This window comes from Desmodus rotundus, chromosome 4, assembly GCF_022682495.2.
Source record: "Desmodus rotundus isolate HL8 chromosome 4, HLdesRot8A.1, whole genome shotgun sequence".
Lineage (NCBI taxonomy): Eukaryota > Metazoa > Chordata > Mammalia > Chiroptera > Phyllostomidae > Desmodus > Desmodus rotundus.
In genome coordinates this window covers 14,397,701-14,648,994 of record NC_071390.1, presented here as the reverse complement: position 1 = coordinate 14,648,994, position 251,294 = coordinate 14,397,701, and the positions used below count along the sequence as shown (strand labels likewise).

At 41.5% G+C, this 251,294-nt stretch overlaps 4 protein-coding genes and 3 long non-coding RNA genes across 26 annotated transcripts; 4 read left to right on the top strand and 3 right to left on the bottom strand.

Moving 5' to 3' along the window:
* The first annotated feature begins 29,814 nt into the window (after positions 1-29,814).
* PDCD4 (programmed cell death 4) lies at positions 29,815-60,265 on the top strand. Of its 2 annotated transcripts, XM_053922145.1 has the most exons (13): positions 29,815-29,970; positions 31,915-32,098; positions 33,757-33,863; positions 40,498-40,800; positions 42,544-42,638; positions 46,207-46,320; positions 48,718-48,939; positions 50,746-50,843; positions 51,747-51,861; positions 55,638-55,745; positions 55,998-56,108; positions 56,926-57,065; positions 59,520-60,265. In XM_053922145.1, the coding sequence occupies exons 3-13, from the start codon at positions 33,821-33,823 to the stop codon at positions 59,578-59,580; spliced, it is 1,410 nt and encodes a 469-aa protein (XP_053778120.1). In that variant the 5' UTR covers positions 29,815-29,970; positions 31,915-32,098; positions 33,757-33,820; the 3' UTR covers positions 59,581-60,265. The 2 variants fall into 2 exon arrangements, with proteins under 2 accessions (XP_053778120.1, XP_053778121.1); XM_053922146.1 differs by lacking the exon at positions 31,915-32,098 and having other exon boundaries at positions 29,823-29,970.
* BBIP1 (BBSome interacting protein 1) lies at positions 60,245-71,523 on the bottom strand. 5 transcript variants are annotated; one of them, XM_024555634.4, is made up of 4 exons: positions 71,321-71,510; positions 70,297-70,359; positions 61,250-61,321; positions 60,245-60,537 (listed from the first exon to the last, which is right to left on the bottom strand). In XM_024555634.4, exons 3-4 carry the CDS (start codon positions 61,293-61,295, stop codon positions 60,380-60,382), a joined length of 204 nt encoding a protein of 67 aa, XP_024411402.1. In that variant the 5' UTR covers positions 61,296-61,321; positions 70,297-70,359; positions 71,321-71,510; the 3' UTR covers positions 60,245-60,379. The 5 variants fall into 5 exon arrangements, with proteins under 5 accessions (XP_024411402.1, XP_024411400.1, XP_024411401.1 ...); XM_024555632.4 differs by having other exon boundaries at positions 70,297-70,400; positions 71,321-71,504; XM_024555633.4 differs by lacking the exon at positions 71,321-71,510 and adding an exon at positions 71,026-71,166 and having other exon boundaries at positions 70,297-70,400.
* On the top strand, positions 71,040-143,518 carry SHOC2 (SHOC2 leucine rich repeat scaffold protein). Of its 5 annotated transcripts, none has more exons than XM_053922144.2 (10): positions 71,852-71,916; positions 74,613-74,689; positions 90,658-91,598; positions 111,170-111,307; positions 126,731-126,861; positions 130,972-131,160; positions 134,972-135,094; positions 139,066-139,203; positions 139,546-139,663; positions 141,458-143,518. In XM_053922144.2, exons 3-10 carry the CDS (start codon positions 90,896-90,898, stop codon positions 141,664-141,666), a joined length of 1,749 nt encoding a protein of 582 aa, XP_053778119.1. In that variant the 5' UTR covers positions 71,852-71,916; positions 74,613-74,689; positions 90,658-90,895; the 3' UTR covers positions 141,667-143,518. The 5 variants fall into 5 exon arrangements, with proteins under 5 accessions (XP_024411397.1, XP_053778118.1, XP_053778119.1 ...); XM_024555628.4 differs by lacking the exon at positions 71,852-71,916 and adding an exon at positions 72,062-72,467; XM_045191380.3 differs by lacking the exon at positions 71,852-71,916 and adding an exon at positions 73,478-73,497.
* Positions 143,519-144,537: 1,019 nt separating this feature from the next.
* LOC123479242 (uncharacterized) lies at positions 144,538-161,322 on the bottom strand. Its single transcript, XR_006654794.3, has 3 exons — positions 161,151-161,322; positions 148,937-149,026; positions 144,538-146,797 (listed from the first exon to the last, which is right to left on the bottom strand). It is a non-coding gene; the product is annotated as an uncharacterized lncRNA (long non-coding RNA).
* Positions 161,323-161,679: 357 nt separating this feature from the next.
* Positions 161,680-214,347, top strand: ADRA2A (adrenoceptor alpha 2A). 11 transcript variants are annotated; one of them, XR_011651096.1, is made up of 6 exons: positions 162,147-162,207; positions 171,559-171,693; positions 201,892-201,962; positions 205,176-205,298; positions 211,809-211,940; positions 213,917-214,347. XR_011651096.1 is itself a non-coding variant. In XM_045191381.3 (2 exons), the coding sequence occupies exon 2, from the start codon at positions 162,634-162,636 to the stop codon at positions 164,029-164,031; it is 1,398 nt and encodes a 465-aa protein (XP_045047316.2). In that variant the 5' UTR covers positions 161,680-162,207; positions 162,403-162,633; the 3' UTR covers positions 164,032-165,428. The 11 variants fall into 11 exon arrangements, 1 of the variants encoding a protein (XP_045047316.2); XR_008426598.1 differs by having other exon boundaries at positions 212,566-214,347; XR_011651095.1 differs by having other exon boundaries at positions 211,809-212,702.
* Positions 214,348-214,483: 136 nt separating this feature from the next.
* Positions 214,484-224,121, top strand: LOC128780727 (uncharacterized). The gene is made up of 3 exons (XR_008426738.2): positions 214,484-217,520; positions 217,624-217,713; positions 222,861-224,121. It is a non-coding gene; the product is annotated as an uncharacterized lncRNA (long non-coding RNA).
* A 4,479-nt stretch (positions 224,122-228,600) lies between these two features.
* On the bottom strand, positions 228,601-234,543 carry LOC128780728 (uncharacterized). Its single transcript, XR_008426739.1, has 3 exons — positions 234,457-234,543; positions 233,885-233,965; positions 228,601-228,924 (listed from the first exon to the last, which is right to left on the bottom strand). It is a non-coding gene; the product is annotated as an uncharacterized lncRNA (long non-coding RNA).
* Positions 234,544-251,294: the final 16,751 nt, after the last annotated feature.

The window sequence follows — 251,294 nt, the reverse complement described above, 5'->3', positions numbered from 1 at the left end:
AGAAGCACCTGGGGAGCTTGTTAGAAAGCGAATCCCGGATCCCTCGGTGGAGTTTCTGTCCTAGTAGGTCATGAGGAAGGCATTTACATTTTAGCAAGCTTCGTGGTAATTCAGTGCAGGTGGCGTCTGCTGCTCACACTTTGCAAAACACTGGCCTAGACTGGGGACTTCCCTGGCAGCTCCTAGAATAGAAGGGTGATATTTATTTTACTGGAGGAAGGGCAGGCGGGTTGTGAATGAGACCATTCAAGGTAGGAGAAGCTCCAGCATGAAAAAGGCTTACAGATGGAGACAGAGGGGAGGAGACCCGTCTGGCAGAGGGAGCTGGTGGGAGCTGGTGGTGGTTGGGGTTGGTCATCGGACTGGGTTTGGGGCACGTGTCAGAATTTTTTTAGTTGGCTTCATACTCACTGTGTTTGGACAATGGTCAGTTTTCTAAGGGCCTCTATCCTTGTTGATGGCTGAAAGCATTGTTTATTAAGAAGACTTCGTGAGACCTGCTGATCGCCCTGCCCTCAAGGGTGGAGAGCTGAGCTGCAGTCAGCAGGCTTTCTGGGGACACTGGAGTCACAGGATCAGGGGTACACCCCAGGGCCATGTCACCACCAGCAAGGCACCCTGGAATTCACACACTTTCTCTCCGGCCCTCCACGCACCAGCACTAATACCAATGTCAGCCCTGAGGATTATTGAGCTTGTCTACACTCAGTGTGTACTCTGTAGCGACATTGTCTCTTGGCCTCTGCACAACTCTGAGAGACAACATATTGTTATTCTCTCATTTCATAGATGGGGAAAATGAGGGTCAGAGACCCGAAGTGGCTTGCCCAGGGCCAGTAAGCAGCTGAGTAAGAATTCAAACCCAGGCTTTTGTGACTGAAACTATGCTTTTTAACCACTCTTCCCCACTGCCCGTTTCAGGGGTGCGGTCTTGTTTCTGCCTCTCCCTAAAGCCTCCAGACCCTGGGTCCTCCAGGAGCAGCAGGCTCGTGAGATTGGAGAGCCGAATGTAGCTATCCTCAGGTGCTTACAATTGACATTGATTGTTAAACTCCTGAAATGGATCTCCTCAACCCCTCCCCTCCTTAGAAAGTAGCTAAAGAAGGCCCCCCACCCACCACACTGCCAGGAAAACAGGCAGGAAGGCCTAAGCGCTTTCTTTCTTCTCATTGAGCAGAGTTTGCCAGGGGAGCTGCATCTGGGAGGTAAGAGAGGGCGGAGGACCTGGCGGAGGGGGCTTCAGAGAAGGAAGGAAAGAACCCTGGCTTGATCAAAAGGGGACTTCCCATGGAACCAGAGTGCTGGCCAGACTTTGCACTTTAACCCCTCCTTTTTGAGCAAAATTACATTGTTTATTTACCTGCCACCTCTTTCCAATAAGGAGTTGAGATGATGTACAACATCAGCCATGTGTGACCAGATTAAGCCATGAGAAAAATTCTAAGTGAGGACTGAGGAGAGTTTAAGGGCGGCAAGTGTGTGAGCCGCAGGGTTGGTGGAGTAATGATAAATATGCGTGAGACGTGACTGGGAGCCTCCTGGAAGCCAAAGGAAAAAGAGGAAGTATGCTCCATTACTTGTTAGAAGAGCAAAAGCACTCCCGTTTATCTGGGGAAATTTTTCTACTCAGCTCTGTATTCCAGAAGACTTCTGTGGTCTGGGCAGAGGCACTGAGAGGCTCGGAGAACATCCTCAGGTAACTGGCAGACCCACGCTGGAGAAGAGCACATCGGTGGCCCCTATGGAGGAGACACTAGGAGGCTTCCTGGTCTGTGTGAAGTGGTTCCTGATGTCAGAGTGACACCGCCCCGGTGTCCAGTGGCCTGACCTTCACTCATGCCTGCCCAGCCCACCTGAGCCAGTGTGCTGGCTTGAGTTTGTGGGTTGGTTTGTTTGTTTTCCTCAATCTGTTTTCAAATTTCTCCTGTTACTTGGCTGAGCTTCCGGGGGCCATGTCCGTAATAGACAAGGCCATTGTCATCACTGTCATCTGACTTCCCAGCACACCCACGGCAGCAGAGTGCTCTGGGTGGGTCCTCTATCCATCCGGCTCTGCGGAAAAACCTCACAGGCATTTACCCTTTGGGGCTCCCCCATGAGCCGACTGCATAGGGAGGAACCCAGCCTGACTGGAAAGCTCTTGACTCCTTCAGGACAAGCCTGGGAACTACCTCAAACCGGTCTGATAAGGACCGGCCCCGGGAGGAGGGATGCAGGGGGTACCACCTGCCCATTTGCCCATGAGATCTCTCACCCTCACTGTCTGCAAGGGCAGAAGGGAGAGAACTTTCTGGTTCAGAGTCAGGTCCCTGTGCTGAAAACCGGGACCCGTAAGTCTGTGTCAAATCCACAATGACCTCACTCAGGCTTGGGCAAGTGTCTGCCTCCCTCCGCCTCAGTCTTCCCACTGCACATGGGATGTGTGCCTTGTGCTCTCCTGAGCCTGGAGCAACAGCAGACGGCAGCAGGCACTTGCTATCAGTCACAAAGGGGTGGTGGTCACTTCTATCCCTGTGCTTTTCACAGCTCCAGCGCTACATGCCACAGGCCTGCTGGGGACATCCCGTTACCACCCTCCCACCCCCCACCAGCACAGTCTACCATCTGCAGAGGACAAGTCCCACTCAGAAGCAAAGGTGTGTCCGCAGGGCAGGCTTACTCAGGTGCCATCCTGGTCTCTGGTCCGGCTCCTCGTACACCTTAGCTTGGCATCATCCAAGCCTACTTAATGCCTGCCTCATCCTCACCCACCTTCTCACCCCCACAGCCTCCTTCCGTGGCTTGGCCGTGCTCAGTGCTTCATGGGGCCCTAACAGGCTCCTCGGTTTTACACATGGTCTTCCCCCTGCCTAAGTTCCCTTCCCCTTTCTCTCTATTTGGAAACTATGACTTTCTTTCAAATTCTAGGTAAGTGCTCCCTTCTTTATGAAGTTTTCCTTGACCCTCTTTGACCTCCCTCAGCTATTGCTGTCCCAGCACTGTGTGCCAGGCACAGTCCTGCACACCGCCCCCCAACCCAGGCCTGTCTTTCATAGATGTTATGAAAGGTTGCCTTGTGACGTGTTGTAGGTTTGTCTCTGCATTAGGCACCGAGTCTGCTGCCCCTATGCCCTCCATAGAACAGGTATCAATGGCTGTTAGTCGAAATCCTAAACAGCTTCTCTGACCATCCCTGGGACTGTAAAGCGACAGAGGCCTGAGCCCCAGGTCTCTGCCCAGCCACCAGCTGGCCGGAGGGGCAGGGTGTGTCCTTAGAGCAGTGCCAGGGAACACCTGCTCTCCACCCTCCACCCCCCACCCCCCACTCTTGACCCTGTTTATCCTCCCCTGGGTTCCCACCCACCCAGGATTGGGAGGTGGCTCTGATAGCTAGTGATATAAGCCCTGCTTTGTGGTGTCCAAAGCTCAGCCTTTTTTTTTTTTTTTTTTAAATCCTCACCTGAGGACATTTTTTCAGTGCATTTAGAGAAACATGTGAGAAAGAAGCTTCAATTGGTTGTCTTCCCATACGCACTGGAATAGGGGCTCAAACCCATAACCTAGGTCTGTGCCCTGACTGAGAATCAAACCCATAACCCTTCAGCTATGGGACCACACTCCAACCAACTGAGCCCCAGAATCAGGGCAAAGTTTGGCCTTTTAACAAACTCAGATTCTTCTATAGCCACAGAACTGGGCTTCCTATGCCAACCTCATCTCTCTGTGTCCCCAGGGGCACCCCCTCTCCAAACCTATCTGGCCTCACCCTGCATCCGCACCTAGCTAGGCCTACCCTGTTCTCAGGGACCTTTCCAGGCGGAGCTGGGAACAAAGGACTGTTTATGACAGTTGTGTAAACACTAGGTGGATGGCCTCTGTTCACCTTGGAAACCACTCCTGCCGGATGCCCACACCTACTCAATGCCTCCCAAAGCCCCAGGGGCTGCAGGGAAGCTTCCTTCTCTCCTAGTGTCTAGAAAGTACTGGGGGCTTGGGCCAGTAAGCAGAGATGTCACAGCCCTAGAAGAGAGAGCGCTTGGCCTAGGTTGATTAAGCTGGCCCTCCAGAAGATTAATAATTAACCTGACTGTTCCCAGCCATGCATATACCCTGCAGCCCAGAGAGCAGTTCTTCATGGGCCCGATGCACAAAGCCCCTGAGGAAATAGCTTCCAATAAATTCAATAAAGTAAAACATATCAATAAAAAGAGTCTCGGGGCTCCTCCTTTCCACCTACACAAGGTCCTTCAAGTCTACCTCCCAAATAAAACCTTCCTGACTTTTCCCACAGGCTCTGAGCAGGCTTGGTCAATTTCTAGGGTGCAGCCAGCCTTGGGGGCTCTGCCCTGTGATGGGATTTGCAGATCAGATTGAGATTTGGCTCCACCTGCGTTGACACTAATTTTCTCAACTCCACGGTGAGTTCCTTCTGAGCACAGCCTCCCCACTTTGTTATTTATACTTTGTTATTTATGCAGAGCAGTGGTCACAGTTGATGGTTTTAAAACCTGAGCCTTCCCAGGATGCCCCAACACAGGTTGCACCTCAGTTTTGCCCCTGGCTGCCGCATAGTGCACCCCCCTCCTGTGATCTGCCTGTTCTCTTGCTACCGGCCCAAGAATTATTCCTGTAGGATTATTCACAGCCTCTTTCCCTGTCCCCCTCCTTGTTAAATAAAATCCTACCTGCCAAGCCTTGGCCCCTCCCTCTCTTTGTTTTTGGGTAAAACAGGTCAACCTGCAGGGACAGGAAAGAACCAGAGGAATGGGCTGGGGCGATGGTCCTTTGAAGATGGCTGAGATTGACTCCCAGAGAAATGAGGGAGTGAGGGAAAAGGAGCAGATGGGAGAGGAAGAAACAGAGGCAGTCTCTCTGGGGAAGGTGTCAGGGAGGTTTTGCTGTGTTTTGGTGGAGAGTAGAGAGTTCCAGAGGGGGAGAGAGGTTCTGGGCAGCTATAGGGTACTAGAGGGTTGGAAACCTGGAGAAATGGAAGCAGCCGTGTAAGGTTACATTGTTATGGATTACAGATTTGATTTCAGTGCTTTTTGAGAGACCCAAATAATATTTTCACCTAATCTATGACAGCATTGACTGTAAGTTTCATCTTTAATTTTTTTTTTTTTACAAGTAGGAAAGAAAAAGCACTGCCAATTAAATGCTGACACAGTGTATTCTTATCAAACCCTTTGTTAGACGCAGCCTGACTCAGGAGCTGCAGTCAGGTCCTCTCCAAATGTCTTCATACATTTTTTTCACTTAAATGACTGTCTGAAAGGTGGATGGACAGATAGGCACGCACACACACACACACACACCCCCCAATCTGGACATCTGGGTGGCCAAATGACCCGATTTCAGTCCTCCTGTGCGTGGGTGGGTTTCTAAGGGCCTCGGTGCCCGAGTGTACCAACTGCTCCGATTATCCCAGGATGCGGCAAGTATAGCTGGGGGCCTCACACACAAAGAATGTGTCTGTGCCTGCTGACGGGGGGCAAGGGAGCTTTTGCAGCTGTTTTAAGAAAGAAACTTGGAAGTAATTGAGAGCATGGGGACACAGAAGAAAGGAGGGTTCATGGCAGAGCCCCCAAAGACGACCGTCATTTATGGGACATAACAAAGGAATCTAAGAAAAGCAGCCAGAGAGGGAGGAGGAAACCTGAGAGACATCGAGGGGACCAAGAAAGAGTATTTCAAGGGGGAAGAGTTGGTCACCGGAGTTGTCATCCTGATAGATTTTATTAGTGATATGTTATACAGGCTCAGTAATTCTGAGGATAAACAAAAAGAGGGTGCAGAATGTTAAACAGTAAATATGAAAAAGTCTAGGCAGGTAGACTAGCATCTGAGGGAGAGTCATTTTGAAGCTGCAGTGCCTATGGGACATAATTTCCATTGACTTATAGGTAGTCTAGACAGTCACTCTCCAGCCCCAGCTTCTAACATCTAAATCCCCTCTGCCCGGGCCCACCCCTCACCCCAGAGGCCCACTGGGTTCCAGTTCCTAAGTTAAGTCTGACCAAGAGAGGAAGCACATACACAGTCACAGCCCCGCAACCGTTGAAGAGAGCCATGGAATGAAACCCTTGCCCTAGGAAACACACATTTTGACTAAACCTGGCACCTGGTTGCCTGGCCCTGCCTGCTGGGCTGAATTTAGATGCTGCCAACCTGGCTGCAGGGCCTGGTGCCCTCAGGGGCCGGGCTCCTGCCTGGGAACTTTCTCCTTGGCTTTGGCCCACTTTCCTGCCTGATGCTGGCCTTGGTCTCCCTGCAGGAAAGGCCTGGCCCTGTGGCCCAGCCGTTAGTGCCAACTTCCCTTACTCTACTGAATGGCACAATGGATTGTTTTGGCCTGTGTGTTGTCCCTTTCCTCATCTTCCTGTAAAAGGACTGCCCCTTACAGGAGCCCATTTTCTGTGACTTGGACGGACTGATCTGTCCCATCCTTTTCAGGGAGGTGCTCACATGATCCATCATCTGCTTCATAGTGATTGATTCAGAGAGAGGAATATGACCCACATAGGACCATCAAAATCTTCCCCTTGACTTTTGACAGAACCATCCAAAAAACAAACAACCTCCCTCCGCAAAAAACCCCACACTTTAATTCTGGGGTTGCTAGCTGTAAGTCAGTGTTTTTCCAAGTGTGGTCTGCAGATCCCTGGGGGTCCCCGAGAACTTTGCAGAGGGGATCGTGAGGTCAAGACTACTTTTATACCAATTCTGAGATTTCATGTGCCTTTGTCACTGTGTTGACCTTTGTACTGATAGCAGTGGTGGGTAAAATACTGGCACCTTGGCGTGTAAAATACTGGCACCTTGGCGTGAATCAAGGCAGCGACACCAAATTAAACTTGTCGTCCTTGAATTCTTCACTGCCACACGTTCAACGGGGGAAAAAAAACTAATTTCACTTCAGAAATCTCATCGTGAAGCACCAGAAGTTATTACTGAACCTCAACCTTTACAATACAAAGTACACATCTTTATAATGTCGTGATGTGATGAAATTAAAGTACCCAGAAAGCATGTGGCGGCGTGAGGATGCGCTCCTCAGACCTCCTGCTGGGGGAGCCGCTGCTGGCTTCTGGACCCGACACCACATTTGTGCCAAGGCCATGGGTCCTGGTCTGCTCCCGGACAGTGACTGAGCACAGTGGGTGCACTGGTACAGTGTCATTTTGGGGAGACAGGGGACTCCTATGCCGGGTGACTTGGGCCTGAGAACTCCTCATTGGCCTGGCTGAAGCTTTACTGAACTATACTGTAATCCTAGACTTTTCCTACCTGATTTCTTTCCTTTCCCCTCCCTCCTGCAGTTAGGCCAGCATCGTGGTCTAAAGAATCCCCTTACCTTCCCTGCCTCCCATCCCTTTGTCCTTCTCAGGTGTTTTCCCCACCATTCACATCTCATCTCGTCTCAGTATCTGTTTCTGGGAGGTTCTATATGTAATTCTGCAGCACAAAACATCACAATTGTCTCAAGAAAAACACTCACGTGATTGTTGGAGCCATGAGCTAAGCTGACCACTTTTTTTCATGGACTATCATTTTGGCTGAAAAGAATGACTGACTAGCAAACTGTGATTATTCTGACTTGGTGTCTGGCATACTTCTCCTCAAAAACGAATGAAGTGAGCTTGCCATTTTAAGGAAATCAAACGACAATTTTGTTTTCAATGATAAAATTTGAGCTTTGAAGCAAAAATCAAAATTGTGAAATCTTGTATTCTCTACCATGAGCTTAACAGCCTCCCAATGCTTACAGGTTTTTCTGATGAGGTTGGTGATGATACTAAAGAATGTGATTTTGGGATATTGTGTAATGAAATGCATCAGTGTAGAAAATGAACCAACATTTTTCAAATGACTAATCCATGCTGTTTTAAAATCATGCATGGGTAAAACATCTGTCCCAAGTGCTGGACAGATCAATGAATTTTACTGTAACGGAGTATGGAAATGTCATTGGTGTGGTTTCAGATTCCACATTGAAACTACCCTTTAAGAAAGTACCATTTTTGAATTTTGGTGTAGTATCAAAAAAGCATAACCACAATTATCTGGAAAAGTTATTAAAATATTTCTCCCTTTTCTACTACATATCTTTGTGAGGCCAGCATATTGCAACAAATTGAATTCGAAAGTAGATATGCAAATCCAGCTATCCTCTTTTAAGTCTAAGATTAAAGAGGTTGCAAAAATGTAACAACAGTGACACTCGTCTTAGTAAATACATTTTTTTGGAAAAGATCATTTTCTCATAGAAATATTTATGTTAACATGTAATAAGTTAGTTATTGTTATTTTAAGGGAATTATGGGTTTTTTTTAGCTTCTCGGTTTTATTTTCTACTACAGTTAAATATTGATAGCTGTAATGCACATAAACAAAAGTGCTTTGAGGCCCTCAATTGTTTGTAAGAGCTGCTGGAGAGCTGCTGTTCACCAGGGTAGGCAGCCAGCTGCTCTTTTGTCATTGTGTTGCAAGAGCTCTGAAAAGGAAGCCAAGCAGAACTGAAAACTAGAGAGTCAGAGTTCAGATATATACAAATATTAGGAACAAATTCCTAAGTGAGCATGCAGGCAACCCTGAAAAAGACTTTCCAGCTACTTTTTCTGTTTGTTTGTTCGTTTCTGCCGCATGGAGTTGGGTTATCACTTGCATCCAAGGATACTGACCAATAGCCTCATCTACCTGATGGGCTGGCCCAGGCTCTCTGCCCGTGGCTCATGCGTAGACTGAACACCCTCTGGACATTGTACTGTTGGTTGATTTTAATTGATAAATGTTGAATTTTTGTAGACATGTACATATGTCTATAAAATGTGACATGTCAACTAGTTAGTCACCTATAATTCAACTCATCTTGTGTGTATATATTTTATTTCAATGTGGGGTTATCATAATGTAAATGAGGACCTCTAAACCCTGGGGATTCTTAAGACACCCCCCAACTTATCCTCTTGATTCATTACCATTGACTTTATCATGGGCCTGTATAACATATCAACTGTAACAGGAGCCCCCAACCCCATTTACCCTGCCACTGTGCACCATCCCAATACAAACTTTAATATGCATATGATTCACCTAGGGATCCTTTAAAATGCAGCAAGTCTGGGGTAATACCCGAAATTGTTCATTTTTTAACAAGTTCCCCAGATGCTGCCTTTACTTCTGGTCCATGGATAGCATCGGGAGCAATGAAGCAGTAAGCCTGTATTATTCTCAGGTTTGACATTTCCAGTTTGTACTCTTCCTTAGGAGTCCCAAAAGTCCAGAACATGTAATGAATTGTGATTCTATTCATCCATGAACTTTTAATGGGGCAATGGTACAAGCCACTTAGCCAGTGACAACCTGGTTGCCAGCCTACCATCCCCCATTTTAAAAATCAGAGTAATGGATGCACTTAATATAAGAAGTCAAATAGTGCTAAAAGATTTATAATAAAAATAGCAGTTCCCCGTGCTCCCCTGCTTACCCTTCCCCCCACAACCTCCAACCAACCACTCCCCACTGTTTCAGCTTTCCTTCTGATATCTGCCTCCGTATTTTGAAATAGTGTGCACACGGTGCATTCATTCTTGGTGAATCCACTTTAGACACTATCCACCGACTTCCTGGAATGATAGATGAGTCTTAGCTTGCTTATACGAGACCTTCCCAAGCACCCTTCCTCTCGTTCTAAATCCATACTCGTGTTTTTGTGATTATAGCTTAAAAGATCTAAACCACTTATGAGAAAAGTAGCAAACTCTGATTCCATTGCCTTTTTATACTTTTTTGTAGTTAATAATTACCTTTTTGTTGCTATTATAAGTTCCCTTTGACCCCATAGATAGGTCTTCCCAGTTCTGTAAATAGATTTTTCCACGGAGTCAGATACATCTCATGGGTTTTTGTTTGTTTGTTTTTGTTTTTGCTTGGAGCTGCCCTCCGGGCTCTTTCCCCACTTCAGCCACTTCATCCGGTTTCAGTTGGAATCAGTTGCCCTGTGGACGCACTGCACAGCTGTTGTCCTCAGCCTGTCACTACCATCGTCCCAGGTGCCCTTTGAGTCCCTCCTGTGTTGCATCTCCTATTTCCTGGAGCCTGTATCTTTCTCTTTGTCCATTTACTTTTGTTTTCAATAGAGCATACATTCAAATAACTCCTGACTAACATGGGAGGTGATATTTTGGGGGCTTTGCAACTCTTGAAACAGCTTTATTCTACTTTCAGAATTGATCAGGAATCTGGCCAGGCAGAGATTTCTGGGTTGAAAATCATTTTCATTCGGAACATGGAAAGCATTGCTGCATTGTCTTCTAGTTTCGAGTGTTGCTTTTGAGAACCCCCATGCCACTCTTATAATGGCTCCTTTGTTTGTGATCTGACTGTTTCCCGCCTCTGGGATCTTTTAGGGTCTTGTTTATATCCTAAGACTTTTATACATCACTGTACTGTACTTGGGAGTGTGTGTGATAATTAAACTCCTTCTGCTGGTTTCTTTGTGCCTGGAGATTCACCTAAATGTTGTGCTTTGCCCTCCTGGCTACCTTCCTTAAGCTCCTTCTGCAGCTAGGTCAGTCTTCCTAGCCACTGAGTGCTGTCTCTGGCCTGTCCTATGAGAAGGAGGCAAGTGGCAGGTTGATGATGGCCATGGACCCTGTGCAGCCCATGCTTTGCCCTGTAGTTACAGAGGTTGGGTCCATCAGCCATAATACTCCAGGGCACTAGGATATTACAGTCTTTGTGAGTCTCACTAAAGCAGTGCCCAACCTTCATAGCTGTACCCAGTGGTCCTAAGAGCTGTGCTTCCCAAACTATGTTCCATGTGCCCCTTGTACCATGGGATTCAATGCCTCAAAGATGCCAATAAACTTGGGAAGGCTGCATTCTATAGAGCCCTCCCTTGGAGATTCTCAGTGGAATAGGCATACTAAAGGTTCTGAGGTCTTACAATAAAGCAACCTGATTAACATGACTTAATACACTCTTTTCCCCAACTATTTTACCATGTAATCATTTTAATTCAAGGAATGCTTAGTAATATACCATGAAATACTGGACGTTAGCAAATGCCATTAAACAGTACCATAAACTCCATGAGAGCAGAAACCGTGTCAGCCTTGTTTTGTTCAGTAAGCCTAGGGCCTAATACAGTGCCCGACACATAATAGTTCCTTGAAAATTATTTGTTGGATAAACGAATGAGTCAGTGAATGACTGATGCTTTTGCAAGTCCCTGATGTCCTTAACACTTTCTATATTTGCAAAAAGTGAGGATCTTTTAGTGCATTACTTATGTTGTTTTGCCAGCATTGAATTCTGTATTATGATGTGTTGTCTCTTCCAAACGATATGTTTTTGAAGATGCAACGAGATTTCAGGCTTTTACATTTGTTCCTTTGTGCACAGGGCCAGGCGAGCACAACTGTTTCCCATTAACCTAGCAGCTCTGAGGCCCCCCTTCCCACTGTGGTTTGGGCTGAAGAAGAAGCACAAGCAAGCCCTTCCCAGCGGTTTTTGCATGGTTGGCAAAGAGCTAACGCCAGCCTTGGAAAAGGAAGGGCGTACAGCCGCTCTGACTCCACTCTGTGATTCTGGGCCGGTTGGGTAATAACGATGCTCCCGGACCTCCTTCTTGGGAAGTTGCCAGGCTCAACCTACGCGTCCTTTTCTGAGATGAAAAGGGCACTGAGAAAGGGAGTGAAAGTGTCTTGGAAACCCCGAGGTTTAGAAAGTGGGGGATCTGGAGGGCCGTGGTAGGAGAGCAAATGTGAGTATCTTGCTCTGTGTTCTCTGCAAGTGCAGGAGTGATCAATTACAGCCTGAAGCCAAAGCCAGCCCCCTGCTTATTTTTATACTGCCTGTGGAAAAAAACATTAAAAGAATAACAGTTTATGATATGTGAGAGTTATATGAAATTCAACTTTCATTTTCAAAGATGGAATACATAAAATCTCATTACAGATCCACATCAACAGATGATCACTTGCAAAGATTTTTTTGATAGAGGGCACTAACACTGAACCTCATTAAGTAAAACGTCGTTCCTCAGAAAAGAATTTTATTCTTCTAATTAGGAGAACCGTATTAATTTTTTAAAAACTGTACTCTATTATAATTATATTTTGAATTTCATTAATAATAATTCATAGGTATTGCTTTATCTTTTGCTTTTTAAGCACCTGTGTAATAATAGCCTCTATTTTGCCTCTCGCCTGTAAAGCCTAACCTATTTACAGAAAAAGTTTGCAGACCCCTGCTCAAGTGGATTATCTGCTGTGTTGGAATGCCTGAAGCTGTCATATGTGGCAGGGAAGAAGGAACGTTTAAGTACATTCAGCCAGTATTCATTCAGTCGACAGGTTTGAGTGGGAGCCTCCTAGGTACTAGGTTCTGAGTGTATAATTGGTGGACAAATCTGCCATGGTCGCTGCCCACAGGGAGTTCACAATCTGGAGTCAGGCCATTGGAAATTCACCAGCCTCTGTGAGCATGTCAACAGGATGATGAGTCAAAGTGATACCTAACAACCGGAATTTGAAAAGTGTCAGCTTCTCAGTGGGTCACCTTGGCCAGGGCACAGCTGTCCAGAGCGCTCTGAGAAGTTCCGGGAGGGTGTGTAAGGAAAGCAAGATCAGGTGAGCACCATGAGACCAGCAGGGGAGAAGCCAAGTGCAGGAAAGTCAACCAAGATAGGGCTGCTCTGTATATTGGTTCAGGCAAAAGGCCAGAGAGCTGGCCAAAAGCAGCACCTGGAGATGAAAAACAAGGAGGTGAGCAAGGCTGCCTGTGCTAAGAGCCTTTGACGTTCTCTGCAGGGACACAGGGACCATCCTCTGGGGAGTCTGAGCAGTTCATAGGCTCTCAAATTTCTCCTTTCTTATGGCTGCAGCCTCCAGGGGAGTTCACAAGGGGAAACTGAAGTGTTCCAGGCAGCTGAAGCCATGACCTTTGGCCCCAGGCAGCATCAGTTGACTGCCTGGTCCACCCTCTAGGTTCAGCTTGGCAGGTAACGGAACCTGTTCTTGTAAACTCTTCTAAAGAGAAAGGCATCCCAAAGAGGCCATCTAGGTGCCTCAGTGACCAACCCCTGAACCTCCTATGGCTTTCTGAGGCTCCAAGGAACTGGGGCAAAGGTCAGAAACAGAGCACCTTCCCAAGATATCCTTGAAGCTCACCTTTTGCCCCATGCTGCCAGAAACCACCCAAGAAATGGCTCCAAGGCTAGTCATAGACTTAATTCTATTTGCTTGATAAGAGAAGGTAGAATCCTGTGAGCTATTCTCGTTAACGCCGACACCTGGGAGTAGACTGGCAGCATGGAAAGAGCACGGGCCTTCAGGCCATCTGAGCCCCCTGGAGTCCTGGTGCTGCCAGTCAGTAGCATCTCCGTCATTTGACCTTGGCAAGTGACAACTCTATGTATGCAGAGAAGATAATAATTGCACCTGTTTAAAAGATATGTAAAAAGAAAAGTCCTCTTCTTTGACCAACCGAATCGTCTTCCCTATGCACACATTATTAATGCTTTTGTTCAGATACTTTCACACTTTTCCCTAGGTTTATACTGACACAGATAGCTCTATATGTACACAAATGCACATTTTTACAACCAAATTTTATTGTGTATATTGGTCTACCACTTGATTTATTTCTATTCAGCAACCGATCACATACAGTGTTTCAAGCCCACGCAGGTAAAATACTACTCTGTTTGACCAGCTGCATGTATTCCCCGATACGGGTACGAGGTAACTACTGCAACCTCCGGACGGATATTTAGCTTAGTGCAAATGTTTTCTGTTACGAACCTTGCTGCCATGGACATGCCTGTTTATAAATCTGTGTTATTATTTCTGTAGGAGAAAATGCTGAGAGTGGAGTCATTGGATAAAAAGTACACACATTCAAAGTACACGCATTAGATTCTGCCACGTCACCCTCCTCCCAAAGTGGCGCTAGTTAACGCTTGCACTCACAGGGCAGGAGAGCACTCACCTCTACATCCTTGTAAGCACTGGCGTTCACTAATTTTTAAGTTTTTGCTTTTCCCTGACAACAGGGAAGTTGAACATCTTTTTATATTTATTGGCCCATCTGCCTTTCTTGCATGAATTCTTTGTTTATATTCCTTGCCTATTTTTCTGCTTGGCAGTTTGAGCCGTTCTTGTTTGCAGGCTTTTTTTTTTTTTTTTTTTGTACATTAAGCCTGGACATCTGTTGGCAGAAAGAAAGGACACTGTGTTTTGAAGCACCTTGGGCTGGGGGAAGGGCGTTGGGGCCAGAGGTCTGTGGTTGATGTTAGGATATTAATCCTCTGCCCGCAAATGTTTTACCCAAGCCTATTTGTTTTTAAACTTTATGCTGTCTTTTATCATTTAAGAATTTTAAATGTTTCCATATTCAAATATGTTATTTTTGCTTTCTGGCTTCCGGATCTCTCCTGTCTTGCTTAAGAAATCGCTCTCATCCTGATGTTACATAATTAGCCTCCCCTGTTTTCTTATACTTCTGTGGCTTCATTTATTTACACTCGTATCTTTAGTATCTCAAGAATTTGTACTTGGAGTAGATGAGGAATTTATGTTCTCGGAATGGATGATGTGTTTCGGAGGTTTTCTTCTCTCATCACTCTGAATGTACTAAGGGACCTGTAAGTTTCTGAGTGAAAAAGGCCAGTGTGAAGTGTGGTCCTATCAATGTCCTTATTTATATGAATAATGGTACAAGCTGTTAACACTGGTTATTAATATACATGTTAATATTGGTTATTCCTGTGTAATGGAATTACAAATGTTTTTAATTTCTCTCTCCTCATCAGTATTTTCTTGTTTTTCTGCATAAATGAGTATATTTTGTGCACTGGAATGTATTTAAAAATAACAGTATTGGCAATAGTGCTATTTACCTAATACTTCATGCGTGACCTAGGCCCTCTCCTTGAAAAGCAAGTAGTCTGTAAGCTTCTTGAAAGCAGCCCCATGCTTCTAGGGGGCCCCTCCCTCCCATGTACCTAGCACAGGGCCTGACCAGCAGCAGAAGTGTGTGGTTCGACTGGTCAAATTTCTCTACAAGCCCACAGAGTTCAAGTAGACATAAAGACTACAGCTCCACTCATTGAAAAAGACATTTCTTCTGGTCAGAGATTATATTTGCTGGCTCCCCTTCTCCCCACTGCTACAGTGGGCATGCCACACTGTTGGGGAATGGTAACAATGTCAACACGACTAAAGGCAAAACAAATTTATGTCCCAGCCAACCTATCTACACCCATATCTGTTGGGATAATTCTAAACAGTCAACCTTCAAAAATAATTTGAGACCAAAGGGATTACCCCTCGCTATCCCAATGGTTAATTTGGATAGTATCTTATACCTTTTTAGTAGCTTCTGCATTCCTATTATTTGATTAGAGACTTAGGCCAGGGCCAAACACTAATTCGCAGAGAACAGGTATGACTGTGCCCACTGAGCACTTGGGGACTATATGAGTCTTTTTTGATATCTGTATATTCAGGATATTGGAGACTTCCCCCTTTAAGCACCCAGGCTTTATTTACTTGAAACATTTGGAAGGCAATTTTTCTAAAGTAATATTCTGTAAAGCTCTGCCTCACTAAACAGTAGATATGGAGTGCAGTCATTGAAATTTCCCTGGAAAGTCCTTGTATCACTTATCACACTAGACTGCTAGGCAAGATGGCCATTGGAGCTATTGACATATGTAAGCATATTTGCCCTAGTACCAAATGGCTTGTGTTGCTTTTAAACATCTTGTTTCTACCCTAATTTCTCTCTCTCTCTCTCTTATCCTTGCCTGAGGACATTTTTTTTTTTTTTCATTTTTAGAGAGGGAGAAAGGGAAAGAGAGAAACATCGATGCCAAAGAAAAGAATCAACCTGTTGCCTCCCCTATGTGCCTGGAGTGAGGATTATACACACCCACACCTGGATGAAGGACAGAACCTGCAGCCCAGGCATGTGCCCTGATCAGGAATTGAACCCTCAATTTTTCGGTTATGGGAAAACGTTTCAATCGACTGCGCCATACCAGCCAGGGCTTGCTTTCTCTTTTCTTGCTCTCTTGGTTGCCTTTTATGTGTCTGTCAGTCAACAGTATGCCTATCTCTAGCAGCCCAACTCCCTGCTAATCAATTGTTTGTCATCTGTGGTAGGCCAGGAAGCCAGAAAACCAAGCACACTCTCATTATATGTAAACTAAGAAAGCACGGGTTCCAAGAGAAGATCTAAGGCAGGGATGTCACACTCATATTCACCGGGGGCCACATCAGCCTCACAGTTGCCTTCAAAAGGGCTGAATGTAATTTCAACTCCTTAACAGTTAAGGAGTAGTTACATTTATACAGTCCTACAATTATTTTGGCCCTTCGAAGGCAACTGCAAGGCTGATGTGGCCCCCCAGTGAAAATGAGTTTGACATCCCTGCTCTAAGGGGCTTTTCTCTGAGTAAACAATGGGATAGCCTGACAGGTGAAGTAATTTCTTTTAATTCTTCAGAAGTCTTTGGGGATTCTCTCTGTATTTTCACGCCGATGGAAAATGTTAGTCCCACTTTACAGGTAGGAAACGGATGCCCGTGAGACAAGGCGACTTGGTCACATGGTCGCTGAGTGGCAGGACAGGCACTAAAGCCTAGGTGCCTTCCTCAGCTGCAGGGCCCTGTCAGCTGTGGCCCCATACTTGCTTTCTTTGATGAACCAAGTGGCAGAAGCTTGGCTGGGGCAGAACACACCAGTGCCTCTTCGGTGTTTCTCACCAGAAGAGTGGGCCAGCTGCAGAGCCTTGCCTCCCTGGGAGGTTTACTCAAACCCACAAGCTACCTGCACCTCTTCTGCTGCGGAAGCAGGCCTCTTCGTCATTAGAAATTAGAGGGCATGGGAAACAGCTGTGTTTACTTTCAGAGGCTCGTTTATCGCTGCTGGGTCCTGGAGGGGATTGTTCAAGCTTATCCTCCCTAGATAGCGATGTGCTGAGGGCTGCACAGTTCTGACCCAGATTGAAATCAGCTGCAAAATACGTAGTCCTGAGCAAGCGTGCATGAGGGTGCATACACACTCTCTTCTCAGGCAGCCTAAGCCAACTACAACTTACTGACATCCTTTCTGCAACAGGCCGACTCCTTCCCAGAAGGCTGTGAGTTTAGCCAAGGCAAGCTGGCAGGTCAACAAAGGTTCCCAGGCACTCTGTTGAGCCAGGACCATTTCCCTGAGCTGGATACCTGCCTCTTGCCCCATATGCCTCATTCTCATGTCTTTCATGCAGGGAGATGGCTGGGCAAGGGCATATAGGAGAGAGATGGTGAGCGTCGGGCTAGGTACACTCGGGACCAGGAGCAAAGGACAGCTTTGGACCACTGCACATTTTATGCAAACCCTGAACCATTTTATTTAGGGAACAAAGCCCTTGTAAAAATGGTGGAACTTCAGTTTTTCCCTTTTAGAAATTCCAGTCTGGTTGCTCCAGGTGGTAAAGGACTGACCAAAGGTTCCAGGCCCCATGGCTCTGATCTGGCCACTGCCCTTTCAGAAGCGTTTGATGGCTTTCAACAATCTGGCTCCATAAAGTCCAGACTATCATTCAAGACCCTTTATAGACTGGTCGCAGCTTTACCTCCCTCCCATCCCAGAGTCACCCTCTATCTTCTGTCAACATTCATAGTGTTTTTCTCTAACCCTTCTAGTACACTTATCACTTTTCATTGCCTACTCTACTTATTTTTATGGGTCTTATCATCCCTACCCGTCTAGTCTATGAGCTCCTTCAAGGCAGGGCCTATGCTTATCTTTGTACTCTGAGTCCTTAAAATGGTACAGACTGTTCTGGGGTACTCAATAACATTTGTCTCATTAAACCAGAAACAGGGCTGAGTTCGCCTTGACAGAGACAACAAGACGTCCAATTCTCCATTGTCTATAGCAGGAAGGACCCTTTCACTCCCGCCTGCGGAGAGAGCATTTGAGATAGAATCCTCAAAGTCATATTCTGTTGTATAGGAGCCCCCAGCCTCAGCTCCTGAAAATCCAGCTATCCTGCTGGTTTCCCAGAAATGGGCTCTGGCTGAGGCCAGGGAGGGTTTAGGTACTGAGGCAGGCGGTACCTGGCTCCAGTCCCATCTGAGCTCTGTGGCTGGAGAAGCTGTTGATCAACTCTGCCTGTCCCAGGCCTGGCAGCCCAGCTACCCCAGCTGGGTCTTTTCACAGAAGACCTGTTAGGCAGCCACTAGAACATCACACAGAGCCTTTGTCCAGAGGGCTTGGTGTTTTCTAGTGAGAAGTTTGCATTGGTCATGCAGGCGGGGGTACAGGAAGTAGAATTCTTCAGCCTCCTGCCTACAGGGCATGGCTCCAAGAGGGCAAAGCCTGCAGTTCCCAAGAGGGAAGAGGGCAGAGGGGAGGAGAGGGAGCTTGGACCAAGGGGAATCCAAGTAAAAACTTAGGACAGAAACGGCATGGGTGGTATTCAGGACAGTGGATTAGGAACTCCCCAAGAGCTTGAATCAGATTTTGTGTTGCTAGGCTGCAGTAGGCAGTGGAAGCAGCTAGGCTGATGGGTCACTTGGGCTCACACCCCTCCCCTCACTGCTTGTGAGGCCTCAGGTGATTTTTTGATCTTTGTGAGCCTTAGTTTCCTCATCCGTTGTGACGGGGTACTAAGTGAGACTATCTTGCTGGGCGTGGTGAGGATCAGACACCCTGGAGTGTGCCGGGCACACGATAGTCACCCAATGATTGGTGGTCTTTATGAATGTGTGTAAACCTGCCCTCAGTCCCCAGATTTATAAATGAAAGGACAGAGCTTCAGAGAACACCAGGTAACAGTGTCAAATGACTGTTGATTGAGAAAAGGAAAGGAAATCTTTGTGAATAGACCCACATTTAGAGTAAACAGTTGGGGGAAGACAATCTGCTTCCACTTAGGGAGCAGCCAATGGAAGGACTGTGAAATTTAGAGCTGTAGATTCATAAGTGCTTTAAATATAGCATGCATGTGTGTGTGATATGTGTGTGGTATGTGTATGTGGTATGTGATGTATATGTGTGTCTGGTGCTGATGTGTGTGGTGTGTGTGTACAGTATGTGCATATTGTATGTGGTGTGATTTCAGTGATATTTCACCTTACAGCTTGAGAGCTTGTCTTTCACCTTCAACATTGCTGCTAAAAAACGAAATGCAACTGAGTAAATTTGAAAATCCAATTGGTTTTATTAGGCAATTCATCACAGGGCAGCATCCCTTTTAGCAGCTAGAAGGGCTGCTCTGAGGGGCTGTATGAAATGGAAGGTGTTTATAGAAAGAAGGGTGGGAGGAAGGAGCTAGGAACAGAAAAAGAAAGGGTTATTTTTAGATTAAGATGTGTTCTTTTGGGGGGAAGGGTGAGGCAAGGGGTTTTATCATACAGATTGCCTCTTCTTTTTATGGGGGCGATTGAGAGGTTCCTGACCAGAAAATTCCAGACTGATTGATTAAGATTATAGTTCTAGGAAAGGTTAAAGTAACAGGTTAGGTATTAAATGTAGGGTCTATAGTTCTCTCTTTAACAGTGCTGAATAAAGAAGGGAGGAAAGAAACATTTATTATGTAGATGATTGAGTAGGTTTTTTTGTTGTTGTTTAAACCTCCCAAAGGCTCCCAAACAAAGGGAAAAAAAGGGCTCAGAGAGGTCTCTTATCTAAGCTCAATCATCTGGTTAATTTCAGAGGCCAAAACCAGACCCCCTCTGCCTGACAAAAGTAGGTATTGTTGACTTGACTCCTGAAAGAAGAAACCCCCACATGCAAATAGTCAGGGTTCTGTTCTGCATTCTGATAATCAGGCAGCTTTTTGTGGTGTGTCACCCAAATACCTGTGCTCTGTTCTGGCCCCAAGACCTGCAACTTCCTGTGCAGCACCTTACCACTCTGGTTTTATTTTTGTCAGCTCTTCCTCTGAACCCCCAGACGGGCAGGCTCAGTGAGAACACAAACAGCTCACGGGCTTTTGGGTCTGGTCCCTGAGGCAGAAATATCAATCCTGCCTCAGCGTATGGGGCCAGAGTGTTCCTCAGACAGCTGGAATGTTATTCTGCACGTTCTGCCTGGGATCTGGCTTGGCTGGGATCCCTGGAGAGCTCCAGCTTCCTGCCATTCCTATGAATCGCCACAGTCCCCCTTCTTGGCATGTTCTCTGCAAAGCCAGGCTTCAACCACAAGCACTGAAGCCCAATTGTTGCCGTTTATTCTCTGAGCAACTCTGCAGACCCAGTGAATGACAGGCAGGCAACTGCTGGGCTAAACCAGGAAGTGAAATCCCCCTGACGCTCCAGACAAACTCCTGTACAGAGAATCAAAATTCTATTTGATTCCTTTATTCTTTCCCCAAACGTTACTGACAAGTACTTACTGTGCCTGGTGCAGGGATTGGATATTTATTTATTTATTTATTTGCCTTTCAGGAACCTACAGGCCAGTGGGGAGCCAAGATGAAAACAAAGAGCTGAGCCTGGAAGACCCACATGAGACTAGACAGGCATATTGTACTCCCGGATCACGAAAAACTTCTCGTGGAGAAGGAGAGTGTTGTTTTATCTAAATCTGAAGGGCCGTAGAATTCCATAACGAAAAAGAACATCAATAGCAACCAAGGTATTTTTTAATTAATTAGGTACTTATAATATGTCAGGCATCCTGCTGAGTGCTGTACAAACATTGTTTGTGAACAACAGCCCTGGTGCAATAGGCGCTGCACTGACCCAGGTGATGTTACAGGTGAGGAGACTGAGGGTCAGAGAAGACGCAGGAAACTCGCTCAAAACTAGGAAACAGAAGAGCCAGTATTCAAACCCAGTTTTGGTGATTCTAGAACCCAGGCTGTTATACTTTTTAGTAAAGTTCCAACATTACAGTAATATAAACAGGTATGTGCTGAGAAGTCTGCCTCGCTCCTGGTCCCTGTATACCTCATGTCCTCACTGCCCTTTAACAGTTACATCAGTTTCTTGTATATCCTTTCAGTGTTTCCTTGTGCAAATATAAACAAGTCTGAACAAATATTCTTATAGCTCCCTATTGCTTATAACATAAGAATAAATGGCACATAATAACCCTGATTTGTACTTAGTATAGTCTTGGAGAACCTTCCACTGTGTACCTACACAGGGATCGCCCCTGTTCTTTTATACAGCTGTGTCGTTCTCCATTTGTTGATCCCAGCCTTTTGACCACAGGCCGTTGGCCCTACCTGGGGAAATATGCTTTACTGAACTGTTTAAATTTCACAGGCAAAGGAGTGATAGGATAGGTTTATTTTTTATTTTTTATTTATTGATTTTAGAGAGAGAGGGATGGAGAAAGAGAGATCTGTTGTTCTACTTATTTATGCATTCATTGCTTGACTTTTATATGTGCCGTGACCAGGGATTGAACTCACAACCTTGGTGTATCCCCCAGGGGTGTCCAACCTGTGGCCTGCAGGCTGCATGTGGCTCACGATGGCTATGAATGTGGCCCAACACAAAATTGTAAATTTAGTTAAAATATTATGAGATTTTTTGTGATTACATGTTGCAATGTATTTAATGTATGGCCCAAGACAACTCTTCTTTTTCCAGTGTGGCCCAGAGATGCCAAAAGGTTGAACACCCCTGGATTGGGACAAGGCTCTAACCAATTGAGCTACCCAGCTGGGGAGGGATAGATTTGTTTTTGAAAGATTTCTTATGTGACATAAGAAGCTGCACTCAGCACAGCCTGCCTGGACATGTGGCCCCACCTGGATGTAAGGACAAAAAAGTGGTGGCTGGGGAAACCCTTCCATGGAACAAGTTCCAACATATCTCTGGCCTTGTTGCCTACAGCTCCAGGCTCCTGCATTTTATGACATCTTCCCTATGTTATGCCTGCAAAATTTTTATAGAGCTTCCTGTGCCTCAGATGCAGAAAGTGAATGTAATCTTCAGGCATCACCTTGTGCTACTTCCCGACTGATTGTGCAAGAGTTAAGAGCGTTATGGGTGGTACTTAAAGTGTTCCCAGGCCTCTAGAACACTCTGGGAAAGCTTGTTGTCAGGGCTGTTACTGACTCAAACACCTTTGAAAGTAAGCTAGAGTCAGTACTCTTTTTCTCTGACGTAGGGGATTCTCCCAGAGGATAATAATGCCTGTGGGAATAACTTTGGTCCTTAAAAGAAAAAGGCATTTGTTCTTAAGATCATGTGATTATGCTTGGCAAAAACTTGCTGGCTTCAGAGAGGTTGTATAGTTTCCAAAAAAACAGCCCCATCAAACTGGTGTGTGGTCCCCAGTCAGCTGCCTCTGTGTTGACTAAGGTCTACAGCTTTGGGACGACCACATGCACTCATCACAGTAAGTAAAGCCACCCCAACCTGGCAGTGTCGGTTCCATGCTGTTCTAGTACCTCGACATTTACCTTGTCCTTCCAAAGGCTTCTTAAGAGACGGCTGCTTATTAAGGGTAGCAGCTACCATACTATCTCCTGGATGAAAATATGCACAATCACTGGAAATGGCTGAAAGCAGAGTCTTAGGACATTACCCAAACCAGAGATCATGTTGGCTGGCTCACAGCCCCAGAAAGAATCGGGGAGACCTTTTAAGTTCTACACCTTCAGAGCAGTCAAATGGCCAAAGGTCACACATCCAGTCAGTAGCAGAGCTAGGACTGGAATCCGAGCCTCCAGTCTTCTAGCCCAGGTCCTGTTCTACCACACCAGCGCTTCCCAGTGTGTATTCCCCTTGATGTTAATGTCGTGATCAAGCCAATTCAGCAAATACTGACTTAAAGAAAATTAAACGGGTTTCCTATGATAGGGTTTCTCAGATACTTTCAAACACCATTGCTTATTGTAATTCTATAAAAGGGAAGATGATATTTTCTCCAACTGCTTCATCCTAGAACCCTGTTGTGGTGGAATATGTGTTGTACACAGTAAGTCCTCACTTAACGTTGTCAATAAGTTCTGTGACTTTAAGCCGAATGATGTTTAATAAAACCAATTTTGCCATAGGCTAATTGATATAAACAAGAGTTATTTTCCTATAGCATATTCCTGGTCACAAAAACCTCAAAATTCAAAATAGACCCCAAATACTTCTAACATTAAATATGAAAATAAATATGAACTGTACAAATGTAAGATTAATAGAAACAAGTAAGAAAATTCTTCTGCTACCTCCTATTCCAGTTAAGGGTTGCCTGGGGGCTGGAGGCTGTCCTGGCATCTCTGGGGGTAAGGTGGGGACCAACCATGGACAGAATGCTTTTACATTGCAGGGCACACTCACACAACCCACACTCACTCACACTGGGACAATCTGGACACACCAGTTCAACTCACGTGCACATCTTTGGGACATGGGGGGAGACTGAAGCCCCCAGAGAAAACCCACTTAGACATGGGCAGAATGTGCCAGCTCCATACAAATAGAGGCCCTGGCCAGGAATTGACTTTTGTTTTCTAATTAGAGTTATAACAAAAGGACATTGAACAAAATGATGTTATTCAAGGACCTGCTGCTTATTGCCAAACACCATATGCAATGTTCTTCTCTTAAATAAGTTCAAGAATTTTTAAAGATAAATTCGTGTTTGATGGAGCTCTGACCTTTGTTTGGGAAACACTGGGATGTTCAGCTTATATGTCTGGCCCATGAAGGACGACGTAATGGAAGGTAGCTGCCACACCTAACTGGAATGGCTATTGTGATGTCTTAGGATGGCATCCCATTTCTTTCTGGGATCACTGCTGTCTTTAAAATCAATTTTGTTTCCCTGCTGTGATTACTTTGAAGGCACTTTGATTCCGTACCTGGTTGGACAGACACAGGAAAGTCTGGTGGCATTTAAAGATGATGCTGTATTCCAGAAGTTCTTGATCTGTTTGGAGATGTGACTCTCTTGGGTGTCTTATGAAAAAAAAGTTATAGATCCTTGTGCCAGAAAATGCATATTCATAATGAAATTTGCACAAATTTTTAGGATGTTCTTATACCCTCTGAAGCTCACCAATAAATCGCTGACCTAGATTCACTGCCCTGAAAGACGACTTTGTAAAAACAAACACACACATGCACTCGCACATATGCAGCACAAGAAATGGTGGTAAGACTTAAATTGCCCCCTCAGGAGTTATTTTCTTCTTTCTTTTGAATTCTTGGTTCTTGGAGGGTGCCTTGTTGCCTGCTAGTTCCTGTTTCGATACTGGTTTTGTCAATGTGTTGAAGGGCTGCCAATCATGTTGCTTTAGATGCAGAATTTGGGGATTTCCTGGGGTTGCTTTAAAACGTCAGTCCTTGTATTTGTTTGTTTGTTTGTTTTTTTCAGGAAGTTTTCCTCTTTGGAAAGAGAGAAAGAGAGAGGAAGAAAGGAAGAAAGGAAAAAAGGAAGAAAAAGAAAGAAAGAAAGAGAGAGAAAGAAAGAAAGAAAAAGAAAGAAAAGAAGGAGAGGAAGAGAGAGAGGGAGCGAAGAAGGAAGGGATGGAGGTGGGGAGAGGGAGAAATGTGGCCGAAGGAGATGTGTTCAGAGAACCATACGGAAAAAGGAAGGCAGCTATATGTAGCGAGAAGAGGTACTACGGCTGTCTGTAATGTGGCAGGAGCCTGACTTCTTCCCCTCTCCGGGCCTTAGTTTTTCATCTGTATTCTGAGCAAGTTGGCCTCATGAGGCCTTTCCCAGGATCTTCTCCTGTCTCTGAACTTCCATGGAACTAGCTTCATTTTTATTATAGACATTCAATAATAAAAAACAGTATCTTTCTTGGCTTGCCCCTGTTCTCTTATTTTCCACTATTTATTTCTTTTTGCCCCACATAAATAAAGGCTTGACTAGTTCCCTTCATTAACTTCCTTTTCTTCCCTCTGCCCAGCTTTGACTTCTTGAACTTGCCCTCCCCCATTCCCAGCCTTCCTTCCCCGTTTGTGTTTCTCTGTAGATCAGGCTCTCAATCACAACCCGTGATACTTCATTCTTTTTATTTTCCAGCATGAAGGGTCTCTCATTTCCACACCAGGCTTCTCAGGCTCTACTACCTCATTTGGGAGGCAAGCAGAAATTACATCTCAGACGGGAGGAGGGCATAACGGCAGCTTATGTTCGTACAGGGCTCACTGAAGAAAAGAGGTTCAGTTCTGAGTAGTGTGATGCCCAGCTGAGGGATCCAGTGTTCCAGAAGAATGCAAATAAACCCTCCAGAGATACAATTGGAGGAGTGCTTCTCCACCCTGGCTCAACACAATTACATAGACGCAGGGTGTGACAATTTTAGTCACACTGGAAAGCATCGGAGCAATGGCAAAATTTGGAGCAGCTGGAGTTTTCATAGGCTTAAAATTTAGGCCAGGTGCATGAGATGTGTCAAAATTTCTGGCTTTGTGGGAAAAGATGATCTGCTGGAGCTCCCCATCCTTAACTGAGCTTGTTTCTAAATCCTCAGGTTGCAGGAGTGTTTTGGTAGGGGAAAAACAGAAAGACATGCACCAAGAAAACCTTTCAAAACTGGAATTGGGGAAGTAAAACCTTATTAGACTTTCTTGGTACATACTATTTTAAAACATTGCATCTTCTTTTTTGTGCTATGTTTCACATTACTCTAAGCTCTTTACTCTAGAAAAGAGATTCTTGAAAATCACCCATCAACAGCTTCTAAACATCATGCAAAGCCTCTCCACCCACCACTCCCCCTCCTTCCTCACATCCAGGACCTTAAAATGGACTGGACTCATCTGATAGCCCAGGCTCAGGAAACCAGCAATGGGCTCAGGTACATCACTTTTTTTTAAAAAATCAAAAAGACACAAGGTTGAGTGGCAGAAAGAATCCAGTCCAGGCCTGGATGTCAGGAGATCTGGACTTCCCCTGTCAACATGTTCCCTAGCCTGTGCAGTGCTGGGACACTGAGACCTCATTTGCATTCTGCTTCTGCTTACTGACTAGCTGTGTGGCTTTGGGCAATTCACTTAACTTCTCTGGGTCTCTGTTTCCCCATGTGTAAAATGAAGGATTTGGACTAGGGATCCCCACATTTTCTTTTAGCATAAAAGGCCCACAATTATCAATGACCTGCTCAAGCCTCATTTTCCTCATCTTTTAAGCAGAGTGATAGCTGCTTCTCTACTTCACAGGGAAGAGGTGAAAGTGCTCAGAAAGCCTTAAAACAAAACACGAATGTCAGCCACCATCATCAGTATTAGAATTCTTTATGCAGCTCTTTCTTTGGAGCATGTTTCCTGACTTCTACCATTTGTAAGAGCAATTCAGTGCCTGACAGCAAACCCTCCTGAAATTCAGTCCTTGGTTTGATGAAATAGGTAGGATGGCAGCTCAGGTAGATGAAATTGCTGCAAATGAGAGCAGCATCTGAAAGTTCTTCGGCAGGAAGTGGGTTGAGGCCCCCCTCAGTCTCCAGAGATGGCCTGTTCTTGACCTTTTTCAAGGGGTATGAACAGTGCTTCCTATGGAACTTATGTTCTTATATATGGCTTTGCCTAAAGAATTGAAAATTCCTTGGAGAGTTCCAAGGACATTAATAGTAAACTGAGGTGCTTATCTTTTGCCTTGCACCTGTGCATTTCCAAGTAATTTACCCACATTAACTCATTAGCATTCCCAACCCTACACCAGCCTTTATTCTTGCCGTTTGGCATGAAGGGAGGTGATGTTATCTGAGCTTTGCATTCAGAGGAAGCACCTGGGTTGAGAGTGACAGTCCCTCTGTCCTCACCTGGTGGAATTTTTCCTTTCCACTAGTGACAAACCTGTTTATCTCTTGTCCTCCACTACAAGGACTCCAGTGGTGCTCAGTGCCTTTCTCAGCATCACTGGGTGTCAGAACACAATTGGCTGTTTAAGGACTTCCTGCGGGGGCCAACTCCGCTTAATCCTGCCCTGACCAGTGTGGCTCAGTTGGTTGGGCATCACCCCAAAAAGCGAACTGTCCCCAGTTAGATTCCAGGTTAGGGCACCTGCCTGGCCTGCACGTTCATCCCCAGTTGGGACATGTATGAGAGGCAACCGATTGGTGTTTGTCTCTCACAGTAATGTTTCTCTCCCTCTCTTTTTTCTCTCCCTTACCCTCTCTCTAAAAGTAAATAAAATCTTTAAAAAAATCCCTTAATTTTGAGGGGTTCAGGGGAGACATGTACGTCCATCTGAACACATAGTACAGAGTTTCCATTGCCACGTCTGAACAGCTGTCTCATCCTGGACAACACGGCAGTCCTTCCTCTCCTAAAGTGGAATTGGTCATTCTCAAGGGAAATGAAAATTGTAATTCCATCATCTTGGATAGAATGAGTTAAAGGGACGGGCTCTCTCCTTTTCTCTCATCTGACAGCTAAATTTCCTAAGTCCCTAGGCACTGGGCTTTAGGAAACAGAAAGTTTGTAGTAAGCAATTATAAAGAGAAATGAAAATGTACACTGAGGCCCCGAAGCCTGGGCAGCTCTACACTTCAGATGTTACCTACCTACAAGTAGAATATAGTGCCTTTGCCAAGAATACAGCTGGATCAACTCCATCTTTTCCCAGGTCAGGCACACCATAAGTATTTGTGGATTGATTTGGTGGGCAAACATTCTTTGCACTTGGATACTTTTCCATTTTCCATCTTATTCTTTTTATTTGTTAATCTTTTTGAATGCTTAGCAAAGATGCAGGTAGCCAGTGTGGCCAGTGGTTACTACAGCTGGAAGGATGTTGGTCATAGCGGCTGTCATCTGTATGTCCCAAACTGGTTTCTAAGTACACCAATTCTGAGTATCTTGGGCGGGGGGAAAGGTTCTGTGTTTAAATAAGTTGGGGGAATGTTATTTAGCTTTCTATTCTGGTCCCCCAAGATTCTCAAGGTACATTAGCTTATTAAATAGACTGAGAAGAGTTTGGGGGAAAATAAACAGTTTTAACCTTGTTAAAACAACTTCTTTCCAAGTCAGTTTGGTTAGGGAACAGTCCCTATCCCGTGTTTTTTTGCGATACCTGTTAAAGTTCCACAAATTCATGGTCTTTGGGAAATACCCAGGAATCTACTAATTGAACCTACTTTCAAAATTTTACTGGTGAAAACCCAGAGGTCTGAGAGGAACTGAATTTCTTACAGGTGGTTAGTAGGGGAGCTAGGACTAGAACCCCATTTCCTGAATGCCTGGCTCAGGTACTGATGTTCTGGGCTGGCAATAAGTAGCTAGTGAAGCTTTTTATTTTTGTTTGTTTGTTTTGTGCATGTAGGGGAATAATAGCAGTAGACATGATTCCCAGGCAGGGTGACTGGACAGAAGGGGTAAATCAGGGAAGGGGCTCACCTAGTGAGGGAGGAAGCACTTAGGTTTTGGACACACTGACCTATCAATCAGAAAATCCTGCAAGAGCTGATGCCCCTGTCCTCTCCTGAGACCACAGAGACAGCAGAAGGTCTGGGCATTACCTCAGGGGTTAGGGAACGAGAAAGAATAAGACTAGTCAAAGAGAATGGTAGCCACGAGGAAAAGACACAAAGAAAAGCCACAGGAGGTGGAAGTTTCTTTCTTTTTTTCATTGAACTTACTGGGATGACATTGGTTAATATAATTATATAGGTTGCAGTGCACATTTCTATAATAATCATCTACATATTGTATTGCACGTTCGCCATCCAAAGTCAAGTCTCTTTCCATCACCATTTAATCCCCCTCCCCTTTCCCTCTTGGAACCATCATACTCTTGTCTGTGTTTGGGTGTTTTTTAAAAAAATTTCTTCACCTTTTTCATGAAGGCCCCCACCCACTCTCCCTTTGACATCTGTCAGTTTTCTGTGCGCATGAATCTGTTTTTATTTTGTTTGTTTATATTGTGCATGAGATTCCACATATAAGCGCAATCATATGTATTTGTCTTTTTCTGACTGGCTCATTTCACTTCGCATAATGCTCTCCAGGTCCATCTATACTGTTGCAAAGGGCAAGGTTTCCTCCTTTTTTTTTTTTTTTTTTACCATCAAGCAGTACATTGAGTAAACGTACCACAGCTTTTTATTCACTCATCTACTGATGGGCACTTGCGCAGTTTCCAAATCTTGGCTATTGTAAATAATGCTGCAGTGAAGATAGGGTGCATATATTCTTTCAAATTAGTGTTTTGGGTTTCTTCTGATATATTCCCAGAAGTAGAATCACAGGATCATAAACACCATGGAGTTTCCTCAAAAAATTAAAAAAAAAAAAGAACGAAAGAAGAGGTGTTAGTTTCAATAAAGAAATTATAGGCCGAGTTGAGAAACTCGGCCTTGGAATCCGGAGTGTGTGAGTTTGAACCCCAGCAAAGGGACTTCAAAAAGTTTTTGAGTCAGTTTCCACATCTGTGAAATGGGAGTGATTTCCATCTCAAAGGTTAGGAGCATTCACTAAAATAAAGTCCTTACCCTGGGGTTAGCACACCATACCAGTCAAGGTATGAGCAGGGACCAGAGAAAGAAGAAAATGGAAAGATTAAGCAGATTCCCATGAGGGGTGGGTCCTGAAGTGGGGGCAGGAACCCTCAGGAAGTCCTGAAACCTTTGCTTTAGCCGAATTTGCCTACTGCCTTGTGAGGGAAATGGGTCAGCTGCTCAAGACAGCCCACAGCCTAGCTCCCGCTCCAAAGCACTACCCTCTCACCCGCGCTTCCATTTCCCCAGCCTCCCAACCTCCCCCCTGCAGCTGCCCACCCCACTCCCACCCCAGCAAGTTCTGGGAGCCAGACGCGCATGCGCCTTCTTGGGCCCTTGCCCAGCTTTCCACGTTTCACTTCCCTCCCTTTTCCTCCGCAGCTCCAGCACCGCCGCTCCGATTGGCCAGCCGACCTCCTCGCCTTGCCCAATAAACGCCGGCCTCTCGCCCCCGTGTTACTGGGTAGAACAAAACAAAAACAGCGAGAGGGGCCTGAGACGCTGCGAGGCAGCGGCGGAGGCTGAGGAGCAGGGTCGGGTCAGCGGACCAGGGACCTGGGCGAGCTGCGGCGGAGGCTCCGGGGGGTCAGTACCGGCGCGGCTCGCGCGGACTGCGCCCTCTCCCCCGGCCCCGGTCTCTTCGGATGCAGACGCACGTTGGGAGGGGGAGGGGGCGTGGAGGGTGCGGGCCCGTGTGGTCAGGTCCGGGTCGGCTGGGCTGGAGCCCGGCCGCATCCTCCGAGCCCGGATGGCCCCGCTGTGCCCTCCCCAGCGCCCTGGGCTGCGGGGAGTCGGCCCCAAGTTTCCTCCTCCTAGGCCCGGGCCGGGAGCGCGGCGGCGCGGGCCCGCCCCCTCCCGGACCCCCTCCGGACCCCCTCCCGGACCCACTCCCGGACCCCCGGCCCGCTGAGCCGGGCGCGCGCGGCGCTCCCCGGAGAGGGGCTCCCCCCGGCCCCGCGACGCCGAGGCTGCTTTTTTATTTGGGGAGTGGGCGTTGGGAGGCGCGCGTCTGGCCTGACTGGTGTCCTGAGGCCGACTTGCCCCTCCCGGTCTCCCCTAGGGGCTGCTGAGCGTCGCCCCGGGCCAGTGGCCCGGCCCAGCCGCAGCCCACGCGGGGCCGGTGGGCCTGGTGGTCGCCGCGGGCCGGTCCCGCGCCCGCTGCAGAAGGGGCAGCGCGCTCGCCGGCGGCGCGGGCAGGCGGACACGTGCCCGCCGCCGGGGCCTCGCGCGAACGCCGCGTCGCCCCTCGTAAGGCCTCGGGGTCGTTTTTTGTTTTCGGTTTAAATGAAATCTCCCAGAGAAAACAAAGGCAGGAAGGCAGCCCCTTTTTGTGAAAAGCACGCTGTGTTGTCTTCGTCAGATTGGTGCTGCCGCGAACACGAGAGGGCTGTGTGTTACGTGTGTGCGTGTTTTTGCAAGAGCTTCGAAAACGGTTTGCTGAAGTCCGTGTCGCCCGTCTCCCCGCGTCCTGGTGGGAACTCCTATGTAGCCAGGAGCAGCGTGCTATCTACAGACGATTAAAACAATTAAAATTGCAGCTTCCTGTGGATGAAACGGTCACCGCCTGTTTTTATTTATGTTTTTACTGTTGAGTTTTAGGATTTTGGCATCTTGCTAACGGGGCTTTTTAGGAAACCACCATATATACTTTCAAAAAAAAAAAAAAAAAGGAACCAGTGCTGATGTGTTGTAAATTTGTTTATTGGTGTTTATGCCTGTAACCTTCCTTCATTATACGTTATTAAATTTCCTAACATCTCAGCAGGCCTCTTTGAATTATGTTCTGATCGGTTTTGCTGTTGTAGTGATAAAAATGGTGGCTAGGAGTGCAAAAATAAATGACACTTTGATATTTTTTGTGGTGCTCACTTTTGCATCATTGTGGTTAAATTCTTGAACCACAAAAAGTGTCAGAGTGGAATATCAGGTATATTTCAGGAAACTTTTGGAGGGAATTGGGTGGGAGACAGTCTCTTTCAGGGAATGTCTTGGCAGTTGAAGACTTCGAGTATTTCTGTGAAACACGTTGGAAAACTGAAAACAATGATTAATTTAAGCATTAATTTTAACACATGTATAGTCTTTTTTTCTTATTGAAACTTAATTTTGTAGTTTTGGTATGAAGAACGGGAGTTTAAATTTTTTTGCTTTACATTTCCTTAAGTTTGGGGCAAAGATCTCAAGGGTTGTTAAGTGAGCTAGGAGAAAAGCCACTGCTTTGAAGAGAGTAAAAACAGGGAACATATCTTTATCTTTCTCCAAATGTCTGTGTTGCTATCGAGCGTGACTTAGTTCTTGATTGCATTATCATTGCCTGAAGACAGGGCTTTTTTTTTTTTTATGATTACTTAATAAAAACAAACTTGGTAAATATAGATGATAGTCATTACCTGATAATTTTCTTTGCCCAACTGAATGTCTTCTTTATAATAGTTTAAAATAAATATTTTTGTTTGGAGAGCAGTACTTAAGAATTTGTTGTAATATTAGGAGTCTATATTTTAATAAGCGTTTCTCTTTTAACCCTAGAAAAGAATATTCCTGTGATATACTAAAATTTGGTATTGTGCAAACAGTGCTGAATTTAGAACGTTTAGGTTCTAACCTTGGTTCTTCCACTGAGCATCCTTCCCCGTGGACAGATCACCTGCCTTCTCAGAATCTGTCTAGTTGTGTGCAAAGTGAAGTACCTGCCTCAAGATTGTTCTGAGAGGTACATGAAATAATGCCTGTAAAATTATTTTTGAATAAACATCAGTTACAATCAGTTCATTTCCTTTATTAGCTAAGTTCTGCACAAAGCATTTTCTCATGAAAAAGACTTTAATGTAACTATAATCTAAAAAACTCACATCATATGACATTTTCACTTCATTGTAACATATACTGTATATACAGAAATGAAATAGGTAATGGCATTTTCAGCCTTGAAGGGCACTAAATGTTTAGATTTGCAAACCGTTTTTATTCACATATTTATATGTATCTCTTCAAACATTTTAAGGTAATTTTTTTCTAAATCTAGAGTTTATGGGAATTATGGTATTAAAAGATATTTATATAAAATCACATGTATTTTATTCTGAATAGAATTGGAGTGATACCACTATTTTGTTAATTTTTGAAGCAACATGATTGCATCTTAGTAGGCCTAAGGATTATGTCATAGTAAGAATTTATGACTTTAACAAAAGGTATGTGTTTATTTTTGCTTTACAAAATAATACCCTTTTCTGGAGAACAGGGTTATAAGCTTATAAGATGTTTGAATAGTGTATATTTAGGAATTTAAAAGTCAGTTTCACCTTTGAGTTCCAGTAGGCATCATACATCAATTATTTTAAAATAACGTATACTTTTGATTTTGTTATATGAGGAAAATACACTTTTCTGTATAGTTTGTCATTTTCATTAATCTGTATATTTTACATTTTAAAGGAAGAGCATACCGCTAGTGAAATTGTTGTAAATGACTGCAAGGACTTAGATGTAACTTGTAATACCTAAGTACTGTAAGCCACTGAAAAATATTTCCAGATAAATTTTGAAATCTCATTCCGTAATACGTTCTGGCAATAGTTCTCATGAAAATACGTTTTGATAGTCTATCAAATAACAATAAATTTATATCACTAAGGTAATTGTCTAAATAAACAAGGTAACTGATTTCATCAAAATCTTCCAGCATTAGTAATTTTTAAGCCATTTTGAAATTGAGGTCTAAAATACTGAGATGCTAATGTCATTGTACTTACTCCCTTTTAAAATAGGTAAGATTAAAAACCTTTTAAGATTATAAAAATAATATTCTTGTTATAGAAAACAAGTTAAATATTTTTCCCAAACTCAAAGTCATATAACAGTAAATATAGATACTTAAGAAATGCAATGATAGATATGTCTGCCTTCAGATATGCTATAGACTGAAAAATAATAGTCACGTGATTTTCTTCATTAACCAAAATTATTTGTGTTTTGTAGTACTCATAACTTATTGGTAGCAAACTATCCAATATTTACTTATATTAGGTTAATTATGAGTCCTGTTATTCTTAAAAACATTGGAAGTGTGTACGTACTCCTTTGACTTGAAATAAATATGTATAACAATATTTTTTAATTCTAAGTTAAAGGTGTAATGTGGCACATTGAGAAATATGGGATTATTTTTTTTCTTCACATACATAAACTTATTAAGAAGATTAAAACCAAATATTATTTTGGGTAAGCTATCTTTGAAAGTGAAGTGAACTGTTTTTTTTTTTTTTTTAATGGAATTAGGTGGTAAATTTTTTCCCCAGTGTTAAGTAAATTGAATTTACCTTAATTATATCATTTGGAAGATATTAAAACTTTTTTTTCTTTTTAAAGAAATAGATCCCAAAGAAAGACTCCCATTTGGTAATTTAATCAGTGCAAGTGAAATTAAGGAATAATGGATGTAGAGAATGAGCAGATACTGAATGTAAACTCTGCAGGTAAGTAATATTTTGAACCTTGATTGTATTATGAACAAGTTTCAGGCCATATCAAACTTTATGAAAACATGATACTAAAACTGTCTTTACTGTGGTCTGGCTGGTGCAGCTCAGTAGGTTGAGCACCAGCCTGTGAACTGAAAGATCACTGGTTCAATTCCCAGTCAGGGCACATGCCTGGATTGTGGGCCAGGTCCCCGGGTGGGGGAGTTAAGCAACTGATCGATGTTTCTCTCCCTCTCTTTTCTTTCCCTTTGCCTCTCTCTAAAAATAAATAAATAAAATTTAAAAAAACCTCTTTATAAACAATCTTATTCATGCTACAAGAAAATAGTCATTATTTTTAAAACCAAGTTTGTGATTAATTCATTACATGTCCTTAATTTTCTGCCTATCCTATGTCCATACATTATATACTATATGTAATAAACTATTGTGCAAAATGGAGAAGAATAGTGAATTTGCTCATTAATATTTTCATATGAGCTAGGTAGTGATTCCTGTAACAAACTATTATTGGTATCTTCAATATCTTTTTAATAATTTATATTTTATAAATATTTGTGGGTATTTTCTCTTATTTCTTACTGTGCTTTAATAGCATATTATTATGAAGATGATTTTTTGAAATAGGTACCCAAATGCAGAGTAACTTTAGACTATTTAAAATGTATTTCTAGTCTTCAGAATAATCATTTTAGAGAGTTAAATAGGATTTTGAAATACTTCGAATAGTGAGAACTTTTCATATTGATGTATTTTAGATAATTGCTTGCTTATAACTTTATTAATAATTGAAAAGATCATTTTTATAACTTAAATATATTTATATTTCACTTTTTAATAGTACATCTTCATTTTTTCCAAAAGACTAATTCACCGTTTGTCTATGTTATATAACCTTCTTTGAACAGACACTTTGAAGTTAAAACTTGTTTGCCATCTTGTATTTATAAATCTGATTTCAAGTGTGCTAAAAAATTATAGTTGAAAAATTGTTACAAGAATTAATGTTTATTTTGGTGCTGCTATATACAATAGCTATATGAGTACTATACTTATTTTTTAAGGTTATTAATGGGTATCATGTATCTCCTTCATTGAGGTAGGGATGGTAGTAATACAACTTAAGAATGTATTTCACATATAGGTAATTGCTTCTTTAAAAAGTTTATACATATTTAAAATGTATTGAGCTAACACTGGTTAATATCATATAATTTTCAGGTATATAAGACTATAGTTCTATATCTGTATATTGTATACTCTTCACCTAAAATCTAATTTCCTTCTGTTTATATATTTGACTCCCTTCACCCACTCCATCTTCCTGCAACCACTTTCCCCTCTGGTAGCCACCTTTCTGTTGTCTGTATCTATGAATTTTTTTGTTTGTGTTGTTTGTTACTTGTTTTATATTCCACATATGAACGAAATCATACAATTTTTTTCTTTTTCTATCTGACTTACTTCATTTAGCATGATACTGTCAAGATCCATTCATGCTGTCATAAATGGCAATGTTTCATTTGTTATGGCTGAGTGGTATTCCATTGTGTATGCACACGCGTGCACACACACACACCTACTCACCCACCTGGTAATTGCTTCTTTTCTGAAGTGCCTAGTATGATAGCCACTCGCAGTTGTGAGTACCAGAAACACAGGTTGATTCTTGTATTATTTTTAATTATTTATTTGTATTATAACTGTAAACCTACTTTTGCCCACCCCTGTATTTGAAAAGATGATTAAAATAGTGGAAATATGTTTAACTGAATACTTTAGTACTTTAAGGGACAGTTTAAAGCATTTAATATACTTCTAAGTCTTTTATCTTCTGGATAAGTTGGATGGTTTACCTTAATTGTAGAATAATGAAAAGCTGTATGTTACATGTAGATATTTTATGTTTTCTATAACCACTCCATTTAATTTGTCTGAGCTCTGGTCCTTCTCCTTCTTCTTAATCTTTGTCTTTTCCTCCTTTACATTCCCTGCTTTCGTTCATCCTGTCTCTTTAGCTGTTACCACTCTGCAGTACTCTAGCTTTGTATTTCTATAATTATAATCATCAGAGATTCACATGTGGGTTTGAATCCTGACCACAATTCATTTTAGGTATGTAACTTTTCTACGAAACATCTTCCTACTATAAAATGATGATAAACATCTTCATTATAGAGCTTTGTGCGGATTATAGAACCATGTATGTAAAGTGCCTAGGGGGGAACCTGGTATCTAGTTAAGGTAACAATTGTGATGGTAATGACAAAAGATACAGTAGTACTCCTGTGATAGTTTAGTTATTATGATATTGCAAACCCACCCTCCTAACTCTGGCTTTCTTTCCTAGTCTAAAATCTTTAAGATATCATTTTATTTTTCTTGACTCTATTTTGTTGAAAATCTCTTTAACTTTTTGTTGAAAGTGTCACTTTCTTATTTACCCCAAAGTTACTACCGTTTTGACTGACTTATGGCAGTATTTTCTTAGCTGGTCTCAGACTTTATACTTCTACTTTTTTCTAATATGTTCTGTACTCTTTTCATATATGAATCCTCCCATTAGGTCAGTAGGTCAGTAATGCTCACATATTGGTATATCATATTCCCCTGCTTTGGTACCAAATCTGAATTCTGACCATTTGAATGTGGAGTGGTCAGCAGTTATTCTGATGTTGTAAGCAGGGGCGAGATCATAAAGGACCTTAAATTACAAGGTAATGCGTTTATACTTTATTTTGACCCAGTGGGAATACGTTCAAATGGTTTTCAGTGGGAACATGTTTTAGAAAATCAGTCTCCATGCAGTTTGGAGAATGGTTTGAGGACCAAAAGAATGAAGAGTGCTTATGAAACTAATGAAATAATTTGCCTCTACTTAATATTCTTAATGTTTTTTGATTACCATGAGGTTTGTTCCTAAATTTTTTATGTTTTGTCAAGAATTATAAAGATTTTGCCCTGACCGGTGTGCCTCAGTTGGTTGGGCATTGTCCTGCAAAGTGAAAGGTCACTAACTGGACACATGCCTAGATCAGGGCACATGCCTTTGTTGTGGGTTCAGTTCCTGGTAGGGGTATATGTAGTTGCTTTGGTGAGGCAACCAATTGATGTTTCTCTCTCACATCAGTGTTTCTCTCCCTCTCCTTCTCCTTCCCTTCCCATCTCTCTCTCTTTAAAAAAATAATAACATTTATTTATTAACATTTAACAAACATTTTAACACATTTATGCTTTTTAAAGGCTGACTTAAAAAAAATTAGTTTCAGGAAAACTTCCAGCCAAGAGGGAGGCATAGGCAACTTTGCTTCCTCACACGAGGAAGGACAACAAAAGGAGGACAACAAATTTAAAAACAAAAACAACCAGAACTACCAGAAAATTGAACTGTATAAAAGTCTGACAACCAAGGAATTAAAGAAGAAACGTTCATCCAGACTGGTAGGAGGGGTGGAGATGGGCAGCCAGGGTGGAGGGGACTCGAGGCAATGTGATGGACTAGGTGGGCAAGGTGGCAGCTGGCAGACTGGCAGTCCCACATTCACGTGCAGATAAGCTGAGAGGAACACCTGGGGAGCAAGACAGACTGCACAGCCCATGGTTCCAGCATGGGGAAACTAAAGCCTCGAAGCCTCTGGCTGTAAAAACCTGTGGTGTTGCAATGGTGGGGGAAACTCCCAGTATCACAGGAGAGTCTGTTGGAGGGACCCACGGGGTTCTAGAAAGTACACAAACTGACCCACCTGGGAATCGGCACCAGAAGGGTCCAATTTGCTTGTGGGTAATGGAGAAAGTGACTGAAAGTAGGGTGAGAGAGGAGCAAGCAGCATTGTTCCCTCTCTGACCTCTCCCCCACATATAGCACTAGAACACAGCAAAGTGGGTTGCCCTGCCCTGGTGAAATACCTAAGGCTCTGTCCCTTAAAACATAACAGGTGCGCCAAGACAAAGAAATATGGCCCAAATGAAAGAACAGATCTAACTCCAGAAAAAGAGCTAAGCAACGAGGAGATAGCCAAGCTATCAGATGTGGAGTTCAAAACACTGGTAATCAGGATGTTCGTAGAAATGATTGAGTACAGATGCAAAATAGAGGAAAAACTGAATGAAGGTTATACAAAATGAAATAAATATATACAGGGAACCAACAGTGAAAGGAAGGAAACTGGGACAAATCAACGATTTAGAACGGAAGGAAGAAAACATTCAACTGAAACAGAAAGAAGAAAATGAAAAAAAAATGAGTGGCTTAGGAACCTCCAGGACAACTTTAAACGTTCCATATCTGAATCATAGGGGTACCAGAAGGAGAAGAGGAAGAGCAACAAATTGAAAACTTATTTGAACGAATAAGGAAGGAGAACTTCCCTAATGTGATGAAGGAAATGGACTTCTAGGAAGTCCAGGAAGCCCAGAGAGTCCCAAAGAAGTTGGACCCAAGGAGGAACACACCAAAGGCACATCATAATTAAATTACCCAAGATTAAAGATAAGGAGATAATCTTAAAAGCAGCAGGAGAAAAGGAAAGAGTTATCTCCAAAGGAGTTCCCATAAGTCTGTCAGCTGATTTCTCAAAAGAAACCTTACAGGCCAGAAGGGGCTGGAAAGAAGTATTCCAAGTCATGAAAGGCAAGGACCCACATCCAAAATTACTGCATCCAGCAAAGTTTTCATTTAGAATGGAAGGGCAGATAAAGTGCTTCCCAGAAAAGGTCAAGATAAAGAAAGGAGTTCATCATCACCAAGCCCTTATTATATGAAATGTTAAAGGGACTTACCTGAGAAAAAGAAGATGATCAAAACTGAACAGTAAAATAATAGTTACAACTACTAACAACTGAACCTAAAAACAAACTAAGCAAACAACTAGAACAGGAACGGAACCACAGAAATGGAGATCACGTGGAGGGTTAGTGGGGAGGGGGAGTAGGGAAAATGGGGGAAAAGGTACAGGGAATAAGAAGCATAATTGGTAGGTTCAAAATAGACAGGGGGAGGTTAAGAATAGCGTAAGAAATGGAGAAGTCAAAAAACTTACGTGTACAACCCATGGACATGAACTGAGGAGGGAGGAATGCTGGAGGGAGGCCGGTACAGGGCAAAAGGGGAAAGGGGAAAAAAGAAAAAGGGACAACCGTAGTAGCATAGTCAAATGTACTTAGAAAATTAGTTTCAACATATTAAAACATGTTAAAGCCCAGATACATAGACTTGACACATCCTGATTACATTTAGGAATATTTAATACCATCTGAGGAATTAAATTCTGGCTTGAGTTAGCCTAAATGAAAAAAAACTCAGGCCCAGGGGTAACTCATTTATTAGTAGCTTTCTGACTTACTGTGGTACAGAGTTTTTCAGAGCAAAGCTGAGTATTTTTGTCATTTGATCTGCACAGACAGTTGATTTTGGTGGTATTAGGAATACTCTGCTAGGTACTGAGGATAAAAAGTACAGGTTGTCTTTTGGGAGTTATTATTTTGAAAAGCAGGACTGCGATAAAAAAGGAATACAGATTTTGGTGATGAGGTTAATGAGCAGTATATGAGCATTAGTTTTATTGTGGATAGAATTTTTAGGAAAGTTTCCCTGGACCTATATCCTTGAGGATTTTGGTAAATAAAAGAGCAGTGAGGATGACATTTTAAACAGGTGACTGGGAACTCAAATATGTTGCTGTCTGTCAGGGGATAATGTACAAATCTTATATAGGCTGGGAGATTTTCAGAGGATGTTTAAATTTGGAGAGAGAGGACTTTGAGATGATGGCTTTTAGAGCAAGCTTATTTTTAAAAGCAATGAACAGCTCAGTTAAATATTCATGTGATCACTTATTTGCCAGATTATTAGTATTTTCTAAGTATCGGTAATTAATCATGAGATGTTTGTCAAGTTATTTAAATATGTTCAGCCTTATTTTCTTTATCTATATAAAACATGTAATAAGTTTTCACACTGTGGGTAAATGAAAAAGTGCCAACACAGTACCTGATAAATAATATTAGGCATTCTGTACATATTAGTTTATTTCTCTTTTCTCAAGATTCCTAGTCTTATATCTCCAATTGCTTAGCTCTCTTAGCTCATAAAGTCTAAAGGTTTTATATTTGGTGTTAATGTTAAGATAGATTGTATAATTTAAATACATGAGATAACATGCTTTTAGTAAACTTTGTTCATTAAAATTCAGCCCTGGCTGATGTGGCTCTGTGGATTGATTGAGTGCCAGCCTGCAAACCGAAAAATTGACAGTTCAATACCCACTCAGGGCATATGCCTGGGTTACATTCCAGATCCCCAGTTGGGGGCAAAACTGATCGATGTCTCCCTTGCACATTGATGTTTCTTTCCCTCTCTTCCTTCCTCCCTCTCTCTAAAAATAAATAAATAAAATCTTAAAAAAATTTAATGCCTTAGTTTACTTTCCACGATAATGTGAAAAGTAATCTTATTTAGTTGTCATTTATTATACTGAACCATATTAAATTGCCAATATGTGACCATTGCTGACATACAAAAATGGTAATTTCATGTGATTCAACCAAATATAACTTATGACTTATTGGTATGACAGTAGATTGTTAAAATACTCAGAATTTTCTTTCTTTCTTCATTTTTCTCTTTAAGATCCTGATAACTTAAGTGACTCTCTCTTTTCTGGTGATGAAGAAAATGCTGGGACTGAGGATATAAAGAATGAGATAAATGGAAATTGGATTTCAGCATCCTCCATTCATGAAGCTAGAATTAATGCTAAGGCAAAAAGGCGACTACGGAAGAACTCATCCCGGGACTCTGGCAGAGGTGATTCAGTCAGTGACAATGGAAGTGAAGCCATTAGAAGTGGAGTAACTGTACCAACTAGTCCAAAGGGAAGATTGCTAGATAGGCGATCCCGATCTGGGAAAGGACGGGGACTACCCAAGAAAGGTTGGTATATACCACATCCGAAGATACGAATGGAAAAAAATATTGTCTGATTCTTGTACACCAGTTGCCTTGTTCTACAAATAAGAGAAATTTAACCAATGATAATGTAAGATTTTTGTGGTTTCTATATATTTTTTACATAGTACTAAACTGAGAATCATCCATTTTTTAAGTTGAGCCTTTTTTTCTTGTTTCAGTAGATTTAGTGTTGTTGAGCAGAACTTAATTATTTCCAGCAAAATACAGTCATACCTCAGTATTCGTCAACTTCAGAACTCATCAAACCCTGTACTTGTCACATTTTGATGAGAAAAAAATGTTTCAGCACTCAGTGCTTGCTCGCCACTTGGTGCCCCCCTCTTTCTTGATGAAACAGGTCCATGTGTCAGTCTTATGGAAGCTTGCAAACAGTTCAGTACTCATGGGTTTCAGCACTTAGCATGATTTCTGGAACAAATTAATTAGGAGTACCGAGGTGCCACTGTACACACCAGCGTTTTTGACAGTTATGAATTGTGCATGTACTCTCTAACTTTGCTTGAAAGAAATAGGGTCAGGAATTCATCATACCTATTATCTAGTGAATCAGTTTATGTTCATTGTGAAGAATGCACGACGTATAAATTTGGTAATACTTTGCTCAGAATTTTAATGATTTCATAGATTTGCTTCTGAGTTTTCTATAGCTCTGTTTATCCTGGGTACTGGAGTGCAACTGTGTGTTTCACTGCTTTGTCTCCAGTGCTTGGAGTAGAGACTCGTAATGTAGGTAGTTAAATATTTGTTGAATGAGGGGTCTGTCAGCTTTTGTCTGTGGTAGGATTTTGATACAATATGATGATTTCACAAGCTTGTGAATGGGGGGGGCTTCAATTTATAGCCTAGGATTCCTGCAGAATTTTTTTGTCATGTGTCCAAAATTGTTAGTCTTATTGAATGGCTCTACAGCCATTGGGTCACAGTGGAACCTAGTTCTCAGATTCTGTTTTGCTCTGGCAATAAGGATTATACTCTGGATATAAAATAAAAACCTCCCCAAAATATTTGTGATACTGTAAACTTCTTTAAAAATAACTTAATATTTTGAGACTTATGAAAACATTAAGTTTATGTAGAAAAGCAACTTTGAAAGTTGCATTTGTTAAACTTCTGGTCAGCTTGTATATAGAAGTAGAAATGGTCAGTGCTATTAATGCTTCAGTAGCAATTGTAATATTTTTAACATTACTAATTACAAAGTATAGCTTAAAATAATCTAAAGAGTATTTGACTTGAAAATATTTCACGGTGGTCATTCTGCTTCTTTGTTAAATAATTTCTACTGAGTTTTCTATGCCACATTTTACTGCCCCAACAAATTTTTGGTTTGGTTTCAGGAAATGGCAAATAAAATTTAGAGCTTAACTGGAATATCACCTTTTTGAGGTCTCCATTATAGTTATTTTTCTGATCTTTGTTTTATTTTTGCTTTTATTTAAAGAAGCTGCCTTTTTAGTTTTAACTTTATAAGCTATTTCAACTTGATGTTTTGAAGTAGGTTGTAAAATATCTCTAATCATTACTGAAAAGGCAGTGATCTGAATAAAAAAGGTTTAAAACGTAACTCTCAACTGGAAAAAAAAGTTAAAATACAGTGTTTTAGCTGTTATTTTAATGAACATCTGAACAACTAGAATTATTCAAATTTTCATTAAAATTTATGAACTATGAACTTTATCTCTTTCTCAATTCAAAACTTTTCAGGTGGTGCAGGAGGAAAAGGTGTTTGGGGCACACCTGGGCAGGTATATGATGTGGAGGAGGTGGATGTGAAAGATCCTAACTATGACGACGACCAGGTATCAGTGTTTTTGCTTTTTCAATATACATTTAAATACTTAGAAACTCTTTTGGTCTCATGTTCGTAGTTTATTCATGACATTTGTCCAGTCATATGCTCCATATTTATAATTGATAATTGTCACATCATATATGTAATTATATAAACTAACGTGTGATGTGTGTATATGACTTAGGACTATATATGTATATATACACACACATTGGTATATTCATGTAAGACATACACAGTTCCTTCATAATTTTGGTTATTTTTGGATTAGGAAAACAAGATAACTGATAGTAATGTTACAAAATTTTCACTTGATTTCTAAAGTGAGTCAAAAGTAGATCTTTTATTTTTTTAAATATTTTATTGATTATGCTATTACAGTTGTCCCATTTTCCCCTCTACCCTGCACACCCCCTCCCACCCACATTCCCCCCCTTTAGTTCATGTCCATGGGTCATACATATAATTTCTTTGGCTTCCACATTTCCTGTACTATTCTTAACCTCCCCCTGTCTATTTTCTACCTACCATTTATGCTACTTTTTCTCTGTACCTTCCCCCCTCTTTCCCCCTCCCACTCCCCTGTTGATAACCCTCCATGTGATCTCTACTTTTGTGGTTCTGTTCCTGTTCTAGTTGTTTGCTTAGTTTGCTTTTGTTTTTATTTTAGGTGTGGGTGTTAATAACTGTGAGTTTGCTGTCAGTTGTACTGTTCATATTTTTTATCATCTTTTTCTTAGATAGATCCCTTTAACATTTCATATAATAAGGGCTTGGTGATGATGAACTCCTTTAATTTGACCTTATCTGAGAAGCACTTTATCTGCCTTTCCATTCTAAATGAAAACTTTGCTGGATAGAGTAATCTTGGATGTAGGTCCTTGCCTTTCACGACTTGGAATACTTCTTTCCAGCCCCTTCTTGCCTGTAAGGTCTCTTTTGAGAAATCAGCTGACAGACTTATGGGAACTCCTTTGTAGGTAACTGTCTTCTTTTCTCTTGCTTCTTCCAAGATTCTCTCCTTATTTTTAATCCTGGGTAATGTAATTATGATGTGCCTTGGTGTGTTCCTCCTTGGGCCCAACTTCTTTGGGACTCTCTGAGCTTCCTGGACTTACTGGAAGTCTGTTTCCTTCACCATATTGGGGAATTTCTTCCTTATTTGTTCAAAGAAGTTTTCAATTTGTTGCTCTTCCTCTTCTCCTTCTGGTACCCCTATGATTTGGATGTTGGAACGTTTAAAGATGTCCCAGAGGTTCCTAAGCCTCTCCTCATTTTTTTGAATTCTTATTTCTTCATTCTTTTCTGGTTGCATGTTTCTTCCTTCCTTCTGGTCTACTCTGTTGATTTGAGTCCCAGTTTCCTTCTCATAACTCTTGGTTCCCTGTACATTTTTCTTTACTTCACTTAGCATAACCTTCATTTTTTCATCTAATTTGCAACCAAATTCAACCAATTTTGTGAGCATCCCGATTACCAGTGTTTTGAACTGTGCATCTGATATGTTGGCTATCTCTTGGTCGCTTACTTGTCTTTTTTCTGGAGCTTTGATCTGTTCGTTGGGCCATTATTTTCGTCTCGGAGCGCCTGTTATGTTGTAAGGGGCGGAGCCTTAGGTGTTCACCAGTGGGGGCCAACCCACGTCACTGCGTTGTGATGCTGTATGTGGGGAAGGGGTCCGAGAGGGAACAATGGCACTTGCTTTGCTCTCTGCCAGATTTCAGTCACTTCCCCCGCTACCCACAAGCAAAGTGGGCCGTTTTGGTGCTGATTCCCGAGTGGGTGGGCTTGTATATGTTCTAGGCCCCTGTGGGTCTCTCCAATGACCTCTCCTGTGAGGCTGGGAGTTTCTCCTGCTGCCGCCTCAACCCCCACAGGTGTTTTCAATCAGTGGTTTGAGACTTTTTTCCCCGCGCTGGAACCCTGGGTTGCGAGGTCTGTCTTGCTCCCTAGTTGTTCCTCCCAGTTTATCCGCATGTGAATGTGGGACCGCCTGCTCCATCAGCTGCCACCTCGCTGGGTCTGCCAGCTGCTGCCTTGCCTGCCTCGCCCCACAATCCGCCGCCTTACTGGGTCCTCCAACCACCACCTTGCTGAGAGTCCTCTCTGCCTGGCTGCCCATCTTAGCCTCACCTACTGGTCTGGATGAATGTTTCTTCTTTGACTTCTTGGCTGTTAGACTTCCATACAGTTCGATTTTCTGTCAGTTCTGGTTGTGTTTTGTTTTGAAATTGTTGTCCTCCTTTTGGTTGTATGAGGCAGCGCAGTGTGTCTACCTGTGCGTCCATCTTGGCCAGAAATCCCCAAAAGTAGATCTTGACAAATTCACTTAGGATTATCAAGTTGAGTATTTTTCAGTAAATTCTTTTGAGTTAATGTAATTCTATAGTAATGAGAATTGAGACTATTCTTTTCAGTATCATAAAAATTTATAGATATTAAGCTTTTAAATATTGCTGTTTATCATGGTAAATTTGGTAATTTTGAAATGTGGATCTTTTTCTAGGGATAGTGCTGAGAATATATTTTTAATACATTTTTAATAGATTTTTCTAATGACTTTACATATCTTTATCTTTCTACTGGAAAATTTTTTTACTTATACAATAGTAGAACAGTATAATAAACCTGCTTGTACTCATCTTCCAGCTTTTACCAACTTTAATAATTAATAATTCATGGCCAAGCTTTTCTATCCTGTACTTCCATTTATTCTTCCTGTTGTGCCTGTTCCTCCTCCTCACCCCCCACTCCTCACAGCTCTGGGGAAGGTACTGTGTGTATGAGATAAGATGTGGTGATTAAAGTTTTAGACAGGAAATTGTCGGTGTATATATGTTAGGTTGTTTTTATTGTGTATTGTTTATGTACTTACCTGTTTTAAGTAATAGTTGGATAAGGAAATATTTCTAAGACAACATGAAAAAATATATTTTCAAACCAGTAGGATTCAAATACTATAGAAAGTTTGCTAAATGTTTTAGCTTTAATATATAATCTTTCAAGTTTATATTGTTAGATGGAAGCCAAGCCACAAGTTGCATATAAATATTTCAGGGATTTTTGCATAGGAGAAGGGGGGTACTTTTTGAAATTTCAGTTTAATAGTGCTTTTTCTTAGAGAATTTTTTTTTTGTCAACTACAACATAGATTTTTGTTAAAGGGACTTTTATTGTAATACTAATCATGAAGGCTTTGGTTTCTGCTTCATTTTTTTTTAAAGTGAAGTTTTAATGAAAATACTAGATGTCGTAAGAAACCATCTTGAAGCTTTTTGGTAACAAAAGGATTGGTTTTGTGGGAGATACAGAATTAACAGAAGATAGGGAGTGTTGGAAGTAAGTCATATTTGCTGTGGTTATGGTTCTAATTGTATATTGGTTTATTATGTTTAGATTTCATAAAAAGAACTGTGACAGATTCTATTTTTATATGTGGTCAAAGTGTGTAGGATGTCTCCTCTCCCAGAATTGGGATTACTAACAAGTTGGAATATAAAATTATAAAACCATTTCAGTTTATCTGAATATTTTGCCTATTAATTTATAACTCTTTCTCCCCCTTTCCTTCCCAGGAGAACTGTGTTTATGAAACTGTAGTTTTGCCTTTGGATGAAGCAGCATTTGAGAAGACTTTAACACCAATCATACAGGAATATTTTGAGCATGGAGATACTAATGAAGTTGCAGTAGGTTTAAAGTTGTAATTATAATTTATTTCATATAGGAGAGAAAACACTATTAAAAGCAAAACATCATATCTAGAATGATCTTGGATCACTGAATAAGTTTAAGAATTTTCTTTTTTGCCATGGTAGGGTAGCTCAGATAGAGCATTGCCCCTGTATGCAAAGGTTGTGGGTTCGATCTCTGCTTAGGGTACATATATACAAAAAGCAACCAGTGGCCCTTACTAGTGTAGCTCAGTGGGTTGGTGTTGTCTTGCAAACTGAAAGGTCACTGGTTCGATTTCCAGTCAGGGTAACAGTCAGGGCATATGCCTGGGTTGTGGGCCAGGTCCCTGGATGGGGGCACATGATGTTTCTCTCACATATTGATGTTTTTATCCCTCTCTTTCTCCTTCCCTCCCCCCCCTAAAAATAAGTAAATAAAATCTTTGAAAAAAGAAGCAACCAATGAACACATAAATAAGTGGAACAACAAATTGGTATTTCTCTCTCTTCTCTCTCACCTGCCCCTTCCACACACACTCTAAAATCAAGTTAAAAAAAAGATTTTTCTTTTTACAAATGAATTTCTAACCAAGAAATGGAGTAAAATGTCATGAATTTAGGTGATTTTCTACTTACTTGGGATCTGATGAGGGCTATGTGCCATTTCCTTCCCTGAAAAATAACACAATATTTTTGTAATTTTGATAATTGATAGTTTATGCTATCAATTATATTACAATATAATTTTAATGATTGCAAGGCATTTATGGATCTGTTGACATCTCTTCAGGGATCTCAGTTAAAAATACCTGACTTAAAAGTTCCATTTTCTTGACATTCACTTCAGTGCTTAGGATTTGGATAAAAATTATCATTGTACTCTAAAAAAAAGAGTACACAGATAAAGATTTGAAAAAGAATGTATACAGAAACCAAGAGAACAAATGTGATAATTGGTTATGGGAACATTTATTGTGTTATGAATTTATCATAAACTAAATCTAAAAGACTGAAATAAAATTACTGGTCTAGTAATTAGGATTGCTGACTTAAAGTTATAAAATTGCAACTCTTAAAAGACTTAGATTCTTTTCATTCAGATTGGGCGTTCTTGGTTCGTTTGATACCATGAAATTTGTTACCTTCGGATTTGTAGGGTTTGAATATGAAACAAATATTTGTTTAGTGCATTCCATGTGGAGAAATGTATAATAGGTGGTTCCTGCCCTTTTGAAGCTCAGTGAAGTGAGGGAAATGATATATGAACATTAAAATATAATGTGAAACATTCTATTGTATAAGAAAACTAAGTCCTGTGAAGGCAGGGACGGTTGAAAACTTCCTATCTACCTTGCATGGGGTGAATAGTATGCCATGTTTTAATTAACTGAGTACTACTATGAGCAGAGTGTTAGGGAATCATAAAATGGAGAGTAATAGAAGAGATGATTCGGAGCTATCTAAGGATGGTTAGGAGTTTGCCAGGGTAAGATAGTTGGAGAGGGTTTTTTAGGAAGAAGGAGTATTGTGTTCAAAGGCAATGATTTAGCTGTTCAAGCACAGCCCAGAAAGATGAAATGGAGTTGGAATTTCTGAGACAATTAACAAGGATACCAGTTAGGTGCTTGTGAAAATAGTACTGGCACCCTGTTAGCAGTATACCATGATTTAAATATTCCGAGAAAACTTTAAGTAAAAAGGAAGGCACTCTATGTAACTGAGTTAGAATTTAGCCTCTAGGTCAAAATGACTATGTTCCACTTCCAACTTGGTCACTGAAGCTGTATGCTCTTGGCAAATAATTTTTCTGTGCTTTGTGTATGAGTATGGTGATAATACCTCCCCTCAAAGGGTTGTTTGAGTATAAAATAAGATAATATAAAAAATGGGGCTGTTATAATGCCTGATACATTATAAGTAGTCAGTGAGTATTAGCTGTAGGAAATTTTAACTTTATTCCACCATTTAAAACAATAATCCCATTTACATGCACTGGCTTAAGATCTCGTTTTAAACTTTACATGACAATAAGTTTTTGTCCGAGAAGAAAGCTTTGAAGAAAAGTAGAGTATAAACAGTTTACAATGTAAAATGAACTTCTCCATAAAGGCTTATAAAGTAATGTTTTTAGAAATAATAGATTATAAGAGAAGATTAGTTAACTCCTAACACCGAACAGTAATATTATATGGTTTAATAAACTATTTTAGGTGTATAATTCACATTCTTAAGTTCAGTGATATTCAGAGAGCTAAAGGTTGACAAAGTGGGTTAATATGTAATTTATATAGAGAGTAAGATAGTTATCCTATCCCTCAAAATATGACTTCTTTTCTGGTTATTTACAGATGGGGAGAGGTAAGGATATATAAAATCTTGATTTTCCAAAAATAAAATACTTTTTTTGAATAGGAACTACTAAGAGATTTAAATCTTGGTGAAATGAAAAGTGGAGTACCAGTGTTGGCAGTATCCTTGGCATTGGAGGGAAAGGCTAGTCATAGAGAAATGACATCCAAGCTTCTTTCTGACCTTTGTGGAACAGTAATGAGCACAAATGATGTAGAAAAATCATTTGATAAACTGTTGAAAGATCTACCTGAATTAGCATTGGATACTCCTAGAGCACCACAGGTATGTGTGATTTTCCTTGTTCATTCTTTCCCCCACTACACTTGCAATTATAGAAATAATACATGCTCCTAGAAACTTTTAGTAGATGAAAGAGGAAAATATGACACGTTTCCAACCACACAAAAATGGCCTTTTAATATTTTAGTGTATTTTCCCTGAGCTGGTTTTTCCCCCAGAGTTTTCATCATACTATAATTTTATATCCTACTTTCCTCCTGATGCTCTATGTAGTTATTAGGTCATACTTTTTTTTGCTGCCTGTAAATTCTCTATTATATGTAGTTAAACGGTTTTATGATCTGGGATTTTAAAAAATGTAGATTGTTATTATTGAGGATTGAATTTTCTTAACTAATGTTTATTATAAGTAATCATAAGTAAGACTTCCCTTTTGTAGCATTGTGGGGAAATAGAAAATTCATGGTTTATGCTTCTGTTTAGGTTTCTGTTCTCAAAGGTTTATACTTTTATCTTTTATTAGACTTAATATAAGCTGACATTATAATAAGACTTTCTGGTTTGAAATTAAAAATGTGTGAAATTGTTGCTGTTTACTTGACAAAGTCTTAAATCAAGGTAGGAGCACTTTACTTAAACATTAATTGAGGAAAAAAAGTACAGGTAGGTTAATTCCTAAATGCTGTTTCTATTATATTTTCCTATGACAGACAGTAGTCAGTGTAAGTTACTGAGCTGTGATTCAAACATGGACTTCTTTTTTATACCAATACCCATTCTTAAAAGAATGATTATATAAGTTCATATTCATTATAGAATTTTTGAAAAATAAAGAAAAACTGAAACCAGGGATGTCCAACCTTTTGGCATCTCTGCACCACACTGGAAGAAGAATTGTCTTGGGGGGCCATACATTAAATACATTGTGACACGTAATCACAAAAAAGTCTCAAAATGTTTAAGTAAAACATTTTGTGTTGGGCCACATTCACAGGCATCCTGGGGTGCATGCGGCCTGTGGTCCCCAGTTTGGACACCCCTGAAACGAAGAAGGCCAGCAAAAATAATTGCTGTTTACATTTTGGTGTTAAATCTTCCATTCTACTTTATGTGGGTATAAATGTATGGTTTTTATATAGCCTTATATTTTTTATTTTAATGAAAATTGGAATTGTACTGAATCTGCTGTTTGTAAACTTGATTTTCCTTACACCATAAAATGTAAATTATTTTCCTGTGGCCAAATAATGTACCATCTTTATATATATATATACATATTATATATATATATATATATATATATATATATATATATATATAATATATATGTAGCATTTAACCACACCTTTATTGTTGGATGCTAAAGTTTCCAGTTTTTATAAGAAATAATGCTATGAATATACTTCCAGATAAATGTTTCTATACAACTTTTCACCATAAGGTAAATTCCTTTAATCGAACATTTTTCTTTTTTGTTTTTTTTTTTTGAGAAAACCTAGTCCTATTTATTTTTTCCAGAAGAGAGGTTTCTCTTGACTTTAAGTCATGGACTTTGCAGTAAATATTTTTGATCACATACTGTTTTAGACATTGTGCAAGGTTTTGGGGATTCGGTAGTGAACAAAACAGATGTGGGACCACCCCCCATTGCTCTTAACTTGAAGGTTAAGATGTGGGAGTGTGTGTCAAGCATAATCAGTAGGTGCTGGGTAAATGTGTTCTGAATATTCCAATCTGTTTTAGGTATTGACTGGTTGAACTCAACCAGTCGTCATCATCATGCATTTAGAAATTGTATCCTGTAAAGGTTTATTCTAGATTTGTTAATATAGCTCTTTTTTATTATAGTTGGTGGGCCAGTTTATTGCTAGAGCTGTTGGAGATGGAATTTTATGTAACACCTATATTGATAGTTACAAAGGAACTGTAGATTGTGTACAGGCTAGGTAAGTAAATTAATTTTCTTAGAATTTCAAAAGGGGAAAATTTTACAGGATTCTATTGAAATGATATATGAATTAATCAGACTTGTCATTGTTTGTATTCTCCACTGTTAAAATCGAGAAATTGTTGGCCTGATAAAATTGAAAGAGAACAAACAGTACTATAATGCAGAATGGATTTTAGCTAAATCATTAGCTATCATCATGTCAAGCCATTCATCTCTGGGCCTCAGTTTCCTTATTTATAAAATTAAAGGATTGGACTTAGAGTGTTCAGAGTGTTCTTTAATGTTCTCTCAGGTTTTAACTTTCTGTAATTTAATACTCTAATAAAATGGACAGTATTAACAACAAAGCCCCATTTCAATTTTATTTTATATTTACCCGCTATAGAAATCTTAAGAAATAATGTTTTTCACACTTGCTCTTTGATATATAATTAATTATAACCTAAATGGTGATATATGGGAGTTACGCTATATGATTTTTAAGAACTATCTGGAAACTTAGATTTGGTCTTAGCCATGTCTTAGGTTTTTTTAGGTGTAGATGTTAATTTTCTAGTATCGCTTTAGGTCATAGTGGAATGGTCACTGGTGGGAAGGCATGGATGGATCTAAGTAAAAGTTTTATGTGAAATGTTCCTTTTCAGTGTAGATCACTTATTTTGTAATGACATTATATTTCTGTTGATTAAGAAATGGGAATAGTAGAGTATGAGAATATTAACATGAGAAACAACTTTTAATTTTGTTTCCAACTTTTTATTTTGAAAAATAATTTTTTAAAAGACTTTTGAATTTTATGGGTTTATTTTTTCAACTTTATCCATGATTTGGTCAACCTGAAACATGCCCAAATGTAAAAATTAAATTAAATAATATTTTATTTGTTTATTTTTTGTAGAGCTGCTCTGAACAAGGCTACTGTGCTCCTGAGTATGACTAAAGGTGGAAAGCGCAAAGATAGTGTGTGGGGCTCTGGAGGTGGGCAGAAGTCTGTTAATCACCTTGTTAAAGAGGTAGCTATTGGTTATTATGTTTAACTTAATTTGTATGTATTCCTCTAGAGAAATAAACTATCCCCTCTAGCTGGTATTTTTGTGGACAAAAATTAAGTCATTTCTTACAGCTTGCAAATGGAAAATTGGATAATCTTTATATATTAGCTTTCATACCCTTTTGCTGTAAATTCTATGATAATTATATAATTGTTATTAAATTTATATGGCTTCCCTGACTTGAAAATGAGACTGCATTAAAAGGGATTTTATGATTAAGAAAGCTATGTATAAACCTCAAAAGAATGCAATGAAGTCTTTTTCTTATATTGGTATTTAAATTTTTTCAAATATTCTTGAAATAAGACTTTTTATTTTGTAGTTACCCGGTATTATCCATTTTTATGTGAGCAGTTTGAAACTGGATAGTCTCAGATGATAAATTATGAACACTAGGGTAGGTCAGAGTGGTAGATTTTTGTAAGAAGGTTCACTACCTTTATGCATGCTTTGAAAGAAAAAGTAATTAATTTATTACCTTAAAATGCCAGGCTTGTTCTCTGGATTATTTTTTCCTGGCAGTAAAATGATGTTCTGTGTCAAGAAATCAAAAAGAAAATTTCAAGAACCAGAAATAAAATTTAATCTTATTTGCAGATTTTTTAAGAAAAGTAGAAGATTTTTAGGTCATGTGCTTCTGGTTTTAGAGAGTAATCTTTACATGTGGCTATAGTTTTGATACTTAATAAATTTCTTAGTGATATGCATATCTTATTTGTGTGTTAAGGAACTTAAAATCTAGTTAAGAGCATTGACCATTTTTGCTTTCATGTGTATTAAGGTAGATGAGTTGGTGTTTGTAATATCATGACTGTAATAACTTTTTTTATTAAAAATTCATTAGAAGAATTGTACAAAAATAATCAAGATACCAGGGCAGTTGGGCAAGAAATTGAAATAAAAGACACCTAGGTTATAAAAGAAGTAAAATTACCTCTAGTCCCAGCTGACATGGTCTATATAAGGAAAACCAAAAGAATCCATGTACACATAAAAAAAACAACAAATCAAAAAGCCAGACTATTAACTAATAAACAAATTTGACAAAGTAGCAGGATATAAGATCAATAATACAAAGTCCAATTTGACTTCTGCATACTAACAATAAATGATCTGAAATGAAATTAAGAAAACAATTATATTTACAATAGCATAAAAAAGATGAAAATAGGAATGAACTTATCAAAAGAAGTGCAAGTCTTAATACGCTGACACTGCAAAAACATTGTTAAAAGAAATTAAAGAAGACCTAAAAAAAAAAGAAAGGTATCCCATGTTTATGGATTAGAAGACTTAAGATGGTAATACAGGTGGTCCCCAATTTTAGATGGTTTGACTTAATGATTTTTTTACTTTATGATGGTGTGAAAGCTATATACATTAGTAGAAGCTGTATTTTGAATTTTGATCTTTTCCTGGGCTAGCACTATATGCAGTATGATACTTTCTTGTGATGCTGGGCAGCAGGAGCAAGATGATTTTGCCTAAGTGTAGGTGAATGTAAGTTGTTCTGAGCACATTTAAGGTATGCTAGGTATAGTTAAATGCATTTTTGACTTAATGATATTTTCAGTTTATGAGGAGTTTATTGGAACATAACCCCACCATAAATCAAGAAATATCTGTACTCCCCAAAATCAGTATTTTGAGAAACTCCCAGACTATTTTATGGCGTGAATTATCTTGACAAAAAATGATCACGATAAAAATTGAAATAAAACTACCTAGTATTTCAGCTTGACATTATTTGGATATTCATTTACTTTTACATGGAAGGATGAGTTGGACAAAGAGGACTGTTAGAAATGTATATATGTATTCATAATTTGTCATTCTCAAAAGTATATGGAACCTGATGGAAAACTTTTATTTTAATCCTCACCTGAGGATACGTTTATTAATTTGAGAGAGAGAGACAGAGACAGAAACATCAATGTGAGAGAGAAACATCGGTTGGTTGGTTGCCTCCTGCACGTGCACTGGCTGGGGATCAAGCCTGCAACCCAAGTGTGTGCCCTGACTGGGGAATCAAACCTGCAGCCTTCTTTTGGTGCATGAGATGATGCTCCAACCAACTTAGCCACCTGGCTAGGACCAATATTTAAATACTTTTTAACTAACAAAGTTTAAAAACTAAGTAATAAAATTTAAATAATAAGTGTATTATAGAGAGAAAATGTTATTGAAATGACATGCTTTAAATATTACTTTTCTAAAGCATAATAGGAATTATCAGGCTGTATTCTGTTAATCAAATTTTATTTTACTTCTTATGAAATACATTGTAGAAGTGTGAAATATGAAGTAGAAAATATATGAGATTATTTTGTTCAGTTAGCCAGCAATGAACATCAGCTACATGCAAAGGTATTTTAATAGGACATGTGTCAGGGAGAACATTCCTAGTTGACATTCTCATGCTGAAAAACTTTTCCCTCTTTGGGTCTATAGATGTTTTTGTATAGATTTGAATAGTCAAGACTTGCCTATTTAGCTATATATGAGGTCTGTCCAGAGGTATCCAGCCATGTACTATGAAAAATAGAGACATTATTGAAGAAGACATTATTACAAGAAACATTATACCTAGGACAGTGGTGCCTCAGTTGTCTTCAAAGTAGGCACCTTGGGGCCTTACACAGTTCTCCCAGTCACCATTAGATGCTCCGTTGTATTTCCCTGAATCTCATTGACTGTCTGAAATCTCTTCCCTTTCAAAGGTGATTTTAGTTTTGGGGAAAGGCAGAAGTCACAGGGTGCCAAATCTGGGCTGTTAGGGGAGCTGAGTCACCTGGGTGATTTGATGTTTTACCAAAAAGCTTTGCAGGAGACCTGATGCAGGAGCGGGTGCATTGTTGTAATGAAGCTGCTGACCACCACTTGTCCATAGCTGTGGCCTTCTAAATCATGTGAATAGTTTCTGTGGAAGAATATTCAAGCTTAACGCAAAATCTGACGCAGATTCGTTGGCTCTTCTCGCTTATTTTGAATGTGATGGCCACTCAATACACATTCTCAGTCAATAACGTCTATTGCTCCCACTGACTAGTACAGTGAAGTTGTCGTTGTTCATGCATGTGCATTCCAGTCCACTCTCCTTGGCTGCCAGGTTACATTAATGTTGTGTGAACTGTGCTTGTTATGTTAACTAACAATGGCTAGACTTTTTCTGGATAGACCTTGTATAACTGGAAGCTGAATTACTGATGAACATTTTAGATAATGGGTTTCAAATCCTTAGTTGTAGAGAAAAGTGTATGGAAGTCTTTATCCTGTTTAGTAAAGCCCTGACACCTCATTTTTTAGCTTCCAGTGCAATTTAAAGTCATCTTGATGGAAGTGAGAGTTGGTGTCACTTTGAAAGTTCATTGAGACTTTCAGTTAGTGCCCTCTAGTGGTATTTAAAATCCCTTGTTTTACAGGGAGCATTGAAGAATTACGGTTTCAACTTTAGGCCATGCACATCTGAAGTCTACTCAAAAATCTCAGTGACTATTAAGACACACTGAAACACTTCATTTTCTTCATAATTATGAACCATTTAAAAATTGGGGACTTAATAAAGTATGAAAAAATTTTGTTATAGAGTCATGTCAAGTTTATATGTTATTGAGAGCTGTTTGTAACCTATTTCATCATGTATTATACTGAGATGAGGGTAAGTAAATTCTTTAGGCAAAGCACAGTTTTTAAAAAAATTATAAATTCTAAAACATCTCAATTTTTCAATTTAATAGATTGATATGCTGCTGAAAGAGTATTTACTCTCTGGAGATATATCTGAAGCTGAACATTGCCTTAAGGAACTGGAAGTACCTCATTTTCACCATGAGCTTGTATATGAAGTAAGATTACTTTGACATTCCAAAGAGAATAATTGTGGTCCTTTACACATTACAGTGACTTAATACTTCTTTAATAGCATTCGTCTTTTTTCTTCTTAAAAATTAACATTAATGGAGAAAGTTATTTTTTAATTTTTATGATTATAGTTATGTATTAGAGAAAAAGGATCTGATGCATTTTAGGAACAGTTTCTTATGTGAATTAATGACCAAAAATACATTCATTCATTCATTCATTCATTCAATTTTTAGGCCATTGTAATGGTTTTGGAGTCAACTGGAGAAAGTACATTTAAGATGATTTTGGATTTATTAAAATCCCTTTGGAAATCTTCTACCATTACTGTAGACCAAATGAAAAGAGTAAGTGTAACATTATTTTGAACAATTTTAAGGCTTAGACCTTAAATATACAATGATTGAATAAAGATTGTGAATTGCTAATGAAGTTTTTCTTTAGATCAGCTTAGTAGTATTATGTCTATAGTTTTTGTTTTTTTTAATGGCAATGTTTATGTTTGAATCTCTTACAGTCATTTCTTGGAGAGTATTGGTTTTTTTAATCTGTATTTTATTTTATTTTATATCTTATTTTACTTTTTATTTTTTTTAATGTTAACCTATATTTTAAAAAATGTGATCGTGTTCTTCCTCAAGTGTTCTATTTCTAAGATATGGTAATTTGTATCTAGAGAGAAACATGAACATTTAACAAACTACTTTTAAAGTACGTAATTTATTCCTATTTAGAATTGTATGCATTGCTATTAAAATGTTGGTCAGGTTCTTTTTATTTTTTAAAAGTGTAGTAAATGTACAGGGGTGGGCAAAAGTATTGACTTGCTATTTTGAGTATGTGAAAGTTTATTGTACTACTTGTTAATTATTTATTTGTATTACAACTGTAAACCTACTTTTGCTCTCCTCTGTATATAGAGAAGGTAGCTGGGGAAGAAATTTGTCCGGTATCTGATGTCTGCCTGAAGATCTGTTGAGAGAACAGTTTTAAGTAAAACTCTATTAAAAAATGTTCCTATTATCTGTACTTTCCAAGGTTTAGATCTGACTTCAGTCTGTAAGAACACTTAGCCTTAAATATAGCTTGATGACAGTGATGAGTTATATGACATTATGTATTTTATATAGGCTAATAATTCTATATACAATTTCATTGTTTTAGGGTTATGAGAGAATTTATAATGAAATTCCGGACATTAATCTGGATGTCCCATATTCATACTCTGTGCTTGAGCGATTTGTAGAAGAATGTTTTCAGGCTGGAATAATTTCCAAACAACTCAGAGATCTTTGTCCTTCAAGGTATTTTATTACTTTCTCAACCTAAAATACCAGCTGAGGTGCTTGGGAAGGCTAAGCTAATTTCCTATCATTCCAGTTCTGTCAAAAAAATAATATTGTCTTTCCTGGAGCCACTCGAGTGAAAATCATCTATTTTATGTTTATGGAGAAACAAGGGCGAAGTTTATTTTGCCCCCTTGTGAATCCAAATAGAAATACCTCATAAAGCCACTGGAAGGAAACCAATTTTGTGGAGCAGTTCTGTGTACCAGGCTCTTTTCTGAGTAGTTTAAATATTATTTCTGTGTAGATACTATCATCAATAACATGAGAAAATTGAGGCTTAGGAAGTTGTAATGTACTTTTTCTAAGGTTACACATGGTAGAGGCCAAGGATGAATCCAGACTTTTCTGGCTTCAAAGATCTAGATCATTCCTGCACTCTTATGTTGCTTCCTTTTGTTCATAGAATGGAGAATTGGGGCTAATTGGATCTTAACTCACTAGAAAGTGTATATGAGATTCTTTGGAGGTAACATATTGGGTTGGCCAAAAAGTCTGTGTGATTTTTTTCCATAAAATAAAGACACATTTTTCATTTTCACCAGTAACATTATTGATTTGGATATTTTGAGTATGTTGGCTGTCTCCTGCATGGAATAACATTGTTTGTTCTCAATTAATATCTCGGTTCGACATTACCAGCTTCAACTGGTCTTCCTGACAGTGGAGTGAAGCATAGTCCAGCAAGAATCTCCAGCACGAAACTTTGCAAACCACTTTTGACACATTTGATCATTGACAGCACCTTCTCCATACACTGCACAAATCTTTTTTTGTATTTCAGTTGTGTTTTTACCTTGCTTGAAATAATAAAGTATAATATGCTGAAAATGTTGGTATTTTCTTCCATCTTCAGTATTAAAATGGCTACACAAAAATTCACAAATTTTTATAAATTGCTTTTTTTTTAAATGTACACTGATATGACAACTGTCACAATACAGTCTAACGAAATTGTTTTGAATGATGTTAAAGACAACTAAGCACTACTAGTGCCATGTTGTGAAAGAAACTAAACAAACTTTGGTCAACCCAATATTTGTGCTACTAGGATCTAACTCTTTAGTAATAGCTAATTTTCTTAATGTCAATCTATTTTTTGTACATTTTAAATTTTTACAATTTTTATCAAAGAATTTCTAAGCTTTGCCTATTTTTATTTGTGTATTGTGAGTGTTAAATGTCAGAAAAATATTTCCTGGTGAGTCCTTTGTTCTAGAAAGGAGGAGCCATTAAGAGAGAAGGAAAAGATAACAGTGAAAGATAGTTTATAGCTTTGATAAAAATGTTTGAAAATACAGAACTCTACTTGACGATAGCACCCTTTACGTACTGATGCGCCAAGTGATATACATCAGTAAAACTGTCTACTTAGGCAAGACTTCCTGCTACTTACTGCCTTGTTCCCCAGCTGGTCTCCTAACATTACAGTCTACGCCTTTATGTTCATGAAAATATAGCTGGTTTCCACTTGGTATAAAAAGGGGTCAACACCTTGGCACTGGCTTTTTAAGTCAGCCTCTGTTCAAAGGTCTAACTGGTTATTTCTATTGTGGCTTTACTCTGAAGTATCATTGCAAGAGATACCTAAACTTTTTATGTATCCCATACCATAGAACTTTGAATTTTTAGCGCCTCTTCTTTTGCTTATTTAGGTGTAGCGCACATTTGTGGTCTCAAATTCCTTTGCGTGTTGGTGTAGGGTCAAAGAATAAGGGCTAATTCTGCCCAAGGTCTGTTTTCTACTTACTGCTTTAGGCTGCTGGTCAACTATTTCTCCCAGATTGTTGCTGCTACACATAGCTAGAATATGGTTACAGTACAGAACAAGGCCACTTGAGATTGAGATAAGAACAATCCTGAAATGGGGCATAGACTAGAACTAATTTTATTCTGATTTATTTTTCCATATTCAGGTTATGGCTTTTCTACATCTGAAACATTTAAAAAAAATATTTTTACATGGGTATTTGGATAGGTTCCATAGCTCTAGTTTGCATAATTCCAGATTATATTGTTTCCTATTTGGCTTACTGTTTAGTGTTCAAATAATATTAATAGTAGAAATAAATATTAAATTTCTAAATAGCAAATGTTTGCTCTATTTATAGTTTAACTTTTTTACGTGACTCCCTTTGTTTGAACAGTGAACTTCAATAATTAAGCTTTTATTAAACTAAAAATGCTCAGATTAGCAGTTCATTTGATATGCCCTAGTTATACCCTAGGATATGTATCTATCAGGGCAGGAGTCTTTTTCAAAAGATTTAGAGGCATACTGACTTTTCAAAACAACAATAAAACCTTTCAAAACTTAATGAACAACCAGGAAATACCAAGTTTTACATTGTTTAAATTGACTCTAGTCAAAATTTATATCCATTTTCATGTTTTATGTTTTTTGCATTACAGGGGCAGAAAACGTTTTGTAAGTGAAGGAGATGGAGGTCGTCTTAAACCAGAGAGCTACTGAATATAAGAACTCTTGCAGTCTTAGATGTTATAAAAATATATATATCTGAATTGTAAGAGTTGTTAGCACAGTCTTTTTTTTTTTTTTTTAAGCACTTGGGTACAAGGCATTTCTGAAATTTTATAGACTTAAATTTAAGGGGAATTTTTAAAGGAAGTGTTTTTTTTCTTTCATTCTTTCTAAATTTCTTATTTTCTTTTTTTTTTTTTTTTGATGGTATAAAGGAGGGACAGAAAAGTAACCACTTGTTAAGTGGAATATTCTCATAAGCTACCTTTTTTAAGTGCCATGTTTATGACCTAATCATTCCAAGTTTTGCATTGATGTCAGACTGCTACTCCTTTCTTTCAAGGACAGTGTTTTTGTAGTAAAATCACTGGTTTATACAAAGCTTTATTTAGGGGGTAAAGTTAAGCTGCTAAAACCCCATGTTGGCTGCTGCTGTTGAAATACTGTGCTTTGGGATTTAAAAAAAAAGTTATTTGTCTTAAAGAATTTTAAGAAAATGAGTTAGTCGTGAGACTTATTCATCTTTCCAGGGAACATAATGATTGGTCTTAAAAGACTAGACAGTTAAGTAAATGGTGGCTGGAACATCTTATTTTTCTACAAAACTGGAAAAATGAACCTGGTTTTAGAAGAATGTATGACAAAATAAAACATGTGAAGCAGTGTTGATTCTTTATTGGGAGTACATTTATTTTAGGCTTTAAAAAAAAAACTTCATCTCACACAAATTTTAAATCATACAAGGGGGTGTATTTGAACCTAGTGAGTTTAAACTTTGTTCTTTACAAACTTATTTGCTGCTGTTCTTTTCTGCCATTTCTTGTTGGCGAATCGTTTCCTGTGCTGCTTGTTGCATTTTCTCCAGTTTTTCCAGAGTCAGAGATTTTAAGGGTAAAAGTTTGGGCTTACACAGCACCATTGTGGTTATATCTTCCACAGACAACTGACCTAAATTTAAAAAGAAATAAGAATTAATTTCATTGAGATAACCTAGTTATTTGGTGGTTTGGATTTGCAGGTAGAATGGAGATCTAAAACTTGATCTATTGTTAATGAAAATCTCTTGTTTCTCATAAAATATATTAAAAAAAATTTTAATGCTAGGGAGAGTTCATGAGGAAGACAAGTTTTGAAATTTCTACCTAAGATTCTAAGCTACCACAGGACAAAGAACTTTTTGTCAAATATTTAATTTGAAAAGATTTGGGGAAATGGCATAGTGCTTAAAAAGACTTGAATAGTGCCTAAGAATTACTCAAATTACTAAATGTTTAATGGAAACCTTCAGCATTTCTTACTATTGCCTGATTGAGGTTTCTTTTTTATTCACATTCAGACCTTATTTAATATTATGGTGGATTATTACAGAGTTCTTTTTCATTGGAAATTTAGTATGGTAACCTGTAATCTTTAGTATAACAGGATTTCTAGGTTTAAGAAACAACTCTTTGTCACCTTTTTACTGGGAAAAAAAAAAAGTGATGGATTACTTCTTGGCAACCTACTCCTGAAAGCAGCAGAGTAGAAATGGATAGTAAATGTGGGATACATAACACAGTACTTTCAGATTTTTAGCTTTTGAGCCTACTATGTGCCACTGCCGATTACTTTCTTAGGTCCCCATAATACTCTGTGATCTAAGTACTTGTGATTTAAATACCTTGTTTTGGAAGAACTTCCCGGAACATGGACTTCACTTCTGCCATATCTGAATTGTTGGGTACAGTTTTTCCTTCAATGAGAAATCAATTATTAGTATTATTCAAGAATGGATTCCTAACATCTTACATTGCTTGAGATATTTCCATTGTAATTTAAGAACTAAAATTTCAATTCCCATAAAAAAATGAACTACCTATCCTTGTATATTTTTTCCCTTAATTTCCTGTGGATCTTTTGATTGCAACGAGGTTGAGATAGTTCATACAAGCATCTAGATCTTGTCAACTTTCACTAGTCAGTAGTGGTGTTAATTGGAAGGGTGCATATTCTACATTTTTCCCCCTCCCTGTGAAAAATTTGTAGAGCTTGTGTTTTAGACAAAGGTAATTTATCCAGTAGGTAATAGCTGAGGAAAAATAAGGGCATTTATGTGCAGCTACCTTGATGTACTGGTAGCATCTCCTCTCAGTGCCTAACTGAAACAACATGATTATTTGGGAGGTGGTAGGAGGTAGGGAAAGAATGAGGTAGGAGGTAAATGTTTCCTAACTTTGTCACTTCTCTCAATAGCTAACAGGTGGTTTCTACTGTAACCCTTTTGCTATAATGACAAAAAGTATCCTAAGGATAAATTATTTGGCTGCACAGCTGCAAGTTGTAAGGAAGTAACAAACAGGTGAAATTAGGTCTTGAACAAGTTGAGGTATGCTTTCAATTTTGTTTCCCTCAATGCAAAAATACCATATGCTAAAGTACCCACAAACACCGTTGTTAGGATTATCCCAGCATATATGCCATTTCTGGCTGATGACATTTGTTCCCACTGTTACATCCCAGATTACAGCTCTGCTATATATTCAAGGTGTTCTGGATGTAATTTGTAGCATGATCCCTTTCTAAACAGGTACTTCTCCAGACAGTTCCACCCATTTTATGATATTTCGCCATACTGATGCATCCTTACCATGTGTCTTTCACAACATCACCAGCACAAAAGGTTTATTGTCTGTAAAGTGGTGATGCTGGCCTGGTGCCTGCCTTAACCGCCCACTGCAAATGAGTTGTAATCAAGTGAAGCTGCTTCTGGTCTTAGTTATTCCCACTCCACTACTACGTTCACGCTCCTAGTAAAAGCTTCCTACTCTCCATTCACCAAGCCTCTTCCCCCCTCATTCAAATTCCTATTCTGGAACATCTACGCAGCAACTTTACCCGATGCTGCTCTTTCCAGGAGTGAAGATAGGGAATGGGCTAGGAATAAAGCAACTCATCACTAACTGGAATGTGAGATAATATGCCATATGTATGCAATTTCCTTAGAGTGCACAACTCCTCTTGCCACATTTTTTTCTTCTCGTACTTAGGCCTGCCAGTGGTAGGTACATGGTGATCATTTCCCCCCTTTCCCCCCAGATTATGTTGAAGGCTAATAACATTGCAGATTCCTGATTAGCCTGAATATAACCAAAATAAACAACACGTAACCTCTCCAAGATAACTGCAATGAAAGCATGCATTAGGCCCTTATTTGGACCTAATCTGACAGGACATTCTACTGAAGGGGAGGATATACAATACAGATGATAAATGTGAAGGAAATAAATGTTTTTATGTTACCAGATATTTTTATCACCGAAATGCTAAACTGGTGGGTGACCCAATTCTTAGCTATTTTATAGATTAGCAATGCCTGCCACCCAGAATTCAATCACTATCCTTTGCTTTCTCTAGTCTATACCTTTCACATCCAAAATCTGGCATGAGGAAAACAGTGAAACTTGGTGTACTCTACCAAACTTTACTTCAGTTGCCATTGGTATAGGAATGGGTGTGGGGATTGGTGCCATCACCTGCCTGGGTGGAATGTCTGCTTTACTAAGGTTGGTTCTTGTTCCTAGTCCCCCCTACGCATTGGCAGGAGAGAAACAGGAAGGGAAGGGCTAAAATAAGCATGGTGGTGGCTGGATGGCCACACTGTCAAGGCTACATTGTCTTGTTAATCAGCTGCCCAGGGAGTCAAGAGTAGGAAAGAGCATTTATATCCTTGTCCAGACAGACTGCTAATAGCAAAAGGTGGGTGTTTCGTGTGGTGTAACATGCCATAAGGAACTGTGTGGCTGCTGCTAAGGATACTTCCTTATTGGTAAGGTAAGATGTAATACCAGAGACATATGGGCCAAAGAAGAAATACCAGCTATGGCTGAAATTCATGTTTATCATCCAACTGCCATGTCATTCATTTCAATAAATACGTGTCTACCATGTGCCAGACACTAGTCATTAGTGAACAAAATAGACAAAAACCAAAAACTTTGCCCTTTTGGAGCTTACAGACTAGAGTAAAAGGAGAGAAATAATAGAATGCTAGAAGATAGTATGTGCTATAGGAAATAAAATAGTTTAAGGGGATTTAGGAATGCTGGGAGTCATGGTATTGCAATTTAAATAGGAAGATCACTATGGGCCTCATTAAGGTAAAATTTTCTCATTTGGTGCATATGTTATTTATGTCTCAAAATTGCAAAAAAAGTCAAAAGCCTGTTAGTATTTGCAGTTAGGGAAGGTACAGAGAAATCGGTGCTCTCCACGGTTGGGTGGGTTTGTCTATACAGCTCTTTTAAAGGGATATTTTGTAGTAGCCATTTTGAGTATTTTACCGAAACTAAATATGCACATTTCTTTGACCCAAACATTCTAGTGTTGAGCCCTAAAGAAACAAAGTATGAGTGTATAAAGATACAAGAACAACAATGTTCCATAAAGCACTGCACTGAATAGCAAAATGTTCAGCAATATGTCAAAGGTTAAATTATGGAACAGGCATCCAGCTGATTACTATGCCAGATTTTTAAGTGATACTGCTTGTGGAGAATGTAGTGTCATTTTTTGAAGCTCTTGGTCTGGGTAATTAGAAAACAATTTGCTGCTTCCTTTTCTCCTATGGTTCTTTTAGTTTGTAATCTCTCCTAGAGATAATGGGTTTAGATGGGTAGTGCATTTGAAAGACAAAGTAAGCAAAGCCATTTGAGCTGAATGTCTAAAATTAGAAGAATCTGGAGGGAAACCAAGTGTTTGTCATGAAATATTTTACTAAGCCGTAGGAGTGAGAATTGAAAGACACAAGTCTAGGAAGGATTACTGCTTTAAATCAATCCTACCCATGTTGATAAGTAAATCATACAACTAGCGTAAGTTAAAAATAGGGTGATTTAGTTCGGTAAACTAAATTATGAGTGTGGGAGTAGATAAGAGCAGTGAAGCATGCTTCTGATCCTTGAGAATATATATTGGTCGCTCTCAAATTTTATGCTCTCATAATCCCCTGAAATTTTGAAAAACTAGGTAGAAAAACTATACTCCTTTACATATTTGTAAATTGACACACAAATTTGTTACAAGTTTAAATAGTTGGATATAATTTCCAGCATACTTAAAAATAAGTCAAATCAGTCTTTGAAAAGTATACCCAATATGATCTAAACATCATAGTATGATAGCCATCACCACCTATTAATTTTAAAAGGAATAATTTTTTTAGATATTTTACATTTTCTCCCTAGATCTCTATTTCTAGTCTACTTCATTTTAATGTAATGCATTTTTATGCTTGAGCACATTTTAATGATCCTACCATATTTCTCTGCTACAAAAAATGTAAATGAAAAAATTTTGAATTGAATTACAATTAGTGAAAAATTGGTTTAAAAAATTACACATTAATAAAATTACTGAATATAAAAAATAAAGTTAATGGCCGTGGCTGGGGCGGCTCAGTGGACTAAGTGCTGGCCTGTGGACCAAAACGTCACTGGTTCCATTCCCAGTCAGGGCACATGCCCGGGTTGAGGGCCAGGTCTCTGGTTGGGGGCGTGCGAGAGGCAGCCAACTGATGTTTCTCTTTGACATGGATGTTTCTCTCCCTCTCTCTCTCTTTCCCTTCTCCTTTCTCTGAAAGTAAAATCCTAAAAAAAAAAAAAAAAGTTAATGGCTATGTATCAGTTAAGGATAGATCTTTGGATGGGAACATTGGGCAGTAAAGACTGGAGTAGAAAAATATACTGCTTTTGGTGATGAGAATTATTCTGTCAGTGGAAAGTAAATAGAAGTGGACTTTGGAATCACATGTGCCTATGCAAACAGATTTTTTCTTTCAGCAAATATAGGAAATGTCTATAATGTGCCAGCCACAGCTGAATGAGGGAGATACAGTGGATAAGAACCAGTTCCTCTCCTTGAAGAATTTGGGGGAGGTGAGATAGGGGAGAAACACATGTAAATAAATAGTTACAATGGAATATAACATAGTTTAAGAGAAGCATATCTACTGTGCCCTATGAAACCAAAACCATGAATGACTTGGCTCAGGATAAGTGATAGTGGCTGGTCTCTGAAAATTACTACACATGACGTGGACTAGTCCCAGAAGGATGAATGGGGGGTTACTATGAAGAGAAGTGGTTGTGTAGCAAGGGGAGGGTGTTCTAGACAAAGTGGAAAATAGGTTCAAAGAAAGAAGCATTAAAAAAAAAAAAGCCCAAGGAATGGTGCAACAATTAGAAATATGCAACATTTTAAAAGCATACAAGTTTTGTGTATATATGTATTTTAAGATATGTAAGAATATGATGTGACCAAGATCATGGGTTAAAGGGCTGAACAAAACTATGAGCTTTAGATTGTGCCTTAGTTTCATCTGGGCATCTGGAAAATGTAGGCTTCAGTTATATAGGGGGCAGAGAGAGAAAGGGAACAGATGACTAAAATCCAAATTCGGCTCCTGGTAATTCAAAGCATACTCTGGGTGCCAAAGCCAAGTCTTAGTCTCTAAAAGTGCTCAGGACAGTATATGGATGCTTTAAAAACCTAAGTTGTACTAGTCTCCTTAATCCATTTATAACCTTTGCTAGGTGCCCCAAGGAGCCACTCTGTGGGTCACTGTATCCATAGTTATCCTCCATGTGTTCCTACCACTCCTAATCAGCCGTTAACTCTTCATCATCATTTTTTATACATCCATTCATTTATCTAAAACCAATCAGCTTGTCCTAACTGTACAAACCCCCATTTTAAAGTTTGAATTTAAATGCTCTAGAGTATTCTAGGGTTCCAAGTATTTTAAATAAGCTGTGACAGTAAAATCCAATGTATGATTTAAACCAAATTTGTACTGGAGTTTGTTTCATTTTTTTCTAATCATCACCTTTATACTTTATTTAAATCGGCCTACAGGCTTGTATTTTGGCTCTACTGCTAATTGTGTGATCTTGAATACATTTCTTAACCAATGAAAAGCTTTATTTTCTCACAAAAAACATGTTTGGTATCTGTGCTGGGTTTCAAAGTTCAAGTGAAAAGTAATGTGAAAGTGCTTAGAAATACAGTGTGACACTTATTATCCCAGGTCTGATTTTCCTATCACTACATGAAAGGATTTGTTCTAGATTTCCCATTAAGTACCTTTTAACTCTAAAACTTATTGGAATCCTCATCAACACCACGGTACCTAGAAGACAGCATGAAGGTGTTTTCCTTTTAAAATCTGTTTTACTTAATTTACTCTTCAAGAGCATGTGCTGCCATGTTTAAAAATCAATTTCACATAAAGCCCACATTTCAGCTCCTCTTGACAAATATGACACCACCAGGCCCATATTCCCACACGGCACAGTTTGCTAGGGCTGGGAAGTGATCCCCATTTAGATGAGCACGGGGAGCTCTCCAGTTTCCACGACAGCATGTTGTTTCCCGTTACCTTACCTGCCAGCCACGACAGGCACTTGATTGCAACTTCAGTGAAATGCAGAGCCACTACAACATGTTGTATGCCCAACTATCCTATCTTATAATTAATGGGTATTAAGAAGAAAAAATACAATCTAGGAACCAAAGGAGATACCAGAAGAAATACTGTTTATGTAAAGGAAAAAGACTTTTTCTTGTGTGAATATCTAATAAGTTCCTTTTAAGTAAATTCAATCTTGCCAGTGTATGTCATGTGGATAGAAGGAATGGTGGGAAAAATGGCAAAATTTTAAAAATCTTTTGTCTTATCCAAGATTTGTGGTTAATTACTAGATGAATTTTCAAATGCAGGTTTCTGAGTGTAAACTAACATGAGAAAAAGGTAAAAGAGGGAGCTCAAACAGAAAGTGTTTTTCAGCACAGTGTAGTAATGCTCATTCTCACTCAAGTGGCTACCCACATGCTAGCAGAGTGCCTAATTTGGATTGATAGTGTTCATCCAGAGATGCCAAATACCGTCGTACGTCATGTAGCTGGAAACCATAGTAGATTCTATTGTTTTGCTACTGGGCATCTCCTGGTAGAAAAATGTTGCAACATGCTCTGTTTGACTAATTAATCCAGACTCATGTGAATAAAATGTGTGGTGTCTAGCTTCTGGAATGTGCCAAGGTTGAAGAACAGGAACCATTCTTGGGTGCCCTTGGATGATGGCATTGGTTTTGGTATACTCCAGGAGCAGACACTACTACTCAGCAAGTAGAAAATGACACAACATCCTACTCATGCAAAATGTCTTTTTCTAATAATTTTTGCTATTTTAAAATCCAGTACTAGAAAGAAGGTGGTCCTAAACATGTTAGCTATTAATCTTCTTAAAAAGTACCTGAAGAACTTCTTCACATTCTCAGCATCTGGGATATCTATTTCAACAGTATGCAAGGAAGGGGACTGATCTTCAGATCACCTGCATCAAAATTCTCTGGACAATTATTAAAAAAATACAGATTTTTCTGGAGACTCTCAGAATCAGAACCTCTTATTTAGTTCCCCACATGAAACTTGGAGAACACTAGCTTAATTCATTCTCACTCAATAAATACTTCATCACTACTATGTGCCCAAATTGGACTAAGAAGTTATTAGTAATATCTGCCACACAGTGACTATATACCATGAGCTATACACCTGGTAAAGCACTTTATATGTAGTTGCGTCATTCTGTTCAACAATTTCTAAGGGATTTTATGGCTCCATTTAATAGAGGATAAATAGAATGAGTCAACTGTCCAAAGTCACCAGCTAGTGAATGGCCCTGTTCCTGAGCCCAGGTCTGATTCTGAAATCTGTGGTCTTAATTGCCTTACTTGAATCTGCAGTCAATTTAAATTCATTTCATAGTCTCACATGAGCAAATTTCCTTCCACACAAAAGAAGTGACTGATGGGAGTGCATCACTTACCTTTCAATTTCTGCCCTCCCAGAGCATTTCCTTCTGCTCCCTTAAGTGTATTTTCTTCCTCTCACTTATCTTTCATGATCAAATATAAGTCTAGGGTCTCAATGTAATGCCACTGAGCTTGGCAGTTTTGGAAGTTTTTCTCTTCTGATTATGAAGCAAATTCTGCAAGCACTTTGCTATCCATTGGGCAGAGAATTTTCCTAATGTACTAAGTGTTAAGTACCATCTTGATTTTGCAATTTTTAAATGGCTTTGATGAATGTTACCAAAAAGCTACCACAAGAACACCAGGACCAACTGGGACTAGCAAGAAAATTTCAGGGGGAAAGTAACATTGCCTAAATTGGAATGTGGCCAGGTGGCCAGCAGTTGCCTTGATATTTGCTTTGATAACATCAAGATTCACCTGTATTTGAACTGCAGGGCCCACACATCTTTTCATCAATAGTCCTCTGGGTGCCATGAGTTGAAACTCATGAAACTATGCTGACATCAGTACTTTGCTGCAGATTGCATTGCATTAGCTCTAAGTGTAGGCAAAGTAGCAGCAACCTTTATTAAAGGTAAGCGGTCTATGTTGTCAGTCCAAGGCATTAACACATACTCTATGCAAACAAGATTAAATGCTAAACTCTTTGAAAGATGCCATAGACGATGAGTGTGCTGAGAAATGGAATGGATTCAAATCCATGGGTAGATGTAGCTGCATTTGAGAATGCTTAAAAGTATGACTACTGTGAAGTAATTTAAAAACTGTTACATAGAATCCAATCAAGTCTCTAGACCACCTTCTGATTTATAAGAAATCAGAAAAAAGGAGACAAAGACCCTGGTCTGAACTCTTCAAAATGCCAATGTAATAAGGGAAAACAAAGAATGGGGGAACAACTCTTCTACATTAAGGCTGAAGAGTTACAATATCCAAACACAGTACAGAAACCTTAACTAGATTCTGATTTTTCTTTTTCTTTTTGCCAGGAGGTTGGAGAAGATGTAAAGATATTCTTGGGTCAGATGAGAAAAAATAGACTGGATTTTAAATATTACAGAATTATTAATTTCCTCAGTTGTAATAATAATACCGTGTTTTGCAGGAGAACTACATAGTTCTTAGGAAATACAGATTGGAAGTTTAGGAGTGTCTACTTAACAACAGGTGTCTGCAACCTATTTCCAAATGGTTCAGTGACAATGAAAAAGTGTGTGAGAAGGGATGAAACAAATATGGCAAAATGTTAACAACTGTTGGATCTAGGTGAAGGATATATAAATGTTTATTGTATTCTTTCAACGTTTTAAATGTTTGAATATTTCTTTTAATAAAAAAATTGGGGGAATAGATCATGTTTGAAATCTTCAGAAGGGAAGCCTAAGAAAAGGTTGAATAGTAGAGATGATGCTGAATTTCTAATAAACTGAAGTTCTGTAAAACTTTGCTGGCAGTTTCTTGGGCATCCAGGAGACATCTCAAAATTCAATCTGTCAATACTTACCAAAATACTATGTGCAGGATAAAATAATAGGCGGATGAATCTGATACCACTCTATCCAGACATAACACAATAGTGAAGCTAAGAACATAAGCAGCTGTTATATAAAATAGTCTGTCACATAAGAGATACAAAAAGTGCTAGGTAAGCTCAGAGAAAATTACTTCCTGCTGGGGAGAATAGGGAAACATATCTCCAAGGAAAACCAATACATGGACACAGAATCACAAAAGGCTGGTGGTGCTTCAGTGATTAACCTTGGAAGAAACAAGTAGTTCATTTTGGCTGGAATATGAGGAATAAAGAAGTAGAAATTAAGAAGGTAGGCTTGCTAAGCAAGTTTCAATTTACCTGAAAGTTTTTCCGGTCTTTTTCCTCCGCAGCTTTAGGCAGCTTTAGGCATCCAACCAGGTACTACCAAAATGACAATTTTTGATTCAAGCCTACAGAACGAACTACATGAAATAGTGTGTGACACTCTTGTCTTTACAAGCCATATAAAACTAATTCTGTATTTTTATAGATATTCACAAATACTAAGTTGTTTAATAAACTGTAGACATGCAGGATCAGGACAGAACTGCAGTCAATGCTGACAAACCCTCAAGAGAGAAGGGGAGGGAGAAAATTCAGAATGTGAAGAAGGCGGGGAAGTAAGGCTGAGGTGTTGCTGCAGTGGTGGGGGACCATCTTTTTCCTTCATAGCTGAGAACGGAAAATGATGTTCTCAAGCTCCTTAGTTCTCAGTTCTCCAAAGGTCGGGGATTGAAAGTACTTAATAGGAACTTGCGGGGGCGTGGTCACGAGCTCCCTGTGGGAGTTAGGTTCTCCGCCCGCGGCCAGTGTCGAGGCCCCTCGCGTCCCGGCGGGCTGCAGCAGGGTGTGGGGGACCGGTACAGCGGCCTCGCCCGACAGGGAGCCTCAGGGGGTAGAAAGAGGGCGGGCCGCCGCCTGGCCAGCCCGGAAGAAAAGCTGCTTCCAGCGGAAGCGGCTTTGAGTCCCGCTCGCCTCTTCGACGCTGTCTCCCAGGAACCGTCCGGCCCAGGCCTGCACCACTGGTCGAGGCCGAGGGACACTCACCTCACTTAGCTACTCCAGTTGGAATGGGCACTCCCTGGGGCGCGGGGGGCGCACGCTTTCCCCACCCTTCCGCCATGACCCCATACAGAAGTGCCAAACGCAACTTCCGGGCACAACAGAAATTATTGGAGCCTTAAACTCCTGTCCATCTAGGTAAGTGACCAGACGTCCCAGCAAACTAAGGGTCAGAAAACCTGCACCCTCTTCTCCCCCATCCCAGGCAGGTAATCCGGAATATTAACTTGTCTAACATGGGATGTCTGGTCACCTTTGGATCCATTTCGGGTCTACTTACAGGTAATTCTCTTCCCAGACGGCTCAACTGTTGCCCGGGCAACGGAGGGATTGGGCGAAGGGAAAACTACGTCACAGTGGAGACGGGAGACCAGAAAAAAAAAAAAAAAAAACTCCCGTTGCCATTATCAGTTATGGCCACCTTGGCTTCAGCGGTAACTTCCGATTGAGAGTTGTCACTCTACCCTGCTGGAGGGTTACTCTGTGACCAGGCTAGCCAGCGGCGCCCAGTGGGCGGGAGAGAGGGCGCAGAGGAGCGGAGGAAAGGAAAAGGGCGGGGAGAGGAAAGCTGGAGCCAATCCCTTACTCTCGTCCGCTGGCGCCAGTGCCTCATCCTGATTGGGCAGCGTCTATTTCTCTTGCTCCGCCTTTTTTTCTTCCCCAGCAAGTGATCGGCCAGCGCCGGAGGGGTGGGGCGGCACGGTAGGAGCGAAAGTGAGTGGAGGAGCGGGCGGGGCGGGGCGAGTGGGGGAGGGGCGGGGCGGGGCGAGTGGGGGAGGGGCGGGCGGGGGGCGGCGGTTGGGCAGCGTAGCTTCTAAGGCGGAGGAGGAGGAAGGAGGGCGAGCGAGGAGGATGGCGGAGTCTGGGCTCCTGACGGTAACCCGGGGCTGCTAAGGCGGGAGGGTGTCCGTGGGTCGGTTCTTCCTGCCTTCCTTCCTGCCCGTCGGGCGGTCGGGCTGACTGTCGGCAGGGGGAGGCCCCGAGCGCCCTGACAGGCGCGAGCCGGCGGGGCCGGGGCGAGGCCCCAGGGGCCGGGGCCCTGGGAGGCGCCGCCGCCGCCGCGGCTTTCTTGGGTGCTGTCGCCGGGAGGCCTGGGTCTTTGGAGCCGGCTCTCCGCGCGGGGACCGCATCCTGGCGCCAAGAGCAAGCCGACCGGCTCTGACAGCGACTGGGGCCAGGCCTGCGGTGGCGGCGGGCGGCCGGCGCGAAGGCGAGGGCCGGGGGCGTCTGGCGGACCGTCCTGTTCCGCTCGGCTCCCGGAGCCTCGGGGTCCAGGCTGCTGGGAGACCCGTGGGCGTCCAGGAGGGCGTGTAACTGGTTGGCGGGGTCCCTGGCGCTGCAGTAGTGGTACGGGGTGGGGTCTTTCCTTGTCCCCTCCCTAAAGCCCTCCACACTCTCCTCGTCTCCTCTCCCTTTGGTGAAGAGTGGTGAGTAGGTTTTGGGTGTGTTGCCTGGTGAAGTGTGTTGTAGGTATACACGACTGCCTAGTTGGACATGCCTGATGGCAACCTCTTTCGCGGTAGCCTTTAGGGATAGAGGAAAAGTACTCTACCCCCTGCCCCCCCCCCCTCCAGCTCAACACTGGAGGCTTCAGGACAAAACGATTTTCCCCCAGCCCCCAGTACCCATTGTTTTGTACCATCCTCCTCCCCCGCCCGGTGCCTAGGTAGAAGAATAATGACTCCAAACCATTAATTGCTCCCCCCTCCCCTTCAGCAGCGGATTTGTGTTATTGTGTTAGTGTGGATTTACAAACAGGTGGAATGAATACTGATTCGGGGAGTGGGAAGATGGATTTGTGTATGTGTTTTTAAGCTTACAGCCCTTACAGTTGCTGATTTGATTTTCTCTTCTATCTGTTGCTTTGTATCATAATGGGGGTGATGAAAATAAAAGAGGAAGCAATGTTTTGCAACCTACTCAAAGAAGTGTTTTCTAAGTCTCTGGGGATGCTGAAGCAAAAGTGGGTTGCAGAGGTATTTGCCTCTGTCGTACCTACCAGCAGTCTATAAGCTTACACTTGTACAATTTTGTACATTTCTTAAATGTGAGCAGCTTCTAGTAGCTACTCAGAGGGATTATTGTATCTAAAACTTATTTTTTGTTATGTTTTGCAGAATCCTAGGGTACACTTGTGTAACAAAGTGTTTTGCATCTAAATGTAACATCAACACTGAAAAATTGCCTTGGTTTTACAGACTTAAGTTTATTAGTGTACTAATCTCCAGACTTCACCCTTCTATGCCATAACCCTTATAATTGTTACTTTGTATTTGAAGAGACTTAGCTATTGTGTACAATTTGTAACATTCAATAAGTTTACATTTATGGTTTGAATTTACTGTGTCGAGGTTTTTCCATGTGACAGTGACAAGAATTTTGAGGAATATAAAGTATGTAAATGACCATTCCCGACAAACGGAACGTAGACTTTTATGACAAGCCTTTTAACATAAGGTACACCGTAATGCTTTTATTTAATTATGAGTACACATTTGGAAAATAGACCACAGACAAATAAATACTTTGTTTAAGGTTTGTAACTTTCTAATGGCTTAAATGTAATATAAAGCTAACAGGTAAAACAATAATATTCTTTTTTCCATTGTTAGTGAGAAATAATTGACATACATCACTGCATAGGTTTAAGGCATATAGTATGCTGGTTTGATTTATATATATTGTGAAATGATTGCCACGATAGGTTTAGGTAACATCCATCTTCTCATATAGGTACAATAAAAAGAAATGAAAGAAAAAAAACAAGCAAAATATTTTTTCCTTGTAATGAGAACTCTTCATCACAAGTTAAGAGGGGTTTACCTCTTTATTGTACAGCAGAGTTGGCTGTATTCACCATGGTGTACCTTACATCCCTAGTACTTATTCATTGTACTGGAGGTTTCTACCTTTTGACCGCCTTTCTCCAATTCCCCCTCCCTCTGTCCTCCACTTCTGGTAATCACAAGTCTGATTTTTTTTTTTTTTTAAGGTTTCACAGCTAAGTGAGATCTTACAGTAGTTATCTTTCTCTGTCCAGACTTAATTCACTTAGCATAATGCCTTCAAGGTCAATCCATTTTGTCTCAAGTGGTAGGAATTCCTCATAAACCTATATTCTTGAAATGCAAGCTTTGAGGTATGGACCTCACCTATCTCTAAGGTTGCTGCTTTTTCCCAAGGTGTTTGTTCAGTTTTTGAAGAAACAACTACATTTATGTCAGGTTGGCATTTGTTCTCTGGTGTCATTGTTAATACAGTTTTCAAGTGTTTAAAAATTTCTCTTATTTCTTACAACTTGTTATGGTTTAAGAGTGATATTAAGAACTGCATTAACAGCTTGCAGCTGGGTAATTTCTTTAGTTTGTAAGCTACCATATTCAAAAAGGTTATCGGAGCTGTGTTTTGATAATTGTAACGAGTAAGAGTCTTACAACAGCTTGTGAACTACAGTCAGAAAGTTGAAATATTTCACTTTTCAAAAAAACCTAGCAAAACTAGAAATTCTTTTGTTAGACTTGCTGGAATTATGCTTTTTAAATAGTACTATTTTGTCTATATCTTGGGTCAAGGCTTGTTCCATATTCAAGAGACAGAAAGTGGAATTCTTTGTGGAATACTCCCAAAGATGGTTTCTGAATAGTTGCCGGTAAGTTTTTGCCTTGGCTTACCCTTGTGTATGGTAGGGGAAGGGTGAATAAAATTGGAATTCTTCATTATCCAGGTAGTTAATTGCTGTCATATTTGTTTTGAAGATATGCTGGATTATCAATATCTGTCATGTAATTTAATATTTCTGTAGAACTTATGTTCTTTAAATAATTTAAATAAATTTTAGATTTGTTCTAATAAGAAATTTAAATATAAAAATAATCTGTTGTGTTTTTTACTAAAAAATATACTCTAACCTGTATGTGAAGGGTAAAGATTACATGAAAGAGTATATCTTTAGAATTCAGTTTACTATATCATTCATGTGTCATTCATGTATGAGAAAACATGAAATAGTGCTTATAACATAACAACAATGGAAAAACCAAGACCTCCCCTCCCCCCCCAAAACCCAAAAAGCAGTAAAAAACTACAGACAAACAAGTTGACCCACAAGTCCTTCATTGAGGTCCAAGTTTTATAGCTTGGCCTTGGTGGGGAGTGTTCTTGAACTAGTTTATAAAATATCAATTAGGAGAGGAAATCTAGATATAGAATAAAGACCGACGATTTCTAATAAGACTAGTAGGGAATTGGCAAATATTTTGTTACAGATGAATTAGATAGAAATTGGCTGTAATTTAGCAGTAGAGTGATACATTAAGTATTTTTTTGTGGTACTTGAAAAGTGAGTAGTGCAAATATGAAATTGGTTATTTTTATTATTGTTAGACTTAATGATTTATGCATTATATTATGCATTAGGTATGTTATAATTTAAGGCTAAATCTTTCACATATAGATGCAATTTGTTATTCTGTTATCTGTCTTCTGAATTTTGTTTTGTCTACTTGTGACACTGCATCAAAGTTATGCCCTGTAGATCTTTCTGGAAATGTTTTCTCTGTTAATATAGTGGTTAAATTTTTGTATTTTCCTATCTGTCTGTTTACACTGACTTTTAAAGCCTGAAAAATGAGTAAGTTCCCAGGTGACTTGTGGTGTGCTTGAATTTGATACATTATAAAGTTTTATGTAATATAATTGTTAATCAGTGTAGTTTGAAAAGAACATGCATAAGCCCGAGAAACATTTACATTCTAAAATGTAGTTGCATTATTTTAAAGTAAACTAATGTTTATTATGTCTTTGTTAGATATTTTCCCCTGGTTTGCAACTTTTTCACAAATCAAAGCTCTAACACATGAAACTAATATTCTAATTACAAAGGACTCTTCAGCTTTTGAGATGTTAGTAACATATGTGGTTTTTTGAGAAGACATGAAGTTCCCATTATCAAGATTTAAAAGAACTAATTAGCTTTCACACTATATGTCTCATTGCAACTTTTCTAAAGATCAGCACTGGTTGCAAAAAGTAGTGCATGCTATAAAAGGCAAAGGTTCTTTTCTCAGAAAGAATGAACATATTGCTTGAAGCTAAAACATTACAGGAGACCTTTAAAGGGTATAATTGGTCCCTGTGTGAAATGAACCTGAAGGGTTTTTACGAAGTATTTGGCATGTCTATCTTCTAATGTTTATAGCACTGTGAACACTCAAAATTTAAGAATTTCAGGTGAGTAGTAATTTGGCTTCCATGTATGTCTTAATATTTTAGGTAATACAGTCGGCTTTCATGAAAGTTCATATTTTTAGAGACTTATTTTTTGTGTGCTTAATTTAATTTGGGCCTTGAACTGTAGACCTGCATTAATGTTAGGGAGCTGCTCCAAATTATTACTTAAAACTTAATAAAATTTTTATTTCATTAATAGTTTAATTAAATACAAGGAGAACATATCAGAATGATGTGAAATAATTTGCAGACTTAGAATGTGGATGACAATATGTTTCAAAATTGAAATTAAGTCTTTTTCTCAGCATTTATGCATTTGTGTTGAGTAACATTTATGATTTTTTTTAGAACTCATTGTAGGTTTTTATTATACAAGCATTTACAATTTGCTGTTCTGAGAATTAGAAACAACCACTTTCCAAATTTACTTAGAAATGTCACCTTTCCCAGTAGGTAGGTCAGACTGTATGATCACTAGTTACATCCGGGTAGAAGTCATTTTTATGGTCTTAAATAATTTAGAAATTTTTTGAACTTGTATATTAAGTAATGTTTCATATGGAATGATTTGATACTTTTACAAGGGCACAATGAAGTCTTCTTTACTATCCTAAACTTCATTCCCCTCAAAGTACAATTAGTGCCCCAGTTTCCCATTTTAAAACACTCATACTGCTTTTCTTTTGGTTTTGATACTTTTAGTTATTTTCATTATAGAAATTTGAGAAGTTTCTTTTTAAATTTTTTGCATTTTAGCAATTACCTTATAAATGTTATAATACCTCATGTATTTTAAAGTCATTTATTAGGAAACTAAAACTTTCTGGTATCAACTCCTTGGATAGAACCCAGTGCAGTGTTTACCTGGCTAACCTAATTGTCATTCAACCTTCAATGTTTCCTCCCTGGGGAGGCCTTCTTTGATCTCTAGGTAGATTCTTCTGTTAAGGGTCCCTTAGCACCTGTACTTTCTTTTTTATTCCACTCATCATTTTTGTAATGATGTGTTTAACATCTGTCTTTCTGCTAGACTATAAATTTCATGAACATTGAGTATTTCTCCAGTACCCTAGACCTTGTAGGCTCCTAATGGAAAATTAGTTTAAAATGATAGTCTTGAGCCCCCAAAACAAACACACCACTGAAAAAGACAAGAGATGTCATTGCTCTTAAACACATTTCATGTTCTTAGGACCCCTTTAGGACATAATTCAGGACTTTTTTTACTTTCATAATGTACAATTTTAAAAAGCTTGGTAAACAAATGTAAAAAGGCCCGTGATATTCCTAAAGGCCATAAGAGAGTTGAAAATTAGAAGAAAACCATTAAAAAGCAGATACAAGACTCTAAAAATATATCAGTTTAAGGCAACTTAATGTTTTGATAAACATTTAGAATCTTTTAAGACACCATTTATATGCAGAATAGTGTAGCAGGAATGATGTAAGGTTATGAAGAAGAGATTATTTGCTGTTAGTATACTTTGTTAAAGATGGCACAGGATTATGTGTTGTGATTCTGAAAGGTTTCCATCTAAAATGATATAATTAAAAAATTTTAATGCATTGAACTTTTATTATTGGAAAGATGTGCTCAAATGAGATGAAATATAGTAGACACCATAAGTATTTGAGTAAAATTAAGTAGAAACAAATAATTATCTCAGTACAGAATCAGTGCAGTGTAATATTACAACCTTATAATTTGCAGAAGTAGGTTTTATACCTAATGTGTTCTTTGTTTACTTAGCTGTGAAATATGTAAAATTGAGTAACAACATGTTTTTCTTCATCAGTTTTGAATGAAAACATACATGTTGCAATGATATGACAAAATGACACATTTCTGCAACTTCTGTTCTATTCAAGAGAATAAGCTTAATCTCTTGTCATTTCCTGGTAACCTGGACTGGAAAAATTAGATTGGAGGTCATAATTAGTTTTTTGCTAGAAGTATGTGCAGCCTAACAGATTGGGTGACCTGAAATAGATTATATTCAATTCAGTTTTGTTTTATGTATCTTCTGGGGTAAAATGTTGCTTTAGTTCTGGGTCAGATAAATTTCATTTTATCTTAATATTGTAATCTGTTGCTTTCTGTGACTATGTAAGAATAGAAGAGCTAATTATTTCTTATTTTGTTGCTAAAACAAATATTGGTTTATCTACAATGTGTTAATTACAGTTTTGAACTCATAGAAATAGGATGCTTACATACTAGGCAGTTTAAAATAGTAAGGTTTTATGATTTAATCCTGAAGACGTTTATTTCTGTACTTTGGAAGTAGGGTTTGAAATTCTTAATACTAGAAATATGGCCCAGTTTCAAAACACCCACTGAGCAACTGTGGGAAAGCATGCTATACGGCTTGTAGTGCTGCAGTATTTTTTAATCCCCCTCCCCCGCCCCCACTGTTATATAACACCTTATAGTAGTACACACTGAATGTGAGTATTTGGGGCAAGAACAAAGTTTACTGAAGCCCCAAAATATGTGAGACTGTGTCAGGCTTTGTGTTGGGCTCTAAGGATCTAAAGATGATTAAATGCAATGATGGCCAATGAGGGCCATCAATCAAGGGGTAGTGTTTCAGGTCACAAATAAGGCAGAAAAGCAAGAATAGTTTTGGAGTTTGAGGAAAATGACTTTAGAAATGGAATTACTGTCTTCAATATTAAAAAAATTAAATGCTATTAAAATTTTAAAAATAACTCTGACATAAACATATCCATGATGATTGTGTACATGACTTAAAAATGTCAGTAGAAATAATTTTAAACACCTCCCCCAGAATGTTGTGCAATATTATGCCAGTCTGAGACTGAGCTCCTAAAACTGTTTAGAGACTAATTATAAGAATGAAATTTGCTAGTTTATATACACTGTTCAGAAAAGTATGTTTGTAAAGGCATATGATAAAACATACTTCTGCCATGTTTGTTAAATAAAAAAGGGCCTGATAATCTGCACTAATTGTAATATCTGCAAATGGATATTAGAGTTAAATGTTTCAGTTTAAGAATTTTTATGATGTGAAAAAGGAAGAACTTAATAAATTTGCTTTAAAAGTCAGCTATATAATTCTTGTAGATTTAGCTCTGAGAGTAATGCCTTAATACATGACTAATTATTCACATACAAAAATATAAAAAACTTAGGGCCTTTTCTCAACTGAATCTCAGTTATACCTGACATTTGTGTGTGTGTGTGTGTGTGTGTATGGTTGTCGATATAATAAGGGTCCTGTGGCAAGATCATAAAGATTTTTGTTTTATTAAAGAAAGTTGAAATTAAATTAATATAACTGAAGTTTTGCTATATTTTATTATGCTCAAATTCCCTGAAAATTGATAATCCACAAATGGTAGAATCATGTGCTAAAAATAAAAACTTGTTAATTAACCCATCTCTTTCCTGACTCTACCATTATCCAGTTTTTATATGTAACAATTTGATAATATTTGAGTTGCTTCTAAGAGTAATTAGAATTAAGTATTGCCAAATAATTTTTTTTCTTTCTGACATGGTTTAAGTAATGTATCACTTGCTGCCAGCAAATTACTACATAATTTACATTTTTGTGATGTAATAATTTTTATATATCAGTGCTTTTGTAAACTATGCGGGAATCATAATTTGGGATTATAGTCATAGGATAGATAGTGCATACCAATTGGAAACTGGTTGGGTTTAATATGTTAAATTATAGAAATAATAAAATGTCCTTTTACGTATATTCAAAAATATAAGCAGGGGCTGCCTTTATTTTGAGTAGCTTCTGATGGGAGAAATTCCTTTACTTTAAGTTAAATTGGGCCTGGCTGCTGAATGTATTTCTTTTAATCTTATATGAGAAAGATTTTTTTCTTTGGGATATTTTAAAAATTAATAAAGAGATGTATTTTTAAAATCCCAAATGTATTATGTAAACCTTATTTTACCAACTGTCAGGATAAGTAGACTATGTTGTTTTCATCTAAATAGTTTCAAAGTGTGAAAAAGATTATTTTATAGTAATGGCAACTTTCTAAATACTAATTCTTAAATGTAAAATACCTACCTTGACACCACATAGTCCTCTAATCTTGTTACATATAGTACATTTATTTTTGTTTATGTATTTCTGACAGTTTCTGATAAGTAATTTGTAGTGCAAGTAATGGAAAGGATAAGACCTACCGAAGGAATGTGTAGGTTTATACAAACAAAAATGAAGCAGTTAAATGTAATTAATTTTTAGCTTAAAAGTACTGAAAATCATTTTTTTTTAAGTTGAAAATACTTTATGGAACACTATATAGTCATTTTAGTGTGAATAATCTAAGATAGCAGTTACATTTTATCTTTTTTGCTTTGCACTGATAACTAAGTAACCAACTTACTGATTTATTGCCAATTTGCCCCTGGTACATGAAGAATAAATTATATTTTGGGAATACTTAGGTTGTGCATGACATATTTTGAATTCCTTGGCAAGAAAGGCAGTTTGATCAGTATTCAGAGGTAAATCTTTTTGGGGGGAGTGTTTGTGTGGCATGAGTTTTTCAGATATTGTTTGGTCAAGGATATTTGATGTTTACTATTATATCTTAAGTCATATTGAGACATTTAAATCCCCTCTACCTCCCCTGCCGTTTATTTTGATGCTTTTCTGGAGAATCTTGCAATTTATGTACAAGGTGAATTGAAGTATTGTACAAGAGAGCTGTAATCCCATTTATGGTTTATATTGTGCGTTGGGTAAACAAGTGTTTTCAGTTCTTTGCGCAAAACTTTTGTTTGCCCAAAATCAAAATTATATAAGTCTTATGCTTTCTCATAAGAAGGAACACAGATTTCCTGAAAAACTCTCATGTATTTGCTATTGTATAAAAAATTACTGTGCTTTGTTGTGTATAATGCACACCCATGTTTCTGGCAGAAAAACTTGTATGAAGGCCTGGGGACATAGAAGGACCTGCTGTGGGATTTGAAAGTAGTTCTGTGGCTGGAGCGCCAAATGGGAAATGCCAGAGTTGTGGCAGGAGAAGCAAGCAGGGGCCAGATCTTGAAAGGCTTGGTAATTACTGCTAAGAATTTGGGTTTTATACTGAAAGCTATGTTTGTGGGGGCCACCCACTCTTCCCCCAAGTGTTTCAAATTGGACAGTAACCCGATTAGATGTGAGTATTTGAATGATCACTTTAATTACAGTGTAGTGATTAGGTTAGGAACAGGATTGGGGAGTGGGTGTGGTAGTAAGACCAGTTACAAAGCTATTAGAGGAAATTTGGTGTACCCTGGAGCAGGGTAGTGGCAGTGAGAATGAAGAGAAGTTTGGAGGGTTGGGAGAAAGTTGGGGAGGAGAATGGGTAGGATTTGGTGATTGTTAGGATGTCAGAGTTGAAGAAGAGATAGGAGTCATGATGACTGCAGGATTCCTGACCCTCCCCCCCTTTTTAGTTGACTTCTCCTTAGCTGTTATCTTTTATTTTATTTTTAGAGATGGGGGAAGGGTAGGAGAAAGAGAGGGGAAGAAACAGCAATAGGCTGCCTCTTGCATGCGCCCCCATGGGGACAGAAACCACCCCATGTGCCCTAACCCGGAATTAAACTGGAGGATGCCTAATCAACTGAGCCACACTGGTCAGGGCTCTTTAGCTGTTATTATTTTTTTAGAGAAGCCCTTACTGATTCTTCCAACCTGTACGAGTGGTTTAAGTGCCCTCTCTTGGTGCAGCAGCAGTTCTTACCACACTCTTCTTTGCCTTTTCCACTTGTTTGTAAGCTTACAGGCAAGACCTGTGTTTTATTATTGTACACTAAGTACCTTGAACAGTGCATGATACTTAGTATATATTAAATAAAGTGTTGAATGAAAATACAGTTTTTATACTTACAAAAATTTAAATATTTATAATTGTAGGAAAAAACTGGTTTTCTAAACTGTCAATATCCAAAAACTTGGTTTTTAACTTTAGTGAGTTAGATCACTCCATGCACTTTTGAGTGTCTCTTGTAAAAACAATGTACATTGTAATTCAAATCTGAAGTGCTGGGTATATTTAATTCTTCATTGGCTATCATGGGATCATTTAAATGGGTTTTGATATTATGTTGACCTCTCGTATCATACATTCAGCTTTTATTTATAAATACATTTTTAATTACTTTGATCCTTTCTCAGTTTAAAAGTAAACATAACCAAACCAGTACTTCTAGGATTTTTTCTGTTTCAAAATGAAAATAGCTTTTTTTGTCCTTGTTTATGAAAGGAGGGAATGCTTATTATATACATTTTAAAAATAATACAGAGATAAAAGTGAAAAACATCCTAATACATTGCAGTCATTTGATGTTTTCCTAGACTTTTAATATTTTATATGTATTTATGAATTCCATAATTAAGTTAAAAGAAAAGCCATCAACAGAGGGAATATTTATGACATACATTAATATGCTCATTAATAAATAGAAGGTATTAGTATTTTTCATATGAAGAATACTGATAACTAGTATTTAACCTAATAAATTGGGAGCCTTGTATATTGTATTCTTCACAAAATGAATTATTATATTAAAAGCATTAATAATTTCCACTGTAAAAATAGAATATAATTATGTTTGAAATACATCTTATGCTAAACCTATTTGACCATGGAACTGAATGTTATAGAAATAGATTTTGGGAAGTTCTGAGAATGTATTACTGAACATTTTCAGATTAACATGTTATTAGGTATTCCAAAACATGTGTTTGCATGACAGTTATGATTACCTGTGGCCATGGATAAATGGAATGTAGATAAACTCAGAAGGTAATTTTTTTAAAGATTTTATTATTTTTAGAAGGGAAGGGAGGGAGTAGACAGAAGGGAAGGGAGGGAGAAAGAGAGGCAGAGAGACATCAATGTGTGGTTGCCTCATGTGTGCCCCTCACTGGGGACCTGGCCCGCAACCCATACATGTGCCCCGGCTGGAAATCGAACCAGCGACCCTTTGGGTTGCAGGCTGGCACTGAATCCACTGAGCCACACCAGCCAGGGCTCAGAAAGTAACTTTTGAACACCCAAAATTGGTCTTTGAAACTACTTTCTGTTAAGACTTACAATTGGAGTTTTGGAGTTCCTAGAGAATATGTAGCTCCTAAACTCATTTTTTTTCAGATAAAAAAACTGAGGCTTAAAATGTAGTATTTGCCTAAGGTCTCATTGCAGTTTATCAAGGGATTTGGAACCCAGATTCACAGCTCCAGGTCTTTTGGTCTTTTTCACTCCATTTTTTCAATATACTACTTTTAATCACATTCCTTTTGAGATAGAAATAGCTAGAAGATACCTCCATTTAACATGAGAGTTTAGAGTTAGATTTAAGGTAGGTCAAATTTGATATAGATAAAACACCCCAAGTAAGTGCCTGGACATCCAGTCTCCCCTCACTTATCTGAATTATTCTCTTCTAGACAAGAGAAAAGTAGTTTTAAAAGATGCACGTACTCTTAACAATATTACTACTAAAGAATAATCAGTGATAGTTTTTTTAAGAATCAGTGCATGGACTAAGGATGATCGAGTCAGTTCTTTCCTGAATTGAGCCACATTACATCATCACTTCCATAATAGTCAGTTATAGAAACATTTATGTCTACATTCTACTCTTAATGGAAAAGAGGACCTCAATGACTACAGAGTTAAACTCTGTGGTATTGAATTTAAACTGTCTATAAATTATATTCTTTTTATCATACTTTTCAGAAAGATACCGCTCAGTAAAAATAATTGAACTCAAGGTTATATAAATTACACATTTAGACATATAATAATATAGTACTGGAAGAAATGCCTCTATTAAATGCCAGGATAATCAGTAAACTACTAGTGTGCTCTACAGGATTAGGTCTTAAATGAGGTGGGGAAAACACTTTATAAAGATGGATACTCAGATTCTGTAGAGTATCTTGTTGGCTCTTTTTAGTCAACATTTCCTCAGGCTATAGAAAGCAGTCCTCCCTTTTCAAATCTTGTTCTGTGAACAGTTTTCTTTGGTTCATGAATCTAATCCTGATTATTTACATCTACTGAATATATTCTGAAATAGTATATTGTAGTAGTTAAGACATGGGTTTGGAGTCAGAACTATGTCAGGCTTGTGACTACCAATTGTGGTCTGTGTGATCTTTGTCAAGTCATTTGATTGCTCTTGCACCTCAGTTTATCTTTAAAGATTTTATTTATTTTTAGAGAGAGGGGAAGGGAGGGAGAGAGAGAGGGAAACACCAATGTGTGGTTGCCTCTCTGCCCCCTATTGGGGACCTGGCCCACAACCCAGGCATGTGCCCTGACTGGAAATCCAACCAGCAACCCTTTAGTTTGCAGGCTGGCACTCAGTCCACTGAACCACACAGCCAGGCCAGTTTCATTATCTTTAAATGAGGATTAATCTTCCTCATAATTATTGCAAGGATTTAATGAGATAACAGCTGAAAGCACTTAGCACAGTGCCTGGCATGTAGTAAGTACCCTAAATATTATGTTGTTGTTAGTGGTGCTATTGTCAGATTCACACCATTCTATTGGGCAAATAATTTAACTCATAAGTCTTGGTTAACCCACGTGTTAATGGAAGTAGCACTACTTGTGGTGACTTGTGTACAGGCTTAATTTGGAAAACAAATGTAATCATGTGATAGTAGTTTATAAACTCTCAACCTGAATTGAGGTGACAAGTCTTACACCATCAGGACTAGGCAGGTGAAAGAAAGAGTGGTGGCTTGCCTTTGGAAAGGATTTAGCCGAGGGCTTGACGACACATCTGTCCTTCAGTACTGTCACACCAAGGCACACGCAAACACGTAAGTTCCTTACTGGCTCAGTCAGGCCCAGGATGCGTATCTGTTTCATCAGTGTCCGCCATGCAGTGTTGATAAGATCCAGGGTGGAGCATCTGGGGCAGAGTTCAAACTCTTTCCAGAGAGCGGGGTAAGCACTAAAATAGAGTTTGGGATATTTTCTTTTATTTCTTCAGTGGTCTTACACAGATGTGTAACTCTCACATACATTTATGTTTTTCTTCAAACAAACAGGTAAAAATACCCCAGTTAACCATATTATGGAGAAGCCATATTTTCAGAGAGGCTCCTCTGGATCGTATGCCCACCAGGGGACTATGATGGGCGATTTTTCTGTATCCTCATCAGCACTGTTATTTTTTAAAATTTTTATTAATTCGATAGATATAACATTATTTCTCATTGTATTGTTAAATCAATGTTATTTTAATGACTAGTGAAGGTACCTTTCTAGATCTTTCAAACAGCCAGGGAGGGACCCAGAGTTCATTTGAGCATTTACTTCAAAATGGAAACATAGCTTTCGACTCTGTGATTCAATTTACCAAGCATTGGTTTAGCATACTACCTTACCTTGATTTTTACCCTTAACTATAGCTTAGAAATCACTATTCTAAATTTGATGTTTCTCGGTCCTTTAAGTGTGACTAATCTTTATATGTAAATATCTACATACAATGTATATTTTCATGTTTTACAACTTTATACAAATAGAACCATTCTTTTTAACAAATTTTTTAATGGATTGGGGTGTTACTGATTTATAAAATTATATAGGTTTCAGGTGTACAATTCTAAAATACATCATCTGTATAATGTATTGTGTGTTCATACCAAGTCAAGTCTCCTTCCATCACTATTTATCCCCCTGTACCCTCTACTGCCTCCCCTGACTCCCGTTTCCCTCTGGTAATCACCATACTGTTTGTCTGTGTCTATGAGTTTTTTCCTCTTTATCCCCTCACCTTTTCACCCAGCCCCCAGCCCCTTTCCCCTCTGACAGCTTGTTAGTCTGTTCTCTGTATCTATGAATCTGTTTTTAGTTTGTTCATTAGATTCTACATGTAAGTGAAATCATATGGTACTTTTCTCTCTCTGACTGGCTTTTTTCACTTAGCATAATACTTTCCAGGTCCATCCGAGCTGTCACAAAAAGTAAGATTTCCTTCTTTTTTTATGGCCAAGTAGTACTCCATTGTGTAAATATACCACAGCTTTTTATCCCCTCAGCTACTCATGGGCACTTGGGCTGCTTCCAGATACTGGCTATTATAAATAATGCTGCAGTGAGCATAGAGATGCATATGTTCTTTTGAATCAAGTGTTTCTGGTTTCTTCGAATATAGTCCCAGGAGTGGAATCACTGGGTCATTTTTTTGAGGAAACTACATACTGCTTTCCACAGTGGCTGCACCAGTCTGCATTCTCACAGCAGTGTATGAGGGTTCCCTTTTCTTTGCATGCTCACCAACATTTGCTTGTTGATGTAGTCATTCTGACAGGTGTGAGCTAATATGTCCTTGTGGTTTTAATTTGCATTTTTCTGATGATTAGTTACGTTGAGCATTTTTTTCATATGTCTATTGGCTATCTGTATGTTCTCTTTGGAGAAGTCTATTCAGGTCCTTTACCCGTTTTTTAATTAGATTGTTTGCTTTTTTGGTGTTGAGTTTTATAGGTTCTTTGTAAATTTGGGATATTAACCCCTTATCAGATGTATCATTGGCAAATGTGTTCACCCATAGAACCATTCCTTGTGTATTATTTGCAACTTACATGATTATTTTTGTTGTTGTTCACCATTGTTTCTGAGATTTGTCCAAGTTGCTTCCTGTAGGCTTAGTGATTTTTACCATGGTGTAGAGTGACTTTGCCACAGAGACTCCTTGTGCAAGCTCATAGAAGTTTTCCTACTGTAAATACCTGCAAGTAGAATTGATGGGTCTAATAGGCGGATATGGCATTTTCATATCATCAGGTTTTTGCCAAATTGCTCTCCAAAGTAGTTTTAACAGTTGATAATTTTACCTGTAGAGTGAGTTTTTTTTGGCTCCATATTTTCCAACAATAGTTGGTTTTATCAGACTTTTACTTGCTAACCTGATTGCAGTGATATCGCTAAATGTTTCTCAAATTAGTAGTGATACTGGGTAGTTTTGAAACAATATTGGGTTGGCCAAAATGTTTGTTTGTTTGTTTTCTGTAAGGTGGCTCTAGTAGCACTTAGTTGTCTTTAACTTCTTTCGAAACAACTTTGTTAGATTGTATTGTGACAGCTGTCAGGTCAGCGTGCACTTAAAAAAATCTTATCAAAATTGGTGAATTTTTGTGTAGTCATTTTAATATGGAAAATGGAAGAAAGTATGCAACATTTTTGGCATACATATCATGCTTTATTATTTCAAAACAGGTAAAAATGCAATTGAAACACAAAAAATGATTTGCGGAGTGCATGGAGAAGGTGCTGTGACTGATCAAATGTGTCATAAGTGGTTTGCAAAGTTAAGTGCTGGAGATTTTTTGCTGGACGATGATCCACGGTTGGCTAGGTAGACCAGTTGAAGTTGATAGTGATCAAATTGAGACATTAACTGAGAACAATCAACATTATACCATGTGGGAGATAGCTGACATACGCAAAATATCCAAATCAATAAAGTTACTGGTGAAAGTGAATAACATTTTACAGAAACATCCATACAGACTTTCTGGCCAACCCCATATTTATTGACCATTAAAGTATTTTCTGTGATTAACCTGCCCAGTTTTTAGTGCTGTATTTGTATTACAGATACAAATAATATAAATTCACCATGCTTGTTTGTATTCTTAACTCTTCATGCCATGCCACCTACCCCTTATCTACCCAGCTGTCCATATAGACATCTTCTGTACTTACCCCTTACATTCTAGTATCACACACTCACTGGTCCATTACTACCTGTGGATGTTCTTTTCACTCCATTCAGTTTCTGCTTCTTCGTGCTGAGTCATCCCTCTGCAAGGACAGCCATGGCCACCTCATGTGGCCTCTGAACTTCTTGTGGATTGCCAACATATGTTATGTCCACTTTGTCCTCGATGGGTTCTGATTACCACATTCCTCCCCCCACCCCACCTCATCCACATACACACTGAGCTGCCCCTTTGTGGGATTGTCTTTCTCATCTCACCCAGGCTCTGAAATCCAAGACGGGGGTTAAGTTTTCTGTACTCTACCCTCTTTAGTCTGGGCTCTGACCTTCTGCTATGGGACACTTTGATTTTTCACCTACCATCATTGGGGGGGGTGCCCACCTTGCTCTACAATACTCAATTCCTTTAGTTTTGACTTGACCAGGATGGGGAATGGGTGTGTTTAATTTTCTTGACACTCAAAAATGTTATTACACTTTTACTAAATAAAAATATAGCTCTTACCAGAAAATATTGATTATATATGAAAGACAAGTATATTGCCGTTGTGAAAATTAACAAGAATTTGAGGTGTGTAAAGATTTACCCATGAATTAAAAATAATACTGATAATTAAAACACTGTGTTATAAAGTGGAAGACATTCATGAGAGCTCCTGGGGGTTATATAGCCTAATGAGAGCAATGTAGGAAAGACTTTCCGGAAGAAGTGAGTCCCAGAAGTCTTAAAGATGGGTTCTTCTGGAAAAGTGGTGCCTGGAAAAGGAAGAGGTGCGAGGGATATGTAGGGGAAGGCATACAGGCAGAGGAGCAAACAATAAGAAGAAAGACATGGAGGGAGGAAACAGTACCATATATTCAAGAAACTGAGAATACTGGTGAGGGTAGTATATAAATTGTATGACCAGGGAGACTAGGGAGTAGAGGTGGAGAGGAGGAAGGGATCATCCTCGCAGAGGGAGCAAGCTGAATAGATATGGTAATGCAGGAGCACTTTAAGCTGTCAATAGTATGCAACACTGGAATGGAGAGTGTATTGGTACAAATGGTAAAGCTGGAAAAGATAGATTGGAGCCTGATTATGGAGACACTGTACACATACATGTAAGTATGTGCACTTGTATGTGTTTTTAGTGTGGGAGTGATTTCAAACCAATGCTTTCTCAAAAGTGAGGATTTAATAATATATTATCGATTACTTAGTTGTCATATGTTAGTGTTTTGACTGTCTAAACTGTAACCTTGTATAAGGTAGGAACCAGATCTTCTATATAGAAATTTTTAGCACAATCCTGTGCACTTAGATGAGCAGTTTTCAACTGGTGTGCTGCAAGAATTTTTAAGACATGCAATACCTGATTATTTAGTCAGGTGCACTAACCTCTTTTCCCTTAGATTGTGTTACAGCCAACGATACAATAGCCTTCCAGTCTGAATGAATTAAAATTATACCTTTTTTGGGGGGGGGGTAGATCGGCAATAAATAGCTTTTCTAGTGTGCCACAGAGTTTCATTAATTAGTTTATATGGGCCGTGAGATGAAAAGGGTTGAAAATTGCCGACTTAGACTATCAAGTACTTTTTGTGGTTTGATAAAATTTTATTAACATCTTTTTAACCTCTTAAGCTAATCAGGTAAGATGTTATAGTTGTGTCTTTAAACTTCAAGCCCTAGTACCAAATAAAGATCAATTATAAAATTAATAATAGAGCCACAAAACAAATATATTTTAATTTTGAAATATTCAGGGAGGACTACTTCACAAAGATTTTACTCATCTTTTCAGCCTTAGTGGATCCCTTTTGTCAGTCCTTTACCAGTGAACGTTTCTACCTTTCAGAACGCTTAGGAACCCTAACTTTTTCAGTAGAAGATAGACATCATTGGAGCTTGCTTTTTCTTCAGGTTTCTGAAAGGTGGCCCCCAAATCTACCTGCATCAGAGTCATCTAGAGTGCCTGTTTAATTGCAGATTTTTCATGTCCTTTTTCCTGAACTTTTTCCTCATTTCGTTCTTTTACTAGATTGCTCTCTTCTATATATCATCATGTTTGAAATCCTTCCTGTTACTTAAAGCTATCTGGGCCATCTGGTAATTAGCTGCAGAAAGGGTAGTGTTAGTGTAGTGGTTTGGAACCTGGGCCTTGGATACATACTACCAAGGTTGGAATCTCAGCTCTGTCACTTTTCCAAGATTACAGTGCTAGTTACTTAAAAATATTTCTGTGACTCAGTGTCTTTATGAATAAAGCAGGGATAACAATCTATCTCATAGGGCTGTTAAATGTATTAAATGAATGAATATTTATAAATTTCTTACAATAGTGCTTGTACATAGAAAGCATTCCAACATTAGCTGCTATTGTGACTTCTCCCCCTTTTCAGCTCTTAACAAAGTTTTGTACTATGGTAACTAGTATACTTATCTTACCTCTTCCTGTTCAGGTTGCAAATTCTTTGAGGATAGGACCTAACTTACTAGTTTTTAGAGCTTTTCAAAAGATTTTGCATAAGTGTTTGATAAATATTTACCATATAAGATCATAGGAAAATGGCAAAATTATCAGTAAGATTCTTTTTCAGGGCTCGTTTGCTTAATATAAATTATAATCTAAAGTATTAATACTCTCTGTATTATATTTCAGGAATTCTAATGAATCATTGATTGACCAGCACCATTTTACCAGTCGGAATGAGTTATCAGAAATGGGAATAGATTCAACATGTAACAGATGGCTGTTACTCCATGGTGATTGATTACTTCAAGCCAACACCTTTTTAATTCCATAGAATTTTTGTCTGTTCATCTTTGAATTCTAGTTCCTATTGTTGGCAAATAAAATAAAAAGAGTTCATGTAGTTTTTGCTCAAGCTTGAGTCACCATGAGTAGTAGCTTAGGAAAAGAAAAAGACTCTAAAGAGAAAGATCCCAAAGTACCATCAGCCAAGGAAAGAGAAAAGGAGGCAAAAGCCTCTGGAGGTTTTGGGAAAGAAAGCAAAGAAAAAGAACCTAAGACCAAAGGGAAAGATGCCAAAGATGGAAAGAAAGACTCCAGTGCTGCCCAACCAGGGGTGGCTTTTTCAGTTGACAATACGATCAAACGGCCAAATCCAGCGCCTGGAACTAGGAAAAAATCTAGCAATGCAGAGGTAATTAAAGAGCTCAATAAATGTCGGGAAGAGAACTCGATGCGTTTGGACTTATCCAAGAGGTCTATACACATATTACCATCATCAATCAAAGAGTTGACTCAATTAACAGAACTTTATTTATATAGCAACAAATTGCAGTCCCTCCCAGCAGAAGTGGGCTGCCTAGTAAATCTCATGACACTGGCTCTAAGTGAAAATTCACTTACCAGTTTGCCTGACTCTCTTGATAACTTGAAGAAGCTACGGATGCTTGATTTACGGCATAATAAACTGAGAGAAATTCCTTCAGTGGTGTATAGGCTAGATTCTCTCACCACTCTTTACCTTCGCTTTAACCGTATAACTACTGTGGAAAAGGACATCAAAAACCTGTCAAAACTCAGCATGCTTAGCATTCGAGAGAACAAAATCAAACAACTACCTGCTGAAATTGGTAAGAGGCCTTGGTTTACCATTATTATTTTTAGTATTTGTTATGCTAAATAATTGAGTGCTTTTCCATATCAGAATATATCTGATAATTGCCTAAACCCAGCTGGTTTGCTTTAATTATTCAGTTTTAACCATATTAATAGTATATGGTTTGAGGTTTGAAGTCTTTCATAGACTTAAGAAAATGAGTTATAATATAGATGTAATTTAGCCTTTTTCCCACAAACCTAGTCTGTTTTCATTTTCGTTGAAGAAAAAGTGAGTTTGAAGCAGAAAAAAGATGTTTGCCTAATTAAGTTGTTGCCACCTATTTTTAAGGTATTTACACATGTAATTTTAGTACATCCATTAAGGCTATATTTTCTCATTTTCCGACTTTCCCTTCTTCACCTGAAAACTGTTTAAATTCACAACACTTTTCTACCAAAGTTTCTACAAAAGATTGGCCTAGCAGAGCCTTGTTAAAAAGCAGTGTCGTAGAAAATTGGAGGGTTTTTTTTTTTTTTTTCATTTCAATACTTTTCATTTTCATTAAAAACAATCCAGGAACACAGAAAAGTCAGAAAAGTAGACAAAAAGTCAGGTCTCCTAAATGCAACAATGTTAGCATCTTAGTAGATTTCATTCCAGTTTTTGTATATAAAGCTAAATTGTACTGAAACGAAGGAATGCTTTTAAAATAATGGTAGTAGGAGAAAAATAGGAAATGTATATGTGTAAACAAGTCATTACAAAGAAATTTATTGTCTTGATATTTTTAATTATGGAAAAAATTTAGAAACATTTAGAATATAATAAACCATCGACTTAAGCAATTTTGGGAAATTGATAAAGATATCAGTGGGCCCTTTTTTATAAATTTTTAAAAATTGACATAAAATTGATTTTGCAGCTTTTCAAGGAAACTTTTTTTATGAAAGGCCAGTTTATTCTGAATAAAACTGGTGAATTAAATATTTTGTCGCTTTGAGCATTGGTCTTATAGTAGGTGATAAAGGAAACTTTCTCTTTTTAGGCTCCAATTTGTAGAGAATACGATATTCTGTGGGTATTTAAAAAATTTTACCTAGTTTTGAAAAAGATCCAGTTTAAGTTTTAGGTATGTTTGACTCAGCTTTAAAATCTTAATTTAATTTTGATTTATTTAAATGTACTTGGACAAATCATGATAGATTTTCTCAAGCAGTGCACTGTACTTAAAAAGTATGACTCACTCATGAGATATTAAAATATTTTCAGGAATTTGAATAGAAATGTTCCTTTCCATGTGTTCAGGTAAGGGATGTGGTTGTTGAAAGACTTTTGATTTTATACCAGATTCAGTCAAAATTTGACATGTGTGTGTGGCTCATTGTTGAATAGAATTATAGGCTGTTGAATAAAGAAATGCTGACTTTTTATATAGAAATAAAAAATGTTATTTCCTATCTTTGTTCTTGTTTTGTGTATGTATTATATATTCCATTCTAAAACTTTGGCTTTAACTCATTTGAAGTCTCTTTCTAAGTATTTTTTTCCCATAGTGATGTTATCAAATTACATGGGAATTAAGAATGCACATTTCTTAAGCAAGGAATTATTTCATGGGATTTTAAATTTTCTTCTTTTGTTCTTGAGCATATAGATATTTAAGCATTTTTACTAAAAAGCCAATGTATTTTTTAAATTGACAAATTTTATTTAAATAAATGATTGATATCTGTGGCTGCCTATTTTTGATTTTTATTCCTAAATTTGTTATTTAAAAAAATAACCATAGAATTTGGTTTTTAATGAGCACCGTATCACTATTAGTGACATTATTAAAGTTTATGTTGTAACTTCTGTATTTCTGTAAAACTATTAGCATCATAAATGTTGTTATTATTTTTTTTTAAGAAGGACATCAGGTAGAAAGTAAACTGCTTTTAAGCATAAAACTTACTATTTCATATAAGGAGTTAAGATTTATACTGTTTAACTTAGATGCATGGATTTGGGGCAAACATTGCAAAAGTTTGCATTATCTGTTTCCTTATAGGGTACAAGAAAATAAAGGTTCAGTAAAAATAATTGTAGTAATAATAATAGCTGTTATTTTAGCATGATATGTCATATCCCATACATGGTTCTGTACATGTATACTTTACACATTTTATCTTATAAAATTGTTACAGTAACCCAAAGAAATGGGTACCTCGCATCTCTCCCCCACCCCCTTCGTACTGAAGAAGGAACTGAAAAATGTAGAGAGAGTAGATAATTTACTGAAGATCATGCAGCTGGGAAGTTAGTTGGCAGTAAGAATGCAAACCTAGGTCTCACTGTATTGCCCCAGCTAGTCTAGAAAAGTGGGTCCCACTCCCATAGATTATGATTTAGTGGTCTGGAAGATCCAGGAGATCTGTACTTTAAAGAATAAGCTGAGTTATTCTACGTGTAGCTGCAGTTGCACTAGTTTCTTTTTTTTTTTTTTTTTTTGAGGTTGGGAGGATGGAAGCAGCTTGAGAGATAAATCATACACCATTCAAGTCACAGACTTAAAGTGTACAATCCAATGGATTTTTAGCGTGTTCACAGAGCTGTACGACCATCACAAACAATTTTGGAACATTTTCATCACACCAAAAATCTGTTTTAGTAGTTACCCACTCCTATTTTCTCCCAACCCCCTAGCCCTAGGCAAACACTAATCTACTTTTCGTTTCTATAGATTTTACTGTTCCGGTTGTTTCATACAAATTGAATCATACAAAATATGGTCTTGGTGATTGCCTTCTTTCACTTAGTATAATGTTTTCAAAATTTATCCAGGTTGTAGCATATATCAGTACTTCATTTCCTTTTATTGTTGAATATATTCCATAGCATGAATATACCACATTTTATTTATCCATTCATTGTTTGTGTTGAACATTTGTGTTGTTTCCACTTTCTAGCTATTATGAATAAAATTACTATCAACATTTTTTGAATATTTTTGCACAAGTTTTTCTTTGGGCATTTGTTTTTATTTCTCTTGGGTATGTACCTAGAAGTGGAATTATTGAGTCATATGGTAATTTTATGTTTAACATTTTGAGGAACTGCAAGACTGTTTTCCTAAGTGGCTTCACCATTTTACATTCCCAGCAGCAGTGTATGAAGGCTCCAGTTTTTCTACAACCTCAACATCCTTGTTTTCTGTCTTTTATATGGTAGCCATTCCATGAGTGTAGTTTTGATTGCAGTTCCCTTATGACTATAGACTTGTTTTAAAATCTTGAAAGTGATCCTTTATTGTAAAGGAGAGACAAAGTTGTTTTCTGTGATGCAGATCTTCCTTTACTGCTTTTTAAAGAAAATGCATAAAGTCAGCTCCTTTGAGAATATTTTCAAAATAAGACCCAGACACAAAGATCAAGTAAAACGGAAATTTGACATTTTTTAAAGTGTTACACACCTTTAATATAATTTGCTGAAACCCATAAGAGAATTTAGAATCCGAAATTTATGCAAATTATTATTTCGTTTTATAAGTATGCCACTTTCAGTTACGCCATCCAGTTTGTGTTTGGCAGTATATTTGAGGAATGTGAGAAATAAGAAGTTTTTGAAATGTAGCGACTATTTAGTTTAAATGATATATTTGGAATTTAACCATTACACAAGGTTGTACTGTGCTGCTGCCTTATAGGGAAATTATATTAAAATTAGAACATTTATCTGTTTTAACATTAGTGGCATCTTTATTAATGCCATGTGATTTGATGCCAGTGATAAATTTTCACTTGGGTGAAAATTGGCAGAAAATAAACAGTTGGAAAAATGTACTTTTATAGTATACTGAACAGAGAATACATGTAAGCATATGAAGAGCCAGAGATATATCAGAGTAGCCAATAAAACTCCGCATTTGGTTCATTTATTTTTCTTCTTTTGTATAAGGCATGTAGATAGATGGAAATCTTAATTATTGCTTACTTTTATGGATCAATATTCTGTTCTTCCTTTCCATACCTCCTTTCACCAGTTGTTTCCTTGAAAGAGACTCTTCATATACACCAAGAAAGTCAAGAAACCATGTTTTCAGAGGGAAAACAGTAAATAACCATCCCTTATGCCTCAAATTGTCCTTTGAGTTTCATATTAGAGATATTGTAAATTTCTTCTTCTTTTCTGCCTGGGTGGATTAGATTGAGGGCCATCAGGTACTCAGTTTGAATAATTGATCAATTTAGTTCGGGGAAATTATGGACAAGGAAGTTTTAAAGAATTTCTAGGAAGGAAATGGTTTATCTTTCAGATCAGAAATAAACTTCATCTCTGTCTCTTACTAATATTCCTGCAGTTTATTTTCTTTCATTGAATTGTGACCTATTTCAGGATTTCTTTTTCTTTAAAGCTTTCCCCTAATACATTATTTTTTCTAAGATAGCTAAGTTAGAGGAACTTTTAAAAAAATCTTTTCTGTAGTGTAACAATTTCATGTGAATTTGTCAGAATAACCCTTTTTGCTTAGAATAATCTGGTATGTTAAAAGCATATGCTTTATGAGAACTCATCATTTTTATGTATTTAAAAAAACAGTCCACAGCATTCAGGTACATGAGAAAGTAGAATCAGTACATTTTTTTTACACATTTGGCTCAGTAACATTTGTTGAAATAAAAATCAATTTCCTACTGTACTGCAGTATTATATTTTATAAGTCAAGTTAGATATACAATCAGTACATAATAAATATATAAGTAATATCTATACAAACATACAAAGAACGGAATCAGCAATTTTTTAAAAGTTGAAGGATCTCAGAGATTTTCTAACACCCAATTTTGTAATTTTCTATGAATTACAGTAGAGAATAAATAATAGATTTTCAGTAAATGTGGCTTGAAGTGAATTTAATGAAGCCTAGCACTATTACCCATTTTTCAGTATTAACTCAAATTGTAACCCTAGTCCCTAAAATTTTTGAAATTCTCCCAGAACTTCCAGGGGTGATGCAGTTGCTTTCATGATCCAGGCAACATTATTTTATTGTCTTATTTGAGTATTTTGTACAAGTGTTAATGAGTAACTTAGTTTGGCAAGAAAAATAAATCAGGAAGGGGAATTCAGAGTTAATAACTCCTTTTGACTGGGACTCAGTATGAAACCTTAGAGACCTAGAAATAAACTGTTAATTTTGTTTATTGTTATCAAATTATCAGGTCTTTCATTAAACAACAAAAACTGGAAAAATTATTATTGCTAAAGGAGGAAGGAGGAAAACAGAAAATACCACTTGAGCTATCTGAGAAGGATTCGGTAGGATACCATTGACTTCTGGTTCTGCTGAGGTGTGAGGAAGAGGGCAATCATTGTACTCGAATGACTGCATTCAAACCACTCAAAGGAGTGCAGGCATTGTTGTTCATGTTGCTAAGTTGCAGAAGCAGTTGCTTAGAAGAGCCACTGAAGCCTTATTTGCAGGGAAAGGGAGAATTAAGCCCTATAAGACAAATTTAAATAATGTATAAATTCTGATCTAAGCCGCTAAATCCATTCAAGCTCATATGATAGGTATTTCCAGCCCTTGTTGATTATGTAGTTTTATAAATAAATGTGTTTTAGTAAGACCTGATGTGATTTTTTAGAGAGCTAAACTCAGTATTTGAAAAATATCCTTGTAAGTTCAAGAACAAGAGTTATTTTTAAAATATAAACATCCTTAAAAAGAGTCAAATGATAGTATAGGGAAGGCCACAATTTATGAAACAAACAAACCTAAATTACGTATTACTTAGCAATATTTGAGTGCCTACTAGATACATTTTAATGGGGCCTTTTTATACGTTGCTAGATTTATTAAGATTTTGTGAAGGATTTTTGCATGTATATTCATCATGGTTATTGATCTGTAATTTTCTTTTTGTGTGTGTGGTTTGCTACTAGGGTAATGCTAGCTTCTTATCATAGAATGAGTTGCAAGAGTTCTTTCATGTTCTGGAAGAGTTTGTGTAGAATTATTATTATTCCCAATGTTTAGAAGAATTATCAATTATGTAATCTGGGTCTAGGGTTTCCTTTGTAGGAAGGGTTTTTATTAGTAATTTAATTTAGATAATAAGAGTTATTTTTTGAGTTTTCTGTTCTCAATTGAATTTTGATAGAATCTGTCAAAGATTTATATTTGTTGACTATTTTGGCATAAACTTCAAAATAGTTCTTTATTGTTCTCTTACTGTTTGTAATACATGTACTCATGTCCCTCTTTCATTCTTGATAGTGGTAATTTGAGTTTTCTCTCTGCTTGATCAGCCTTGGCTGCAAGTGTATCTGTTTTGTTGGTCTTTTCAAATAACTGCTTTTGGTGTTTTTTTCTAATTTATCTGTGTTTTTGTTTTGTTTTCTGCTTTTTAAATAATTTGGTCTTTAAGTTTTAATATGTTCTTCTTTGTCTACTTTTTTCAATTATCAGATTGATTTCAAATCTTTCTTCTTTTCATTATACAGTTGATCCTTGAACAAAATAGGTTTGATGAACTGCTTGGGTCCATTTACAGGTGGATTTTTTTCAGTAAATATACAGTAGGCCCTTTGTATTGTGGGTTTTGCATTCAGGGATTCAAGCAACTGCAGATGGAAAGCAGTATTTTCCATCCATCTTTGGGAATCCGTGGATGTGGAGGACCGCCTGTGCGTTGTTGTGTGCCATTTTATATAAGTGACTCGGGCATCCGTCGGGGTACTGGAACCAGTCCCCCATGGATGCCAAGGCATGACTGTAGTTAAGTTTTTGGAAAGTCAAAAGTTCTGCCTGGATTTTTGACTGCATGGGGGTTGTGTCCCTTACCCCCACGTTCAAGGGTTGGTCAATCATTCATATAAGCATTTACAGTTATAAATCTCTGCCCAAGCACTATTTTCACAGCAGTGCACAAATTTTGATATGTTGTATTTTCATTGTTGTTCAGTTGAAAAAATTTTCTAAATACCTCTTGTTACTTCCTCTCTCACCGCGAATTATTTAGAATTGTTCGATTTCCAAGTATTTGAGAGATAGTTTCAGATATTTCTTGTTATCGATTTATAAAATATGGTCTGTCTTGGTAAATGTTCTATTTACAGTTGGAAAAATGTACATTATGCTTTTGGTTTTGGAACAAGGTCAAGTAGGAGGATAATGTTATTCATTTCCTCTATACCCCTATTGATTTCTCTGTCAATTAGTGAGAAATGAGTGTTGAACTATTCCAGTATAATAGTTTGTCTTTCACCTATTGGTGTTATTATTTTTTATTTTGAAACTTTGTTATTAGTTGTGTACATAATTAGAATTTTATTTTCTTTTTGATGAGGCAACATTTTATTATAAAATGTCTGTCTTTACCTCTTAATATTCTTGGGAATATTTTTCTAAATTCTGTTTTATGGCCTGCAACCCAGGCATGTGCCCTGACTAGGAATCAAACTGGTGACCCTTTGGGTTTGAACCAGCAACCCTTTGGTTTGTAGGCTGGCACCCAATCCATTGAGCCACACCAGCCAGAGCTAAACTGTATCTTTTTTAAGGTTTTTATTTTGAACAAATTTTAGGCCTACAGAAATTTGCAAAACTAGTGCAGAGGGTTCCCATATACCCTTTACCCAGTTTCCCCTAATAGTAACATCCTGTGCAATTGTTGTACAGTGATCAAAACCAAGAAATTAACATTGGTACAGTACTATTAACTGAACTACAGATTTTATTCTGATTTCACCAATTTTTCCACTAATGTAATTTTTCTGTTTCAGAATCCCCCATTACACTTAATAGTCACGTGTCCATAGTCTTCTCTAACCTCTGACAGTCGGAAATACTAAATGTCTTTTGTTTTCTTTTATGACATAGGTACTTTTGAAGAGTACTGCTTAGTGATATGTAATATATCACTAATTTTTTTGCTTGTATGGTGTTTTCTCATGACTAGTTTGAGGTTGTAAATTAATATTTTGCTCACTAATTTTAGCATTCATTAGTGGATCTTCCTTTAAACAATTATTACTGTATTTGAATGACCTTTTTATTTCCCTTTTCTTTGCATTTATTAATTGAAATTCTTATATAAGGAAGAGCTGTCCCTTCTCCTCCATTTATTTGTTTATGCAATTACTTCATGACATAATTCTGGACTCATTCTATTCTGTGGGTTACAATTCAATATTATTTTTATCAAATTTTTTTTTTGCTCAAATTGTTCCAGCTTTGGTAATTATGAACTCTTTTACATTGGTTCCTGTGCCTTTTGAAGTCATCATTCTTTCAGTTATCTTTTAAAGAGATTAGAAAGTGTGAAAAAGATTTTTAATATTTACCCATGTGTTTACCACTTCAAGTACTTTTCATTCTTTGTGTAGATCTGAATTTCTGATATTTTCCTTTTGCCCATAAAACTTCCTTTAATATATATTGTAGTACAGGTCTTCTCATAATGAATTCTGTAGGCTTTTGTTTGTCTGAAAGCCTTTATTTTGCTTGGATTTCTGAAAGCTATTTTCCTGGTATTGAATTCCAGTTTGATAGCTTTTCTTTTTAATATTTAAAAGATACATCTCCTATTTTGGTTTGTTTTGGCTTGCCTAGTTTCTGACAAGAATTTTATTGTTATCTTTATTACTGTGTTTGTAAAGTCTTTTTTTCTCTGTATATTCTTAATATTTTTTTCTTTGTGCCTGATGCTTGGTTTCCAGAAGTTTGTTTACAAAGTACCTGTATTTGGTCTTCTTTATGCTTCTTCTGCTTGGAGTTTGTGAGCTTCTTGGCTCTATAGGTTTATGGTTTTCATTACAGGTAGAAAGATTTTGGCCCTGACTGGTGTGGCTCAGTTGATTGGGTGTTATCCAGCAAAATAAAAGGTCTTGGGTTCAATTACTGGTCAGGGCACATGCCTGGGTTGCAGGTTCAGTCCCCGGTTGGGGCGTGCACCTTATCCATGTCTCTCTCCCTTTGTCTCTCCCTCCCTTTACCTCTCTCTAAAAATAAATAAATAAAATTTTTTTTAAAAGGTGAAAAGATTTTGAACTTTATTTCTTGAGATTTTTCCATTTTGGCCCCTTCATTGCTTTTCTGTCCTCTCTCTGGATCTCTACATATATGTATATTGTACGTCATATATTATATTGTCTTTTAGGTCATTAATCTATTTTTTGTTGTGTATTTTAGATTGTTTCTACCGAAAATTTTTTATTGCTACATATCATTTTTCCAGTGTCTAAATCTATTGTTAATCCCATGCAGTGAAATTTTAATTTTAGATAATGTACATTTAACCTGCATATATTGCATTTGGGGGCTTTGGGGTTTTTTTTTTTCTTTCTTGAACATATGGAGCTTTTTCAGTGTCTTCTACTTCCATCATCTCTTTTATTTCTGTATAGCTTATGGAATGATTTTCCTCCTGCCTGTGGGTTATATTTTCCTGTTTCTTTGCATGATTGATAATTTTAAATTGGATGTCCAGCACTATAATTCTTATATTTTGGGGTCTTAGATTTTGTTGTATTCTTTCAAATAGTGCTGAACTTTGTTCTGGCATAATGTTAAGTTACTTGGAATCAGTCTGATCCTTTTGTGGCTGGCTTTTAGGCTTTGTTATGGTGGTTTCAGAGTAGCCTGTAGTCTAGGTCTAACTTAGCCATACTACTAAACTGGTATCTTTCTGAGGAATTTCCTTGATGGCACTGTATATTATGAGGTCTTTCCTTTCTGCCTGGCAGGAACTCAGACTATTCCTAGCCTATGTGACTGCTAGGAATTTTATGGGCTACTGCTTGTTTTTGCTGGTTCTTTACTTAATTTTTGGTAATTTCTTTTTACATATATGCAGATCAGTATTTAGGCAAAGACTGAAAGGAATTTTTCTGCAGATTGCACAGATGTATTTGTATGTCTTTTATCTCTCAAATTCTGCTTAAAATATTCTGATACTTGGCCCTTTGTAAACTCACACCTTTTGCCACTACACTCGGTAAGACTATCGGCCTTTGTTTGGTATTCCTTCCCTGCTTTTTTAATGGCCTGGATCATGCCAGCCAATTATGTGGGACAATTATAATGCTCATATAGTTTCTTTCCTTCATATCCAGGATCACAGCCACGTATGACTGTTGTCTACTCTCTACCATTTTCTTCTGTACAGCAGTCTGCCCCTTATCCACAGTTTCACTTTCCTGGTTTCAGTTACTTGCAGTCAGAAAATATTAAATGGAATATTCCAGAAATAAATGACTTATAAGTTTTAAAGTGCACACTTTTCTGAGTAGTGTGGTGAAATTTCATGCCTTTCTACTTTGAACGTGAAACATTCCTTTTTCCAGCGTATTATACTACCTGCCCCTTAGTCACTTAGTAGACATCTCGGTTATCAGATGAACCGTCATAGTATTGCAGTGCTTATATTCAGGTACCCTCATATTACTTAATAATGGCCCCAAACTTCAAGACTAGTGGTGATGGCAATTTGGATACGCCGAAGCGAAGCTGTAAAGTGTTTCCTTTAAGTAAACAGTGAGTATAGCATAGTAAGATATTTTGAGAAATACCATATTTACATAACTTACTACAGGGTATTATAATTGTTCTATTGTACTATAAGTTATTGTTAATTTCTTACTGTGTCTAATTTATAAATTAAACTTTGTCATAGCTATGCATGCGCAGGAAAAAACAGCATGTATAGGGTTCTATACAATCTGGTTTCAGGCATCCACTGGGGGTCTTGGAACATATCCCTTGCAGATTATTAGGAGGGACAACTGTATTTTGTCCATTTACTAGTTGTATTATGGCAAGAAATAGAAGTCAATCTAGAAACTTTTTTTTCCCAGATTTTATTTGTTTATTTTTAGAGAGAGGGGAGAGGAGGCAGAAAGAGAAATATTGCTGTGAGAGAGAAACATTGATCGGTTGCCTCCTGCATGTGCCCTGACTAGACAGAACCCACGACCCAGGCATGTGCCTTCATGGGAATTGAAACAGTGACTTTTCGCTTTGTGGGTGATGCCCAGCCAACTGAGCCACACTAGAAACTCTAGATTGTGTAGTATAAATAGATGATACTGTAATGACTAGGGATTCTGTTATTGACCTCTAGAAAAGTGTGAGATGTGCCCTGGCCAGGTGGCATGGTTGGTTGGAACATCACCCCATATGCCAGAAGGTTGTGGGTTTCATCCTCGGTCAGGGCACATACCTAGGTTGTGGGTTCGATCCCCGGTCAGTTGGGGCGTGTATGGGAAGCAACTGATTGGTGTTTTGCTTTCACATCAGTGTTTCTCTCTCTCTCTTTCTCTTCCCTTTCCTCTCTCTCTATAATCAATTTAAAAATTACCCACGGGAGAGGATTAAGTAAATAAATAAAAAGTGTTAAATTTTATTCTGGTAGGTAACTAAATTACTATTGAGTCACTTTGATCCTGTAGAGTCTCGGACTTAGCTCTTAGGGTGGTTCTATTTGGTTATGTCCTTAAACTCAGGGCAAATTCCAGTCTTGAGATGTGGTCTTTACTCCTATGCTGTGGTCATTTTAGGACTTTGTTACCTGATCCTTCTCACTTGGCAGGACCAAAAATCTAAAATCTTACGCACAACTCATGGCTGCTGTCAAATTTTCTGCTTGGCTCTTTTAACCTTCTAGCTGTTGTTTTCCACCTGGGCCCCTTTCAGTTTTTTCTCCTATAGGTATATTTTTGGAGCCAGTCAAGAATTTGAGGGTTTTTTATATATAGATTTTGGGACTTCATTCTTTGTAGTCTCCCCTTTTCGGGATATCCAACCTTGAATTCTGGTTACTGTTGTAACTTTGGACCTTGTCCTCTGGCTTCTCAGGCCAATAGGACACTGGCTTTCTACTTGAGATTTATTTTCCACAGGCAAGTTTATAACTTCATGGTAAAAGCCTTACAGATGTGGATCTCGTCCAGTGTGATTCCTATGTTAGCTATCTACTGTTGTGCAACAAATTACTGTAAAAAAATAACTCTTAAAACAATATTCATTTTCAGTTTCTGTGGTTCATACTTGGGCACAGCTTAACTGGATCTTCTGATTCAGGGTTTCTCACAAGGTCTCTCAGTCAAGGTGATAGCCAGGGCTGGAATGTCATCTGAAGACGTGTCTCAGGAAGGATTCGCATGCAAGCTCATTTGGTTGTTGTCAGGATTCAGATCTTAGCAGGTTGTTGGACTAAGGGATTCAATTTCTTACTGGTTGTTGGCTGGAGACTGTGCTCAGTACTTTGCCCTATTGGTCCTTTCCAACATGGCAGCTTGCTTCTTTAAAGGGTTAGCTAGCAAGTAACCTACTCACACACAGATGTTAGCATCTCATCACCCTTGCAATATTCCATTCATTAGAAGGAAGTCACTGAGTTCAGATTACTCTCAAAGGAAAGGGTAATTATACAATGTGCACAGTTACATATATGAGAGGCAGAATCATTGGGGCCATCTCAGAAATCTGCCCATCACAATTCTCTTTTGGCAAGACTTGAATTCCCTCCAGTTTCTACCTGCTTTTGTCTCTCTGCATGCTTTTATAGAGTGTTTTTTAAAAATAATTTATCCAGAGTTTCAATAATTTATCCAGGCCTCCACCATTGCCATTAGCCAGAAGCCCAATACTTGACTCTTTGCAGATAGTAACCTCAATTCCCTCTTTAGAACAAAAATGTTCTATCAAGATCATGTTTTCTTCATATCTGTATGTTTTATTTTTTTTTCCCAATTAACCATTACATATTTTACCTGGATGTCTCACTGGTATCTCCAGTTCAGTGTGATTAAAATATAACTTCTCACTAAAAACTCTTCTTCTTTTCAGATTTCACTTATCTTTCTAATTGCATCATTTCTCTATCAACAAGGTTCAAGATCTTAGAATCAGGGGATTTTTTTTTCTTTTGTTCTAGTTGTAGTCAAGGTGTGGCCTACTTACCAGACAAGTGTGGAACCACTAATTTTTTGTTACCAGTTTGCCACAAGTTAACAAAAAATAGAAGTTTGTATTTTACAAAATATTGACTCACAACAAATTGGGGAAAAAACAAAACCACAAAACTGGGCATTCGTTACATGTAATTTAAGAATTACTGTTCTGTTGCATTCCAGTTGTTTTTCTACCTTTCCTAGTAGCTACTGTAAGTGGGTCTGTCCATCCCACTGCTGTTGCTTTTGCTGTAGTCCTTCATATTATTTCATGTGGGCTAACTGCTAACAGGCTGTGCTTTCTGATTCTACCTTCACCAATCCATCCATTCGAATCTGTGAGAAAGTAGTCTTTTCAGAACGGTGCTGTGGTTATCATGCTACGTTGAAACCCTTTAAATTGTGCTTTCTTACCTGATCAAAAAGGTCCAGATTCCTTAGTTTGATATTGAAGACTCTAGGTCTCTTCCCTTCCCTTTTCCCTCTCCTGCCATATTTCAGTTCAAATATGCTCAGTTTCTCCTGTCAATACACTTATTCCCAACTTCCCTTTCCTTCTTTATTTTGTTTATAGCAATTATGACTTTTTGTCTCTTTATTTCCTTATTTTCTGATTCCCCACTCCCTGCACACTAGATTGTAAATTTCATGAGAAAGACTTTGTTTTCTTAACTGCTTAATCTCCAGTAGGTACACAATCTGTTTTTCTTGAATGAATAAGTGAATAAAATGATCACCTTAGGGAATTGTGACCACTGATGACCTTGAAGATGCAAAAGAATGGTGCTTTAATGGTGAAATTTCATAAGCAGAGCCCTCTCCAGCCTCCCTTAAATTACATATAGTCTATTTCTAATTTTAAGTTTTATCAGAATAACTATTTAGTGTATCGTAGTCTCTTTGTATCTTCAGTGCCTGGTAAAGAGACCATGCATGTAAGAATTTTTGCTGAATTAATGCTCAGTTTATCTTCTGTTATAGGGGTATAGTATATTCAAATGTTTGTATAATGTTCCTTTGTTACTAGTTTTCTCACTTATTTAATCAAATATTCATTAAGGTTCTGTACTGAACAAGCCATATGTAAAATATTTTTAGCATACTAAAAGTCAAAGATTATTGTAAAATAATATGGGAAACTCAGAAAAGAGCCAAATGATCCTCAGGAATTTAGTATTTAAGAATTTTAATTATTTGAAGTCTCCAGAAAGAGAAAAAAACATTTTTTTCCACCTAAAGTTACCCTTCTGTTGTTTCATGAATGTTAGTTTTATATCCCAATTATCTAACTTCGGGATATCAGGGGCCATGTACCCCACTGCTTTTTGCACGTGGAATATTGCCTTTCTGTATTAAAAAACGAAAATGACTGTAAATTTTAGTGTAACTTGGGAGACTATATTGCTTGTAAAAGTAGCAGGAAGAATTCCAACATGAGTCTAGTCAGTGTTGTCACTTTTGAGAAGTGATGTGTCCATCCTGCTTCATAGCTTGATGTAGGGTAATGTCGTGCTTAAAAAGCCTTGGATGGAGATTGCAGTCTCTGCATCCTCTGAAGCCAGGACAAAAGGAAAGGAAAGTTTTCAAAATGGACTTAGTTTAGACTTCAGAGAACATCCATAAAGAAAAAACACAGTATTTTACTAAAATATGTTGACTACTCTGCATCTAATACAAATTTAAAAAATATCTTTTTTCTGTTTGTTTGCCTTGGATAGATTAAGTCAGACCCAAAAAGTAGGGACTTAGGTCCGAGACTGTTTTCTTTTTTCTTTCTTTTTTGAATTTTTTATTGATATGTCATAAATGTACAACTCAAGATTATTTGCAGACTGTGTAGTCAGTATTCAAGTTAAAAAAATAGAACATCAAGACCACCCAGGAAACACCTTTTTCAGTCACTGTTCCCATCAAGGGTAACCTAATATCCTGACTTCTACCAACATACATTAATTTTCCTTGTTTTAATATAAATGGAATCATATAACATGTGTATGTTTTTGTGTCCAACTTCTTCCACTTGGCATTATTTATCATATTGGTATATGTAGTCAGAGATTGTTCATTCTCACTGCATAATATTTTGTAGTGTGAATATGTCACAGTTTATCCATTCTGCTGTTCAATAGTTCTAAACTTGGGGCTAATAAAAATAGTGCCACTATGTTATCGTAATATTAAGACTTTAGTTAAACATAAGGACTCATTTCTTTTGAATACATACCTAGCAAAGGAATTGTGGAGCCCATGATTTTTTTTTTTTGCCTCCTGTTTTCCTCATATTATTTCTTTTCCTTGGAATATCTTGTAGTTCTTGATTATCTTTTAAAGTCTAGCTTTCATCAATCAACCTAGTTAGAATCTCACTTCTCTATTTACTCATCACTTTGTGTATATGTATATATCTCCTACTTTATGTTTATAACATTCTGCTTTTATTATATTTTAAAATAGATCTTATTTTACTAAGAATAGATTCTAAGGTTTTTGTTTTTGGTGGCAAACATGGATACATTATTATTGCTTTTCCATAAAGCTACCGTATATCCTGTAAAACTATACTTTCAAAGTACAACCACTAACGCTTAATACCTATTAGAATGGCTAAAATCCAAAACATGGACAACACCAAATGCTGGTGCAAACCCGTTTGTTACTGGTGGGAATGCAAATTAATACAGCCACTTAGAAAGACACTTGAAAATTTCTTACAAAGGCAAACATAGTCTTACTATACAATCCATCAATCATGCTCCTGGTTATTTACTCAAAAGAGTTAAAAGCTTATGTTCATACAAAAAAACTGCATATAAAATGTTTTGAGCTGTTTTATTTATAATTGCTAAAAATTGGAAGCAACCAAGATGTCCTTCAATAAGTTAATGGATAAACAAATGTGATACCCATACAATGGAGCATTGTGCAATGATAAAAAGAAATGAACTATCAAGCCACAAAAAGACATGGAGGAACCTCCAATGCACATTGCTAAATGAAAGCAGCCAATTTGAAAAAGCTGTGTGCTATGTGATTCCAACTATATAACATTCTAGAAAAGGAAAAAGGAAAAAGATCAATAGTTTCCAGGAGCTCTGGGAGAGGGAAAGAGGGAAAGATAAGTGAAGCACAGGAATTTTTTAGGGGAGTGAAACTATTCTATATGATACTGTAATGATGGATACATGCTAATAATGTGTTTATTAAAGCCCATAGGCCTGGACAACACAAAGGATGACTACTTATGTAAAACGTGGACTTTTAGTTAATATTAATGTATCAATGGTTATCAACTGTAACAAATGTACCATATAGTGCTAGATGTTAAGAATAGGGGAAACTGTGTGTGGAAGGGGGTGTATGAGAACTCTACATTCTGTGCAGTTTCTCTGTAAACATTAAACTGCTCCAAAAATAATGATAAATAAAAAACCCATTCTTATTACCTACACCACTACCTCTTCAAGTCACAGCTGACTTTTTTACCTTAGTCTACAAGACCCTCAATGAATTTGACTTCTGGCTACTTCATCTCCTACCACTTTCTTCCTTACTCATTATTCCAGCCACATTCACCTTCTTTTGTGTTTTGAACTACTCTCTTGCCTCAGAGGCTTTGTGCTTTCTATTCACTCAGCCCAGAACACCCTCCCCATTGATGGTCCCATTGCTTCATCCTTCTCCCATTATTCAGGTCTGTTCTCAAGTGCTGCTTTATCAGAGTCACTTTTCTTGTTTATTTGTTATTGATAACTCTTAATTTCTCCTTTCCTCATCACACTCTTACTCTTAGCCTGCATTATTTTCTTTTGTACTCTTGGTACTTCCTCACCTTGATCATCTATTAATTTGTATATTTTTCCTTATTAAAATATAAGTTTTATGAAGACAGGAGTTTTGTCTCTTTCTTACCCTGTTGTATCCTCAGTCCCTATAATAGTGTTTAGCACATGGTAGGTGTTTAATAAACATTTGTAGAATGGATAAATGAATGAAGTCAGTGTTCTCTCTATAGGCAAATCTATACGGGGAGTCAAATTTAAAGTCAAAAGATTGCTTAGTAAATATAGAACATACATGAGCCATAAGGTGCATGTTAATGGCTGGTGTCATCAGTATGATAGATAGCATGATGCATTCATTTTCACTAAAAGATAATCTGCTCCACAAATAGGAAACTTCTGTTTATGGGTCAGAGAATGTTCTTCCATGGAGTGTAGGAGAGACTGCTGGCGTTACTCTTAAATCTCCCTCTTTCCCCTTTGAATTAAAAAAATGTACAAAAACAATTAAAAATCACAAAATACAAATGTATAAAATAGAATGTAAAGACCACATTTAAACCCAGTCAATGACAAGTCACTATTAACATCTTGTTTATTATCCTTTAGAGCCACCATAGACAGACAGACTTTGGTTTTTTATATTATTCAGATCATAGTGGTAAAATAAATGTTTAAAGGTACTATATAATTGGACAGGGTATAGAAATAGTAAATAGTGTGAGTGTATTCCATGAACTGGTTAAAGATTTAATATCCTGTCCCTTGCAAATTGTAAATAGGCTCTTTTCCTGGCACAGTATTGTCTAGTGCAGAATTTATTGTATATTCAGAATTCTCAAATGTTTCTGATTATTGAGTCAAAAAGAGGAGCTGGGGCAGATAGGAGTGTTACTCCAAAGAGAGATTTTTTTTAATACTTTTTTATTGTATATTTTTTTATTACCATTTATCATCCCTAAACCCTCTCCACCTGCACTCACCCCCCTACCCTGTGCAATCACCACACTGTTGTCCAGGTCTGTGAGTTCTTTTTCTTTTTTGCTCTATCCTGCCACCCCCTCAACTTACCCCCCACCCTGAGAGATCTTAAATACTTTGTATTTTTCAAAACCACACTAAAAATGTTTTGTTAATTGCATTAGGTAGGAAATTCTGGATTAGTTTAGATTTTCATGGAAAATTTTTATAAACTTCCCTGAAGTTTATTAGGTCTTTTTTCATTGAACAGAAGAAAATTGAAGGTTCTTAAGAGAAAATGTTCTTTATGAATCTCTTAAAATTTATGCGTGGATTTTAGGGAAAATCTAATTTTCAAATATAACTCACAATAATACATATAACTTAGTTGTGAGTTTATTATATTTCATGCATTAACAGGCCAAATTTACTTATTATTTTTGTGTGCTGATGCTGATAAAAAATTTAAATCACAGTTTTGGAGTTTTAGCATTTTCAAAATCTTTAGGAATTTCTAGATTATGAGAAAGAAGTATCAGTGTTATTAGATGACACTCTTCTTATGTGTTGGTATTCACACAGTTTTCTTATTTGCAGAGAGTCGTATTACTAAAGGATAACTTCCTGGAGAACTTATATATTATTAAAATATAAATAAATGTTATGTGATTTAAACAAATCAAAAGGGATTTTTTGTTAAATCTTACTGATTTTAGAGAGAGGGGAAGGGAGGGAAAAAGAGAGGGAGAGAAACATCTATCGATGGGTTGCCTTCGGTAAGGGCCCTGATTGGGGGCCAAATTTGTGCCATGCGTGGAAAAGGTCCTGTGACTGATTGAATGTGTCAGAAGTGGTCTGTGAAGTTTCTTGGTACTATTGACATTCTTGCCAAGTAATTCTCTGCTGTGAGGTTGTCTTATGCATTGGAAGACGTTTAGCAGCACCCCTGGCCTCTACCTAGTAGAAGCCAATAGCGGGAGATACTGACATACCCCAAATACCCAAATCAATAAAGTTATTGTTGAAAATGAAAAATATATCTTTTATTTTACAGAAAAAACTAAACGGACTTTTTGGCTAACCCAATATGATTTGCATATGTTTTTCCCCCTTCTGTGGGTTTCTCTTCCCTCTCTTGATGGTGTCATTTGATACACATAGGTTTTTAATTTTGATGAAATTCAGTTTTTCTATTTTCTCTTTTTTTGCCTATGTTTATTTGTGGCTTAATAATGTATGCCACACCCATTTTCCAGAGTTCTATGCATTTTATTTGCTCAACCTTTACCTTGGAAAAAAATCATGAATGAACATATATATCTGTTATAAATTATAAAGTGTTTCAAGACAGAATAACATTAAGAATAACCTGTATTGTCAATATAGCCCTTTCAGCTGGAATGAAAAGGAGAAATATTCCTTATTTTCTACCCTTTTCGAGTACTATTAAATTGAGAAACAGTTTCAATTTACTTATATAACATCAGAAGATGCGTCTATTTGAGAGCCTGTATGTTTTGAAATAATAAGTGACTCTGAAATTGAATTCAAAGCTGATATTTTGTTGAATTTTGTTAAATAGTGAGCTCTTGGAATACACAAATGTAAATGTGGTTGAATTGGTTACTTAAAATATATATATATATAATATTGATTGGTAATCATTTACAGCCAACATTTCAATTTTATCTCATGTCATTTTCTCTTTTTGATGTATAATTGAGATACAGCATATTAGTTTCAGGTGTAGAACATAATTTAGTATTTGTAAGATGCCATTTTCAAATAACAGTTCTAGATTTTGTGTTTGACTTTGGCTTTTTCAGAAGGAAAGTATTATGATACAAAAATGAAATTTTTTCCTTCAGTGTTATTTAATATATTCTTTAATAATTATCATTAAATTTTTATGTTGGTTAATTCACAGGTGAATTATGTAACCTCATTACGCTGGATGTAGCTCACAATCAACTTGAACACCTTCCAAAGGAGATTGGAAACTGCACACAGATAACCAACCTTGACTTGCAGCATAATGAACTGCTAGACCTCCCAGATACTATAGGTATGGTATGAGAGGAGAAGGAAGATGCTGATGACTCATTTATAGCTATTTGCACATTAAAAGACAGTTTTTGATCCATTTTGATAGTAAATATTAAAAGATTAAAATTCAACATTGTCAAAGTAGTAAAACTTCTAAAAGATAATATCTTAAAATCACTATTTCCATTTGTTGGCAAAGAAAATAATTAGGTTTTGGGAAATGAGCTAAATTGGATCATAAAGAAGATAGAATATTAAGTCATATGTATATATTCTACTATGGCTCTGTGCTTAAATTGCAGAACGGGTGCATTTTCTAGTTTTGCTGACTTCAGAATGTCACGTACTACTGTATAGGGTGGGGTTTCTTCTTTACTAAAGTAGACTACACTGAAAAATAAAACCATTACTGTTTAGTTTTTAAAACACAGCCAATATAGTTTAAAGTGTGTTCATCTATAATACTGAGGGACTGTGTAAAATGTCTTGAGTTTCAAAGACTTAGCCAAACTGCAAAATGTTGAATTGCATTAACTGTGATATGTTCTGTATCTACAGTCTTGTTAATTTTTCTGAATGCCCATAAATTTATACGAATAGTAAAGAGAATTTTGAAAAATTTAGACATCTTTTAGTTATTGATGTACATTAAGGTTACTATAATGTTTTTTTCAGAAAAATTACACCTGTACTTAATTTATGTAATTTCAGTAATGAATATTTATGAAGTTCTATTACTAAATCATGTGAGACTCATGATGATACCTTTCTCCAGAAGGATTTTTGTTTCCATTTATCAGTACCTAAGGGACCCTTTAACTCATTTATGTTCTAAGGCGTGAGATTTTCCTGATCCTCAAGGTGAGTCAAAGGCAGGCTGCAGACTAATTTTTGGGCTGTTTTACTTCCAGTTTACCTTTAGTACTGAGGTGCAGCCTTTTAGAGTCCCAGTGGATATTGATTCCTGTATTTTGACTCTTGGCAGAAACATGTCCTAGCCTTTCAGTTATATCTTTCACTTAGGGAAGCACTTGCAGGATAAAATCGTCTGCACTGTTTTTGCTTGGTTCTGGGTTCCCAGCAGTTTCTGGCCTGGAAGTTAGTATTAACTTGTTAGCTCTCTGATTTTTGTTTTGGAAGTATTTTTTGTTTGTTTTTTTCCAATGGGAGGGTTTGCTTGAATTACCCACCTAGTCCACCATTACTTGAAACAAAAGCAATTTTAAGAATTTTTAAATAAATTATAATAGATTGTCTTAGGCTATATGACAACTATTTATTTACATAAACGCAATCTGAGTCTTCTGTAGGATATAATAGCTAGTCATTAGATCCTCTATCTTCTGATTCTTGCTCCAGAGCTCTTTAAATCACATAACTATTTGTAATGGCAACTAAGTATTGTAATTAACTAGTTGTAATTGGATTAAATTTATCTCTGAAAGACAAGATGGTCTATGACACAAAATGAATTTTTCTGTTAATATTCATAGTAAATATTTTACCAAATTTGCTATGTAAATAAAAGAATCAGATTTCTGGTTTACTAGGGACCGAACAATTATTTCTTGTTTTTCTCTCTTTAAAGTCTATTGAAATGGCCAAGATGAACAAAGAGAATTGACCATAGAAGAAAAAGAGCATAGAAAAGATACATATTGCATCTATAAAATGTGATCAGGGTTGTTGGAAAAGAATATACTTCTTAGAATACCTTTGCCAAATGAAATTTAATGAAAATACTGTATAATATGAACACATCCAAAGGCCAAAAAAGTAATGTGTAAGATAAGTGGAGAAGTGCCCTAGAACAAAAAGAAAAATACAAAATAAGTGAAAAAAGTCATGGCAGAAAGGACTAGAATTTGTAGAAAGAAAATAAAGGTAATACAATAAAGAAACAAATAAAATGAAATCTTATAGTATTTTCCTAAACTTTACAAAAACCCAGATAATAAGATTAAAATTGTTTACCAAAAGAAATAATGGGAAAAGATACATTCTAGTACACTTCTTAAAAATTGAATTTACTTGTTTTGAATGAACAATACATGTACATATAATGTTATAAAACCTCTCTAGTTTTAGTTTCAGGGTAATGCTAGCTACATATAATAAACTAGGAAGTGTTCCCTTCAGATTTTGGAACAATTTGTTTAAAATGGGATTGTTTTTATATTTGATAAAATATTCATAAGTGAAGCCATCTGGGTCAAGATTTTTCTTTATAGAAATGTATTTTTTTTCAGTTGCATTTTTACCTTTTTTTAAGTATTTTTTTATTGATTATGCTATTACAGTTTTCCCAGTTTTTCCCCCTGTATCCCCCCTCCACCCTGCCCCCCCATTCCTCCAGCATCCCCCCCTACCTTAGTTCATTCCATGGGTTGTACATATAAGTTCTTTGAGTCCTGTGTTTCCTATACCATTTTTGACCTCTCCCCATCTATTTTATGCCTACTAATTATGCTGCTTCTTCCCTGTACCTATTCCCCCCTATTCCTCCCTTCCCCCTCACTGAAATTCCTCCATGTGATGTCCAGTTTCTCTGATTCTGCTCCTGTTCTGGTTGTTTGCTTAGTTTTTGTTTTCATTGTTTTTCTTTTCTTTTAGGTTCATTTGTTGATAGTTGTTTGTTGTCGTTTTACTGTTCGTATTTTTGATCTTCTTTTTCTTAGATAAGTCCCTTTAACATTTCATACAATAATGACTTGGTGATGATGAACTCCTTTAACTTGACCTTATCTGGGAAGTACTTTATCTGTCCTTCTATTTTAAATGAAAGCTTTGCTGGATAGAATAATCTTGGATATAGGTCCTTGCCTTTCATGACTTCAAATACTTCTTTCTAGCCCCTTTTTGCCTGCAAGGTTTCTTTTAAGAAATCAGCTGATAGTCTAATGGGCACTCCTTTGTAGGTAACTGTCTCCTTTTCTCATGCTGTTTTTAGGATTTTCTCTCTGTCTTTAATCTTGGGTAACTTAATGATGATGTGCCTTTGTGTGTTCCTCTTTGGGTCCAACTTCTTTGGGACTCTCTGGGCTTCCTGGACTTCCTGGACTTCCTGGAAGTCTGTTTCCTTCACCAGATTGGGGAAGTTTTCCTTTTTTGTTGTTCAAATAAGTTTTCAACTTCTTGCTGCTGCTGTTCTCCTTCTGGCACCCCTATAATTCAGATATTGGAATGTTTCAGGTTGTCCCAGAGATTCCTCAGCCTCTCATTTTTTTGAATTCTTGTTTCTTCATTCTGTTCCAGTTGGATGTTTATTTCTTCCTTTTGTTCCAAATCATTGATTTGAGTCCTGGTTTCCTTCCTGTCACTGTTGGTTCCCTGAATATTTTGCTTCATTTCGTGTATCTTTTGTTTTTCAACCAAGCTCAATTAGATCTGTGAGCATTTTGATTACCAGGGCTTTAAATTCTTCATCAGGTAGGTTGGCTGTCTCCTCATTGCATAGCTCTCTTCCTGAGGTTATGCTCAGTTCTTTCATTTGGGTCCTATTTCTTTGTCTCGGTGCACCTGATAGGTTGTAAGGGGGCGGGGCGGGCCTTAGGTATTCACCCAGGTAGGGCAACCCTCCTCGCTGCACTGCTGCGCTGCGTGTGGGGGAGGGGCCAGAGAGGGAACTGTGCGGCTTACCCGCTCAATCCCAGCGCACTTTTCCAAGACCTCTGGGGGGAGACTGGGGGAAACTCCAACCCCGGGAACCCTAGCCCACAATCAGCTCTGAGTGTCAGTTTTTCCCTTTAATCAGCCCTTCCCGCAAAGACTGCCAGCTGGGCAGCCAGCCCTGCCCCTACAGTCCCCCACCACAGCGCGGTTTTTCTGAGTTGGACCACGCAGTCTGTGCTTTACTGGTCTGGTTGCTCTGGTTGATTTTTTTTTTTAATTCCTTGGTTGGAGTTTCATGCAGTTTCATTTTCTGGCACTTTTGATTGTTTATTGATTTTAGATTGGTTGTTATCCTCCTTTTGGTTGTGTGAGTAAGCGGAGGATTTCAACCTATGCCTCCATCTTGGCCCGAACTCCTGTAGAAATGTTTTTTAAAACAATTTTAATTTCTTTGATAGATATGACCTTTTTGGTTATCACTTTTTTCTTTGAGCAAACTTGATTATTTGTATCTTTATGTATAGTAATCAAATAAATATAATGTATCGATAATGTTGATTTAACTTTTCACATTTAATAGGTATAAATTGTTTGATAATCCCGTTATTTTAATACCTATAGAATCTATAGTAATACCTCTTCTCTCATTCCTGATATCGATAACTTATATATTCTTTTTCCCCTAATCAGTAAGAAATATATCAGTTTTATTAATTGTATTGATTGTCTCAAAGTGTTACTGATTTCTCTTGTTTCTCTGATTCTTTTTCATTGATTTCCACTTTGACCTTTATTATTTTCTTTCATTGGCTTGCATTAAGTTTTACTCTCTTTCTAGTTTCTTATGGGGGAAGCTTGAGGTCATTGATTTAAGACCTTTCTTCTTATACAGGCATTTTAGTGCTATAAACTTTCCCCTATGTACTGCTTTAGCAGCATCCCACACATTCTGAGATAATCAGTTTTCCTTTTTGTTTTGTTCAGAATACTTTCTGATTTACCTTTCTGTTTCTTTTGTGATCTGTGGTTTACTTAAAACTGTGTTACTGCCCTGGCTTGGTGGCTCAGTTGGTTAGGGCATCATCCCATACGCCAAGGTTGTGGGTTTGATACCCAGTCAGGGCACATATAAGAATCAACCAATGAATGCATAAGTAAGTGGAACAGCAAGTTGATGTTTGTTTGTTTTTTAAGACAATACAAACACAAAAGAAGTGTGCTATTTAGTTTCCAATATCTCAAACAGTTTTCCAATGGGTCTTTCTGTTACTGATTTCTGATTTAATTTCATTGTTGTTGAGAATGTACTTTGTGTGACTTGAATCATTTAAATTTATTGAGACTTAGTGTATGGCATAGTATATTGTCTGTCTTGATTAGTATGCTATGTGCAACTGCATGTGCATTCTGCTTTTGTTGAATAGAGTGACATAGATGATGCAATTGGCGAATTAAGTTTTCTACCTGTCCTTTTTGTCTCTTTTTCTCCTAATTTTTGTTAGTTACATTGTCAGGACATGTCATGTTTTGCTTATTAATTTCTGCTTTTGTTTTAGTCTTAGGTTCATCAACAGTTCTGTGGCCATAGTTTCTTATGATGATGCCTCAGTCATCTCTTCATTGACTAAAGTCAATCTTTAGTAGTTTTTTCAGAAATGGCTCATAAAAAGTAGTTTACTAGTTCTTGTATATTTGTAACCTTTATACTTGAAGAATAGTTTGGATGGATATAAAAATCTTTGGGTCCAATTTCTTTTCCTTGAGCATCTTAGTAGAGATAAGAGGTAGTTTTGTCTTCTATAATTTAATGTACAAGAGTATGAGGCCAGTCCAATTTTTTCCCTTTATAAAGTGATTTAATCTTTTTGTCCTACCACCCAAAGGGTTATTTCTTTTTTTCTGAAGTTCAAGAACTCTAATATATTTCTCAGTGTTGATCTTTCAGGTTCTATTTCCCTGAGATATTCTGAGCAAATTCAACATATAGGTTTAATTTTTATTTCAGTATAGTTTTCTTGAATTACATATTGACATACTTAGTTTGTACTGTATGTTCTTATGTTGAAATATACGTCTGTAAGTTTGTTTATTTTGAACAACCAACTAAATTGGAACAGTAAAGGAGAAAAGAATCTTAGGTAGTCTTACTGTGATCACTTTTCAGTGGAATGTCACATAAAAGCACATTTTAAAAGCAACTTCTTTTATAAAATTAAAGTCTTGCCCAGTATTAGAAAGAAAAATAATGATTGTTTACTGCAGACCAGACAGGGGAACCAAAATTAAAGATGCTTGAAATACAGTTTTCTTCTTACCCTTCTCATTGATGCCTGGTAACTGAGTATTTCTTATGATATTATAGATGCTGCCTTGTTCTCTGAGAGTATCAGGCAAGTTCTAGCCTAAGGGTCTTTGTACTTTTTGATTGCTCTGCTTAGAACTCTTTTCTCCTAATGTCCACATAATTTCCTCTACTCTTTCAACAGACCAAATGGATATATAGGGCATGATCATCAATCAGCTCTTCTCTTACTCTTAAATAGTCTAACAAATTTTATTATTTAATATTTTATGAAGGTTTTTTTATTCCTTTCCTCTTAAATACAATCAAAGGAGGATACAATTAAAGTACTAAAATGAATAGTCCTGGCAAACAGAGAAAGCATAGGGTAGTAGTGGATGATAAAATGTTCTAGTTAGTAGGACTAGGGTCCTTTGGATTCACTTCCTCTGACAAAGGGTAATATCTCCATGTATCCTTCTTTCTCTTGGTTTTCTTAATTATACATTTCTTTGTTCCCTCAGAAGTAATTCTTCTTCTGTATTTTAAGTGTTTATATTAGTATGAAAACATTTTTTACTTCATTATTAATCTCTTGCAGTTAAGATGTAAAATCAGAATAATACAGGTGCCTCACTTCTGGCACATTCTACGTGGTCAGATTACAAGTATGTATTGGAAATCCATGAGAACTGAAACATTTAACAGTAAGAAAAATTTTAATATTTTGTTTTTTCTATTCTTTGATAGTTGTCAGCAAATAGAATTTTGCTGTTATTCCAAGTATAATGGCAAAATGAATAAATATTGCTTAATGAAATTTTTTATAATATTGTAGTTATTTACCACATACCATTCTTATTAAAATAATTATTTTACCTTTCTCCATCCACCTCATTCCTAGTACTTTGATTGTATAGCAGAAGGGTGAGATTTGGTGAGAAATTTGAATATTTGGGCTTTGGTCTGTTACAAATCTCAACAGTATTAATTGACCTTTCAGATTTTCCTCTCATTTATTGGAGAAACACAATTCACCTAAAACAGTGGCAGACTAATTAGAATATAGTTTTCCTGACACTTTTTCTCTTTTTCTTAGTCGGCTTCTTAAAAAGTGTAATTTAAAATGAAAAACAAGCAAAAAACCAACACCTATCCTAGAGAGTTGGTGCTGGTCCTGCAGCGGCCGTCCTACTCTCTTTTCTCTGCACTAAAGAAATTAGCCCTAAACTCAGTTGAAAATCAAATCTTGTAACTACCACTTTACAATTACTTTTCCAAAGTTCACTTTCTTTCCTTACCTTTTCGTTTTTAAAAAACGCAGACTGAGATGTTTTGCCTCTTTTCTTTATTTAACACAAACATTTTTAGAGTCGTTTTCTTTTCTTGGTAGCCATCGCTGCCCTTTATTTCCAGGCTTAGCAGTGCCGGCCAGGATCGCTGACAGCTCGTGGAATGAACGGGGATTGGGCAGCTAGATGCAGTTAAATGAGAGAGTACTTAACACATTTATAGTTTCTCTGATTTAACCATTAGTCTTTCCTGTGAAAGAATAAAAAGTGTATTTTCTTTCATGTAAATATTTTCTAATTTAAGAATCATTTATGAACTAAAGAAAATACTAAGCTTCGTTGCAAGTCTTTTGGTTTCAAACTATGAACCTGATAATCCTAAAGCCTTCTGAGATCTCTGGTGGTTTTATGAAATTGGGGGTGAGGAGGGTGGGGGAGGGTTGTATCTGAAGTAGGAAAAAATATTTTACTTTCTATTTCTTTTCAAAATGAGATAAAGAGAGAAATAGGCAACAAGACCTTGCTGTTCAAGGCTGGAGCACAGAACAATTCACAGAGGTCTTTTTGTTGCACTGGGTTCTGAAGAAATGTTAGAGTAATTATGGTTTTATCAACAAGTAGAGTTTTAGTAGTTAGGTTTTAGGTAATTACAGTGCAGCTTCCATCCAGCTAGTTTGCTAGTTTTCTTTTTAGTAGGGACATTGTTTTAGGTTTTGGGCATTTATGAACTTTTGTATTGGTTGCTTTTCAGTGTGCTTTGAGTTTTTTGTTTAATGTTGGAAAAAAATTATACCTTTGATGTTATTTCATTTTTAGAATTTTGTCTTTTTTACTCAGTTTTTGCTACTTCGTTAAAATAAGTTTAAGGGTAATTAAGTTAGTGTTACTCGAAAGTTATACTGAATTAACCTAAAGATGCTGATTATATTTGCTGAAATTGAAAGCATCTAATTTTAATTCATAGTCATTTGATGTTGCCATATTTTAAAAATCTGACAGCATAAGAAAGCAAGCTGTCAATTTGGAGCACAGAACAATTTACAGTCAAAGTTAAATACTTAAAAGCTAAATGCCAGTGATTGGCAATGATGAGCCTACATTTTTACACAGAATCACAGCAACACTGATTTTACTTAGTTGCAACAGCTCAACATTAAAGCAGGCTATGGCTTGATTTCTAGGTTGCAGTTTAGCTTGTGGTTAAAGCCGCTCATTGAAAGAGGTTAGAGGTTGAAACCACCGCAGGGATGAATCACAGTAAATGCCAGACTTCTGATGTCAAGTTTTTTTTTCTGGCATAGAGAGTTTTGATGTTTCATCCTTAATTTTTTTTCACCTCTTTTGTTTTTTCTTGACAGTAATGGATTTGACAAAATGCCACTCTTTGAACATGCCATGGTCTCAAGAAAGTGATAAAGCCTTTGCAAATGTGAATTTCTTCATCAGAGTAGCATGTTTTCATATATTACGTTATTTAAGGTTCAGCCTCTTCTACCACACTCACAGGGAAAAAGAAAAAGCTTAGGGAAGTCGGAGGTACCAACTTGTTTAAATAACCACAAATTTTGGTATAATGTTATATGGCAATTTCACCATTTTCATTTTGTAATTTTTAAATTCTAGAAACCTATTCTGATTTTAAAAGTGAGAAACTTTAAGAGCTTTTTTGCTTTTGGGAGAGAAATTTCAGGAACCTGGTTCTCCAATATTAGCTGTGCTTTTGAGTTGATAAACATTTAGAATCTGGTTACCATACTTTGTTAACCAGAGAAAGAAAGCCTTTAGGTTTCAATGAAAATAAAAACATGCTTAAAATAATGAATTTGTAAAATATTTTACTGTAAAGAGTGATTGAATGAGGCATGTCAGTTTATGGAACAAAATTGTGGGGACTTTCTACTATTCATAAGCCCTTTCCTGTTCGGGCAGATTTCACAGACCCTTAAATCAATGCTTCAGCCATTTCATTACAGTGGAACAGCTTCCTTCCACAAGGAAAGCAGTGGTGTGAAGGAGAGAAGGATTGCTCTTATCTACTTCCAGGTTTTTGCTTTATTTTTGTTTTTTAATGCTCCTTACCTCTTTTACCTTCAACTTCATACAGCAAATTAAAATTTGTTCAAAGGTATTGAAATTCTTTATTGTCAAACATGATCGCTGCTAGTAGGAAAATTTCCCCCTTTATGAGCCTTGCTGTAGCTAAAGTGGCCATGGGCATTGAATAGGCAAGTGATAAAATATTAATATCTTTCCTCCCTCCCCATTTTATTTTTATTATTTTTATTTTTTAAAGTATATTTTATAGATTATGCTATTACATTTTTCCCAATTTTTCCTTTATCCCCCCTCCTCCCTGCACCACCCAACCGTCCAGTATTCCCCTTCTCCCCCTTAGTTCATGTCCATGGGTTATATGTATAAGTTCTTTGAGTTCTCTGTTTCCTATACCATTTTTTATCTCTCTCCATCTATTTTATGCTTACTAATTATGCTGCTGCTTCCCTGTACATTTTTCCTCCTATTCCTCCCTTCTCCCTCCCCACTGAAAACCCTCCATGCGATGTCCATTTCTCTGATTCTGTTCTTGTTCTAGTTGTTTGCATAGTTTTTGTTTTCGTTGTTTTTCTTTTTTTTTTTTTTTTTTAAGGTTTGTTTGTTGTTATTTTACTGTTCATAGTTTTTGATCTTCTTCAGTTTCTTAGATAAGTGCCTTTAACATTTCATATAATAATGGCTGGGTGATGATGAACTCCTTTAACTTGACCTTATCTGGGAAGCACTTTATCTGCCCTTCCATTCTAAATGATAGCTTTTCTGGATACAGTAATCTTGGATGTAGGTCCTTGCCTTTCATGACTACAAATACTTCTTTCCAGCCCCTTCTTGCCTGCAAGGTTTCTTTTAAGAAATCAGCTGATAGTCTAATATACACTCCTTTGTAGGTAACTGTCTCCTTTTCTCTTGCTGTTTTTAGGATTTTCTCTTTGTCTTTAATCTTGGGTAACTTAATGATGATGTGCCTTTGTGTGTTCCTCTTTGGGTCCAACTTCTTTGGGACTCTCTGGGCTTCCTGGACTTCCTGGACTTCCTGGAAGTCTGTTTCCTTCACCAGATTGGGGAAGTTTTCCTTTTTTGTTGTTCAAATAAGTTTTCAACTTCTTGCTGCTGCTGTTCTCCTTCTGGCACCCCTATAATTCAGATATTGGAATGTTTCAAGTTGTCCCAGAGGTTCCTAAGTCTGTCTTCACATTTTTGAATTGTTTCTTCATTCTGTTCCAGTTGGATGTTTATTTCTTCCTTTTGTTCCAAATCATTGATTTGAGTCCTGGTTTCCTTCCTGTCACTGTTGGTTCCCTGAATATTTTGCTTTATTTCATTTTGGGTATTTTTCATATGTTCTTTCATTTTTTGACCAAGCTCTATCAGATCTGTGAGCATTTTGATTACCAGGGCTTTAAATTCTCCATCAGATAGGTTGGCTATCTCCTCATTGCTTAGCTCTCTTTCTGAAGTTTTGCTCTGTTCTTTCATTTGGGTCCTATTTCTTTGTCTCGGTGCACCTGTTAAGTTATAAGGGGGGGGGTCCTTAGGCATTCATCCAGGCAGGGCAACTCTGCTTGCTGCACTGTGGTGCTGCCTGTGAGGGAGGGGCCAGAGAGGGAACAGTGCGGCTAGCCTGCTCGTCTCTAGTGCACTTTCCAACAGACTCTCCATGTGAGACTGGGAGTTTCTCCCACCTCCTCAACCTCCACAGTCAGCTCTGAGTCTCAGTTTCCCGTTCAGCTAGCCCCGCCCATAGGATCTACCACCTTGCCACAGTTTCTCTCCTTCGGCTACCTTACCAGTCTGGTTGGTATGGTTGACTGTTTCTTTATTCCTTGGTTGTTGGAGTTGCATGCAGTTTCATTTTCTGGCATTTCTGGTTGTTTATTGATTTTAGATTGGTTGTTATCCTCCTTTTGGTTGTGTGAGGAAGCAAAGGGTTTCTGTCTCCGCCTCCATCTTGGCCTGAACTCCCTCTCCCCATTTTCAAAGTATGTGGGTAAATGGGCACTGTCCTTTACTTTTGGTGGGAATAAAACTGATACAGCCTTGTGGCTGTATCTATCAAGATTGAAAAAATATACATCTTCTTTGGATAGAAATACTTTCACATGCATACAAAGATATCAAGGTTGCTCATTACAGAATTTCTTTCTAAAAATTACAGACACATGCCATCAAATTGGGAAGTAATGAAGAGATAACAGCACAGATATACTATAGAATACAAAAGATTAAATACAGTGAGGTTTATTTGCATTTACCATGACCTGTTATGTGTGTGGGTGGGGGGTGCATATAGAATGATACCATTTATATAAAACAAGTATACAACCAAAAAAATCCCCTGTATTTATTATGTGTGTAAGTAAATGCTTAGAGAAATGTGTGAATAGGTAGATGTTAGATTACAAACCATGGTTATCTGGGGGAACAGAGTAAATGCAGTAATATATTTTGTAATTTAAAAATCATTTGTTAGGGCAGAAGAAGGTAGAGAGTTGGAATTAATCTTCCGTTTCTGGAAATGGGCTGCTCAGAAGTTGGGTATTCCTGAAAAAATTACTGCAGGTATTTGTAGAAGAATTAATTTGTATTCAGGTAGACCCCAGACAAATCTGATATATGTTTTAAAATCATGTTTAGTAAAGTGTATGTTTTGTAGGCAAGTCATTTTATAAAATGAAAGTTAAAAAAAAGTTTTATAAGCCTTTCATAGAATTCTAAGTTTTTTAACCTTGTTCCTAATGGAAAGGAAGACAAATAGTGAAATGTTTTAGCTTCTATAATTATTTAAAAAGTATGAATGAATGTCTGCTTGCATACTTAGCACTAAAGCAAATTCTATGGGGAGATAGAAAATCAGTCTAATGGGGGAGGTAACTAATCTGTGCCACAACTAACAGCATAAGACCAAAAATAATTAAATGCTAACTTATGGTGAAAATAATATGCTGCTGGAAGTGGTACTTATAGGGAGATCAATAGTACCCTGATAGAGTGGGCCAGGAAAAGCTTCATGGACAAATGTATTGGACTTAGTATGGGATAAAAATGAATTCCATGAGCCCAACAGCGTGGACAGACAACATGGAGGTAAGAATAAACATATTTTACTTCTGTGTCAAAAGAAAACAAGCTAACTGGAACAGTCAGTGAAGATCTTGAGAAATGGTTACTTGATAAGGAGCCAACTGAGTTTGATTGTAGCTCTACCACTCACTAGTTGGTGACTTTGACAAGTCACTGCACGTAGCTCATGCTGAAGTCTATGCTGATGACTCACAGGTGCTTATTGTTGCTTCTTGGGTATCTTTCTCATCTCTCATCTTTTTTTAAAAAATCAGGATGGCTATCTAAAACCTCAAACCACCATGCTCTTGTTTTTCTACAATTCAGCTCATATTTTCACTTTATAGAGAAGAAGAGCCTCAACACGTAAAGTGTCCAAACATCTTACTTCTACATTAGTGAAAAATATCTCCATAATGTAAAATATTCATTCAAAAAAAGGATGGTAGAAAAATATCCTAGTTTCTAAAATTAAAATGTCTTTAGAATTAGATTTTTTTCTTTATCAAAAGGATTTTTTTAAATTATAAAACTATAGAAAATTAGAAAAAATATGGACAAGTTCAAAGAAAAATATTTTAATCTTCCGTAGTTGTACCATGCAGAGATAACTATGAATTTCGATGTGTTTTCTTCCCACTCTTTTTGTATGCATATTTTTTGCATTGTTTAAATTATACAAAGTGTACAATTTTCTTGTTTTTTTTCACTCAATGTTAACTTTATAACATCTTAAAAATTTTTGTAACAATCTTAATAGGTACAGAATATATCAAAATATAGACATACCCATAGAATAAAATTGTTTTGAACATCTGTTATGTATCAGTGTCATTTTGCTAAGTATCTTATACACTTTGTATTTAACCCTTAGAGCAGCCTTGTCAGATATTTGGCATTATCCCCATTTGACTTTGCGAATGAGGAAATAGAGTCAGTTAAGTTGCCCAGGGTCACAGAGATAATATAAAGTCCTTTTTTTTTTCTGTTATATCTGTGATGCCTCCAATTTAAATAATTATCCATCTGTTCTTGAACATACAGGTTGTTCCTATTTGTAGCCATTGGAAATATGACTATAATTAATATAGTAGTCATAAAGCAAATTATTTTCTGACAACCCAACTTTTAAGTAATATTTGTATCATATTCAATGTCATAGTGCAGTGAGAGCAATAGGAAATACTGTTTTTCCCCTTATCTCTAAATTCCCTGGGGCTTTGGAAAGTCATCCAGTCCTCTGCTTTATTTTATTTTTTTCTTCCAAATTGACACATCTCACCAGAGTGTCATCAGAAAGATATGGGTGAAGCATCGTTAGTTAATTTAGGAAACGCTTTAAAGACAGAACTAAGTTTTTGTCTTTGCTAAGTGGTAGTTTTTATTGTTGCTTTAGTATTCAGTTTTCTGCCTGTTGGAGCCTTGCTTAATCATAACCAGTGAACTCTTAGCCCAATTTCTAAACACCATTATAAGAAAGTAATGTAAATGAGCGTAGCATACCTTTTGAATAGTTCTAACGGCAGGAATTGAAATGGTTGCTAAGTGTTTCTGCAATATAGTTGGCTAGACTTATGATACAGAATTATCAGAGTATTTTCATTGTAAATAATTCTTGCCTTGAAAATGTAAAGGATAAAAATTAACTCTGTTTAGTCATTTTAAACAAAGATTTTATGTATTTATTTTTAGAGAGGGGAAGGGAGGGAGAGAAACATCAATCAGATCAATTGCTCCCTTGTATGTGCCCGACTGGAGACTGAACCCAGGCATATACTCTGACCAGGAATTGAACCAGTGACCTTTTGTTTTGTGGGACGACATCCAGCCAACTGAGCCACACCTGTCAGGGCCTGTTTAGTCATTTGTTTTAACTCTAGTCACCAATTTGTTCAGCAAGAGGGGAAAATAAATAACTAGATGAGGGTTATGAGGCACAGTGTGCTCTCCTAAGGTTTCAAGGCTGAAGTTGTGCTATAGGCTAATCTTTTCTGTAAGTATTGTAGTAAAGTTGCATGTAAGAGAGAAAGTTGTTCATACAACAGCTTTTTGTAAAAGAGACAACAAAAAGAAAGAGAGGAAATTAAAAGGCAGTCAAACATTTGTCTCCAAAAAGTTGTGACAGACAGCCACTTCTATTACTTCTACCACTGATAATACTGTTTAATTTAAGCCAGAACCTCCATTTGGTATTCAGACCCAGCCTATCTAATGATGTTATTGCAGCAGTTGTAATTCGAAGTCAGAAAAGAAATCAACCAGTGATGACAAAAAAACCCCAGTAAATTCTCATCACTGTTATCCTTTTTTTGTTTTTTTGGCTATAAAAATGAACTTATTTTCTACACATATTGTTTGGGAAATTAAATTTGATGTAAACCTTTTATGCATGCAGATGTCATTTGTTCATGCAGCTTACCTGTAGCTTGCCACGTATGCAGTCTTGTCAGTAAAACTAGAAAATGCTTATTTTTCTGCTCAGCTTTTTAATGTTTTCAATAGTGGCTAGTTTGTGCTCAAGCCTGGTATATACTTAGATAATAGGAGAGACTATAACTTTCACTTTTGTTTGTAATTAAAAAAATAATTTTGAGAAATTTTTTATCATGTCAGCTTTTCAGAAAAGTTTGGGAATGTTTATATATAAACTCATGGAAAATATTGAACCTTTCTTATCTCACAAAATAATTGTGCATTGCATATTTTAAATAATACCCTTAGGAATCTGAAAAATTTTTAAATTACATGCACATTTTTATGTATAACCACTTGTTCCATGTTATATCATCATCATATAGATACAAATGTGATTATTATAAATTTAAAATATACACTTAATATTATTTAATTAAGCATTATCTAAAGGTTAGTTTGTTATTAAAGTATGCCAATACTTTCTATTAATTTATTTTTATAATTGACTTATAGCTGTGTATTTCGTTGTTTCTCTAAGAAAGTGGACACAAAAGTGTATTTAATATCATCCTAGTTGATAAAGTGTAATAATATGTTGTTCCTTGATACTTGCAGTTAAGGATCTTGCCAAAATAGTGCTTCACAGTAATTCATAAATATCTGGTTGATAGCCTAGGACAGTGAGAAGCTCATCATATTAAAAAATTTTTTGTGTGTGTGTTCACAGGAAACCTGTCCAGTTTAAGTCGTCTTGGTCTAAGATATAACAGACTGTCAGCAATACCCAGATCACTGGCAAAATGCAGTGCACTTGAAGAATTAAACTTAGAGAACAATAACATTTCTACTTTACCAGAGGTAAGAAGCAGAAACAAGCCTGCAAGATAATGAAGGGAAAACTAGTAAGTCTGTACAGCTGGGTAAATAATTTGATGATTGAGATTACCTAAAAATGAGTATGCTGTGGATACATAGCCACCACTAAGGTAAAAATTTCAAAGAAGAAAGAATAGGTATGATTAAAGGAAAATGCTGAGTTTTTTTTGTTGTTGTTGTGGAGTAGGGAGAAACCAAGGTGGAAAATTGTTGTGCTACATTCCCCTTTAGCACCACATAAATCTTTCTCACGGCATTTTGAGAACTGGCAATAAAAGCTATAATAAAGGAAAGGTTGTGTGCCTGGTTTTAAAAGTCACTGCCCCACCCAGCTCAGGAATTAACGAACGGGTACTGTAGAAAGATGACAAATGAAAAGAAATGAACTACATAGAACATACTATATATTAGGAAGATTAGTATTAGCAGCAACACTCCTGTGACCCAAGTTATTACCCTGCTTATACAATAATATTAAAGCCTATTTAGCATGTGTCAGTCACCAACATCTGTCATCTTTTAAACACATTAATTTTAATTTGGGTTCTCTTGGTTCTATCAGAAAAAATATTTTCACTTATTTTACTCAGATTAATTGGGCAGTATGCAATAATTTTTAAAAAAATTATTCTTCTCAACTTTATTACTTTTTTATTCTTGCCTTTCCTTCTTTTGCCACTTACTATTTTAACATACCCAATAACTTGTATATTTGCTTATGATCATTTAGTATAATATCTTATTGTATATTAACATAAAAGAATGGAATTGTAGACTTACGGATTGAGTGAGCTTTTGCAAAGTGTTTTTTTTCTAACAATTAAAAATGTCTGATATAAATGGCCCTATTATGTTTCAACTATTGCTAGTTTTTCCATGGCGTTTGTGTATGTATATTTGAATTAAGAATAAAGGTGCTTTGGATGAATGTTTGTTAGATTTATGCTTTAATTTAGAACGAACAATAGAGTAGGTGAAGCTGTAGGTTTGTAGCAGTTAGTTTGAGTTTCCCAGGATTGTAGTTTCTAGGCTAGACCAGTCTTTCATCTGTGGCAAAAGAATACTATTGTTCGCAGCAGTTTAAGTGGGATAAGGAACAGCGTCCACAGATTGTAGATAGAGCCCAGACGACTAGATTATCTGGATTTTTGTGTTTCTGTGATAGTGGTAATTTGGAATGATCAAAATGGGTGAGGTTCTACCGCTTAATGTCATCATCCCCTTTTCTAAAAAGTGATTCATATCCATAATAAGGCAAACAATACTCACATTAATTAGACCTTGTTGGGATGCTTTTAGGGATGATTTGTGAGCTTAAGTAAGATTGACCGCTTTTACAACTTCACTGTACCTAAATATAAAGACTGGGTATATATCAAATTACATAGTGAGACATTTAAAAGTTTATTTATATATTTAGTTTTCCCCTCTGTGAAGGGAAACTGATAATTATTGGTTATCTCTTAGGATACAGAGATTGTGGTAAGTACTTTCATATATAATACTTTGTGAGAGAAACTATTTTTGATAAAACTATAATGAGGACAGCTCTCTTCAGGTCTGGCTGTGGAAGAAAGACTGTGTGCGTGTGTGTTTAAACTGGCCTATTTTCAGGTGGAAAATCTATGGGGAACCCTTGATTGGTGTTGTTCAAATATGGGAAAGCATTAAGTCTTATTTAAACATCGTGTATGTGCTTTGGAAGGGCATATTCCTAATTAAATATATTGAATTATTTATAATAAATATAGTACGGAAGACAAAATCCATTAGATAGCGCTTACTCTAGACATTCAAGCTGGGTTAGTTAGGCAAGAAAAATTAGGAAAGTGGTTTCTAGTTGGGGCTCATTGCTGAAATCAGAACTCACAGAATGACTATATACTTTTCTATTTGAAAACTACCTGAAAATGCACTAGTTTTAATGTAGACATATACACATAAGCAAAAGGAACTTAATAATGCTCGAGGCTAGGAGTTCTGTATGTATTAACCCATTCAAATCTTCATTATAATCCTACTACTTATTGGGATATTCTTATCAAATAGGCAGGGAAATAAGACTTACGAGAAGTCATGTTTCTGGCTAAATTTGTTACCTTACATATTTTGGGGAGAATGTGGTAAGAGATATATTGATTACCTAATTAATTCACCAAAGGTCACAAAACTGGTAAGTAAAGACCTAAGATGGGAACCTAGATATGTCAAACTCTAAAGCAATAATAAATGGTTCCAAAGCGTCACAGTGTGATCTAAGATTGAAAGGTTGCAGAGCTCCCCTCTTGTTGCTGTTCTTCAGATATCACCAGTTATTAACATTTTTTAATAGAAAAATGTCAGTTCAGTAAAGTAAGCTGTGAGGATAATATCATATTTGCCATGAAACTCAATAGAAAACTTTATTTTCAGTAAAGTATGATATAGATATTTTTCCTGAATTTGCTGCCACGCAAAGCTTTCTCACCACTCTTATCTGTGCTCTTTCTTTTATCTGTGTACACCAGTAGACAAATGTTGAGTAGCTTCTTAACGTTCAGTAGTATAAGGAACAAGTTTCAGTTCACCATATAATTACACCTTTAATGAGATGGTTATTTCATTTCTTCTGCTGGCCATGCAACTCAGATGACGCCTCGGGTATTAAGTCTTCAGTTTCCTCATGGTGGACAGCCAAAATCTGAACATTCTTAAAAGCACTCATACATGTGCACATTTCACACTACTTGTTTTAATCCCTGCATGGGCTTTTATTTCAGTCTGCAGTGTTTTCTTCTACCTCTCTAAATACTTAGTTATTTTTCATCCTTTCAAATATAGGTCACTGTCAGCCTCCTTACTGCTGCTTTTCCAGTTATTCCAGTATTCTTCATCTTTTCTTTCAATTTAAATAGAGAAGGGACTTAAAATTTAAGTACTTATCATATGCTAGATATTGTAAAACTATAAATGTATTTTATTTCTTTAAAATGTCTTTACTGCAATCTATGAAATAAGGCATCATCATTTACAAATGAGTAAAACCTAAGGTTCAGAGAATAATTTGCCCAAAGTCACAAGCTACTAAAAGATAGAGCCAGGATTCAAAACTCTTTTATAGCATATACTGGTGTTTCTTAAACATTAATGAGCATACAGATCATCTGGGAATTTTAAGATTTATATTACGATTCTATAGGAGTGGGGCTTAAGACTCTGCATTTCTAACAAGCTTCCAGGGGATGCTGATTTGCTCTTTTTTGAACCAGACTTTAAACAGCAAGAGCCTATTTCATATCATTTATTCTTGATTATATACAGTTATGTATTATTTTCTTTTTCCTACCTGTGTGATTTATTTATCCAAATAGGGTGTAGTCTTCTTAATAACAGAGATTCTTTTGTAATACCTAAACACCTAGCACTGTGGTTACATGATGGGAGGCTGAAGTAAAAGGACATGGGATCATATGCTTAATAAATACTTACTTGATAGGTGCATATTCCCTGAGAAATTTTATTATATGGAAAAAGCAAGGTATTATTATAATATCAAGAAATATAATCATCTTCTGAATTTAATATTTGTAGAAGGTACCATTAAATTACTAAGTAACTGCTTACTGTGTGCCAGACACCATGTTAATCTTAATAATAATTTAGAGATAGTATTTAACTAAGACCTGGTAAGGATTGGTCACATAGCCAGTGGCAGAACCAGGACTGTCTGATCCCAAAGTTTCTGTTCTAGAGATGTCTCAAACTGGCCACACAGGAGGCACTGCGTCCCCATAGACATACTGCTTTATGAAGTGTTTTAAATAAATTGAGCTAAATAATAAAAATGATATTTCATATAAGTAATTGAATTTCTTATGTCTTGTAAAATCTGAAAACCTGACTATATTGGCTCCATATTCCTGCAAGAAACAATTAGCCAGAGTTGAGCAGTGACTGTTGTTTTCCATGAGACATCACAAGAGCCCAACCAATCTCTGTCATTTCTTACCTGCAGGGCCCATTAAGGTGTTGGCACTTGGGACTTCTGCTCTATACTCTACAGAATAAGTCTTTTTACAGTTCTAATTCTTATGTTTATTTCATTTGTTACAGAGTCTTTTATCAAGTCTTGTGAAACTGAATAGTTTGACCTTAGCTAGAAACTGCTTCCAGTTATATCCAGTAGGTGGTCCATCTCAGTTTTCTACCATCTATTCCCTCAACATGGAACACAATCGAATCAATAAAATTCCATTTGGTATATTCTCCAGAGCAAAAGTATTAAGTAAGCTGAACATGAAGGTAAGCCTATGTTTGTTTTAGGGGGAAAAAGCTACTATTACTGGCACTTCTGCTAATATTTATGTTGTCTCTGTCAATGTGGAGAATGGATATTTGCTTCTTGCTGATGGGGTCTAATAATAAGGATATTTCAGGGCAATTTGTATTAGGTAACAAATATCTTAGAACTGTGCAGACCCTTAGCAATTTGTCCTAAAGAAATAACTATGAATGTCCATAAGAGCATAGTTGTAGAGATATTTATTACAGAGCTTTCTATTTAGTTGGTACCAATTTATGATATTAATAGAGATTTTATTTTTTAGAAGTACAGCAGGCATACCTCATTTTATTGCACTTTGCTTCATTGCACTTCACAGATAATGTGTTTTTTTACAAGTTGGCTTGTGGCAACCTTGCATCAAGCAAATCTTTCAGTGCTGTTTTTCCAATAGCATTTGCTCCGTTGGTGTCTCTGTGTCACATTTTGGTAATTCTCACAATATTTCAGACTTTTAAATTTATTATTATATCTGTTACAATGTTACTGTTGTGATTGTTTGGGAGCGCCACACATCACACTCCTATAAGATGGTGACTTAGTTGATAAATGTGGTGTGCGTTCTAACTGCTCCACCAACCTGTCATTCCCCCACTTCTTTCCCACTCCTAGGGCCTTCTTATTCCCTGAGATCTAATATTGAAATTAGGCCAGTTAATAACCCTACAGTGGCCTGTAAGTGTTCAAGTGAAAGGAAGAGTTACATGTCTCTCACTTTAATGAAAAGCTAGAAATGATTAAACTTGGTGAGGAAGGCATGTTGAAAGCCAAGATAAGCTGAAAGCTAGGCCTCTTGTGCCAGTTAGCCGAGTTGTGACTACAAAGGACAAGTTCTTGAAGGAAATTAAAAGTGCTACTCCAGTTAACACACGAATGATAAGAAAACAAAACAGGCTTATTGCTAAAGTCGAGAAAGTTTCAGTGGTCTGGATAGAAAATACAGCCTCTTACAACATTCCCTTAAGACAAATCTGAATCCAGGGCAAGACCCTAATTCTTTAATTCTTTGAAGGCTGAGAGAGGAGGGAGGCTGGAGAAACCCTTTATGAAAGGAAGAGGTAATTGATGTGGCAAACTTCACTGTTGTCTTTCTTTAAGATATTGCCACAGCCACCCCAAGCTTCAATAACTGTCACCCTTATTCAGCAGCCATCAACATCTAGGCAGGACCCTCTACCAGCAAAAAGACTATGACTTGCTGAAGACTCGAATTATGGTTACCATTTTTTAGCAATAAAGTATTTTAAAATTAAGGCATGTACACTGTTTTTTTAGGCATAATGCTATCACACACTTAATAGACGACAGTATGGTATAAAAATAATTTTTATGTGCACTGGGAAACCAAAAAATTAATGTGACTTGCTTTATTGCTATATTTGCTTTATTGTGGTCTGGACCCAAAACCTGCAATCTCTCTCAGGTATGCCTGTGTATCTTCAACGGAATACTATGAAGCCATTAAAAATAATACTGCAGTTTTGAAGAATATTAAATACCAGTTGAAGCATTCTTAATTTATTAAGTAGAAAAAATTAAAGCATGTAAGACTTTCTTTCCACATATAGTTTTTAAAAGCTGTTTTTACTGTACTTAATTATATATTAAATATCTATAAATTTTTATGTGAATATAGAATTAATGTTCACCAAAATGCAATATTTATCTTTGAATACAGAATTATTTATGGGTATCTTTAGCTTCTTTTTGCTTATTTATATTCTCTACAGTGAATATGTTTACATTGTGATGAGGAAAAACAAGTTAATTACCAAAGGAAGAAAGAAATGGGAAAATTATTTGTTTAGTGATTTAATTTGCAGTGAACAAACTTTAGGGCCAGAGGTGAAAGTAAATTGGCCGCATAGCTAATTCACGGCTGATGTAGGAATTCAGGAAACCTGTATTTCCTGCTTCCAGGTGTAGTGTTCTTTCTGTATTATCATAATACATCCTTTTGTCTTTGATGAACCTTTTCAACATAATTGTGGTTCTTTAAACTACAGTCTAAATGTACAGTGATTCTTGATTCTATCTATACTTCTTCATATCTTTTAATTTGTAAAAGGTGCTTCATAAAGTATCTTATGATAGTTTGGAAAGATACAAGAAATGAACTAATGAAAATTCAAAATTATCTTATAATCTTAAACTAGTATAAAATTTGTTAATCATTCTGGTTAAATGAGATTTAGCAGTGGTATTGGCATTAATCTGATGTTCATTTTGTGATAAAAGGTTTAGATAACAGCAGTCCATGTAGATGTTCATTAGTTTTTGCATTTGGTTATACATTTTTATTAATATGATATTAATGTAATATGTTAGCTTGGGAAGGCTGGCTGTTTTCAGTCAAATAATAAAACTTTGCATGGAGCTTTGTCTTAATTTTTCTTCAAGATTCAAACAAATGTTTAACAAAACTTTTTCTTAAAAGAAATCAGTTGAAGGCTGACATTTCCTCCTCATATAAGCACCAGTAGTAAGTTTTTTAAAACTCTTAGCTATCAGTAGTTTGGGCATAGATAGATAAGTTTAAATGTTATAATAAATAGGTAGTAAGTTAAAATATTATAATGAAAGAAAAACTTGGTTTTTAAAGATTTTGTTTATTCACTTTTAGAGAGATTAGAAGGGAGAGAGAGAGAAAACATTGTGTGAGATACATCGACCAGTTGCCCTTTGCATGTTCCCAACCGGGGTCCTTGCCTGCAACCCGGTCATGTGCCCTGACTGGGAATGGAACTGCGACCTTTCAGTTCATTGGCCAGCGCTCAGTCCACTGAGCCACACCAGCCAGGGCAAAACTTGGTTTTTAAATGGATATTTGCTCCTTGGGATTTGTCTAATGGATGATTTTGTGTAAAATAAGACAAGTAATCAATGTGAATTGCAAAAAACTATTAAAAAATACAGATTAACAAAAAAGATATAAAGTAATACCACCAGTGAGAGAGGTAGCATCACTGTTAATATATTGGCATATATCATTGATACCCATTTGGGATAGTGGTATTGATGGTCCCCTATCGATACCAGTACCCCCGTGGTAAGAGTTGTTATTGATGAAAATGTGTCTTATAAATGAATGTGAGGAAGAAAAAAATATATAGTGAATCATTGGAGTGTATTTCACTTTTTTTTCTGTGTATAGCTAGATCTAATTTTTAAACAAAATTAGACTCACTATTTTGTCACCTGTTTTTATTATTCAGTGATATGTTTTTGTCATTGTATGGACTTTAAAAGTAAAATTGTGGGTGCTTAACTAATGTTTTAATGATTTAATTTGCTGTCTGACTAAGACATTTTCCCTCTCATACTTTGTTGCTCGGCATCTCTAGAATTGCTGAGGTTGCCTGGTGTCCTTGTAGGCCCCAGTTAGACGTTCATCTTCCATTGTGCTCATGAGCACCCACATTTTATTGAGTGATTTCAGCACATTATTGCGAGATGAGGAAAACATCCTATTTATCACTGGGACTTTTGAAATCTCAAGTGTTGGTTTCTGTGGTATGTTTTTTTCTATATACAGATAACCACATAGGGAACAAACTTTCAATTTACCCTCAAAATAAAAACGAAATTACTGTATTGGAAACTTTGGAAGCTTAGTGTTTTGTTTTGTTTTGTTTTGTTTTTTTGTTCTATATTATCAAAAAAAGGGAAAAAGGTTTTCTGTTTAATTAAGAATTCTCTTTCCATCAGGTGGTAATCATGGAACTCTGTTTTTGTGGTTATACTTTAGATGCATCTTTTTGTCTTTGCCAGGACAATCAATTGACGTCACTTCCTTTGGATTTTGGAACTTGGACCAGTATGGTAGAATTGAATTTAGCCACTAATCAGCTCACAAAGATCCCAGAAGATGTGTCTGGTCTTGTTTCTCTTGAGGTGTGTATAAGAGCATTTATAACTCCTTAGATCCTTCCACAGTTATCTCACAAAGTTTCTAATTAAAATAAGCAATTCCTGTCTGGGTGAAAATAATAATTAGAAATGTTAGAGCTTCTCTTTTTTTTAAATTGAATTTTAATTGAATTTTAATTTTTTAAAATATATTTTATTGATTATGCTACTACAGTTGTCCCATTTTTTCCCCCTTGGCCCCTGCTCTGCCCATTACCCCCATTTTCTCCAGTATTCACCCGCCTTTAGTTCATGTCCATAGGTCATGCATATAAGTTCTTCGGCTGCTCCATTTCCTACAATGTTCTTAACATCGCCCTGTCTATTTGTACTTAACCAATTTGTACTTTTTAATCCTGGCACCTTTTCCCTCATTCTCCCCCTCCCCCCTCCCAGCTGATAACCCTCCAAATGATCTCCACATCTAGAATTCTGTTATGTTCTGCTTGTTTGCTTAGTTTGTTTTTTAGATTCAATTGTTGATAGTTGTGAGATTGTTGTCATTTTAATGTTCATAGCCTTGCTTTTCTTCTTTTTCTTAAATAAGTCCCTTTAACATTTCATGTAACAATGGCTTGGTGATGATGAACTCCTTCACCTTTACCTTGTCTGGGAAACACTTTATCTGCTCTTCCATTCTAAATGAGAGCTTTGCTAGACAAGAGTAATGGAGATTGTAGGCCCTTGCTTTTCATCACTTCGATTACTTCTTGCCAGTCCCTTCCAGCCAGCAAAGTTTCTTTTGAGAAATTAGCTGACAGTCTTATGGGAATTCCTTCGTAGGTAACTCTGCTTTTCTCTTGCTGCTTTTAAGATTCTCTCTTTATCTTTAACCTCTGGCATTTTAATTATGATGTGTCTTGGTGTAGCCCTCTTTGGGTCCAACTTGTTTGGGACTCTCTGTGCTTCCTGGACTTGTATGTCTATTTCCTTCACCAGTTTTGGGAAGTTTTCTTTCATTGTTTTTTGAAATAAGTTTTTAATTTCTTGCTCTCCCTCTTCTCCTTCTGGAACCCCTATGATTCAGATGTTGGTACATTTGGAGATGACTCAGAGGCTCCTTAGTACACTTGTGTTTTTTTGAATTCTTTTTTCTTGCTGTTCTTTTTGAATGCTTCCCCCACTCCCCCTACCCACCTTATGTTCCAAATCATTGATTTGATTTTCAGCTTCATCCTCTCCACTGTTGGTTTCCTGTAGATTTTTCTTTTTTTCATTTAATGTAACCTTCATTTCTGCCTGGGTCTTTTTTATGCTGTTGAACTACCCAGTGAGTTTTTGAGCATCCTGACATCCAGTTTTTTGAACGCTTCATCTGATAAGTTACTTATCTCCATTTCATTTAATTCTTCTGGAGTTTTGCTCTTTTCTTTCATTTGGGCCATATTTCTTTGTCGCCTCATTTTGGCAGCCTCTCTGTGTTTGTTTCTGTGTATTAGGTAGAACTGCTTTGACTCCCTGTCTTAGTAGTGTGGCCTCTTGTAGAACAGTATACATATAAGTTGTACGGGGCAGAGCCTTAGGTAATTGCCAGGGCTGGGCAACCTATGTCACCGCTCTGTTGCTCTGTGTGGGAGAGGGTTTGGAGAGGGGACAATGCTGCTGCCTGGCCTCTAAAGTTTTGCCTGGGAGAAAGCTGTCTGCCGGCACTTGCCCTACTGCCAGTCACCTCAGCCTCTCCCTGTGTGCCACTGGTGCCCTTCCAGCTGTCACCCTGGTGCCGAATCCCAGAGTGTGTGGGTCTGCTTAATTCCTAAGTCTGTTGAGTGCCCTTTAACAGGAATATCCTGAGAATCCTGTAGTTTCTTCCCCCTGCTCCACCCCCAGTGTTCTTTTTCTTTAGATTTCATTTATTTACTTTTACAGAGAGGAGGGAGGAGGAGAGAGAAACAGCAATGTGCGAGGGAGATACATTGATTGGTTGCCTCTCACACACCCCCAACCCAGGGACCTGGCTTTCAACCCAGGCACGTGCCCTGACTGGGAATCAAACTGGTGACCCTTAGGCTCATAGGCTGGCAGTCAATCCACTGAGTCACACCAGCCGGGGACCCCCACTGGTTTTCACAGCCAGAAGTTACAGGAAGTTACCCTCTTAGCACTGGACCCCTGGGCTGGTTGGTCTGGTCTGGGTCTGGGATCCCTTGCTCCAGATATCCCTCCCAAATTTCATCCATCTCATACAGATGCGGGACTGCCCACTCCATGTCTCTGTGCCTCTCGGTGCTTCTCTGCATCTCCGCCACTCTGCCCCTCCACCCTTCCTACCTGTCTGGATGAATGTGGCTTCTTTAAATCCTTGGTTGTTGGACTTCCACACAGCTCGAGTCTGTGACGAATCTGGATGGCATTTGTTTTGTAGTCTCATAATTTTTGCTGTAGTTGTGCTAGGTGAAGCTTGTTTACCTATGCCCCCATCTTGACTGGAAGTCCAGAGCTCTTAAATATATAACCCTATTAGGATGATGAGGTGTTAACTTAATCTGGGCTCAGTGCTTTTGAATCACTCTTACCCACTGAAAGTTGGTTAGTTTGAGTGCTATGAAGTATCTTTGAAATAAAAAGTATCTAAAACTTACCATTTTTTAGGACATATTTTTTCTGTTAATTGTTTAAGAACTCTACATCAACTCTGTCTATAGGGAATAATTATGGATTTCTCACACTGGCATTCAGAACCCTTCATACAACTCTGGCCTACTTTTCCATCCTAATTACCCACCTACTCTTTTATTTAGTAAATACGTTATTTTATTTATTGGAAACGTGTATATTTCTAGATCTGTACATTTAGTCTTAACTGTTTTCAATATCTAGAATACCTTCTTCTCATTCCCTTTTTTTTTTCCTCTTAAAATTCTTTTCCATAATTAAAGGTCCATCTTATTGTCACCTCCTTAGTCAAGTATGACTTTGCTTGCCTCTCAGTCCCTAGAACTTTTATTCTTTTGATGAGAAAGCTTGCTAATAGTAAATATTTACTTTAAAAAATTTTCTGTGTATCGATATTTTCTAAAAGTCTAATTTCTTCTTGTATTTTTTTTTATTTAGTAAGATGAAATAGTATGGTATAATGGTTAAAAACATGAGCTTTGAAGCCAAATAGTCTGAGACTCTTTACTTACAGATTTAACCTTCTCGAACTTCAGTTTCCTAGCTGTGAAATGGGGATAATATGTAGTATTTTTCTTGTAAGGTTGCAGATTATGCATTTAGTATAGTGCCCTGCAAATAGTAAACTCAATAAATGGTAACTGCTGTTGTTATTTTCTTGGTCTTATTGTAGATGTATTTTATTTTGAGTAGTATAACTTTGAAAGAAATAAGTTGGTACAAAAAATTAGCCTGACCTTACATAGATCTTCCCATTTAGTGGTGTTTTCACTGTCCCCATCCCTGGTGTTTTCTCCCTGCATCCGCATTGTAACTTCCATGGGAGCGACGACTGTCTTCTTCAACCTTTGTTCTCCTCTTAGGTATATTGTAGGATGTCTTGCAATGTAAATATAAATATACCACACATAACAACTCTGGTGGGTTATGTAGGCATTTTGAAGTCATTTGTTACCTCCATTAAATGATGGTTTGTATGGGATTTGAATAAATAACTGGTTTTCTATTAGACATTTATAACACTTCAGCATCAAAATACCATTAACTATATGAACCTTAGTACAAATAGATAGTAGTATATATTTTTGTAAATTAATAATTATATATATTTAGTTAAATTCTTTACTTTTGCTTATATTAGTTGTGACTTAAATCTATTTTATTTACAATAACTATGGTGATTTTTTTAGAATAGTAAAGTGTTTTATGTGATATAATTGAATATTACCTTTAAAATTCAATGTTTAGAAAATTAGCATTGCTTAATAAATATTAAGCCAAACAATGGTAATAATAATTCCATTTTATGAGTTACCAAACACTTGTCAATAATTTCTGCTTAGGTTCTAATATTATCAAACAATCTCCTAAAGAAGCTTCCTCATGGTCTTGGAAATCTTAGGAAGTTGAGAGAGCTGGATCTAGAGGAAAACAAATTGGAATCCTTACCAAATGAAATTGCTTATCTTAAGGATTTACAGGTAAAACATTATCCTGATGACTTTATAGTTATATATTTAAAATTTTGGGGGTGCATTCCAAATTGCACATTTTTCTTAAAAATTTGATCTAATTCTTGGACTGAATTTTCCTGTTAGAGCATTAGGACTGAGTTTTATGTTCATTTAACCTCTTTGCTTTTGTCTTCCTAACAAATGATATTTTTTGAAAGAAAAACTTACTGATTCTTGTCCTATCCATTCTAATTTTCCTGTTTATCCATTCAATACCCCTGTTATTGGTTTAATAGATGCATCATTTTAAATTTACATCAGTTATTGGAAATATATATGTAACCATCTTTGATTATGTTGATCTTTTAGAAATTAGTCTTGACAAACAACCAGCTGACCACTCTTCCCAGAGGCATTGGCCACCTTACCAATCTCACACATCTGGGCCTCGGAGAAAACCTGCTCACTCATCTTCCTGAGGAGATTGGTATGAAGTCTTCGGATGCTTTACTCTGTTAATAATTTGTTCGTCTGTGTTCCGGTAGCATTTCAGATAATTACGACAAATCTGTTTTTGTTTTTTTTTTTTTAAATCCTCACCCGAGGATATGTTTTATTGATTTTAGAGACAGAGGAAGGGGAAGGGAGGGAAGAGTGAGGAGAGAGAGAAATATCGAGAGTGAGAGAGAAACATCAATTGGGTGTCTCCATTATACGCCCTGATCCAGGATTGAACCCACAACCTTTTTGTGTATGGGACAACATTCCACCCAGCCAGGGCTCTACTGTTTGTTTTTTAACCAAGTTATATTACTATTATTATTATTATTATATATATATATTTTTATTGTTGTTCAAGTACAGTTTTCTGCCTTTTCCCCCCACCAGGGTTCTACTCTTTTTGTCAACTGAGGTTCCAGCAGTCTCAAGGTTTCTCTGCTGTGCTATTCTATTCTATTCTATTCTATTCTATTCTATTCTATTAAGCACCAGTGGTTGGAGGGTGGTTTGGTTGGTTTTGGTTAGGTGTCTTCATAGGGTTAAATTTTGTATTTGAGAATATTTTTGCATATTTATATTTCAATAGGTATAACCTTAGTTTCAAAGAGCTATTTTATATTTTTGCCAAATTTAAAAATTACACAGGTTTGCTTTAAGTTAGTAATGTCTTATATGAAAAGAACATTTTTATGAGATTTTAGGATTAATAATAATATTTGATGAATGTTAATATTTGAGAATACTTTGGAATTTTCTAAGTGTTTTCATATCTATCCATATAATCAACTTAACCACCTTGAATTTGAGGTAGTGCAAGTTGTAATTCCATTTTATAAAGAGTTAATTGATTAAGGTCACATATTAGTTTTTAAATTAGTAATTTTATTAACTATAAATTATAAATTAACTCTAAATTAGTAATAGCCATGCTGTTCCATAGGCACTATAAATTGTTGATTAAGAATGATTTTGAAGTAAAACAGACATTTCAAAGTCTGGTTCTGTGCTTTGAATAAGGTAGGAAGACCCTCGGTTTCAAGTTTCCTGTTTGTAAAATAAGGATGATGATAGTAACTTCTCATAGGGTTGCTATGAATATTAAAAGAATATTAAATGTAAACAAATCCACTATATAACTCTTCTACATACCACTATAAAATAACACAAAGTTTGAAGTTTAAAAATTGACAACACATGAGGTAACTTTCCACTTTTATTTCTAGTATATTTATTCAGCTGGCTTCATGCAGTTGCTGGAGACATTTGCCTAGAAAGTATGAGTATCTTAAGACAGTCTAGGAAAAATTTTTAAAAGATTATATAAATTGATTTTTGGCTTACTGCCAAGTGTGTGGTAACTATCTTAGTGAAAGATTTATACCAAGTAACAAAAATCATTCCACATGAGAAATGTATTAATAAGAGAGATTGTCACATTGTCTACAACAAAAAATGATTATAGGTACTGACTGTGTAACAGACTTGCCTCTGGAGTTTCCAAAATACCTCTCCAAGCTTGAACACCAGTCATAGGAAGAGATTCTGATGTAATTGGTATGGAGTGTGACCTGGCTATTAGGGTTTTCAAAATCTTCCCACTTGATTTGAACATGCAGCAAAGTTTGAGATCCACAGTTGTAGAGAGTTTTAAAATTAGGAGAAGAAAGTAAGAGGAAATGGATATTTCAGTGTATATAATGTGCAGAATAGCATCATGCCTTTGAAAATTTTTAGTAGTAACTAATTAAAAAATAATAATTGATTTGGTTTTTTTAAACAGGTACACTGGAGAACCTAGAAGAACTGTATTTGAATGACAACCCCAACCTGCATAGCCTTCCCTTTGAGCTGGCTCTTTGCAGCAAGCTTTCAATCATGAGTATTGAGAACTGTCCACTCAGCCACCTTCCACCTCAGATTGTTGCTGGGGGTCCTTCTTTCATCATTCAGTTCCTAAAGATGCAGGGTCCATATCGTGCCATGGTCTGATACAAATCTGCTGGTCCCACACACTGTTCAAAAGTAGACTGCCATTAATTTTCACATCTATATCTGTATCTATGTAGATATTGATATATTTGGCAGATTTCTAAAGACTGCATTATGTGTTTCTGCTAATAGAGGAATCATAGCCATTTAGATTTTTTTTAATTCTGTACAAAAGGCTTATGTAAGTTTTCTTTGCTGAACTTGGATGTTTTTCTGTTGTGTAATATGATACGCCAGTTTGCTTAAAACATTTGTAAACAAATTATGAATTTATTAAATTTAAGGGGCAGAGGTAGCATAGTTATACTTTCTCTTAGCAAATATAATGGGCAGACAATTTTGTTGCAACTTTTCATAGGCATTTTCCCCTTACCAATTGTCAGACCTTTATAGTGTTATAGGCCCTGAAGGTAGAATTTTTCTTTAACTTATTTTGAAATTTGAGATTTAAATTTTATATATTGTTTACAGTCAGAGTAAATCACTGGATTTTTGTTGTTGTTGTTTTGATTTGCTCTGTTTTAATCAGTCAGATCTAGAGTTTATATCATCTGCTAAAGAATTTGCATCAGCTGATTCAAATATTAAAAGATATTTGTGTTTTGAAACAACTGGCAAATTGAAGATACAGTCAGAAATTCTAGAACTTCTTTAATTGTGATTCTCAGATCAAATAGTTTGCTATTTGACAGGAGTCTTTGGGGTGGGTGGAGGGAGGGCATCGAGACCTTTTCTAGTACAAATGTCTTTTCTTAAGTTTGGGGGGAAATACAAAGGAAGTTTCATTCTTAAAAGTTACAGGTCCACAAAATATAACAATAATTTGGCAAAAAATACACATAAACACACATTCTATATATGTATATACAATGCTATATAGATATGTATTTATTATATCATAAACTACATTAGGTAACTTTAAGGATTTCTCCCTAGTCTTGTACAATGAAAATGAATGTTTTTCTTTGAACACTGCAATATATGTATGTTCCAAGGTTATTTAACAGTATACTATGGTTTTATATCTTGACTTGCCTTGTACATCTTTTCAGCTCTGGAATATCTGCGTCTAAGCACAATATCTTCACACTGTGCTGTATTGCTGCTGAACTAAATGCACTTTTCCCCACATGTGGGGCACTGGCTTCAAACAATTCAGTTCAGTACCATTGATTTTAATTTCATCTTTCCTTTCCTGGTAGTTGCTAATACACTTATGGAAAAGAGGCACATTGCATAGAAGCCATTGGTAGTCCAGTGGAAGTTCTGTAAGATGTGCACGTGCTCTTTGGTGTGTTTTCTTTTGCTTCACTGTTTTAAGGCTGGCAGTGTTGTCTACGTGTGCCCCTCATTCAGTACTCTGACTTTTGGTAGGGTCAGTCTCAGTCGATTGGAGTTTTGAAGAGACTCACAGAGCAAGTGCTTTCTAGATACCATCCTAAAAGCACTTTCCATATAATGAATAGCTATTATGTGTAATTACATGTTGCTGCTTGGATTTCTTTTTTTACTTCCTTTTAGATGGGCATTGTGTCTTAAATAAAACCATTTTTGAATTAAGGCCATGATATAAAGATAGAAATTTTGAGTGTTGTTTTGCTTTTCCTGGTGCTCAAAATCAGGACTAAGTTTGAGTTGGAAACTGAACTTGTAATTGGCAAATTGTTAAGGAGCAACTAAGGAATTGAAGGCAGGTGAAGATATAAAACCCTAGAATGCTTATATGTGCTGTAAAACTATTGTAGATATCACTGGATTTTACCAAGTAATATCCTTTCTTCTTTTTTTCCATCTACTGTGGCTTTTCTGTTAAAATTTTGTTTATAAAAGGAATTTGTTTATTACAGCTCTACCTGGAGCTTGTGTGTATGTGTGGTTTTTGAAAATCCCATATCCAAGTGTGCTCATGAATTGAGATGATGGAACTTGAATTTTAAAGGGAGTAACCTAATGTCTTTTTTTTAATATGGTATTGTTTCTTAAAAATGAAAATACAGTTTTTTAAACATTTTGGTTCCCCTACTTTCACTTATATTGGTCTGTAACAGATGCAAAATGATCAAAATCTTACATGTAGAAGTGATGTTACAGGCAAATCATATATAGCTGAGGAGTTATAACACTTTTTTTACAAAGCATAAAACATGTGTCCTGGGTATGACTACCACCATGTAAGAGCCCGTGAATTTTTTTACTACTTCTAACAAGAAACCAAAGTGGACTCTAATTGGTACACCCTTGTGAAATCAAGATATTTACTATTGAAGTTAGCATATAAGGGATATTGTTGACTACATGTGGGCTAATACTTGTCCTGAATTGTAGTAGGACTACTCAATGTGTCCAGAATTTTTCTTTTTAAAGAAAAATTGTCTTTTAAAGAAATTAGGTTAGTTTCTCCATGAGGTGCAGTAACTTTTAAAAAAATGTCATAGAATGTGACATTGCTCTAAACTTGGCCTTTTGTTAATCTACAAGGTGGGGCAAAAGTAGGTTTACAGTTGTGCATATGGAAAATATACAATAATTAATAAATATTAATACAAGAATAAACTTTTATGTACTCACAACTGTAAACCTACTTTTGCCCCACCCTGGGGAGTAGGAAAACAGCAATAATTATGTCAAACAGTCCTCCTGAGGTGGTTTACTACTATTTAAATCCCAAATGATTATTTCATACAGAAAGAAGGGGAAGATCCTAAGTAACTTATGGACTGGATGGATACAAATGAAAGTGGTAAAAAATAGAAACTTTTGGAGGAGAAAATACACATAAAACATTTCTTTGTACTTATATTAAAAGATGGGTGATGCAATTGGAATAAGTTCACAATGTAATTGCATATTTCTAATTTATCTTGTAAAGTCTGAATCATTTAAAATGGATAAATTTATACATCCCAATTTATCTAGTCTTTCTCCAATACCTTTGTTATAACTTTTACTTTTCATCTCAGTTATTGCTAAGCCATGTGTATCGAATCCACATTTCAGCTTGCAGGATTTGTAATTGTTTATCAATAAGAATGGGTTGTGGTTAAAGCATATAAAATGGGACCCTTTGAAATGGAAAGGGATATAACTGATAAAGGGGTATAATTGATAGTTATATTGGGCCAACAACCATACATCAGAACTGTCCCTGGAAAACCAGGAAATATGATTACTCTTGCATGATTACGCTTAGTAAAAGCAAATGGCACAATCCAAAAATAGAAGAACTTGTAAAGAAAGACTTCCTTCTTCCTATACTAGAGGATAAGGTAGTATACCAAATGTCTTCGCTAAAACGTTTTTCTTGCTTTATTCTTTTGGTTAGTTTAGCTCTCAAGAGCCAATTTGGGCCATTGGAAAATGTGACAATATTTGGATGATTATCAGATCTCTGAGAATTTGAATCTGTAGAGTTCCGACATTGATTTGGTATCTAAGGGAATATCTTGAATGTTATTAGATTAATAAAGTATTACGAGAGTATTTTATAAAATAGTTATCAATACTTTGTTATTGAACAGAATGCCTTCTAAAGCTGATAACACTAAGGAAACATTTATGGGTTTATTTTAAACTTTGAAATATAAATTAAAATACAAATAAGTGTTTTGGGGGGTGATTTTTAACTTTTAAAATTGAAGTTGGTCATTATTATCCTTAAAAGAACTTTCTCTTTACACACTTGCTAATTATCCTGCTGACATTATACATTCTAAATATAAACTTTTTAATGTAAATACTTGTTAGTGTCAGGACTTCAACTGGGAAGTAGTTTACCGTGTCTCGGATTGGGGAGTTTTAAGTTTGGTAGGAGGAGTGGTGTCCACTATGGAGAGTAGTACAGACGAGGCAGCATGTACAGGTTTTGCGGGTTGTGCAGAGTACCCCACCGCCGCATGTTAGGGGGCATCCTGGGCATACAAATCACGTCATGGATGTGTATATTTCTTGTGAAAGTCCTCAGCAGATGGCAATAAAGTGCCTTGTTCTAACAGAAATCAGTGTATCTTGTCAAATTTCTGAGAGACGGAAGAGTCTTAAGGAAGGGCCATTTCCTCCCTCAATTGCACAGTGGTGCTAGTGGGCTAATAATAGGGAAGTTTGATCTTCATGCAGATTATAAGAGCTCCAGCCTAACAATCCTAATAATAAATGAATAATATTTAAATGACATTATATGCATTTTATATGACACAGGTACTATGAAAAGTTGTCTTACTTAACCTAATTAGAGTCTTAGGTACTCTATCAGTGGCCATTATTTATATTTCGTTATGTTATATAATGTACTTTTTATCACTACTGGTACTTTTTATGTGGAGAATTTAACCTTCCACTGGCCTGATCAGGCTTCTATACAAATAACATTCACAATGGTTGTTAATACCATTTTCTTTTCATGATTTTGTAAAAATTATCCTTTAGTAAGTCTGTTCATCTAGCTAGCACTTAAAACCTGGTGTCAGCCACCAAAGGGACTGTGTCTGGCTCATATCGCTTAATATTTGTTTGTAGTAGAGTAGTATACTAATGTGTAAATTTTCCTCATTTAGTGGCTTTCTTACCTCAGAAATCATCAGTTCAGAATGTTGTAAAGGCTAAATAAGAATGTAACAGTATTTCATATGATGAAGAGTATCCTTTGATTATATTTTGATTTACATGCTAGAACTTGTTTTTAATTAGCTCTATGGTAATTTGCACAGTACGCGGTTCACAAGGCACAGATTGAACTCTATAAAAACGATAATATCTAAAAACAACATGTAACAGTTTTGACTTTTCTCCTAGTGAAGATCAAACTTCTGCTGATGTTTAAGAGGTTTTGTGCTGCGGTACGTACTTAGCCATTTTGAGTTACGTGATTCAAGGCTAAAAGGTATAAACAGCCTTCGGAAAATGTGCTTTTAACTTGAATTGTTAGTTATTTTGGCTATATAAAAATTATCTTTCTTTTTTAGTCATTCTATTGTAAGGTATTCAATATAAATAATGTATTTGTAAATGAGTGCCGTTGAGACTTTTAAAGAATTTTCCAATGCTGGAAGTAACTGAAGTCGCACATGAAATCTTTGCCACGTCGTTGAACCATAAAAATGTGGAACTAAGAGCGATGACTTCACGATCAGTTAATCTGGAAAACATTAAACCAACAAAGGCCATGCGTAAGGTGTAGAAAAATAGTGCACAGAAGATGAGACGAAATACATAGTAGTGACCTTCAATATAGTTACTTATATTTTTTATATTTTCTGTTTATAAAGTCCAGAACTAGGGCAGGGGGGTGGTTTAAACTATTAGAATACATAATGAGTATATTCTAAAGTGAAGGCTGACCTGTAATGGAGACATTAAATTATCAGAGCCCATTCTCTTAGCCTTCATGAAGAAAATGCTTTTTGTGTTGTAACTTTCATAGCATCCTCTCTGCTGTTTTAGATGTTGTGGTAACAAAAGGTGGAAATTAAGTACAGGATTCCAAGGAAAAAGTTGTGATACTAATAACAGTATTTGTGTTTTTAAATGTTTCATGAGAACAAAAGCTATAAAAGAGAACTCATCCATCCAGTGGGAACTATTTAATTTTGGCTGCAGAAAACGTATCAGGGAAGGTAACAGATACGAGTCCTGTGCACACCTTGATTAATTTTCATCTTTTAACATTCTTTGATGTGTGTTTTTAAAAAATCAGTGGCAACCTTGAGAAGAATGTGTTGAAGGAAATCAAAACTAGAGATCAAGCGGCAGCCGGGTGGGAGCCTGTTGGAGCAATCCAGGTGAGAGAGAACAATGGCTGTGATTGGGGTTTTATCAGTGGGGATGGAAGGAAATGCACATTCAGAGGAGCCTTTGGAAGAGGTATTAGTAAGACCTTGTGGCTGATTGGAAAAGATGAGTTACAGAATCAAAGGTTACTCCCAAAATTATGGTTTAAGCCTCTGGTGTATTTGCTGAACTATGGAAATTTACAGCAGGACCCGGTTCTTTGAGGTTGGGTGTCGGGAGAGGGTGTGTTCTAGTGACTGCAGGACATCAGTTGGAGATGTCAAGCAAGCGACTGGGAAACACGATCCAGCATATAGATTATAACTGAAGCAAGAATTTTCTACGGACAGCAGGTGGAATGGGAAAGGGATGGAATCTTGTAGGGTGGAATCCTGATCAACATTTAACTTGTGGAGGTCGGGAAGAGCCTGCAGAGACTGAGAAGTAGCTACAATACAACTGGAAGGGAAACAAGAAATATCCTTGATAAATAGACTAGCCAAGTTCATTGAGTTCAGTTTTTCTAACCTCAGGATATTCTGCTTCAATACCATTTTCCACACCTATTTCACCTATTTGTCTAGGATCTGCCCTATAAAAAATGGTTGCCACTAACTAGCCACATGTGGCTTTTTAAAATTCAGATTAAAGTTACATAAAAATTTCTCAGTTACACTGATCACATCAAGTTCTCAGTAACCATATGTGGCTGGTGACTATTACATTGGTGTAGATACAAAACATCTGTCATCAAAAAAGCATGTTGGGCGGTGTTCCTAGTTTATAGCTACTCTTTCTTTATAATTAGTCTTCAGCCCCGAAACTGAGATCGAGGTTACACCAAGCGTTTGTTCCCGTTGGGCCTGCGTGCAATTTAATTTCCCCAAAGACCTGGGTGGAAGGTGCCAGATGAGGATTGTTAGGGGCAGCTCTTCATGGTCTTTCCAATAATTCTTACATGATTAATTATATTCTTTCCTACATTTGAGTTCCTTAAATCTTATCTCTAGAAATGTCACCTAAAGATAGAACCGAGTTTTCTTCATTTAAAAAAATTCTGTTTGCCCTTTTCCATAGTCTAATTATTCAACTGATTTATGGTGGTCTTTCACCTTTTTGGTATTTAACTCTGTAGTTAACCTTATAGGACAGATTTGATATAACTGGCTCAGTCCCCTACGCATTTGATTTTAACCCATCCTTGAACAACACTGGCTGAGCTGGTCTGCTGAAGAACTGGGTTTTCATGGTCTCAGCCCTGTTAGCAAAAATCAGGCCTAGGAAGAAAATGTCTATATTTGGGAGGGGTACAAAAATTCCGACTTGAGAAGAACACCATTATAAAATATTTAGATTAAATTTAAGTGATTACATGTTGAATGACTTGTTAAGCTATCAGCTGATACTGTTTTTTTTACCGAAATTTAAAAAAATTGGTTAATAATTTCTCCTTCAAATTATAAGAACATCATCTAATGGGAGAGTTAGTATATATTATAAATACTACCTTCAAGTTAGGCAGTGTGAATGTCCAAATCTTCATAAAGATACCATCTTGTCGAATACGAGGTCAATCCAGACAGTATCCAGCCGTGTACTATGAAAAAGAGACATTTATTGAAGATACAAGAAACGCTGTGCACAGGACAGTGACACCCCAGTCCCCTCCAAAGTAGGCGTTCTGGGGCCTCTCACAGTCCTCATGATCGCCATCAGCTGCCCTGCCGTGTTTTCCTGAATCTCACTGACCCTCTGAAATCTCTTCCCTTTCAAAGGTGATTTTAATTTTGGGAAAAGCCAGAAGTCACAGGACACCAAATCTGGGCTGTAGTGGGGCTGAGTCACCTGGGTGATTTGACGTTTCACCAAAAAATTCTGCACCAGATGCGATGCATGAGTGAGCACAGTTGAGATGAAGCTGCCAATCACCAGTTGCCCATAGCTGTGACCTTCTGAATTATCCAAATAGTTTCTGCAGAGGAATGTTCAAGCTTAATGCAAAATTTGATGCAGATTTGTTGCTCTACTTGCTCAGTCATCTTGAATGCCATGCTCACTCAATGGCGTCTACCGCCTCCACTGACAAGTGCAGTGAAGTTGTTATTGTTCACGCACGTGCATTCCAGTCCACTCTCCTTGGCTGCCAGGTTCATCAAGGTTGTACAAACCATTTTCCTTATATTAACAATGGCTGGACTTTTTCCAGACAGGCCACATATATGGTTACTTTAAATTTTCCTGTTGAGATGAGAGAGAAGAATCTGAATGCTTGGATTTTTTTTTAGTTTTTATCAGTAACTTTGAAAACTAGTTAGAAAACCTAATTTTAATGTTATTTATATCTTAGAGAGTTCGAATGCACAGTGTTTAAGCATCTAAGTGTGCAAATTTGGTATGACTGAAGTAGCATTCAGAATGCTTGGAATTAGCCTTTTAGTTTCCAAAGTGTAGAGATAGATGTTTATGTGAATACATACTTACGAATGTATGAGTATGGGAGAAAGAAAGTCAAACTATAATGCTGAAAACAAATGACGTGAATTTTGTGTTTTAAGTCAGGCAGTGATTGGTTTGTAAAGAAGTTCCTGTCTTTGTTGATTTTGGATCAACAAAAATTCATTGTATTTTCTGAATTTTATTATTTGTTACCAATAATACGCTTTTTAACTAGCACTATTTCTTAGTGCAAAATAATGTTTATCATATATCTTGACTTTTATATAGCCAAACACACACTATAATGTTTATCATGTATCTTAAACATATATAGTCAAACACCGTAGATAATTTTTTGCCATTGAGGAGGTCGCAGTCCAACAGTCCAATGAATTGCACACCTATTTGAGTAATCTACTTCTAAAAAATTAAGAATAGCTGATTTCGTTCAGAGTTCAACTTTTCTATCCTCCAAAGCACCTCCTGTTAACTGCTTAATAATGGCCATCCTGAGGCAATTGAGAATATTCGTTGCCTTTTAAAAAAAGTACTGACAGACTTTGGTTTATGGAGAATAAAATATTAACATGAAGAGTAATGGATGAGCCTGGGTTTCGAATGATTACCAGTTTATTTAAAAATGTTGGTGACTTTTTTCTGTGAACATCAGCTTAAATGCAAATCATCGGCACATTCTGGCCTTTGATAGCAACTTCCAAACAACATCAAGAATTATGAGTAACTCCTACTTGGGTTGCAGATGAAAACTAAAAGCAAAATGTTTCTACTTTTCTGCTTGTACATCATAATAACTAATCCTGTTACTTTTCCCAGGGCATAAGTAGTCACTGCATTAATTAGGTGTCATTGTAGATACCTGAGTAATAAGGTTTACTTCTCTCACCTGTACACGCTCTTCTTAGAGATTACATTTCTCCAGCTTTTCAAACACATTGGAATACCATGTCGTAAATAACAGCTTTTAAAAAATTACACCATTCTAAAATACACAAATAATTCTTCCAAGTTCTAAGTTCAAGAGTTTGTTTATACCCAAGATCTTTGGCAGTTATTTAATAACTTTTATATACTATTATTTGTTCAGGAGTAAATTGGAAAACACTGAAAATTTCGGTCCCTGGAATTGGCGTGGGCTATGCATTTTTTTGAGGATTGTTAAGGACTCGGGCTACTTTGGTACCTTTAAAGACTTGACACCCTTGGTAATCATTTTTCCCACTTACTGGTTTTGGTTCTATTTAGGTTTTTTGTTTTGTTTTTAAGGATCAGTTGTATATTATTTTAAGTAACTAAGCTAATTTCAGTTTTCCTTGCTGTCTCGTCCGTTTTTATGTAAATCTGACTTCATTGTCTCTTTTCAAGATGCGGAGATATCCAGGGTAATTGAATGGGATGCAGTACCGCGTCAACAGTGAACTAGAGCCTAGGTCTTCTGACTCCTTAGTCAGTGTTCTTGCTTCTGCACTGTCTGGCCTCCCCATCCAAACCACATCATTTCTACTGCTCTGACGGACATGTGTGAACCAGGTAGAAGCCTCGTAAGTGGAGCCTTCATTAAAACAGGTTAACCAGGTGAAAGCCAGATCAAACAACTTTTCCTCCACTAAGAATCTATAACTTGGAAAAACCATATATTGTAACAAGCACAAATCTGAAAATTTAGATTGAATTCTACACTTCTTTCCTTCTGATCCTCTTAAAACAAATGCCAGATACAAGCCACAAACTAAGTGCTAGACTTAAGGCTATTAAGTCTATAAGGTATAATTTATATACGTACCTGTTGCGATTTTTGTGTATTTTTTCATGTTGATTACAAGTGAATTATTTAATAGAATTTTTGTTTTGGACAAAGTCAAGGATTGGTGACTTTAGAGTTAGGAGTTCAAAGAAAGCATATGGACTACTTGTCAGAGATTTGAGGTCACAAGGCAAATGCTGCCCCCCAAATTGGAAAGAGAGGCAGTTACAGAGAGTCACAGCCACCAGAGCAGAAACCCATGAGCACAGCCCTTCATGTAACCAGTGCCAGGAAAGCCTAAACCATAATGGACGAATTCCTGGTGGCTCAGTTGGAACCAGCCTTTGAGTTAAAAACTGGTGGCACAGACTGCAGGGGTCCCCCACGCTTTTTGAGTTTTTACCTCCAGGAGCTCTAGCAGTTTCTCACAGTGAAGACTGTCGAACAATCTTTATTCTTCCAGCATGGAGAGAAGAAAAAGCAGCTATTTTGAAATACACGGAGACCATTTTTGTTCTTAACAAGTCCCGTCCTCACGAGAAGCGCCTCACCTGCTGGGGTTTTATTGAAGCCTAACTGACTTGGGGGAAGAGCAATACCCAAACTGCAGGCCCCTCTAGCATTCCATGTGAGCGGATGGAAATATCCAACACCAGTCTTCCTGTCCCACTGAAGAGGGGAAAACTAGGAAGTATTTATTTTTCGGTCACAGCCCAGGAGCCCAAGCTCACTAGAAGACACACCCACTCACAGGGCAATGGAACACATCTGTCTGATGACCACATCACCGAAGTGCTATTTATGTCAGTTACTTTTACCCAATGCCTCACCATTAGCTTTCAACAAAAAGTTACAGGACACATTAAAGAGCCGGGGTGGGGGGGCGGGTTGGGGGGTGTATGCAGAACTTAGCTTGAAGAGACAGAGCACCATCAGGACCAGACTAGATATTGCAGGGATGCTAGAATTCCCAGACCAGGAAGTTAAAATAACAATATGCTGAAGGCTCTAAACAAAAGAACATGCAAAAATATAGAGGTGAGAGCGCAGAGATGGAAATTCTAAGAAACAAAAGTGACAGAAATGAATAATGCCTTTGATGAGCTCATTAGTAGGTGACATGGTTGAGGAAGGAATCAGTGAGCTTGAAGATACGTACATTTCCCAAATGAAAAAGAAAAAAAGACCAGGGGAGTGGCGGGGAGACAATACCCAAGAACTATGGGATAATTACAAAAGGTTTATGTGTAATAGGAATACCACAAGGAGGAGAGAGTTCTTACAATATTTGAAAACAAGTATTAGAGCAATAATGACTCAGAATTTCCTAAATTCAATGCCAGACACCTAACTACAGATCCAGGGAGCTCAGAGAACACCAAGCATGATAAAGATCCTTAAATCTATACCTAGGCCTAGCATATCCAAATGGCAGAAAAGAAAGATATATTAAAAAGATTTTTAAAATCTTGAAGGAAGCAAGAAGGAAAAACCTACCCTATGGAGAAGTGAGGAGAACAATTATGTCAGACTTGTTTTTGAGATCATGCAAAAAGAGTGAAGTATTTTGTGTTGAGAGAGAGAAATCTGAAAGTTCTATACCCTATGAAATTCTCATTTAGAAAGAGAAATACCTTCTCATGTGAATGAAAATGTAGGGAATTTGTCACCAGTGGACCTGACCTGCCTTCTAATAATTGCTAAAAGAAGTTCTAAAGAGAGGAGAATTATATTGGTCAGAATCTTAATCCACGGTACATAAAGAAAGGAAGAGCATTACATGAAAGTAAAATAAGAGCATTTTTCTTAACTGATCTAACAAATTCTTCAAAATGGTAATAATGTAGTCAGTGATTACAGATTATGTATAAGTGAAGTAAATGACAGCAGTGTTATAGGGGATGGAGAGGAATCGCAAACACTATTGTGAAGTGCTTGCTCTACCCATGAAGTGATGTAGCGGTTATTTGAGAACGGACTGGGATTAGTTGTAAATGTATATTGCAAACTCTAGGGCAACCACTAACAAAAGTTAAAGCATATACTTAATATGCTAAGAGAGGAGAGAAAATGGAGTCATATACTCAATTCAAAACTGGCAAGAAAAGTAGGGAAGACAAAAAAGCCAAATTTATATAGAGAAGCTAGGTATTAATCCAACTATATTAATGATCACTTTAGGTATCAATGTTTTAAATACACCAATTAAGAGATTGGCACAGTAGGTAAACAAGGCCTAGAAGAAACATTAAATATAAAAACATACAGATTAAAAACAAGGATGGAGAAAGATGTACCACGCTAACACTAATGAAAGTTGGAGTAGCTGTATTAATTGAAGATAAAGCAAACTTCAGAGCAAGGAAAACTATTGGAGATAAAGGAGCATCGCAACATTTTTAAAGAGGTCATATCTCTAAAAAGACATAATTCTTAATGTGTAGGTGCCTAACAGAGCACCAAGATACGTGAGGCGCAAACTGACGGAACTGACTACAGGGAAATCCATCCACTATTATAATCGGAAATTTCCATTCCCCTCTACCTGCAATGGACAGATCCAGCAGTCAGAAAATCAGTAAGCGTAGTTGAACTCAACGCCATCAGTCAGCCGGATCTAACTGACATCTATAGACTACTTCATCCAACAGGATACATCCTCTCTTCCCAGGCTCACACAGAACAATCACCAAAACCACATCCTGGGTCATAAAACACGCCTACACAAATTTAAAAGAATAAAAATCTGGGGGTGGGAGACAGGTGGAGGTGGAGAGGGCATGGGGGGATAAATGGTAATGGGGAAAAAAAAAGAATAGAAATCATACAAATATGTTCTCAGACCATAATGGAATTGAACTAGAAATCTGCTACTGTTTACTATTTAAGTAGTTACTTTTTGAATTCTTTCCAGTTGTTTTAGGTGTAATTAGTGAGAGAAGCTGTGACAGGTTTCTCCTTGTTTGATGCTGAGAATGGGTATGCTTTTAAAAATGTATCTTTTATTTCTTCCTGATTGGCTACAGGAATGCTTTAGTGCCTGATCCTGGAGTGCCATCATCACTGGAAATATTTGGTGTTCTTTAAAAACCTCAATTATTTTATTTAAAACTTTGAGTATACATAAGGTCAGTGGAAAAAGACCCCTCTCAGAGACTTACTTCCCAGGCAGTAGGAAGTCTTGGTGATTATTCACAACAGTGTCTAGCACTCAGTCTGGTTCACTGTAGATGATCAATAAATAATTTTTGTGAAATTACAGCTCTAACATTCATCTTGGTCAAGCATTCTGTTTGCACAGAGGAGAAACTTCAATAGACTGAAGTGAGAAGGGGAAGCAGTTCTGTGGGTTCTGGAATCTCAGAATAAAAGAGGTCTCTCTCAGCTCTATAGCAATGAAGTCTGGAATTTGGAGTGCTGGGGAAACCAAGGCAGCTTCTTTCTCATAGGCATTTTGGAGGGCCCCGTGGTTCCTCACATCTATCGCTCGCTGTGCATTTGCTCAATACTTTCTTTCCTCCACTGGCAAAGAGATGAAAAGAAATCAGTGAGAGCGTTTAAGCCTCAGCATCAGCCTTGTCCAAAGGCAACTCTGCCCCGGGCTTGAACTGTTTTTCGTTTATGGGAATTAATCCATTTTTTGTTCTATTTTAGCCAGTTTTAGTTGGGCTTTCTTTTGCAAAAAGCAAAGCCTCCAGAAACAGCATCACCCTGTTTGCCGTACTTACTAAAGTGCCATCAGCTTTAAGATCCTGCGACTCTCTTCTCTTGGCTCTTTCTACACCTCCAGTCTGGCCCACGTCTGACTCACGATCAGCACATAGACGGAAATCCTGCTTTAAAAGTACCCAAAGATAATTCCCAGTTTTCAGCCCTCACAAATTTTAGTTCTCAGTGGCCCTGTTGGGAGGGTTCTCCTATAAGTGCCGTTTTCTTGGTTCTCTGAACTTCATTGATTTTGTGCCTCTTGTTTGGTAGCTGATAATGTAAGTAACTGCATGTGTATCCTTATGAACAGATCAAAAACCTTTGACTTCCGCCCCTCCCCTTCTTTGCTGTTCACAAACAAATAAATGCCTATTAAAGCCATATTTTCCCACTTTTATTTTGTTTTACATTAGCATGAGAAATCTTATTTCTCATGCTAATTTATTAGCTGTCAAACTTTGATAGAGCAATTTTAGAATCTATTTGCATGTCTGAGGAAAATTCAAATTAATAAAGGAGAAAGTGTTGCCAAATAAACAAATATTCCTAGTACATAATGAGTACCTATTAAATACCAAACACTGTGTTATGTATTTTCCATGTATTTGCTCACTTAATCTTCATTTAAGAGTGTGCATGAGGTGGGGACAAGTGTTTTTCCCATGTCCATATGAGGAAATGGAAGTCCGGAAATTGAGTTCATAGTTTTTAAGGGTCAGAAGGAGCACCAGAACCCAGGTTTATCTATTTTACTCCAAAGCCCAGACCCCTAATGACTTCACTCTAATGCCTCCTGGCAGGAGACCCTTTAGGAAAGAAGAGCATGTACTTTTGTCATTAACCAAGGACAATGGGGGAAAAATCACTTCTAGGGAGCAGTGATAACCTGACCACCTCTTAAATACTGTATGTGTGAGAGTGAGTGTGTGTGTGTGTGTGTGTGTGTGTGTGTGTGTGTGTCAGGCACCATGTCTCCTTGGTTTCCTTGAGTAAATGTGAAGGGTGAGTCACCTTACCTAATTAGATGAACGGGATGTTAGTTTAAGAGTTATTAGTTAATGTGGGTGACAGTGATCTCCTTTGTACCCATGGGCCAGTGGATCTGGCTCACCTGTTTTCCTGAGAACAAATAGCCCTCACTCACCACGAGTGTTTCAAGCCATGCTTTTCCTTGTTATGCTTCTGGACACAGCAGGCAAGATACTTCCCCTGGATGTGGGGGGAAGGGACACTTACTTGTGAGGACCAACCTGGAGGACTGCGGAGGTGACAGTGAGGTTTGTGCATGTGCACAGCCCTCAGTAACCACATTTTGGTGGGAACAAACGTGTCCTGCCGGGTTGGGCTGCAGCAAAGAGCCACAGGGCAGCCCAGCCTTTCTTGGCATCCTGAAGGGCGAGAGCATGCTGGCATGGACTGCTGCCATTTGGTCTTGGCCAGAGACGGAAGACACCTGGCTGAGTCTGTCTTCCAGGCTGGGGCAGAATGGGCTGGCACTTTAGAATCTCTTTGATGAAGGGGTGGCAGGACTTCTCGCTTGTTTTTGTGAGTATGGCAGGATTGACCTGGCTGTCAGAGATGAGAAACACGGCTGGTGGTAGATAAAGCAGTTCCTACCACGACGGTCTCAGAGTCCACACTTTTCTTTTGGCTTAACTCCCCCTCCAGTAACAATGTGGTTCCAAGGGCTCCGGCACAGGTACAAGAAAGTGGAGGAATTAAATCAGGGCTCAAAGGAAGCAACAGATTTTTTTCCTCGTGACTGCCTCGTGCCTCGGTGTCAGCAACACAGCAACTTGACAGATGTTGGCTTCCAGCTGCGTGCGCGGCATGGACGGCTGTGTGAACATGGTGTTCCCCACGTGGTCACTGTGTTCCGAGGGGTGAGTGTGTGTTTAAGCCTGTGTGTGTGTGAACTACTGTTTGTGAGGGTTGTATATCACAGCCTGGGAGTCCAAGCTGATGGGGCGTGTCGTTTCTTCTTAGTCTTCAAAGAAAAAAACAACCCCACAAAAATCCCCAAACAAAAGTAAGCTATTAATACCGTCACTAACCCAGTTCCTCACTCATTTTAAAGTCAGGTTGTATTTTGGTGTCATTTTGCCTGACTCTTTAATTGCAGATATAGTTCCAGAACAAACAGATTATTTAGTTTAAGCAGTTTTCACTTATGGGTAAATTGTTTAGCTAACAGTTATAAATACAGTAACTCCCAATACTTATATATTCCTTTTAGGAAAAAAATAGATAGGTACTTAGACATATACAGAGATAGAGAATGAGAATTCCGTACCTGTGTCCCTGAGCTAGTTAGGATTCCTGAACTAAATCCTAGTTTCGGAATGAAGTGCAAACCATCTCAGCCACCTTCTCCCTGGCATCTTCCCTCTTGGGTAACTTAATTGTAAGTATCCATTCATTCACTAAGTCATTCATTCGTCACACAGACGTTTGTCAAGTATCTATGCCGACACACCTTACATTTTGGTATTTATGGAATTACTCAAGTATTTGTTAAAAATACAGGTAAACGTCTTAAGTCCCAGTCCTGGTGAATCTCCAAGGGGTAGGTTCCAGAAGTTTGATCGTTAATAAACCTGGTTTAGGTATGCCCTGGGAATACAAAGGCAGACAGGACAGTCCTTTTCCTCTTACTAGACCACCAAAAGGAACCTGTACAGAAGGAACAGGTGAGCTAGTGCAGTGAGGATTCACCTAAGCTGTGCAGGAAAGAGGAGAGGGGGTGGCTGCTCCCTCCAGTTGCCGGGCGGCCGGCAATCTCGGCTGCACAGCCAGTTGGCGTAGTGCTCACTGTCCAGCAGGCTGGCCATCGGGAACTGCTGTGTCCGATGCTTCCTCCAACGCAGCGGGCATCGTGTATGGAGTAAAAAGAAGAACACGTCTTGTCCTACACTGTTTTGCCCCAGTAGCCATGAATGGGCGGGGAGCACAGGAGTTCAGGGAGGATCTGCCAGCTTGTCACCACTCTCACTCCTGATGACCCTCTTGCTGGTTCCCCTTCGTCACTGTGGCAGAGGGCGGAGATCCTCAGAAAAGGAATTAGAAACCTTGTTGGGCTTACAGTCAGGAAACATGGGGTTCGGGTCTGCCCCTGCTGCTTACTAGCTGGACAATCTCCTAGTCCCTCAGAGCCTTGTCCTCCCCACCTGCAAACGCTGGCAATGACAGCTGCATGCTAGGGTGGTTTTGGGAACAACATAAAATACCTGGTACATAAACTGCTCAGCATCGTGCCTGACAGGGAGTCAGTGCTAATACATAGTATGTGTGTATTTATGTATGTATGTATTCTCACCTGAGGACATTTTTTTTCATTGCTTTTAGAGAGAGAGGAAGGGAGAGGGGGTGGGAGGGGGGCAGGGAGGGAGAGAGAGACATATGAAAGAGAAATATCAATTGGTAGCCTCCCCTATGTGCCCCAACTGGGGATCAAACCCACAACCTAGGTATGTGAACTGACCAGGGAGCGAAACGGTGACCTTTCGGTTTATGGGATGGCTTTCCAATCAGCTGAGCCACACAGGGTGTATTTAGTTTTATTACCAGTAGAAATAATAATGGACCTCTGTCTGTGTGCCCAGACCTGACTCTTTGTCAGGCTGGGAGAGGCAACTCGTGTTTACACGGGCTCTCCCCTGTTTGTTCTGCCTGTCAGATCCCTGGCCTGATAAACATCTCCAGGCCATTTGAACCCTCTCCCTGCCCTCCACTGAGGTATTGCTTAGTGCAGTGAGCCTTCAGCCGTGTGCTTGTGAGCTTCTCCCCAGGAGCTCTGTTGGAATACCAGACTGCTGCCCACTGCGATTCGTCCGGCTTGAATCACGCTTCCCCTGGCGAAACACTGGTGTGTTGAACCTCTCCAGGCAGTGCTGATGTACAGGCCTGGTGGAGAGCTGCTGCCTCGTGCGTGTCGCTGCTCAGTGCTGTCTCACTAGGCTAGCGTAGCCTAGAGCTTCTAGCACAAACAGTCGTGCCCAGTAGCTTTTTAGAGCTCAGAGATTCTGACCCTGTGTGTCAAACTAAGGAGGCAGAGCCTTTGGTAATGAGGGGCGCATGACAAGAGGAACTCTGCCTCTAAGGGGACTCTGTATGCGGCCCTGGACACGGTGCACACCAACATTGTGTATTAGCCTAGACCCTTGAAAAGCCTGTTTCCATTGTAGGAGGAAAGACTCCAAGCCCAGGAATTAACAGACCAATTGGCTGTTTGGGAAGCATTTAAAAAATCTGACAAGAGGTGTCATGCACAGTAGTAGCAGAGATTTCAAGAGAAAAAAGCACTGTGGTCTCTGTTTTCATTTCCCCTTTTGCTTCTGAAGCGAGACAGGAAGGAGAGCAGCGTGGTAGCGACTGGTGCGGAGTGGGGCAGCGGGGCTTCCCGGTACCCGGTCCTACTGAGAGCTACCAACACTATGGTGAACCCCCCGATTGCCACAGCCTTTGGTTTTTGTCTCTCTCAGCATTTATACTTGACGTCTGCAAATACGAGTGTAACCACATCTCCAACGGAGCCTAGTGCAAAGTTTCTGCCCCTGCCAAGAGACTCGGAGCTGAGATCGGAGCAGGAGATGGGAAATGATGGACTCAACAGAGGGAGGGAATTGTGCCTGTTCAGCCTTCTTTAGATTGTTCAGAAGAGAGGTTGAGAGAGACTCCTCATAATAAGAGAGGAGGGGGGAGTCCACCCTCTCCCTTCCCCAGCAAAGACTGGGAGATAAAGACAGGGGTGAAGAACTTTGAAAGTACGTTAGTAGATTTTGTGACTACATCAAGAGCAGCAGCCTCAATAACTATCATCAGCTCCGGTTCAAGGTCTTGAATTACTAGTCCTCAGCCCCCTGCCAGACCTCAGCCTGCATCCTGCTGGGCTGAGGTGTTCTGTTCAATCCTCAGAACTTCCAGCTGAGGTGACTGCAAGAGTTATTTGGTATAGTGGATCCTTAAATAAGAACTTTTCTTTAGGTCTAATCTCTTTTCTGCTGACACTCCCTACCCTCCTGGGCCTTACCCGTAAACTGCCTGCTGCTTACTTGAAAACTGCAAATAGCACAATAGTATTTATGATGGGACATCTAACATACAGAGAAAAACAAGCAATTCACCCCACTCGGTGTTATTCCTATCGGAGAGTACACAGAAAATCTCTCTCCTCTTGGCCAGCACCTCCTCTTACTAAGAGATGGTGTGTGTGCATCTAGACTGGGGGCGTGGTGGGGGGTGGAGTCTAGCTTTCCCGCTGCAACAATGGTTCACAGCTGAGCTTCCAGGCGGGATCCACGCCTGGCTGATCTGCAGGGAGCGTGGGCTTTGCCAGTCCAGGGTGGGTGCCAGTCGTGGGCTCTGATGCCTGCTGAGCCCTTCCTGGTGTGACTTCATTAGACAAAGCCCCGCTCCTGCTGGGGGTAAACATAAAAAAGTGTGTTCTCTCGAAAGATTTCTGTAACATGATGGTGCAATATAAAATCGGGGTCCTACTCTCCTGAGCTCGGGCCCACCCAAACTTGTCTGCGATAGAAGGCGCTTTAGGCAAAGGACTGCAGGGGCGGGGGTAGAAAGCGGGTACCTTCCCCGCGGTGACGGGGAGCGGCCAGCAGGTGTCAGTGCGCCCTCGCTCTGTCGCGGCGCTAGGCCTTCGCCTCCCGGACCCCATCCCCACCGCACAGAGGGGGAGCTGTCCAGACTTCCTACCGCTCCCGTTCCGCAGACAGCTCGGCGGCTGGGACGACACGTGGTCACCTACCCCCAAAGAGTAGCTCTGAACTCTGGCAGAGGCTTCTCCCCGGGAGGCGCTTACCGTTCCTCCCCAAAGGGTCGATCCGAACCTGTGCCTTCCTTCCTCACCAGGACTCCACTCTCCCCGGCCTCCTGGAGCACTTACACTTGAGGGCGGCCGGGCTCGGGGCGGGACTGCTTTAGGGACGACCCGCATCGCTGGCTGCTTTTCCAGTTTCGGGTTGAGGTTCCCAACCCCTTTCCTCCAGGACCCAGCTCGATGGGGACATTCCCGGGTGCCTGCTTATTTCTGCTGAGCCGGCCCGTAGCTGCTCTGCCTATTCCCAGCAGGGGCCGCTCCCCACTCCCCGGGCACGCTCCTTAAACCCCTCGCTCCCCGTACCCACTTCTCCGAACGGCCGGTCCCTCTAGGGAGGCAGCGCTCCCCTGGGTCCGGCGCGGGGCGCTGGCGCTGGACCCGGGGAGGGGAGGCGCAAGGGGCGGGGGAGGGTCGGTTTCCCACGTGGGGGCTGACGCCGGCTGCTCAGCAACGCCGGCTTGATCCCGGGGCTATAAAACCAGTCCACGGTGAGCGCCGCGGAGCAGCAGCAGCTCTGGCTTCCGTGCAGACGCCCGGCAGCCGGCGTGCCGCCGCCCGGCCACCCCCAGCATTTTCTACCCTCAGCCCGGAGCTCCTGCCCCAACTCACGCTGCCCTCGGATCCTGGAGGGTCCGGTCGCGCTCAGCGCCAGCAGCGCGCCAGGCCGACGCCCCAGAGACGCCCTGCCTAGACCGCGGCTCCTGAAGGGCCGATCGCGCACCTGCCCCGGCCCGCCTGAGGACGGGGGCGCCTTGATGCGGCCCCCACACCTCTCGCCCCGCCGCTGCCGCCGCCTCCGAGCCCCGCGCGCTGCCCCCCAGCCCCAGCAGGGCACGCAACTTTGGAAGTCCCGCGGCGCTCCGAGAGGCGGCAGAGTCCGCACCCCGGCCCCAGCCCCAGCCCCGGCGGCACCGCCGCGTCTGGGGGAAGCAGGAGAGCTGGTGATCGCTTCGGGGATGTAAGGAGACAAACATAGGACCCCAAGCCCGCATCAGCACCCCTCGGCTGCCTCCCGGGGTGGGGGCGGGCCGCGCACACGGTAAGACCTCTTGCTTTCGCTCAGGCTCAAGAGTCAAGAGATAGAAATATACATATGTTTTAAATTTCCTGTTATCCTTCCAAGTCATCAGGCCAGAAGTGATTTTTGTTCTCTCCTCTTGAAGAATAAATCTTTTCCCCCATCGGCTCGACCTAATCTCTCCGGCCCCTTAGAATAAAACTTGGCTGTGTTTAGGAGCTGGGAGCCAGAAGGGGCCCACCCCGGGCGCCCGAAGCGCAGACAGGGCGCCGTTCGCCGGGTCCATGGGCCGCTAGCGACCCCCCAGCTCCGGCCCGACCTCCCTGCGGCCTTCTCCCCATGTGAGGAGCCGCGGGGCGAGCGGGGTGCGGGAGGAAGAGGAGGACCCACGGGCTCCGGGCCGGAAGGCAGCTGGCAGCAGGTCCAGGCGAGCGGGCACCCGCGTTCATGTTCCGCCAGGAGCAGCCACTGGCCGAGGGCAGCTTTGCGCCCATGGGCTCCCTGCAGCCGGACGCTGGCAACGCGACCTGGAATGGGACCGAGGAGCCGGGGGGCGGTGCACGGGCCACCCCCTACTCTTTGCAGGTGACGCTGACTCTCGTGTGCCTGGCCGGCCTCCTCATGCTGCTTACAGTGTTCGGCAACGTGCTGGTCATCATCGCCGTGTTCACAAGCCGCGCGCTCAAGGCACCCCAGAACCTCTTTCTGGTGTCTCTGGCCTCAGCCGACATCCTGGTGGCCACGCTCGTCATCCCTTTCTCGCTGGCCAACGAGGTCATGGGCTACTGGTACTTCGGCAAGGCGTGGTGCGAGATCTACCTGGCGCTCGACGTGCTCTTCTGCACCTCGTCCATCGTGCACCTGTGCGCTATCAGCCTGGATCGCTACTGGTCCATCACGCAGGCCATCGAGTACAACCTAAAGCGCACGCCGCGCCGCATCAAGGCCATCATCGTCACCGTGTGGGTCATCTCGGCTGTCATCTCCTTCCCGCCGCTCATCTCCATCGAGAAGAAGGGCGGCGGCGACCAGCAGCAGGCAGAGCCGCGCTGCGAGATCAACGACCAGAAGTGGTACGTCATCTCGTCCTCCATCGGCTCCTTCTTCGCGCCCTGCCTCATCATGATCCTGGTCTACGTGCGCATCTACCAGATCGCCAAGCGCCGCACTCGCGTGCCGCCCAGCCGCCGGGGCCCGGACACCGTGCCGCCGGGGGGCGCCGAGCGCAGGCCCAACGGCCTGGGCCCCGAGCGCGGCATGGGGCCCGTGGGGCCTGTGGGCGCCGAGGACGAGCCGCTGCCCGCCCAGCTTAACGGTGCACCCGGGGAGCCGGCGCCGGCCAGGCCGCGCGACACCGACGCGCTGGACCTGGAGGAGAGCTCGTCGTCCGAGCACGCGGAGCGGCCCCCGGGACCTCGCCGGTCCGACCGCGGCCCCCGGGCCAAGGGCAAGGCCCGGGAGAGCCAGGTGAAGCCCGGGGACAGCCTGCCGCGGCGTGGGCCGGGGGCTACCGTGCCCGGGGCGCCGGCGGCGGGGCCCGCGGAGGAGCGCGGCGGGGGCGCCAAGGCATCGCGCTGGCGCGGGCGGCAGAACCGGGAGAAGCGCTTCACGTTCGTGCTGGCCGTGGTCATCGGCGTGTTCGTGGTGTGCTGGTTTCCCTTCTTCTTCACCTACACGCTCACGGCCGTCGGCTGCTCCGTGCCGCGCACGCTCTTCAAGTTCTTCTTCTGGTTCGGCTACTGCAACAGCTCGCTGAACCCGGTCATCTACACCATCTTCAACCACGACTTCCGCCGCGCCTTCAAGAAGATCCTCTGCCGCGGGGACAGGAAGCGGATCGTGTGAGCTCCGAGTCCGCTCTCCACCCCCACCCCCCTCCCCCGCGAACAGACTCGCGCGGACCGCAGGCTGCGGGGATCCGAGGGCGCGTCTACGCGGACCCAGCAGGCTGAAAACGGGGCCCCGCTGACTCCGTGCTTCTTGGCCCCGTCGTTGCTCTGCGGCCTCCTTCGAACATCTGCCCTTCCCTGCCCGGGGAGGATACTGGCGGGGAGGGCCACACTCCCCAGCTATTGTTAGGGCCTCTTGGGATTCCCAGTGATCTTCCAGAGTTCTTGGGTCGCCCCTCATCAGTATTGTTTCCTGAAGGTATTTGCACCTCCCCCGAGTCCAGAGCAGGTCAGAGCAATTGCTGAACCCCAGCGAGCGTGGCTCACGAAGGGTTAACGGAAGGGGTTACCCGGCCCAGGCTAATTGCTCGTCCCCTCCCCCCACGCTATTTTTAAACGAAGCTCAGGGCAGCGCGGCCCGCCTTCTTGTTCCCCGCTGTAAATACGCACTGTTCTTGATAGCGCTGGTCTGATGGGGGAGCGGGGTCCCTAATGTCGCTTGACTTGTGTTGTCGGAATCCTGGCTGTCGGGGATGCCCTGGAAGCAGACACCGTGTGTCTGGTTCGGGCCCAGTCCCTCTGCGATGCAAGCCTTTTCCTAGTGTCTTCACTTCCCTCTGTTTTCACCAGCAACTGGTGACTGTCCCTCTGGGCCGGGACCTGCTTTCAGATTTCCTGAGGCCGGAAAGATTTGTCCATTTTTCTCCTGTGCCTAACAGCACAATTGCCTTGTCCTATGTAAATATTGCAGTGATGGAGCAAGACAGAAGGAATGAGCCTCTCCGCCCTGCATCAGCCATTATCCCCTATGTACCCTCGCCCCAGCAACTCACTTCAACACCTCCTCTTTCTGGTGTCCCTTCCCTCCTTTTCTCCCCGGCCGCTGCTTGAAGAATATGTATGTTTGTATTTTATGTGTGTGCCTCTCTGTCTCCCGAAGTGCTGACTGTGGGGAAATCTTTCAGCTGCTGTTTTTAGACACGGAGAAGTGTAAATTATGTGGAAGAGGCCAACCTGATACGATTTGCCCAAGGTAAACAGTTTGAAAAGACAAATGGGCCTGCCAAACTGGACGGTTCTTGCCCCAAGAGCTCGTAGGTATCAAAGCGTTGTCCTTCCCCCACCTCTGCTTTTCCGGTTGCGATCCCGTCACCGATGAATTCCCAAAGTCAACGGAGGAGGGCGGAGACCTCGTGTTTACACCGAGTTTCTACACATCACAGACACTCTTTAAGGCCTGCACTCTTATTTTACTAAAGAAAAATTAATGTCAGCACATGTTGCTAATGACAATGGATTTTTTAATATAAAAAGTTTACAGATCAAATGTAAAATAAATATGAATTAAGTGGCCCTGTCTGTTATTTGAGTTTCCAAAAGCTTTGAGACTCTGAGAATATCTGGAGATTTTATGTACATAAATATGATATACATCATATATGTATGATGTATATGTTTATATATACATTCTTTATATAGTCTTTAAGTTACAGAATGCGTGTACATTATAAAATACTCACCTTCACAAGTGTAAGCAATAGCAACGCTACCATTTACCAAGTGGTTCTTATGTGCTGGACACTACGAGGAGCCCGTTATAGGTTTTGCTTTGTTTAATCTTCCCCCAACCCTATGAGATAGCGACTATTATGATCCCTATTTTACAGGTGAAGAAACTGAGTCTCAAAAGGCAAGTGATTTGCTCAAGGTTAACGAGAAGTAAAAATGCTTCGCATCAAGCTTTATCTGGTTCCAGGGTCTATACTCTCAACCTCAGAGCCTGGCCAGAGTGGCATCGCCACCACTCTGCAGAATGCGAGGTGAGGTCTCCATACACAGTGTGCTATGTACCCAAAGCATGGGATATATCCCAAGCACGTAAATATACACAAAGTGTGTGTATACCTCTGGGTGACTGGATGCCTTAAAGTGCGCACATACTTCAAAGTGTGTATATATATCCCCTAAAGTATGGTATATGCACAAAGTGTGGAAGATAGTCCAAAATGTGTATCACACCTTACAGTGTGATGATATACAACATGTGGTGTGTAGCCCATAGTGTGGTGTGTGCACAGAGTGTGGTATAAGCACCTTAATAGGACCATCTATTAGTTGGTGTCTTGAATTGTCTCTGGCCAAAAGCAGGGATCCTTCCTATTGCATTTAATACCAAGTTCTACTGTAATACCAAGTTCTGCCCTGCTGTGGAGGAGGCCTTAAGATCCTGACCCCATGGTTATGGTCATGGCCCTTCGAAGTGGGAAAGGCCCTTAGAAATCCAACAATCCAACCCCTCATTTTCCAAGAGGAGGGACTGGTGCACAGTCCCATGACTCTGGGTGACGAGTCTCTCGACCCACTGGGCCTCATCAGCTGGGAAGCATCTGGAGCGGTTCTGCGCATGCGTGACACACACACACACACACACACACACACACACACACACGGCCGATGGGGAGCTGTTTGTCCAGGAGCCACAGGTCACGGTTTGGGGAAGGACGGACTCTGAGGTGGACACACGTGCAGATCAACCCTGGATGCCCCCCGAAGCAGCGCCTCATCACCCCCTGGGCAACACTCTTCTTCCTTAACTTCTTTAGCGAGGGCCAGGGTTGCGCGCAGCGGTGGGAGGGTGGGGAGGCCTGAGAATTCACCTGGGCTCTGAGGGGCCTGGGGAGAGGGAAGGCAATGGTTCTGAGAGGTTTCTGAGCGGTGGGAACATCTGAGCCTGCAGACAGGAGGGTGGGCAGGCTGCTGGCTCCAGTGACCCTTGCCTCGGGGCTTCCTACACCCTGGTGTTTGTTGCCAAGTCTGGCTGCCTGGTCTGGTCCTGAGCCCTGCTCCCTGCCCCCGCACCAGCCTCTCTCTCCCTCCCACTCTAGGCACCCATCGCCCCAAAGGCAAACAGTGCCAGAACAATAGGCCAGCCTGGCAGGCCCCCAGGAACTGGGCTGTGTGTCTCAGACGCAGAGGCAGATCCAAATGTGCTTGCTGTTGTCTCTTCTCTGCTCTGTCTGCTGGTCTGTTTGTCTTGCCTTCACCAGCAGAGGCCCTGCGCCCTGGGAAAGGGGAAAGTGTGGGCAGTGGTGCGCCATAGGGCAGAGGAGCTTCAGAGATGGAGGAATCCTGGGTGATGTGGGGCAGAGAGGGCTGGGGAAAACGGGGCACCACTGTTCATTGCAGAGGGCTCAGGCAACAGTCTGCAAAGGGGTGGGGAGGGGATTGGAGGAGGAGAAATGGGTTTCTTGGGGATCTTAGCCTAAAGATGAGGAGGTGAGACTGTGTCACTGCACAGCTTCCCGTCCACATCTGACTCCGATTATCTTGGCCAAAAGGATCTGTCCTCGTGATGGAACCTCCTACTTTATGTGACTTTGGTTAGCATGTCAAAAGCTACTGGCTTTGGGGTCTAACGTGTATTTTGCCAGTTTCACTCCTGCAAGGTGCCTTGAGTTGGGGGCCGGGGTAATGCCCTCACTTGAGCCTGGCAGCAAGACTGTTCTACTGCTTCTGTGCGATAGGGCTGCAGGAGAGAACGATAAAAAGGGGCCTTTGGTTTCCCCTCCTTATGACTCTATCACTGAATCAGAGTTTTAGAGCTAGAAGTTTCTACATACACCCTCCTCTCCTACAATGTGCTGTTGAGGGGCCCAAGACCCTGAAAAGGCAACTGGTTATGTGGCATCCCAGGGAACCTCGAGCCCACTGCTCCATGGCTTTCTGTCTGATGCCACCATATTCAACAGGAATTCTGTTTTGCTGTTGGATTTGGCGAGTTGCTGATCAACCCCAGAGAAGCCCTCGTGCTTGTTCCATGCCAAGCACCATGCCAGGCACTGTGAGGCAGCTCTCTCCCTTTTGCACACAGGCCCCAGGGAGACCAGCAATGGCCCTAAGACAGTAGGGCCTGCCCTGTGCTCTGGAAGCATTGAGGCTGCATGGGGAGACAGGATGTGCCTGCATCAAGCATCAAGTAGCCATACAACAGTGATGGTATGGAGGGGGTTAGTGGATGCTGAGTGCCCTCTGAAGCACGTGGGCATCTATCTGTGCTATGAGTGTGCAGTGGGGCAGAGGTCACTGTGGCTGGGAGCTCGGGAAGTAGGATGTGGGAGCTGGGGTGACAGGAGTGTACCTGAGGGGGGGGCCCAGTGAGGCAGCTGTGGTTCTAGCTGCTGAGCCCTATGGAAACATTGCAAGGCCTAGGTTAGGCCTCAGCCTATATTTCTCCAGCCTGATCCATGGGGATGACATGACGAGCTCCTGTCCCCATTTGAGGACACCCATCCTACCAGGAAACCTGACTCCCTGACTCAAGTAGAGTAGCAGGGAGAGCCAGGGCCCAACACAAGACCTTGCGTGCGGGCCTCTGCCCTGGGCCTTGCGTCCCCACAGTGTCCTGGGAGCCTGGGATACAGGACAGGCCACCTTCCTTAGCAGAGGGTGTGCCTGTGAGGGGAGCCACGTGGAGTCACGAGTGCCATCCCAAACACTAGCATTTGTTTTGAAAATAACATCGATCACTTTGATTACCAGAAATCTTGGGGTTTGGAGTTAAACACAACAAAGGGAACAGGGCCTGCTGGAAATAGCCTAGACTTGGGAATTAGGAGGCCTGGGTTCAATCCCAGCTTTGGCTTCCACCAAAGAAGTGTGACCTTGGGCAAAGCTCTTTCTGAGCTCCTGTGACTTCATTTATGAAATGAAAATGGCTGGTCTGCACCAGCGTTAGTTACAACTGTGATCTGTAGAGTTTATTAACTACAACATTGGTCTCAGTCTCTCTCACACACACATATTTATCACCTATCATTCATCTGTCTGTCTGTCTGTCTGCATCATCTACCTGATGAATTGCTGGTGAAGCGAACTCTAACAGGTGCCTTTTCTTCAGGGCTTTTCAGAGCCTTGGACATGCCAGTGTGGACGGTGGCTCTCTGGGGGGGGGGGGGGGGGATGGCCACGGTGAGCTATGCCCCTCAGACTCCCTGGGCCGCATTTTCACAGAGCATCACAGGGCCGCATGTTTGCTGGGACACGTGTTGGGTCATACTGGACTAAGGGGTCTCACTGGGGTTTTCTCTTGACCAGTTTTGAGATTCTGTGAAATGTCAGCCCTGCTCTCTCTTCTGCCCTCTCTTCCTCAGGTAAAGCGCACTGGGCAGGGGCCAAGCCGTATGCTCTTCTTGGGCACAGCCGACTCTAAGAGCTGTTGGCCTCATTGAGACTTGGGGTTGTGCTGGGCCTGTTATGAGTGTGGCCAGACTGCACACACCGACACAGAGGCACAGGCAGACACCTGCACAGCCCCTCCCAGCTGGCTGGTGAGTCAGGTGAGAGAGAGAGTCCCAGGGAACGATGTGGCCAGCTCTCAGCCAAAGTTGTCTAGGCCATCCTCATGTAGGTGGCTCAGGCCCAGCCTAGGAGGCCAAGAAGCAGGCCCTGGGCTGCCTGGCAATGATGACCAATGAGGCTGGGGTCCTGGTCGGCAGTGGTGGGGACTGGCCCAGGTCAAAGACCCCACCTGTGCCCTGGGTACACTGAGAGTTCTGCTGCTCCTTACTCAGCACCTGTGGGCACCCTTTAGCCTCTTTAGCAGAAGATACACACCTTAAGGATTCTTTTTTATGCCCTGGCCCCAGAGGAGGCACTGAGAGTTTTAACAAACGATAAATTCATTCCCTCCCTCCCTCCCTCCCTCCTTCCCTTCTTTCCTTCTTTCCTTCCACAGCGATTTTTTTGATCTGTCACCAAAGAAAACCACTGATGCTGCACTCTTTGTGTTGGCAGCGGAGTGGTGAACAAGAGAGTTAGGGTCTTCACCCCACAGAGCTGCTTCATTTGTGGGGAGACAGATAGAAGTGGGCACTGGGGAGGGGTAAGCAGATTGATAAGGGTGGTACCGTGGGTGACAGAGACTCACTTTTGAAGAGCCTGACCCCAAGGCATCAGAGGATGGTCCCTTCTCCAGAAGTGACAGCTGAAGGAGAGCTGAGGGATGGGCAGGAATAGATCCAGAAAAGGAGTGGGGTGAAACGGGGAGCATCATATGTTCAAGCAACTAAATGAAGTCCCCTTTAGTGGGATTGGACCATGAAAAGCTACAAGGAAAGTGGAGAGCCTGAGAGAGGTGGGGCCAGATCATGCAGTCAGTTGGAAAGATTTATCTTGAGGACAGTGGGAACCACGGTTGGGGGGAGGTGGTCATGGTGGTATCCTGGGGGGCACTCAGGCAGATGAAGAACATGACTGGATTTTGATGTTGGTCTGGAAAATCATTCTGGCTGCTGGATGGAGACTGTTAGGGTGGGGTGTATTTGGAACAGATGGTAGTGGCCCTATTGGGGTACTGACATGCCGTTCGGGGAAGCTCAGGGTGCCTGCCTCCCCTAAAGTCATCCAAGGGCAGTGCCAGTCCATGTGCAGACCCAGACACGGACATTTCAGAGGTTCCCTTGCTTTCAAAGATGGCATGGCATTGTCCCCATGCCATCCACCCTTAGAGAGGGGTTCCTGGGCCCAGAGCTCATGGTTACAACCCAGCCAGCCTTGGTGGTGTGGAAAACTAACTGCCGTGGGGCCGGTCTGACTCGCTTCCTATTTCTGAACCTCAGCTTCTTTATCTGCATGGCGGGTCAGGGAGGATGAGAGGAGAACACAGACAACAAGCCTGCACATGGCTGTGTGGCCCCTGAGCTGCCCACAGACTAGCCAACAAGGCAGGGCGAATAAGAGCTTGAAGGTGCTCAGTGCCCCGCAGGTCCTGCTTGGGATCAGAAGATCTGACAAGCCCCCAGATCTGGGACTCATCCTGCTTAATCCCCTACCATGCTTGCCCAGGCCCCTTGAGAAAAACCCCTCTGTTTGCAAGGAGTTCAGGAAACCTGTGATGACGCACCTGTCTGCTCGGCCTGCTACAAGGAGCTCTGAGTGGCAAATTCACTGCTCCGGGCAGGGCCTTTCTGATGACTCTCCCCACGTGCTTGATTGCTTGAAACCCAAGCCCTACACTTTTCAACACTTACTGGTTTGCAAGGGAGCTCTCTCGCCCAGGAGTTTCCAGAGAGGGTGTCCAAGTCTTGGAGGGAATGGCAGAGGGGCACTTTAAAGCTAAGACTTGGGCATCAGAAGACCTGATTACAATCCTGGATCTATCACATTGCTTTGATTTTAACCTTGAACAGCTGATCAAACCTCAGTTTCCCCGCCTGTAACTTGGAGATTATGGTTCCCAGTGTTTTGGCGAGTTGCTCAGGCTAGTGCTTGGCAAAGTGCAGTGAACCAGCAGTGCCAACCTTTTCCACTCCCGTTTGGGAGCTGGAGGGTTGGTTTTGCTCATGAAGCTGCTGTGGGGTGAGCCAGGCTGGGCTGGCCAGTTTGGACAGGGCCAGCAGCGTGCCCTTGAGAACTGGTGTTTTAGGGTGATTTGTGCTACAGATATGACCTCTGAGGCTCTTTGCTTTCTCTCTTTCCCATCCAGTGAAAGAAAGACCTTGTGTTTTTCAGTCGAGCGAGAGGATGGGACTGCATGAACTCCAAGTCCTGTGAAGGACCCACAATGACCACAATGGTTTCCAGTGAAGCCGTCCTGAAGCTGAGGCCCCCCGATGCCCAGGTTAGTGCTCTTTGCGGCTTGTTGCCCCCGCCCCCGTACCGGCTGGTCTTCCTGTCTCCTGATGATGCCATTCTTGTTTCTGGCTCCATAACTCCGCCCAGGCTGTGCCGTCCCACTTGTGGAATGCCACCTTACTGTTCTCCGGCTGCTCGTAAAATCACACCCCAACTTTAAAGCCAAACTACCTCACAATGCTTTTAATTTGAATAGTGGAAAGAACCTGGGGCTTGGCATCAATTATCCCAGGGCTTAAACCCTGGGTCTGACTCCCTGTCCACTTCCTTCCCTGTCCCTGAAGGTGGCAAATGCCCAGTGAACGTGCATGGCAGCAGACCCAGTGGCTGAGAGGGGCTGCTTGTGGGCCCGTCCCCTGCCTAGTCCATCCTCCCAGGCTCTCAGCGCGGGTCTCTTCACCACCCTTTCTCCTTGCTCACATGGTTTGGAGCCAGGGACTGGTGTCTTTACCAATCTGCTCTGCCTACTTTGGGGGGGGGCGGCGGGGGACTGTTGGTCAGAAGAGTTTCAGGTGTAAGCCAAGAGGAAACCATGGGAAGTGCAGATGTTTTGCTCTTGGAGAGTGTTCTCTCCTTTTGGCCGCCCCTAGCCTACAAGCTCTCACAAGCTCTCCAGCACCTGGGTCAGACGAGCTGGGATTTTGGTATCAGATAGATGTAGGCTCGTCCTGTGGATCCATCTCTGAACTTGGACAGGTTGTTTCACTTTCCAGAGCCTCAATGTCCTTACCTGAAAAATGGGTAAAATGTTACTTTTCCCACGGTGTTCATGGCTGCATGGCTATCTTATCAGACGCACATGTTTTATTTCTGAGAGTGTAAGTTCCACCAGGGGAGGGACTTTGTTTCCTGCTGAGTCTCAGCAACCCACAGCAGGCACCCACTAAATGTCTGTTGGATGAACGAGAGAATGACACTTAGTGTGATGGAATACACCCATGTCAGTGGGCAGGACCATTGAGAGCCAGGTTAAAGCTGGGATGGTGAGTGCACACATGAATACATAGTGTCAGGTGTGAAAGGGAAAGCCTACAACAGGCACGCACACTCTGGGCACCACTCCCCACACATGCGTGCCCACTGTAAGACAGAGGGGCGTGCGTTCTTGAGGAGGAGGGGGCGTGCCGCCCTTTGTGGAAGAGCCTGTCCCCAGGTGGATGGTGGATGAAGTCCCCTCTCCTAAAAGCGTTTAAGCAGAGCTTGATTTGGTAAAATGGTTTCTTCTCTGGGCTAAGGTTGAATCGATAGAGATCTGAGGTCTTTTTGCCTCCAAGAGCTGCTGCTCTGCTGTGCTGGGGACCTGAATGCACTAGAGAAGGGAGGCAGGGGCGCCAGAGTACGCGGCGGGTCTAAGGCCTCAGAGGTTCCATGGGGAGAGATGAGCACCGGCTGGAGGGTCATGGAGGAGTCCCAAGAGGATACATTTTTGCAGGGCCTTGAGGGTATAGGAGAGAGAGAGAGAGAGAGAGAGAACGCTATGTGATGTCTACATATGTATATATATACCATAGATATGATAGATGTGATATACATATGAGATATCTCTGTCTCTATCTCTGTCTCTCTCATGAGGCAGTGAAATGAGCACTAGGGGACATGGGAAAGAGTTTCATCTTTTAAACCCAGAGAGATGGTGCATTAGTCAGGGTTCTTTAGAGAAGCAGAACCAACAGGGTGTGTGTATGTGTCTGTTTGTATGTATATGCATATCCATTTCTCTATTTATCATCTATCTTTCTAGATTTATTTTAGAGAATTGGCTCACGTGACTGTGGAGGTTGGCAACTCCAAAGTCTGCAGGGTAGGCCGGTGGGCCGGAGATCCAGGGGAAGCTGAGGTTTGAGTCCAAAGGCGATCAGCTGGCAGCATTTTCTCTCGGTCAGGAAGGTCAGTCTTGCTCCTATTGAGGCCCTCAGCTGACTGGATGAAGCCCCCCTGTGCCCCCCATGTTATGGAGAGCAATCTGCTTCACTCAAAGTCTGCTGATGTGAATGTTAATCTCATCTGAAGACACCTTCACAGAAACATCTTGAAAAATGTTTGACCAAGAATCTGGGTACTGTGGACTAGCCAAGTTGACACATGAAATTAATCATCACGAATGGGTTTAAAACTGAGCTCTGGTCTAGGATTTTGTATTCAGAACAGTGGAGCTGGGGGCAGGGTGTTCTTCTCCCAGCTTTCAGGCCATACACAAAGTGTGGTCTGAATGCACCGAAGCTGTCCCTGACTCAGTAGGGAGGGCCCAGAAGGGGGTCAGAACTAATTAGCTCATATGGCGTAGAGCTTCAGTCACATTCCTGGTGATCCTTTGTGTGTGCAGCAAGAGAGACACCAGCTTTGTTTTGCTCTCTGGGTGACTCAACTCCTACATGCCACGCTCCACGGAGTCAGGGTCACTCTGGGCCCAAGTTAATAGCCACTTGTGCTGGGTCCTCTGTTCTGTGGTCCATGCCTGGCAGGGTCTGGGCCTCTTTCTCATCATTATCCCTCACCTTCAAGCAGCTCTGGGGCGTCCTCCCTACTTGCCTCTGTCGTGTCTTACTCTTGGCTCTCCTGGTGGCTGACATGGTTGCTTGTCCTCTCATTTTTAAATTTTTAAATTTATTTTGTCTTGAATTTGGCATATGCTCCTGTCTTCTGGGTCTTGGCTCCTATTGATGATGATGATGATGATGATGATGATGATGGTGATGATGGTGATAATACTCAACAACAGGGATGCCTGCTCTGTCTCAGGACCACATGAAAATATCTTGGACATGCCTCTCTGACCCAGTGACTTGACCTGACAATGAGGATGACTGGATGACTCACTCTCTGCTGATCTCAGCTTTGCAGATGGGCCTGCACAGTTCCCACAGTGGGAGGGCTACAGGAGCAGAGTGGAGGGAAGTAGTAGATGTAGGATGCTCTTTGCTAGGCTCCCCCCCACCATGCTCTTCATGGATGGGACACTTTGTCTGACCTGCTGCATATCCCCAGCTCCCCAGACTCTCCCCTACACTGAAGCAAAAGGAACAGAAGTGATGGTTTCTCTCTGTAGCTCATCAAGGTCATGTAAATGATGAGGCCCCTGAGTGAAAATCAATCCATTTGTTAAGACTCTCATGGTGAACATTTGTGGTTTGCCTCCCCAGCCTCCATTCCCTCTTTTGGCCATAACTACCCTCCCCCCACCCCCCCCAGTCTGTTTGGACACTTCTCTCTCACCATTCTCAGTCCATGTGGTTGGGGTGGGCTCCTGTCCATATGAGCTGAGCCCAGGACCATAACCTGTCAGTGCATCCCCCTCCCTGACCGTAAAAATTGGGTCATTGTCTTAGTTTCTTCAGGCTGCTAAAACACAGACTATGATACCATAGACTGGGTGGGTTATAAATAAGAGAGTCACAGTTCTGGAGGCTGGGAAATCCAAGATCAGGGGCCAGCATGGTTGGGTGACGGCCCTCGTGCAGGTTGCAGACTTCCCTTGTATATTCATATGACAGTTGGGGCAAGAGAATTCTCTTGGGTCTCTTTTATAAGGGCATGAACCCCATTCGTGAGGGCTTCACCCATATAACCTAAGTACCTCCCAAAGACCCCATCTCCTAATACCATCACATTATAGGTTAGGATTTCAACGTACACATTTTTGGGGATATAAGCATTCAGACCATAGCAGTGATGGTCCCCCCTCTGAATCGGTCAGAGCAAATGACTTTTCCTGTTGGAAGAGAGATATGTGCTCTTTCCTGATGGATCTGCTTTGTCCATCCATCACCTGGGGTCACCATTGTAGATGGCAGAGCTCTGAAAGAGGGAGTCTTGATTATATCAATTTAACCCTTTAATCCAGATGTGTGTGAAGTAAGACTTACCTCTAGACATTTCTTAAAAATTTTCCCCTGACCAGTGGGGCTGTTGGTTGGGTGTTGTTCTGCAAAGTGAAAGTTTGTGGGTTTGATTCCCAGTTAGGGAACATGCCTGGGTTGTGGGTTCAGTCCCTGGTCTGGGCACTTGCAGGAGGCAACTGATTGATGTTTCTCTCTCACATTGATGCTTTTCTCCCTTCCTTCCCCTCTCTCTAATAAATAAATAAACAAATAAATATTTAACAAAAAAGATTTCATGAACTAATAAACTCCCTCCTTTTACTTTAGCTAATCTCAGTTGGGTTTTCTGTCCCTTGCAAACCAAGAAAGTACTAATGGATATTGGCCTGTGACCTTTGGGTCAAAGTCACATTATCAATATTCTCAAAGGTTGCCAGACTTTGAAATGAGCTTAGTCATTTTGCTTTTTAGTTGGGTGCCACTTGATCCTAAGTCATGATCAACTCTTTAATTCCAACTGTGTGAACATGCCTCTTGGTTTTCAAAAGCCCTAAAGTTGATCTGAAGGCCAATCCCTCCGAAGTCAGAAACCCGTAACTCACTTGCCATCCCCTGGGAGCCAGCAGATTGGGTCCCAACTCCTTGGATGAATTGGGAGGAACTTCCAGTCATCTATCGATTCTAGGGATAATTTTACACTGCGGGAGGAGTAGAAGGCTACTGGTCATCTGGGCTTTCAGTCCTAGAGTCCATCTCACCCTCCCTGTGTTTCTAAAGAGGTTAGAACAGTTGTTTTCAGAACAATTTCCTGGCTGAGCAAATAGTACAACACAGTTGTCATCACCAAAGGCAATGGAATTCATGGCCCAAATTCTTGTTGTCCCTGAGTAGGAGCTTGCCACCCAGTGATTTATTTCATGGTGAAACCTTCCAGCAAACGGGTTTAGAGGCTGTTGAAATGTGCGTGTATTTTTGTGTGTTGAGTTTTGGGGATTTTCTGCTTTGATCTAGTTGGCAAAATGAAACCATATGAACTGAGAGCATGGCCATTTGGGCTTCCAGCTTTCTGCAGTTACATTCGGTCTCTTTGCACATTCCTATAGACATTCGGCCTTCAAAGTTGTGTGGTGGAGATTGGGCCCGAATCCTGTAAGTGCCAATAAAGCCTATAAGTCAACTGTATATGAGATTGGGTCCTACAAAAAAAAGAAGGAGAACTGTGGTCAGGACTATATACCCTGGGGTCACATACCTCTGCTCCTTTTAAGCTGTGCAATTCTAGGAAGAAGGGACTCTCTGGGGAACCACATTTCTCTTGCCTTTCCAAGACCGGCTGGGGTGTTACCGACTTCCCAAATTCCTCCATGTTTTTTCCTGCTTATGATCTTCCTAGGCTGCTTAATTCTATTATGTAGGCAGATTTTTAATTTGCCATATTACTTGATTTTTTTTTTTGGTGGGGGAAGTCTATGTAAGCCTTTTCTCTGTCTCTAGCCTGAAAATGCTGGACGGGCCGAGACTCTGCTTTACCTCTATAAACCAACCTCTCCTACCACCCACCTGGTATGTAGCATGGTGCCCTGCCTAGACAGGGTGTTTGATATGGCCTTGTTGACCTTGGGGCCTTTGTTGTCATGGGGGTCAGGGTAGCCAGTGGATGTGAGGGAAGAGTCTGAGAGCGGAAGTTAGGTTTGGGAGGGAAGGTGTAGGTGGGTGGACAGAAGAGCCAGGAGTAGGTCAGTGGGAGAAGGAGGCTACACCACCACTCCACTGTCCAAGCTGTGTTCATGTGCCCCACTGGCGGCACTGAGCCCTCAATGGAGTGAGCCTGGATTCATGGCTTGAAGTAGAGACATGGAGGAAAAATAAACTATAGCCATTTAAACCAGATGAATTGACCTGCTGGTCTGGAGCCCTTCCCCTGGGCCAGCCCTGTTAGGTGGTCTGCGCTCTGAGCCACAAGGTGTGGACGACATAGAAGAGATAGTGGACAAAGGGCTTGCCCTTGTCCTTCTTGGGCAGAGAGCTTGGAGGAATCGAGTTGGTCTCTGATCCTTTGCTGTCTGCAGCCTTATTCTAAGGGTCTCGTGGACACAGGGATTTTGAAAATCCCAGCCTCACAGCCCTGTTACCAATGTAGCTGTGCTGAAATGAGGCTTGATCCCTGTCTACTGCTTCCACCCCAGGATGGCGGCTGCCTCTCCGTGGGAGGCAGCACCCCCCTTTCCCCTGCCCATTGGCACTATGTTCGGTTGTGACCAGGGAAGAAATTGACAGCCTTACAGAAGAATAGCCCTGCCCTTCCCCCTCCCAACATGAGATGGCCTGGACACTGGATCCCAGACTCAGCTGGGCTCATGGGAGAAGGACAGGGAGAGGGAGAGGGAGAGTGAGGGAGAGGGATAGGGAGAGAGAAAGGCTGAACAGGAAAAGGGGGAAAGGACAAGTGCAAAGACACAAAAAGCACTTCCTCTCTCTCATCCTGGGCCCCTGGGAGGCTGGGGTGAGAGTGAAGTTCGCAAGAGTCAGGCACTTGCAGGGACTTCCAGTGGTGAGCAACATACTTCGGGGAGGAGACATCTACCAGCACCTCCCCTCCTTGGTGACCACGTGAGTGGCCTTGAATAGGCAGCTGGGCCTGAGCCAGTCCCTGATCCTTCCACTTACTGTCTCTATGACTTAGGCACATCATCTCCCCTTTCAGTGCCTCAACTTCCTCATCTGTAAAATGGATATCCTACCACCGCCCCTACAGGCAAGTCAAATGAGACTACCGCGAGGCCGTGCTTTGTCAATTGTAAGGTTCCCACTGCAGTGATGATGGACACTGCAGGGACAGAGCACAGGGTCTCCCTGCTGCAATGCTGGGGGTCTGCAGGGGACAGCAGAGACAGGAACATCTGCTCCAAGGAAGGCAAATTGGTCCCACAGGAGCTTGGATCTTTGCCCTTTCGTCCTGGGCCACCAGAAACCAGGAACTCAGCAGAGCTTGGAGGAGGTGAGTATAGGTGGCTGAAGTGAACAGAAAAACAGGCCGAGAAACGGCGGCCCTTGCTGCCACTGACTTATCTAGTCACTTGGCCCGGTCTCAGAGTTGGTTCCCTTCCAGACAGCGGCAGGAACCGCAGGGGCTCGTGGATCTTCCAGCGTGATACTTTTATGGAGGTGGTGTTTGGGGACTCAGGAAGAAAACCAGCCCTCTGGCATTGTCTCAGTCTTGGTTGTCCCTAAAAATACGATGTGATGCAGCTAATGAGAAAGCACAACAGGCCTGGCTCGTCATGACCTAATATAGCCTGGCATTCAAACCGAACCAGCACGTAAATGGGGACTTGTAATTGAAAACACAAGATGTCTCTCTGATGGGATGGCAGGCAGCCTGCTGGGCTCGCTACGGGGGCATGCCATGGGGGCCGGCGCAGATCACCGGTACAAGGTTGGGGAGCTTCCTGGATTTACCACGTGGGTGGGGTGGGGCCCCAGCTGAGAGTACCCCTGCAGCCTCTTATCCACATTCTGGCTTGTGGGTTGTCATCAAGCTGACCAGCCCAACTCGCTCTTTGGGTAAGAGCAGTGGGCTCAGGGACAGCTGGGTCAAAAATTCCATCACCCCCAGCTTTTTGGAGAGCAGCACAGGTTACCCTCCCCTGTCCCCCCAGCCCCGCCCTGTAGACACCCTGGCTAGCCTGGCTATGGTCCCACATGGAATCTCTGGGAAAGTCTGGCCCAGCCTTGCCACCTCAAACAGTGGATTGATGCCAACCTCTAGTGTAGACACATCATGGCGGCAACACCAATGGGTTGTTCTTCTTCTTCCTCCCTCCTTCTGCATAGATGTGGTCCTGTGGGTCCGCCATGGAGCTAAAGGGCTTGGGAGATGCTCTGTGTTGACTTGTGACTCAGGTCTGGCAGGAAGAGGGGGCAGAACATGGAGGGGAGAAGCAGCTCTGCCAGGGACCCGCTTACCCTGCCTGCCAGAGACTTGGCTGGTGTGGGCACTGTAAGTCGTAAGTCCTAGGAAGCCTGTCAGTCATGTGACTCCCTGGATGGTGGGTCACCCTAAGCCTGCTTGTCGTGGGGGTCCAGTGTGCTCTGGACTGGTGTTTCAGGCAACTCACCCAAGGTCCCGGGGCTACCAGCTGGCAAAGCGAGGACTTGAATCCAGGACCCTTGATCACAAGTTCAGGGTTCTTTGTCTCTTGCCTGATGTCTCAGGTTGTTCCACGAGGCAGGACACTCGGCTCTCTGCAGCGATCTTGGCCAAGGCCTTCCCCCGGGATGGAAGTGGTGGTGAAACAGCAGAAAGAGGGAGCCTGTGGAGACTTGGTCACTCTTGGGGGAGTAAAAGCTCATGGGACCCCAAGAGGGGACTCAGTCTCTGCCTTAATAATTGCCTTTCTAGCTAGAAATAAGCCACAGACTTGCCTGTGGGTGCCTGGCTCAGGTGCCACTCTTTGCCACCTACACACCCATACCAGGGAAAATAGGTAAAGAGCATGGCTTATAGAGATGGCGTTACTCTTGTTTCCCCTAAATAATTTATTCTTCAACAAATATTCATTGCATATTTGTTCTTAAATGTGTTCTTCCCTCTGTCTGGCACACACTTGTCCCCTCTTCCCTTCCCCCTCCTCCTCTCCATCTTTACCTCACGTCTGCATCCCAATTTCACCCATTCCTCAGGTCTCAGCTTAGTATACTAAATTTATTGAACACTTAGTGCTGTGTAACTCACTTAATCCCCATGAAAACTGTATGAAGCTACTAGACCCATTTCACAGCTGAGGGAACTGCGCGGTTAACTGGCTTGTCCAAGGACACGTGAACTTACCCAAAGGCCAGAGCGCAGCCTGGCCTGCGCTGACTCAGGCAGGAGGGCGTTCCCGATCCCCATGACCCAGCTCGCAAAGCCTCTGTGGTTACTCCCAGTTGGAACACTCGCCACAGAGCTGTGTAATACCCATTCCTCTTGTGTTTCCAGGAAACAGTTCCTGGAGGGCTGGGACGCACCTGTGCTTCATCCCTGGGTGTAGGCATTTTTAAAAAGCTCAGTAAGTGAACTTTGAATGAACACAATGAATTGATGGATGAAGGAATGGTTTACATTAATGCTGATGCTGCCCTGAGGCTGAGGTCCTCAGTGGAGGCTTTGGTTTTATCACTACGAGGCACCACACCCTGGCAGCCTCGAGCCAGGGGGCTCTTGTTGTCACAGGATAAATGCGACTCTCCATTCTGGAGTCCTCATTTAACTGTGAGGTTGGGGAACAAGGTGATTTTTGAACACCAGCACAAACATGGACTTTTTTTTGGAGTGGAGAGATATTTTTGTGAGTTCTCAGAATGCCACTGAGATTCAGAAGGAAGTTCGTGCTTGTAGTGGCCTCTATAGGCAAGTCTCAGGCCTCACTAAGCCCTTCACCCCCATTGTAATCTCTCCTATGCTGTTGGGGGTGCTTCGGTGAAAAGTTTGAGAAATGCTGCTCAGAGGAGTGGCTTGAACTTGAGGCACAGGTGACTTGACTGGTGTGGGGGGCAAGGGGCACCGCACTAGCAAATGCATGGAGATGGGGACTCGCAGCAACTCTCTGCTCGCTCCTGGGAGCTGGGAGAGCAGTCGGTCACTGTGAATGGCTTTAGCTTGGAGCGCGCCAATGGCTGTTGAAATAAACGCTTTGTAGCCACATCCTGAAGTACCACTATAGCCTCTCGGAAAACCTCACACTATTTTTAGTCCCTTTAGCTAAAGAAAATACCATCTCTTTTCCTCCCCACAAGCCAGTTCATTGTTGATCTTGCCAGGGTCTTAAAACCCTGTTCTCCTTTTTAGCTCAGTGAGACCAATTAGCAGTGGGGTGGAGTTCCTCTGTCTATTTCTATTTTCATATCTTGTGTCATTTGTTCACATGGGAAAAATCCAGCTTTGTCCCCATGCGGGGCCCTGTGTAACCTGGCTTTGTGTCTGTCGTAGGCGTGTGATTGCTTTGAATCATGGGGGGAGATGTGAAAGAAGGAACATCAGAACTTAAGGTCCCAGGCACCTGAGGTTGTCATGACTGGTGCTCAGCACTGACCTTGTTATTTCAGAAGGGTTTCCAAGGAGAAGAGGAGGAACAGTGCCTCCCAGGACAAGAGGGGTGACTTTCTCCATTGGAGGAATTCACTCTAATTTAATAGGGACGCCAGAAGATGCTCGGCGGTCGCAGTCCTTTGCAGTTTTCAAAAATACTGTTCTTTGGTGGTCTATGTGTGTGTCTATAACCATAATAGGGAAGTGAACAGAGGGTGGAGGGGCTGATGCTGTCTGGAGGGACCAGGGAAGACCACAGGGGAAGTGACATGCCAGCTGGGACTTAAAGGATAAGAAGAAAGGAAGAGAGGTTGATAAATGTGATACTGGCCACTGGTATCTCCCCATCCCCAGGTGTAGCACAGGCTGCAAGGTGCTGTGAAGGGTGCCACCCCACCCCCCTGAGCAGGCCCCACCCCCTTTTCTCACCGTAAACAAACATCTGTTTGCCTCCTCTCCATCTCAAAGCCCAGCTGGTTTCTAACAGGCCCATCACCTGGGTGGGTTTATGGACCCAGCCCTCCATCCCTAAAACCAGATGGCATCTGTGAGTCCTGAGTCCCCTGAACCGCAGAGGAAGGGACCCCTGCACACCCCACCAGGATCCCGCAGGCCTGGCCATGCACAGAATAGAAACTTCATTCCTTATTGCCATTGGAGCAGCAAGACACCCACAGGAGGCTCCTTTCCAACCCTGGCCAACTCGGGGCTGAGTTTCCTCCTCTGTAACACGGCGATTCTCACACCGACTTTGCAGGCTGGTCGGGAGGATTAAAGGCTGTGTGCATCAGGAGCTACCTGACACGGTACTTGGCACACAGCAGGGGCTTAGCGCCTGCCCGCTGTCCTGGTGGCCTCAGCCCACCATCTCCGGGGAGTGTCCAGGTGAAAGGAGCTGACATCCAGCAGGATGGCCCTCCTAGCACCTGGGGAAGGTAAGAGGCTTGGGGGCACCACCCACTCTTACTGGGTGGCAGGGAGGTTGCTGTTGTCACTGAGAAGTAGAGCTGGGGCCGGACACTCTTAGTGAATGACATAAAAGCAGGAAAATCGCATGCCCCAAACCTCCCCACTTTCCTCTCTTCACAGCTTTCCCGCATCTGCCCAGACTCCCAGGAGGGATTCTGCTGGGGAGGGGGTTCCATGAGGGCTCTCTGTGATGCCCACAGCAGCAGCCCCTTGAACCCCAAGGTCTGTGCTTCTCTGCCAAGCATGAGCAGAGTGGCCTAAACATGGGGTGGCCCAGGCTGGCAGATAATTGCATACCCTTAAAACAAACTCATCTTCAATTCAGAGGGTATCAGGGAGGACCTGAGTTGGTGGTCCTCAGTCTCTTCCCAAATGTACCCAGCAAACCAAATGCTCATCAGAGAGTCGTCGCCACCCTGTTGAGGGGCTGTCTTATGTTCTGAACACATGTCAGTGGCCATTTGCTGTCTCCCAAACCTTCCAACATCATAGGGCATGCCCGAAAGCCACTCTGGTAAAGGTTACCCTTCATGATAAATCTTCAGTGGGGGGTTTTGTGTCCCCTACAGATGAGGTTCCAGTCAGCTGCCCAGCTACCCACCTGTCAATGTTACTGAGGCCCCGAGATAATTCCCTTCTTACAAACCTGCAGACCTGCAAATGCCAGCAATCACCCAGATGATAGCTGCTCAGACCCCAGCCATTCGGCCGCCTTTTCTCCTCGCCCTTCACTGCTGAAAGGGTGAGGACGTCTCTCAAGCCACCTGGCATGATACAGGGACCCCCATTTGTCTGTACCACGTCTATTTAAAGAGTCAGCAGTTCTCACCCAGCTTCCTCAGCAACGTGCTGAAAGATGGAAAAGATGGAGGCCCTGCAGGTGAGGGGGCCAGGTAGACTGAGCAGGATGTATAGTGAGATGGTATATTAGCAGTGAGAAATAATAATATTATTAATATTATGAAGTTACCACTGATGAGCACTTACCACACTCCTGGCCCTGAACTCACACTTAACATTGATTACTCCCTTCCACCCAACTTGTGGGGGGACATTATTCTCATCCCCATTTTACAGCTGAGGAAAATGAGGCTCATAGAAGATGACCGCAGATAGTCAGTACATGGGAAAACCTGGGCACACACCCTAGGGGTTTGTCTGAACCCCTAGGCCACCTCATGGGCTGCTGCCCCCTCTGGTTGTAGATACCGGTCTTGGCCCTGCTGCTTCCTAATTTGGTGGGGCCCTGGGCCCACCTTTCCACCCCCATTTGTTCCCTCAGTTGTAGGATGAGAATGATGCTGTGATTGATTAGCCATGCCTGAAAGGGAGGAGTGATGGCACCTGTGTGAACCCCTATTTAGAGATTACATGAGATTTTCCCACCCCTACCTGTCCAGTCTGTACTCATCAGACCTTTGAAATAAAAGGTCAGTCCTCTAACATTAGGGGTCCCATATGCTGTGCCGGGCACAGTGCCCGACACGCTCCAGAATGGTCTAGCCTTCACTCAGCTTCCAGAGTGGACGTCCTACAAAACAGACACCCTCAGCTCCCTGTGGCCTGTAGCCACACATGTGACCCTTCAAAGTCTGCACCCAGCTTTCCTCCCTAGTCTCATCAATGCTCTTCCTACCCACGCACCTTATAACGTAGCCGTGGAAATCTGTCTCTCCCTGTGTCCTGAATTCACAGCGCCCTTTTATGCCTCTTTGCATTTGCACATGCTGTTCCCTTGCCTGGAACCTCTCTCCCTTTCTTCTTATCCTTTAAGACTCAGCTAACACGTCACTTCCTCTGACAAGTCTTCCTGATCCCTCTAGACAGAACCGGCCCCTCCATCACCTGTTTCCCCAGCATTCTGTTTGTTTCCCTATTCTAGTGGACACGTGACCATTCAGGACGCAGCAAGCTGTTTCTCCCCTAGCCCATTGGCCTCCACAGGGAGGGGACACTGTGAGATTCTGTAGTGTGGCACTGTCCCTGGCTCATAGATGGAAGGGGCTGGGTGGAGGTTTAGGGGCTGAACCAACATGAGGATAAAGGAACTCAGGATGTGTTGTCAGTGACTTGAATTTCTATTCCCATTTATTCCTGCCAGCCAAGGACGTGGCTTAACTCACCCTCGTTGTAATGAGAGCTGAGGAGGAAGAACGGTGATTACATGTGCTTGATAAAACTTCTCTGTTTCATGTTTGGAATAAAAAGGGGAAGGTTAAGATAAAACAGGGCTTATTTTCTATCCAAGCTGAGCTGGCTTCTCCAGGCAGGGCTGGTGTCAAAGCCTCCCCTGCTGAGCCAGGGCAGGGAGAGAGGCACTGAGCTGGGCGTGATGGGGGCAGGAGCAGGTGTGGCAGTGGGGCAGAGGTTGCCCCGGGGAAGGGTGCAGGCCGTTTCACGGGAGGAGAGGCCTGAGCGGTGGCTGGAGGGAAGAGCCGGAGTTCATCAGGTGGGCCGGCTGGTCCAGGCAGGAACAGCAAGTGCAGGGACTGTGGATGTATGTCTGAAGGGCCGCTACACCTGGAGCTCCACGCGGACAGGGGGAGCCCCTGCTGCCTTCCTCCTCAGCCAGATCCTCAGCTCTCAGAGGCTGCGCCCCATCCTGTGCTCAGCACCGGGCCACTGTAGGGGACACTGTGGAGTGCTCCCTGACCCGCTTGCTGGTTTTTCTGTTCCTGGCTGGCCTGTTGACATATTCTGTGCGTCGGTCTGTGTGGCACGTGGGATCTTTCCGAGGTGGCAGAGGCTGTAAGTTTTCCTAAGAGTGGGCTGTGGCTCTGTCTCATACTCACATGGAAGGGCAGGGAGGGAGAGCAATCCCCCCACACCTCGGAGCTACCATCCATCACCCCTCCCATTGAAAACCCAGGCAGGCGGACTTGGAGCGGTGTAGCCATGGAGGGCAGAGGTCCCACGGACCCCCTTGGAGCCGAGCACGAGTGGAGAGGAGCAGCTCAGGCACTAATGAGAGTCCCTGGACGCTTCCTTCATCTGCCCCCTTCATAGGACTGGGAGGGCTGCGGCCTCAGGACAGCCTCACAGGGCTCAGTCCTGCCCTCACAGCTTCTCCCCCAAGGAGGTGGCCAGGATTTCAGCGGGGTCATCCACATCATCATCCTGGACCGATCCTGCCCAAGGCCCTGCTGAGCACCTGGCACTGCGCCCTGGCATGTACTCCGAGAGCCTTCCCTCGAGGGGCTCGGGGCTCAGGAGAGAGACCAGATCAGCAGTGAGAGTCAGCTAATGCATAGTGTGGATACCACCCGATGGTGCCTTGGAAACAGAACATCCCCAGGAAGTTGTGTGAGGTGAGTTTTAGTCACAAATACTGTTCGGCCTGACGCACATGTTGCCATGCCCCGTTCTGCGTAACTTAGACCTCAAAGCAGCACAGTCCAATAGAAATATCACGTGAGCCACATACGTATGTAACTGAAACGTTTCTGGTAGCCACATTAAAGAAGTAAAAGGAAACGGGTGAAATTAATTGCAGTAATGCATCTCATCAAATATAATATATCCAAAATATTATTATTTCAACACATAATCAATATAAAATTATTACTGATTTTACATTTTTTTCATACTTCGAACTGCAGTGTGTTTTGCAATTACAGTGCATCCCAGTTCAAACTAGCCACCCTCCAGGGCTCCGTGGTTGTCATTAGCAACTATTGTATTGGACGCAGGGTCCCAAAGGTTAAAGCAAGGTTGTTAGCCTTTGTGTGCCTCGGTGTCCTCATCTGACAAATGGGGTGATAATAGTCCTTAGAGACAATGCACTCAAACAGGCCCTGGATCAGAGGCATTTCCCTACGTGTTCGTTCATTGTATCCTTGTTGGTGTGCTCAGGGCGTGTTAGAGGCGCTGGGTCTGAAAGGGACCCAGACGCTGGCCAGCAACAAGGGAGGTGACATGCTCAAAACCACCCCTGGAGCCCACACCTGGAGTCCCTGGGGGCCCACACTCTGAGCACCTCATCTCGGTTCCTTTGTTCTTCTGAATGTTTGGACCATCGCCCCCCCCCCACACCCTTCGGTTTTGGTTTTGCAAGTGACTTTCCTTAAACTTCACTCCTGTGTCCACCTTGATGGTGGGTCCTAATAACTTTTCATCTTCTGCCCCTGCCCTCTGGCTCTCTAGGACTGTGACTCCCGAAGCAATAGGCGTCAGAGTGAGGATGCTAAGTGTGGGGATGCTTTCTGCAGGCCAGAGCCACACCTCCCGCTTCCTGGGCACCACTCTGTTAGCTGGCCTGGGTCATGGGACCTGGTTTAGTTACTCCAAACAGCCTCTGTTGAGCGCCCACATGCCCTGCCACGACAAGCCCATGCCATAGGTATTATGCCTCACATGACACATGAGGAAGGTGAGGCCCTGAGAGTCTGAATGGCACAGTAGAGAGCGCTGGGCTGAGCCCAGAAGACATTTGTCCTGGACTTCATTTTGCCACTCTAAGGAGAAAGGTCAAGAGCATGGGGCAGGACCCCCCGTGTGGCATTTTGCCATTTGGTCAGTTTCTCCCACGTGCACTGTGGGCCTCATTAGGGGCTCCGATAGTTATGGTGTCCAGAGCTGAGGGACCCAGCCTCACTCCTTGCTCTGAGCTGCTCTTAGGGTTGTCTGCCAGTCAGAAAACGTTCGGCAACCTGGCTAGAGTCGCCGGTCAATGTTTCCGTGACCCATGGTGGGACCGATCAGCTCCCTGGAGAAAACAAATTGCCTGTCATGGCCCAGTAAGGGTCCTGTACTTCTCACTGTGGGCAGCTGGGCCAAGGAGGGTCTCACCAAGGGGTCCTTGCAGGGTCCACCTTCTGGCCTAGCTGTTGCCTTATTTCTTGCCCCCTGCTCTTTTCTCTAGGCCCCAGAATTCATTCATTCATCTAATATTTATTGAGCACCAAACTTTTGCTAGGCAAGTGGGACACAATGGTGAGCAAAGTAAGCACAGATTCTGTACCCATGAGTTTACTGTCCAAGAGAGTGAGACCCTAACCAGAAAATCCCTGGCCCAGGTGCATAATTACAACTGCCACCAATGCGGTGGGAGCATTGTCCCAGCAAGTCCAGCCCAGTCTGACTGGTTTGGTGTTGGGTCCAGCATCAGGATTGTTTTTCCAGCTTCCCAGGTGATTTTACGGTGCACCCAGGCCTGAGAACCACCAGCGTAGTGAGGCAGAGCTCAGGGAGGGGTGGGGGGGCTTCAGATTCTGTACTTGGGTGGTCTCTTCAGTTTTCTACTGGTGACTGGCTGTGGCACAATTTGATACAGTCTCATCAAAATGCAAAATTACATTTTTTTTTAATTTCCAGGAAATACACCGAGTACTTATCTTCGAGCCGCATGGTTTTCACTTAAATGGTCCCTGAGCCTCACGCCAGGGTCTGGGATGGGAGGAGGCTAAAGGAGATGGGGTCGGGGAAGGCGGAGAGGAGGTTGTCTGTTTTCATATTGTGCTTGGTAAATTATGATACAAATTGAAAATATATCAAAATGTATTAAAATTTAATTTCCTGAATAGCTAATACATTGACATGGAGAAAAGAAAAGGTCAGGAGTGACACCTCACCCTCTACCTCAGTCCCCTGTCCTTAACAGGTAACATTTTTGTTTATTTCTTTTATGTTTTTGTTTCCTTTGAAAATACAAATAAGTTAAAAAAATTATCCCCCCAATGCTTTATACCAAAATTTGCCCATCATACACCATATTTGGCTCTTCGCCCTAAGCACTACGTACGTCGTCGTTCTTTCTGTGTCAGAGCACGAAGAGCTTCCTCATGTTTCTTGCATCTTCTTCCAGACAGCTGGGCAGTGTGCTCTTCATGGGGAGATGTACCATAATGCCACAGCTTACTTAGCCAGTCCCGACTGGTGACCATTTGGCTGTTTCCCGTCTTCTTCCGCTGTAATGAGTTATGCTGCAGTGAATAACCCTGTAAATCTGTCACTCCCCATGTCTGCAAGTCTGTCTGGAGGGTGAGTCCCCAGGAATGGCGTCGCTGGGTTCAGGGGTGTACGCATTTGTAATTTAGGTAGATGTTGCCAAATCGCCCTCCACGGGGCTGCCCCCACAAGTGACGGATGAGGGATCTTGTCTCCTCACAGGCTCATCGACAGAGCAGATAGTTAAATGCTTGGCTTTTGGTCGAGTTGCTAGGTAGATGACATTATTTCAGGGCAGTTTTTTAAAAAAGATTGTATTTATTTATTTTTAGAGAGAAGGGAAAGGAGGGGGAAGGAAAGGGAGAGGAACATCTATGTAAGAGAGAAACATCAATTAGTTGCCTCTCGTACATGCCCCGACTGGTGACTGACCCACAACCCAGGCATATGCCCGGATTGAAAATTGAAGTGGCGACCTTTTGCTTTGTGGGATGATGCCCAATCAACTGAGCCACACCGGTCAGAGCTCAGCTCAGTTTTCATTTGCATTTTTAAAAATTACGAATGAGATTGAGCATTTTTCCATATATTTAAGGGTCATGTATGTTTCCTTGGCTATGAACTGTCTACTTACATCCATTTGTGTTAAATTTATACAATTAGAGAAATTAGCCTTTAATCTGGGATATAGGTTATAAATATTTACTTTCAAATTTGTACTGCTTACTTTTTCTGTGCATGTGTTCATTTTTATTCATTGATTGATCCATTTTTTTCTGAATTTGAGTCTTGGTGAGAGAATGTCTACCCGTGGCTGCCTAGAAATTCTGTGGTTTTCTTCCAGTAATTGTATGGTTTCTATTTTTAGTTTTAAATCTTTGATCCAGTTGGAGTTTATCCTTGTGTATGATGTGGGGGATGGGTCCAACTTAATTTTTCTCCAGATGGTCACCCAGGTGGCCCCGCACCATTTATCAGTTCATTCTGGTTTCCCGCAGTGATCTGAGGCAGCGCCGTGGTCACACTCAACTTTGTACATAGCTGGGTCTGATTCTCACATTATTACTCTGTTCTGTTGGGGTATTTGCGTGTATGCGGTGACACCTGGTTTAATCACTGGAGATAGACTGCACGTCCTTTTTAATAGCTTTCTATTTCAGAATGTGTATGGACATTTTTAAAAACATTTTCTATATGAGTTTTAGAATCTGATTGTCTATGTCTACATCTCCCCGTTGACGCTGTTGGTGTTTTAGGGACCAGTGGTTGGGAGTCCAGGCTCTGGAATGAGACTGCCTGCTTTCCATTTGCAATTGCCATTTACTCCATGAATTGGGGAAAATTCCTTAATTTTTTAAGCTTCACTTTCCCCATTATATATTTCATAAGATATTCTATTATGAGAACATCTACATAAAGAACTCAGCTCACACTACTTTATTTACTATGTACCAGGTGCAACAAAATGATTATTTTTTTATATTAATCTTATCTTCATCATCAGACTATCTTCGTGACTAAGTGTGAGCACATCAAAGTGGCCATATCTTGAAACTTGTTTGCGTGAAGGTCAGAATGCTGGATAGTCTTTCCATCAGCCCCGTTTCTTGAACTTGTCATTTCAGCCACGGCACGTGTGTCTGCCTCCATTAGGTTAGGCTATGGACCTTATGGTGAGAATTTAGCTAAGAATATTTGAAGCTCATGGTAGCACCTTCTAGAGTGTGGACTTCTGATAGGAAATTATAATTATTAATTTTTGCCGTATTTTAGGTTGAAGATGAAAATAAATCTATGCATATATATATGTGCACTCCACATTATGTGAAAGTATTTAAAAGTAAGTAGTAAATGAATAATGGAGACATTTTTCAACCCTCACTTCACACATGGGGAAACTAAGCCTCAGGAAGGGGAAGTAACTCACCCAAGCCACTAAGTGGGGTGTCAGGATTGGAACCCAGGTCTCTGCCAGCCCAAAGCATAGGTGGGCATCTGTCCTGTCTAAATTTTCCTGAATGAGGCTTGGAGCCCTTGGAATATTCCACTTGGAATTGCCCCAATAGTGTCTGTGTCAGAGCTCTGGTTTGAGGTGGCTTCAGGCCGTCGGTTGCAGAGTCCCTGGAGACTGGTTCTAAGGAGACTGAAGGACCTGGTGGGTAGATGTCCCAGGCCAGGCTCTGGAGCCAGCTTGGCCACTTTCAGCTGTGTGACCTTGGGTAGGTTACTGCATTTCTCTGAGCTCCAGGTTTCCCTTCTGTGAAGGGAGAGTGATAATTCCTACATGAATGTGTATGAAGAGCTTAATTCAGTGCCCAGTGATACTGGATTTGCAATACCTTTTACGTCGTTGTAAGGAATAGAACACCCAGCCTGAACTAGTTTAATTATAAAAGGTGATGTTTGACTCATGTAACCAAAGAGCCTGGAGGTGGATAAGTTGCAGGATTGGCTGGTCCAGGGCCTTGATGATGTCACCAGGGACCCAGGTCTTTTCCATCTCCCTGTTCTGGTTGCACAGGGTGTGGGGGGCTCTGCCCGCAGCCCTGCGCCTCCCCGCCACTGCCCCGGCTGCCATGGATGAGAATAAGTCTACCAAGACATGATCTGCTTCGGGAGGAAAGGTGGCTGATCTCTCAAAGGAGAAGGGCCAAGAGCCCGTTTCCTCAATGGGCTTTTATTGGGTTCAATTTGCACAGGAATACAGGTAAAGCTCATCAATCATTGTCAGGCAGTAAGGGTCAAACAATAGATAACAAAGAACTCCAGGGCTTATTCTGAGTCAGGGTCAGTTAGCTAAAAAGCTATAAAACTTTGGGGAACAAACTCATTTCATGCTTGGACCCTTATCAGAGAACTGAGGGTATTCTTAGCAAAGCAGGTTTCACAGGATTTTATGTATTCTTTCTTAGGCCTGATCACCTGGGGAACCCGCCCTTTCCAGCACAGGGCTGCACCGCCCTCTGTCATTGTTTCAGGTTTAAATCAGGCAGAGGAAGTAAGGCAGCCAAGAGATTAGGAGACTTCTTGCTGACAGAATGAGAACTCAGGCTCTGTCAAAGCTGAGGGGCGAGGGTCCATCACCCCCTTTCTCTATAGCCACCCCAAGTCCTTCCCTGAGGGCCTCTTCAAGACCATGCCTGTCTTAGGTCATCCCTCCCTTGAGGAATCTTACCTGTCATTGGCTAACTGTCAGGCTCGGGGCCAAGCAGGGTAAAGTAAAGTGGGCAGAGGCAGTGCCCCTGCCAGGGAGATAAGCTTTGTCTCCTTAGTGGCTTATGGTCCCAAGGTCTGTCACTCAGCCCTAGCCATGGGGGTTTGCAGCTTCTAAAACCAGGCAGGGTGGTTCCCAACAACAGGGATTGCTAGCTGCCTCGGCTTCATAGCTGGGCTCATAGCCCCAAGTCAGAGTCTGGAGGATCCTTCTGATTGGATGGGCTTCAGGCCCATGTGCCCCCAGGGACCTATGACTCTGGCTAGGGATGGAATGTGTTGATTGGTTTAAGCCAACTGGGGCCAACCCCTTGGTCTGAAGGTTTCAATTCCTTCCAAGTCCATGGTGTGTGTGTGTGTGTGTGTGTGTGTGTGAGAGTAGGGTGACTGTCCCAGTGTGAACATGGGTTTCATTAGGGAGGGGAAAGAGGGTTGGCAGATGGGTGGGCAACCAACACCCCCCTTTGTGGTTTTTCTTCTCCTTTTCCTCCACTCCAACAAGTGCAAGGAAAACTCCCCCTGTGACATCATTGCTGGCCTGCAGTGCACCTGGGGCACCGAGATTTCTTCTCTGCCCCATGAACAACCAGGCCTCATCCTGTCTCCTGTCGTTTGCATCCTTGGACACTCTCAGCCTGGGCCCTTCCATGAGGCTTCTCCAGGAAGCCTTCCAGATGCCTTCAGCCCTCAGGGAGCCTACCCATGCTTTTGCCTCATGGGTAGGCATCCACGAATACTTTGCCCTGCCATGCTTCCCAATTGCCTTTCTAAGCCTCACTCAAAGAGTGGTCCTTCAGGAGCTGTCGTCCCGACCATGCCTCCTGACCCCACTCCCTGTCTTCCACCCAGCAGCTGTCATCCCAGCCTCAGGCCTACCTATTCCTCACCAGAGTGGGGCATGGAGGAGGCACTATAGCCTCACAGGGGGCTGGGCTGGGTGTTGGTCCCACTGCCCCAAATCCTCCCGCCTTCTCCCACCTCAGAGCCTTGGCATTTGCTACACCTTCTGCCTGAAAAGCTCTTCCCAGAGCTGGCTCTTTCCCATCCAGTAGATCCTAGAACATGTCACCATTTCAGTGAGGACTTCTTGATCCCCTTGGATTCCCTATAATTCTTCTCCTAAGCTCTCACATTTCCTGCACAGAACTTTCCAAAATGTGTAGTTATTTCACGTGTTTTTAGGGGTCCATTTCTCCCAATGTGAGAAAGCTGTTCTGTGAAGGCAGGGCCTTGGCTGTCATGTTCCCCATTACGCCCCGGTGCTTAGCACAGGGCCCAGGGCAGATGAGACACCCAGTGTGGCTGAACCAATGAATGAAGGTGTGTGTGAGTGATCTGGTGAGTGAACGCCTGTGTCTGGGATCCAGCATGACCTCTGGGTTTCTGAGGTTCCAGCTGTTCTTTATCCTCCCTCATTGTCTCTGCTGTTGGTTTACTGTGGCTTCTCTTTGGGTCCCCTGAGCCTCCCTGCTCTGGCTGGGCCTGGAGCCACGTCCTGAGCCACAGCCTGCCTGTACCCTGAGCTTGTCAGAACCATCACTTCTGGGGGTGTGATGGGGACAGAGGGCTTCCCCTGCTGTATTCCCCTGCACCCTGGGGGGCATTGCTTCCACTCTGAGCTCACTCGCACCAGAGGCCAGTCCAGCCCCATTTGTGTGTTTGTGTCTGCTCCTCCTTTCAATGGCCCGACCCCCAGCTGCCCTCCATGTACTAATCTCATGCCAACTCAGCTCACCCCTCCCTTCCTTCCTCTTTTCTCACCTCCTTCAAGAGCTGCATACTTGCCTAGTCACCCCCACCTCCCCTCCTGGGCAGAGCCGGGATGGCAGCAGCCACAGCCCATGCTGAGCGCTCTGTGTGCTGGGTGGGTCTGCTGCAGGCAAAGCCATGGGTGAGCCTCAGTTGGGTGCTTTCCTCCCCATTTCACAGATGAGGAAACTCGCACACAGAGAGGTTAGGAGTGATCTCTATTTGTTGGCCAGGGCTTGTGTTGACTAGTAACTCTGTGATCCAGGCCTCATCATCTTGTCAGGTACCCGTGGCCTGCAGGTGTGGCGAGGCCCTCATGTGCTGCCCGTGAGGACAGGGTCCAGCCACTTGGTTGATCCTTCCATGTGGAGGCCATTCCTTAGCCCAGTGCTCCAGCCCTCACTTCTCCCAAGGAGGCGGGGAAGCGAGCAGGGAAGTAGACTAAATGATGTCGCTGGTGGGTGAGTGTGGGAAAAGAGAACAGGTCATGGGAGCCTTCACCGTTTTTTCTTGCATAATTCTCCATCGTTCTTGGTCATGGGGTGAGTTAGGGTGATGGCAGCCCCCTCCTGCACTCCTGTCCTGCCCACAGTAGGACTGGGAGTGCCCAGGCTGCCTGGGACTTGGTGAGGGATTTCTCTCATTTGGAGGTTCAGTACTAGGAGACCCAGGTGCTTGCATCTCTCAGCACATTTCCCCAAATCTGCTTTCTCTGCCATCAAGGTGACATTTGGTCTCTCCTCCTCATCATTTCTCTCTTTGCCATCGGTCAGGACCTGGTAGGGCCCTAACCCCACCCCTAGAGAGGGGTGCAGGCTGGTCATGGGGCTCTGTGAATACCTCCCAGCTGCCACAGGAGTTGTATCAATGTCATGCCAGAAGCTCCTCAGCACGGTGAAACCATTTGGGGGCAGAGGTGACTACTAGGTGAGAGAAGTGAGGGATTCAGAGTAGGGTGCCAGATAAAATCCAGGATACTTCAATTTTAGCTAAACAATGAATAATTTTGAGGGGATAAGTATGTCCCAAATATAATACAGGACATATTTATACTAGAAAAGCACTTTACCTGAAGTTTAATTTTAACTGGGTAACTGTATTTTCATTTACTTACCTTAGTTTTATTCGGCAGTGCTAGTTTGGAAAGGCTCTAGGTGTTACTCGAGCGTGGTGTGGGGAGAGGAGAGGAGATGAGTCCCTGAATCTCATAGAAGTCTCCCAGGTACAGTAACAAAACTCTGAGTGGATGGGCCTGGGAAGCAAGGGGATCTACTGTTGCTCATGATGAGTCCAGAGACGGGAGGTCCCCTGAGCTCCAGCTCTACCTGCTCTGAGGTGCTCGCAGCTCTGCCTCCAGGATGGTGCCCCTGAGACACTAAGTGGATGCAGTACCTCCAGACACCACATCTGCATCTGCTGCCATCAGGCTTGCATTTCATTGTCCTGGCAACATGCAGCCCTGGTCTGGGAGGTGTGGGAGGAAGGGTCAGCATTTTTGTGAATGGCTGGCTGTTTGGACACAGCTGCTTCTCTGGCCAGCGACATGTACTGATTCTTTTTCCCATTTGGCTCCCAAAGGGCCCGATAATGGAATGAAAGAAATCTGAATAAATTGTCTGATGCATCATGACTAAGTTTGCAATGTGCCAAGTGTCCCCCAGGAGAGGCCCCTGGACAGCAGGGTTGCAGTGGCTGGCCTGCATGTTGGAGACCATTCCCAGGGACAGCCCTCCATGTGAGATGCTCCAAGTTCTAGAAGTACTTGGAGGGTCTGGAGAATTGTCACATGAATTTGTGGCACGGCCTCATGGCCTCTGACTAAAAAGTGGTGGCACAATTTGTTGACCTGGCTTGGTGGCGGGTGGATAACTCAGTCCACACAGCCTGCTTCACTGACAGCTTCGATTACTCCCAAGTTCTGTTAGTGATCCCGTTTTGACTGCCAAGGAAATTGTGTGTGTCAGTCTTTGTAGATTTACGGGGCCTTGCAGGATAATTCTCATTGCATTGCCATCAACACTCTACTTCAAGTATGTGTAGAGAGCCCTTTACCATTTCTTTTCCTGCCTCCATGCCCCTCAGCCTCCTTCCTACATCTATTCTCCAGGGAAAATGTTCTCAATTTAATTAACTCTTTTCCCTGTGTTTTTATGTCTAGGTCCTTTTACTATGCTGACCAGTAGCTATAAAATTTATTGATCTGTTACTTGAACTCTTTAAAAATCTAGTATGTACATTAGTGGTAGTACCCAAGAGTTTTTATTGAGCTTGAACCCTATGCCCACTACACTTCATGTCCATTTACTCTTTGATTTCACGGTGACCTTTTGAAGTTAATATTATTATTACCAGCCTCCCTCCCCCATGCACACTTTATAGATGGGACACTGAGATTTCCTTACTCAGAGTTCCATGGCAAGTGACAGAGCCAGGGCTGGGACTGCACCTGGGAATCTAACCCAGGGCCTGTGCTCTTAACCCGTCCACCTGCTACCCAAAGAGTGGCCTAGAGACCAGCAGCAGGCAGTCGCTGGAGCCTTGTGAGAAATGCTGAGTCTCAGGCCCCCACCCAGAAATGCATGTGACAATCAGAGAGACTCTGATGTAGCCTCCCTGGAGGGAAGCATGTCCCTTGATGCTGCCCTAGTGCCACATTCAAGTTTGGTAGTCACAGCCCTGCTCTACTCTTGTTGACATTGTGGCTTGTCTTTGTCCTCACAGGCCCTTCCCTCAGGAGGCATGTTTTGTCAGAATACTATAGATGTATCAATTTCATGTATCAATTTGGCTAGGCCATGGGACCCATATATTTGGTCCAACATTCTTCTATGTTTCTATGAAGGGTTTTGTTTTTTTAGATGAGATTAGCATGTAAATCAATAGATTTTGAGTAAAGCAGATTGATTACCCTGTATAGTATGGGTGGGCCTGGCCCTATTAGTTGAAGGCCTTATTGAAATGACTGACACCTGCCTCCTTAATAGAAAAGGATGGATTTCTGCCTTCAGACTCAATTCACAATGCCACCTCTCCATGGGGACTCTGGTCTGCCTGCCTACCCTGCAGACTTTGGACTTTTCAGGCTCGACAATTGCGTGAGCAAATTCCATAAAATCTCTGTGTCTCACCAAATCTGATTCTCTCCCCCTCTCTCTCTCTCTCCTCCCTCTTTCTCTTCACGTATATCCCATTGGTTCTGTTTGTTTTGGAGAACTCTGACTGGTGCAAACAGCCTTGGACCAGTCAGATAACTGTATTATTTCACTGTCTGGTCCCCAGGCTGAACCGATAATCAGAACCCGCCTTTATCCTGGATGGGATAGGCAGCTGAGTTGAAAAGTGAAAGAAAGATCCCTTTTGTGAGATCGCAGCTGCTGAGGAACCTCAAGAAGGCAGTGAGCTAATAGCAAAGCAAGGAGTTTATTGAAAGTGGGGTCCCTCGGGAGCGAGGAAGGGGAAGCAGTTGAACTGAGGCTAGTTCCAGCTCAGACCAGTTCCCATCAGGGGGGTTTGGAGCAGGGATTTTAAAGAAAAAAAACACCCATGTACTATAGGGAAGTAGTCTTGTAATTGCTTATTTTGAACTGCTTTACTTTTCTCCTATTGTGTTTTCTCTAGTTCCTGGGACTCGTTCCCGCAGCTTTCTAGCTCTAGTTCCGGGAACTGTCTGTCCCCGACAGGTTACTTGGGCGCTGTACCGCCCTGGTCTGTTTGTTCTGATATCCTGTCTATGCAAGGTCAGACCAAACCGTCACCTTTCCTCTGGTATGCTCTCTCACGGATGCCGGAGAGGTGAGACTTCCGTGGTGGTACTGAGTGCATGCCTGGGCTCGGCTTGGCTTTGGAGTGAGAATGTTTTAGAGCTCTGCCTTCTGTCCCTGCCATCTCCCTCCTTCCTAATCAAACGGGGAGTTTCCACCTGTGGCCACTATGAGAGCAATCAGGGCCTGGGAACTCGCCAGTGTGGATACAGTCCAGTTTGCTCTGCATATGTCGTGCGATAGAAGCTCGCAGGGATCAGACACCTTGGTCTCTGAGAGTGTGAGGGGTGCGCATGTGTGATGGAGGAGCTCCCCAAGTATCTTAGGGCAGGGTTGGGGGATTGTGGCTTTTTTCCTTTTGGAAGGTATGTGAGGGAACATGCGGGTCCCAGCTTCCAGCCCTCCACATGGATACTTTTCAAGCCCAACTCTGCAAAGAGCTAAAGTTGATTGAGTTCTTCCACATGCCAGACACTACGCTAAGTGCTCTATAAGCATTATTTGGATGTATTCTTTTAAATAAATAAATAAATAAGTAAGTAAATAAATTAATTAATGCAAGTGATTTATCTATTATTTTTAAAACTTCAAAAAATCCTTACCCAAGGACATTTACAAAAACTTATTTGAGAAAGAGAGGAAGAGAGCAAGAGAAACATTGATGTGAAAGAGAAACATCTATTGGTTGCCTTCTTGTATGTGCCCCAACTGGGGATCAAACCCATGACCTTTCGGTTTATGGGCTGATGTTCTAACCAACTGAGCCACACAGTTGAATTAAGCCACACAGGCCATGGCTAGATGCATTCTTACCACCACCTTAGGAAGTGGGTACTAGGAGGAAACTGAAGCTTTAGGGAATAAGGGACTTGTCCAAGATCACACAGATTTTTATATAGCAGAGCTAGAATGTTACCCAGCCCTGTCTGCCTGGGGACTGTTACCTGGGTGTGTAGGTGCTGGAAGTGGTGTTGGCCTCCAAGCCTGCATCATTCACTGCTTGGTGGGATTTAAACTTCCTGTCTGCACATGGGATAGAGTTATCGACCTTACCCAGTGCTGCTTAGGCTCTCCTCTGCTGTGTAGAATATGCGGGAAGCCAGAGCAGATCTCTGGAGGGCAACCCAACTCACACAAGACCCCTGAAAAGCACACAAGGTGGAAGGAGGCCAGTGCCCAAGACCAGTATGAAACCTTGCTGCCCAAGCTTTCTTCCCCTCTCTCCACAAGGGCAGGAGAGAGAATCAGAGGGCAAGCAGGGGCAATAGCAGATACAGTGGGTGAGAAGACACTCTTTTCTGAAACAACCCTGTTATTCTTTGCGTTTAGTCTGGCCTGTTTTGGTAGGAAGCAGGATGTGCCCCAGTCAATGGGCTTGTTCACATCCTTTTCCACTGGGTGTGGTGGTCACTGGAAAATGACAAGGTCTGTTGACCAGGGACCCACTCGACCAGGTTTACTTCCTCTAGAATATAAAACCTGTGAGAGCATGCGCCTGTTCTGTCTGGTTCCCCACCCCAAAATGTGCCTCAGGTAGTAGATACTCAATCAACCCTTATTGAATTGAATGAGCACAACTTCTCCCCAGTCTCCTCTGACCATGCTCAGAAACTGTAAAGTGTGGACCAGGCTTGGGGCGGGTTCTGCAGACCTCCTGGAGTTAGGGGCAAGGTTCTATACAGCATGTTTTGCCCCGGGAATAGGTTGGTGGTAATCATTAATTTTCTTCACCAATACTTCTAGCTCTCCATCTCCCGGGCACATGGTAGGACTTCCCCCTTTAAAATCAGGTGTTGCCCCGGACTTGGTTTGGACTCTGAAATGTGAGTAGAAGTGACATATGTCACATCTGGGCAGACACTGTAAGAGCCAATGTGTGATTCACCATGTGATTTTCTTCCACCATGATGATCGTGGACTTGCATGTTGAGGTGGAGCTCCTTTCAGACTGGGTCTCTGAATAACGGCCGAGAGCAGAGACCCTTGACTCTGCTACATGCTGGACATGCAGCAGGAGCAGGAAGTACAATTTGGTTGTGTTAAACCATGGGGATGTTAGACTTGTTTGTTATCACACCACAGCCTAGCCTACTCTGACTGGTAAAGAGCCTTTAGTTTTCATTGGTTCTCAGAGGGGCTCTATCAGCCAAACAAGGTGAAGAACCACTGTCCCAGAGCTCAGCTAGAAAGGTATGGGTGTGCAGGAAAGCAAAACTCATGATTATTACATGCCCCACAATGTGCCAGACACTTTGCTGGGTGCTTCACATATGTTATGATATTTAATCTCCTTGTGAGGTAGCTAGTATGAACCCCAATTTACGGATGAAATGAGGCTGAGAGAGTTTAGGGTGTTGCTACCCAGAGTGTGATCTCCAGACCAACAGCATCAGTATCACCTGAGAGAATATTAGAAAGGTAGACTTTCGGGCCCCTCTGCAGTCCTACTATATGAAAATCTATGTTTGAGCCAGCTTCCCAGGCTATTTGTGAGCACATTGAAGTTTGAGCACACTAATGACACTGATTTGGGGGACTTGCTTGACATTACCTAGCTAGCTCATAGCAGATGTAGATAAGGGATGCGAGCAGCCATCCAGCAAGAGATAGGAATGGCTATACCCCCCCTCCCCCCACCCCATGCCAGGAGAGTGGGGCCAGGATGTGCAGAACTTGGGTCAGTCACCTGGATCATCCGCTCAGTCTGTGTTCATGATCTCAAGGCACGTCTTCAACCAGTGTGAGTGGTTGATGGCATAACCAAAGCTACTTATTGGTGTAAAAAAGAGCACACTGCAAAGCACCCAGGCTGTGTCCAGGGTATGTGTTCCTTCCAGCTGTGGATCCTTGAGTGAACACTGGGAACACTGGTGGTGGGCGGGGGGTTGGCTCAGACACTGTACACCGTGGGGAAGTCTCACATGACTGGGGAGCTAGGATAATTCCTTGGTAATGGTAGCCACACACCTTGGGGCCTCTGTGGATGCCAGAGGTGGGCCCCTTTGGCTTTGAGCTTGGTGCCTACTTGGACCATAAAGTGCCCCGAAACCCTGGTGCTGCACATCCCAGCTGGTCTTACCTGGTACACGGGCCTGCCAGTGGCTGACACAGGTCTTGATTCCTTGCAGCTCCCATCCCCAACTTCAGGGCCTGAGCAAAGCTTTTTGGTTGTCAAGTCATAGATTAGTAAGTGACCAGGATCCTGAGCCAGGAGAAAGACTGCAGCTGCCTGGGGACATGGCCCCGGCTGGGCATCTGGGAGAAGCAGATTCCTGTGGCCCATGGCCTCTGGAACCCTGATCAGCTGGTAGCATTTATCTCTGTGGAGACACAGTGGAGCTGCTGAGGAAATCGGAGCTCTTGTTCAGAGGGACATAATGTGGCTTCTCCCCCTTGGAAGCACCAGACCATCCTCTGCTGTTTTCTCTCCAGACATTTAGATTTTCCATGAAAAAGGTGCAGTTCCCTCTCCCTAGTTAAGGTCTGGTTGTCCATTCAGCTAAACAAGAAATTTCCTATTACAGGGTGATCAATGCATTCATATTGGGAACCTGCTAAGTGCCAAACACTGGGGATGCAAAGAAAATAAAGCACAGTAGCATTTGGTTAGGCTCTGGGCTAGTTCAACTACAAAGAAGGAAACAATAGACCCTGGCTGGTGTGGCTTAGTGGACTGAGTGCCCGCCTGCGAACCAAAGGGTTGCCGGTTCTATTCCCAGTCAGGGCACACGCCTGGGCTGCAGGCCAGGTTGGGGTCATGCAAGAGGCAAATGATTGATGTTTCTCTCACACATCAATGTTTCCCTCCCTCTCTTTCTTTCTCCCTTCCCCTCTCTCTAAAAATAAAGACATAAAATCTTAAAAAAAAATAAAGAAGCAGCAAACAATAATGTTTTGCCTTCACTTGCTCCCAATCCAGGGAGGCAGGATTTCGTGTTGCTGTGATGTGGGTGATTGAGGGACAGGTAAATTGTTCCCCAGGCCCAACAGAAGGAGGCGACAGTACAGGATATTGGCTGCGAGCACTGGCTGAGCACTGAGGCCTGGGTTCCTGTCCCGGCCCCACCATTTGCTTGCTCAGAGTTACATTAGTTAGACACAGATAGCAACAGGACCTGCTGGCGAGGACGGAAGGAAGGCATTGCCTTTGATGGAGCTCCTATCATAAGCCAAAGGTTGTGTGAAGGCACACTGATTATCGGAGACTCGAATCCATGGGTGCCTAGGGGGTGTTAGGGGGAAGGGGCATTACCTTTGGAGAATCTCATTTATGAGTTGGGGACTGAGTTGCCCAAGGCTGCAAAGCCAGCTGGTGGCAGAGCTGGCTCCAGCTCCCAGACCTCTGGTCTCTTCTGCGTCGACTCGGCACTTGCCCCATTTTCCCAAGCTGGGTGGGTTTTTTTTTGTTGTTGTTCTGATATGAAAATGTGGCTGCAGAAGGGCCACATGGAGCGGAGAAGCTCATGCAGGACCTGACCAGCTCCCTTCCCCTCGATAACTGGAGCCTGGACCTCTATTTGGCAATGGGCAGAAAAACAAATTAAAACAGAGAAGCTCTCATCTTCTTTTTACCCCTCACCCCACTCTGATGGATTTACTTTGGAAAGTGAAAGAAGGCTAATGGAATCACTTAATTTCCCTGATAATAGATTACACCCAAGTGCAATAATTAAACATTTTATAACAAATGGTTTCTTTCTGCATAATGTTCCTCATAGGTTTCTCCTGCTCTGACAGCCGTCCTCTTCCCCTTCCCCTGTCCTGGCCCTGAGGTGGCCTGACCTCTCTGGTGAGTCACTTTTCATTCCTGGGCATTGGGAGTCTGACCCAGGTAATAATAATTGCAGGAGGACCTTATAGGATTATGGGAAAGAAAAGAAAGTGCAATGAGAGAAGCAACCAGATCAAGGTTTGAATCCTGGCTCTGCCACTTCTGAGCCATGTGACTTAGGAAAGTCACTTAATTTCCATTCGCTTTAGTGTCTTCAGTTGCAGATGGGATAATACCGCTCCTTGGGCTTGCAGGGTGCTTATGAAGCTTGTGGCAGTACCTGCCAAATCCCCGGCACACTGGGCCTTCAGCAAGTGGGAAATGCTGTAATGTGAAAAAAAAAGAATATTGTGAGTCTAATTCTTTTTAACATGCACTGGAAGGAGAGGGACGGGGAATGGAGAGAGAGAATGAGAAAGAGACTATGAGAGATACAGAAACAGAGAGAAGTGGAACAGAGAATGAAAGAAGATAGAGGGAGAAGGAAAAGTTTGAGACCGTGGCAGGTCCGGAGCGAGCGAACATTTGTCAAATGGTGCACAAACCCTTATATAATCATGTACTTCACAGCCAAGGGACGCACATTTGCCAATCTTTCTAGCCAGATGTCTGAGGTTTCACAGAGCGGGGCCAGCTGGAATTTGGAGGCCTGTCTCTATTCCCCAGCAGCTTAGAGGCTGGGTGCCCGTCTGTGTGTTAGCAGAAGATTTGGAAGCAACGGTGGCACTTTCCCCTGTGATGCATGATTAATGTACAATTGACTGTGGCATGCACAGCTGTTGAGTATTTTCAAGGAAAATGTCTGCATAAGACCAAGAAGAAACATGGGGCTTATCCACTGCAAGGTCTGGCCTTGGTGTTAGTTGTAGGCAGGAGGCAAGAGTCAGCCCTGCTGTCCCTTGGGCCTGAAGGCTGGGGACCAGGTGTCTGGTGATCTTTTCAATGTCAGCACTGCTGGGAAGGAACACCCTGTGAAACACCCCGTATTCTTTGGTCTCTTTTTGTGTCATCCCACATGGTTTCATGGGTGTCTGGCTCTAGCCCTGGGCTCAGTTGAGCTGGGATCCAATCCACGCTGGACAAGGCAATATCCTCACATCCAAATGTGCCCGCAGTCCAGGGGGACACCAACGGTGTTTGCATCTACTCTAAGAAGGACAGAGGCTGGGGCAAGTGCCGTCACAGGTTGGGGGACCGTGAAGAGGTACCTACCTCTAACTGGGAAACTTAGGAATGCTTCCTGGACTGTGGCCAGAAGGCATTCCATGAATTGAGCCTTTTAAAAATGTTAATTACCAGGGGAGCCTAGAAGAGCTACAAAATGGCTTTGGTGCATGGTCAGCCTATGCCCCTGAGTCTCAGTCCCATCTATAAAGAGACAATAGTTTCTGTGTCACTGGAAAATTAAATGAGATAATGCCCATACAGCGCACAATGCGTGAGTGACCCACTGCAAGTGCTTAAGGGTGGGCAACTGCCCCTCTGCTCTCAAAGGGGTTATTCAGTCACTGGAGGAGGCAGTGGGAGTCTGGTCCTGAGCCCAAGGTTCCCCTCCAGTCCTTCCTTCTATGCTTCCTTTAGAGAACCTTCACCCCTTCGTGCTAGAGTTCTGGGCAAGAATGGCTGAGCTACCCCAAGAGTTGGGGAGAGGAGGGGCCGATTGTCATGACTCCTCTTTCTCATAGAAACCCTGTTCTTCCCTGCTTCCTTCAGGGATGCTAAACCATGAACCCCTTAGCCCCTTGGACCAAGGGCCATTTTGGGGTGCTCATCTTGCCTGCTTTCGGCCAGGAAAAACAAGGTGCCTGTCCCCCGTCATTTGGGAAGGAGTTTTGGTCTCTTTCAAAAGTCCAGCTTTCAGTGAAGGAATTTAGCTGGCAACGTGGGGGGTAATCCAATAACCACAAGCACGGTGAATGCTGCCTTAGCCTGGCCCTCGTTCAGGTGACCTATGGGATTAATTGGGTGGCAAGGCAGTATTATTTCCTCACCAAGCCCTGTGTTTGGAATGTGGCTCAAGTGCGTAGTAACCCGAGAGGCTAGTGTGGCCGGGGCTGAGCTGGCAAATATACTTTAGCATGATCATTACGATTTAGAATTGAAAAGACCTCCAGAGAGAACGCAATCCAAGAGTCTCCTTTGTAAACAGGGGACCCTCACTTAGAGAGTCATGTAAACGCCGATGGTTGGTTTTTCTCTTTGTCATGAACTCAAGTACCTGACTTAAGTTTTGATGGTCAGGCATCCATGTCAAAGATGGCTATCACAAATAAACACACTGCCAGCCACAGGTCTAGATAAGAAGCCAGGCCTCCTACCCCCGCCCTTCCTGCCCTGGGGCTCCTTCGTTTTGGAGATCTTTGACTGAAAATTGACTGTTGGTCAATTTCCCCCCTTTTTCCTCCAAAGCTTTAATTCTGGCTCTTAAGTTTTAAATTCACCAATTAAGAGTGAACCTGTGAAACCCTAGGTCCCACCCTTAGCCCCACTAAAAGCAGAACCCCTTTCCCTTGCTGCCCCAGTTGTGACCTTCCTGCGTGGCCCCAGGTTTGCCGTGTAGCTTTCAGGACTTGTGAGTAGTAAAACTTGTCTTTCAAACGTTGCTGGTGATTGTGGTTGCTGAGGCTGTCTTGTGACCACAAGCTGGTCCTACCACAACATTGGTTCCGAAAGGGAGACCCGGACCCAGGTGAGCGGCCCCGGACTCTTCTATCCCACAAAACAGAGAGGTGCCCTTGGCCGTCTGCAGCGGACCAGTGTTCTGCTCTATCCACTGGGGCAGTTTACCTGGGACATGTGACCTGCGCCTCCTTGGAAGGAAAAGTATTCTGTAACTGTGTGTCCCACAAGCAATAAATATTTGTTGAGAGAATGGATTTGTATTTGCTCCTTCGATTTAAACTATTGTCTTCAGAAAATCCAGTGAAAATGCAAATACGTTTTCTGGGAGTGGCAGCCCATTAAGCTATTAAATCCACATCACGAGTTTATTGAGTCCATTCTGGGCACCTAACTGGATCCTGAGGAGCCTGGCAGGTTGTTTTTGGACACAGAACCTCAGAGCAGGACTGTAGGGTGGGGCTGTCTGCGATCCAGGACCTGCCAGGGAGTCCCCAGCTCCGGAAGGAGAATGGCCCAGCTCGATTTTTTTGCCAACCCTGTTGGCAGGGTTTTAGATACTCAAAAGGAGGAATTAAAAATTGTGTCCCTTCAGGATCCTTCCAAATGCAGGTCCCCAGAGAGGAACTGAACTTGGCCGGCTGGGGACGATTCCCCATTGCCAGTTCACCAGCTATTATGTGGAAACAATTGAGGAGATACTGAGGACGATCCCAATCACCACATTGCAGACAGGTATTCCATATATATTGTTTAAAGTTTATTAAAATTGTTTTAAGAACTTACTGTTTTCACCACTTTTAAGTGTAGAATTCATTAATATTAAGTATATTCTTATTGTTGTGCAGCCTTCGTCACCGTTCAGCACCAGAACTTTTCATCACCCCAAACAGAAATTTCATACCCATTAAACGATAGCTCCCTACTCCTCTTCCCCTTCACCCCCGGTAACCATCGTTCTACCTTCTGTCTGCAGGAATTTGCCTATTCTAGTTACCTCGTGTAATAGAATCATACAATATTTGTCCTTTAATGCCTGGCTTATTTCACTTCGTAGAATGTCTTCAAGGTTCATCCATGTTGTAGCATTGTATCAGAATTTCCTTCTTTTTTTAAAGGTTGAGTAATATTCCATTGTATGTATATACCGCATATTATTTATCCATTCATCTTTTGATGGACAGTTGGGTTGTTTCCACCTTTTGGCTCTTGTGAATAATGCTGCTAGAACATTGGTGTGCTAGTGTCTGTTTCTGCTTTTAATTTTGGGGGGTTATTCAGAAGTGGAATTGCTGGGTTATATGGCATTTCTGTTTAACTTTTTGAGGAGCTGTCATACTCTTTGTTTGTTTGTTTGTTTGTTTTACAATGGCAGTATCATTGAAAAGTCCCAGTAACAATGCACAGGATTTCAATTTCTTCATATTCCTTCCAACACATATTTCCATATTTTTATGGATAATTCCTAATGGATACATCCATATATTTTTTTAAGTTGCTTTTTCCTTGGTCACAAATATCAACAAGAGCAAGAACCAACATCACCTTTGATTTAAAAAATGGCAACTGTATGACTCCAACAAATAAGCCACCCATTATGAAGAGGCAGCACCGACATGGAACCCAGTGAAGCCAACATATGTTCAACAGTGTGCATGGGCATAGAATCAGGCACAAATGGCTCCTTTAAAGGAGAGAACTTTGTTCAATTTTATGCAGCCAAAATAAACTTAATTTGTCCCTAGTATCATGCTTAGCATATGGTGTGTGTGTGTATGTGTGTGTGTATCTGAGATGGTGTGTGATGGTTTTCTCTAATGCTGTCCCTCGGCTCCACCTCTGGTCCAACTGGATAAGGCACCTTTTCTCCCAGGGAGCCAATCCTTCTTCATTTCTGTTTTTTACTCTTCCTTATCTTCTTGTTTTGGATGTTGATAGGATGATTACTAATAAACTTCTGGGCCCTGAGGCTGAGGGTCAAGAAAAAAAGTCCAGCAAGGCCATAGAACCAAGTTCATACCCTGCAGATGTCTTTAACTACCACTTCAGGCTGCGTTAGATACTTTCTCAAGACAAGAAGAATCATCCCTATTTTACAGATGAGGGAATTTTTTCCCAGAGAGGCAAATGATTTGCTCAAAGTCACCTAGCTGCTAAGTAGCAGAGCTAGGACTTAAATCTGGGTCTTCTCACCGAATGCTTTTCTTCCTTGCATCACCACCTGTCCGTTCATAATGCAGGCAGTTGAATCACAGGTGTGGACAGTTGACATTAAGCTGTCACCACAGGAGAACTGCCTCATGCCATACATACTCATCATGCCACAAACATTTACTAGGGTGCCTACTGTGTGCCTTCCCCGGGAGTATAGGCTTCCGTATTCCTGCAAGAGCAACAAATCAACCTTTGAATGGTCTGTGCTTTGACTGTTTCGAAGTTAGCAGACTGACTGTACGAGGACTGTAGTTATTTCTGAGACCCCTGAGAGAGCCTTCTGACTGACATTGGTTGTTTAGGAGAATAACGCAAGGAAATCCTCCACAGAGGGTTTTGACCTTTCTTGGTGAAATAGGCTTTATTGCAGAATCTTAAGGATCTTGGTGATGAGGATGATGACAATGATGAAGGACTTACTATTTATTAAGCTCAAACAAAATTCTGGTTTAGCTGGGGGGGAGCATTGAAAGTTATTTATTAATTTATGTACGCACTCAAAAATATTTACTTGGCACTTGATAGGTGCAAGGTACAAAGATGAAAAATGACCCTTGACCAGCTCACTCTCCGTGACTAGCAGTGGAGGCAGGCACATAAACCTTGAACGAGAACACAGCGTAAGGAGTGCTGTAGTAGAGAGTGTGCAAAAGGACTGTGGCAACAGGAGGAAGTAACAATGGCCTCTCCCCACAGAGATCAGTGAAGGGTCGACTGAGCATGGGACCTTAGAGTTGGCTATTGAAGGATGCGCAGAAGCTTGCGATGTGCAGAAATGGAAGATCAGTTGGTGAGGCAACAAGACTGGCAACTTCACCTGGGACTAGCTTGATAAGGTTCATGTAGGGCAGGCTCAGGCATTTGGACTTTTACCCGTTGGCATTCGGATCTGTTGAAGGAAGGATTTTAAATGAGGTACCCAAAGTACAGGGCATGTTTCGGGTCCTCATGCCCTAACAAACCTTTCCCAGGTTGCCAGGAGAACTGGTAAAGCCCATGTGTCTGAAAACATGCTCATCACAAACATTTTATAAACCATTAAATGACTTCCAGATTATCTACAAGGTACTTTTGGATTTACTTTTTTAATTTCCGAGGGATCTTCTAGGTTGTGATGTTTTCAAAACTCTCTTCAGCCCTTCATAAGCCTCCCAGCCAAGTCGATTATGCCTTTCTTGTCAGGCTGTGCTGAGGGATTCATGAGCTCATTGCCATGATGTGCTTGGCACATAAAGATGCAGTAGCTGGGATTTCATCGAGCCAACTTGCCATTTCTCAGATGAGAAAGCTCAGCCATGAAGAAGCTGAGCGCCTGGCACAAGGTCTCAGCTAGTGAACAGTGGAGCCAGTGTTGAAACCCAGTCTGCCTGGCTGCAGAATTCTCTTCTTAACCATGATGCTGTTGTCCCATCCACAAAAACACCCAAGTGCAGCTCAGCAATTCACAGTCTGCAGGAAGAGTCTTCAAGTTCAGCAGAAAATAGTGGGGAGAACAGGATTATGGAGTAAAATCATGGATTTGAATCCGGACTTCACACATTTGGAGTAATTAGATCTTTTGGACAAGTCATTGTAACTCTCTGTGACTTAATTTCCCCATTTCAAATGTGGCTTAGGGCTTACTGGTGGCGTCACTGTGGCCATTAGAAACAGCATACACGGAGCTTAGAAGAGAAGCTGGTTCACGGTAGCTGCAGTAAATGAAGGCGATTAATTAATAATGATAATAGTTAGAGTTACAATGAGTTATAGTGAGCAGAGACATTTTCCTAATCTCAGACTTCAGAATATTAGGTGTTTCTGCAATAATGGTTGTTGGCAATGATGGTCAAACTTTTCTTTTCCACAAGGAGTTAGGGCCTAGGAAACTTTAGCCCATGCACACCACGCCTGTGCGCTTGGTTTTATGCAATGTGCAAAGCATAAAAGAGCAGGAGGTAGTGGCCTCTCCACCCAGCCACCCCTTAGCACCCTTATGCTTGCTGGGAAAGTGTTAGAAATAAATAAAAGACAGTGTCCTGTGAGTACATGAGACCTGTCATAATTCTGGCTAACGACATCTGAGAAGACTTCAGGAGAAGGTGGCCTTAGCCAGGCCCAGAAGGACAGGAAGGACAGGTAGAGAGTCTTGGCAGCAGGGAACATTTGGGAGTGGGGTAGCACGAGGCACTAGAGGGCGAGAGTGGGGATGGCAGGTGTGAAGATTCTGTGCATCACGGCTGGGGATTGTGGCTCCTAGGGGTGAGGGAGGCCTGTGGCCCAGAAGAGTCCTGGGAAGGAATGAAGAGACCAGGGGCTGCAATGAGGTCACGTGACTGTGAGTCATGGAGACCGGGTATGGTTCTGGAGATAAGTAATGAGAGCATCAGTGTGGAGCCAGCTCGGGGGTTTTCAGGACAAACACACAGAGGTGCATCGTGGAGGCCGACCGAACCTGCCCCTAATGCATCCATCCAGGGGACTCTAAACGCTTTAGTACATCCTCTGATGAATAATTTCTCCAGCTCTAATCCCATTAGGGACACACGGGGCCATGGCTCGGTGCTCTGTCTGTCAGATGTCGTTGCCATTTAAGTGAGTGATGCAGAGTGGGTCGACCACAGTGCCTGGGTCTGCGGGCGCGGCAGGCAGCCAGGAGAGCTGGCCCCAGAGGTTTTATTTCTTTGGCTCTGTAATCAGATTGGAGGCAGAATGTTTTTCTGTTGCTCCTCCTTATATTCTTTCTGTTTTGATACATTTCTTCTCCTCTGCTAGTCCTCTCTCTGTTGGTCCTGATGGCTGACATGGTAAAGGGCTCTGCCTCTCACCCCTCTAGGTCTACCCCCCATGCTGGACTAGATGGGGGAAATGACCCCACAGTGCCCAGCCTCAATTCTGCACCCCTGGGGAGTGGAAGCGGAGAGAGATAATGTGCTTATTAAATTTCCTAGAGGTACAGAGTCAGGAAGCTAAGGTATCCATGACAGAAACAGGAGTCAAAAGAACCCCTGAAGTCTGGAAATCAGAGTCAAAACCAAAATGATGATGTTCTGTAGGGATAAGTGGACAAGTTGGCATTTAGGTTCAAAACCAACTATATAAGACCAGGGGGAAAAGTCCCTGGGCTTCACTTTATTTTTATTTTTTATTGAGCAAATTTTTATTGAAACAAATTGTCTTAAGCTAACTAAATGCCCTTGATCGATTTTCTAAACTGTACAGATAAACCGTATTCATTTTTTCCATTTGTATTTTTAATCTATGAAAAATATTTTCATTGGTATTGATTAGTTTCATTTTTTGATTTAATCTTTATTGTATTTTTTTCCATTACCATTTAGTCTCCTTTTCTTCCCCTCCCACCAGCAATCACCACACTGCTGTGCATGTCCATGAGACCTTTTTCATTTTTGCTCAACCCTTCCACCCCCGACCTCCCCCCAACTAGCTGTCAGCCTGCTCTCCCTCTATGAGTCTGTCCCCGTTTTCCTTGTTAGTTCAGTTTACTCATTAGATTCTGCATGTGAGTAAAATCATATGGTATTTGTCTTTCTCTGACTGGTTTATTACACTTAGCATAATTTTCTCCAGGTCCATGCATACCATGGGCTTTATTTTTTATGAAAGACTTCACATGGACTAATTGTGTGATAGAGCATCTTAAAATGCTCAATGTAATCTGAGAGTACAATATGAAATTTTAGTATTTGGAAAGAAACTCATATTCACTGTAAAAAATTAGGAAATTACTATATGAGAAAGAGGGGGGGGAGAGAGAGAGAAAGAGAGAGAGAGAGAGAGAGAGAGAGAGGGTTTGGTGGGGGGATTACACTGAATCCCATCTCCCACAATTGTCTGTTGATCCTAGCCCATTGGGTTATAAACTGGTATTTCCCTAGGCCAACCTAGTGTATACAACATGATCCAATTTTTGAAGGAACATATTTTGAAAACAGGCTTTTCAAAATAACTAAATATTATAAACAACTTTCAAAGTCATTAAATATTTTCCTGCAACACAAACATTTTCAAGTGTTTCAAAAGTATTCTATTTTAGGGATGTACCATAATTCATGTACAAGGTGTTATTTTGTACATAAATTAATTTTTCTTTAAGTGAATGCTGGATGAACCACTTTGGAAATAATTTATTGTGCCCACTCTTGAGCATTTCCTTAATATGAAGTCCTGAAAGTGGAAGTTCTGTGGGTTAGAGGGCTTGGTTTTGCTGGTTTGGGTGGGTAGGGGTGCACTAGTACTATGCACTATAGTCCAATACTTCCCGTGTTTATCCTTAGTATGGGGTAGTGTGACTTTAAAATATCTCATCAGCTTGATAAGTGGAATGAGGTATCTAATTTTAATTTTCATGTTTTAGATTATTAGAGAGGTTAAATATTTTTCTCATATTTTGTCTTTTTAATCTCTTCTAGATTGCCTATTCGTGACTTTTGCTAGCTTTATCTTTTGCTAGGTATTATCTTTTCATTGTTGACTGTAAAATATTTTAATGTTATGGCTATTAGCCCTTTGCCTTCTTATTTGCAAATGTTTCTTTTCTGTTTTGCTTCTTGCCATAGTGTATATGTATTTCAGATTTTTATATTGCCAAATCCATCAAAATTGCATTTAAATTTTAATCTATCAAAATTCTATTTAATGTTCTTTATGAGTCATACCTAGAAAAATTTTTCCTGACCTCAGATTATATGTTCATCTTTATTTCTTCCCAATACATTTTCAGTTTTGTTTTGACATTTAATCCCTGTAGTTTCATTACAATGCACTTTAAACTGATGTCCAAGTCAATGGAGAGAAGTTATGGGAAGGAAGACTTTGATTCATTATGTGAATGGAATTTCTAATGATTTAGAGAAGAGGTTGACAATGGAGGAAATAGGCTAGTGTTGTTGCTTGACCCTCCACCAGGGTGCAAGGGTTGCCTGGCGTTCAGTAAGGGCTCAGTTAACATTTGCCCAATGAATGATGGAATAAGAGAACTCCATGGTGCTTTCCAACGTTGCTTTCTGACTTTCTGGCTTGGGTTTTCAGCTCATTCCATTTCCACAGATCATTCCAGAAATGGAGACTGTGGCTCTCGTGGGTGAAGCAGGCATGAGGGCAGGATGGCATGGTGAGAACTGACGCCAGGGGGTGTATTTCTCAATTGTCAACTTCTACATGGTGAGTAAAGGTCTGCAGGGTACGTTGCTGTCTGTGGGGCCCTGGGCTGGGGCGGGGGGATAAGTAGGTGAGCCGGTTGTTAGCCAAAGGGGTTCATAAGAAGGCTGGGAGGTGAAGCAGTTACCTCTGAAGACGCAAGGATCAGCAAGTGTGACACTGAGGGGGAGGGCTTTGGGAATGCAGGGCTGCTGGTGGTGGTGGTGGTGGTGGTCTCCTGAAGGATTCTTCTAAGAGGTTCTCCACTCAGGTGAAGTAAAGAAAGTACCACAAGGGTTAAGAGTTTCTTCTCAACTTTTTCAAATAACTCAGTGACTCAGGGAAGAGAATGTACATGTGCATTAAAGTTATAAATGAAGGGAATGTGAGTACATATGTGTCTACACACATACCAATGTTTAAAACACACACACATGTGTGTACATGTACATACGTGCTTTCCTGATGTTTGATTTTCTTTCTTTCTGTTTTTTTTCTGGATAAGTATCACTGTACTTTCTAGATTATACCAGCCTGGGGTAAAAGTAGGCAAATAGGAATTTCTCCTTCCTAACTCATGCATTCTATGAAAACACCAGCCCTCCTCAAAGGACTTGTGAATATGTCTGCTCTCCCCTCGGCATCCCAGGCATCTGTCATCTCTGCCACTCTGGTCTCAGGGGTGCCAACAGCGAGAGTTCTGCTTCCAGTCCTACGGCTGTTCCTGCTGCCATCTATGCCCAGCTGACCAACCCACAGGAGGCAGAGGGTGATGTCTGCATTAAGGTGCTGACTGGTAGCAACTGCGTCTGCCCAGGGCTCCAGCAATTTTCACTTTAGTGACTTTGTTACTTTACCGCACATTGCTAAGGTTCACATGAATCTTTGGAGACTGGGCTGGGAAATGTTTGATGGTGGCTGTTTGCAAAGCTCCTTCCCCATCCTGGCTTACTGCATTTGGAGAGGAGTTCGGCAACCCCACGTCTCTTCTCCTTTCCTGGACTCCTGGTGTCTTCAGACAAAGCTCTTGGTCCAGATGTGCCTGCAGTCTAGGATGACCATAGTTTATGGGGCATGCTTACCCACCAAGGACTGATGTGGTGGATTCCCTCATGGGCTCTGGAGCCAGCTGCTTTGGTTTGTACCATTTGTCAGCTGGGTGATCCTGGTCATGTGGCTTTACCCCTTTGGGCCTTAGTACTCATTGGTAAAGTGGAAATGATAAGAGTACCTACCTCATAGCATTGCCATGGAGATTTTCTGTGTTAATACAAGTATAAATAAAATGATTAAAAGAGCACCAGGCAGATGGTAAGCACGCAGTAAAAAAATGTTACAATTATTATTATCACTTCAAGCTCATTCTCATTTCTTAGATCTTACTTGACTGGAAAGTTCTCATCGGTGTAAACTCGTTATGGACACCAAAGAGTTGAAAGAAGAAAACAGAGGAAAGCCATTCAAATAGTGTTTATCATAACATCTACCCAGGTTTTCAGCTCCTTTTGAGGACCAGGGGCCTGGCTAGACCAACTTCCCACTTTTATAGACAGGGAATAAAGGGGGAGACAAAGAATTAGAAGAGGGGGAGAGAAAAGAAAGATTCACAGGGTGGGTAATAGTATTGGGCATACAAGTTTTAAGGTCTGTCAAACCTGTCCTTGTCATTTCTACTGTGACATTAACTACATTGCTTAACCATTTTGAACTCAAGATCTGCACAGTGGGTTTACTAATTACCCCTCTCATGGGATGGACGTGAGGACTAAAGGAGAGAACTTCTATGGTTGCTACTCCATAAATATTCATTTGTTACCTCCTTCTGCCTTCCCCCCCACGAGGTAAAGCCAAACCAAACCAATGTCACAAGTTGCCTACCCATGACATAGACCTTGGGAGAATTCGGAAGCCATTGAAAGATCATTTTTAAAGAGTTTATCCAGCAATGTTCATTCTGTAATGTTTTCTCTCATCAAAACAAATTTTTTTTTGTCTTTTAGAGGATGGAGCTTGTCTGCAGCAGGTAAAAGTGAAACCTGCCAGCGGTAGCTGGATCCAGAGATAGCAGCTCAGTCGCTTGCTGACTGACTTCCCCTGATTGCTGGGGCTGTGAAGTGATGTGGGCAACGGACACACTGTGTCACTTTCCGTCTGTTCCCCCTCCCCCGTCCCCCCTTCGTTGGTATTTTTGGAAGAATGGTTGACTACATCAACCTTCAAAAATAAAGTAATTACTAAATTTTTCTTGTCATCAAGATGTAGTGGGGTTGTGGGTCAGGCATAGCTCTTGGCAGCATCTAAATCTGGATTTTTGAAACATGATGGCGTTTTCCCTTGGCCCTTTTGTTTTTCTTTTGAAAAAGTTCAGCTTCTGCAGCAGCCTATTGGTTACTTTTTAGAGCTTGCTCTGACTTAACCAGTAACAAAACGATCTTCCCATTCAAAAAGCTTTGCCAAGGTCCACTAAGCCACACAGAGCGGAGTGGTGGCTACAGTGAGCTTTGCCACTTACAAAAAAATTGTTTTTGGTTTATTGACTTCTCCTCTCTGGAGCCTAAAATGTGGAGCTTCAGCCGTAGGGGCCCGCTGGCTGGTTGGGCTGCTGGGTGAGTGAGCGGGAGCTCAAGTTGGCTGCTGTGGAGAGGCCACAACTCTCGTGCACTGAATAGACATTCACCCTGTGTGAGCAAATGGAGAAGGACTTTAGGTGCCGTATTTCAGTTGAGCCCCCCAAAATGACAGCCAGTATTTACTGAGTGCTTAATATGCACGGAGCTGTGCTCCATGATTTTAAGACATTCTCATTTGATTGCCCTATTGTCGTCTGAGGTGCAGTTACCTAGTGAGGGTGCAAGTGACAGTAACCCAGCTCAGCTCTCTTTGATGTCCAAGCCAGCTTTATTGGATAATAACACTGAAAACAAATCCTTGAGATAACTCTTGATAACTCTAGGCCTGGCTGAAGCCAGGTGCTCAAGCGATGTGATTGAACTCTCGTTCTCCTCATACTGCTCTGCCGTTCCTTATATGGACTTTGTTCTCAGCAGAAACTCTCTATGAGACGGCAAAGATGCCTGCTAGTAGCTCTGGCTTGTACCCTCCCAGCCTAGAGAGCAGAGTCCACAGAAACTGCTTTTGCCCAGTGGGTCCAGCGTTTACTCTCAGTGGACTATCTTTGGCCACATGCTTATATCTGAACCAAAGAGGTAGACTGGATTGATTGACGTGAGCTGGGTGATGTGTGTACCCCAGGTGCTTGGGGGCAAGGGGTAAGGTCTACTCCATCTGCTGCACATGGACTGCGAGTGGGAGGGATGGTACTCCCTAAGATAACCAGGGCCCTTTAATCCAAACAAGATAAAACATCAAGCATCTTTCACACTTCTATGATTGGGTTCATTTCATAGATGAAGAGATTGAGGGTCAGAGAATTTATGTAATCTGCTCCAAGATCTCACCAGTGCCAGAACCCTCACCCCATCTTCTTTCCAATATTTGGCCTACTTTGGTCCTGTCCTAATATATTACAGTCCCTGTCTCAGGTGCATCTACTGTGCTTTTCTGCTGGCGTGGATTCCTACAGGTCACTTGTGAATCCCTGAAGCCAGTTGCCAAACAAGAAGTAATCCAGTGGCACGGGCAGGGGATTAGAAGAGAGGTGTGCGGTGTGCTGCGGGCCTGATTACTGCACATGGTGAGTGGGGCCCAAAGAACCAGGGCACAGTGGCCCACAGCCTGCGGAGCGAGTTCCTTGCGAGTAAGGGAGTCACCCAGGACCTCTTCTCCTGCACACTGCTTCCTGGGACCTGGGACCCTTCCTTCCCCTTTGGTACAGGGAGCCCAGAGGTCACACCCGAGAGTTTGGGGGTGATATGCCCTCCTGCTGTTGGGGAAGGGACAGTATTACTGTGGCTTGTGCTGCTTCCATTACCAAGGGACAGGCACCCTAATGTGTCACCAGGGAGCCTTCTGCTGGGCTCTGTTCTGGGCATTCATAGGAAAGAGGAGGTCAGTGGGTTGATTGCACTGTTCTGGTGGCTGGGGTTGGCAACACCCTGCAGATAAACCAAGACCAGTTGTTCCGGACATTGAGTAATCACCGTGGAGGATTAACGCTCCTAGCTGTTCTTCCACACCCCTGCAGTGCTGTCTCGGCAAGTTCCGGATGGAAACCTCGGGTTGCTCCACAGGGGATTTGGGGTGGGACATACGTGGACATAGCATTGAATAACATGGGACGCATGGTTCTTTGAATCACTTCCTCCGCTCAGCCTCTCCCTGAGACTTTGTCCTTGATGAAGACTCTTTGCAGCAGCAAATCAGCTCTCTCTCCTTTTCCTTCCGCAGTCATCAGGCCGGGCCTCGTGCGCGGAGCCTTTGGCAGGCGAGAACATCCAGCTGGAATTTCATGGCATTGCTTTTGTTTTTTATTGTATTTATCTTTATGATTCCTTCCATCGTGGCAGGTGGTCCTAGTTTTCCACTTATGGCAGGGATATAAAGTTGGTGTACAAAATAAATTTATTTTAGTCAAAGAAGGTGAGTGGGTTGAAAGAAAACATTCTAAATTATATGTATCTTGTATGTGTCAGTCAGGGTTCAATCAAGTAAAGAGAGGCATATATATATATGTGTGTGTGTTTATTGGAAGCAACTGGCATGGCTGTGTGGTCTGGCTAGGTGAGCTTAAAATCCATAGGCTAGGTGGTCAGGGTGGGCAGCCTGGAACTCTCAGGCAGGGACTGAAGCAGCTGTTCACAGGTGGGATTTCTTCTGCTTCTGGGCGACCTCGCTTCTGCTCTTAGGCCTATCATCTGATTGCATCTGGCCCACCCAGATTATCTAGATTTTCTGTAGAGCCCACTGATTACAGGCTGTAATCACTTCTACAGAATGCAGCACAGCAACACAGAGGTTAGTGTTTGACCGAACACCTGGGACTGTGAATAATGCAGGTGACACAGCCAGGTTGAGGCAGTGAAGGAGAATGGCAAATGATGGGCAGTTGGCAAACTGGAGCCAAGCAGGTGGGGCAAATAGCTAGCACGTTAGGCTCTGAGCAAAGAAGCTGGGAACTTGTGGTCTGGGAGTGAGGCTTTCGATGCCTGGTGATGGGTATTTTAGCAATCAGGGGCTAGGCAGCAGGAGGCAGTAAATGGGCTGGGGAGAGCAGAACCCTCCAGCCTGCCTTTGCTGCTGTCTCGTCTTAGGCCCCTTTTCTAAGGGACTAGCTTCTGTTGGCCTCTATCTCCTTAATTTCATCTGTTCAACTTAATAGAGGTAAGTTTGTTCTTAGAAAAGATCTGCAAAATGATCTGGACGCCAATGATTTAACGCCAAGGTGATTGCGATACTCACAAAACCTCTCCCCATCACCAATGACGCCCCTTTACCAATGACGCGGCTGTCAGGGTTATCGATGGACTTTAATCTTTGAAGCTCCTAGGCCGCCCTGTCCAATGATAACGGTCATCGAATTGGAAATGTAATTACATGATTATTAATCAAATGTATTTTCTCAAGATTGAAGAAAGAACTGGAAGGGTGCATGGGGCACGTTTTCCCGTTAAGGAAGTTAGACAATGATGTCGAACTTGTGCTTAGGTGAGAAGATTGACTTTGTGAAAGTCTCCTGGGGATGTGAGGGAAGGAAAGGGGAGTTGGTTTCACTTTTTAAAGACCAGAATTTTGTGTTTTTCTTTGGAAGCCTTAATTAATTTTCTGGATGGTGAGCCATGCCTTCACGGAACACAGAGGGCTGATCACATTCCAATGCTCGACCCTCGGAGCAGCAGGGGTGAGTGACCGTCTCTGTGGGCCGACATTCTGAGATTGACAGGCTGACAGGTGCAGTGTGGCCTGGAAATCTCTGCCGTTGCTGCCAGAGTACAGTGTTGGTCAGGGTAATTGCTCCGGGCCAGCCCTCCACCTGGAGTTCCAGAAGCAGGGCTTCCTGCCGGCCACCCAGTTGAATCACTTTCTAATGCTGGCCCGAGTGAGATGGGTGGGTTTGGGTGCCTGTTTCACCTTCAGTGGTGTCTGGGAGGCAGAGCATATTCATCTTACTGAAGTCTGTGGCGATGAGAGAATAGGTATATTTTAATTGCCTTGCATGTGTTTAAAAACTTCAAGTTTGCAAGTGACAGCAAGCCTGGTAAATAGGTCTCATTTCAAGGGCCAACGAGTGGCAGGGGCTGCCTGAGGGCAAGGAGGGTGCCAACACTTACCTAGGCCAAAAGTGGAAAAAGCGATAAAACTGTTACCGATCTCTGTCAGGGGTGGTGGGTGTGGGAGCAAGCTTGGTGTGGGGATGAAATGCCAGCTCTAGGGGTCAAAGCATAGAATGTCAAGGTTAATGTTTAGATTAAGGTAGAATTGCTCTGTCTCCTCATTTAGATTGCAAACAGCTTGAGGGCAGGGTTCTGGTAGGTTTATTTGTAATACAAGTGACTGGGTTCTTTTGGGTAGATTCTTTTTTTGCCCTGTGCCTGCATCACACAGAGTAATTTTGTCATGCCCACCTGCCTCTAGGAGCCCCTCCCAACACTGGCAAGGCTATCCAACAGCCTTGGTGAGTTGATTCCTACGAGATGTAGGGAGACAGGGGAAGGAGTCCCATTGCTTGCCTCGGAGCAGCCCTTCATCTGAACCTTGTCTGGATTAGTTAGGAGTTGGTTTTGGCCATTGGAGGTGCTACCTTGACTTTTGTTGTTTAACCCTGTTGATGTAAGAAACATCCAACCCTGTAGAGAACTTTTAGGAGTTTATTTGAACCGAAGTGATGCCGTATGCCCGGAAGCAAGATCTCAGAAGCTCCAGAGAGTAACAGTTTCCTGGTTTGTTTCTTATATTTGGAATTAAGGAGGGAACACGGAGGAAGATTACAGGAAGGTGGAAGAGAGCAAGGTGGGGGTGGGGATTGGATTACATGATAGTTAACAAGATTATGTGCTCTCTTGAGGGTGATTACTGCTTCTGAGTGTCTGAAAGGGGGCATTTCAAAGGTGTGTTAATAAAGATGCCCCAAAGCAATGGGCAGGGCTTCTAAGGCAAAGGTAAACCTATTACTAAAGAAGTTATGGGCTTGGGGCGTGATTACCCACCTTGACCTCTCAGATTAGGAGTTTATGATGAGATCACCCTGTGAGGTTACTTTTGGTCACAAGACTTGTCATATTTGTTATAAAGCTCCTTTTTGTTCACAACCCCAAGGGAGTTCATTTTTCCTTATGTAACAAGGATTCTGGAGGTGGGCTTCCCACAGGCAGCAGCTCTACTGGGCTGTCAGTCTTCCAGGCTTCGTCTGTCTTTGTGTTCCAGCATCTCTAGCACGTGGCTTTCACCTTCCGGTTTATCATCTCAGGTGGCACAATGACTGCTTCCCCTGTTCTCAGTGTCTCATGTTCACCTTCCAGGTAGGAAGGAGGAGAAGAGGGGAGATAGAAATTTCTGCTTCCTTGCTTCTATCTCACCGGCCAAAATTGGGTCACATGGCTTCTTCTAGCTGCAAGGGAGTCTAGGGTGCTTTTGTGCTTAGCAGGAAGGGCAGAGTAGATATTGGGTAAGAAACCAGCAGTGATAAGCCCAGCTTCTAGCCCCTTCCGTGTCTTGCCTCTGTGGCTTGAAGACATTCCCCACACTCGTAGCCACACTGGTTCCAGCTTCCAGACTCCTGGGGATCTTCTCCTTCCCTCAAGAACTCTTCCCCATCCTGGTGGTTAGGGAGATGCCCTGCTCAGTTCTCTTTGCCTGGGGAGCATAGCTGCCCACCTTTGCATCCCCCAGGATATTCATACCAAGACCACACTTCCCCTGGGCCCTGCCCAGCCTGTGACTAAGGCCAGTGGGGACATTTAAGTTGGCCACTTCTGCTCAGGGTGGGACTCCTCTAACGGACAACCTTTGCTCAGAACTTCTCTATCCACCTGGCTAGACTTCCAGAGCTGCCCTGGAGTCTGGGGCCCTTCCTACCCAGCCTTCCTCTTCCCCCTTTCTCCTCTCCTGGATGTTTGATCTGCATTGTGGGCCTAAGTCTCTCCCCTCTCATTCCTCTTTGCACCCCTTTATCCTTTACAAGCATTCCCCCCCCAATAAATCTCTTGCATATCTAACCTGTCTTGGCTTTGACTGCTTGAGGGAACTGACGTGGCCTGCCTCCCTTCCCACACACACAGATCCTTTCCCGTATCTAGAGAAATCCCACTCTCCATGATCTCTAGTTTACAACGAGAGGGGCATAGTTTTCCTTGTAATCTCATTACCCCTGGCTTCTAAAGAGGGTGGAACCCAAGAGGGGTTCTTTGTCATTTGGGAATGTTTTCCTTGCCAGAAAATAAATCAATTACATTTACTGAGAGTTTGTGAAGCACTAGGTGCTGGGAAAGGCCAAGATTTATTAGGCCGGGTGCCTACTGGAGCGCTCAGGCTAGTAGATTTGGGAAAGAACTTTAATTGTTCAGTGGTGGCTGGTGTGCTCTTCCCACCCATAGTCCAGCATTTCTACCTTTTGAGCCTCTCTGCCGCTTTCCTGGTAAATTATAGAAGAAGCAAAGTAGCTGTTGCCCCTGCATCCAGTATATCAAAAGTCCAGGTAAATAAAAAAGCAAAAAACAAAACAAAACAAACAAACCAAATTTTAATAAAAGAAAAAACTAAACAAAAAATAACAACAAAAAGAAAAACCAAAAAACACAAATAACAAGAAAAAAAAAAGTCCAGGTAACTGGGACCTGGTGTAACCATGGCAACACTAATGGGGCGCAATGACCCAACATAAATCCAGACTCGAGCTCTTGTGAAACGTGAGGGAGCTCTGTCTGCTCTGGGTGTTTAGAGGGGAAGGTGTCTTGTTCCACATGGGTTTTCCTAATAACACAGAGAGGGAGCAGGGGATGCTACGCTCAGATTGAAGAACAGGAAGCCGTGATGTCAGCGCAGAATGGTTTCCCATGGCCTGTGAACTGGGCTGACATGTTCATCTGGTCATTTATTTCCATGCTCTGGGTCTGCCTTGGACTTGCTAAATAAAGCCAAATGGGGAGCTCCAGCTGTGGAAGGAACATGGGACATCTTGTATGCACATACATGGGCCACATACACACATGCTGTCAGACCTGTGGATGGGGCAAAACTGCCTTGTACACAGTCCTTACATCAGTCCATTCTCTCTTTTCACCCTGCACGTGGGATTGGCTTCATGACAATGCGTGCTGGTGCCGGTGCTGCATTTTCTGCTCCCTGTGCTAAAAGCTGCCTTCTTCACGGCCTCCAGGTTTCGACCCAAGTGTCAAGTGTCGTGTCAGAGTGGCCTCCCTGAGTGTTGTGCCACACCCACCCTCCAGTGACCCTTTCTTAAATCACCCTGCTTGTCTTCCTCATAGCCCTTAACTTCTCTCCATTTCCCTCGCTCATTTGTGTGCTTGTTTGCTCTTGTTCTCCTCTCCTACTTGCACATAACTTCCATGTCTATCATGTTTTATTTTTTTATCATTTAGCCAAGGGCTTGGCACAAACTGGGTGCTCACTAAATACCTATCGAGTGAACGACTGAGTGCTTTTTCCAGGTCCTTTGTGTCCCAAAGTGGCAGCAGTGCTGACGATCCATAACCAGGGCGGTACAGGCGAGACCCCAATCTTGAGGACATTTTCTTCTTTGCAGAAGTGGCCCCCACCCCAGCTGCTATGACAGTTAGATGAAGTTTAGCTATAGGCAGGCCACCAGTTCTCACCTGTTGGAGAAGCAGTGCTTCTACTTTGGGTGCCAGGGGATCAGCAACTGGAAGGCAGTACAGGGAGGCAATGGAACTGGCTCTACTCTCTGTTCTGTGTGTGTATATTTGCATGTCTTTATCCCATTGCTTTATTAAAAAGCCCTCTGGACTGTGTAGAGCAAGCTGAGAGGTCTCAGGTAGAACCAGACAAATGTCTCTCTTTTAACTCATAAGCTGATTATATCCTGCTGTGTCTCAAAAATAAAAGGAAAAATAAATTAAAAACTCCTCAATCCTTGCCTCTTTCAAATTTCATTTTAGAAGACAGGAACGAGTCCTGTTCCTTTGGTACAAGCTGTGCCACCAAAAGGCTTGTTTCCCCTGTCACTCCTGAGGGCTGACCTCCTTCCTCAGTTCTACTTCCGACATTGAGTGTTCGAATCGTTTATGGCTGTAGATAATTTATACACGGGATTGACACCTCTCTGTCTAGCACAATGCTGGCGACACAACACTGGGGACTAGGGTCTGGATTAAGTGCCCTACGGAGGAAGTTTTGGGGAGAGGATGATGGGATTGCCTCGCATTTCTTTGACCTGTGATTGCAGCTGTAGACTGATACTGTACCAGTTCTAGTAACACTGAATGTTTTTGAACCTGACAGTTGCCTTCTCCCTGATTAGAGAGGCCATAAAGCTGCTAGTCTTCCTGGTGAGTTGGAAGGGGCTGGTAGCCGCTCCTGCACCTGGGTCAATCTGCTCTCTGCCCTTCGCCCCCACCCCAGCTACATCCATTGTTAAGGCTGATGGTAATGGTGTGTTTTCTAGCTTAGAACTGCTGCCACCTTCGGATTGAGCTGGTTGAGCTCTCCACCTCCTGAGGATCCCCAGGGCTTTTACTCTGCCCCTCACCCCCTGTGTTCATGGTCCCGAAACAATGCTCCTCACTGACTGCTGATTTGACTGCTCCTCACTGAGGCTGATGTGATGAACTCCCCATCTTTGTCCCATGTCCCACGCTCTTTCCTAGGTGCTGCAGAGTTACTGAATGGTTTTCTTTTTCTGGCCTTACTTGTCCCTTCAGCCTCTGTCACCACTTTCCTGCTGTTCTGGCAGCAAAGCCTTTTGATGGCAAGCCTAGCCCCCCAAATCCTGATGAGCGGCCGCCAGAGGCTGAGCTGTCACCTGATGTCAGGGAGTGGTTTACTCAAAGTGATATTTTGCTTGCTCCCCAGTGACTCTTCAGATTCTTCCAGCAAACATTTTTGGAACCACTTAATTCCTCGGAGCTCATCAGAATTCTCCTGGCGCAAACAGGGCTGTGTTCCTGATCATGTGAAGTCATTTAAAAAGCACTTCAGGGATTTGATTTCCCAGCCACCACCCACTTCCTCTCACCACCAGGTAGCAGGGGTGGTCTCCTTTGGCTTGCTGGCTTTAAGGGTGAGAATCATTTTCTTCGCAACTTGTTTGAATTTCAAGGGTGGTAGAATTGTGGTGGTTGGATCTGTGCTGGGAAAATTTGGGAAGACTCATGGGCTCGAGAAATGCAAAGGTGAGACAAAGAGAGACAGAAAGCATTGGCTGCAAGGTTGAAATTTATGAATTGCATCCTCACTTGAGTCCGGAGGAACATAATTCTTAGGATTCTGGTGTTTCCTGTCAATAAAGCGGAACAAAGTGGATCAAGGGTGCAGTGTCAGGCATTAGGCATTGGAGTGAAGCAGAGAAAATCCCTGTGCAAGAGCTTTGGGTTTAAGCTTGTGCAGTGGACATCGTCCAGTCCAGAATCAAGAAATGCTGGGGGTTTTTTTTTTGGTGGGGGAACAAGAAATACTAACTTAAACGTGTTCAGTGTACCGACAAATATTCTGATGTTTGATAAATAAATAATAAGTACCATTCATTAAGCTCCTCTGTGTTTCTTGAAGTGCTTTTAATATTTACCTCCAATCATTACAAAAACATTCAAGCTCGTAGAATTATCTTTATTTCACAGAAAAGACACATCCTGCTGAACAGGTCCAAAGGGATCTCATGAACTGTCCACTCTTCCCCAGCCTTGCCCATCTGAGCATGTGGCATTGCCCTCCACCATGTGTGTAGACGCTGCAAACCTGGTTTTCATCCCAGATGCCCTCTTCCCCGACTGACCCTGGCCTTCAGCCCATGAGCTTGTTTTATTTCCACCTTGCACTTTGAACTTGCTCATCTCTTTGTTTCCTCTTTTACCAACTCAGTCCAAATACAAATGGTCTTCTGATGTCTTCTCTTGCCCCTCCCACTGTCTTCTCACAGCATCAGATCAGTCTTTTCAAACCATAAAACATCCAGGGCATTCAACCACTTCAGAGTCCTCAGCAGCTCCCCATTCCCTCCCTCATCTGGTCTGGTCTCCCTTTCAACCCCTGGGTTCCTGCACACAGACCTCCCTTCTTGTCCAGGAAATATGTCCGCATGTCAGAGTCTTCCTGCATTCTTGTCCCTGCCTCGGGCATGCTTCAAGCCCCTCCACCGCCCCCTGCCCCACCCCCCAGTTTCTCCTGCTTTGGCTCCTCTTCTCCTTTAGTTCTTGTCAGAGGCTTTGTCAGGCTCCCCCGTTATTCTCCACTAGTAGATTCATTTTAATTTCTTCCTAGATTGAGGATGGGGCTCGGCAATCCACATTTTGGCATGCTCCTGGCCCTGTAATTCCAGTGTGGGCATTCATAGCCCGCATTGTGGTGGAAAATGTAGTTTCCTTTCCTGCTGCTACAGCTCAAGATGTGTCTTTGGAAAGTGCCTGCGGACAGGGGTCCTCTTTGGGAAGGGCCTGTAAAAACACCACATGAGATATGAAACTTTCTATGCCCTTGTTGGTCAGTGGTCCTCAACATTTTAGGCACCAGGGACCAGGTTTTCCGGAAGGCAGGGTGTGGGGGGAGGGCTCAGATGGATTGGCAGGGGTAGGGCAGCAGGCAGGGCGGAGCTCAGGTGAGTGTCTCTGACTAGCTGTAGAAGGGGAAAGAGGTGGGGAGGAGACTGGAGGGTGGAGCTCAGGATTGGGGACCCCTGCCCTTGATAATGTGCGGCAGATTTTTCAGAAACCCCAAAATGGGATTACTCAGCTTGGTCTTCCAGGTGTACGCAGTGCTCTTTTAGATGCCTCCAAAACCCTCATTGTTTGATCCTTAACAGGTGAAAGTAGCCACCAATGTGAATATGTAAAGCTAGTTGCCAAAGTAGTTGAAGTAGTAGCTTTGTATTAGGGAGAAGTGTTTAATCTGCCAGGTGGTGGCTGTGGTGGGGGTGCTGTTTGTGAAATGGATGTGTTGTCACATAGTTTCATTATCCTGAGCCCAGGAGACTTTGGACTTGGGTGAGGGGTGCTCGTGCTGAAGCCCACTGCACAGACTTTCCAGTTTGGTGGCTGGGTTGGGTGTGTCTCAGTTGACAGGTTTGATATCGTCCCAGAGCAGTGGATTTGAGAACTACATTGGTTCTGCCAACGATTTTGAAAATCCTTAATACCCCCAAGGGACCTGTGCAATTTTTGGAAAGAGAAAAAAGTATATTAAAAAGATTGTTACAGAAAAAGTGAAATACATGCTACGGATGACATGTTCTTTGCTCATCCAATTATTGGGAATCCAGGAAACTGGGGGTTTGCCATAGGGAGTAGAGTTTTCTGTACACAGTTGTCATTTATAATTGATGCTTTTTCTTTTAGTGGTTTCAAATTAAACAAGTTTTATGTGTATCCAGCCAGATAACAACAAGCAGCATGTGCCAAAGCCGTGGGCAGGGAAGGGCACAGTGCTTTTCAGCAGCCCAAAGAAGGCCGGTGTGGTGTAGGATGGTGAGAGAGGTGACTGGAGAGATTTGCAGGGGTCAGACCTGCACAGGCCTCTGAGGGCCAAAGCCAAATCTGCGTACATAATTCTAAGAGCATTAGGAAGCCATTGGAGTGTTTATGCAATGGTCTGTGTTCTTAAAAGCTCACTGTGATACTGAAACTGATTGAAAGGAGACAAGAGTGTGGGGCAGGAAGACCAGCCAGGAGACCCAGAATAGCCTTGTCACTAGACCATAGTGACTTGAAAGAGGTGAGAGTAGTAAAGTTGGAAAGTAATAAACACATTGGAGAAACATCCAGGAGGTAAAATTGGTGATGGCATAGGGAGAAGGGGGAGTCGGGATGACCCTAGCAACTCCTCTTTCAACACAAAGAAGCATCGTTTTCTGAGATGGGGAAGCTGGAGAGGGTAGGGGTGGACAAGGTGGCTGGTTTGGTTTTATACTTGTGAGATTGAAGTCACCTGTGAATCGTCTGCCTGGAGTTGTCAAGAAGGCAGGTGACATGCAGGACTGGTACTCAGAACCCAGATCTGTCCCAGAGAGATACATTTTTGAAATTTCACCATTTGTTAGCACAGATTTGTCCTGACCCCAAGTGTCCCTTGTTTAAAGAACATTACCACTCCAACTGCTATGCGGGATTCACAAAGTGCCAAACACTTGTTCCACCAACTCTGACTTTGAATTACGGGCATCTGAAACCCTTCACAGCGGAGGTGTTTTAGCATTGTTTTCTTCCCACTCCTCCTGTGGTCAGTCAGTGTGAGTCAGGGTCTGACAAGCAAACAGAGCCAATAGGACCCAGATACAGATAGAGATGTACAGTAGTCCCCCCCTTATTAATGGGGGGCATGTCCCGAGACCCTCAGTGGATGCCTTAAACCACAGAAAGCAAAACTGCAGATAAGGGGGTGCTGCTGTAGATCCAGGTATAGACACACACGGGGAGATGTATTTGAGGAATTGGCTCACGTGGTTATGAAGGCCAACAAGTGCCACCACCTGCCATCTGCAAGGTGGAGATGCAGGGAAGGTGGTATAATTCCATCCGGGTCCGAACACCTGAGAATCAGGAAGCCAAGGCGCAAGTCCTGGTTTCAGTCTGAAAGCTCAGAAGCAGAAGTGCAGATCTGGGGGCAGGAGAAGATGGGTGTCTAGTTCAAGGAGAGAGAGAGAGACAGAGAGAGAGAGAGAGAGAGAGAGAGAGAGAGAGAGAGAGAGAGAGAGAGAGAGAGATGAATTTGCCTTTCCTCTGCCTTTTTTGGTGCCCAACCACACTGGGGAGAGCTAGTGAACTTCTTTACTGGGCCTACTTATTCAAATGCTAATCTCTTCTGGCCACACCCTTACAAGCACACCCAGAAATAAAGTTTTACCGACTGTCTGGGCATCTCTTAGCACAGTCCAGCTAACACAGAAAATTAACCATCATCATCAGTTGCTAGCGTCCATAGGGCTGGAGCAGGAAGCAGTGGTCACAAGGCACTGCGATACCAGGGTTTGTCATCAGCTAGGGAAAAAAGGGGGACGCACATGTGAAAGTCTTGGCTAGAGTATGATCCATGGGTTCCAAAAGTCACTGGAGAGCCAGGTAAGCAAGCTCCAGGGAAGGAGATGGACAACACCAGGGATGAGCAGAGAAAAGCTCTGAGTCAGGTGTTCAGAGGGTGGTGGGGAAATCAATAAAAACCAGCTCATGAAGCCCTGGCCGGGTAGCTCAGTTGGTTAGGGCATCATCCCAATACGCCAAGGTTGTGGGTTTGATACCCAATCAGGGCACATACAAGAATCAACCAATGAATGCATAAGTAAGTGGAACAGCAAATCAATGTCTGTCTGTCTCTCTCTCTCTCTCTCTCTCTCCCCCTCTCCCTCTCTTTCCCCCTCTCTCTTTCCTCCTCTCCCTTTCTCTCCCCCACCCCATCCTTCCTCTCTCTCTCTCAAAATCAATCAATAAATAAAAAAACTAAAAAGAAACCAGCCCATGAATTAGCTAGAATATGGGTCATAAATAGGTGTTGCTGGGAAGGGTGGCAGGTCCATGCCTCCCAAGCTCTCCCAGGAGGAAAATGCTTAACTGGGGAAACTTTAATAGAACCTCAAAGTGACATGAAATTGCTACATAAATTGTGAAATGTAGCTCATAGTTCTACTTGTTTTGCAACAGTGTAAAAAGCACAATCTTCCACCCCTTTCAAAATAGAAAAGAAAATCACAGAAAAGCTGGGAGGAAAACGAAGGGCTTTGTTTGTGTACTGGAAAGGAACTTTCACTGGCTGCGCCTGCCCAGCAGTCGCATTTTCTTTCAATTCTCCCTCTCCCTCACTCGCTCTGTCTGTCCCCTCCACCACCCTCCATTCTTCTTCATTCCTTTTGTCATGGGGTTGAACATTTCTGGAAGATTCTGAAAGTGTTAGGCAGGAATCGTAAAAGACAATAGAGAAATAGCTGTGTGGTAGAACAAAGGGAGAAATCAAGATTGAAAAGAGTGGCAAGAACGTGGTGCCGGGCGGCTGTCAGTGCTAATCTTGTCACATGGCTGATAGTGAGGCAGGAGTCTGCTTCCCCTGTCTCCCCACCCCCACCCCCTAAAGAAATTCGTTATTGGTTCACCTTGAGAATGTGGGTGCCCAGGGGAGAGAAGGTGAGTGTACTTAGCTGTACAGGGGAGGAGACGAGACAGGTGTTCATAGGACTCAGTGCACAGCTCATTTTATTTTTCAGTTACAAAATCATGAGCCCCCAGTTAAGAGTCTCAAATCTTTGTTTCCCTGGCTGCATTGTTTAAGGCGAGCCACTCCCTCAGTTTACTGAGAATAATCCCTTTTACCTTCATTATAACTTTGAAAAAAATTGAATAAGATAACATACATAAATCCATGTTATTGTAATTGTTATTACATTTAACATGAATTTGCAGTAGTTTGCAATGAGACAATTGCATACATGATAGGACTGCAGAAATATGGGTAAGAAAATGTAACAGAGCCATTCGGTGGAATACAGGTACTAAGAAGGGCAGCTGTATATGGTGAAAATCTGAGGCTAAAGAGAATTCTCATCGGCACCGAGGGTTGAATTTCCCGGCCGATGAGACACAAAGAGAAATTAGCCTATAAAAAATGCTCAGAGTTTCATCAGGAGTTATCCCATTTTTACCAGGAGTTACTGCTAATAATTCAACTCTGTGCTGCTAGCCTAGGGTACACTCGGGAAATACTTGGTGACTTGAACAAATATAACTCAGACAGGACCCTTGCCTTCAGCCTGGTGCTGAGGTCTTCATTGTGAGACTCCTTACGTAAGGGGCCAAGTACATCACACGTGGCCAGTTTCCAAAAGCTACTTTACTGAAGAAACAGAAATTGTCCTCTTAGGACCGTTTCTTTGTGTGGCTTCCATTGCTCGGTCCTTCAAAGATCATTTCTGGGGCATGCTGGTTGCAGACACTGTGCTGGTTCCCTGCAGAAGGAAAGGACGTCTGTAAGGACCCAGCGTTTCAATGTCTAGAGTCTATCCCCCAAAAATATCCCCTTGTGGACACAGATAGGCACATAAAAAGTTTATGTTGGTATTGTTTGTACAGCAGGAAAGATGAACATGATGCAGAAGCCATTCCACGGGGCTGTGGGTAAGTAAGCCACAGTGCCTCCCTGCAGTGGAATTCCGTGTGGCTATTACCATGCACAAGCAGAGCTGTGTGGCTCGTCGAGGAAGCCTGCTCCTGTTGTGTGTGGCTTCGTGGTAAAACCAAGCTCCCCAACAGCATGGAGGCAATGATTTTGTCTTTCAGGACAATTATTACATTAACAATTTATATATATTTTTATACAGAAATTATGGACAAAATATGTGCCATACTGGCTGTGGTTAGCTGTGACAGAGGGCTTCTGGGGAAGTTTCACTGCCTGCACTTTGTCTTTCTATGAGATTTGAGTTTTACCTTGCCTTGTATTATGTGTGTTATCAGAAAAAAGCAATAAAAATGCTAAGCACTGTGTGGGAGCTGTGGATAACACGGTGCATAAGTTATTGTCCCCACCCTTGTAAAGGTCAAAGTCTAGTAGGGGAGAAAGCACTAAAGGAATTAAATGGCCATGTGAGCCCTGCAATGACAGAACTGGGTCCAGGGGCGTAGGTGCCGGGCAGGTGTCTGGGCTGGGGCAGGGGTGGTTGGAAGGGTGTTGTAGAGAGGGTGGTCCCTTTGGAATGTGGTCTGGAAGGATACACAGAGTGCTCATGACCAGGCAACTATGACAAGTGCCAAGGGAAGAGTCAAAGTTCACCAGTATGTTGGTAACTCAAGAAGTAGCTTAGTGTTTGGGACATTCTGAGTCATGAAATGCCCCTGGAGGCCAGATGGTGCAGGGGACACTTTAAAGATGGATGGTCTAAGAGAAGCACAGAGGGTCAACTCAAGTTTTCTACAGACCAGGCACATGGTTCTGCTTGTTCCCCCGCTTGAAAGAACTTGGCATTAAATCAGAGCTTCGTTGATGATCTAAGGACAAATTCCAGACGATCCTAATTAAATCCAAGCTTCCTGTACAACATCGTTCTTAAATTTTGACTTTATGGTCCAGAGAGGCAAGACATAAGTGTCATCCGAGTAAATTTATCTAGAGATGAAATCACCAAGATACTCTGATTGATAGCAGGGTGAAGGACAGAGCCTCAAGTTTTCTGCTGACAAAAAGAACTTTATATTTTCTCAATGTCCTCACGTGGTGTTTACCCCAGGAAGGGCTCCAGTGGACACATCAATGACCTCTGGTCCTTACAGCTGGCCTCTTTGGTGCTGCATTTCCCCGAGAGGCTTCTCATTAGACCTGGGCATCTGACTTGATCAGGATGAAATGAGGCCAATGTGAGCAGACTCTCTCCACCTGTGCTCCTGTGCTAACGAGGTAGAGAGGCAAAGGGACAGAGCAATGGGCAAACGATGGGAAGGATGGAATGACTGTGGATTTCTTTAGGAAATCAGGTAACAAAAACTATGGGCTGGATGTGTCCAGCCCTGAGGGAAGCTGCAGGGAACTTGAACGCCCAAAAGACTCTTCTCTGTATCATTTCCTTGCCTCTCTTTGCTCAGAGACCAGAAAATTAAACCAGGCAGATAATCTCTACCTATGTTATCATCAAATTCATGATTGTGAAAGTCTCCTGAGTCTGCCAGGACAGGCTTATCTTTATCTGACACTTTTCAGGTCTGGCTGCACAGGCAGCGGAGACCTGTCCCTGACACACAGCCTGGTAGGTCAGCTGTCCGGCAGCCACAACCAGGACCGGCTGTGGTGGCTGCTACATGCACTACACCAATAGGGAGGATCACAGCCACAGACTTGTCTGTGCTTGGATTATAGGCCATCAGGGCTGGACCTTTACAAAAGACTTTTCTTTCATCCTGTGCAAGAAACTTCACTTTTATTTTATTGTTCTTCCTCTTCTTTACTTGACATTTTAGCTAGTTTCTTTCCTGACCCTTCCATCATTTCTGCTGTTCTCATACCTCTGGGTCTTCTCTTCCTTCCTCCTGGGGTCCCCAGCCTTGTCCCGATACCCTGATCCATCCTTGAGGACTGGGCCTCTCGTTGGCTCCCATTTTCCCCTTGCCACTTACTCTCATCCTAGTCCTTAGTGTAAAGTCCTGTGTGTTCACACGCATTGACTGGCACATAGCAGGCTTTTTTCTTTATCATCTTCTTTTCTTTTTTTTTTGAAGGAACTAGGGAGGGAAGGTTGTTAACCATTTAATTTCATAAATAAAATAATAGGGGTCAGAAGGATCACACAACCTGTTCAGTACCCACTGCCACCTAGCACAGACTTGTCAGAGGAGAGAACTCTTCACACTGCAAGATTCTCACACTTGAGAAAGTCACAGACATGTGACTGCACGAGATTTTGAATATTCTCTAGAATCTACCTGGGGCATGACCAAGTACTCATCTGTTTGCTTGTTCCTTCATTCACTCATTTATCCAGTATCGATCTATGTCTGCCAGTCACTGTTCTAGATACTAGTAATATCTCTTGTGAACAAAGCAGAAGAAAAATCCTGTCTTCATGGAACTCGCACTGTAGTGGGGGCAAGTGATTAATGGATGAAGAAATCTGCGAGGCGGGGGGTGGTAAGCATCATGAAGAGAAACACGGCAGCATTAGGATGGGGGGTGGTGGGAACTGCTTTTGCTGAAATGATCAGGGAAACTTTCAATGAGAACATTTGAACAGAGGCCTGGACGAGGTGAGGGGTCAGCCATTCATACATCTCGGGGAGAAGGTATTCCAGGTAGAAGGAAGAGCAGTGAAACATCCCTTGGTGGGAAGAACCCTGATAGAAACGACCGCTAATATGTTTGTTGGTGATAAGACACCAGGATACTTTCATTTTGTATTTTATCTTTTGCATCATAGCTCTCAGAAGATAAACCAAATACCGTTACAGGTCCACCTCATTATATATGGTGGGAATATTCCTGGAAATGTGAGCCTACAATCTGTGTGAATTTAATTCTTCAAATGGAATTCCATTTTAGAGGCACACAATGGGCTTGTCATTTTAAGGGACCACATGGCTGATCGTTTTGTTAGAGCCTTAGAGGATCCCTCAGGTGTTTCTCGCTTTAAATTACTACGCCTTTATGTCTCCATGGAGGCTGAGCTTTCATGTACTATCATGAAGGTGGAGATAACACAGCACTGAGTACATGCAAATGGCCGCCAGCAGTTCCACAGGCAGGTGCGATTTTATTGGAAGAGATAGAATTTTTTTCCTTGAAATACTGGCCTTATTATGCAAAGATTACCTTTTTTGGGGGGGAGGGGGCATAAGGAAAATAGAAACTAGAAACCAGAAGACTGGGAAAAACAAGAGTATAAAGTATCTCTTCCCTAAATCTCTAGTTAAAAGAGGAAGCCAACATTTTTTTTTCTCTTAAGGGAAGTAACTTTTTGCCTTTTGAACTTGAGTTTGTGTGGGCTGTGTTGTGATAAGAGCACGTAAGGATGATCCGGTTCCAAATCTTCTTCTGGTTTCCCAATATCATCTTGGTTATCAGAAACAAGTGAACAAATTAAATGAGTTATAAAATAAATCATGCCATGTGTGTATGTGTATGGGGGTTGACATGTGAATATTTTACATGTTCCCATGTAAAGGTCCAGTTCTCGCATGATGAGTACATTTAAGAGGGCAGTGATAGCATTGGGCAGTATGGCTTCTAGTGGAGATAATTTTTTTCTATCCTCACCCAAGCACCCAAGGATATGTTTGTTGAATTGAGAGAGAGAGAGAGAGAGAGAGAGTGAGAGAGAGAGAGAGAGAGAGGGAGAGAGAAAAGAGAGAGAGAAACATCAATGTGGGAGAGAAACATTGATAAGTTGCCTCCTGTACCTGCTCCAACCGGGTATGGAAGCTGCAACCTTTGGGTATATGGGACAAGGCTCCAACCAACTGAGCCACCTGGCCAGGGTTGGAGATACTTTTGATGATAGACTGTTTGCTTGGGTGCCCAGCTAGTATATGGCATGACAACCTCATATTCCTTTTATATGATTCAAAATGCTCTATTAGCTACCAAGGCAAAAAGAGAGGAAAATCAGAGAGCAATTACGTGTTATTCAAGAACAGAGTAACTTTCTGGTTTGAACAAGGAACCAGTCCTCATAAAAGCCTGTTTAGAAGGTTCACCCTCCAGCTATTCAGGGATCTTCCCAGGCCACCGTCTCCACCCTGGCTCACTGGGGCCTCTGGGGCTCTATTTGCAGCCCTCTTTGCTCACTCGTGAATGGGAGGTAAGGCTGTTTTCTTCTGGCCTCCTCTTTTCACCATGGGTGAGTCCGCAGGTTGCCTATGCTGCGTGGTTTCCCAGCTCTTTACAAAAGGGAGCCGTTTTGTATGATTTTGTTGTGGCTTCTAAACCTTGGAAAGTTTAGGCAGTTCCCCACGTAGGCACCGAAAGTGAACAGGGGATTATGTTGCTGAGGGTAACTTGCACCAGCAGAACCATGTGTTTGGCCCCTGTGAAGTACTGTCACCCATGAGATCATCCGAAAGGTGTCATCGGCATCCCCACCCTCAGTCTGATAAGGGAACAAATGAAGGTCGGAGTGAAATTGCCTGTGGGTGAAATTCTCAGTCTCTTTCTCCTTCTTAAACACCTTCCAAGCTCTCTCTTTCCCTGGAGCTGACGTAGCTGTTACCTGACCGAATTCATCTGTTGCTCTTTGAATCCACATTTTGCATGGAATTTATCCAAGTTTGTGAGACCTGCAACTAGATGTCACGTTTTTTAGAAAGGCCACGGGCTCGTTCATCCAATGAATAGATACCCTGCAGCTGTGGCTCAAACACTGGTCCAGTGTCGGGTGTGTGGAGCTACCATGGTCATGGCTTGTTACCAGCCTAGTGTCCACTTACCCCTGGCAACTTCACAGACAGATGTTGTACCTCCAACAGTGTTAACACTGGCAGGAGCCTGGGAGGTTTGGTCCAGTGGGCCTGCAATGAATGTTGATGGTGAAGGTGAAATAAACGTTAAGGATCCTGACTGCACTTTTACCCATTTCTTCTTATGTCCCCAGGTCAAGGTCCAGGTCTCTCTCTCTACCCGCTCCCCCCCGCCCCCCTCACCATGGTTTGGAAGAAGAGAGCACCCTCGTGTTTTCAATTCTAACACAGAGCTTTGTATACGAGGCTTATGTTAAAAGCAAATTAAACAGAATACAACTAAGGTTTCAAAAATATTTTTTTTCTCAATAGTTTGTTGTTGAAATAAATATTTTGTGAGAGATTAAAGGCAAAATAATTGAGTGGACCTCATTGCGTGTACTTGACCTAGTCTTAGAAGAATGCATGTTAGCCAAACTTTTGTAGCTTAAGTTCTTTTTTTTTTAACATTTAAAAAAATTTTTGTTCAATTACAGTTGTCTGCATTTTCTCCCCACCCCTCCACCCCACCTCAGCCAAACACAAATACCATATGATCTCACCTTTAACTGGAACATAATCAACAGAAGAAAAAAGCAAACAAAATACAACTAGAGACATTGAAGTTAAGAGCAATCTAACAATAGCCAGAGGGGAGTGGGGAGAGGACAGTGGGGAGAAGGGTTTTTAGGAACTACTATAAAGGACACATGGACAAAACCAAGGGGGAGGGTGGAGGCGGGGGAGGGAGGTTCTATTTTAAGTTCACTCTGAAGAGTTGTTATTTAAAGAAACCCTGTACAAAGAATAATCAGAACCCTGCAGAAGTTAGAGTTGGTGGGGGCAGCAGATTTTTTTTTTTAAAGAAGGGTGGGAACAAGACTTACAATAAAACATCACGGTTTTATCCCCAGACTGGTGGGACCTGGGAAACATGATTATATTCTTAGGAAACTTTGGGAATAGTGAGAGAAGAGAAAATGGATAAAAAATTTTGTAGAGAATGGACAATGGCATCATTTTTCTCTACTGAGGGAAATGATCCCACCCTCCCCACCGCCCCTGCCCCAGGGATTCAGGGAAGTGGCCTTGGTTCATTCTGAATGGGCTCCAAGGAGACAGGGGGCATGTCCCGCCGTGACTCTGTCCAGTCACTGGACATCATTTCCCAGGAGCCCAAGAATGCAACGTCACAGAGAAAAGGGGGATTTCCATGCCTGCAAGGAAAAGTTCCTCAGAATGTTTTTGGGATATTTTGTTTAGAAAAGTAGTAAGATCATTTGTTCAAATGTCTGGATTGGCCACAGAAATCCTATACTTTGTATTTACTGGGGCATTTTGTGGGTTGTTATCTTAAGAAGAAACACAGAAAACTTTGGTTCCAAACCCAATATGCTACAAGGAAATGGAAATTCCACTGCTCCTTTCTGACATGAAAGGTCATCTTGTTGTTTATCTACAAAGCCAGGGGAAATTGGCTGTTGAGTATTTTGCATTTGGAAACACTGGCCCAAATTCAAAGAAGTTTGATGCTCGCTCCCCTCCCTGCCCTGTTTTTATTTAAAGATGTTGCGCTTCGTGAATCATTGGGTGAAGGCTTGAAATACAGCTCCTTCTGTTCCAGAAGATAAAAGCCTTAGTCCACAAGGAGAAACCCAGAGTCAAGGACGCCCTAGAACTAAGACTGTGGACACTGAGAATAGAGCTGCTGGGTGTTCCTGGTCTCTGGGCTGCAGAATACACTGGACTCTCTTGTACTTGATGAAATCACTAAAAACCTTTGGAAAGATGGTGATCTCAGACCCACCCTGAAGTCTTGGCAAAGCCTCAGAACAGTTACCCTCCAAGCAGGGCAGCGACATATGGGTACGGCCCAGCACAAAATGAAAGATGTGGGGCCTCTGGTTCAAAAAGCTATTACACTATAAACCTTTTCCTTTAAAAATACTTTACTGTGTATCAAACATAATGGTGTGATTGTGATACCAGGAGTAACAGTTATATATGGTAAAAAAGTATGTCACAATTGTATATACTACCATAAAAAAATAATACCTTACCAATACCTCGACTGACTATAGGATTTTTTTTGTCTGTCTTTTCTGCAAATTCATTTGCCAGGTTATCAAAATTTATACTTTTAGTCATTTCACTTTCAATCACTGTAACTGCGAGCGGCATCAGTTGCTGTTTGAAAGTAAGATTGCAAATAATTTTTGATAATGTTTAATTTTGAGAAGGATCTTTCTGCTAATGCAATCTTTATTGGAGTTGTTTAAGTATACCAAATTGGCTGTAATAGCATTAGGGTAAATTTCTAAGAAATTATTTTGAAATATAGACTTCAGGATGTCTAAAGCTGATGATTCTTATCTGACAATTTCTCTAAACAGATTTAACTCTTTACACAAATCAGTTTTGTGCAGATTTGAATTTAACTTTAAATGTGAATTTATAAAATGGCATTTTTAATGTTTTATCTGACATTTTCTGTAACTCGTAGATATTCTGCATCTGAAGTGTCTTCCTGATTTGCATATAATATAAAATGCTTGTTTAGGTAGTATATTATGTTTCTTTATACAGGGAAACATTAATATAACAAATGCCTTTTTTGCTAGTAATTAGTTCACTTAAAATTTCCTATGAAAATTCTTCTGTTGAAAGTGACAGTTTACATTCCAGTTTTATTTTTAAGCTTGTGAATATGTGCTTTGCAATGTCGCAGTGGTTATTAAAACTGGAGATTCTAAAGTGAAGAATCCTAATCATTCCTGGATATGCTTCATGGTAGTGTTCACATGTAAATGTTTATTTTGCAATAATTTATTGACAAAGTTTATTGCCTGAACACTGGCAGTCCCTGTCCCAGCACTAAGGAAAGAGAATTCTTCCTATTTAAGTAGATGTAACAAGGATGGGCCTCCGGGACAAATGGGCAAGCTGGCCTCCCACCGCCGTGGCCAATGCTGCTACCCACCTGGGCTCCGGTGCAAGCCTTAGCTGCCCCTCGGGGCCCGTGGCATCCCGGACTGCCCTGGCCTGCCATCCCCAAGGCTGCCTGTGCTCTCGCTGCCTGGTGCATCCTGTCTGCTCACACTTCACGCGGGTACAATGCTCACCCACGTTTTTGGCCCAAACTTTCAGGAAAAAAGCTTTCGTTTTAATTCTTTAATTCAATTATTTATTTATTGATATTTAGATACTGGTTTTTTGTATGATAAAGGAATTTTAGCCTTTATTTTTGAACATACAGATATCGTTACTGCTTTCTAGAGTTATGCTTTTAATGCATAAGCATCAATAAAAGAATTAAAAACATTTACATGGATACAGAATTAGTACTACCCATGTACAATGTGCACCCTTATCTTCTCCTCAAAAATGTGGGCAAAAACGTGTGTATTATAAATGGCAAAATACAGCATGAAACTCACATTCAAAGATAAGATTATTAAGACTTTCAGAGAGCAACCACAGAGCGTTAAACCAAGTGCCAGCTCCTCTGGGAGGCTGTCCCTCTGCGAGCAGGCAAGCCACACACACAGGAAGCAGCCCTGGCTTGCACACAGAATACGGCTAAGGAAAAGAATGCGTTTCCTTGTCACGGGCAGACTCGCTCCACTTCTGGTGGCCAACCTTCATTGCCAGAAAGTTCACCCTCATGTCTAACCCTGGTCAAGAGGAGGCCGTTTTTTAATTCTTTCTTTAAAACTTGTTACTATTCACTTTTATCAAAGCCCCTCATTAGTTTGCCTAATGAGTACAGGTTCTCCTGAGCACAGACCTGCTCCTATTCTCGTATCTGTGGGCACTGATTCCTTATATTCATGGCTTTACTTATGGACCACGAGATTTCAAAATTAGAAAGGGCTCCTCCATAGTTCCCCTAATCCAAGGATCACCAATCCGGCTTGTTATCAGAACTTCTGCAGGCTTATAAACGTGTTATGTTATTCCCTGTTCCTATCCCTAGAGATTTGGTGCTGGACATCCGAGGTGGGGCCCAGGCATCTGCATTTTAACAAGGGTTCGCTAGGGATTCTGATGAGCAGCCTAGTTTGGGAATGTCTGGTGATTTTCCTGATTAGGAATTTGTTCAAGCCTCCCCTGTTTTATTTTCTTCTCTGTCCCTGAGTCTACGGCTCATCTCACGGGTCCTGTAATTTATCTGGCTTTATCTGATTCAGCCACTGAGTGCTGTCACTTGTATTCTCCCCTCTTGGGTCACACACTTGTCCAATGGAAGAAGCCACTCTTTCTGGACACCGCTTTTCCGTTCAGTCCTTTCTGTAGCTCTATGAAGTGACTTTCAACCAGCGCAACAAGGAAGAGGCTGGGTGGCCAGGTCCTTGCTAAGCTAGCACTGTCAAATGGAGCTGGGTGTGTGTGTGTGTGTGTGTGTGCGAGTGAGTATGTGCATGTGTGAGTATGTGCACTCATCTGTACATGTGTGAGTGTATTCGTGAGCAGCCAGGAGTGATAATGGTGGGGGAGGTGTATCAGGGTGAACTCTAAAGGCGAGGGTGTTTCAGATGGGAAATACCACACCTGACAAAGGATTTGATCAACACCTACAATTCATGAATAGTTCAGAAAAGTCAGTATGCATTAGCTCACCTAATTCAGGAATATACCTTTTGAGGCATAAAATAGGTAGCTTTAATTATTGTACCATTTAACCTAGCCCCTGTTTGGCTACAATAATAAACGACTCCAAAATCTTAATGGTTGTAACAACTAACATCACATGTCCATTGCATATCTTCTATGAACCTGGTCCCATGTCTCCTTTTTCTGAAACTCAGGCTTGGGGGAAGCAGAGGGAAGGATAACTTCGGAGCGTCTTGCATAGCAATATCATGTTCTGGCCTGGAAATGCCACATCCTTTATGCTTAAAGCTCATTGGCTAGAACTGGTCACGTGAGTCATAGAAAAGAGGCAATCAAGTCATATAAACACGAGAACTGTAAAGCACTCTACAGATTCCATTTCTCTTTCCAGGTATTTTAAAAAAGGTACAGCCTTATCCAGTTGCTAGTAAACATACAACCTAAGGAGTGAGAGAGTCCAGAAATAGGCCCTTTTAGAAGGACCAGATACATCCATAAATAATAGATTCCCACCGCTGAAGGCTGAGAGGTGCTTCTCAGCTGGAAGAGCCTCTTTGGGAGGATCTGGCTGAGATGAAAATGGTTCATATTGTTCTTTCTCGTTGTAACAGAGACCCGAGTGATAAACTGGCCTCTCTTCCTGCTTTATTTCCTAAGCATTTTCTAACTCCTTTTTTCCCCTTCCACCTCCACGTAGATCTTGGTGGTGAGGCTGGAGTTGGGGGGTATGATTAGAGGTCTTAGAGCCTAGAGGTGGCTGAATGGGAGTTACTTTTCTTGTTCTTCTATAATTTTATGTTGTCCAGTACTCTAATCATCATCCCCAACAGAAGACTGCTGATGAGGGGTCTCTTCCCATCCAGGGTGAGTTGAGTGAGGCAGGAATTCTGTGGAACAGTCTAGTTCTCCTCTGGTATCATTATTTCATGGTTCAGTTTCTCCCATTTAAATGTTAGTCTCTGTTTCAAGGAGCGTTTCAGCCTACATGCTTGTGATTTATTTACAGTTACCACACTGCTCAGTGTATTAGTAGGTGGCATTTAAAGAAATATGGATCTTCTGAGCCTCTTTAAGTAAGGCAGAGCAGAGAAGTTTCTGAAGGTAGCAAACTACTTTGCCCAAAGGTGAGTATTAACTCAGAGGCTCGTTAATCAGGAGGTTTAAGACAGTTCCAAGTGTGGGGGGGGAGCATTTCCCATCTTTATTTTGTTTGCTGTGAAGTAAAGTGGCATTTTTATTTAATAAGGCTGGCAAGCTCCATCCTTTTTTTTTTTAATGTCAGGTTTATTGAGGCATAATTTACATAAGATGAAAGTCACTCTTTTAAAGTTTACAATTTGACAAGGTTTGATAAATGTATACAGTCATGTAGCCTTCACAACAATAAAAATAGAGAACATTTTTATTGCCTCCCAAAGTTCCCTGCAGTCAGTCCCTCCTCCACGTTCTGAGCCCCAGTGACTACAGACACATATTCTGTCCCTATAGTTTTCCATTTTGTGGAAGGTAATATGCACGGAATCATACAGTATGGAGGTTTGTGTCTGGCTTCTGTTGGTTAACATGATGCTTTTGAGATTCATCCATGTTGTTGTAGGTATTGGTCGTTCTTTTATAATTGGCAGGTAATACTCCTCTGCGGTGATAGCATGAAATTGGCTTATTGATTTACGAGATGAAGGAGAGTCATTTTCAATGTTCAGCTATTACAAATAAACTGTTATGAGCGTCCCACACAGGTTTTTCTATAGACATAGATTTTCATTCCTCTTGGGTAAATAACTAAATAGCAGCATTTCTGGGTTAGATGATAAATATATGTTGAACTTTTTAAGGAATTGCCAAGTTGTTTTCTAAAGTGGCTGTATGATTTTGCATTCCCACCAGCGGTGTCTGAGAATCCAGTTGCTCTACCAGGGGTGTCCAACCTGAGGCCCGTGGGATGCGTGCAGCCCAACACAAAATCATAAATTTACTTAAAACCTTTTTTTTTTCTCATTAGTGTTCGTTAGTGTTTGTGTATTTAACGTGTGGCCCAAGAGTACTCTCCTTCTTCCTGTGTGGCCCAGGGACACCAAAAGTTTGGACACCCCTGCGGAAGTGTCCCCTCATGAACGACACATGGTGGTGTCGTTCCTTTTCATTTTAGCTGTGAGTTTTGTGAGCACCTTTTCATGTGCTACTGACTATTTGTATGCATTTTCTGAGAACTCTCAGTTCAAATCGTTTGCTCGTTTTTATGGCTTTTATCTTACTGAGTTGTAAGAGGTCTTTATACACTCTTTACTCATGTCTTTTTGTCAGATTGGCGGTGTTGACACATTTTCACCCAGTGTGTTGGTTTTCTTTTAATTTTCTTTCTTTTTTAAAAATTCATTTATTTTTAGAGAGAGGGGAAGGGAGGGAGAAAGAGAGGGAGAGAAATATCAGTGCGTGGTTGCCTTTCACGTGCCCCCTACTGGGGACCTAGCCTACAACCCAGGCCTGTGCCCTGACTGGGAATTGAACCAGTGACCCTTTGGTTCGCAGTCCGGCTCTCAAGCCACACCAGCCAGGGTAATTTTCATAACAATGTTTTGAAGAACATTTTAAATTTTGGGGAAGTCCAGTTTATCCTAATTTTTTTAGTGGTTCATGTATTTTGTGTCCTATCTAGGAAATTTTAGGTAACCTCAGACAATAAAATTTTGTCTTCCTTTCTTTAAGAAATGTATATAGCTCTTATATTGTCTGTGTATATGGTATGAGAATAGGTTTGGGAATCTTTCTTTCTGTTTGCCTGTCTGTAAATATCCAACTCTTCTAGTACCATTCATTGAAAAGATTCTCCTCTATTGAATTAGCATGGACTTGCTGAAAACTGATTGGACTTTGTTTTATTCACCTATATGTTAATTCTTATGCCATTAACATACTTTTTATTTTTATGGCTCTATGGCTAGTTTTAAAATCTGTTAAATGTGTGTCCTCTAACTTAGTTATTATTCTTTTTAAGATTTATTCAGGCTATTCTAACTCCTTAATATTTCTATATACATTTTGGAATTAGCTTGCAAATTTCTACACAAAATCTTCCTGGGATTTTGGCTGGGATAACATTTAAACTGTAGGTTAATTTGTTGAGAAATGACATCTAAATAATATCAATCTCTTAAGCCATGTATTTAGATCTTCTTTTGCAAATATTTTGTTAGAATTATTCCTAAATACTTTTTTCTTCGATGCTATAAATTTCAATTTCCAATTGTTTGTTGTTAATAGATAGAAATAAACTTGACTTTTTTTTTGCCATCCTTCCTCTTTTAACTTGATTGTATGCCTTTGCTTTTACATGAGTTTCTCCGTGTAGAGTTCGATCTTACTTATTTTTATGCAATTTGATAATCTCTGACTTATAATTGGACTGTTTATATTTAATGCAATTATCCATTTGATTGGATTTAAATCTACCATCTTGCCATTTGTTTTCTTTGTCCTATCTGTTCTTTCTCCTATTTTCATATACATGTTAATCTTTTCTTCTAATCCTCAGGGGTCTAGGGCTTTTATGGCATGTTAGATAAGGAGAAATGGCTTTAATATCAGATAACTTTTGTTTGAATCCTGACTCTACTAACTGTAAACTTGGGGAAATTACTAAGCAACTTTGTCTCAGTTTTCTCATCTGTGCAGTAAGGATATTAATACCCTCCCCACCTGTAGGGGTCCATGAGGATGAAAAGAGATAATTCATGTAAACCTCATAACATAGACCTGAGCTCCTAGTAAGTGCTCAATACATGGAAACCATTCGTCAACCTTAAATTACATCATAAACATGATTTCATATTCCTATGTAATCTTTATAAGAATCATTTTTTTTTCCTGGCGGGATAATAGTCTATAATGCAAATATAAACCACTATGACTAACTTACTTCCATTTAGTTTGACAGGTTATTTCCAGTTTGGGGCCATTTTAGATAATGCTATAGTCAATGTCTCTTTTCATATAATATGCTTTTTGTTTCAGTTGACTGATTCCCTTACAAAAATCCTTGGAATGATATTTCTGGGTAATGGTTATGTATGACCCTCGAAGTGGTTCTTGTGATGTAGCCAAGCATATATTTTGGAGTCACAGTGCAGACCAGAGAATGATGTCACCCTCCACCTCTTATTCTCCTGGAAATCAGAGGATATTCCTTGCTCATGTCTATCCCCCCGAAAGAGGCACCTTTGTTTTGTTTGTTTCGCTGCTGAGTGAACTGCCCTTGCCTTTCCTACTCATCTTAACAGCTCATTGCTCACGCCTGTCACCCATTCCAGTGGTTCTGGAAAGTTGCAAGGTTCATGTTTGTGTTGGCTGCCTCTGCTTGGAGCTCCTCAAGAAGAAAAGCAGCCCGCACTTGATTGTGGGGTGTCTGTTTTGACGACAGACACCTTACTTGGCTCAGTTGGAAGTATGCACATTCCCTGAGAGGCATCACTCCTGAGTTGCTCAGAACATTTCAAGCTGGAGAGAGAAGTGGGCCCTGGTGGCCCCTGCACAAGAGATCTCCTTGCTCATGCAGACGTAATTGCTTAAGGGTGAAACATGGGGAGAATGGCTCTGCTTTTCCCATGGGGCCATCCCCCCACAGCTGCGCCCACCACAGTTCTGTCCGTTCCTTTTTCCTCTCAGTAACTCAGTCCCCTATCAGTCTTCCTCTGCCTCACCATAGTCTGGAGGAGAGAATACACGCATACACACACACACACCTGGTTTCACATTAGGCCAAGCCGTCTGGTTTTGAGGGAGAATTCTGCAGATATATCCAGGTGGGACAGGCAAGTTGCCACACCTAAGGAAGTCAGATATTTGGTAGGAGGTCACAGGGACCCCACAGCCTTGCTTTCTGCTGCCACAGAGGGCGGCTTGGGCCCATAGGCATCGGTGATACTGAGACAATTCATTTGATGTACAACTTGATTTCAAGTTGAGAATGTTGAGGGCAGGCAATGTTTAAATTTGGAGACACTGTGAGTTCAGGCCTATGTTATTTGATGTACTGCCATCAATTCGGGTGTCCTGGGCCGGCCAGCTCTCCACTGCCCTGTCGCCTTGTCTGAAGAGCCACAGTGGCTTATGGCAAACACTTTGATCTGCATCCTCTTCCATCTAGCAGCTTAGATTGCCCAACGCTTCTGTTCTTCTCTTTTCTGTATCAACCCCTGTTGATTTTTCATCTTTTGTCCCCACCCATCACCAGCCTGGGTTGGGAGTCAGCTTCCCTCCTCTGTCACTTCTCAGATTCCTCTTTGTCAGGAACACCTGTCACACACCTGCTTTTGCATATTGACCCCTTCCAAGGCTAGTTCCACATGTATGTTTCCTAAAGGTACCAGGTGGTGTGGGTGTGGCAGGCGACGTGGAGATGAGGGAGAACCTCAAGGGAGGTGAATTTATTGGCTTTGAATCCAACCTAGAAAAGTGAGTGATGGCAAGGGAGGTTCTTATTATAGAGAAAGGGATACGCTCAAGCCATACACTTGGAATTAAAGATGAACATCCAATGAAGAGAAACCCCAAGCTCATTTGTTGTGTGTAAAGTTACCTTGCTCTACCCACCTTAACGATTTCTCTTCCGTTTATGCCAAATTCGCAATGAAGGAGTCGGATTGGAAGGAGGCCACATTTGCATGTGTCTGCCTCCAAGGGTCTCAGAATACTACCAGTGAAATTTTTTTTCAGTTGTAAAAACAAGTTGGAGTCACAAGTCAGAGTGGCTATGCATGGATTCCCAGTCCCACTGAGGGAGGAACAGCCACACCAGTGAAGACCTCGTGTCTCTTGTCCATGATGGTACCTCTTACTTGGGCCTTTTCCATCTAGGCTCTGGGTGGCTTGTGCTCAGAAAGTGAGAGGTGACCAAGTGGTTTCTGAGAGAGAACCCAGGAGTTTCTTGCCTTGATTTAAATATCAACAGAACTTCCTGGCACCCGGAAAGGAACAGAGGGACAAAGGCTTTGCCAGGCCACACATTCTTCCAGGCGACGAAAAAACGAAATGGCTTTCTTCCACCCGCCTTTCCACCCGCTCTTGTTATGTTCCTGGGAAGAAAGTTTTAACATTGATTTTAGTGTAAAGGCAGACTGAATATATCCTTAAGGTGTCAGCAAGACAAAAGCATTTCAGCAAGAAATTTATATTTTGTTTTATACCTCTGTGTCTGTGTCTGTACCTATATCTATATTTATACATACAAACATATATAAAATATGGATTTTAAAACAAATCAAAATGCATGCATATGTGATATTCATAGATTTTTAAATGAAACATAATGCATGCAAATATCAGTCTATCTATATTTGCATACATGTGTAATAGAATAATATCAGGAGTGGCCTGAGGAGGGGAAGCCTTCACTACTTTTATGAAACCCAAGCCCTGGGATAGGTACCCAAACCACCTGCAGCCTCCTGTCCCCGGAATTACTGAATAAAGAGGGGAAATGAGCCTTTCTGTGAAGGTTTGGTGTTTCCAGAGGCACTAGAAGGCTCAGGTGCTGTGACAAGCAGGACACAATGTGGAGATATGTAGCCTGTCTCTGCTGTGACATCTTCGATTTGGGTCCCGCTGGCTGCACGTGCGACAGCAAGAGCAGTGAGTTTGGAATTCCTTTGTGTGGTTTGATGACTTTGTATTCCCAGGCAACTTACTGAATTTTATCAATTCCAGCAATGAATTCATGTTTTGACTCTTCAAGAAAATGAAGAGAACTTTGGAGCCAGGGAGTCATGGGTGAAACTCCTGCAGTGATCAAGCTGTGTGGTCTTGAAAGTTACCTAATCTCTCTGAGCTTTAGGGTCTGTAAAAGGGGCATCAAATGGACCACTTCATGGCGCTGTTAGGAGGATCTTCACAGAATGTTTGTTTGTTTGTTTCTTTTCCTTCCTTCCTTCCTTCCTTCCTTCCTTCCTTCCTTCCTTCCTTCCTTCCCTCCCTCCCTCTTTCCCTCTTTCATTCTCTGAATTCCTTCCTCCTTTTCCTTTCTCCATCCTTCCCTCAGATGTCTTCTGCTTTGCCATGCTGACTTTTTTGGAGGGAAGGATCTTGAAATGTGGATTGGACTTGAAACAACAGAGCTCATGGATGGGGCAGGCTGGGAGGGCGCTCTGTGCACAGCCTATCCTGGGTTGAGAGGGTTAGACGAGAATTTGGGGCACCGAAGCCTATTAAGGGCAGAAGACCTGGCTGCGTACTCCATTTCTTATAACAGACAAACAGGAGCCTTTCAGAAGATGTTACTTATGCGACACAGGTCACAATCAGATGTTCCAGATGACCTTTGCTGTCAGTTGCTCTGAGTGCTGAATGGGGAGGCCTTCAGGGGTGGGCTGTGGAGGTGTGGAACCCATGGTGAGACCTGGCTGGCTCACCTTTAAGAAGATGCCCCCCAGGGTGCTTGGCAGAATTTGCTTGGGGACAAGTTTCATTCTATTGGAGCGGGACTCTTCCTGCTCCTTCTCTAAGCCTTCAGTTCTGATTTCCTTCTCACCTTTGCTCAGCTCTGCTTCCCATCTGAAAAATGCGCTGGAAACATGGATTGCATTGGGATCTCCTGAGCATTTTCCTGACCAGTCTTTGCCAGGGCTAATAAGGGTATCTTTCTAAAGTAGGCTTAAAGGGGAATGAATGTGTGTGCTGCCGCCATTAATTTGTTGTGAAAACAAAGTCACTTCATTCTTCAGATTCCTTCAAATATTTGATCTTTTCTCTAGTTCTCTGGCCCTTGTCCTTCATGACCCATCTCTTTTCTGGGAACTTTTTCCTGGCTTAGAATCCCAGCCCTGCTCCGAAAGAGGAAAAGGGAGGTCGTGCCCAGATCGCTTTGGAGGAGCCAAGGGGCAGACCCACCCAGTCCACTGAGCTTCAGCAGCGCACGCCAAGGTCCTCAGCAGAGACTCGGTTTCTTAACATGTCTGTCTGAAAATAGCTTTCTTGTCATAAAGTGGGACCCAAGGGGGTTGTCAAACTGTCCAAGCAAACGAAAGGAATATGTGTCCATATACCCATTAAAAATTTATCTTTTTCATGTGATCCACTGTATGGTTTGAACTTTGCCCGATGGCTTTTGAAAATGAGTCCTTTAATGTCTGCTGTGTTCCTAGACCCTTCCTGAGCCTTCTCCCACCACCTCTCCAGCCTCACTGGAGCCCGAGTCACGCCTGTCACACAGGAGGTCTGACTTGGAAGCAGTCAGGGCCCTGGTTTAGGGCTGGCTGATGCTGCCCTTTCACCTGGCTTCTTAGCTGACTGGACATTGCTTGGATCAGGGTGTGGTGGTTTTTGTGGATTGCCCTTTCTTCTCCCCTTCTCAGTCACCTTTGTTTTACTTACTCTGCCATCATTTATTAGTTCCTTGCAATGTCCCAAACGCTGTGCTCAGCCCCGGAGGCAGGAGGGCACTGAAACTGAGTACGGGTCTTGGATTACCCAGGACCTTGCCACCATGTCAGAGGGTTGAGCCCTGCTCCCAAACATGGGAACTAATTCAAGGTAAATAATAACAGGTACTTAAGTGCTCACAATGTGTTAGATGCTGTGGTTATTGACTTTCATATATGACTGCTTCCCAGTTTTACAGTACTGGAACTGTATGTTTCCCTGTCTCACAGATGAGGAAGCTGGGGTGCAGGGAAGGGAGTGGCCTCTAGGTCCGAGTGGGAGAGCTGGGATTTAGACTCAGATCCATCCAATTCAAACCTTAAAGATAAAAGGTGATAAATACACTGATAGTAATACTTATCTCGTTTCTCAGTTTCTCACCCATAAAACAGGGTCACTACCCTGGTGTTCTCCCCATATGGCTGTTGAGAAGATAAAAGCTCACATGAGAGAAGGTGTTGATAGGTTGTAAGGACCACATGGGAGCCAGGTGGTTTATATTTGTTTTCTGGTGGGATGGTAATTAGAGTCTAGAAAGAAAAGAGGTAGAATCTGGGGCCTTTCCTGTCTGAAGATTTGGCACCCTGCTCCTGCTGATGGGAGAAGCCTGCTTGCTTGGAGGTGGCACCTGCCGTAGCTGCTGTGACACAGGGGGTCTCACTGTCCAGCTGAGCCCCGAGTTGCCGCTCTCTGGGGATAAATGAGGAGAATCTCTCTCTGCTCAGCTCACCACATTTCCTGGTTCCAGGGCTGGGACCCCAGGTCTGGGTCCCCAGTGCTCACCTGTTTGCTACCTCCACCCCTGCCTCCACAGCAGCCTTTGAGAAAAGACCTCAGTGTCTCGGGATTGCCATGAGCAACACCGTGTCATTGTGACAGGTGCCACAGGCCTCTGCTTGTGGCTTCAGACTTGGGATGTAGGAAAGCGTGAGCTGGACCACAGCAACGCCAAGGCTGATATCAGTGACAGGGCTGCCAATAGTAAGGTATCTTTTGGGCACTTTGACCCTGCTAACTTTTGTCTAGCAGGGTGGTCTCCATGCTTCCCCTCTCTCCCAGATTCATTGTGATATAATTGACATATAACATTGTATGAGTGTAAGGGGTACAAGGTACTGACTTAATACACCTATATCTTACACTATGATTACTACCATAGCTCATACCTCTATTATGTGACATAACTACCATTTCTTTTTGGGGGTGAGAACACTTAAGATCTACTATCTCAGCAATTTTACAGTACATAATAGAGTATCTTTAGCTGTAATCATACTGCTACGCACTAGATCAGCTGTCTTTGAACCTAGACCACCAGGGCCCTTTTCTTGGGCCTTGAACTTGGGAGGGTCTGGCTCTAGCTCCCCTGCTGTGCCCTTACCAGAGGAATTTACCCCTTTAAAGGCTTCATCCCCTCTTGCACTGGAAACCCTAGAATTCCCTGACCAAAGGATCCTCTTGGGCAGGCCTCTATTGAATCCACGTTCCTGAGGTCAAACCACGCTGCTAGTTTGCACAATGGGTGTCCATGGCCAGGACAGGGAGGGTGAAGAGGGCATGCCATTCTCAGGGGCTGTGGACAAAACTTGGAATGAGGCCTGGGATGCCCACCCTTCACAGACCCTGGTGGTGTAGAATGGACCCTGGGTGGGAAGTGAAGAGGAGTGGGCTGCAGGTCAGGGGGCCTCTGCTTGGAATCTTGCCCCAGGTCCCCCAAATGTTAGGGGTGAGCCTGTGCTGGGCACCATTGCTACATTATCCCCTTTGAACCACACAGCAAACCCTTGTGGTGTGTACCTTGTCATCCTACAGATAGAGAAGCTGAGGTTTAGAAAGCTTAAGAGCCTTGTTCTGTGACATAGAGCTGGACTACAAACTCAAGTGTCTGTCCAAAGCTCGGACTATACAGCAGCCCTTACATTCATGGGCATTGGCACCACTGTGGGGTCAGATTAAAAATGCAGATTCCTGGGCTTCAACCCACACTGATGCATTAGCATCTGTAAAGTTGGGGCTGGGAGATCTGTTTTTAACAATCTCCCCATGGGACTGTATGCTCACTATCAGGGAGCAAATCCAGACCTGCTCTGTCCTAGCTATGCAATCTTGGCTGTGTAAATTGACCTTGTTCAGCCTCAGAGACCTCATCTGTCAATAAGGATAACACCACCTGCTCTTGCAAGGATTGCAGGAAAAACAGACCTTGCATGTTGCACATTTGGCATGGGATAGAGGCTTAGTCAAGGCGAGTTGAACATTTCTCCCTTCCTCTAATCTTTCCACTCACGTGGTGTCTCACCTTCTTTGTAGGTCATACCTGGGTCCCACTTTTCCAGGGTTAAATTAATTTATTACTGAGATCTTGGCTACTAGGAGTTTATAGCTTAACAGTCCCTTCTGTTGCTATTGATAGAGGAAAGGGGACTCTCAGAGACAGGAAAGCACTTGGCATCCATGGGTCTGTTTCCCCGACATGGAATGCTGGGCTATGTCAAGGGCAAGGGAAAAAGTCACAGCTTTGTAGCAAATGAGACCACAGAGGAAGCTGCAAACTGCGACCCTTCCCTGGGCCAGCTTTTGTAACCTTCTGAAAATACCCATCATTTGGGACCTGCACCTGAATGCTTGGGTCTCTACTGCAGCTTAGCACCTCCTGCTCCCAGTCTCCCTTGCCTTGAAATATGAAGGAAAAAAGGCATCTCCCTTCAGATGGGCTGTGCTCACAGTTTCCATGAACAGAACCCGCCGTTGGAAGGCTGCAGGGGAGGTGTTAGAGTCTGACAAATGTCAGGAGACATTGATCACAGGGAAGGTGAGATGCCAGGGAATCAATTGGTCTCCCTCCCGGGGAGACGCACAGACAGACAAGCTGTTGGGAAGTGCGTGCACACCTTGCACTGTTCGTGAGGAGGGAGCTACCTCCATAAATCTTTGTTTACTCAACATTCTCCGCACCTGCAGTGGGGCTCTAGGTGTTACGAAGGGTGTACGTGTGGTTGCTGGCCCCAGGGGCCCTGGGCTCAGCAAGGAGGCAAGGCACAGAACTCAGGGAACCCTAAGCCACTCCAGTTTTGGGGGGGTGGGTACACTGCAGAGTGCAGTTGAGTGCACCCTCCTAGTCTCGGGGTGGGTTCCTTTAGGAACTGGACTGACTGGCCATGAGGATAGATGGGGCCATTCTGTTCCTTGAAGCACATCCACGTCGCTGTCTCACAGAGTGAAGCCAAACAGATGTTGCACTTAAACTCTGACTCTGTTCTTAACACTGGGAGGGCTCGGTCTGGCTCCTAGCGTGCTTGGCAGCTCTGTAGAAATACCGTTATTATTGTTGTTTTCCATCTCTTTTTGGTGAGAGGCCCTTGGAAATCATCAGATACCATGCTTCCAGGTGGGGTAGCCACAGGACAGGGGTTGCCAAGAAAAAACTGCTGTGGCTCACCTGGAAACCCTTTGATGACTCCCAAATATCACTGTGGTCTCCTCCCCTGGAAATCACTGCTCTGCACATGGACTTGGAGAGGGCCTCCGTCACTGGGCCCTGCTGACTTGTCCTGGTCATCATGGGCATGCCCCTCACCCTGGGTACTTTAGCCGTACAGAGCTGCCTGGGTATGCCACGCTCACTCCCGCCTTTGCTCCTTGCGGCCTCTAGAAGGCTGCTTCCGTCTGCGTGCTCCAGCCTGCTCGTGCACAGACCCTGCATGTCTCAGCTCCTACCGTGCTCCTTTCCTGAAGGAAGACTGAGAGGCACCTCCTGCTTTATGCTCCCAGCACACCTGGGCATGCGCTTTGCCCATGGGAATCCCCTTGAGTCTCCGTTGTGCTTAGTGCAGCAACTTTTCCCCCACACTCTAAACTCCTCCAAGGGCAGGGGCTCGGGGTCAGTCCCCACTGTCCCTTCACTGCTCCTGGCATGGGCCTGGCCCATGTGAGGGCTCAGGACGTGTTTGTTGAGTGACTGGAGGACTGTGAGGGGGCAGAAACAGCACCAGACTGAGAATCAAGGGTTGGGAGCTCTAAAGCAGACTTGAGGGGACCAAGTAGCTGTGTGGCTTTGGCCCAAACAGCCCCACCTGTGTGAGGTAACTTTCACAAAGGCAGGTGGGAAAGTACAGATAAGAGGCCAAGGTCCTCAGACAGTTGTCTTCATTTCCTGGTAAGCCTGTGACATCATGGAGAACAGTCAGGGGACACGCTTTTCATCATTAATGGAAGCATGCAAAAGTTGGCCTCATTCCAAATACCAGGTCCGTAAAGCCAGGAATTTAGTTTAATCATTGACATAAATTGAATATATAATCCTGGAAAAAGCACATAAGGCCTGGATTTCAGTCGTGGCTTCCTCCTTGTTAGCTTGGTGACTTTGGGCAACACC

Bases quoted from the DNA above. Each gene is read 5' to 3' on its own strand.
- PDCD4 (XM_053922145.1), top strand. From the start codon at position 33,821: ATGGATGTAGAGAATGAGCAGATACTGAATGTAAACTCTGCAG. The intron at 50,844-51,746 runs GTAAGTAAATTA...TATTTTTTGTAG, and splicing joins GTAGATTGTGTACAGGCTAG to AGCTGCTCTGAACAAGGCTA. The intron at 57,066-59,519 runs GTATTTTATTAC...TTTGCATTACAG, and splicing joins AGAGATCTTTGTCCTTCAAG to GGGCAGAAAACGTTTTGTAA.
- BBIP1 (XM_071221155.1), bottom strand. From the start codon at position 61,295: ATGGCAGAAGTGAAGTCCATGTTCCGGGAAGTTCTTCCAAAACAAG. The intron at 60,538-61,249 runs GTATTTAAATCA...TTTTAAATTTAG, and splicing joins GGAAGTTCTTCCAAAACAAG to GTCAGTTGTCTGTGGAAGAT.
- SHOC2 (XM_024555629.3), top strand. From the start codon at position 90,896: ATGAGTAGTAGCTTAGGAAAAGAAAAAGACTCTAAAGAGAAAGATCCC. The intron at 135,095-139,065 runs GTGTGTATAAGA...ATTTCTGCTTAG, and splicing joins CTGGTCTTGTTTCTCTTGAG to GTTCTAATATTATCAAACAA. The intron at 139,204-139,545 runs GTAAAACATTAT...TTGATCTTTTAG, and splicing joins CTTATCTTAAGGATTTACAG to AAATTAGTCTTGACAAACAA.
- ADRA2A (XM_045191381.3), top strand. From the start codon at position 162,634: ATGTTCCGCCAGGAGCAGCCACTGGCCGAGGGCAGCTTTGCGCCCATG.